This window comes from Polyodon spathula, chromosome 2 (genome assembly GCF_017654505.1).
Source record: "Polyodon spathula isolate WHYD16114869_AA chromosome 2, ASM1765450v1, whole genome shotgun sequence".
NCBI classification, from domain to species: domain Eukaryota; kingdom Metazoa; phylum Chordata; class Actinopteri; order Acipenseriformes; family Polyodontidae; genus Polyodon; species Polyodon spathula.
Window position 1 is genome coordinate 70,869,316 of NC_054535.1, and position 288,358 is coordinate 71,157,673.

Below are 288,358 nucleotides of genomic sequence, written 5' to 3' on the forward strand. Positions count from 1 at the left end.
TAAGGTGAACCTCGTGTGCTGCCATTCTTCCCTCCCTCTCGACGGCTCTGGTATTCATTTTTCCATAAACAATGTTTTGGTGGCCATCTTCAAATTGAAAGGGAACGTTAGTTTACCTACTATAAACCTGGTTCCCTGAAAAAGAAGATGGCCACCAACCACAAGGTTGCGTCGGTCGTCATCACGGTTTTCTCACAAAAAGAGGTTGAGCCTTCCCTGCGTGACAGTTTTATTCCCTCGGTAGACAGGACCGAGGAGGTCATCAAGGGATGATAGTAAGAGCTCAGTGACACCTACCAATAGGCAGGCGTATATCCCATAAACAATGTTTGGTGGCCATCTTCTCTTTCAGGGAACCAGGTTTACGGTAGGTAAACTAACGTTCCCCCGTCTCACGTGACACTGGCAGATTGGCTTAAAGATCTCTGAATGGAGGGCAGCCGGTTAGCGAACACGGTGATCAGGCAATCAGCGCACATGTGCCAAGACAACAAAGGCTATAAATATGAGCAGCACAACTTTGGTTGTTGTCAGTATTGCATGGTGTGTAACTTTGTGGAAAGACAGAAAACTTTTAAGCTGTTTAAATATTCAAGTAACATTCACAAGTCTAATTGTCTTTGTCTAACCTATTAATGCTTATGAATACTCTTATTTGTTCAACTTCGTTCTCTTCACATTTTGTGCCGTCTGTCCCTTTTCTCCAGCAGCTGCTGCTCTTCGCAGTGCTTTAACTTAAGCTCAGTAATATCTTGCAGTGTTTTTTTTTTGGTTTGGTTTTTTTGTATTTTTTTTTTTTTTATTTACTGACCACTACTGCCTGTTTGGGGTAATTACATATACCATACAGTATAGTTGTATTTTAATATTATGTATATAATATTTTATATTGTAGCGATCTCACTTAATGCAGGCAGGCGCCTCACACAGGGCAAGGCAATCCACACACAGGTGGAGGGGTGGGTGCAAACCCGGGACCTCTGGCACTAAAGCCTAGCGCCGATACCTCTGTACAAAAGAGCTGGCTCCTTTGCAAGGCGTGTATATCGGGCTTATATCTTTGTGTGAGATTACATCACCTACCAGCCCTGTTGCTGCCTTCCCCCGTTCCCCCGTGGTGTTTCTTTTAATTAATCTGAGGTGTGAACACCCAAAGAGTCTGGCCACCAGCCACCACTGTACTGGTAAAAGTGTGCCATTTTGTTGTTTCAGAAGACGAAGAAGAAGAAAAACCAGTGTCGACTAAAAAGTGGCCTTTGTTTAAACAGAAGTTCACTGAAACGTTTTGTTCGTGGACTTGCTGCTTACCTTATCTAAAGGTGCAGCAATTCATGCTGAAAATCGTTTCTCATTCCCTGTGTGAGTGGATCATCACAGCTTGTATCTTCACCAACACTCTCATATTAGCCATTGATCATCATGGAGCCTCTTATTCAAAGGACCTGGACAGGGGCAACACGGTGCGTTTTCCACTATTACATTGTTATGTCATTTTGTAATCAATGCTGTAATCTGTCAGTTATTGGCTATTCCTTGTTTAAAAGCAGATACTATATAACTAAAGGTCTCTGATGCACCATGACAGACCCTGCAGCAGTTTATCATTTTGATTTATTTTTGTGATACAGGTTCTGACCGTGATTTTTACTGTGGAAGCTTTTTTAAAAATTTTTGCTCTGAACCTAGTCCCGTACTTGAGCAATGGCTGGAATGCATTTGACTTCGTCATTGTTTTACTGAGCTTCTTGGACTGGGGACTCACTGCAGCTGATGTTAAATCCTTCGATCTGTCCATCATGAGGTCTTTCAGAATGGTATGTCTTATGGCTCAAAAAGTATTACACATATTATCACTATAATAAATATAGCACACGGTATGCCTGATAGTAACATTATACATTTGTTCCAACTTTAATACAAACGAAGTGGTCACAGTTTGAAACATGATAATATTGGTATATTTTTACATAATCCAGTTAAAGTAGGCTTGGTGGTCCAGTGGTTAAAGAAAGGGGCTCGTTATCTGGAGATTTCCAGTTCAATCCTAGCCCAGCCACTGACTCACTGTATATGACCCTGAGCAAGTCACTTAACCTTCTTCTGCTCCGTCCTTTGGATGAGACATAAAACCGAGGCCCTATTGTAAGTGACTTTGCAGCAGCAGTTGTGATACATAGATACATAGTCCTTGTTGCTTTGGAGAAAAGTGTCTGATTAACTAATTCATATTTAATAATAATAAACTCCAGTAACTTTTGTTTAAATGCTGTTCTGTCTTTCAAGTACTATATTTGTACATTTAAAAAAAAATGTATTGCCAATTACTGTGCCATGTAACAAGAAATAACATTTCGCTAAGATCTGAATGCAGAAGTAGAGGAAGTTACTGAACAAAAGGTAGAAACAGTAAACAGACAGTGATCTGTGATCTGTGATCAGTAACTTACTGTGTGTTTGATATTGGAGGTCACGCAGATAGCAACCCTCTAATTGACATTAAAACCAGCAGTTTGTCATTATTGGCATACTATTATATAAGTTGCAAATGATAGAATAAATGGTTTTGATAAATTTTGCTGCAGATAAATACTGCTTGATTCACATTTCATTTTTGTTTTCATGTTCTTACAGCTCAGAGTCTTCAAACTGGCAAAAAGTTGGAAAACTCTTAATGTCCTCATCACGGTGATCTTTGGGTCTCTGAAGGAAATGGGCAACTTGACCCTGATAGTGGTCATCGTGATTTACATCTTTGCTGTGATTGGGATGCAGCTCGTAGGCCGTGACTATTTAAAAAAGGTATGTACGTTTTTACAATGAAAGGTGTTCCCATAACTTCAGGGTCCCTGTGGCATTGCTTTCCAGCAAGGAAGGCACAGCAGCTGACAGGCCTGCTACTAACATTCCTGTATTGGAATACTCTGAACCAGCTGTACTACAGAGCTGCCTGAAAGACTTGCTGCTGGCATTGAATAAACCGTCTGAAAGACCCCTCCAGCCTGACACAGCTGTTTTTATATCTAGATAATAAGTGACAAGTACAGATCCCTTGGTTCTTGCTTAGCTGAAAGAAATGGGATCTGACTGCACTGTTTCTCTACTATGCAGTGAATCTCTCCTGTTGCTGCAGGGTTCAGATAACCAGGCTGGGATTGTATGGATTGTAATTTATCCACTCACTAGAGTTAATATCCCTTTTCTTCTTCAAAAGATGTTAATGCTCACAAAGCAGGCAGGACCTTGGTTTAACATCTGTGATTCATAGTGTTTCTTAGCAATCTGCTGTGAATGTTGCTCTGATTTGCCTGCTGTTTTGCGGTAAAATTAAAACACCACAGCAAATCATATAGACTGCTCGTTATAGTACATTGAATTGAGGGGAAATAAATTGTACTTGTTGGGTATATTTTCCAGTATGTAAAATACTGTCAATGTGAGACTGCAATACTGCCTATTGTCTCCATATCGTTGATTACTGACCTGACAATGTACTATAAATTCTCCCACCCTGCAGTTTTCATGCAGGTGGGTATATATAGGGTATAAATGACAGATCTTGGGGTGTTCTAGTAGATGTGCACACTGCTGTACTTGCAACTGATTTCCTTGTATGTTGTGTTTAACTATGATATAGGAAGCCTTCCCGGACCAGCAAGTCCCACGATGGAATTTCATTTATTTCTATTCTTCCTTTCTAATGGTGTTCCGGATTCTTTGTGGAGAGTGGGTGGAGCCTCTGTATGACTGTATGCGCTGTTCCAAAATGTACTTCTGCATCCCGCTGTTCTTAATGACATACATAGTAGGCAACTTCCTGGTGAGTATTCTCTATAGAGCTGCAAACACTCCATCGCTGTATTCTCCTATCCAGAGCTGCAAACACTCCATCTCTGTGTTCTCTTATCCAGAGCTGCAAACACCCCATCACTGTGTTCTCTTATCCAGAGCTGCAAACATTCAGTGGTCTGGTCTTTACAGTCAAGTAGACAATTAAATGCTTTAAAAATTGGATTGGTTGGTTCCCAAGTAAAAAGCAGTCTGGGGAATCCAGTGCTTTACAAGTTTAATAGCATTAGTACTTCAATACATTAATACGAATATGGTTATTATATATTTAGCCTTCAGGCTATAAAATGCAAAAAGCTAATATATATATATATATATATATATATATATATATATATATATATATATATATATATATATATATCACTCTCTTAAGACTAAAACATAATTTCTATACCCCATAACAATGCATCAATATAAAAGAGATATTAAATTCAAATATATGCTTACCTTCCAGTATATGGAAGTGTAGTGTAGGATATATTGAAAAATAAGAACTGTCTTCAAAAAGCAGGGACTTGACATCGACCAAACAGCAATCGGTTTTTGAGCGATCGTCAGAGCATGGACCACACAACCCTTAGTTAGCAAGTCGCACGAAATCGAAAGGGGTCTTGCTCTGGGCTTGATAGAATTTTGCCTCCATTGAATACATCAGAAGTCCCAAGTAAATCTAATCATCACTCGGCCTTGACATTTCTTATCTTTGAGTTTATTATACATTCTAGAAGGATCTGGTCAACTCATTTTACAAAACTGATTGGGTATAACGTCTTGCCAAAAAATATTAGAACATCAGGTGGACCAAAGTTCACAGAATCCTTGCTATAATATAATACAAGTATATGTGTATACAGTATATGAGAGATGTTTTTAATATGTAACAATAGCTCTTTTTGATTATATTAAGTTGAGTCAAAAAATATACAGTACGTCCCTCGTAGCCACATATTATGTTACCTTTTCAGTGTGTTGTCAATAGGCCAGTTTAACTTCATATACAAATGTGTGTTAACAAAGTATGGGACAAAGACTGCCTTTGAATAAGCATACAGTGGTCAGTTCAGTTATTTCCATTTAAATTTAAGCTATAATGAAACATGTTAAATATAATAGACTTATATTAACTTGTACCATGCTTGGACTAAGCTTGACCTCTCTCTTGGTTTCTAAAAATTCACCTGTACAAGCAGGTTTCAGATACCCAGTTTACTTGACAAGACTATTGTTTTGATTAATATGAAACACCATTGTAAGCATGTCTGTAAATTCACCGCATTAACTTAGTTTTCTCCCAAATAAAGTTGCTACTTATCTGATAATAACTAATACAACATTTAAACTCCCTCAATTCATGGAATGCTTGGTACGACTGCCAGATCCTCTTATCATAGAAAGACCCTGGACCAAAAACTAAGGACTACAAGCAAATCTCACTTTGACTGAATCTTCCATATCTAGTGTCATTCTGCTTGCAAGTAGCTAAGGGCAAGGTTATTTTTCTGTAGGTTTTTTGTGTACTAAAATTATTGAATACAATTTATACTTTGTCTAATTTTCCCACCTAAAAGTTACTGTTTTTTATTGCAGTAAAACCTTTATATAAACTAAACATTTATATTCTTTAATTTAATGGATATTGTAATGTCTAAAATATTTTTTGTTAGTTGGAGAAAGAAAATTAACTAATTCTTAAATTGATTAAATTAAATGCTCACTCCAGATTTTACAGTCTGTTTATATTACAGTAGAGCCCTAAATAAGCAAAAACACTTGCCAGTTTAAATATTATGTTTCTTATTAGACTAAAATACTTAAAACAGTATTTCTTTTCATAGAGTTTTGTCACTCTATTATTAGATCAGAATACTTTTTTTTTTTTTAATTATTATTTATTTAAAACCTCTATGCTTAGTAACAACACAATCAAATAAAATCAAATAGGTCTTTTTATTTTTAAATATTGTTCTGCCTAAAAAAGGGTTACCCTTTTTGTTTTTGATAATTTGCAATTCCTGCTTCTTTCAGGGTTATAGGTTTCCATGCGCAATAGTCTAGCCGGCCTTCAAAAGTGTATGCGCATGAATAACAAAGGCACATAGACAAGCTTTTTTTCCTTTTCCTAACATCAACATTTGTTCAGTTTTCTTAGTTCAAATCATTGTAACCTGTTCATAATTTGCTGCAATATTATTTATGCTGGTTTTATATTCTTTAAAACACAGTATAATTATTACAATATTCTGAAAGTGTCAGTTAATACTGAACTTCTCTCATTTTTAACTGTAATATGTTCTTTCAACAATAGTAATGTTATTTAAAGTTTAACTTTAAATGATTTTATAACATGTATTTCTAATTTAGATACTTCAGTATAACAGTTGCTAATGTTATTTTACTGAATTAAGTCTGACCCCTTTCTCTATTCATACAAAATCCAGCTGAAGCAGGTTTTAAGAGATACTCCTTTTGCCAGTTTGTTTGGTATTGATTAGTATGAGACACGACCGTAAGCATTTTCTAATACTGCTACCTTCTGTTATCCGAAAGTAATGAAAGTAAAGTAATGAAGGAAACTGGCTACTTTTTCTCATAAAACTGGAATATGCTAACAGTACCTTATGATAAAATACAGATCTATTTGAAAGGACCATATACAGCATTATTATAATTATTGACAAAGATTATATCCTATTATTTCAATCAATACAGGCTAGTTTAAATCATCCAAGTCATGTCTAATAAACATTCCCAACAGGATTCGAACTCTACACCAGGCTCAGCTTGGGTTGGTTCTGCGAACACCACGACAGGCCTGTGCAGATCTGCTAAAAAACATTTTCTAAAACACATTAAAGTCATTACAATATTTGTTGCAGTTTGACAAATATTCAATGTGTATCCCAAAGATCAGCCTTCTTCCAGTAGCTGTGACAGTCTTGGGTCAGTTTCTGCTGTCAGTGAGTCAGTTTCTGCTCGCAGGTGTGGGTGACAGTCTTTAAAAGACTGATACCTGCAAAAACTTAAATCTTGTTAGCTGGGCTCGCATCTCTACATTCCCAACCCCATCGTCGGTGGGCAAACACAATTTATTATTTTATATTTCTAGATGCTGAATCTATTCTTTTATATTTCTAAGAGCTGAACCTATTCTTTTATATTTCTAGATGCTAAAATAAAAATTTTATATTTTTAGGTGTTGAATCTATTCTTGGCTCTCCTTCTTAACTTCTTTGCCGGAGATATCTTCACAGCAGATACATCAGAGTCTGTTCCCATGAAGATGAAAATGCAAAAATTCACGTCTATGCTGAAAATGCGAAATAAGCAAGTTCCTTCTGATGCAAAAACCGAACCTACTCCCCAAAACAGCCAACTGTCTGGAGGGTCAAAGACCACAAATAGCAAGGAAGGTAAGTACCACTGTTGGGGAATGCTTTGGAATTATTGCCCATGGGGTTGTCATACATTTGAAACCTACATCAGAATGTTTTATTATGACTCTACATTGACATTTTTGTTTTTGCAGTGATTAAATAAAGAAACATACAGTGATTAAACAAAGAAACATAGAACACCCAATTGCTTCTGTAGTTCAGCAGTGTGCACATGTATTAGAACACCCCATTGCTTCTGTAGTTTTGATTTGTTGTGTATATGAAATCAAACCACTGTAACTGAAAATCTATGGAACTGGTCAGAATATGCAAATTAGTGATTGTCTAATTTAGTTGACGTGCAATTCCTTTCAAATAGTAAGAGAAAAGGAAAAAGTAGCCACAAATGGGAAAATGCATGACACTTTTTAGACATTGTTTAAGATGCCTAATTAAAGCACAGAGTGGGCTAACATTTTCACACAAAAGTTCCTATATTGACCGGAGGTTGAAATGTTCACACTCTGATGTTTTCAGTGCAGGCAGGTATACGAAGCATATAAATGACACATCTTGTAATAAATGTGCACACTGCTGTATATTGTGTTGCTCATATTTGAAGTGAAGCTGGTTGGATTGTATTCGGTCGTCTTCCCTTTTTAGACTGTGGCTCTGATGTTAAACAGAAGAAAAACAAATGCCCTCCGAACCGGTCATCACATGAAGAGATCCCCACTGTCAGTGCACAGTGCCGAAAATATGAAAATGGATCTGCAGTTATGGTGGTAAGACATACCAGCAAACCTGAATAATAATAATAATCACAATGGTTTTAGTTATTCTTTGGGCTTTATGATGTTAGTTCGTCCCTGGTAACATAAACCCCGAAAATGAAAACTGCAAACTGTGAGTTCAAATTGAGTTTAAAGCCATGTTGCTTGGAGTGAAAATAGCACTTTATGCAACTGCCTTATTTTCATTAAAAAACAGACCCTTAAAAAAGAAATTTCAAAGTGCTAGTCATATAATAGCTGCTGTATACCTAGAGGATGCATCTAGTGTGATTGGAATTAGCACATATTCTATAACAGGAGATTGCTATCTCTTTGTGTTCTCACTCTGCCCTCCCAGTTATTGCTAGTTTTCACTCACTCGATGTTGTGTGTTCGGTGAGTGGAGAACGGGTGTGGAGAAGGAGAAAGTAAAAAAGTAAAGTAAATTAAATTCAAGCGTACAATTGCTATTTCATGCTGGAAGGACCAGCACAATCTTGTGTGCTTGTTCGGACTCACCGTGTTTGTTTGTCTGTTCGTCCGCTGTTTCGTGTGAATCTGTTTTGTTTGTCTATTTATTTTGGTCTCAAGTGCTGGTTCCTGTGTTTTGCTTTTCAAACCTTTTATTTTCTGTTCTGTTTAATTATTAAATGCTGAGCGCAAAGAAGTGCTCAGCTTCACCAAACTCCACGTCTCTGTCTGTTCTGTGTTGGTCCCTGTTTCTGGCCTGAAGTCGTCGACTACAGCCATCTTTGTGACACACAAGCAGAGCATACATCCAGATATATATATATATATATATCTATATATATTATATATATATATATATATATATATATATATATGTGTTATGGTTATGTTCTTTTATAATGTTGTATAAACCTATGTGCTTCTTTGCTTAGTAAATGCATTACTGGACCACATTAGGTAATGTATACGCTGTCTGTGCGCAGGGAAGTAAATTGCATCTTTGTTTGTGGTTATCAGCTGGAAACAGTGGAGGAAGTTCAAGTAGAACCTGAAATAGAACAAGTCCATTCAGTGATCGGGAAAAGCAAAGAGAAAAGTAAAAAGCAGCCCGTGGAGCACACGGTGACAGAGGAGAAAAAGCAAAATGCAGAGGTGGAAGAGCTGGAGGAGATGAAGCAACAAAGCGTGATGCAGCCATGTGTACCAGCCCTCTGCTGCAGGCATTGCTCCTGCTGTGAGTCATGGCAAGTCTACAGCTCTTTGAGGCACCCTGTCTTCAAACTGGTCAAGCACTCTCTGTTCGAGGGGATCGTCCTGTTCATCATTCTCGTCAGCACAATAACACTGGTGAGGACTGCAGGCACATGCTGTACCAGGTGCAGCTACGTGTGTATCAGTGCAAACAAAACATTTAATATACATCTATACACAAGGTAATAAATAAACAGTGCAGCAGACATTTATTACTACATCTCATTGCTTCTGTAGTTTTGATTTGTTGTGCATACGAAATCGAACCACTAGAACTGAAAATTTAGTGACTTGTCTAATTGACTTTATTAGGCCACACGTGCAATTCATTTAAAATAGTAAGAGAAAGGGAACACATAGCCACAAATGGTAAAATGCATTAGGTGTTTTAGAAGTTGTTTAAGATTCCCAATTAAAGCACAAAGTGGTTTTTCAAACACAAGGGCCTATTGTTTCTATATCACTGATTACTGAGTGGAAATTGAAATTCTCGCTTCCTGAGGTTTTCATGCAGGTAGGTATATAAAGAATATAAATGACAAATTTTGAGGTGTTCTAATAAATGTGCACACTAATGAATCCACACTGAAAAACCCAGGAACATAGGGTACAATTAGGACGTGCTGTGCAAACACCCCACCCAGTTGTCTGGATAAGTCCTTGCTGGCTGGAATCAAAGAAGCACCATGTGTCAGGCCAGTGACGCAGTTCAGTTTGATAATGTTTGATTATTCTATTTGATGTGTTGTGAATGAATCACTCTGTCTATGAGTGTAATATTTACCACCCCTGCTACTGTAGACAGTGGATGACAAATATACCAAGAAGAACCCCAAGATTCAGGAAGTGCTGCGTTACCTGGACCACTTCTACCTGGCCTTCTTCAACTTGGAAATGGTGCTGAAAATAATAGGCCTCGGGGTGACAAGCTACTTCACCGATGTGTGGACATTGCTGGACTTTCTTCTGGTTGTGGTAGGTGAGGTTACTCCTTGTAGTCCAGATATTTAAGTATATGAAACCTATTCAGTGTCAGTGCAGTGAGTCAGGATAAAATAAAGGCAATGCTGCATTATTCTTTTGTGATGTTTGTTGAACCAGACTGTGCTGTGCTATGTTGTGTTAGGACAGGAGGTCAGCATCTGGAATCCCCATGAAAGTGATACAATTCCAGTTTATGGTGGTTCCATTTTAATAGACCCTACAGTCACAAAAACAAATAGTCATATTTGGGTAAAAACCATTAATGGGAATGTTATAATTCCCATCAAAAATAAAAGTGCAACACTCAACATCTGGACTCCAGCTGTCGCTATTCCATCACAGGAGTGTGCTCTGTTTACATTTGGAACCTGCAATCTGCAATACTTCTAGTGATCTAGTGAACAGATAATACACTTTGGCAAACTCATTTAAAATCATTGATATAGTAAGTCAAAAAAGAGCTTATCAACCAGAATAAGGTTCCAATTCAATTAAATCATTTAGGAATTTGCAATAAATCCATGCATTTAGGTCCAGTTTGCATTTCGTTTGCACCAGTGTAAATGTTCGCCCCACTTGAGTGAAAATAATAACAGTGCAGTAACATTATTAGTTTACTGTTGTTTTTCTCTATGCAGATTGTCTCAGATTTGCTATCTCTGTCTCTTTCCCCTTAGATTGGTTGGCTGGGTGTGCTGAGCAGCAGCATCAAATCCCTCCGATCCCTGAGATCCTTCCGAACTCTTCGCGCTTTGAGACCCCTGAGAGCCATTTCTCGTTGGGAAGGAATGAGGGTAGGCATTGCTTTGATACTGCACTCATATATATATATATATATATATATATATATATATATATATATATATATATAGATATATATATATATATATATATATATATATATATATATATATATATATATTATATATATATTATATATATATAATTGATGACATCACACAGAGGCGTGGTATGTCTTGTAGTAAACCACAGGTAGGAGACTTGAATTTCACTTCAACAACACTCTCAGTGTTTTTTATTTATTTAATTCGCTATAACAAACAAACAAACAAAACAAAAGCCTAACTCCGGCAAGGAGCGCTAACTTAACTTTTGTAAGATGACCCTGTCTAACCCCAGGACTGCTAGCCGTTTACCCGTTACAAAATAAATATTAAACTTAAGTTCTTTAATAACACATTTATTCTCTTGAATTTCTCTCTACAACTCCACACACACGTGCCCTTCTTCCATACACCTCCCTTAGATGGGCTGAACCTGTCCTTTTTTAAAGGGCTTGTAATTGCTTAATTTAAGTCCACCTGTCAACAATAAATCAATTAACTGGGCCAACAAGCCAAACCCTGTGGCCTTCTGGGCAATGTACAGGTAGTGGACAAAAAAATTGATACACCTGGGTAGATGAGAGACACCCAAGTATATTGAAAGCAAGGGCTTCCGCACAGGTGTGGCTCATGTGTTAATTAAGCAAATAACATCCCAGCATGCTTAGGGTCATGTGTCTTCCAGGTTGACAATGCTCCATCCACAGAGCACATGTGGTGTCCAGTGATTTGATGAGCATGACACTGATGTTATCCTTATGTCATGGCCTTCTCAGTCACCAGATCTGAACCCAATCGAGCATTTATGGGATATTCTGGAGCGACACTTGAGACACCGTTTTCCACCTCCATCAACCTCCTGCAGACTTCCAGAGGCTAGTAGCCTCTATGCCACGGCGCATACAGGCCGTACTGGCCACACGTGGTGGCCCAATGCCTTATTAAGTGACTTTACATTGGTGTTTCCATTTTTTTGTCCACTACCTATCATTTCCTCCTGATTCCCTAGTAGTTAGATCAAGACCTATAGTGGTTGTACAGTGAAAATACAGGGCATGAAGCTCTTTCCATCCTCAAGCTTATATAGTACTCTTGAATGACTTTATTACAAGAGAGTTGTGATGAGAGGTTCCGGTCTCAGGATTTACTGTATCAACCTGTACAACACTGCTCCTATAACGCCCCAAACAAGCTGCCCCACCCTTTTGTGCAGCGGTTAGAGTGCAGTATTTGGGGGCCTCATCGTTGACTCTAAGTTAGAATCAGCCAGGGCAAATGAATATATGTTGATTTACTTGTATTTACTGAGCTGTGTGTATATGACATACATTCAGGATATATTTCAAAAGTTTGGTTTGCCATCCTTTTAGCTGTAAGGTTGACTCATTTCTGACTGACATCTGTACCAGTTAAGTTCCTACTGATTATGCCTTTTAACCCTTATATATTGTGTTTGCTGTGATGTTGTGAGCCTCTTGCCCTCTCATCATTGTAAATGTGAATTAGTTCTCAATGACTCGTCTGGATAAATAAAAGTTTTGACTGATTGATTAATTGACATGCATATTGGAATCACTATGCCAGGGAGTGTTATGAACATGTTATACGTATATCTTTTCAATATGCTGGTAGGAGGCAACTCGTGTGGCAAATGAAAGTTGACTATATTTGTGGATTCTTCATCACATACATTAGGACCTGAGGTTAGTATTCACGCTTGTGTGGTACCTGTCATTTCTTTGTCTTTCAGCTGGTTGTAAATGCCTTGATTTCCTCAATACCCTCCATCTCAAATGTCATGCTGGTCTGCTTGGTGTTCTGGCTTATATTTGGCATTATAGGAGTTCAAATCTACGGGGGGAAATTCTTCCAGTGTGTGGACAGCAATGGAATCAGGCTGCCCGTTGATATTGTGAACAACTATACAGATTGCAAAGCAAATGAAGACAAGGGCTATGAGTGGAAGAACGAAGCCATTCACTTTGACAACATCATGGCCGCCTATTTGGCTCTCTTGCAAGTGGTAGGTAATACATGCAGTTTGAATTTAGTTATATTTCAATTTGTTTATTCATTCTGTTGTTTTCTTAAGGCCAACATACATGGTGACACGTTTGGGTCCAGCTTTGTGATAAATTACATGTCCAATGCAACAAGTATGTATAGCTTACTGCAGGTTATTACAGGTCTAATAGTACAGTGTTCATATGGTTCATGTGTATTTACACAGCTCTTTTGTGTATTCTATACTGTGTATAAAGTTTGTTATGGATGAAATTCCATTTTACAGGCGTTCCACTTTAATTAAAGATACAGTCATAAAAGCAAAGGTATAGCCATGGTGTTTTTTAGTCTAAATTAATTTAAGTTAGTTAAAGAAAGTGTCTCATTAACCCAAAAATGAATTGGCTCCATGTTTTAGTTCCACGATGCAATTGAGCTGAAGTGCGTGTGGTAGAGAAATGAGGGAGCAATTGTGAGAATGATGAGGGGACAGAGCAGATTCTCCAGACAGCGGTGTAGAGGAATCTATTGATGAGAATGTAACATGGCAATAGATTCCTCTAACATCACTGTCTGGGGAATTTGCTCTGTCCCCTCATCATTCTCATAATTGTTTTAGCATTTCCACAAGTATGTCTGCTATTTTAGTAGTTTGTTGCAATTTACAGTATGTTTCCCTTAACAGTCAACATTTGAAGGCTGGATTGAAATTATGGCCAGTGCTGCTGATGCAAGAGGGGTAAGTAGACAAGCTGCCTCACCCTTTTGTGCAGCGGTTAGAGTGCAGTATCCTGAGCACGCCCCCTGGGGTGGATTTGGAGGCCTCATTCTTAACCCCCATGTCTACTGACAGAACCTTGGGTTGCTTTATTGTATAATGCATGTATGTTGTCATACAGCAGGGCAACAAATAACCTCTTTGTTTAAAGGGTGCAGTACCCCTTGCATTTAAAAACAATTTTAAAAGGGATCACACTTTAGTTTAAGGATCTAGTTAATATATTATATTTATATAAATATATATATATTATATATAATAAATTATATATATATATATATATATATATATATATATATATATATATATATATATATATATATATATGTTATTGAAGATGTTGACGATTCTTAACAAATGAAAGTAGTTTATTGCTGATGAAACATGTATGTCAATAATATGTTTTATAGCATGCATTACAATATTCTGTTATTATTAACAAAGTATTTTGCCAACAGATCGACCTACAGCCTGACACTGATGCAAACACCTATAGTCTTTTGTATTTCGTTGCCTTTATTGTTGTGGGGACGTTTTTCACACTAAATTTGTTCATTGGTGTAATCATTGATAACTTCAATACAGTGCATAAAAGGGTAAGCACTTTTTTTTTTTGTCATTTTAGCATTTTTTCAGTCCAATATGGATCATTGATCGGAACCTGAGAGACTACAGGCTAAAGTCCGCAGAGCAAACACCGGTGTACACCGGTGTACTGAGCCGAATACCGAGATAGAGACTGTTGAGACCAGCAGCAAGTTCTCTGCTTTGCTGAGAGAGCTGGCTCAGTTACCAGAGCAGGCAGGCATTTGTTTTATTGTGTAACTCAGTTAGCGTCAGGCTAGAGATCATTACGTTTATCCACGTGTGCAAACCGTGCATAGAATATGACACTTGTATTATTTAAGTGGAATCTATTCAATCCATCTAAACATTTGTAGATCAACACTGATGTCACTTAAGTGATTAAAATAAGACCCACTCTGTCATTTTACAGATCTTTTAAAGATAGAAATGCACTAAAGAAGAGATTGTATTTCCCTAACCCTGGGCACACAGAGTTTTTCTCTAACGGTTTAAAGAGCATGGTATTAAGAGCCATAGAACAGTGTCCATTGACTCTTCAGAGATCAGGCGTTTATGGCTGATTTTTCTTCAAAGTAAAAACAATCTTCTTTAAATTGTGCAGTTTATTTGGTGCAGTTCATTGTCTGAAGAGGAGGTTGAAATTATTTGCCTGTTTGGATGCACTTTCCTGATTTTGTCCTTGTTCTCTGTCTTGCAGTCCAGGAAGGAAGGTGCCTTGGTCATGCTTTTGACAGAAGATCAGAGACACTTGTATGGAGCCTTAAAACGGGTTTCTAAAGTTAGACCAACCAAAATGATTCCTTGTCCAAAAGTAAGCTGCCATTCTTCCACCCTTCTGTTTCCTTACAAATAGACAGAGTTCAGAAAGTATTACTAGAATTTACAGGTCACATGATAATAGAGCACATTGCTGTATTACTGGAATCTACAGTAGAGTTCTGCATGGGTCCGATTTTTACAACCTGGTCCGACCCGGTCCCGCTACTACAGGACCTAACCTGAACCCGCAACCTACTGCAACACCTTACCCGCGACCCGACCCTACCCACTTTAATAAGACCTGCAACCCGACCCAGTCCCGCAAGTGTTTGTCCTTTACCTAATGCCTGCGTCAACTGACTCTCACATTCACACAGTTATGTCTACCATTCTCCATAGATTGAGTTTACACAATAGGCTATACAGCGTGGTAGCTTTCTCTAGTGGTCTGCATATATTTTAACATTGTTACATATTAACTATCGCTACTTTACTATAAAATACCTATCTCTTCCTTTCGTGCCACCAGCTGAAAGGGAGCTACACCTGTGCAGAGATGATCTACCAGTTTTGTGGCTGTCATTTACAAAAACATAATGACAGGTTTTACAAGCAACGAATCCAGTCAAATGTTTATTGTTTTCATTCGCTATGATTCCAAAAGAATTCCACATTTCTGATTTACCTCTCAAACTATTATCCACTCCATTATGTAAACCCTGCGCATGATAAAAAGATCTTGCAACGGATCAAACAAGCGAGAACAACACTGCTTAGTCAGCTGACCCCTCCATAATCACCTCCTGCTTTAGTGCAGGAAATACCGGTACATTTACCTTCTAATGCGTTATTTGGGAATGGGTTTACAGACAAGTACGCTTAAAGGACAGAATACATTTTTGGTGATTCAAATTTAGACCCGAAATGTTTTTTTGTTTTTTTTTACCCTAACAGCAAACCGCAAAAAAAGTTCACGGCCCGATGCAGGACTCTAATATACAGGTCACATCCTAATAGAGCACATTGCTGTAGTACTAGAATCTACAGGTCACTTGCTAATAGAGCACATTGCTGTATTACCAGAATCTACAGGGCACATGCTAATATAGCACATTGCTGTATTACCAGAATCTACAGGTCAAATGTTAATAGAGCACATTGCTGTATTACCAGAATCTACAGGTCAAATGCTAATAGAACACATTGCTGTATTACCAGAATCTACAGGTCAAATGTTAATAGAGCACATTGCTGTATTACTAGAATCTACAGGTCACATGTTAATAGAGCACATTGCTGTATTACTAGAATCTACAGGTCAAAGGTTAATACTGTACGTTGTTATATTACTTGTAAACAACACTTTTACTACATCTGTATATCTTAATAAGGGAGTGTTTAAAGTTAGATAATTCTTTTATCTGAACTAACTCTGGTATGTTTTTTGTTTGTTTGTTTTTTCAGAATGTCGTTTTATTATTCTTTTACAAAGTGGTGCATCACAAATATTTCGAACCCCTGACAATTCTTTTGATAGTTTTAAACATGTTTCTTATGACAAGTGAGCATTATGGGCAATCTGACAGTTTTATTCAAGCCCAGGATGTGGTGAGTCTGGTATTCACGACTCTGTTTACTGTTGAAGCTGTCATCAAGCTCCTGGGACTGCGACTGTATTACTTTACTCGCCCCTGGAATGTCTTTGATATTTTAGTGGTCACAGTATCCATTGTAGGTAAGCATCATTTTAAATATATCAATATGACGTGTTTAAAGTAATACCCAATCATCTAAAACTTACTGTGTATTTGAGATAAAAGCTATGATATTGTTTGGTCTATCAAAAATGTTAGCAAGCCATTATTATTGTTTTGTTGTGATTGAGACACATGTTTGAAATAATTTCTAGCAGATGGAATAACAGAAGTCACACTTTTTCTAACAGTAACCATCCCATTGTTTTGTTGATTTCAAATGTGTTCAACATACTTATAGAAAGATATTTATGTCATTGTAAATACAAAGCTGGAAGCCATTTGCAGCAGTGTGTTAGATCAGTTCAATTACAGGCATAGATTTTCGTGAGAAAATCTGTTATTATATATATATATATATATATATATATATATATATATATATATATATATATATATATATATATATATATATATATAACAGATTTTCTTATTTATGTATGTATGTAGTTAGAACAAAATGAACATGAAAGGTCATGGAGGTAAATTGAATTGATCTAAACACGCCAGTGTTTACCCCATTGCAATAGAAGTCTTTCTGTACCAATGTTGCAAAAATCAAGCCCCGAACACGAGTCTTCAATGTATTTGTTTGTTAACGGAAGGAAAATACCAGGAAAGGGTGTTTTTTTTTATCTAAACAGAATAGAAAAATTAATGTTAGGATCATGTGTGATGATATATAGTATCTGTTTAATAATACATATTTTTAAAGGTGCCTTTAGAATGTCTTTCACACTGGTGTTGGTGTTGCAAGCGCGCTACAGTGTAACAGCTAGCTCCAGCTCTCACTGCACTCACTGTCTGAGAAGCAGCTTGTCAATCCCCCCTCCTCCACTAGGTGTCACCAGAAGGCAATAATTGCTACAGAGAGCTCTTTATTATGCCGCAAGATTTTGTAAGTGAACTCTGTGAATTGAGGAGGAGCTCTTTTAATAAACTGGATGCTTTATTATTACACCATTATACAGTCGTGCACATCTCAAAAACTGTATTCTCAATGACTGTTCGAAGAATGTGGAAATGTGAATGTTTAACTTAAAGATAATAAAAATAAAACACAAAAGCAATAGAAAAAACATGGACTATAAAAGTAGAACTATGGGATTTGTTTTGGAGAAGCATAATACAAAGTTAACATTACAAACTTGTGTGGTAAAGCTGTTAAACACCCTTGCATCCCTAAGCACAGGCTCTGTAGCATTGTGGTCGTCGTGCTGGTAATGATTGTGCACTTACAGTTCAAGCCACAGCGTGATTAGAATGGATTGTCAAAGAATTTCACTGAAGAAAGCAACATTGAGACAACTGCTAACACTTTACTGATGTGATACCCAGCATTGAAATGATCAATACATGTTTCAATGACAAGCTGTAAGCTGCTGAGCGAATCTGGTCCACAGCTACAGATAGTGGTGCTTGTATGCTGCTCAGGGAATCCCCAGAGGCACTGATTGCTTTTGCTTTGCTGTCATTTAGAAAATCACACTTCAATACTGTCTCCAGACCTCAATATTCTGAAATATACATCCTAATCTGTGTTCATTCCTTTGAAGTTATGGATTTTAGAATGTGGATTTATGAAAAATGTTATTCAAACATTCCAAAGAACCCACTAACAGCACGGCAAGCCATAATCTCTCCATTCATTTTGTATGAATCTCCTCCCTGCATATTAGATCCTTTTACATTTCATTGGCCTAAACTACTTTCATACTGAAATCCTATATAATAAAAAATATGAAAGAAAACACTTTGTAATAATATTTGGGAAACAAATAGAATTATAGTTTGCAAATTTAAAGAAAATCTGTTGATTATTTGATGAGTCCTGCAGATGAAAAGAGAGACAGATTCATATGATCAAAATACGCAAACAAGATAAACACCTGGGCTGGACAGTGCATGGCAGATGTGTGCATAGACACCAGCAAAGCTGATACAACCAGGGTTAAAATGACATTGATTTAGATATGGGGATCAACCCCAGAACTGCTAAAATCAGAAATGCATATATTAAAAATAATTTGAAAATGTGAGAAAAAAATACTAGATTCAGGTGTTTAGAACCAATTCCGTTACCTTTTACTAGAATTGTGGTTGCAATATCTTTTTCAACAGAATCCCAATTGCTCTGATATTTGTTATTCACACACCCTCAACCACTGTGGGTTGAAACGGAACAGATACTGTATCTGCAGTCTGTGGGGACTGGCCTCACAACTCAGAGCAGTGCAATGTCCTCATGGCACTTGCCTGCTAAATATCTTGGTGTCCCTGAGTAGATCATCATTAACTGTACAGCCAGTGCAGCGTGAAACCCCACATGTTAACCATTTCCATCAGAACTACCAGTTCAGATATGTGTTCATCATTTTTGCTCAGAGAAATAGTGACTACCAAGTCTAGCCCTGTAGCTCTGGGCATAGTGAAATTGCATGTCATTTTATTTATTTTTCTACTCTTTGAATTTTAGGAAACTTATTGGAGAAGGCAGCAGAAAACATCTCCTTCTCCCCCACTATTCTGCGTGTGTTCAGAGTGGCACGGCTGGGACGGCTGCTGAGACTTGTCAGGTCCCTCAAAGGAATACGGAGGTTGCTCTTCACTCTGATCATGTCTATCCCTGCCCTGTTTAACATTGGGGTCCTTCTACTCCTGGTCATGTTCATTTACTCCATTCTGGGAATGACGTTGTTTCAAGACCTGCCCAGATCAGGATCCATCAATGAAATTGTGAACTTTGAAACCTTTGCAAACAGCATGTTGTTGTTGTTTAGACTAACCACGGCAGCTGGCTGGAATGATGTTCTCCAGCAAATCATGAAAAGTGACACCCAGCCAGCCTTTGTGTGCATTTTGTACATGTCCTCCTACATATTGGTCACTTTCATCGTCATCGTCAACATGTATGTAGCTGTTATTCTGGAAAACTTTACTGAAGTCCAGGAACAAGAGCTGGAAGGAGTCACAGATGACCACATTGACATGTTTTACGAGGAGTGGAGTAAGTATGACCCGTCTGCCACAGAGTTTATCAGTTTGGAACAGCTGCCAGACTTTCTCGATAGTCTCAAGTCTCCTTTGAAAATACCAAAACCAAACGCAGTCAAGATTGCAGCCTTAAACCTTCCCATAACCAGCGAGAACAAGCTGCACTGCCTAGATATACTGAGAGGGATCAGCTGTGTGATCGTGGGCAGAGTAGAAGAAACAGACCCTTTGAAGAAACTGCAAGTGCAAATAACCACAAGGACACTGAAGAGGTTCCCGATCCGCAACAACATGCCGGCCAGCACCACCACACTGATGTTACGCAGGGAATTCAAGGCTGCCTTGACGATCCAGAGAGCGTTCCGGAAGTGGCAATTGCGTCGGAGACACCTCACTGCCCACAAGCGCAAGGACTGGAAGTCTCAGTCCTCCTTCTAGAGAAATTCAAGGAGCTTGTAATTCACCAAACCAATCTCTGATTTCATTTCATGCCAAGACTACAAATAACAGGCTTTTTGATCCAGCAAATGAGGGTCAAATATGCAATAGTGAAGTATATATCTTTTGGAGGGCTCATGTTCTATCGTTTCTAACGGTACAACCCTAATCAGAAACCTGTACATGTTTTATCATAGGCTCACTGGAACAGCCTAATCATGAACGAGTACGTATTTCATCATAGGCTCATTCGAACAGTTTGCAACAAACTAATGTTTACGGTACTCACTTGTGATAAATTATAATGTGTTTGTACTGTAATGTTTGATTATTGTAAAAGTTTAAATCAGCTGATTGAAACTGTTGAGACTAAAGGACTGTTGTTATTTGTAACATTGTAAAGCACAGATTCATCTCTTTGGGGCTAACACATGACATACTTACATCGTGGTAGTGATTGATTCATTAATATTCCAAGTATACCGTGCATCAAAAGAAACTTATCACTATCATAACACATTTATTTTTGGAAAAAAAAATAATGTATATAAACGATGGACATTGACAAAATGTTTTTGGTTTCTTTTTATGACCATGACATGCTTGAGTGACTATGACTGAAGCATGTGCACTTAATCACCTATTTAGTGAGACAGTTGATTGGACACTGGATATGGAGTGATTTCAGCTGTTGAATTGCACGCTTGAATAAAAGCAATAAAGAAAATCACAGAAAAAAAACTATATATCACGTCTTTCAAGAGAGCAGTGCCTTTGTGCAATCGACATGTTGGAGGCTGGACTAGGGCAGCGTACTGTAGCTCGCCGTCTAGGGTACCCGCAACCAGCAATTTCAAACCTGGCGAGATGGTATAACCAGACACGTTCTGTTAATGAACTGGGAGACCAAGAGTCACAACACCTGTCCAAGATTGACAGATCATTTTGCAGCATCTTTGCGATGTCAATTGTTAATCAGCACAATAAAAAAAATCACTGCACCTGCTCTAAAACAGAGGTGGTCATTTTTTGATCACTTCTAGTGAAATTTATCCAAATGATGCTCAAATATAAGTGATAAGTTTCTTTTGATGCTCAGTATAGATAGATAAATAGAAAGGAGGATGGTGGGAAGCAGAGAGATTGTTTGTTACGATCATGTGCTGCTTTTAATGCAACATGGGATTGGCAGATGCACAAAGCATGTTTAGTTTTAGTGAAAGAATAATGCAAACAAGGCATTTGACTGGCTGCAAAAGGATTGAAGGTAAAAAAAGACATTCACATTATTAGAAGATCTAAAGAAAAAAAAAAACAACCTAGAAACCCAGTCAAAATATGAAATAATTTGAAATTTCAGTTATGTAATTAGAAAAATGTCACGTAACTAACGAAAAAAAAAAAACAACAACAGAAAATGGTGAACCTGGTTGCTAAGCCATGCATTACGACAGGGGACCAAAGCACCACGTAATAGTATCACATGCAACTTCAGGTGGCCAGTTACAAAGCCTGAAGGTCTGGTCTCATTTGTCTTTGTATATAAATATTAAATTAGACATATATTGTTAAGTGTGTATTGATGTATTTATTAATTTGAATGTGTATGTTCAGATTTAACATTACCATTTTATATGTGATCTTTGTACTGATTGAGTGGAGAATATTGTGCTTTGTTTGTTCAGAGATTAACTGGGCTGCTGAAATAACACTAAATATATAAAAAATGTGCTTAAAAATCTAGATAATGGATGTTATGTGCTGTACTGGGAGATGAGCTGTGTTGGGTCTGCGCCAAACGTAACGTTTGGCATTTAGACCAAAAAGTTCCAATTTGGTCTCGTCTGACCACAACACATTTTGCCACATTTTTGCAGGATCACTCAGGTACTTTGTTGGATCACTCAGGTTCTTTGTTGCAAACCCCATGCGGGCTTTTAGATGGCTTATTTTTAGTAATGGCTTCCTTCTTGCCACCCTGCCGTACAGGCTACTTTTGTGAAGTGTTTTGGATATTGTTGATTGATGTACATTTTCTCCCATCTCAGCCACTGAACTCTGTAGCTCTTTCAAAGTTGTTGTTGGCCTCATGGTGGCATCCCTCACCAGTTTCCTCCTTGCCTGGCTGCTCAGTTTGGAGGGACGGCCTGATCTAGGCAGTGTCTGGGTGGTACAATGCACCTTCCATTTCTTGCTGATTGAGTAGACTGTGCTCACAGGGATACTCAGAGACTTCGATATTATTTGTAGCCTTCTCCTGATCTGTGTTTTTAATGACTTTGTCCCTGACTTGCTTTGAAAGTTCCTTGGTCTTCATGGTTGAGTCTTTGCTTGAAATTCACTGCTTGACCAAGGAACCTCACAGAGACAGGTATTTTTATTCTGAAATCATGAGAACCACTAATATTGCACACAGACAGAGGCCATTCAACTAATTGTGTGGCTCGTTAAGGCCATTTTGTGCACCTGAATTAATTTAGGTTTGCCACAGCAAAGGGTTTGCATACTTATGCAAGCATGACTTTTCCATTTGTATTTCATATTAATTATCTGTTTATTTCTTTCTTTTTGTTTTTGCTTTGAATGTGGGGAGTAGGTTGTGTATGTAACATATATTAATTCCTACTTCAAAGTGTCATGACTGCAAGCTTTAAAACAACAAAATGTGAAAACTGAATACTTTTGCAAGGCACTGTGTGTGTGTGTGTGTGTGTGTGTGTGTGTGTGTGTGTGTGTGTGTGTGTGTGTGTGTGTGTGTGTGTGTGTATATATATATATATATATATATATATATATATATATATATATATATATATATATATATATATACAGTGGCTTACAAAAGTATTCAGACCCCTGACCAATTCTCTCATATTACCGAATTACAAATAGTACATTGAAATTTCGTTCTGTTTGATATTTTATTTTTAAACACTGAAACTCAGATTCAATTATTGTAAGGTGACATTGGTTTTATGTTGGGAAATATTTTTAAGAAAAATAAAAAAACTGAAATATCTTGCTTGCATAAGTATTCAACCCCTGTGCTGTGGAAGCTCCCAGTTTGCACCGATGAAAGAAATTGCCCTAACGAGGACACAATTACCTTACCATTGGCCTCCACCTGTGACCCATTAAAGTTGCTGTCACATTTTCTGGATACAATCCCCACTGTTGAAGGATTATTGGTAAGGCTGAGAACCTGAAGGAAAATGAAGACAAAGTAATGCAAATGCATAGATTAGGGAAATGGTACAAAATAATATCCAAGTGTTTGGATATCCCAGTGAGCACAGTTGGATCAATAATCAGGAAGTGGAAACTGCATCACACCACCCAGGCACTGCCAAGAAAAGGCCGTCCCTCAAAACTCAGCGCTCAGACAAGAAGGAGACTTGTGAGAGAAGCCACAGAGAGGCCAACAATCACTCTGAAGGAGCTACAGAGTTCAGTTGTTGGGAGTGGAGTAATGGTGCACCAGTCAACCATATCAAGAGCTCTGCATAACACTGGCCTGCATGGGAGGGTGGCAAGAAAGAAGCCGTTACTCAAAAAGTATAATCTGAAAGCACGTCTGAAGTTTGCCAGAAAGCATGAGAGTGACCCAGCTGCTATGTGGGAAAAGGTTTTGTGGTCAGATGAGTCCAAGATAGAGCTTTTTGGCCAAAACTCAAAGCGCTATGTATGACGCAAACCTAACACTGTCCCTGCCTCAAGACACACCATCCCTACAGTGAAGTATGGTGGTGGCAGCATCATGCTGTGGGGATGCTTCTCATCAGCAGGGACTGGGCATCTTGCTACAATTGAAGGAAGAATGGATGGAGCAAAATACAGGAAAATACTGCAAGAGAATCTGCTTCAGTCCGCTAAAAAAATGAAGCTTGGGAGGAAATTCACCTTTCAGCAGGACAATGATCCCAAGCACAAGACCAAAGCAACATTGGAGTGGCTCAAGAACAAAAAGGTGAATGTCCTACAGTGGCCCAGTCAAAGTCCTGATCTGAATCCCATTGAGAATCTGTGGCACTATTTGAAAATTGCAGTCCACAAGCGTCGTCCAACCAACCTGAACAAGAAGAATGGGCCAAAATCACTCCGACACTGTGTGCAAAGCTGGTACATACTTACTCCAAAAGACTTAAAGCTGTTATTGCAGCGAAAGGTGGCTCTACCAAATATTAATGTGTGGGGGTTGAATACTTATGCAAGCAAGATATTTCAGTTTTTTTATTTTTCTTAAAAATATTTCCCAACATAAAACCAATGTCACCTTACAATAATTGATTTTGAGTTTAAGTGTTTTAAAATAAAATATCGAACAGAACGAAATTTCAATGTACCATTTGTAATTCAGTAATATGAGAGAATTGGTCAGGGGTCTGAATACTTTTGCAAGGCACTGTATATATATATATATATATATATATATATATATATATATATATATTACACACACACACACACACACACACACAACACACACACACACCACAACACACACACAACCACACACACATATATCTATATGATATATATAGATATAACACATACACCAAACACATATACACACACACAACACACACACACACCACACACCACACACACACACACACATACACATGCGCCCTATATCCGCCGGACCGTTTTGATCCCCCTGGATGGATCTAACACCTGGATTACAATGTTTAATCAGCTTGCCATACTGGTTAAAAAAAAAAATATATATATATATATATATATATATATATATATATATACACACATATATATAATATATATATATATATATATATATATACACACACACACACACACACACACACACACACACACACATACATACAGTGGCGGACTGGCAAGGTAGAGAGGGCCCTGGCAAAACTCCCTGAGGGGACCCTACCTATTTTGAGCTTTTCTTAATGTTAAGACACAAAGAGGGCACAGATATTATAAAGACATGCCCAAGCTAAATATAATAGCGAGATTTATGCAAGAAAACATTAGTATAAAAGACAGAAAATCATAGAAATCGAATGTTTTGCACTCACAGCACTCAGAAGAAACTTCACACTGCTGCTGACACGAGGTTTGATGCTGTTGTCACTGGTGTTACTGCTGCTCACACTGGTGTTACTGCTGCTCACACTGGTGTTACTGCTGCTGACACTGGTGTTACTGCTGCTGACACTGGTGTTACTGCTGCTGACACAGGTGTTACTGCTGCTGACACTGGTGTTACTGCTGCTGACACTGGTGACACTGGTGTTACTGCTGCTGACACTGGTGTTACTGCTGCTGACACTGGTGTTACTGCTGCTGACACTGGTGTTACTGCTGCTGACACTGGTGTTACTGCTGCTGACACTGGTGTTACTGCTGCTGCTGACACTGGTGTTACTGCTGCTGACACTGGTGTTACTGCTGCTGACACTGGTGTTACTGCTGCTCACACTGGTGTTACTGCTGCTGACACTGGTGTTACTGCTGCTCACACTGGTGTTACTGCTGCTGACACTGGTGTTACTGCTGCTCACACTGGTGTTACTGCTGCTGACACTGGTGTTACTGCTGCTCACTGATAGGCTGATTAAAACACCGTTGTCATCTGAACAGCAAACAAAAAAGTTAACCGCTTTAAAGTTCTATTTCTGTCGCTTGCGTTATATAGTAGTTCATTTAAACAAGGTTTCTTTCCTTCCCGCACCAACGTGTCCCGATTTTGCACTCTCGCTATCTGGTCACCCTACTCCCCTGACACACTCTCCTGCAGTTGGTGCATGTCTGGGTCAATATTACTGTGCTGATCTGCCGGCTTTAAGTTCTTTGATCTGAGGTATAATTTAACACGAACATTTTGCGGGCCCCCGCCGGGATGGGGGAGGGGAGCCCACCAGCCAGTGTTCCAGTAGGCCAGTCTGCCACTATCTATCTATCTATCTATCTATCTATCTATCTATATATATATATATATATATATATATATATATATAGATATATATATATATATATATATAGACACACACAAGTTCTGGCTACATTGTGTTTAGGTAGTATTTTGGTTGTGCCAATGTGACGTGGTATAGACTTTCTATAGACATTGCTGGAAAGTCATTTATTGGTCGTATTATTATATATGTTACCTAACATATAGGTCTGCCCTGAACGCTGCAGAATAACGTTGTGTGCACGTTTAATTTGTCTGTTTCTGGAACTTTCATTAAAAAAAAAAGATTAATCAATTTATAATGCATAAGAATTGGGAGAAGGTTTTTTTCACATTTCATTTTGTTTTGCTAATTTTGAAATAAAGATTAATGCAGTGTGATATAATTTAAGCAGAGTTGTTTTTGTACTGTGTCACACTTACACAAAAATATATCAATAGCCTCTGTAATGATGAGAATTGAACTGTTGACCACCCGATGTAACGTTACATAAACACAATAAATGCAAGCACATACATACATGAATAAGTAAAGAAAATACGATCAGAGAGATGTGTGATTAAATAACGCAAATGGCAAAATGAACCTGCTGCCATTTCAAAAGGTCTTTCAAACGCTCGAGCATCTGAGTCTCATGAAATCGGTCGCAGTCGCCGCCCAGAAATTTCTACAGATCAACAGCAGCAGTTGAGTTGAGGTAAGTTTTTCTTCCCTACGTAATTTATAAATAATGTTTTATTTATTTTCTCCATGTATGTATTCTTCTTTTTATAAATAGTCAGGTGGATAGTTAATTTTCACTATAAATTATGTTTCCGTTCCCTTGCAATTCAAAGATGGCCACTAAACATCGTTTTGGGATACACTCCTGCCTACTGGTAGGTGTCACTGAGCTCCTTTGCCAAAGCTGCCGATAGGCCCCCTTTCCCCAGTGACGTCCTCTGTCCCGCTTCCCGAGGGTACTTAATCATCATGCAGGGGAAGAATCATCCTCTGTCGCTACTCACACTGGTAAGATAAGACCTCAGTGTTGCATTGAGCCATGTCTTCTAAAAAGTGCTGTGTAAACTACAGCTAGTTCCCCTGCACTTTGTACAGAAAGCTGGCATCAGAATCGGTAGTTTAAAAAATCGTCGCCTTTTTATTTTGTTCTGACTTTCAGCACCTGCGCGCTCTGCATGTCAGGCTGCTTCTTTCTGTCTGTCCATCTTAGCAACGGTAAGTATTATTGTTAAGAATTGTGTGTGTTTTCACCCCTTCTTACTTCAGAGAGCACTATTACTCCACGGGACCGGGCTTGCCTTGTTCCCATTGTCGAGTTTTGCCCACCAGCCGTCTGCGGTGGTTGGGCCTTGTTTTGATTGCTCTCCCTCATCTGTCCTGTAATATTGAACTGTTTTTTGTATTTTAAAAACTGCTTTTATTACTGTGTGTTTAAGTCAATCGCCTGCCGTAGCTTCGTCCCTATCCCCCTGTTGTACGCTACGCTCTGCTCAGGCGTGTGACCACGCGGTCAGGGTAGACACCGTGCCTAGCTGCCCCAGTGTTTTTTAGTACCTCCTTGCGTAAGACACTGCCTATACTACTTCGGTACCACTGTGCGCACGGTGCCCATTGTCGCTGTACCGATAAATAGGCTAGCGCGCCAGTGCGGCACGGTACTAGGTGCACGTGGTACTCGGTGCTCTCAGTCCGCGTGGTGCCTGACACTGCACGGTACTCAGTGCATCTGTGCATGCAGTACACGGTGCAAGCACTAACCCGCAGTACGCGGTACTCTGTGCTCTTAATCCGGTGCCACGCTACTCCCAGTGCTCACAGTGCTCGGTGCATGCGACGCACGAGGTGTTTACAGCGCAGTGGTTCTAACCCGCTGTGTTATTATTGCACGGTACTCGGTGCACACGCTGCATGTCATACTCAGTGCTTTTTACCTAGTGCCACGCTATTCCCCGATACACGCGGCGCACACAGTGTTACAGCGCAATGGTTGCTAACCCGGTGCTATGGCTGGTAGGGCTGGCTTCCATGCCTGTGTGACCTGTGGGACCAATATCCCACAGGAGGACAGGCACAGCATGTGTGCGCGGTGCCTAGGCCCCTATCATGCCACCTCAGCCCTAAATGGTGCCTGCGACATCTGCATGGCTTTTCAGCCCTGCGTGCTTGCAAGCCACCTGGAAGGAGTCGCACGGGGGCGTTCTTCGTCCCCCGCAGCGGGCCCTTCCCACTCACGCTGGAAGGGGCGGAGAAGCTGGCCCTGGCCAAGTTTCCTCCACCATTGCAGCCTTGGTTAAGGCTCCGCCGGTGGGATGAATGCCCAAGGACCCCGTGTGCACTAACCTGCAGTGCAGGATAACGGAGACATACGTCAGTAGAGTCTATGTGGCGGGAGCCCAAAGTACCCACCTAGCGAACACATCCAGCATGCTCATTGCATACCTGGACGGAGTTTTTTGTGATGCCCCGTTACCAGAGCCGATGGCCGCGGAACTGAGACTTCGGTTGCACACGTTGCTCCAGATCTCCGGCCTGCAGGGTCAGACCCTGGGCCAGAGTCTGGCTGGCCTAGTGGTCGCACGTAGACAGCTGTGGCTGTCGCAGGAACGGGTGCCTGACGCTGATAAGGCCATGCTTTTGGACGCTCCCATATCTCCAGGCCACACCTTCGGTCCAGCAGTGGAGGAGATTCTTCAGCAGAGCCTTTGGGAATGCGAGGCGTCGAGGCAGGTAGCCGCGTTACTCCCTCCCCCTGCTCTGGCGCAGGTGAGGTCGAGTTCACACAGCCCCGCCAGGTGACCTTAGGCATCGCCTACAGGCCTCACTCAGACGAGAGGCAGACCCCTTCCTCAGCATGGTGGATGTGGCTGTAGCCAGCCCACGTAGCAACAACCGCGACGGCGGTTCCAGGGTTTTCACCCTAGACATCCAGGTGGCCCAGGAGAATCTGGTTTTCATCCCTTGCTAGCTATCGAACGGCCCGGCCTGGGAAATCCCGCTTTGACGGGATCTTCTCAGTCAGGTGAGGGGCACACTTTGGCACCTGGAGCCGGGCAGGCTCCAGCTATGGGTCTGGCCCCTGAAAGGGACTGCTGGTCAGCCTTAGGGCTTTAAGACGCAGTCGTGGGTACGCTGCAGAATGCTAGTATGCTGTAAGTGGAAACGGTATCAAGATTGGTGTCGTTCTAACGGTCATGATCCAATCTCCTGTCCCATGCATGCCATCTTGCAGTTTCTGCAAGATCTGCTTGAGGCTGGTAGATCACCTAGGAGCTATTTCTGCTTGTCATGCCCCTGTTGACTCTCTGTCCCTGGATGTGCATTTTTTGGCTACCTCATTTCTCCGAGGCGCTCGGCGATTGCGCCCTCCTAGGAGGGCCACTCTCCCCGAATGGAGCCTTGAGATTGTACTGGAGGCTCTCACGCAGGCCACGTTTGAGCCTTTATACTCCTGGGAGTTGAAGCACCTGTCTATGAAGACAGCCTTCCTCTTGGTGATCACTGCCGCAAAGCGGGTTAATGAGCTGCAGGTGCTATCTGTGCATAGCTCCTGTATGCATATTTGGGATGATGGTAGCAGAGTGTCACTGCGTGCAAACCCTGCTTTTCTCCCCAAGGTTGTTACAGCCTTCCACGTGAATCAATCGGTGGAAGTAGAGTCCTTCCATCCTCCTCCATTTGCAATGGACAAGGATAGAAAGTTGAACCTTCTATGCCCAGGTTTCCCTGCTATCTTTGCCTTTGGGACAGCAGGGACACCAAGGCGCACTACCACAGGCGGGACTGGCCACAGCGGACCGAGTTCTCTGTGGGGAGGAACAACGTCAAGTGGGAGCCACTGGTGGACCCCCGGAAGGTGCTGATGCCACCACTGCACATCAAATTGGGCCTTATGAAACAATTTGTCAGAGCTCTAGATAAGGAGTCGGCAGCCTTCAAGTACCTTCAAGACTTCTTCCCTAAGCTGTCTGAGGCAAAGGTCAAAGCCGGTGTCTTCGTCGGACCACAGATAAAGAAGATCCTGGAGTGCAATGAATTCCCCAAGAAGCTCACTAGTAAGGAGAAAGCGGCTTGGAACAGCTTTGTCGCAGTGGTTCGGGGCTTCCTGGGCAATCACAAGGCCGAAAACTATGTGGAGCTGGTTGAGACTCTGGTGAAGAACTACGGCACAATGGGCTGTAGGATGTCCCTCAAAGTCCATATCCTTGATGCTCATCTTGATAAATTCAAGGAGAACATGGGAGCGTACTCGGAGGAGCAAGGCGAGCGCTTCCACCAGGATATACTGGACTTTGAACGTCGCTACCAAGGACAGTATAACGAGAACATGATGGGAGACTACATTTGGGGGCTGATTCGTGAAAGTGATTTACAGTATAATCGTAAATCTCGAAAAACTACTCACTTCTAAATCTTTTGTAGTCATTTTTCTATTACTTTAGTATAAATACATGTTAATTTGGATTCATATGTTGTTTTTTTCTGACTTTATGTGAACGAAAAGACACAAATTCGCCCGTTTTCTCATTGGAAATAGGTAAATTTCAAAATATCACTGTCCTGGTCACAAAAGCAAAGTTTGTGGGGAATAATAGCCATTTTCTATACTTTTGAGGCATAAGCAATTAGGAAATAACACTTACTACCCAGGAACAAAAATTGTGTTACATAGTGTTTATATTATTATTATTATTATTATTATTATTATTATTTATATTAAGATTGATGACAGTGGAGTTCAACATTTCTGCTGCATCTTCCATACATTATTTTGTCTATATCTTTATGCTGTATCTAATTATATAATAATTTTTGTATTTTCACATAACTAACCATTGTACACCTTCTATTTTCAGGTCCTGGACAGCAAGTTACACTACTTTCGACACTACGTAAATAATACTGTATCTTATTTAAAGTAAAAAATAAATTAAAAAAAACTGTAAAATTGCAATCTTGATCATTTTAAAGAAATATTAGCGTCAGCTTAATCGTGAATAACTCGTTTTACTATTTTCATGTTTGTATTGGTTTTTGTAATGCATTATAACATGTATACATTTATATAGTTTTACATCCAGTTCAACTAAAAATTTTAACGAACTGGTTGTAAAACTATATGGAGTTGAGTGGCAGTCAAAAGTATTGGCTTAACTCAAACAATTTACCTGCAGTCTTTACGGTACTCGCTAGCATGAATGAGCGTTCAACAAACTTCAAAAACATATTTTCTAAATAAGTGGGCTATAGTTTAATACACACTGTTTATGAAACTAAATAAAAGTAGCTGTTGAAAGTGTTAGCACCCTGCTTCATTTGAAACGGTGTTATTTGGTGTCTACTTTAGGCTATGGAAGCCCTGAAACGCAGTGGCCGTTCGTGCACTAGAGTGGACCACCTAAGCGGTGGAGGGAGTATGACAGGGGGCAATGTGTCGTCTCTGCAGAAGCGAAGTGATCGACCTGCACCTTCCAGAACCGTTCCCAAGTGTGCTCCACCATCTGAGGGTGGAGTCGCCACTCTGACGGATGCGGGTCGCTCCTGGAAAGGAGGTCTGCTGCCCAGTTCACCACTGCGGGAATGTGTGTCGCCCATAGGGACAGAAGGCTCCTCTGAGCCCGTATCAACAGGTTGAAAGCTATGCGATGCAACCCCGGGGACAGTAGGCCTCCCTGGTGGACTGGGAACAGAATAACCAGTTGTCGAGTTTATTACTCTGATCCCTGCAGCCTCAGGGGAGCCAGGCTAGTGTCCATGCACTTTGAAAACGTACGCAGAGCTAGGGAGAGGCCGAATGGCAGCACAGCAGACTCGTACGCGCTTCCTTGAAAGGAAAAGCGCAGATACTTTCTGTGCTCTGGACCAATGGTAACATGAAAGTATGCATTCCTTAAGTCCACGGAACCAGCTTTCTTTTAAGAACTCGTTTAAGAGCCTCAGGGGCCGTATTCACAAAGCTGACCTAAGTCTAAGACCAAAAAAAGGGCTTAACTCGTTTTTGCTGACTCACAAAATGATTTTCTGGGGGGTCTTAACTTAGAATAGCGTTTCTGCTCCTGCTGCTCTGCTCCTGGCGAAGGCGGCTGGGGCTCCTCCCGTTCTGGCTGAAGTGTGGGAACCAGCAAGCATGCTCCCTCTGCCGGTGGAGGTAGGAGCGGCAAGTAGCTCTCCCATGGCGGTGGAGGTGCCAACGACAGGTATTCTCTCTCTGCTGGTGGAGGTGGGAGCTGCAGGCCGTCCTCCCACGGAGGTGGAGGTGGAACCAGCAGGTATTCTCCCTCTGCTGGTGGAGGTGGGAGCTACAGGCCGTCCTCCCACGGAGGTGGAGGTGGAACCAGCAGGTATTCTCCCTCTGCTGGTAGACGTGGGAGTGACGAGCAGTCCTCCCATGGTGGTGGAGGCGGAACGAGCAGGCATTCTCCCTCTGGTGGGGGTACCTGGGTTGTATATGCACCGACTCCCCCCTCTTGGGCTGTGGACACACCGACTCCCCACTTTTGGGCTGTGGAAGTACCAACTTCCCCCTCTTGGGCTGTGGACGTTTGAGCTCCTCCCACTCAGGCGCAGGACGTTCAGGCTCCTCCCACTCAGGCGCAGGACATTCGGGCTCCTCCCACTCAGGTGCAGGACGTTCGGGCTCCTCCCATTCAGGTGCAGGACGTTCGGGCTCCTCCCCTATTGGTGGAGGTGGCAGAACTAGCAGGTATTCTTCTAGTGGGAGGGGGCAATTGAGTGGAAAGTGCCCCCACTCCCCACAGAGGTAGCACTTCTGTGTCACCCCTATGGTGTGGTGGAAGGCTCCCCAGCTGTTCTCCTCCAGTGGCTGTGGTGGGACCAGCAGGCACTCTTCCTCTGCTGGGGCAGGCTTGGTCTGTTCGGGATCCTCCCTCTTGGGTGTTGTTGCTCCAACCAGGCCCTGGTTCCAGGCCTCCTCATATTGGGGGTCGTCATAGGGGCAGTCCTCCCAAATGTGCCCAAACTCACCACAGGCTCCACACAGTACCCTTCTGCAATACCTTTTCCGGCCTGCGTCCAAGTGGTAATCCCCCTCTGACACCACGTGTGAAATGGCTGAGCGGTTACGTCAGACCAGAAGCCGGAAGAATAACAAACAGGCAGATACTACAGTGAAAAAGACGCAGCGTGCGCCTTTCATTAAACACAAAAATAAATAAAATATTTAAAGAAAAATAAACTTGCTCATGGAGCACAAAAGAAAATGTTGAAACAAAAATAAATCGCTATACAAACAAAAAGGTACCGGTCAGGCTGGTCATAGACTTCACTGATTCATTAAATGCCCTCGCTCTTGCTCCAAATACTCCTCGCAATCCTCCTCCCCCCACACTCTCTTGCTTGCCGGGGGATTAACTAGCTACCAATTAGCTGATTATCCCCCGGCTGCATTCTGCATGCGTTTTCGTTCAATGGCAGAGACAAGCCGCCAAACCTCGTCTCTGCCAGTACGCACACACCCAAACTCACACATATGCAGCCACGCTATCATTTTAAACAACTGAAATAAATATACTGAATCAAAATACAAAAATGAAACGGTGCAAAACAATAACACACAAGGTGGAGGGGGAACCCCGTTCTAAAAATAAACAACACAAATCAAAAATAAACATATTTTTATCAGCAAGGCTTTGTCCCATCTCCTTTTCTATGTGCAGGGCTCCTGGCCCTGTTACAGTGCTGAAGAGAGGGTCAGCTGTGGAAGCCTGGCAGAGTTCTTGTGTGAGTGGCCCCAGGAGTGTATTTACTATTGCTTGCTCAGTGTCATTGGGCTTAGATTCCTGCTCCAAAGGTAGGACAGACCATGACAAGTGATCTGCTGCTGAGTTGTTGCCCCCCCCGGTGTGAATTCTAGTAGGAAGTGATATTGCTGTAGCTGGGCTTGTGTCCAGTTCCTGATGTTGCCAGCAGAGCAGTCAGGGCTTGGTGATCTGTTTTTAATGTGACCTTTCGACCATGTAAATACATGTACAACCTCTTGCAGGCCCAGACACATGCCAGTGCTTCTCTTTGGGCTCAATGTTTGAGATGCAAAAGCAGCAGGACGTTCAGTGCCATCCTGCTCCTGTGAAAGGACAGCCTCCAGAGCCATTGCAGATGCATCACATGTAACAAGGTTTGGGGCAGCCATGCTGAAGGGGGGCTAATGTAGGTGCAGAAGTAAACTGAGGCTTTAGCATATGCACGGCAGACTGACAAGCAGGTGTCCAGACCCAGTAGCTGGTGTAGCGTTGAGGTAATGGCCAAAATCTGGGGAAGGAACCGGAGGTAGTGTGTAGTCATGCCAAGGAATGAGGCCAGTTGTGAGACTGTTTGGGGGTCTGGCAGGCGGTGTATGGCATCCACATTAGATTGTAATGGAAAAATGTTGTTAGCTGAGAGCTGGTAACCCACAAAGTCAATCTTGGAAGCTCCAAAGATGCTCTTATCTTCATTCAATGTGAGATGGTGATGTGAAAGACACTGAAAAACTTGTAGCAGATGGGCATTGTGAATCATCTGGGAGGGGTGTCATTGAGGTAAATAGAAACCCAAGAGGTGCCAGCAAAGATGGAGGTCGTTATATTTTTAAAGTAACTGGGGGCAGAGCTGAGCCTGAATGGTATCCAAGTGTAACGAAACACTCCTACATGTGTCACAAAGGCTGTCAAATCTCTGCTGACTGGGATGAGGGAGGCTTGAAGATATCCTTGATGCAGGTCTAGCTTACTGAAGATGTGGAACCATGAAAATGTGTCATCAGTTCTTCTGGTGTTGGCAAGGGATATCTGTCGGGAATAATGGCATTGTTGACAGCTCTAACATCGACGCAAAGTGAGGACCTGAAGAACTTCCGTACCCCCACAATCAATAAGTGTGAAACTGAGCTGAGAAAATAGATCCGATCCCATTAGATTTGCCCCCGTAGCGGTCACAAAAAAAAAAAAACAGCAGCTGGAATAGACATGGAGGTGTAGTGAACAGAAAGCTGAATGGTACCCAGTACGTCAATATGGGAATGACCATAGCCATGAAGTGCAGTGGAGGTGCGTACTATGGGTACTGTGGAAAAGAACTGTTCATAAGTGTCCTTATTTAGAAGTGATACTTTGGCACCATTATCTGTCTTAAGAGAAACAGGTACCCTGTTCAAGGAGCACATACAGGTTTTGAAGCATGAAGGAGGCGAGCACACACTGTGAATAGTGGCAGGAGCAGGAGCGTTTAGCTGAGTCTGATTATTATTTTGGCAAGGAGCAGAGCGACACCATCTTGAAAAATGGTTCTCTGGACTCATGTTGGCTTGACCCACAGTTCCAACATCTCTTAGGCTATGTGCGCTGCTGCTGCTGCACTTTCTGAACAGGTTGTTCGATTACAGTTTCAGTTTTAACTGAAGCAGACAACAGTTGTGCTCCTTTAACAACAGCCTCGACCTGCAGACCAATCTGAAGAGCCAGAGTGAGATTGTCTGATTTTAATAATGACCGTTCTCTTAACTGAGCATTAAAAGTCTTTTCAATCAGTTGCTCACAGATTATTTCTTTGTACAGAGTACCAAATTTGTATGGGGCTGCGAGTTCACGTAGTGAGGAAATACACTGTGAATCAGATGCACCTGGCTGTTGCTAGCGCTGTCTAAACTGGAAGGCTTAAGGAGGATGATTTGAGTAGATCCAAAGTGAGCCACAAGTGCGTTGGTAGCTACAGCATAAGTGGCTACCGTGCCGGGTGTTGGAGATCCTTTGACCATCATTCCTAGGCATTGTGTGAGGATCACCTGCTTCCGAGCATCTTCTACCACATCAAGGCCCATGGCGATTAGGCACGTCTCAAAAGATTTAATCCAGCGATTCCATGGAACCGGTGTGTCTCCAGGCAGCGCTAGAAATGGTGGTGGTGGGGTAAGCAAAGAAAATCTGCCATCCTTGTAGTCAAATGTTATGTGCATAAACACACACAGATGATGCTTCTTTCAACAACAGCATATTTATTACAATCGCTCTGACTCTATCTTCAACCCACTTACGGCAGTTAGACTCAGTGTTCAGACATGCTGTGCCGCACGACTGCCGTAAAGTGGTAGCTCAACAGCAACTGCAGTGAAACCAAAACAGATTAAACAGTGGCTGGTTAGAATGCAGTCAGCACTAAACATCAAAACGTAAACATAACACAATCTCAGGATTCTGATCAGCTGTTCAAATGCTCTAGTGGACAGCAGCACTGCCTGTAGTTTATTCTAAGGATTCTGTTCGGCTGTTCTAACGCTCTGGTAGAGAGCAGCGCTGCCTGTAGTTTACTCTCTTAGGATTCTGTTCGGCTGTTCCAATGCTCTGGTGGACAGCAACGCTGCCTGTAGTTTACACTCTCAGGATTCTGTTCGGCTGTTCCAATGCTCTGGTAGAGAGCAGCGCTGCCTGTAGTTTACTCTCTTAGGATTCTGTTCGGCTGTTCCAATGCTCTGGTGGACAGCAACGCTGCCTGTAGTTTACACTCTCAGGATTCTGTTCGGCTGTTCCAATGCTCTGGTAGAGAGCAGCGTGCCTGTAGTTTACTCTCTCAGGATTCTGTTCGGCTGTTCCAATGCTCTGGTAGAGAGCAGCGCTGCCTGTAGTTTACTCTTTCAGGATTCTGTTCGGCTGTTCCAATGCTCTGGTAGGGAGCAGCGCTGCCTGTAGTTTACTCTTTCAGTATTCTGTTCGGCTGTTCCAATGCTCTGGTAGAGAGCGCTGCCTGTAGTTTACTCTCTCAGGATTCTGTTCGGCTGTTCCAATGCTCTGGTAGAGAGCAGCACTGCCTGTAGTTTACTCTCTCAGGATTCTGTTCGGCTGTTCCAATGCTCTGGTAGGGAGCAGCGCTGCCTATAGTTTACTCTCTCAGGATTCTGTTCGGCTGTTCCAATGCTCTGGTAGAGAGCAGCGCTGCCTGTAGTTTACTCTTTCAAGATTCTGTTCGGCTGTTCCAGTGCTCTGGTAGAGAGCAGCGCTGCCTGTAGTTTACTCTTTCAGTATTCTGTTCGGCTGTTCCAATGCTCTGGTAGAGAGCAGCGCTGCCTGTAGTTTACTCTCTTAGGATTCTGTTCGGCTGTTCCAATGCTCTGGTGGACAGCAACGCTGCCTGTAGTTTACACTCTCAGGATTCTGTTCGGCTGTTCCAATGCTCTGGTAGAGAGCAGCGCTGCCTGTAGTTTACTCTCTCAGGATTCTGTTCGGCTGTTCCAATGCTCTGGTAGAGAGCAGCGTGCCTGTAGTTTACTCTCTCAGGATTCTGTTCGGCTGTTCCAATGCTCTGGTAGAGAGCAGCGCTGCCTGTAGTTTACTCTCTCAGGATTCTGTTCGGCTGTTCCAATGCTCTGGTAGAGAGAGCAGCGATTCTGCCTGTAGTTTACTGCCTGTAGTTTACTCTTTCAGGATTCTGTTCGGCTGTTCCAATGCTCTGGTAGAGAGCAGCGCTGCCTATAGTTTACTCTCTCAGGATTCTGTTCGGCTGTTCCAATGCTCTGGTAGAGAGCAGCGCTGCCTGTAGTTTACTCTTTCAGGATTCTGTTCGGCTGTTCCAATGCTCTGGTAGAGAGCAGCGCTGCCTGTAGTTTACTCTTTCAAGATTCTGTTCGGCTGTTCCAGTGCTCTGGTAGAGAGCAGCGCTGCCTGTAGTTTACTCTTTCAGTATTCTGTTCGGCTGTTCCAATGCTCTGGTAGAGAGCAGCGTGCCTGTAGTTTACTCTCTCAGGATTCTGTTCGGCTGTTCCAATGTTCTGGTAGAGAGCAGCGCTGCCTGTAGTTTACTCTTTCAAGATTCTGTTCGGCTGTTCCAGTGCTCTGGTAGAGAGCAGCGCTGCCTGTAGTTTACACTCTCAGGATTCCATTCGGCTGTTCCAGTGCTCGTACAGGAGAATTATCTTTTGCACATCAACCCCTGGAGACTGTTTCCATCATAGTGTGAAGATGGAATTTGATCAATTTTGTTTCACTGGTTTTAAAGATCGTATGAAGATGAAATCTGATAAGCTTTCTTTCTCTGGTTTTAAAGATTGTGTTTCGAAATTGCCAAGAACCTCCTGCTAATGCTTCTCCTCAGGTCCACAATAACAAATAGATACATTCTTGTTTATTCTATTCTTTGATCTCTGTGTGCTGCTAATTAAGTTTGAACCACTTGTAAACAAGGCTTTGTGTCAATGGGTAAATCTTTTGGTTAAATAAATCAATAAATAAAAGAGAAACATTCAATAGATAAATAGCATGCAATAAATTCAAGTCCACCTTACTAGCAACACTTTTAAATTGAAATGAATTAAAACTGCAAAGAATAACTCTTACAGGCCTTGTTTGTAGTTTGGAAACATTAGGCCTTATTTACAAGACTTTAACTCATAAGGTGTTTAAAGTCCTTGTAGTTATTTGACGATGTTATAATATTTGATTTCAGAAATACAGAACTATTAGATTTTCTATTTCCTGTTTACATGCTGCACACTTGACTTATTTTGCAATTTAAAAGGCAACATATATATATTTTTTATTAGTATTATTTGCTTATTATATTTATTCTTTCGTTTCCTCATGAGTCATGGAGTTACCACAGATTAAAGAAAGAAACTAAACAAATATTTAATTAGTAATGTACATGTGTTTGTAATAAAGAAAGAACAAGATTTAATTTCAACGCTGATAATTTTTTAAAAAATTTTTTTCAAACAAAAAAAATTCTAAAACTGGCTACCGATTTTCAAAAGTGCTCACTTTGTTTCTGTGTGTGTAATGTACCATTTTTTTTATGTAATATATAATATATATATATATATATTATATATATATATAGATGTTATATAGTTTGAAATCTAAATCATTTTCTCTATATCTAGAGATGTAAGGAAACTTTCTGGATATCTTTGTACATGAGATGTTACATCTCTACAGTCCTATACAATGAATACATAAATAAACGAATCCATAATTAAATGATGAGAGAGCACTTACAATGTTCATTCATAACTGCTAAGTACTTTTAATTGGTTTTGTAACATGGTGTTTTCCTTTCACAAAAAAAAAAAAAAAAAATTTGCAGTTTGCGCTTGCACCCTGGATTGGACTAACTGCTTTGATTAAATATGCACATGTTTTCTGAAAGCAGATGTCAATCAATCAATGTTCAATTCACATTTATTTTACTTTGTTGTTGTGTATCTTCAAAAATCATTAAATGAAAGTAACTTTTTTAAAAACGTGTTGACAGATCTCCTGAATGATAACTGGTAATGATGTGATTGGTTTACTTTGTAACAGTTCAATCATATAGATTTGCTTGGTGAAACACACAACAATGAAATGTGATGTATTTGTATGTGTGACTTATATGTAGTGCTACTATACGAGTATGTGATAGTTGTATTGAAAAGAGAACTATGGGGGTACCCTTAGAAAAAATATAATTTCATTAAAAATATATATATGTAAGAAGAGGAGGGGGGGAATCGGGTGAAATGATATCAGTCGTTTATCATGTTTTATTTTTTGTTTAGAAATCCTGCTTCAGACATTGAATTACCTGTTTACCATCATCAGACTCTCGGTTCAATCGGTTCTTTTTGAAATTCATTAATAGAGACCGTGTTTGCTTTTAAATCGCATTTTACAGTCCTCTTCAAAACAATTCTCCATACTGCTGGAATGGTTTATTCTGTGTGTCTCGTCTTTCTTCACCGGCGTTTTAGTTGCAGTCACCTTTTAAGAAACAGGAAAGGAACACAGAAAGAAAAAAAATCATCAATATCGAACGATCGAATGGTCTGGACATCCCGAACGGCTACATTTTAATTCAGAAAGATTCAGAATAGCCTACCAGTATACAATCGTCTATTTAAAATGTAACAAATATTACACAATAACTAACACTACAAATGTGCTTCTCAGCAGAAATTCGTATTTTAAACCTAAATACAAACTATTATTAATGCTGTCAAACGTGCATGTCTTCCATGTTATTGCTATAGAAGTCTTTTCAGCGGCATTTTTTTCAACCAAATTATTATTATTTTTTTATTCGAGATATTTGGCAAAGTCGGTTCATTCCACCTGGGTGTCCACTAGCTAATGACTTGGCCAAGTAGCTTTCCGTGTATTTCTCACACGCCTCGAAGGCACTATTGCATGGGTACAGTCTTGCCAGTTGGAAGGTGTACAGTAATCAGGATTATGATATATAAATCAATATTTACAATAGGGGTTTTTCAATAGATTCAAGTTGATATTGTGTCTTTGTGACGTCCCTCGTCGTCCCCTTAAAAGGAAATTAATAAAATAAGTAATAATCGTTAGACCTCATACAATTTGTAGGATTACACAGGACGGCGTCTTCGTGTGTTTTAGTATACAATATTGTTTTTAAGCAGGTGTAAACAGTGAAATCCAAAATAACAGCAACAGTTACTACAGATTGGTTTGTTTACTTGTCTTCAATATTTGCATTGTAGTTTTTAGTTAGTATTCACTTTTACTGGTAATTTATACAATACAGCGATTAGTATTTGATATAGAATGATTTGGATATGTGAAATCAAGCAGGATTAAATAGGCGGGATTTCACAGGAATGGAATATGTTTTAAATACACCTACAACAACCACAGTAAAATGAACTAAGATGACGTAGGTTATTCCCTAATAACATTCCCAATTTGTATTATGCAGCAGCACTCAAACCAGATTTAGATTTAACATGAACAAAGACATTAAACTAACCCCCGTTAAAATAACGCTTTCTGACTCCACTGTTTTAATGTTGAATGGTGCAGCTAGCAACGCCTACTGGCCAATCTAAATAATACGAAATTAATTAAACGTATTATATTTGCAAGATGATTATGCTGTTAACAAAATATCATTAACATCTGCCACACACAACTCCAAACGAACAAAATAAAAAATAAAAAACGCGATCTAACGCGATGTTTAAACTAAGCAAACAAACAAAAATCTTTATAAACATAAGTCATTTGTATTCTTAATGAAGTAATGTTGGCATATCTGTCTTGCTTCTACAGGCAAAACGCAATGTACACTGTCTGCCAGTAGAGGGAGCCGCACATTACATTTTACTCGAAGATTGAATCAAACTCTAGAAATAGAACCACCACGCGTAGATGCACAAGCTGGAGTAAGCAGAGCAGTTGTGTGTGTGATCTGATGAATAGGTCAAACGTGGGCTTTAGGCATAAATAGAATGTAGTCTGCAGTTAAGAAACAAACACTGTGACCCTACCCTTAATGTACAGGCACTACTGTAATGCAACACTTTGCATTGAAGTCTATTTTGAATGTGGAATGGGGGGACATTAAACGCCATCTGAAGATCCCAAACAACTGTCAACTGTCTAATATTAGCACTCCTGTATTCCGGCTTTATTATTGTCCTCCCAGGCACATCTCATTGTAATAGAGCGCTTTTATTAAAAGATTAGCACTAACTTTTGCAGTTGGTGGAAAAACATTGTTTATCGCCGAGTTATTTGCAGCTGGGCAGTATTAAAGCCACGGTTTGACGAGACCTGCCAAAAGTAAATCAATTTGTATGTGTGTATGTATGTATGTATGTATGTATGTATGTATGTATGTATTATTATATTATTATTATTATTATTATTATTATTATTATTATTATTATATTATTATTATTATTTAAATACCGATATATAGTGGCAATTTAGAACCTAGGTAGGGTATTTAAGGAGATATTTCAGTAAACAACACCATGTCAATAGAATTATGCATGAAAAAAAAAGCCGCCCACTCGTTTTCATCACACGTTGCCAAGTATGTTGTAAAGAATGAGCGCTCGCCTCCATTGTGTAAATAAAAGCCAGACCACTCTTAATAAACCTGCTTCGTAATGAAACACAGTACTGTAATGCCGCTTGGTGTTGCAATCCGCGAACCCAAGGCGAGACCGCTTACAGTAGGCTAATGCAATTGCATTGACATCTGAAAGAAACATTAACTTACTGGTTTGGAAATACTAATTAATTTCAGTGATGTGGTCGGAAAGGGTTACACTTGTAATAGCGTTTCTCGTGGAATCAATGCATGTAACTGTGTTTCTCCATGAATTATTGCACTTCTGGCTTTTGTAGTTTATAACACATATTATCTCTTGTCTGCCACCCTTAAATTGCTTTTTCTTAAAATAAAAACTAACATGACGCGCGTTATATTAAACTCGAAGTAAGATAGCCTGTGGCGAATATTTTTGTCAATGGTTAAGAGGCAGAATTAACGCGCCCGCGCATCAAATCATCCGCAATCGACGGATCTTGGGTAGGTGTGCATTACGCTTTTGCTAAGTGTAACATCTTATCAAGATAAATATAGAATGATCGTTGACTTTTATTGGGGAGTGTTTTCACTGATTCCACCGAATCAGACACCCACACCACAGACCGTGACCTGAACGTAGTTTCCTAGTATATTATTTTGAGGGAAAGTTTCGGCTGGAAATGTCACTTGGTTTGGATTGAAAGAACTTTTGTTGTTGTTTTTTTTAAAATCTTTTCCCCACCCCCACCGATTAGAAGACCGCCCACCACAGACAGTCTGCCCGAGATCCCTTATAGATTTAAAAAGAGAGGCTGCATCCACACAGTGACATTCATTGAACACAGCGCTCGTAAGCAGATTGCTTTGCCGCTGCCGGTATCTGTGCTCCAGTTCCCTTTGCCTGTACCCCGCGAAGGATGCTTAAACAACTCCAGCTCCGCACAGGCATGCTTTTGTTATTTATCTGGCTTTTTCATTGTATGGAAGATCACAAAGCACAGGGTAAGTCTGGATGCGATCGCTTATATATATATATATATATATATATATATATATATATATATACACACACACACACACACACACACACACACACACACACACACACACACACATTTCATTTACATTTCCAATGTCTTGTGGCTTTTTAGCATGTGAAGTGCAACGAGCAGAATGACAGCTTGCCCTCAAAGACCTAAAGGGACTGTGTAGTACCTGCAGTTCAGGGGTCGGATTAATGCATGGCTACTTTTTAAATATATGTTTAGCAGTGTATTAAGAAGGTTATCTTTTATTTATTTGTTAAGTATACTGTATATGTATTATAATAACGAATGACGGATTAATACTTCATAATAATATGTATTATAATGTAATGCCGCGCTGTTTTATTATAAAAGTTTTTTAAAATGCAATTTCTGGATGCTTGTTTTTACTTTAAATGTATTACATTATCAGTGGAAACTACTACCTCGATGCTATAAATCTGTATCCCGTTTATTTTATCAACAAAATATTGGCACTGCAAATGCTGCTGATTAAAGACTGACACAAACTTTCGAGGGGTCTGGATTAAATGCAGATCGTTTACACGCGTTGACTAGAGCAGGGGATACGATTACGTGCCGCGGTATTAGCTCGAGGACAACAGTAACATAGTGCAATTAATGAATGCTGGACACACAACACGTGATTGTCTGTCTTGTGGACTTTATGCCAGACATTATACCAGCAGCCACATTACAGTGTTTCACTTTTTAATAACCAGCTTTTTGGAGGCTCACGGGTGTACACGGGTTTTCTGTCTAGGTCTCTTGGCGAATAGAGTATCGTAAATAGCGCAGCATTGTATCTGTACATTAATGAGTTGCCACTGAACTTGCAAAGTCGCAATACGGGTTGTAGTAGGTAGTGTTAGGAATAATCACCCCTTACTTTTGGACACAAATGTAACTGTGACTCAAGCAAGTCAGTGACTTCTCCAGAAACATTGTAAAATAAATATAAACATTGCGTGACTCGGGAAATCTAGTCCTTTGAAATACGTGTGTCGCTGGACTACCATATATGCACTGATGCGGAGAGGTTCATCTTCCAAAGAATTGAAATAAGTGTTATTATTATTATTATTATTATTATTATATTATTATTATTATTATTAGTAGTAGTAGTAGTAGTAGTAGTAGTAGTAGTAGTAGTAGTAGTATTTACACCACGGTGTTAAAAAGACGCGTGTTTCATACAGTATTACACTGGGTTGTTGACTTAGTGAATTTGTTTAGTTTGTGAATTTAATTTAAATGAATTAAAAGTTAACCACCTTCTCGCTAAATGTAGCTAGCTCCTCTGTGTATAAAACACTTGGCATCCAGCAATGCTTTGCGGATCTGCTGCCTCCTGCAGGGAAAGCATTCCGAACTGTCTTTACACATGCACGCTAGCAGCGGGTCTGCGGGGTTGTGGAACCGGCTGTTGATAGATCATTGTACTGGGATCACAAGTGTTGAAACAGTTTCACCACGTTACACATTCAGACATAATACCGAGGTTAAACAATCTAGAATAAGCCAATACAGGCTGCACGTGTTTTGTCTGGGGCACTGGCCATACACATTAATACGACTCCTATTTATTTATTTATTTATTTTACAGCTGGTAATTGCTGGCTACAACAAGGTAAAAACGGAAGGTGCCAAGTTCTCTACATGACTGGGCTCAGCCGGGAAGAATGCTGCGGAAGCGGGAGGCTGGGAACGTCATGGACCGATGAAGACGTGCCGAATAGTACGCTTTTCAGATGGATGATCTTCAATGGTGGAGCCCCACACTGTACACCGTGCAAAGGTAAGCTGCTGCTTTCATCTTTTTTATTCAAAGCAAGTGTTCATTTTGCTATATGATGCATTTGTAAATGACAACAACTGAATAAAAATTAATGGATATTTCTTAACATTGATGACTCTCCGAGTGTGTTGTTGTTATTATTATTATTATTATTATTATTATTTAATAATAATAATAATATAATAATAATACACCACGATGGTAAACAATTTTCCTGCACACAAAGTATGTGTGTGACCCATACAGTATTACACTGGGTTGTTGACAATATAATGACAATGCAGCAATTATTGCAAATAAGATTTGGTTTATATATATATATATATATATATATATATATATATATATATATATATATATATATATATATATATATATATATACCAACTATTGTATTGCATTTTTAACAGAAACCTGCGACAACGTAGACTGCGGTTTAGGCAAAAGATGCAAAATGAACAAGAGGAACAAACCTCGCTGCACCTGCGCGCCTGACTGTTCCAACGTTACTTGGAAGGGGCCTGTGTGTGGATCCGATGGGAAGACCTACAAAGATGAGTGCGCCTTGCTGAAGGCCAGATGCAAAGGGCACCCAGACCTTGAAGTTCAATACCAGGGCAAATGCAAAAGTAAGTACACATTTTCTCTGAGTTCGTTCTTGCGTTGTTGATCAGCACTACAGCAGTTTTCATTTGTTGAGTTGAAATTTTTTCAACCAGACATCTAATAAAGTATTGATGATAATCATTTTGCTGTTTGATTTTGGTAAATACATTCATATCCAAGATACAAAGTAAAGAAACCTGTTTCCCGCTTGGCATAGCCACAGTTCGCTTGTCGAAGTAGGAAGTTACAAAGTAGGCTGCAATGGTCACTGCTGACAACATAAACCCAGTATAGATTTAGGGTAAATAAAACAAGTGCAGTTGCTTATATCTCTATTTTTCTTACTTTCAGAAACCTGCCGGGATGTTCTCTGTCCAGGTAGCTCCACTTGTGTAGTGGATCAGACCAATAATGCCTACTGCGTGACGTGCAATCGGATATGCCCAGAACCAACTTTACCTGAACAGTACCTGTGCGGAAATGACGGAATTATTTACTCAAGCGCGTGCCACCTGAGGAGGGCTACCTGTCTATTAGGCAGGTCGATAGGAGTGGCGTATGAGGGAAAGTGTATAAGTAAGTATTCCTTTTTAAATAATTCTTAACTGTTACCACTGTGTCTCTTGAATAAACCTAATTCACCCCTCTCAAACCGCTGCCTATTTTGGAAGCTGTCATTTTACTAGTATGTTATTTCTGGGTTCATATTTCTATGTTTGCTGGGGCATTTGAAAGGCATTCCTAAGTTAGCTGCAATATATTTATATGAAACATAATGTCCAAATTCAATTTGTAAGGGTTGAGTGCCGTCATCCAACAAGCTGAAATGTCAGTTGGAGACTATGATATTTGTCAAGCCGTACAGTGAAATTACATAACAGGACTCAGTGTGCATGTCAAGTATTGCGTACTTAAATACCCACCAGGTACCTTTACACTGTCAAAAAAATGATAAATAAATAAATCCCATGTGTTTTTCAGAAGCGAAGTCCTGTGAGGATATCCAGTGTCACAGTGGGAAGAAGTGTCTGTGGGATGCGAGGATGAGCAGAGGGAGATGTTCACTCTGTGATGAGGTGTGTCCTGAGAGCAGATCAGATGATGCAGTCTGCGCCAGTGATAACACCACTTACCCCAGCGAGTGTGCCATGAAACAAGCAGCTTGCTCTCTGGGAGTACTGCTGGAAGTGAAGCATTCAGGATCTTGCAACTGTAAGTAAATCCTTAGGTGAAAGACACTTCTGTGCTTTCTCAGCAATCCCATGCAGATTAAGGAGTGAGAATGGGAATTCTTGTCGCATGTGGATGGCTTTAATAATGATGCATTTCCTGCCAAACTAAATAGAAGCAAAAACTCGTATTTGGGAGCTGTTGGGTTCCTAATTACCTTCACATAACTAACAAGGATATTGGAAGACTAACTTTACAGTTAGCACAATTCAGATATGAATTCCAAAAGTGGATGTGATCGTCCTAGCATGAAACTGTGCTTAGTAGTGGTATTGTATGAATCTAGGAAGGCAAACATTTAGCAATGAGCTGATGCTAATATGATACTGAGAAAAATTCACAAAAGTGTTTATTTTTATATATATATATAGATATATATATATAATATATATATATATATTATATATATATATATATATATATATATGCTGAAAGGAGACTTTAGCATCAGCTCATTGCAAAATGTTTTGCCTTGCACTGCTAAGCACAGTTTCATGCTAGGACGATCACATCTAGTGTTTTGGAATTCCTATAATTGTGCTAACTGTAAAGTTAGTCTTCCAATATTAAGAACAATCAATACACAATATATATATATATATATATATATATATATATATATATATATATATATATATATATATATATATATATATATGTGTGTGTGTGTGTGTGTGTGTGTGTGTGTATTTCATGATATTATGTTTTTTACAGTTTGCAAGGCTTGTAGAATCATGTCTTTTTTTCCTACTAAAACAAATGAGTAAATGTCTGCATATTTATTTCTGTAAATAATTGATCTTAAACTATCAATCTGAGCATGTGGATTATTTATGAGGCACTGCCTATATGTTTTACTGTTTTGCTTTTGTCAGTTGTCTTTGTGAACCTCATGTAGAAATACTTCTGTCTGCCCCCCGTTCCCACCCCCTGTCCCATGTGTGCACTGGCAGAAACAGTTAGGGGATGGGTCAGGGTTGAATCTTAGCCCAGTTGCAGTTAATGTTCGCAGAAATACTGCTAAGGAAGGAAACTCAAATACAGTACATCTAGACAACAAGAGCATGTTGTGTGCTTTCAGGAATTTAAGCCATTGAACCTTTGCATCTCTCTATGTCTGCACTTCTGACTTTCTAGATTATGTAAATCTCAATGCATAACAGCAGATGCCATACTAACTGTCAAGTCCTGTAGGAACACAAGGTTACATTGTGGCTGTCCAGAGGGCTTTGAAAACATGCACTGAGCTTCTGCGCTGTTGTGATCCTTATTTATACAACAGCTCCCGTGTATTCCCCCATATAGCCATTACTGAAGACCAGGAGGAAGAGGAGGAAGATGAAGACCAGGACTACATGACTTCTCTGCATATATTTCCATTACTGGACTGGTAAAGCAGTGGGACTGTGGGAGCAGCCCTAGGGCAAGGACTCCTGTCCATACTGTAAATAAGAAAGAAGAGAAGTACAACTATAGTTGAGTCTGCTAGATGTTTATTTATACAGTGTCGTGGTTTATAATTTATACATTTCAAAATGTCTGGCTCACTATATACCTTGTTTTTGTTTTGTAATTTTGGGGTTTTGTTCTTGTTTCCTTTCTTTTTATTTTGAAGAAATATATTGGTCCAAAGAAGAGCAGTGTTATTTATTGTGAGGTACCGGTAGTATGCTACCATGTAAAGTAGAATTCTTCTGCAAGCTGTACATTGCATTCCTATGGCTGTACAAATCTGCTTATTCCTGGCATTTTCTTTCTGTAGTACAGGTGTTTATTTCTCATAACACTGCATGTTAGTCTGTGTGTTTATTTATTGCAAATCTGCTACACATTCATGTACATAAAATGCTTCAGGTTTTGTTTATAATTAGGGAATCATTATTACTGACCAAAGGACCTCTGCTAATGGTTCTGCACATGTGTGTGGTTCACCACAGTGACATTACATTGAGAGGATTTCTTTTCTTCAAAACAGACCATTGTTTCTTTGAACACAGTCTAGAACAGCATGGTGCATAATTTGTTCCAAACATGTCAGGACATGCAGAAGTCAATGTAACAGCATTGCAGATATCTCCCCAGATCAATATGCTCAGGCTGTCGGGGAGTTTACAGTTTGTTTAGGATATGTCTTTTATTATTGAATTCAACTGCATAGAAACTGGTTTAGCCAAAGCACTGTGTCTTCGTGTGAAATGTACTGCATCAACATTATATCAGACTTCATCAATTAGCTCTTCTCTCTTTATTTTCTTTGTTTTTTTGCAAGAGGTATTTTTCATTGTTGTTTGCTGATGCATTTTTTTTTAATTTTCAACCATGAACAGTTAAATACAAATTCAGTTATAAATATATAGTTTTGTATTTTTTTATGTAAATGTCAAATGTATATAAAAAGTTATAATGGTATTTGTACAGACATGATGAGTGAAACAATAAAAAAACGGAATTTTCCCTAATTGTTGCTTTGTTGTGGAATTTTTCAAATAAAAACACACAATCACAATTTATTGCCATATCTATGAGAAACGAGAAAGTTCAGGCATTAAAGAAAATAGTTGATAAAGGTCAAATCCATGTTGTGGGATTTAGAGACTGCACATTGAAGAGCTTTTCCCTTCTATAGTTTTATAGCTCCTTTCAGATCACCAGCCTTGCATGATTTGGGATCATTAACATAAAGGACCCATAGTGCCGACAGAGCCGGCATACAGCAAGGGCACACACTGGCTAGTGTGGGACCCCTGTGTCCACAGGGCCTGTGTTTCCAATCAAACCTATATTCCCTGAGACCACAGGAAGTCTATCTGTGGAAATGTAGCTTCTTCACTTAAATTAAAGGGCTTGTCATTATACAAGTGGGATTGAGACTAAAGAAAGGCGTGAGGGGCAGCGAGCTTGAAGCATGTGAGTGCTTGAGTGAAGATGGTGTTAGACAGGACAAGCTGGACAGGTCCCTGTACTCATAGATCCAGGTCAGGCAGCATCCTCTGCTTGCTGAGCGGCTTGAGACGAGTAAGGGCCAGGACAAGACATACAAACAAGACACTGGGAACTCTCACCGTGGAGGATGAGAGACAGAACATATGAAAGACGAAGCTCTCAAGTCCAGGCCAGGTCAGGTAGTATCCTCTGGCTGCTGGTCGACAAGGAGAATGAGAAGACAAACATGAAGGACATTCTCAAGTCTAGGTTGGGTCAGGCAGCATCCTCTGGCTGCTGGGCGAGAAGGAGAATGAGACACAGAGTACAAAGGACAGATCCTGTCACTACTCAGGCAGCATCCTTGGGCAACATTGGCTGGCAGCTGAGTGGTATGGAAAGTGTCTCAGGTCCGCACAGGAGAGGTGAAGGAAGAGAAACCCTGCCCCTCCCTGCTCGGGACCCAACTCGGCGGGTGGGGGACTCGGCTTGCCTCAGAGGGGGCAAGAAAGGTGGTTGGACCTGGAGAAGAAACTAGGGAGAGTGATGGCAGGTTGTGGCCTCCATGAGGCTAGCACATAAGCTGCGAAAGTACAGATGTAGCCAGACGTCTCCTCTGACCGGTGAGGAACAGCAGTGACTTGGGCAGGAGGCCGACCCGTTCGGTCAGGGGAGTGAGACTCACTTCCCCCCCAGAGGGATCCCTGTACGGATGGTGAAGTATTAGAAAGGAGCGGAGGAGGAGGGAGGAGGAGGACAAAAAAACAAACACAAGACAAAGAGAGGAAAGTGTGCTAGGTTAATATAAGAAAAAGGGGGAGATTGACAGGTGGAGCTGCCAAACTGAACTCCTGGCGCTGCCCTGGCCACGCCCCTTGATTGACGTGGCAGGCGCTGTGTGAGGCTATTTAGAAATGACTAGAAATTAGATACCCCCCACCAGGATGTGATTGAGCTGGCTGATCATTTTCCCAGGTGGAGCATGGCTGAGGAAAGCTAGAGTGGATGGCATAGATAAATTAGGTAAACAGGGAAAAACGCAGAGAGAACGCTCTCTACAGCATCCCCCGAATTCTGCATAAAGGCTACCATTAGTTCAAAACAGCTGTAAGTTCTGATGTGATCTGTTTTTTTTCAGTGGTTATTAATCATTACCTCAAAATAAAACTAGAAATGAACAAAAACAAAACATCCTCAGGGTCATCATCTCAGGGGATTGTCTCAGATTGAATAGTCTGTAAAGAAGAAGTCAAATGTCTGACAAATACATACATCATTGAAATGTCAAGAGGTTAAAACAATGTGGACAATAATCAGGCCTCTATACTGTTGAAACAGAAAGCCACATGGCCTTCAAGCATTAATATGGCAGCAATATTACATGAGAGGCTAATATATTGGTCACATTTAGCATATATAACTGCAAATATGAAGTCACAGGACCCCAAATGTTGGCCATTGGTGCCACCCTGGGGGACGAAGGCTCACTGTGATTTTTGGCAAGTTCTAGACCCCTAGAGATGGAAAATAGGTGATAACATTGCTTTGCCAAATCTGTTTTATCACCACATTTTTAACCACGCCCCAAATTTGCCAACAGCCAGAATTCTACAATTGTGCAGCAGGATCTTTATATCACACTCCTATAAAATCTTCATTATTTAAGTCAGGGCATTGAAATTAAGAGCTAAGATAGTCAAACACCTACACTTAACATTACAACAAACAGGATTTAATTATTTTCACTGGTTTGCCATTGGCAGCCTCTCTACCATATTTTACACTAAACATAATTTCTGAACACTGTTTTTTTCACAAACAACTAACATAACATTTAATCTACATATCTCATCTCCTTTGAAAATATGTTCTTAATGCACTTTTATACTGAATAATGTATCAGGCTCAATTTAAGACCTTGTGTAGCTTTCTAGGTGTTATATTAATGAGTTTGCGATAGGAAAATGTATCCCTACTCCCATTGTATTTTCAGTGAAAAAATGAACCACTAACCTACTAATACTGCTAAACTTTTTTCCAAATGCTTCATAATATACACATAATATACACAAACACACACACACAGTGGCTCTCAAATGTATTCTCCCCCCCTTGGACTTTTCCACATTTTATTGTGTTACAACATGGAATCAAAATTGAGTTTTTGCCACTGATCAACACAAAAAAGTCCATAATGTCAAAGTGAAAAATAAAATCTACAAATTGTTCTAAATTAATTACAAACATAAAACAGAAAATAATTGATTGCATAAGTATTCACCCCCTTTGCTATGACACATAAGCTCTGGTGCAACCAATTGTCTTTAGAAGTCACATAATTAGTTGAATGGAGTCCACCTGTGTGCAATTAAGATGTTTCACATGATTTCAGGTTAAATGCATCTGTCTCTGGGAGGTCCCACAGTTGGTTAGTACATTTCCTAACAAAAACTACATCATGAAGGCGAAGGAACATTCAAAGCAAATCCAGAACAAGGTTTGTGAAAAGCACCAATCGGGTAGGATATAAGAACATTTCCAAGGCATTGAATATCCCCAGGAGTACAGTAAAGTCCATTATTAAGAAATGGAGAGAATACAGCATAACTGTGAATCTGATTAGAACAGGCCGTCCTCAAAAACTAGTATACAGGTGAGAAGGGCACTAGTCAGGGAGGCCACCAAGAGGCCTATGGCAACTCTAAAGGGGTTACAGTCTTCCACAGCTGAGCTGGGAGACACTCTGCATACTGCAACAATAGCCCAGGTGATCACAAAAAGAAAGCCATTGTTGAAAAAAACTCACATCAAATCTAGGTTAGAGTTTGCCAGAAGGCATATTGGAGACTCTGAGACCAAGTGGAAGAAGATTCTATGGTCTGATGAGACCAAAATAGAGCTTTTTGGTCTCAACGCTAGCACTGTATTTGGTGCAAGCCTAACAACGCACATCATCCTGAGAACACCATCCCTACCGTGAAGCATGGTGATGGTAGCATCATGCTATGGGGATACCTCTCTGCGTCAGGGCCTGGAAAGCTCGTGAAGATAGGGGGCAAAATGGATGCAACAAAGTACAGAGAAATCCTGAAGGAAAACCTGCTGAAGTCTGCAAGCGACCTGGGACTTGGGAGAAGATTTATCTTCTAGCAGGACAATGACTCCAAAAATACAGCCAATGCCACACTGGAGTGGCTTAAAAACAAAAAGGTCAGTGTCCTGGAGTGACCCAGTCAAAGCCCGGACCTTAATCCAATTGAGAATATGTGGAAAGAGTTGAAAATTGCTGTCCACCAAAGGTCCCCATCCAACTTGACGGATCTTGAGCAATTTTGCAAAGAAGAATGGGCAAAAATTGTAGTGTCCAGATGTGCAAAGCTGGTAGAGACTTATCCAAATAGACTCATGGCTGTAATTGCTGCCAAAGGTGCCTCTACCAAATATTGACTCAATGGGATGAATACTTATGCAATCAATTATTTTCTGTTTTGTATTTGTAATTAATTTAGAACAATTTGTAGATCTTATTTTTCACTTTGACATTATGGATTTTTTTTTGTGTTGATCGGTGGCAAAAACTCCTAATTAAACCCATTTTGATTCCATTTTGTAATATGATAAAATGTGGGAAGTCCAAGGTTGTGAAGACTTTTGAGAGCCACTGTATATATGTTATGTACCTTCCGACTGTGTATAATGGTGCTGGTTTGCCCCCACAAGGTACTGTAGGGTAGAGGGTTGGCTACATCTTGGGCCCTTTTCAAAGGTACCTCGATGTCTGACATTTGTATTGTGGCTAGCTGGGCTACGCCGCATACTTTCTCCAGGTTCTACTGTATTAATGTAATAGACCCTGCTTTGCCTTCTGTAGGCACAAGGGTCCTTGAGGGTGTAAGTTCACACCGCTAACCTCTGGGTTAGACAGTGTTGTGCGTCCCTGACATGCTGCTGTTCCTTCTCCCTTGTGACGGCTTTGGTATAGATTATCCCATACCTAATGTTCTCTTTCAGGGAACCAGGGTTACAGTAAGTAACCTAACGTTCCCTTTCAAAGCCTTGTGTCTCCAGAAACTTGCAGCTACCTTTAATCAGCCAACTCTTCTTCCAGCCAACATTCAGCCTTATGTTTTCACTCTGGAAGAGACTCTGACTCGCAAGGGGACTACTCATCGAGTCAGTGGCATTGCCATACAGGTTAAAGTCTATGGCCCACATCTCCCAAAGTCTATGGACCACAAAAGCAAAGAACTGTGACCACTGCAAATGAAGAACTGGCAGTTTATGTTGCTGGCGAGAGTGTTGGTCCACAGCTACTATCAGCCACAGCAACCACACAGGAATGCATAGAGGAAGCTAGGGCTGCTCAGAACAAAACCTTTGTCTGGCTAGTTGCAAGACAGGCAGACGCAGTAAACCAGAAAATACCCAGTTGGACAGGGTTTAACATTAGTACTAGGGACTTAATTAGTGTCTCACAGGATGCCATTGGCTATCTTCCTACCATCACTATCCCAGCAACTGAGTTGACAACAGTGTCTGAAATTTTGAACCAGTCAGAACTCATCGGGAAGGCCCTACAATTGCAGAAAATAGTAGTGGTCATGGATCAAGCTCTGTAAGCAAAAGCAGCAGAAATTGCTTGGAAGCACAAAGGAAGGTATGCTAACACCATCCTTCGATTGGACACATTTCATACCATCTGCAATGCCTTGTCAATTCTTGGTAAATTATTACAGGATGCTGGTCTTCGTGATCTTTGTATTGAAGCAGGCATCGTTGCAGAAGGCTCAGTAACTGCAGTTCTTGAAGACAAGATGTATAATCATGCAGTTCGTGTACACAAGTGTATATGTGAAGCTATAATGAGACTGGCCTGGATGGAGTTCATCCCCTGGGTAGAGATGAACCAGAATGACAAGAAGAATGCAGTCTGCTCATTTCTGGAAGAATTGAATGTCCTGGTAGAAGACCTGTGCCAAAGGAACCTTCTGACCCTGCTGAAGAGTTCAGCTTTTGCAGCAGTACAAGACCTTTAGAATAGATTCTTGGAGCATCTTCGTCATGACAATGGTGATCTATCAGCATTTTGGATGTCATATGTGTACATGGTTGAAGATGTCTTGCTAACCTTGCTGCGTGCTACCCAAGAAGGCAACTCATTGCCATAAAATCCATGATCCCCTGATGTTTTGCTTATGACAAAGTGAACTGTGCTAGGTATATGCCAGCCGACTTTGCCCAGATGACAATGCTTCTAGTGGAACACCCTGAAGTGCAAGAACATTTCATGAACTTTTCTGTTCAGCTCTCTGGCAGCAATCCTTCTGGATGCATTCCTGTTGACCAAACCACCAAGGTCACAGTAAAGAAAGACACACAGACTCCAGGGGGTACAGCAATGTTCAATCTTAAACCAGGTGCTGTGAAGAGATATTACATCGCAGCCGAACACAGGAGTGCCTTCCTGGGTCAGATGAAAGAAATGGTGCAGAACAACAGATCAGATCTTGATCATGCAGAGTTGTACAAACCAAGAACTGAAAAAGATGAGGAAGCAGTGTCGGCAATAGTGAGTCTTCTTCAAAGCTGGGTCAACACATTTGCTGTGAAACAGGATCTGATTATAATCAGTATGGCAAAAGCAGCTCCTCTGGAAATAGTCTCTGACCTGAAGAAGGCATATGAAGTAGGAGAGCAAAGTTATGCTGACTCCAGGACTGAGAGACTTGAGAGAAACCCACCGATGAAGAAATTCCATGACCACATGAAAAAGAACAAGCAAAATACCTTCAACAATATGTGCAAGAATGAGGTGAAGAGCAATGGGAGGACAATCATTCTGAAATCAGACAGGGCACTCTTTGGTCGCACCATTGTGATGGCACAGGGCCGAAATCTTCAAATGGCAGATGTACTTTCTCATCCTCTGGGACCTTTGCCATGGACATTGGCATCCCCAGAAGGTTTCCTTTGAATGACCAACAAAGCTTGTTTAGCCACATACTTGCAGAAAAATGTAGCACCAGCTGAAGAAATGTCTGACAATTCTGCTACTGTGATTGATGGGATGAATCTTGTTTGACAAATGTTTGTCAGGCCCTCATAGGCCTGCATGTATATACAGGCTGTGACACAGTCAGCATATTTGCAGGCAAAAGGAAAATGAGTGCCCTCAAAATTCTGAGTGTCAACAGAGAGGCACAAGAAGCCTTCTCACAGTTGGGGGAGGAATGGGATCTGTCTGAGGGGCTGATGGACAAATGAGAAGTTCACATGCCTTCTCTATGCATCCAAATCTGATACAGTGAAAGTAAATGATCTGAGATATCACCTATTCTGTGCAAGGAAAGATGAGATTGAGAGTCAGCAACTGACCCCTACAGAGACTGTTTAAAAAACATGCCCCAAGGGCCAATATGGAGGAGATGTCTAGAGAAGGACCCAGGGACACCTAGCCCTATAGGGAGAGGCTGGAAGTGGGAAAAACATTTCAGTGAACTGCAGCTGGCAGTAGACTGGGTGGAAGGACAGCCTGTACCACAGGCTGTGCTGGATCTACTGGCCTGTAACTGTTCTAGGATCTGCAAATGTGTCTGCTTAACAAATGGCCTTGAGTGCATTGATATGTGTAGACTTTCTGACTGTGACAGTCAGGCAACAGAAAAAGAAAGCGATAACAGTTCCTCCGAAGAAGAGCTCAATAATGAGGAAGATTATGATTTCTAAGACATAGTATGACCTATTGCAACTCATTCAAGTGTTTTTTGTTTTGGTTCCCCTTGTACTATATTTTCAGGATTAGAGTTTGACCTGCAAAGAGATGTCAATAAATTGTTTGTTCTTTTTCTAATTGTCCTTTCTTTACCAGTTTTCTGCCTTTTTAACAAAAAAAAGAAATAGGAGGGGTACATTTTCCTATCACAAATTGACAAATACAGCACCCAGAAAATTACAAACGGTCCTAAATTGAATACATTACTCAATATACAAGTGCATTAAGAAAAATTAATAAAAAGGGGTTCAGATATTTAGATTAACTTTTAGCTTAATTTTTTGTAAAAACAAGTGTTCAGAAATTGTATTTACTGTAAAATATGGTAGAGGCTGCCAATGGCAAACCAGTGAAAATAATTAAATCCTGTTTGTTGTAATGTTAAGTGTATGTTTTTGACTATCTTAGCTCTTAATTTCAATGCCCTGACTTAAATAATGAAGATTTTATAAGAGTTTGAATAAAGATCCTGCTGCACAATTGTAGAATTCTGGCTGTTGGCGAATTTGGGGCGTGGTTAAAAATATGGTGATAAATGCTATTTCCTATTTTCCATCTCTAGGGGTCTGGACTGTGCCAAAAATCATAATGACCTTTAGTCCCCCCGGGAGGTATCGACCAACCACCCTGGCTCATGGACTATTAAACATTAAGAGCTTAACCGAACTCGTTGAAGTGGTCTAACAATACATTCAGATTCGGTAACTGTGAAGTGCATTCTGCTTTCATCACACGCAAATGCATATGCTAGATTTAGTATAGCGATTGTGTTGTACTTTACAGTTGTGTGAAGATCTCGCAAAAGCTATTTCGACAACAAACCAGAAGTTGTTCAGTGTTTCACAGGCTAGTCCTGAAAATTAGTTTTGAACCTTGCCAGTTACCGTAGATGCTGTCCCTTCCTCCCGTCTGCTGTAACTATGGCGTCTTCAATGTCACTGTTGGTTTTGAAACGGGCCTCTTCGCTGAGTGCTGCGACTAAATCATTACTAATTCCGACCAGGTAAAAACTCAACATTTATAGACATTCAACAGTTGTGCATGTGGTTATAATAAAATGTACATTAACGTGAACATGTTGTACAGCGAGCAGGGATTATCCGTTCTCTCAGGCCTTCTTTATTGACTATTGTTTTGTTTTTTGAGTCGCTGTTTATTGGTCATTTTGTTTATTGTTATAAATGTCAGGACACCAAGACTTTCAAGAAAATTAAAACTGTAAACATATTTTAATGCCCTTCTAACGACCTCAAGACACAAAAATAAATAAATAAATAAAATAACAAAAAACAGCATTGTGCAGCGTATGTAAGACATGGATTTATAATGTGATTTGTGTTTACCGTTTCTAACTGGGAGAGTAGTGTGACAGAAGTGATATTTACTATTACATTCAGACAAATTGTCTAGATAAATGATAATGCATTTGAAGTGGAATTCACCGTGCAGTATCGCAAGTAGGCAGTACAAAACATTAGTGAATAGTAGTGATTGTTTAAATATCATGAGCGCACTTTTAAACTATTTGTATTGGAACAATATAATGCAATATTCCAGGCTTGGTTTTGGAATGCATTGCGCCTCTGGCCTCCTCTCAACATACGAAGGTTGTGCAATGTTGTCTGTTGTATTTTGCTGATAATTTCAGCACTGCTGCAGCTATGATTCTTGAAGCGCTGCAGTACATGCACTTTACAGCTATATCTCTTTCCAATCCGGGACTTTGTTTTCTAACCAACCGATAATTACTTGTTTAACTTAACTCACAGTATCAATTAAATAGTTCAATCTCTGTTTTGAACACGTTTACCAATTGGTAAAACGACAAGTGAGTTGTACTGGTTTAAATAATAAAGAACCGGGGACGAGTCATGCTTTATTACCAGTAAAAAACAAAAAACACATATGTAAACCACGGGAGACTGTTGCAGTAAACACACTTGCGCATAGGCGAGTCTAATGCAAACAGTAAAACACTTTATTTATTTATTTTAAGAATGGACAGATCAGTCGGTCACATTTGAATAACCCAGTTGAGATGCGTCACACTGTGTCAGTTGGGGCCATGTTTGTAAACAGCTGGAGAATACTGTGGGCAAGGTGTAATGTTAAGCTTGAAGGTCACACTGTAATTACAGTCAATGAGCTCTTCTCTTTGCACTGGCCAACACTACTGTACATCTGAAATGATTAGACTTAGAAGGATGTAAACATTTCTAGCCAGTCGTCTAGACTGTGCATTGACTGGAAGTGGCCTGTTCTATTTTCAGAAACCAAATTCTCAGGAAGGAAAGTTGCCTGTAAGGATTTCTTTGGTTCTTGACAAAAATTAATTACAACTCTGTTTTATGCCAACCATCACCTTATCTATTGAGGACATCTCATCTTTATTGCACATGCTTTTTGCTAGTTATCCAGTGTTATAATAAGTTTTGCATAGCTCAGCATGGTTCTACAGAAATTAATATGTGCTGTTAAATTGCATAATTGTGACTCTCCCAAAGACATTCAAATTAGAAAGTTTTGCAAAGCTCATCATCACTAATACAGTAAGTGCTGCAAATTTATTTCAGTTATAGTAGAGTATCAGCTCCGAACTCTTAACTATTAAAACAGGCAAACATTTGTATATGTTCAGTAAATCAAGATATCAAAATATTTGAGATAAAGATGTATTTTTATAAATAAATGAGGACTACTACTGTGCAGTGAAGTACAGTGATTGAGCTTAGCCCGGCCCCCTGCACACTGAGCTCAGCCAGGCCCCCTGCACACTGAGCGCAGCCTGTTTTATTTGACACATATTGAAATTTAACACCATATATTCATAAAGCAGTGTGGGGTCATGCACACCAAACTGACTAATAGTTAGGGTCTGGTGATTCCACAAATATCGTTAAATACATTTAGCAACCCAATTAATTTTTATACAGTTATATATTCCCCACTAATATTAATAATAAGAAACAATGGTAATATAATATCAGGGCTTTCTTGGGAAGACTAGCATTACAGTACCTTTAGAGTTACAAATATATAATGGGCAAATTTTGTGTTTGCCAAAAACAGGCACCTCTGAGAAGTGATGTCTTTCAACTCCAAAACACTGGAGACCTATAAGAGATGTTACACAAATAACTACACTCAAATGGCACAAAAAAAAAAATGGTTAAACACAGCACACTAGTTAACTGGGCCACGTTTTGGGATTACTCCTTTATAATTTATATATGGTATCACTTATTTCCATATATGACACTGAACCTATTTAATTTGTTATAGTTGGGCTGTCACTTTGCAAACTTAATTAAGTGCAAGAAGAGTTAATCGCATCTTATAGAAATGGAACTTGTTGAATGTATCAACAGATCGGTGACATGCTGTGTTTAAGTACTGTGCCGGGGTAAAAAAAAAACTTCAGCTTTAAACAGGCATATTGAAGTTGTCATCATTCCTTAACAATGAACCATATGCCTTTGAAAATGTGACTTTAGGCCTGTATTGCCCACCATGGTGGAATCCTGTCAGGTCAAACAGGTTGAGTAATGTGCCATGTAAACATGCAGTGTGAAGAATCTGGAAACGGGAACGCTTACTGAACATGCACTGTTCTAGTTAACTTAGTAACAGCTTTCTTTAACCTTGTGTCTTGCTATATTTTTCAGTGTCACTCTGCCCCCTGTTGACAGGTAAGAAAGATTGTTTGGCCTGTAATGTGTTGAAGAGTTGGCTTTCATTCATTTGCGTCTGTCTAAACTTTCTCATGTCTTGTGGTGTTTAATTGGGATTAGACTGCTCTCCAGCTCTACTGTGATGAGAAAGCTGCAGGCTGTTCATGTCAAGATCTGTATAGGAGTCTTGTGCACAACCTCAAGAGTGGGGCCCCTGAGATAATTATTATATATAATTATATATAAAACAGAATGTACCCTGTTTGCTAGTACATTATTTTGTGTGTTTCATGATTACATTTCTACTGATCTTTTGTATAAAAACAGCCTACAGTAGAATCTGAAATTCATGTGTTTGAGCTAATAAAGAAGCTTGAACCCAGGTGTGTTAGTAAGAGGTGAGCTTGTGCCAAAGAGAAAATATCTGATCCCCCAGTTTCCTGTGTTTTGGGATAATTAGTCTACTAGACAAATGAAAAGCTAAACATTTAATTTTACCGCACAATTTATCCAGCTATTCCTGCAGTTCAGTGTTTTGCTTCATTCTTTACTAAATTAAAAAATACCTAATATATTGACAGTTTGTACCAATGCAATGTTTTTACTGAAAGGATTAACAGTACTGTGGTAGCCTAGCTAAAGCATGAGCAAGTACAACTTTAACAATTACCTTCATGCATTTTGGTGACTGCAAAAAGCATTTACCATCACGTCCCGACATCATATTATAGCACCTCCCCCAGGATTGTGCACATTCCTGCACCTTTCATGAATTAGGCACCCTGACATTAGGGTTCATTAAAACCACTCTTGCACCACCATCCACCTTTGCCTTTAATAGCTTTTGTAGTTTAGGATTATTGCTTGGATCATAAAATGCCATGTGGCAAGGTTCTACCTTGAAATAAACTTGGAGATGTTGTGGTGGTCTTTCTTCAGTAGACCTGCCTTTGTGCCTTTTTATGTTGGTGAAAGATTAAGTGCACTTGAAAGGTGTCGGATCAGTAGCACTCACTGGGGACTTTAAGGCTGTCTGTTTATCCACTAAGCATGTTAGCAGTAGCAGACAGATCTCAGACTTCCCCAATCTGTCCTGTCAAATACCTACAGTATGCATTAAACTAGAATTGGGAATCCCTCTCCCCCTTGGCAGGAGAGGTAAGTTTTTAGCCACTTTGTGCTAGTTATTTTGTAAACCTGCCTGCTGCCACCAAAGTGTCAAAGCCTCATATCTCAGAAACCGTTTGAGGGAGTGACTTCATATTTGCAGGTTATATAAACCCTCCATTGTAAATGTGTTGGTCACCATGACCTACTGTATGGCTGCCATATTGAGATTATGCAACCTTTTAAATTACTGCTGTATAGAGACAATAGCGCTATTCTCTTAATGATTGTTATGGAGTTGTCTAGTAAGAATACATTGTGTTAAACTCTGGCAGTATTACTGTACTTATTAAACTGCAGCTGCGGATTATAACATGCAGGTCTAGTAAATGACTAAAAACTACTACATTGAGTGAATGAACATACATACCAATTTGGGGAATTGCTTCCATGTTGGCATGTTGATTAGTGCCTTTAGTAAACAACCTATTGATAGACATATTAACTGTACGGTATATGATGATAATAACAATGATGTTCCCTGACACATTTCTTAAAGATGTAGTTTGTCACAAGACTGTTCAAGATATCTTCTTCCTAAATCAAGATGCAGGTGTTTAAAGTTAGTGGGATCCTGTTTTTCTTGGTCAACACCATATACAAACAATTAAAACGTGTCTCAACACAGTTCTAGTTATTCTAAGAGAACCTGCAAGAGAACACATGCTATCACCTCCGAGTCATGTGAAGCATGTTGACATCAAACATCAGTCTTTAAAACAGTCCTGTAAATTGGGAAACAACTGGGTCCAATTAGAATAGCTGAAAGACTCCAGGTTAGGAAAAGGAAAACAAAGCAAATAGTAACAGTTGTAGGCTTCTGTAGCAAGTAAACAAGTGCCATTATCAAGCATTAGTTTTAATTAGTGCAACATGTGTCACCATTTGTTTAATTAGTTTTTTTACTGTAAAAAGACGGCTTTCAATTTCAAATAAACATGTCATATCGTATCTAAATATAAAGCAACTAATGCAGTGTTCTGGTAACAGGCTAATGTGATAACTCTAAGCTCCCACTGTATTTTAATTGACTATATAAGTGTTACTTTGACTTGAATGAACCTAGGCATACCTTAAGAAAATAACAGTATGGTCCTTGGCAGTGGCAGTTTGTGGTTAATATATACATCCTATTAATATGGCTGACATTATTAGAAGATGTAGTGCTGTTCTTCATGTTCTTCTGATCTTTAGACCACATATACTGTAGGCCTGCAACAGTTAACATGAACACACCATCAAAACACAAATGAACTGGGTAAAAGTGGACTTCAGGGTAAATGGCCTAGTCGTCTTTTTTCATTACTACAGCATAGGATCTTCCTTTGGATAGTCTAGACTATCAATTAATCAATCAATCTTTATTTCTTACATAGCACCTTTATGATAAATTGCCTCAACGCATTTCACAGATAAAAAAAAAAAAAATAACACATTTAATAATATAAAAAACTTTTTAGAGAAACTAAGAGATAAGATGATAAAACATCCATTTAAATTACATACATTAAAATGATTAGTCATTTTAATTCCTACTTTAAAAAGCAGTGGCACTTAATAAATAATGGGATAGACTGGAAAAAAAGCAGTGTGGCAACTTGAAAAGTAAGTAAACTTCTGAAGAAAAGCAAAACCGAGTAGCTGACATTACCTCAACTCCCCCCCCCACACACACACACACACCACTAACTTTGTAGGGTATATGCTCAATCTTTATGAAGCAAGATTCTTTTGTAAAAGGCTTAGCTGCAAAATTAAACCCCTGGTCGCTGATTACCTGCAGCATAGTGCTTGTAGAATCTAATCCTTATTGGGTTGTCTACAGATTTTTGAAGGATAAAAACTTTTAATTTGTTTTCTTTCTCAATTTGAGACTAACCAGACAGCACAGTATGAGTCATGCATCTTTAGATTAAGGGTCTGACACCCAAGTGTAGGTCATGCACTGGAGATGAATGTGAGCATTATCAGTCGTGATGATCAAGCAGATGATTGTGAGTGAGATACTGGGACCAGATAGTGTACAGTCAGCCCTCGGATGTCCGTTACCCAGATACACATCAGTCATGTTTTACCGCCCTTGTATTAAGAATAAAATCAATCCCCATTATATATATATATATATATATATATATATATATATATATATATATATATATATATATATGTATGTATGTACGTATGTGTAACAAATTAATGCACTTACCTATCACATGCGATTTCCAACTCCGTCATCAGTTTTCTGATACAAAGCCCATCTCTTCAGTGTTACAGTTTATTTGAATATTCGTCACAGCCCACACTTTTTTTTCTCTCTGCATGCCAAATCAATCTGTGCAGTTATATTGCGTTTCCTCCAGTTTCACATGATAAAAATGCAGCCAAAAAGGACGAAGAGCAAACAGACAAGCAACGGTAATGTAACAGTTAACCACTAAACAGTTTTAGATACTGTGATGTCTTTTTTTAGTTTTTTTAATCTGTGATCTTTAGTTGCTTTTGTGCATTTTCATTTGCAAGCGAATTGTGACACTAGGGCCATACTATATTCCGCAATATTGAATACTGACTTTGGATACTGTTTTAATTCTGGAAAAAGCAACTGAAACAATCATTCCATTGCAAAGTTGTTATTAGTTTTACAAGCAGTTTTACTGCCTGGGTGGGGTACAGGTTAGATCGGCTGGGAAGTCCTTGGCTGGCCGGGCGCCTGCAGGCCGGCCTGTACCCAATTCAGAACTGCGTGGTCCTCCGACGCTGTAAGTTCTGGATACGCTGCACGGCGGGCTTGCAGAGTGAAAAAAAAGCAGACGGCACTCGTTTCTGGGGAAATGAGTGCTTGTCTTCGTCTCTCCCGAGTTAGTTCGGGGGTTGCAGTGGTGGCCAGGTTGAATAACAATTGGACATTCCAAAATTGGGAGAAAATTGGAAAGGAATAAACAGAAAATAAGGCTGTAAAGGGTTAAACAGTACACAAAACCCCTAAACTGCTTAGTGTGTCGTAAACATTTTAACAAAAATGTTCTGTTGGATCCTGCTTGGGGGGTGCATTGTAAACCATTTCAGGTTAATTCTTCATGTGCAAATCAATTGACGCGTTTACATGAACATAAGAATTCTGATAGTTTTCCTAATAATTAATGTATTAAGTCATGTAAACCATTTTTTTTCTGGAAAACACCACCTAGAATATTCCAATAGTATTGCGAAAACTACATCATTTATGTCATGTAAACACACTTTTCAGAAAACTTATTCTGATAGTGTACTACACATGTGCAAACGCTGACACCATTCCCATGCACGTGATTATTAAAGCAAAAAAACAAACAAAAAGACACGGCAGCAATAATGATTCATTTGGGTTTGAGTCCCACTTTGGCCACAAGTGGTATGAGTTTGTTGGTCTCAGAGTAGCCACCAGTAGACTTTGGTCCATAGTTTAAATAAATAAATACATAAATAATGAGCTTTCTTCATTTCTTGAGGGAAAAGTCAAACCCATTGCACACTTCTGAGTTCATTAAGATTTATTTAAACATTCTTTTACAGAAGAGCTGGTGAAAAGTGATGTATCCCTCCTATGTGCTGTTGAATATCAGACCCTTTTATTAGGAAATGCTTCTGTGTAGGAAAGATAAGAAGTGTTGATGGGGGAAATGCTTTTGAAAGGATCTGATTAACATCAAAGAAAGCTGTCGATGTGGAGGGAGATTTACAAGTGCACATTTCTCCCATTCTGTGCAGGAAATGCCTCACTCATGATGTGTTTAAGGTACGGTTAGCCGTGAAACAGAGCAGACACTTTCCTGAAATCTTATTGTTCTTGTTCCGTTATCGGTGGAGTAATGTATTATAATGTGCTCTTTGGCAGAGTCTGGGAAAGTGTGGATTTAGGAAGGGTTGGATTATGGACTGAAGTTGTACATGCACTGGAAGTGTTAAGATGTTAGATCATGTGCATGAGAGAGTGTTAACAAACAGAACATAGTTTTAATCATGTAAACAGTGGTTGATCTTAATAATAGCAGATATTAAACTGTCTCCCAAGAGTATGAAAACCAACACATTGCAATGAAAGTGAGGTAATGGGGGTTTGTTTTCTGTGAATGTGAATTTTATTAGTAATTATGTTTCCTTCTAGAGCTGGGTGAACAAGCCACAGTACATGCAAATGTAAATAAAGTCATGAATCACTTGTCTTGTAATCCAAGTTGTTCTCCCCAAATTTCAGTTTTAATTAATGTTTAAAAAAAAAAAAAAAAAAAAATGGAACTTCATAGATTGTTAATGAAGCGACTACCACTTACATAAGCAATGTCTGGTCTGAAATGGGAGGAGATATACAATTGTGCAAGAGAAAACACTTGAAATTGTTATTTCTTTTGAAGCAGTTTGCTTCAGCAGTGCAGTGTGATTTTATAAAAAAAAAAAAAAACGCAGAAAGACCTTTGATAACATTCTGCATGAGAGGCAAAAAAAAAGTTCCAAAGAAAGTTTGTGCGTCTAGCAGTACATTATGTGTGTGTTCGTGACAAGCCAGCTACTGTACATTGTGCACAGAGCAGCACAGTCCTTGCCACTGGCTCTTTCTCTGTGACAATGAGCCTGTGGGCTGACATAAAGTGCAGTCTGTTGTTAACTGGTAAATGGGAGCATGCCAGAAGCTCAACAGACAGAACTAATGGGGGAGAGAGGATATTTTTCTGCCCCCGTCTACTCCTCCTTCCATTTTTCATTTTCTTTAAGAAAGTTTTTTTGTTAAAGTAATTGTTTGTCAGGTTTGTGCATGTTTTGTTTTCCTGTGGCATGACACAGTTTTGAACTTGTTGTCTTGCAGGTCAACAAGCACGACAGCGTGGCGGCTGGCGCAAGACCAAGCCCACAACACGCAGCTCATAACCGTGGAGGAGAAACTGGTAAGGATATGCTGAGCACCGCCTCAGGGGAACAATGCCATTGCATTAAGCATTCATTGAAGTCAGAAATGCTCTTCCCGACTGCAAAGCTAAAGCAAGTGTGGAAGACGCTGTAATGGAATTCATTTGGCAGCTCTTGAACAAGTGTGGAAATCACTGTAATGGAATTCATTTGGAAGCTCTGAAGTGGGGCATGAGAGGGCAGGGGTTAAAAGGTCCCTAGGCTCTTTTTAATTTTTTTATACCCATTTGTATCAAAACTCAGTGTGTTTCAGAAACGTTGGGGTTCAGTGGCTTGGTGACTCAGTGGATTGGCACTGAAATAGGATAGCCCCTTTCATGATGTGATTGCTGGTCTGGTGGTCTCCTGTCCCTGAAGTCGTTGTCATGAGTTCACTGCTGATCTTCTACACATTTTTTGAAATAGCAATGGAACAGATTCTGGATTAGTTTAGGCCCTTTTTTGCTGTGCCTTTTGTCAAATTTAGAATCAGCACGAAACAGACAGGTTGGGGGAGTAAACTGGTGCACAGGTAAACTTTTCTAAATAAGGAAGCGGGATTTATCTGGTCTCGTCCAAGTTGCCCCATCAGGACAAGTTGTTTTTAGTTTTTCTCCTATTGCAATAGTACCACTAATTGAAAAGTATAAAAGTGAAAAGCTGTGTAAATTGTGATGCCCAAATGGAAGTGCTCAATTTTCAGAACAGCAAACAGTGGATTGTAACATGAAAGAGGTTGTTTACAGTATGGGCATGCTGTGTAACTGGTTTACATTGTGATCACTTTGATTGCTTAACAATGAAGATTAGTGCCCAATTGAGTTTGTATATATTTGATGTAATTGAGCGCAGATGACATCTTGGGTGGGTTAGGCACATGAAGCTGTGCAGGATGAGGTTTTCTTCAGAGGATTTTCAGGTTTAACTTAATATCAATGCTCTCATTACAAATTCATGGTATTCCTGTTTCACTCTGTGGATGGTGTTTTTTTAATATTCACACACATCTTATGAACCTGTCACTCATCAATGCACATTCTTCTAACTGGAATAACAGAACAGTTGGGGGAATGTTATCTTCCCATCACCTTCCGAATGAAGTTGGGGCAATAGAATGTTTTGATTTAATGGAGATTTTTGGGATGGGCTGGGGAAAAAAAAAAAGCTGGTTTGATGCAAATGTTACGATTTAATAAAAAAAAAAAAAAAAAAAAAATGAAAGTGTTCAGGCTGGGTTTGTCCAACAGAAATCCTTTTTTTTAAACAAGCGCGCCTATATTTAACAATTTGACAGGTTTAGTACAATATATGTAGGAGCTGTTCAGATGGAAATGTTTGCACACATTGTTAAGATACATTGGTGCTTTGTTGCTCCCAGTTTAGCAAGGTTTAGTACCCCATTAACTAGGAATGATGTCTGCTCAAGTTTACTGCATGGACTTGGTCCTTTTCAGAGGTATGTTGAGCAGGGATTTTCATATGTTTGCTGGGTTTTTCTACCCTTGCGCTTCAGTGTTTTTCTTGAACTAGACAGACCTATTTATAGGACTTTGTCCAATTGCAATTTTTCAGATGCAGAAGACAACTTTTAAGTACGCTTAATAAGTCAAATATCCTGGATCTCGGTTACAGTGTCACCTGGAGTAATCATAACCGTTCACCATTTAGTAGCTTGACAAAAAAGAAAATACTAGTACATACTGGCAATCAATGGGATTGTCTAGTTAAGCGATAGAACCTGTCGATGCGGTCTGTACTATGTGGTAGATGACCGTGACTGGAGTTGTGTCATGAGCCATAGGCGAGGGCGCTAACGAAAGTCAAGGTCATCTACCACACGGTAGAGCCCACATCGTGAGGGCTCTATCGCTGTTAGAAAACATTTTATTTCTTTATTAAAACGACATAAACGTACAGAAATTATTATTAAAATTATTATTGCTCTCATAGTTATTTATTGGGGTCTTACTCTTTGTTATTATAATTTATCAGGACATGTACAATTGTTGAATAGTCCGAGTAGTACTGAGTCAGACTCAAAACTTCTTGTTGGAGGCGGAGCATCATTCAGGTAGGCAGGGAGTGGATTGACTGGTGCAGAAAGAACTGAAACAGGGTTGGGAGTTTTACTGGCTGGAGGGTGTTGTTTGGATGCAGCCGATGACACAGTTGTGGACCAATCATGTCTTCCCTGTTGATTTGCTGTCTAGTAGCTGCGAATTGAGCCTTCATTACAGTGTCCTGTCACAGACATGATTTCCCTTGTCTCTAGACCAGCTTCACAAAGTAAAGTAAGTAGCTTTCTGTGTTATCAGATTAGTTGTAGATTAGAATGTTAGGGAAAAAGCCGGTATTTATTTTAAAATTTAATTCACAGTTAAGCACTTCAACGTTCCAGCGGGCATCTATGCAAACTAGAAGTCCACTAGATCTAGAAGCTGATTGGCTGTTCACACTCAATCATTTTCTAATAAAGAAAATACCAGTGTACTGTATACTGACAATCAACAGGATTGTCTAGTAACGAAAATAAGTGTGCTTTGTACTGTATACTGACAATCAACTAGAATATCTAGTAAAGTCTGCTTTACTCACGTAAACAAGGCTGTGACTTTGAAAGGTGGCTAATTAACATTTGGACATTCAAAGATCATGAAGCTGTCAGTCATGTTTGCAAATCTTATCATCACATCTTTGGGCACAGTCGACGTGCTGTCAAACCATTGCATATTAAGGGAGGTATTTCATTCATACTGCACATATTACACATCTTTGCTCTCCTCATGCCAAATTGTTGCCCCTTTGTATAGGGAATGGGGCCACTGCTGTAATTCATATTGTTATCTAACTTTTACTAGAGTTTCAAAGTGTCTTTTCTTTAACATGAAAAGAATGACTTGAAAGGTGCAGGATGTTGACCTTCTGTGGCTGTGAATTCTTGAGGCAGAGAAAGTTCATGGATTGGAAAATAAGGGCTTGCTTAGTAATGTTGGAGCAGAATGAAACGCCTCTCAATTGTACCCAGAAGTTAACAGAGATGTTTACACAGTATCTAACACTCCCATAGCCATTTCTCAAAAGCAAAAGGTTAAAGACTATATAAAAAGCATTAATAAACATACTGTAAGCTTTTCTAGAAGCACTGATAAACGTGTTAATTGCATGGACTGAGCAATCACATGCCAAATAGTGAATTGCAATACAATACTCCACACATTGTTTGAACCAAGCCATTTAAGTAGCTGCAGAGAGGGAGTAGAGACAGGTGTACGGTGTGGCTGCTGTGCTCTCTCCTCTCAGGTGTACTGTGTGGCTGCTGTGCTCTCTCCTCTCTCAGGTGTACTGTGTGGCTGCTGTGCTCTCTCAGGTGTACTGTGTGGCTGCTGTGCTCTCTCAAGTGTACTATGTGGCTGCTGTGCTCTCTCCTCTCGTGTGTACTGTGTGGCTGCTGTACTCTCTCCTCTCTCAGGTGTACTGTGTGGCTGCTGTGCTCTCTCCTCTCTCAGGTGTACTGTGTGGCTGCTGTGCTCTCTCTTCTCTCAGGTGTACTGTGTGGCTGCTGTGCTCTCTCTTCTCTCAGGTGTACTGTGTGGCTGCTGTGCTCTCTCCTCTCAGGTGTACTGTGTGGCTGCTGTGCTCTCTCTTCTCTCAGGTGTACTGTGTGGCTGCTGTGCTCTCTCTTCTCTCAGGTGTACTGTGTGGCTGCTGAGCTCTCTCCACTCAGGTGTACTGTGTGGCTGCTGTGCTCTCTCAGGTGTACTGTGTGGCTGCTGTGCTCTCTCCTCTCGGCTGTACTGTGTGGCTGCTGTGCTCTCTCCTCTTTCAGGTGTTTAATCGGTCGCATAAAAGAGGATTCATCGATCAATAGAAGATGTCAAGAACTCCCTAGCCAAGGCCCTTTTCATTTTTGTTTTTAGTTCAAATAAAATGTTCAGAGAATTTATCTGTGTTTAAAAAGGTGATGGGTATTGTTGTTAATAATGTCTTCCCAGGTAACTATCGGGTAATATTGGTGAGGACAGGCACGAGCAGATCCACTGCTTCTGTTCCCTGTGAAAGCTAACTGTCTGAGAAGCTGGTGAAGTTCACTTGTTTCAAAACTACAGAGTCTAAAACACACAGTCTTACAGTGCTTTAAAACTAACTCCTAGTTTTGCGGAAATTAACCTACAAATTAAAAATGAAACCCCTATAGCCTATATGTAAAATAAAGTGCCTTGATTGCATTTCTCACAGCATTAGTCAAGCTATAGAAACATTGTTAACACACTGCCAAAGCTGAGATCTGCAATAGAGAGAGAGACGTGAGTGTACAGATCAGCACAAGTGAACTAGTTAAAGTGAACTATGTTTGTGTGATGGTTGATGGATGGCTGTGTATGAATTTGTGTTTCAGTACGTGCGCGTGTGTGTATCATGTACACAGAAGGTGTCTGCAAGCTTGCATTAGATTATACAGCTAATACAGAGAAAAGTAATACATGTATAAAATAAGAACAAAAAATGAGTTTCCTCACTTGAGATATTTACTGAAAAAGGTCAGTTGTTTCAGTCTTCACTATAAATTGCTTTTTCACTGTCCGGCTTTTGTTCTTTTGTCCATTTTATTCTTTGAAGTTGTTTAATAGTTTCAGAATAACGTTCCTGTACATGTATTTGTGTACTGTAACCTCTTAAAAGGATATGCTATGTAGGGTACTTACAGAGGGATCGTTACAAAAAGTAAGTGATGTCAATCATTTTAAATGCTTGCATTAGGACTAGTACTAATAAAACCCATTTGTGCTTTTTAAATGATGACAATTAAAGACCTGTGTGATTGCTGCACAGTAGCCTGATTCCCCTTGTGCTGCATGCTTCAGCTTGCTTTTGTTCGTAATTACTGTTTGATTAAGCCTAGCTGCTTGGCTAGTGATACAGAGCTTCACACTGAATGTCTGCAGGCAGTTACTTCTCCAGTCTGGCAGAAAGGAGGAGCGGGCGGATGGTTCAAATAAAGAAAACACAGGAATCTTAACTGCTTGTGAAGCTTTTTTATAGAGCTTGTCAAAAAGCACTTGGATTTTAATGAGCTCTTAAGGAGAGGGGGTGAAGGATAGATACTATTTGTTGAACAGGTATCTGAGTATTCAGTACACACGTCGCTCGACGTGCCAGCTTGATGATTTGGCATGCAGGAACAGTCCAGTCTGTTTGGTACACTTTCATTATCGGCACTATATTTGCAATTGGTAAAAAAAAAAGAAAATCAGGTTTTATTTATTTGCAGTCACCAGACTACAGGGCCATAAAGATAGTCAAGCAGGTTCTGGGTCATTAGATTTTCTTCACTTGTTCTGTAAAGCAAATGACACATAACTGTACTTGCTGTACAGTAGTTAAGCCTACACTGCAATGTATAGCATTGAGTTATTGTCCTGGATTTCAATCTGTTTTGTCACATATTTTAGGAAGAATTTGCTGAAAATGTGGTGCTGCATAGTAAAGTGCACTTCATGCTGTGAGTGCAATGTGTCTAATGTCTAGAAGTTTACACTCCCACACCTCCTTCATTACACCACCAGTGGGGTCAATAACCACGTCAAGTGCCAATAAAAGTAAAGCTGCAAAGGCACAACACCGCCGTGGACATTTTAGTGGGTGCAGTTAATAGAGTTTCCTGAAGTGTGAATTGTACAGTTGAGGCTAGAGGAGGAAGATCTGTGTATAACCCTCCCTCCCTTATTCCCCCTTGCACACATCTCAAGTGTCTGTTTTGTCTGGGCTGTCGTACAGCATTCTTGTGCAAAAATGTCAAGGCTTCAGTCTGGAGCACTGTGTCAGAGGATATGCCTCTTTGAAGGGATAGACAAGAGGCTTTATGTATTATTCACTAAATAGTATTTCATTTTCTTAACACTCCCGAGAAAGTAACCTTTGGAGAGCCCTTTGCTACTGGCTGCATTTTTATATCACCTGATGAAAGGAATTGCAAAGCCTACAGAATGTTTTCTCAGAATTAGTAAAAAAAGCAGCTTTTTCCAGCAGAGTTCGATTTCATAATCTCTCCACTCAAAGCACATTTTCTCACTGTTCTTTCAATTGTGTACTGCCAGTAACGTGCTTGTGTCAGTAGTCTTTTTCCATGAACTGTGTTTCTCTTGTACAGCACTAGACAGCGTGTGAAGTGAAATGCAGCAACTCTAATGCTGACTTCTACATTCATGGTTCACTTTAAATATATTATATGCACATGTAAACATAGGGTAGAATTTGTGTTTTCTGAAATTCCAATTTAAATTTAAACTTTGCTCACATAAAAAAGAATGTGTATATATATATATATATATATATATATGTGTGTGTGTGTGTGTGTGTGTGTATATATATATATATATATATATGTGTGTGTGTGTGTATATATATATATATATATATATATATATATATATATATATATATATATATATATATATACACATATATATAATCGCCTCACTTTCACCATTTTCACCATTAATTTCCGGTTTTGAATAACCATAGGGGAAATACAGCGGCTCACATGAATAGAAAAAAAAAAACTGCTTAGAAAAGTAGTAGTAGTTGCTCTGTGCATTAATGATTCAGACAATTGCTTTCATCATCAATGATGAAGGTTCAGATGATGAAGACTTGGAGTTCGGTGGTTTTGGATCAGATTATACGGACTCCACAGTCTGATTGGTTACGCTTTCCTGTTACGCTACAATCCATATTTTTGTTTTTTAAAGACACTGCAAGAGCTTGTAACTCGGGCACTTTTTTGTATTGAATGCTGTGTTGTTACTTTCATGATGTGCTTTTGCACTGCACACTGTAGCTTTAAAGTTTAATGTTTGTTTTCTAAAAATATTTCAAATAACAAAACTGTGGACATACTGCCACAACTTTGAATTTTATTTCACCAGTCAATAAATATGTTAACTGCACTTCTTGATTCTTTATCGTGACTGTGTGCTGCGCTCTACCTTTGAATTTTAAGCATGCTTAATATAAATGTAATCTGTTTACCTAATGTTAAAAATACCCTCTCTGCAATAATGCCTGTAACTTCACACCTGCCTGAGTCAATTCCCCACAGTATTGAACTTACACTTTACAGAGTGGAGTAACCTCAGTATTGAACTTGCACTTTGCAGAGTGGAGTACCTCAGTATTGAACCTGCACTTTGCAGAGTGGAGTAACCTCAGTATTGAACTTGCACTTTGCAGAGTGGAGTACCTCAGTATTGAACCTGCACTTTGCAGAGTGGAGTAACCTCAGTATTGAACTTGCACTTTGCAGAGTGGAGTACCTCAGTATTGAACCTGCACTTTGCAGAGTGGAGTAACCTCAGTATTGAACTTGCACTTTGCAGAGTGGAGTAACCTCAGTATTGAACTTGCACTTTGCAGAGTGAAGTAACCTCAGTATTGAACCTGCACTTTGCAGAGTGAAGTAACCTCAATACACCCACTGTGGGCAAAGAAGTGGAAGCTTACAGAACAGCTTCAAATTTTTTTTTTTCTGATTTTTATGGATGCATGTATTCATGGTCTCGAATACAGCATTTTCTTGCTACACAGAATACAAATCTAATAAGAAAATAATACAAGAGCTTAACTAACCATTTATTGCCAAAAAAATCCACCAATAGAGAGTAGAATCTAGGGTATCAATGATGTGAGCTGTCCATTTGTGATAGTTCTACCTTTCACTACTGGGAAGCTGTAGCCGGTAATTGAGATAAAATTAATAAAGTTGTGCATTTCTAGAACGTGCAACAGTTGAAGTGTCAACCACCTTGAACAAGATTGCTGTTGCACGAATTGCATTAATTAGCACCTGATTCATTGGTTGCCTTTCCAAGAGGCCAGAAGGAGAGTGTAGTGTAGTAGAGCTTGGCACTGATCTGTATTAGTGGAGTGAGGTTACATTATAGAACAGCTTAGCACTGATCTGTATTGGAGAGAGTGAGGTTACATAATAGTACAACTTAGCACTGATCTGTATTGGAGAGCTTGCGGTTACATTTCTGCATGCCATTCACTACTCCTCTATCCTATTATGTCCCCAACCTTTACTATATCTTTAATTGAACACAACAAGCTAATTTGAAAGCGTAATACAATGCGTGGAATGTGTGTGTGTCTGCTAGTGTGTGCGTTACACTTCTGTCTTCACAACAGAGAGACTTCTTTCAGTCGGCTTTGACTTGGAGTCAAAACATCCTGAAAGTAATTTGTTGCAGTGGCACCCAAAACGAAACCTGCTCCAACCACACAGAGACAGAGGAACCATTTGTCTTGTGTCTACCATTTAAAGCACAAGGCACTGTCCATAAAATCAACAGTACGAAGGATTCTTGAAATCGGGACTTGAAGGATGTGTTGCAGTAAGAATACCAGTTAATAAAGGGGAACAAGACTAAAAGGCTAAAATATGCACAAGAACACTGAAATTGGACTATGGAACAGTGGTCAAAGGTGCTTTGGACTGTTGATGGATGGACAACAACACCTGTGCCTTCTGTCAGCTCTATTGTCAATTCAACGCTTGTCTTCTTTCTATTCCTTAAGGATATTATCTTCAAGTATTGCTCACCCTTGTTAGGCATCTTTCTGGGTCTTTCAGTTCTGGGTTTGTCAATTACAGATGTTTCTCTGTACTTGTTGATTATGCTTCGGATACCACACCTTGAAAATCAAGTGATGAGAGCTATTTCACTGAATGTTTTTCCTTCTTTATGTAAGTCAAGGTTGTTATAATAGTAGAAACAACTAGTGGAGGCTTTGAGTAAATTGTTGAAGCTCATAATGCATCAGAGTAGAACAGGTATTTACATATAAAAGCAATAGCTTACTTTAACTTGGTGATTTATAATAATAATGATAATAACAACATTTGTTTTTTTAGCAGACATCTTTATCCAAGGCAACTTAGAGACTTTTCACAATATCCATGGAGATAAACTTAATGTCTTGTTGTATTGTTTTACTATGCCATCATCAGCCACCTCAAAACCGAAATATTTTGATACTTCACTGCGCACAGACTGTCTAGACAATCCGGAAGTTACTGAATCTTCAGCTGCTCTGCATGCAAGTGCTGACTCATGACACCTCTAAAAGTATTCAGTACGGTGCCTTGCCGAATTTTGCATTATTTTGAGATGTGTTTTGATGTTTTAAAAGTACATCTTATTTATAATACCAAAAGTTCACATTTTAAAAATACATTAATAATAAAGTAAGTAATGAACCACTGATGCATATGCATATCTCAAAAGATTGCAAAACGGGTGGCCAGTGATGGTTAATGAAGCGTGCAAAATGTGTTTGGTACCGAAACAATACTGAATAATACCGTGGTGTTTGCCTATGAGGGTGACCATGATTGGTATGTGTACTTTGTTGTATCTTAATGTAAAGTAAACTTGATTATACTGCATTTATAGTTTTAGCAGTATTGGCAATAAAAAGTCTGCCAGCATACATTATTTTTTTTAATCCCACGATCGTGATATGGAAATTATCAATATCGTACAATATCATATCATATAAAAATGTCAATATTGGTGCACATATTTATATTAGGACCCCAAACCGAAATACACCCCCATCTAGATCGAGTCGACCACATCGGGTTAATTTACATCTTTAGATCCCCAAAATCGCAATGCAGAAAATTCACTTAACCCGAAACCGATCTGAAGAAGATCATCTGAAAACACAGCCTAACTCGAGCAGTGAGCAGGAACGTCACAGAGCGCGTTGGTCTTCCAATTAAAGCTACAGCACCACACAAGCTTCGCACTCCACAACAGAGAACCATCATTTTTGCTGTATTCAGAATAAAATAACTTAGCAAAATAGCAACTGAAATATTCTACATTTGTTTAATGCTAACAAATGGTAACTTTAATAAAATAATCTGAGTAGTGAAACAATTCTGCATTGTTGGAATGTATTTCTATTGTTTTGGCCAGTTTACAATATTTTAATCAATCAATCAATGTATTTATATATAGCGACATTCATGGCAATCTTTACAGGAAGAAAAATAATACAAAGTACAATATCATAACTCAAATTAAAAAACTGAAAATTACAAAACAATTTACACACACATAGGGATATATATATATATATATATATATATATATATATATATATATATATATATATATATATACAGTGTCTTGCAAAAGTATTCAGACCCCTGACCAATTCTCTCATATTACCGAATTACAAATGGTACATTGAAATTTCGTTCTGTTTGATATTTTATTTTTAAACACTGAAACTCAGAATCAATTATTGTAAGGTGACATTGGTTTTATGTTGGGAAATATTTTTAAGAAAAATAAAAAACTGAAATATCTTGCTTGCATAAGTATTCAACCCCTGTGCTGTGGAAGCTCCCAGTTTGCACCGATGAAAGAAATTGCCCTAACGAGGACACAATTACCTTACCATTGGCCTCCACCTGTGAACCATTAAAGTTGCTGTCACATTTTCTGGATAAAAACCCCACTGTTGAAGGATCATTGGTAAGGCTGTGAATCTGAAGGAAAATGAAGACCAAAGAGCATTCTACAGAAGTTAGAGATAAAGTAATACAAATGCATAGATTAGGGAAAGGGTACAAAATAATATCCAAGTGTTGGATATCCCAGTGAGCACAGTTGGATCAATAATCAAGAAATGGAAGCTGCATCACGCCACCCAACGACTGTCAAGAAAAGGCCGTCCCTCAGAACTCAGCGCTCAAACAAGAAGGAGACTTGTGAGAGAAGCCACAGAGAGGCCAACAATCACTTTGAAGGAGCTACAGAGTTCAGTGGCTGGGAGTGGAGTAATGGTGCACCAGTCAACCATATCAAGAGCTCTGCATAACACTGGCCTGTATGGAAGGGTGGCAAGAAAGAAGCCGTTACTCAAAGTACCATCTGAAAGCACATTTGGAGTTTGCCAGAAAGCATGAGAGTGACCCAGCTGCGATGTGGGAAAAGGTTTTGTGGTCAGATGAGACCAAGATAGAGCTTTTTGGCCAAAACTCAAAGCGCTATGTGTGGCGCAAACCTAACACTGCCCATGCCTCAAGACACATCATCCCTACAGTGAAGTATGGTGGTGGCAGCATGATGCTGTGGGAATGCTTCTCATCATCAGGGACTGGGCCTCTTGTTACAATTGAAGGAAAAATGGATGGAGCAAAATACAGGAAAATACTGCAAGAGAATCTGCTTCAGTCTGCAAAAAAACTGAAGCTTGGGAGGAAATTCACATTTCAGCAGGACAATGATCCCAAGCACAAGGCCTAAGCAACATTGGAGTGGCTCAAGAACAAAAAGGTGAATGTCCTACAGTGGCCCGGTCAAAGTCCTGATCTCAATCCCATTGAGAATCTGTGGCACTATTTGAAAATTGCGGTCCGCAAGCGTCGTCCAACCAACCTGAACAACCTGGAGCAAATCTGCCAAGAAGAATGGTCCAAAATCACTCCAACACTGTGCAAAGCTGGTACATACTTGTTCCAAAAGACTTAAAGCTGTTATTGCAGCGAAAGGTGGCTCTACCGAATATTAATGTGTGGTGGTTGAATACTTATGCAAGCAAGATATTTCAGTTTTTTATTTTTCTTAAAAATATTTCCCAACATAAAACCAATGTCACCTTACAATAATTGATTCTGAGTTTCAGTGTTTAAAAATAAAATATCAAACAGAATGAAATTTCAATGTACCATTTGTAATTCAGTAATATGAGATAATTGGTCAGGGGTCTGAATACTTTTGCAAGCCACTGTGTGTGTGTGTGTGTGTGTGTGTGTGTGTGTGTGTGTGTGTGTGTGTGTGTGTGTGTATATATATATATATATATATATATATATATATATATATATATAATATTATATATATATAATATATCTCGCCAAAAGCTATGAAAACCAAATGTGTTTTTAACAGTGATTTACACTTCTCATGAGATTGAGAGCCTCTCACAACTAGTGGCAACAAGTTCCACATTTTAGGAACGCTTGTGGAGAAACTCTGACCTCCCGGAGTGACACACCTGGTCAAGGGATCAGCCAGCACCTCCCAGAGTGACACACCTGGTCAAGGGAACAGCCAGCACAGCTGATGTCTAGGTATATAGGGATGCAGCAAGTCTGATAAATATTTAGGGCCAGTACCCCAGACAGCCTTGAAGGTCAGCAGAAGAGTCTTAAAAATAACCCAATATTTGAAAGGTATCCAATGCAAAGTTTTCAAGACAGATGTAATATGTTCAGTTTGTTTTGTATTTATCAGTATTGTAGCAGCAGCATTTTCTACCAGTTGCACTGTTCAGATTATTTTATTAATTTTATTATTTGTTAAAATTAAACAAATGTAGTTATTTAAGTTGGTATTTGATGTGTTATTTTAGTCTGAATACAGCAAAAATGATGGTTCTCTGTTGTGGAGTGCGAAGCTAGTGTGGTGCTGTAGCTTTAATTGGAAGACCAACGCGCTCTGTGACATTGCTGCTCACTGCTCAAGTTAGGCTGTGTTTTCAGATGATCTTCTTCAGATCGGATTCAAGTTAAGTGAATTTTCTGCTTCGTGATGATGGGTAATTCGCAAGACAACCCTACCCTGAATTTAATCTAAAATTAAATTAACCCCAAGCCAATGGGGGCCTATTTCGGGTTGGGGTCCTAATATATATTTTAAGTTATGCCTCAATCCTAAAATGTTAGGTGATGGAAACGTTTGGCAGTATCTTTTTATTCTCTACTGTAGGGTGCAGATTGAGCAATATTGCAGGGGAGCATTCCAAGCTAACGGTGACTTGCCACTCTGCTGTAGTTAAAGTCTTGGCTCTATTATTTTCTTTACAGAGTAGACAAACACAACGCAGCACTGGCTTGTTGTGTATTCAGGTTTACTGGGATCAGGGAGCCCATGATTGGCTCACTCCTTTGTCTTTCAGTAGATGGCAGTGGTTCCAGGTGTTCACCTCAGAGTCATGGAGTTAAATCTTGTTCTACCAAAAAGAAAAAGAAATGTGTGCCATCTGTGTGTTACCATCACACTTGTTACATGTATATAGTAACTAGTGCATTGCTGACTTGTATAATGTTATATTTAAACTGTTGTTCCCAGGCTGTATAAAGTGGCCACAGACAGACATTATAAAACAAGCAATCTTTAGAAACAACGCATGTGAGTAGCAAGAGTTTGTTCTAAGAAAATTGTAAAACTAAAGCTGAAACGTTTGACATGTCTGCTATGAAATCTTTTTTTTTTTTTTAAGATTTTATGGATGCAGATATTGGTAGTGCTCTTGGATACAGTAGAAAATACATCTATATAAGCAGTGAATAACAGAGTTTCACTAGACATGTATTGCTAATAATAATAATATTAGAGCAACGGAGACTGTACGGTTTTAGTGATCGAGTGGTCCATTTGAGAGAGGCATACCTTTCACTTAGGGATGTTCCAGTATACAGTAGTGGATGTTCCAGTTGCTGTGATACTGCTCGCTGGTATCACACCATTTTCTAATCTACTGTTAGTCCAGTTTTCCTTTGATTTTGTGTTTTAGATTTCTACAACACAGTAAGTAGTGTTACTGATTTTTGGGTTAACATTGCGTAGTAGATTTCTGTTGGCAATTCTGCAGAATTTTTCACATTTGAAGTATTAAGCAACTCCATTTCACAAGCACCATCTTGGTGTCTGATGTCATTAAGCTTTCTTTGTCTGGAAAGTACTTCCCATGAATTCGTCCCTGTGGCCACTCGTGAGGTGAGGTATCATTGCACTAATGATGTCTGAACTGTAAGAACTGGAAAGTATACATTACTGTATAAAGGATTGTGTGCTGGCTTCTTGTCATCATAGGCAGATATTTTGCAGTTTTCTGCTGGCTTCTGGTGGTCTTAAGTTCAGAAAGCTTTTTAATATTTAAAAACATATCTTACAGAAGTGTGGAAAGAGAATTGCTTTGTGTAACCCTGTCAGGTGAGAACAGTGGAGGAAAATCCTTGCAGCCGTAGCCAGAAGTAAAGCTACAGTATATTGTGTAGGTTTTAATCTACTATCAGCAGTTGAATCATTTAACAGTTCATTATATGTATGCAAATAGCATTTTTTAAATAAACAAAAACAATGTTTATTTGAATAGCTACATTAAACCATATCAAATGTGTTTTAACAGTTTTGGATAAGTAACGAATTACATATTCCAACAATTGTATGCATGTATCAGATTTTGTGATGCATTTAACAGTGGGTTACTGTTAGGAATAATATTTCTAGCTCTGGAATGTGGTAGGTCTTGTGTTTTTAATTGTGAGCTTTCTCCCATGCTCTTTCTTCCTAGAAGGACTTGACGTGTCAGAGACATAGATACGGTTTCACATGATGGAGACTTTGCTAGCCGTCTGCTAGACTAAAAGCTTTGCAATTTGCCGGCATACCCAGGTATTGTGGACTTGTGAATAGTGTCAGACTTCATCGTTCTCATTTTGTTTCCCGTACATAAAAAAAGAACAGTGGCAGTGCAGTGTGGGTTTTGCTTTTGTGATCGTCTTTCCTAATTTTCCTGGGAAAGCCACATTTAAACCACGCTCCGTGTTAGGATTACACAGAGGTATTATATACTGTGTAATAATGGGTGGTATAGGCAGGCTATGTAACATCCTCTGAACCTTTTTTGGTTATTTTCTCCTTAACAAAATCAAATTGGAGTATACAGTAATTGTGGCCTTTAGAACAAGTACATTAAATGTTTATCTTGCAAGCGCCTAACTGTATAGTTGAGTGCGCATCCAGCTAAAACATCTTCTCTGTACAAGCTCTGAATAAATGTTTATACATTTTTTCTGGGATTTACCATACTATATTTCCAAGCAAAAATAAATTAAATAAATAAATTCTTAAGGCTATTAAATGTTTTGTGACTTGAATCAATGTAGATGTCTATATTGAGCTGTGTGTACATTCCCAGATTTCATTAGATGAAATCTTGTTTGTTGCATTAGAAAGATATCCACCCAGCACCTCAGATAAGGTTTTGGGTCTGGAAGTAACTTGCCCTCTAATTTTAACACAGAGAGCAAATATATTTTCAGGGGGTTGAATGCAACATTACCTTCATGAGTTAATCATGAGTAATCTCAATAAATAAATAAATACTGTACAATCTTTCATGGTAATGGGGTAGGCATTAAAAAAGAGCCATGCATTTATTTTTTTATTTTTTTTTAAATTTAGTCGTTGCCAATTATTTTTATTTTTCTCCTAATTTGAAAATGGCCAATTATTATTTAGGCTCGGCTCACCGCTACCACCCCTGCGCTGACTCGGGAGCGGCGAAGACGAACACACGCTGTGCTCCGAAGCGTGTGCCGTCAGCCGACCGCTTCTTTACACGCTGCGGATTCACCATGCAGCCACCCAGGAGCTACAGCGCAGGAGGACAACGCAGCTCCCGGGCAGCTAACAGGCAAGCCCACAGGCGCCCGGCCAGACTACAGGGGTCGCTGGTGTGCGGTGAGCCGAGGACAACCTGGCTGTATTTGTAGCTGGAATGGGGTGTTTAAGCTTCAACCTGTAACTTCAATTTTTTTGGTTGGCTTCAAAGACAACAGGGCTAGCCAGAGAATGGATAATGTTTGTTGTGTTGGTTCTTTCTGTGTACAGTTTCCTAGTAACTGAAGACATTGTATTCTGGGAAATGTAGTTTCTAGTGGAATGCTATGCACATTCTTCCGCCTTTCTGATTTTTTTTTTTTTTGATGCGTAAAAACGGCAGGTACGCAGCTTATCTGGACCGCTGTATCCATCACAAGAAATCCATCCTTAATTCTTTTAATCAACTTGTTCAACAAGTAACTATTACAGTAATCATGCACATGCAGATATGCACAGTGTCCTTTTGTATTTTAGTAAACCTCAAAAAAAAAATAAGGAATATCTATTTATTTATTTATTGCAAATCAAAAACATGTTTTCACATAAGTAACATTTTTAAAAATAAAATTAATGTAAGCAATTTTACACAACTGTGTAATTTAGAAACTAGTTTAAAATATGCATTAGTTTTATTAGTTTTCTTAATGTTTAATAAACAATGTTAACAAAGTCCGTCCCCCCGTCCCCCCCCCCCCCCCCTCCCCCCCCCCCCCCCCCCCCCCCCCCCCCCCCCCCCCCCCCCCCCCCCCCCCCCCCCCCCACTCCCTTACAGAATATGAATAATCTGTCACTATCCCTTTAGTGTAACAAACTGTGTTTCCTCATGCTCACTGGTAAGTGGGGATTGTTAAGGTTAAGTAGGTGGGCAACCGGAAATAATTCCTGAGCCTGCCAGCATTCTTGTGGTTTGATAAAGGCGGGGGCACTTATTCAGTATTAATTTAAAGGAAAGGAAAGGTTCCGGCACAGCAGCTGCACTGCCTCAATATTACCCTAATTTACCACAGACACAACTGTCACAAACACAACTTATAAACTTGATATATAGCTATGACAGTGAGACGGCTTTTGTGTGGAGTTCATGCAGAAGACCTCCTTTATACAAATCAACTGGCAGATGATGGACAATGATGAAAATGAGATTCTTTGAAGTGGTAATGGTCATTGAAACGTGTGAAACTGTGGTATTGAAAGGAGAGCGGTCTGCGAGACTTGCAGTCCTGGGTGGCTGCTGGCAGCTTGCTGGGAGGTGTGTCTGTGTTTTGTCGCCGACTTCCCATCGCTTGTTTGCTAATTCCCTTAGGAATAGCGGTAGGTTCACTAAAGGTCTTTGAATGGATCCTGCTGTCCATTAATATGCATGCATTTTAATACCAGGTCTTGGGTTCTTTGCTGTTGTTGTTAGGGGGACCTGGAACAGTAATATTCACCCGGAGCTAGACTTGCACATTTACATACATTTAGGTTGTATGATGCCCGGAGCTAGATTCACATATTTTGTATTGTTGTGTTTTTTTCTTTTTTAAACACATGGTATTTTTAGAGCTCATTCATTTGTTACTGTACTGTAGATTGTAGGATGCATTTCAGTTTTACCTTCGTTTTATAACACTTTCCACTAGGTTTTATTTAACAATTTTAAGAAAAATCTATGCATTTGTTTTGCCAGTTTAGAACAAAGCTGAATGACTACAGCAAGTGCATAAAGATATCCTGTAATGTAACGCACATCCCATTCAAGTGTTTTGAGTGATAATGTATTCCTCCAGATCTAAAGAACATGTGTTTTTCCGTTTAGCAGAGCAGAGATTTCCATCGACACATTGTCTGAAGAATTCAGATGTAAAGTTGGCAGGGAGAAAAGAAACTTCAGTGTTTATAGCTCCAAGCTAGTCCTTTTAAGTGTTCTATAATGTTGATGGAGTCTGGAGTAAGCGCTTATCCATTGAAATGTTACTTAAAAGACCAGTTTTCTTGTCATTGGCTTGGATTGTATGGGGAAAATAATCACAATAGAGTTTTGTAATGCATTTTAAAAGTGTGAGAAATCGGCTTGTCTAGACTGAGAGAGAGTCTACATTCAATTGGAAATGGTGTCAAGTATGTGATAGATGCCAAGGTTTTTTTTTTTTTCTTTTTCCTTTTTTTCTATTTTCTTTTTTACACTACCATATCTTTGGCTGGAGCTCTGCTGTGTTACAATTTTGAACAGGTCTTCTGCTAACCTTAACAATGCTGGAGTTCTGGTCTTTTGAACACTCCAGACTCGCTGCTCTGTCAGCTATTATTTACATGCATCTTCTGATTTGCCCCAAAATTTGTCTAAGACCTGCTCACTTGCAGTGGTGTTTGGAGAGAACCGTACGAGTTTCAGGACAAGCTAAAGTTGAGTCATGAAAATGTTATGTTATTTAGAGAAAGGTTTGTTTTTGCATCCTGATCCCATTAAATTAATTGAATCAGTTATATTTGTTTTAATGGAAAATGTTACAGCCTTCATGTGTTCTTGGTTTTCCAGTTGCATATCACAAATGTGTGCTTGGTGCTACTGTACTTGTTCTTTATTTGTAGGTATAGTACATGAAGAGCAAAAGCTCTTGCTGGAAAAGTGGGAAATAAATTCTACGTCCAGGAAGACAGCACAACAAATAAAAAACTCAGCCAAGCTGGGTAGTTTTGAATTGTACTGCTTGATAAACAGAAATCCCTATCTAGAAAAGCCCAGTCCCAGGATCACTGGGGGTTAACGTCATCCCCTCAGTTTACCCAGAGTTCTGCACAAGTCTACAATGAGCTTCTCTGAAGCAGACCTATGTGTCTCTCCATTCTGTATCAGACTTCAAACAGCATGTTTTCAGACATCAAGCTCCTGTACTCTGAAACATACTCCCAATAAAATACAAGTATAATCTTTTCATCATCTCACTTAAAACCAAGATCAAGCCTCTCCTGTTCAACAGTGTCTACAAGTTAAGAGGCCTGCAAACTGCAGTGCATGCTCTGAAGCATTGTGTGTGCCTCTAAGGTGTGATTTATGTGCCAGTGTTTTTCATTGTCATTTGGAACATTGAGATGTGCTTGTGTAAGGGCTTGAAGTCTTCTGTTGAGACCTCAGACATCTTGCATGTAGACCTGAGGACTCGGTACAGCTATACAACAGTACAAAGACTATTGAGAAAAGTCTAGTGTATGGACAAGCTGCCTTTAGGACTATCTATAAATGTTTATTGGTATATAATAACTGGTGAGCAATTTTTTCACGGGCTCATCCAGTTGATATTTCCCATAATAACCGGACGTTTATGGAAACCCACGCTCATTAACACCAGCAGCAGATCACGACCCCAATGCGAGCCGTCAAACTGAAAACAATTCCACAACAAGCAACGCAAAACTGTACATATCTGGCAGGAAAAAAATTGCTCACCAGAGATTATAAAAAATACTGCATAGGGTACTGTATGATAAATGGGAATTAAATGCCCATCCTCGGGGTAGGATGCTTTTGAGATTTGGGGTTTTTTTAACATTAAAGAGAACAATTTTCTCACTTGCATTAACATAATGGAGATCAGTGGGAAGTAGATCCACATGGTGGAGGTGTGCTCAGTGCCTCAGAATGAGTGTGCATGCTTCAGTAAATCCTGCTTTGATGAGACTTTGAATCTGCAGCGATGAAAGCAGAAAGAATGTTAAGGGTCCTATGATGAAGCAGTTAGTCATGCATGTAATATTGAGCAGATTGAGGGTTAAATAAGGTCATCAACGCAGGCTTACGTCGACTTCTTAAAACACAAGCCAGCAGAAATACATTTACAGATGCAGCTGGGGTTGATTTATTTATTTATTTTATTTTATTTATTTATTCCAACAACAGGAATGGTGTTAGTCACAAGAAGTTCATTGCATTATGTGTCTTTGCAGGATATCACGTCTTTGACTGGCGTTCCGGAGGAGCATATCAAGACCCGGAAAGTGCGGATCTTTGTCCCTGCCCGCAATGCCATGCAGTCTGGGGCAAACAATGTCCGCAAGTGGAGAATGGACTTCGATACCCGAGAACGCTGGGAGAACAATTTGATGGGATGGGCTTCAACGTAGGTTATTGTTTCAAAAGTACATGCTGTAATCATTGGATTTAAACAATCCTAATTCCTGCACCACTGTTTATTGACATTTATTATAGTGGTGGTAACCGGCAAAAAATAATGACTGCAGTAAGAACTTGGTACTTAAATGTATTTAAGGTTAATGCTTTTTTTTTTTTTTTTTTTTTTTTCAGAGCTGATCCTTTGTCCAACATGGTTCTTACTTTTACCACCAAAGAGGATGCTGTTGCTTTCGCACAGAAAAATGGTATGTACTTCATCAAATCAGCAGTATTTTCAGTAATCCTATATAAAGCTTAACAATTGATACATTGTGTCCTGGAGACGGGCTGAAACAACCCTGACATATGGCAAACATGTCAACGTCTGAAGGACAGATTCTGAAAATTGATTTATATGAGCGAGAGAGAGAGATGTAGATGTAGATATAGATATATATCCTCAGACAGTCCCTCTGTCTAGCCATATGATTAAGTTACCAGGTTATGACTAAATGCCATGCTTGCCCCTTGTAAACTTCAGAGAAGGACTAAGTATTATTCAGTTACCAGTAAAGATCACCCACTAGCACATCATTAGTGTTATGAAGACATCATCTTTGCTTTTGTTTATATGATGCTTTTTCTACAGGACTGTTGTTGGAGTCTAACTGTATTGTAGTATTTTCTGTGTTCTAATCCTAAATGCAAGTCAGATTTAAAACAGGAGGTTCTGATGAACACATGGGACATTCTTTCACTGATAATCACGTGCATACAGTATAGTGAACACACGATCGTGCTCCTGGCCTTGCTAATGGAGACAGAGCAGACGTGTGTGGAATGGGGCTGTATTTCGTGTGTAAAAGTCGTATGTAGGAGGCAAGGTAGTAGAACAGGTGGCTTAGGTGAGGACACAGCTCTGTCACTGTGACCCTTCTATACAGTAGTGATTGACTGTAGATTGCCTTGTTGGAATCAGTCAGCCAGCTGTCCCCTTTATAGATGCCTCTGGAAAGGCTTTGGGCTGTGCTGGTATCTGTGAAGGACTGCTCCTTTGTTCTGTAGTATAGAACATAGTTTTAGTCGTCAAGACAAATGTGTTCCAAGTTTAATGAAAGAAAAGCCCCAGAATTTTCTCTGGCTTTATAAACTGTATACTTTTGTCCAGTCTTAAAACCCTCAATCATGTGGGACTTACTGAACACATTTATGTAAAATAGATACAAAAAACATGTTGGTCTCGATATAATTGTAGTACCCTACAAGTAAAAAATAAAGAGGCTAGTGGTGTGTTTTCTGTCTGATCTACTGCTTGTCTGTGTTATCCAGCATCTGTTGATGCTTTACGGAAATCCTGATAGAGACTCCAGATTGAAAATATGCACTCAAAAACAGACACATCAAGAACGTGTTTCTTTCCAAAATGGTTTAAAAGCAGTGCAGCAGGTGTTTCACACAGGTGGCTCCTGTGAGATACGTTGTCAGGGCGAATCTTCAGCACAGTAGTAATTGAGAGCAGATTGACTTCCTGGAATCTGTCAGCCAGTGCCTTTTACAGTAGTCTCTGGAAACGCTTTGCACTGCGCTAGTATCCCTGAAGGATGTCTTTTGTTCTGTAATATATCATTTTTACTAAGCCCAAGTGTATTGCTTTTTAAAATCATGGACTATATCCAAAATTCTAAGTACTTTAATCATTGAAGATTTGCAAACCACTTTTTTAATATGGCAATAATGATAATATAATTATCCTTGTTTCCTTTTGTGAACTGGCCTCAGGATGTTAACCCAACTTTATTTTAAACTATACCGCCTTAACCAAAACCTGCTTTGTAGCTATTGTCAGAATGTATATAATTAGTTTATCTATTATTTATTTAGCATGCTTAGCTATTTAATCCTGTTTTTCTCCCCAATTTGGAATGTCCAATTAGCACCCCTATTACTTTCTAAAGAAAGTCCTTGGAAGGTTTGTAAGAATGTAGACAAGTGGTTCTCTCTCAACAGTGACGTGTATGTAGGTTTAGAAAGAAGACCCCAATTAAATAATTTCAGTGACAAATCCTAAAAACATTACCATATATGGGCAAAACAAAGACTGGTTTATTAATCTTTAGTGCCAAGTGGAACGGTCTTCCCTGTTGTCAGATTGCACTCTGCCTTTTACAGAAACATGATTTCTGCAGTACTATGTCGTTGGTATGTATTTACTTCAAATAAACTTGCTGGTTTCTTTTTGTTGAACAGGCTGGAGCTATGATCTTCAAGAAAAGAAGGCACCAAAGCCTAACCCTAAATCCTATGGAGCAAACTTCTCTTGGAACAAAAGGACACGAGTGTCCACAAAATAAACTGGCAATGGACATCTGTGTATCTGACTGTATAGTCAGTTGTGTTATATTTATAGAAGAGCATAATGCAATTCTTAATCTCCTAATAAAATGACCTTTAAGCAATTATGCCTTTTGAAGTCGGTAGGTTTTTACACATGCAATTTTTCACCTGGTTAAAAGCCTCATTGAATTTGCCTGTGTCCTGTCATTTAAATTACTCCATGTAGTTCTGTCATAAGCTTTTGCTTCAATAGAAAACATTGCATTGTTATTTTCTAAAAGAGAAATGCAAAATGTGTATGCAATAAAGCGTGGAAGGGTCTGTGTTGTGTTTCCATTCTGCCCTTGATGCCTGATCAGAGTCCCTGGAATGCCTTATGGATTATAAAATGGTCCAATATTGTCAAAATTAGGCATGCCACCAGCGCTTCCCTTGCAACAAAACTGACCAATCAGAGAATGTTAACATGTTGTTGTTTATTATCCCAGGAGAAAGGGGGTATAGTGGAAATGCCCATATGTCCATCCATACTGTATGCACAGAATCCACTCCACTGATGGTTCATGTATGAAATACTGTAGATGTAAATAACAGTGAAGTGCAGCTGGAAACCATACAACACAGTTCAACCAGTCAGAGAGAATTACACTCAAACCCGCTTAATATTCCTTCAAAGGGACTGCGCTTACATTGTGACAATAAGCGGAGTGACATGATCAGGAGTTCAGCAGTAACCTAACAAACCAAACCACCACATACACATTGAAACCAATTGGAGTTCTCTTCTAGCTCCTCATACTTTACTGTACATATTCATTCAGCAGTAGAAGCCACTTGAGAGCTGTGGTACGCTGTCAGAATTGCATTTCTCTTTTTAAGAATCTTTGCGATCATTGACAGGAGAGAAGAACATTTTTGAGGGTTCTCGGATAGAGCAATTATTTCAGCCTTCGTGGCTATGTTTAAATCTTTTGGTTTACTTTTTCATTTTAATATGCAATGGTCAAAAAAACAGTGTGGGCTACCGACAAGTGCATCCAGTAAAGGCACTCCGTGTGGAGTGCAGGATGCGCCCTATAGCCTGGAAGTCACAGGATCGGGTCCAGGCTATTCCACTGCCAGGCTGTAGACGGGAGTTCCCAGGGGGCGGCGCACAATTGCCCGAGAGCCGCCCATGGTGGGGAGTACTTAGGTCGGTCAGGGTGTCCTCGGCTCACCGAGCACCAGCAACCCCTGTAGTCTGGCCAGGCATCAGCAGGCCTGCCTGCAAACGGCCCAGAGCTGCGTGATCCTACAAAGCTGTAACTCTGAGGTAGCTGCACTGTGGGCCTGCAGAGTGAAAAGATTGGACGGCTGACAACACAGGTTTCAGAGGATGCTTGTGTTCATCTTCATCTCTCCCGAGTTAGTGTGGTTGCAGCGGTGAGCCAGGCTTAAAATTGGGCATTTCAAATTGGGGAGCAAATGGGGAGACTCCAAATAAAAAAACAGAGATATTAAGGGGGGTTGACTATTATCAAGTCACATCTATTCTTACATGACATGATCTAGGGAAGAAAAAAACAGAAGTGCATTTTGCTGTTGTATTGACTTGAACAGAAGGTGATCCAGAAAAAGGTCTCTATTTAGTTCATCATACCAGATGGTGGGATCTCTCTACCTTTTATTTCTTAACTTCAGTAAGGCTGCAGCAGGATCAGTGCCCCTAACCTCATGAGCAGTGATGCGGACAGGTTGCTGCTCTACTCTTCTGCTTTTGTTTTTATGTGTTTTTTGTGGTGTTGTTGGATAGTTTAATTTCTATATACGGTGCCTATGGAAAGTCTACACTTCCTTGAACTTTTTTCACATTTTGTTGTGTCAGTGCTTCAGAGTTTCCTGCATTTAAGTGAAGATTTTTTCCCACTTATCTACACACCATACTCCACACTGTTAAGGGGAAAAAAGTTATATATTAAAAATACAAAACTGAAAGATCATAATTGGATAAGTCTCCACACACCCCCCCCCCCCCCCCCCCCCCCCCCCCCCCCCGAGTTAATATTTGGTGGAATCACCTTTGGCAGCAATTACAGCTGTTAGTCTGTTGGGATAGGTCTCTACCAAATTTGCACACCTAGATTTGGCAATATTTGACCATTCTTCTTTACAAAACTGTTCAAGCTGTCAAGTTTCTTGGGGAGTGTTGACGGACAGCAATCTTCAAGTCATGCCACAAATTTTCTATTGGATAGGTCGGGCCTCTGACTGGGCCACTCAAGAACATTTAACTTTTTGTTCCTTAGCCACTCCAGTGTAGCTTTGTGTAGTTTTCATGCTGAAAGGTGAACTTCCATCCCAGTTTCAGTTTTCTTGCAGAGGGCAACAGATTTTCCTCAAGGACTTCTCTCTACTTTGTTCCATTCATTTTCCCTTCTATCCTGACAAGTGCCCCAGTCCCTGCCGATTAGAAACATACCCATAACATGATGGTGCCAGCACTGTGCTTCACAGTAGGGATGGTGTTCTTTGTGTGATGTGTTGTGTTGGGTTTGTGCCAAACATAGCGCTTTGTATTTAGGCCAAAAAGTTCCATTTTAGTTTCGTCAGACCACAAAAATTTTTGCCACATGGCTACCGAATCTCTTAAATCTTTTTTACATACTTCAAATGGGATTCAAGGTTGGCTTTCTTGAGTAATAGCTTCCTTCTTCCACCCTACCATACAGGCCAGATTGGGATATGACAGGAGTGTTTGGGATATTGTCACATGCACACTTTGACCAGTCTTGGCCATAAAAGTCTGTAATTCTTGCAAAGTTGCCATTGGCCTCTTGGTAGCCGCTCTGATCAGTCTCCTTCTTGCTCGGACATCTAGTTTGATGTGGCCTGATTTAGGCAGGGTTTTGGGTGCCATACACCTTCCACTTCTTAATAATCATCTTGACCGTGCTCCAAGGGATATTCAAGGCCTTTGATACTTTTTTATACCCATCCTCTGATCTGTGCCTTTCAACAACTTTGTCCCAGAGTTTTTTTGAAAGAGCCTTGATGCTCATGGTTGAGTCTTTGCTTTGAAATGAACTACCCAGTAGAGTGAACCTACAGGAACTGCTGAATTTATCCAGAAATCAAGTTGTGGGGTAGGATGTGAAGATAAATGAAATATAAATATATATATATATATATATATATATATATATATATATATATATATATATATATATATATATATATATATATATATAAAAACAACTCTTAATAACCCCATTCACAAAATGTATTGGATGTATTAGTACAAGAATATGTTGGACACCAACATAACGGAGTGGTCTGAGAGCACAATTTGAAATGTACCCCAACATTGTAAATAAAGATCTTGCCAGTAAATATAATAGTTTTAGGAGGAAACATAAGGTGCTTACTAACAGTTGACCATGGAGACTAGACTGAAAAGTTTACTGTCACCTTCCACGGACCCAAGAAGGATAAACAGAAAAATAAAAAGAGGAACGGTATAGCCAGTTTCGTGACAGGTTGTATTATCCAGACAGCTTAAAAAATGTTAAATGGGAGAAACCATTATTCTAATAACCCTGGTCTTTGTTTGAAAAATCAACAAGATCCTAACTGTTCCTTGTCTAAATGAATGTGTAGTGATACCATGGCGTCCCATGTTGCTGGTCTTCAATTGATTGGGATAATGATGTGCTTCTCTCCAGAGCGGCTGCACCAGGTTTCAGTGAGATTTGCAGGGACATTTGTTCCAAGACATGATTCAGCATGCTGTAAATGCAGGTGCGTAGTGACTTGTTGTTTTCAAGCTGTTTGTGCCCTTTTGGATCCTGTTTTATGTTTACTAACATTATGGGCAGCAAAACACTTTCATCGTGAAAGTGAGAAAGCCCTAAAACTCCCGAGCAAAGACCAGTCAGCTGTGTTCTGTTATACTCAGTTTGCATCAAACCCGTTTTCATGCAGCATGACATGAGTAACACATTGGAGAGGAGTGGGGATATTGACATTGCAGCGATAGAGCTGTGGGAATGTGTTTAGTCTTCATGGTCAGTCTTGAGTTTCAACAGGTTGAGGAGCAATTCTGGGAAAGGCAGTTAATCAATTGAGAATGGAGCACCCATGTCCAGATGGACTAGTTAACGCTGAATAAGCAAATGTGTTTCGTTCTTCTATTTTCTGCTATTCTTTTTCTTTTAGAATTTCCTGGTCATTCAGCAGCTGAAACTTTTTGTTTTGTCTGTTTTTTTCACTTTTAAAGTTAATTTTACCTGTCTCTATAGAACAGGAGAAGAGAGAGAGCTCAGATATGAGGCATGTATTACTACAGTCTCTATTAATGCTTTCACCAGACAGCATACGAACAGTATATTTAATCCACCTCAGCTGTGAACACTTTTAGCAGAACATCTGAAAACGTTTAACTGGTAAAAGTAAAACAAAACAATTGCTTTATTTGTATTATTTTTTTTAAATTATAATCTACAATGTTATTTTTTTTTAAATATATATATTTGGTTAACATTTTTACATAAACACTGTTAAACCCACTAACAGAAACTATACTTCCTATACCAGTACACAGCATGGAAAACTCAAATGTGTTGCAACATTACTTGTTAAATAGTAGTTTATATTACAAAAAAAAAAAAAAAAAAAAAAGCTTTTGGTTTTTTTGACAGTTTTAGTTTAGACAACTTTGAGATAATACACCAGTTTGGAAGGTCATTGATGATTCTCAGTGCTTGATCACAGCCATACGTTTTTAACCACAAGTGAATGTGTACAGATATGGTTCAGTAGCTGCTGTGTGTTGGTTACAATTCCAGTGGTATGTTTCACACCACAGAGAAGCACTTAACATCAGAATTGCATTCCTAGAAATAGGATTCATCTGGGTTTTGAGGATTCATTTTGCAAAAGCTGAATACCTTCAACTGTGACACTAGTATTAGTTTTAGTGCATTTCTGAAAACAGCGATCCATCACACAGGCAGACAGCCCAGGTTCCTGTTTGTTTTCTTTTAGTGTGGACAAAAATAGGTGTGACTGCATACTTTAGTAGCCAGAAAATGGCCTTGACAAGTAATATATAGTTTGACCTATAGCCTTGTTAAAGTATAAATATATTCAGCAGCAGTTTCTCCCGTATTTAGGCAATGACGCCATTATTACAAGGTTTACTGCTATCGCACGCAAAGAAGCTGGTAATAATAGATTTGAGTTGTATAGGTTTCACTGATATAACTATTGTACTGAATGATTCAGGGATTATGTAGAGTCTTGGAAACCTGTATCTGTGTTGCTTGGACTGGGAACCTCTTTCAATAGGAGCTCTCACTTGTGTTGGGTGTATAGGTTTAGTCTAATGGAGCCAGTCTGGAAAACTATGTGAGCCTGAAGCTCTTCCAGACTTTTTAAACAATTCCAAAGGGATTCTGTTTTTAAAACAGTCTAACTCTTGGTAAAGGCATATAGATCGACAATCTAAAAAATCAAGGGGAAAAAAAAAAAATGAGTTGATGGAGTCAGAATGTGAACTCGCTTGTTAAAGTGATTGATCTGTACTACACAAACTCAAAGCCTGACAAAACTAAGCTGCTATAAAATATTTTCAGATGCTGGGAATTTTCTACACGACAGGCCTCTACGCTGGTGTTGAGTATTATATGGGCTGTGAGTGATTTTTACACCCATCTATGCTGTTTTATTTTTTATTTTTTTAAAGTAGTGTTTGGTGTACCTGCTAGCATAAATGACAGGGCAGAATTGTAATGTGGTCAAAACCCTGTGAGACAGACATTGTTGAAGGGCAGTCAGGTTGACAGATATATAAACCCCCTGAAAGGGTTCTCACGAAGAAGAAAACAAGCAGCCCAAAGCATCCATGGCATGCGGCTTCATTTGAGTTCAGGGCTCTTCAAAGGATCACTTTTGGATGGCTCGCTCTCAGGGCTAGACTGAGTGAGAAGGCCCTCTCTAGGGACTAAAGGCATGCCACAGCAGAACACACTCATTTTCCGCTATTTATCAGCTCCTGTATTCTTCTCTTCCCTTTACCATTCATACCTCTTTCAGCGCGGTTTTACTTTTTCTTTTGAGCAGGACCTGTGTGAGATCAAAGTTGCTATTGATCGGTGAATGAGTAAGGAAGGGGTGAAAGGGTTAAGGTCTTTTAGATACGTGTGGTGGGACTCATTCATGGAATCCCACTCAAACCACCAGGAATGTTTTGCTGGGAATTTTTGGGAACCGGATTTGTTCCCAATTAAGGGGCCCATGTTTGCCTTGAGGTTGTACTATTATCTGTATAAAATAATTGACAAAACACTACAGCTTTCTGACTGTTAAGTTTAATAGTATGTGAGGCTATTGCTGTTCATATTGGCATGATGTTCAAGAAAGCCGTTCAACTTTAATACAACTGATTGTTTTGGAAAAGCATGAACTGTATTCTTGAAAAAAAAATATGAATATTGAGTACATTTAAAGAAACATTAGTCTAGACTAAGGATTTAAAATGTAGTACTGAAGATGTATGAGCACATAACTGCAACTGTATGGTTTTAGAATGAGCTAAAACTTTAATACAAATCTTACTGTAAAATCACACATCGCTACCACGATTTAAAAAAATATCAATTATATTACTCTGATATTTTAATAACTTTGATCAAAATTACTAATACTTTTGTATTTCCTGTATCTGATGGTTTGTTTCTTAAAAGGTCCCCTTTTCACATGTAGTTAATTATAACATTGTTTTACTTTTAAGTATATTTTCTGTTTATTATTTATTATAGATTATTGTTGTCTGACGTGCAATTTTTTATTTATTTATTTATTTATTTTTTTGTCTTTTAAGAAATTTTGGTTTAACTTGAAAATCTGGGACCCAGTAAATGTTCATTTACAGGATGTTCCTATATCGTATTTTAAACAAAATGATTCTCTACTAAGAATTATAACCATTTTTACACACACACACACACACACACACACACACACACACACACACGTTTATTTATTTATATATATATATATATATATATATATATATATATATATATATATATATATATATATATATATATATATATAGTGGTGTCTATATGTATACACTTTACCAAATGTTTATTACCACTATACCTACAAGTATATAGGAATGTCATAAAAACAAAAACAAAACAAACAAACAAAAAAGTTTTGAAAGTTTTGACTCTCCTTTGTCGAAATTAAATATATTCACTGCCATTTAACAGTTATTTTTACATCTGACTTCTAACAGTTAATAATGAATCTATATTGCATGCTAGTATTAGGAAATGTGTTCTAAGGGTCAATAAATACAGCTTTAGCCGACTGCTGGATATTCATATAAGTTACTAATTTTTAATGCATCTAGTTTCATTCGGTTTTTTTTTTTTTTTGTTTGTTTGTTTGTTGTTGTTGGTTTTTTTAATCATAATGTAGCAGTATTTTGTGTACATTAAGTAGTATGATAAAGTAATAATAATAAAAAAAAACACCTAAGCTTGGGATATAAAATACACATATCAAAAGCATAAATCGTGGAATCACCCCTTCTTAATTATACTCTGTTAATACAATAATATGACGTGTCCCTCAAGACATAAATCAATACTTTCCTAATTGCCACACTGCAGAGTACATATCCTACAGTTTTGTTACGCGGTGTACTGTCTGAAGCAGCGTTAATCGAGGAGTACGTGAAAGGCACTCTTTCCTGTCCCGTTTGAAGATGATGCGAGTTGGCAGCACTGAAAAAACTCCAAGATTAATGGTGTAAAGGGGACTGTGACAGCTTTTCCGCTGGTTGCAGTCCTCCTGGGTGGGCCGATTGGTCTTGGATGTCACTTTTGCTACTTAATCTTGTGTATCTGAACAGGCTCACGTGTTTGGGGAGCCCGGACCGTCCAGCTCTAGACATCAATTGGAGAGACAGATAAAAGGAAACGGCACAGAAATACCCCCTTAAAAAGTTTAAAAAAAGAAAATCACGTTATAGCTACAAAATGATTACTGGCCTGAAGCGAACAATGCTGTTATCACGCAAGACATTCTTAATGATCTTTTACACCGACTGAGAGATCACAAGATTTATTTGAATAGTCTCATTATCATGAACAGTTTGCACAAAGTACGCGTCCGTATTTATACACGAATATTAAAGCTACATTTAAATTATTCTGGAGTCTCATTCATTATTTGGGAGGCTGTTTTCAATTGTACTACTCAACGCTTCTAAATAATCCTGATCATAGCTTGCCAATTAGGGCATTCATACACTATGCTATTATTAAATACATAATTCATTTTGAATTGCCGACGTGTTTTCTACTCTTTTTCTTCTGTTAAAATGCCTAAAACCTATATAATGTAACGAGTGTTCATTTCGAAGACTACCACGATCCGAGTGCAAAACACGTTTAATATAAGCTTACTGTTTATGAATGTCGTGATGTCGTGCCATTGCGTCAATGTGTTTTGTTTGTATATATATATATATATATATATACCGCTTATATATATATATATATTATATATATATATATCTATATATAGTATATATTATGCGATTATAATATAACTTTGCTAATCTGCGTGTAATAATACTGCTAATCTAAATGTGAAACGAGACTAAATATGAATGTCATTCTGTATTTGAGTAAAACTGTAAGCAAATAATATTTAGCTAACTGAACTATACAATATAGAATTCAATTCTGCCTCAAGTTTGTTGTTGATATTATACAACAGCACAATCCAACCACTTAAGTTGCAGTGTTTCAACACGACGGGCTGACCTGTTGGAAAAAGAGAGCCCAACTTTCGAGAAATATCTATTTATTTCTGAATACCCAGATGCACTTAATTAAAGGGAAAAGGGGATGAAAGGTTAATTTTCGGAGAAAAAACAGCGGTTTTTTTTTTTTGTTTTTTTTTCAGTACATATGGCCAACTAAGTACAAACACAAAGTACACAGAAAAAAAAAAACGACAAAGGTGGAATTAGACACGTTCTATCAGCAGTGATTACACTTCAGTATGTTAATAAGAAGTAGGCTAGTAGTTCTAATATTAATTCAGCATATATGTTTTTTTTTGTGATAAATAGTTTTATTAAACAAGTAAACATTCAAAACATGTACAGTACGTTTGTACAGTTAATTTAGTTAGTAAATTGTTGTTGGTTTAATCACTTAGCTTTAGCTGAATAACGTTTGTAGAGAATACAAAAGTAAAACCATAACTGTAAAAAGCAAAGTAAGTGCTTTCAACTTAATGTATCTGAGCGTGAAATTGTTTTGAAAGTAGCATGCGTAGCGTGTTGTTTTGAACGTATTAGTGTTATGAACGTGAGCTGAGTGTTTTGAAAGTACAATAAAAAAAACACTCAGAGCGTTTTGAAGGTAAGTTGAAAACACTCCCCAGACCCCAGAGTGGTTTTTGGGTTTTTGATTTGCGCGAGTGTCTCGAGCTTACTACAATATTAACAAAGCGACCGAATGCGTCATTGCATACTTGTGAATTAAACGTTACTCCTGCAAGACGCATCCAAATCACGGGATAACTATTGGCACACAATTAAATCGGTGATGTTGTTTCCGTACACACTGGTCTTCACCACGCATCCGTGTCATCAAGTTTGTTTAATTACATGCAGTCAACGACCTCGTCACTTTTCTGGTTTCTTGTCAGTTGCCCTTTTATCCCTCGCACGCTAATTAAAGGACATAATGACTGATCACAGCGTCACAAACATTTGAGTCATTTTATGGAATCGCGGGATTCCCAGACAGATATAGTGTTTTTAAATGAGCAGCTGTTCTCTTTCGGCCCATTATGTCTGTCTCTGGCAGCAACCCTGCTGTTGGGCTTAATCCTGACATGGAGCTGAACTCCCAGTGACAGGATATGCCTTGACTTTCCTTATAAAAACCCACTAACAGGCCTACTTTAGAGAGTGGAGATGTACATTTTTTGGGTCTTCTCTGTAAAAGCAAGCAAGTACAATAAAAACCAACAACAACATGGTAGCCCTAAACAATCATAGATAATGACAGTTTCTAATTCTGTCTGGACTGCTCACATGACCCACCCACGCGTATTCACATACACACAGGAGAGAAGGTTCCTGTCGCGTGGGAAAGTGTGGTAGCAAGCAGGTCGCAGCGCATTTTTACACGGTTATCATCAATCTTTGTTCAAAGTCAAAAAGGTATGTGAACAATAGTAGACTTAATAGGTAACAATACATTGTAAAAAAATGTTTTGAGTTCACAAGCCTCTTACCACGAAAGTTAATTAAACATTAATTTGTATTTTAGTCACACATTTTGTAATTTAAAATTAGGTAATTATGTTTGCAAATCGTTGTTGCAACTAATGTAAATGTAATCCATTAATACAATTCAGTGTAGCTGAATTCATAAGCTATTGTTTTGTTAATATGTTGAACGTCTGTGCTACTCAGGTTTGCAGTCTTAGGTTTCTTAGTTTCAAAAACCACAGGTTGTATGTCTTGTATATATATATATATATATATATATATATATATATATATATATATATATATATATATACACACACACACACACACACACACACACACACACACACACACACTGAGTGTACAAAATAATAGGAACACATTCCTAATATTGAGTTGCACCCCCTTTTGCCCTCAGAACAGCTTCAATTTGTCGGGGCATGGACTCTACAAGGTGTCGAAAGCGTTCCACAGGGATGTTGGCCCATGTTGACTTCAGTGCTTCCCACAGTTGTGTCAAGTTGGCTGGTAGTGGATCTCTACTCCAAATAGCTCGTTCCATCTCATCCCACAGATGCTCAATTGGATTGAGATCTGGTGACTGGGCAGGCCACTGCAGTAAGCTGAATTCACTGTCGTGTTTGTGGAACCATTCCTGGACAATCCTGGCCTTGTGGCATGGGGCATTATTCTGAGAAAAAATCCATTAGCAGATGGATACACTGCTGCCATGAAGGGATGCACCTGATTGGCAGTGATGTTCAGATATCCTGTGGCATTCAAGCGTTGCTCCACTTTTATCAAGGGGCCCAATGTGTGCCCATGAAAACACACCCCACACCATCACACCACCACCACCAGCCTGCAATGTTGACAAGCGGCATGATTGATGCATGTACTCATGTGGTTTTCTCCATACCCTAGTCCTCCCATCAGCGTGAAACAGCAGGAATCGGGATTCATCAGACCAGGCAATGGGACTATTTTCTCTAAGGTCAGGCAGAGGTGGAAGGATATTTAATAAAAATTACTTTTTTGTTAATTAAAACATGTTTTTACAGGGTTTTTTTGTTACGTTCTTTTGTAATGTTGGTTGATCCATTTTATAAGCGCAATAAGGCACTTCAGGGTGTGGGATATACTCTAGTATAATGCTACACATTGTCAGAGTCAGTGGAACTGAATTAGTCAAGGACAGGTGTAATCCTGTACTGCTGATGTGTGGCTGTTAGAAGATGCATCTGCTTAACACCACGGTTAATAGAGCACTCAAAACAATTACTACAAACTAATTGTGGGGATTCATTTTAAGAACCTCTCCCATTCATCAGTTTGCTCCAGCAACATTTAAATGGCATCAGCGCATGTTTCCAGTCCAGGCACAGACATTTCAGTTAGTGCAGAGAATATGAACTCAATCAGCTTTAAATCTATTGAAAAAGGTTCTGTTTCAAGCTGCAAATTCAAGTCCTTTAAATGAAATAGGATTCTGAGCTGTGAAAAAGAGCATTTCAGGACAACGCCACTAAGCCTTTGATCCAGCGCTCATTGTGTTTTTATTTATTTATTTATTTGTAAAAGAGAAAAATATTTGTTAATGTCCCAAAACGAATTTGGAACCGCTTTCATGTTCATTGAAGTCTTTAAATAACAGTGAGCTGTTTCTTTTTTCTCATTGTTGTTATTGACATTGGTATTATTCTATTTCAATAACATGAAACTACTACATGGTTTGTTTCATATGTTTGGATTGGAAACCTTTATTTCAGTGGCTAGGATTCAGTCAGAATTCGAGCACAGCAGTTGTGTATTATGTCAACAGAGACATGCTGTTCATTGCAATACCTGTCCTTCACTGTACCTTGAGCACTGGATCTATAACACTGCTGTACATGCTTGGTGTAATTTAGACCTAAAGCACTCATCAAAGTGACAAAGTTAATTTGCATGCCCCGAAGAGTAAAATACATTATAGAAATAATACATTAGAGAGCCGGAGCAATGTGCAAGTTACTAAAATAATACAGTAACTAAAGATAGTGCAGCAACCCCAATACAACATCATGTCCAGAGCTGAATATATTCCTGAGAGACACCAGAGTAAGACGCTGCTGGGTGGTGTCGAGGACTGAGCCCCGGTCCGGGTTCAGACCCACACACTGTCCTGTGTGCTAATAAACTCCAGAGTAAGACACCGCTGGGAGGTGTCGAGGACTGAGACAAAGACAAAACCCTCCTATTGCAGATCCCACTGCTGCCCTGGGGATAGCACAAAGACAAAACCCTCTCTTTGCAGATCCCACTGCTGCCCTGAGGAGAGCACAAAGACAAAACCCTCTCTTTGCAGATTCCACTGCTGCCCTGAGGAGAGCACAAAGACACCAGAGCGAGGCAGGAGCTGCATTCCCTGGAGGTAAACAAAGTACAGATTGAGTCATTTGGGATGACATTAGAAGGGTCAACAGGGGTTACAAATGGCTTCCAAGCTGTTGTCACTCATGTTGTTTGTCTGAGCAGCTATTGTGCCATGCTGTTTACCATGACTTTTGAACCCTTCTATAATTTATTTGTTAGGGTTATTTTCGCTATATTGTGTAAAATGAGCATTCCTTTAATACTTGTAATGTTTAACTATTAAAGAAATGCAAACAATTTACTAATGCCCAATACTAATTTTGTATTACACAGTCTTTTAGGGGCAATACTTCCATGTTAATTTGTACCTAAAACCAGTGTAATTTGCTGTACACAGAAAGGACTGAAATTTAAATGAGCTCTAGTAAAGGATTTAAAACAGGGCTTATAATAAGTGGCATGTAGGGACAATAAAAGAAAACTCTCATTGGTTATTTTCCATTATGAAGAATACGATTTCATACCAGATAAATGATCTAAATAAACTACAGCATTGTCTTGCCTCATCATCATCTTCATAACAACAGTGACGTGGGTGTCTTCATGACGGTGTATCGCCTCGCTTTGAAGACACTGTCAGACACTGTCACACTGTACACAGCATAGTCACAATTCTGTATTTGGTTTGCAGATTGCTTTTGGTGATTAGAGTAGCACAAGCAACTGGGTTTCTAGTCAACTAACTTGATTTCAAAAAAAGAAAGAAAAAGTGCATTGTAAGTTCTGTACAGTGTGTAGGTTTCCCCCTTCCAAGCTTTTTCCCATTCCAATGCACTTTTCATTGTTGTTGTTCGTGTGAGGTTTCTTTGACACGGCTGCCAGATTGACACACAAGGGAAGTGTCTTGGACTCTGTTGATAATGTCCTAACCCGGTCAGGGAGTGGGCAGCAAGCTATTGGCTTACTCAGCAGATCACAGCCTCTTTAACCAGATGAAGTCAGGACACGGCTGTGTTTTCTTTCAATTACAGTAACACTAAAGCCCTTCAGTAGGATACAGGAGTCCTGCATTGCGGCTCCTCCTGAAGAATTCCACACGCTGGCCCCTGGCTAGGAGTGTCTGATGAATGAGATCGCCTTCCTGGATAATGGAAGCGGGATGATTTGAAGCAGCTGGATTGAGGAAAAGCATCTGTTCCACTTTGAGTTAGTAAACAAACCGTGTGGAGAGCTCGCTGTGATGGAGGCGAATGATGCTTTTCAGGAACATTTACCCAACAAGTGGCTTGTAGCTTTAAATATTTACATCAACCAGTTGCAACCAGTTACAGTACAGCTTAAAAATAGAACATCAATGTTCAAAAGAAAAGCATCAACATCCCATGTCCAGATGGTGATTTTGAGGATAAAACCACCAAAGAAAATAAATAAATAATAACAAAAGTTGTATTAATTTATCATCTGTCTGTGAGGTCTAAAATGACCATAATAGCAAAGAATTACATGGAACAATCCATTACATACTTAATACACAATATATATATATACTACAATAGCAAAGAATCACATGGATCAATGCATTACATACTTAATACACAATATATTTACTACAATAGCAAAGAATCACATGGATCAATGCATTATATGCGGCATGCACAATAGATTTTCTAAACGCTACATAAAATTGGAAACTGATCACAGAAGTCCATTGTCACATGTTACCAATCTGCAACTAAAATGGGAAACTCCATCTGCCTTTATAACAGAATGTAACATTGAGTCAAATCCACAAGAAAGAATCACTGTTTATTGTTATCGGAGGTCATATTATTGAGATTGTTCCAGATTTAAAGATAATGTTATCCTAGTATGGGAATTAATGCAGTGCTTTGAGTTGGGATCTGATGATTGGACTGGCCAAGGGCAGAGTATGAATCCACCCAATGGTTTTTAAAATAGTCCCCCACATCTTTGGATGTATGGATAGGGACTCAATCATTGTGATACTGGCCATCCATGCCACATCATTGTATGACAGAGAGACTCAGTGATCCCCTTTGTTCTCATTCTGTTTGATGTATATACAGTACAGCAGTGATGTACAGTGCTCTTTATATATGAGCATAAGCAAAATGGAGCTCCAGTCATACTGTCTTTATAATGGAGGGTGTGTGGTCCAGTGGTTAAAGAAACAGGCAGGTCCCTGGTTCAAATTACAGCTCAGCCATTGACTTACAGGTTGTGTGAACCTGAGCAAGTCACTTCACCTCTTTGTGCTCCATCCTTCGGGACATGTTGTAAATGACTCTGCAGCTGATGCATAATTCACACACCCTATTCTTGTATCTTGTAACGTGCTTTGTGATGATGGTCCACTATAAAGGCGCAATATAAATATTATTATTATATATATCTGATTATAGCATCCATATGCTCTTACGCTATTCCCCCAATAATAATAATACAGCTATTATTCTTGGATTCATATTCATGCCTCCTCAGACGAGACTGCAAACCCGCTGCAGTCTTTGAAAGAAAAGTGCTAGAAAAGTGTTTGCAAATTATTAATCAACAAACTTTTGATGTTTGATTGATTGCTGTTGAGTCTTCAATTTGACATTCCTGTGATCTAGTCCTTGATTAAATCAAAGTGGATGGTGCTGTCATTGTTATACTCAATGGACCTCATATTGCAAATACATTAGAACATTATACTGTACCATAGTTTGACCCCCACTGTGCAATCTCCCCACATTCATTTCTCTATTGACTTCAGCAGTTGTTCTTGTAGCCATGTTCACCAAATCCGCAGTGATGGATTAACAAGTTTTCATTAATTCAAACCCGAGAATGAAATTTATTTATTACATGTGGTATCCCTTACAAAGGTTTACCATAGTAAAAGCACAGCAAAGTGCAATAAAGGACAGTGAAAACATGGCAAGGCATAGGTAAACATTGTAAAGTTCAGCCAGGTATGGTAAAGCATGTTAATAAACATGACAAGCTAGGGCACAATTTGGTACATGCATAGTAAAACCATAGGAAAAACTGCAATAAATAGTGTGCAAAAATAGTGTGGTAAACATTTTTTAAAGGGATAGATTCTACACAGTGACTGGCTGCAGCACTAAGGGAGGAATGTTAAAGCATTCCTTTAGACAATATTTAGAGACTGACAGCATGTGACGAAGGCACAGGGTTTGCATACATGCCAGTGGTGGTCCTGCACTCTACTGAGCACATGAATCTTGGTGAATGTGCCCAGGGAAACAGAAAAGCTGCTGGTTGTTAGCTGACTATTGCTACTTTAAAGTCTTAATCTCCTGCATCATTTATAGTAGTGTGTATTTAAGCCCTTAATGTCTGCTTCCCTGCACCACCACTGCTCTGATGGCATTGTGTCTGTTTCCAGTGTGGCCCCTTCATTCCCCACTGCTCTGCTGGCATTGTGTCTGCTTCCCGTGTGGCCCCTGCATCCTCACTGCTGTACTGGCATTATGTTCAAGCTTTTATTTCCACATGCATTGATTATTGTAATGGTCTTTTGGCTGGGGTGTCTGGTAAGGTCTGTAAGAGACTCCAGCTAGTACAGAATTCAGCAGCTCAGGTTTTAACTAGAGCTGCTGGATCTGAGCAACCCCAGTCCTGACCTCCGTTCATTGACCGCCAGTGAGATTCAGGGTTGATTTTAAGATTTTTAGCTACAGGGCACTTAATAATTTGTAGCTTAAATATCTAAAAGACCGCTTAGGTGTTTATGTCCCCTCTCATGCCCTGAGACAAGATGATCTAAATTTTCTAGTGGTTCCTAAAGTCTGCAGTTGATGGGTGACTGGGCTTTCTCTTGTTATGCCCCTTGCCTGTGGAACTCACTGCCACTGATTGTAAGGCAGGCTCAATCTCTTGATGTTTTTAAATCTCGCCTGAAGACCTACTTTTATATTAAAGCTTTTTTAAATTATTTCTGTTTTTTCATTTTTTTAATTTTTTATTCTTTATAATTGTATGGGTGTTGATTTTATTTTATTTTTGCTTGGTTTGTTATATTGTTACTGTTGTAAAGCGCCTTGAGATCTTTTGCAAGACGCTTTATAAATTCAATAAATGATTATTATTTATTATTATTATTATTATTATTATTATTATTATTATTATTATTATTATTATGATGATGATTATGTCTGCTTCCCATGTGGTCCCTCCAGCTCTACTCGCCTCCTTGCATTTCTGCACTGTGCTTGTTCTCAGAACACTGCTGCTCTCTCTGGGGCTTGCTGATTGATTGCACTGTTTTTCATGTTGCTGTAACTTGGTCTGGGCTTCCTGATTGATACCATTGTTTTTTGATGCTGCTGAAGCTTAGTCTGGACAGCCTACTCTCAAGGGTTTATAATGTTAAAGAGATAATGGCTTGGGGAGCAAGAAGTTCTTATTAATTGTTTTCATTGCATTTGTATGTGAAAGTAAAGGAAGCTCTTATTATTAATAACATCAAAATTATAATTAGCAAATTTATTAAACCAATTATATATATATATATATATATATATATATATATATATATATATATATATATATATATATATATACACACACACACACACACACACACACACACACACACACATACAGTGCCTATAGAAAGTCTACACCCCCTTTCAAAATGTTCACCTTTGTTGCCTTATAGCCTGGAATTAAAATATATATATATTTTTTTTTCATTTATCTGCACATCCTACTCCACAACTTTCAAGTGAAAAAGATATTCTAGAAATGTGTAGAAAACAAATAAAAAAATAAAAACTGAAATAGCTTGGTTGGATAAGTATCCATCTCATTGTAATAGCAATCCTAAAATAGCTCAGGTGTAAACAATCGCCTTCAAAATCACACACCAAGTTAAGTGGCCTACACCTGTGTTAAATTGTAGTGATTCACATGATTTCAGGACAAATTCAGCAGTTCCTGTAGGTTCCCTCTGCTGGGTAGTACATTTCAAAGCAAAGACTCAACCATGAGCACCAAAGCACTTTCAAAAGCACTCCGGGACAAAGTTGTTGAAAGGCACAGATCGGGGATGGGTATAAAAAAATATCAAAGGCCTTGAATATCCCTTGGAGCACAGTAAAGACGATTATTAAGAAGTGTAAGGTGTATGGCACCACCAAGACCCTGCCTAGATCAGGCCGTCTCCAAACTGGATGACTGAGCAAGAAGGAGACTGATCAGAGAGGCTACCAAGAGGCCAATGGAAACTTTGCAAGAGCTACAGGCTTTTATGGCCAAGACTGGTCAAGCACTCCACAAATCTGGCCTGTATGGTAAGGTGGCAAGAAGGAAGCCATTACTCAAGAAAGTCCACCTTGAATCCTGTTTGAAATGTGCAAAAAAAACACTCAGGAGATTCTGTAGCCATGTGGCAAAAAAGTTTTTTGGTCTGAAGAAACTAAAATTGAACTTTTTGGCCTGAATGCAAGGCGTTATGTTTGGCGCAAACCCAACATAGCGCATCACCCAAAGAACACAATCCCTACTGTGATGCATGGTGGCAGCATCATGTTATGGGGATGTTTCTCATCGGCAGGAACAGGGGGAAAATGAATGTAAAGTAGAGAGAAGTCCTTGAGGAAAACCTGCTGCCCTCTGCAAGAAAGCTCAAACTGGGATGGAAGTTCACCTTTCAGTATGACAACGACTCAAAACACACAGCCAAAGCTGGCTAAGGAACATGAAAAAGGTGTGCAAAGTTGGTAGAGACGTATCCCAACAGACTCACAGCTATAATTGCTGCCAAAGGTGCTTCCACCAAGTATTAACTTGAGGATGGAGACTTATCCAATTATGATCTTTCAGTTTTGTATTTTCTCAATAAAAACATTTTCCCCCTTAACAGTGTGGAGTGTGGTGTGTAGATAAGTGGGGAAAAAAATCCTCATTTAAATGCATGAAACTCTGAGGCACTGACACAACAAAATGTGAAAAAAAGTTCAAGCGGGTGTAGACTTTCTATAGGCACTATATATATATATATATATATATATATATATATATATATATATATATATATATATACAGTGCCATGAAAAAGTATTTGCCCCCTGTCTGATTTTCTGCATTTTTGCATATTTTTTGACAGAGATTGTTATCAGATCTGCAACCAAAATCTAATATTAGATCCTGAGTGAACAAATAACCCAAAATTTTGATTCTTATTTCATTTATTTATAAAAGAAAGTTATGCAACACCCAATGCCCCCGTGTGAAAAAGTAATCACCCCCAGACTCAATAACTGGTTACGCCACCTTTAGCAGCAATGACTGCAACCAAACGCTTCCTATAGTTATTGATCAGTCTCTCACAGCGCCGTGGAGGAATTTTGGTCCACTCTTTCATGCAGAACTGCTTCAACTCAGTGACATTTGTGGGTTTTCAAGTATAAATTGCTCGTTTCAGGTCCTGCCACAATATCTCAATGGGGTTTAGGTCTGGACTTTCACTAGGCCATTCCACAACTTTAAATTTCTTGTTCTTCAACCATTCTGATGCAGACTTGTTTCGGATCATTGTCTTGCTGCATAACCCAGCTGCGCTTCAGCTTCAGCTCACGGATGGATGGCCTGACATTCTCCTGTAGAATTCTCTGATAGAGAGCAGAATTCATGGTTCCTTCAATGATGACAAGTAGTCCAGGTCCTGATGCAGCAAAGCATCAGCAAGTTCCACTTTTGACTCATCTGTCCATAGAACATTGTTCCAGAACTCTTGAGGATCATCCAGGTGCTTTTTGGCAAACTTCAGACGAGCATTCATGTTCTTCTTAGTGAGCAGTGGTTTCCGCCTTGCTACTCTGCCATGAATCCCATTTTTGCCCAGTGGCTTTCTGATGCATGAACACTGACCTTAGCCGAGGCAAGATGAGCCTGCAGATCCCTGGATGTTGTTCTAGGGTTCTTTGTGACTTCCTAGTCGATTTTACACCTTGTTTTTGGAGAGATTTTGGCAGGACGGCCACTCCTGGAAAGATTCAGTACTGTCCCAAACTTTCTCCATTTGGACAATATGGCTCTGACTGTGGTTTGTTGGAGACCCAGAGCCTTAGAAATGGCTTTGTAACCCTTTCCAGACTGATAGGCATCAAAACTTTTTTCCAGAGGTCTTCAGAATTTTCTTTTGATCGTGGCATGATGTGCCTGTAGAACCTGTGTGCTGACAACTTCACTCTAATGGTAAGGGCCAAAGTTAGTCAGATTTATATTGGGTAGGGCTGACTCAAATTAGGCCTGATTGTTAACCAATGTATTCAAACAGCTGACACTAATTATCCCTTGAGTTAACTAGGGGAGGCAATAACTTTTTCACACCTGAAGATTGCATGTTTGATTACCCTGACCACCAAACAAATGAAAGAAGCAGCAAACTTTGGTGTCATTTTTTCTCTCAAACGCCGTCTATATACTACTACAACCCACAAACAGATCTGACCAAATTCAATAAGAAAAATGTACAAAAATGCAGAAAATCAGACAGGGGGCAAATACTTTTTCACGGCACTATGTGTGTGTGTGTGTGTGTGTGTGTCTATATATAGACACCTCCAAAATTATTGGCACCCTTCATAAAGATGAGCAAAAAAAGCTGTATAAAATAAACAACACAAGTAATGAGCTATATTGTAATTTTCCAACATCTGGAATATATTGTACTTTATTAGTGATTCAAGGGAAACAACCAAAATTACACATTTTTCAAATTATAAATTTATTTTCAAAAAAATGTAAGTGTCAAAATTTTTGGCACCCTTGTTTTCAATACTTGTTGCCAGTGGTGCTCTGCGTACTCTGGGCTTGATTGCTGGCCTCTGTGGTGATATCTCCAAAATGGCGACAGCTGCAGTTCCGTGGCAACAAAACTAAATATTTTTAAACTTAATCTACCGTGTCAGCTCTCAATGTTCATTCCTATTTGCAAATTCAATAAGAAGAAGACAGTCTAAACTTTCAGTCTGTTCTCGCCCTTCTTTGTAGGTCATTTAGAAATGTGAAAAAAAATGACTTTGTCACTCTGATTTTTTTAAATCTAAACCAATCAGGGCCGTCATAACATTTACATGATTTTTTGTTTCAGGTGGCAGCATCATCGTCATTAAATATTTAGCCAATCAGATCAGGTAGTTTTTAGATATGAGGGCGTTAATATTAAACACACTTGGAAAAGTGGCATCACCATCTCACTGACTGCTACCTGTGTCACGTTGTACACACAGCGAACTCGAAGTACACCAATGAGCGCTTCGGCAGCAGCAGCAGCACGTGACCATGAAGACAAGAACCACAGCCGGGAATGGGAAACCACTAGCTGTACAAAATTAGGAACAGATTTAGTAATTGATTCCACTAGAAATAGAAATGATAAATTAGATCTAAATATTTAAAATTTAAAGAGCTTAAATACAGCAACAAAAAAGGAAAGTAGAAAAGTACTTTAAAAGAAAATGTGAAACTACAGGACAGATGAATAGTGATTTGTCGGTCGGACTTAGTGCATTGAGCGCAGCTGCGTCGTGTATTTAACACCTACAATGCATTTTAAAAAAACGATACGGTATATTTTTTTATTTTACTAATAATATAATATATTCTCTTTTGTAAAAGCCATTAATAGTTTGGTTTCGATGTATTTGTTTAAGAGATCACGCGACTTTAAAAATGACCCAGCTACATTTTTGTTGGTCGGACTTAGTGCACTGAGTGCAGCTGCGTCAGTGCCGCCCCTCTGCATCCTCTGACCATATTAGGAAGCACTGTTTTTAAGATGACAGTTTAAACGTATAAAATATCAACACTCCAGTTAACGCAGTTCTTTAACTAGGATTATATTTGTTTTCTTTTAAATGTTATTATTTCTGTACAAATGCGTTACGAATTTTAATAAAGAAAGCTTGAAGAAGACATGACTTGTAAAAGAAAATCCAAGATGGCCGCTGTCAGAAAGAGAAGCTAAATTTGATAGGCAAAAAATACTTTTTATATGTTTAAAAATATTTTTCATTTGTTTTAATTTCATATATGTTTAAGTTAGAATAAAACTAATTACAAAAGTTTTTTTTTTTTTTATTGTTGAAATCTAAAATTTCGTTTGACCACCTTACAATTAGTCAGATACAAAAACAAACCAATCACAAAACACTCAGTCCTTGTTTCCTCCCATCAACCACAAAAAAGAAAACGATTACGGCATCACGTCCCCCTAAAGTACTCATAGCCCCGTCCCCTCCTATAGCTAGTTCAATCACGTCTCCTCCAACTCATGAAAGAAACTTTGCTTACCATACTAGGGTGATGATTCCTGGTACCGTGAAGCTGTCCCTTTCCTGAATGGCCAGCTTCAGACTGCCCCCGAAATGAACTGCCCAACCATTCAGTATGGGACCCGCAATTCCTGCTGTGCAGTGCTCTCACAAGTCGAGAGGGAGATTGTTGATTTGGATTCATTCACTCTTTGTCACAGATGACCATTGTAAAATGTTGATTTTGGGGTCAATTAACCATTTCTTTGTGGATTTTGATGTGTGCTTGGCGTCATTGTCTTTCTGGAAGATTTACTTGTAGCCAAGTTTCAGCCTCCTGGCAGAGTCAACCAGGTTTTTGGCTAAAACGTCCTGGTACTTGGTAGAGTTCATGATGTCGTTGACCTTAACAAGGGCCCCAGGACCAGTGGAAGCAAAACAGCCACATAACATCAAAGATCCACCACCATATTTTACAGTAGGTATGAGGTTCTTTTCTGCATACGCATCCTTCTTTCGATGTCAAACCCATAGCTGGTGTGCATGGCCAAAGAGCTCTATTTTCATCTCATCTGACCGTAGCATCCAGTTCCAATCCAAGCACCAATGCCGTTTAGCAAACTCCAGGCGCTTACATTTATTGGTTGCTCTCAATAAAGGCTTTTTTTTCTTCCAAATAGGTTATTGGCATGGAGGTGGCATCTAATTGTAGATTTGGAGATTTGGTGACCCCAAGATGCAACAAAGTTCTATAATTCTCCAACTGTGGCCCTTGGATTCTTCTTTGCCTCCCGAACCATCTTCTTCACTGTGCGTGGGGGCAAGATGCACTTGTGTCCTCTACCAGGCAGATTTACCACTGTTCCACTGGTTTTGAGCTTCTTAATTATTGCCCTAATAGTGGTAAGTGATATATTTAGGTTTTTAGCTATTTTTTGTACCCATGCCAATTTTATGAAGGTCAACAACCATTTGCCTTTTCCCATGGTAATGGATGATAAATGGATTTTACATGTGTGTTACCTCATGTTTATACCCCAGTGAAACAGAAAGCCATGGAAGGCCACAATACAGTTCCTAAAGACTGAGATGTACTTAAACAAGTAGAATGTTAATGCAGATTTAATTTTGTTTGATTTTATTTATAAGAGTCTTTAGGGTTGCCAATAATTTTCACACCTATCTTTTTGAGAGAAAAAAAAAATTACTTCTTAAAAATAAACGTTTTCTCTGAGCAATTGTATTAGTATAAAATAATATAGTTTTCCCATAGCTTTTGAGCATAAAATATAGCTCATTACCTGTGTTGTTTATTTTATACAGCCTTTTTTTGCTCATCTTTATCAAGGATGCCAATAATTTTGGAGGTGTATATATATATATATATATATATATATATATATATATATATATATATATAATGTGTGTGTGTGTATTGGGTTGGACTGGATTATACTGCTGGTGCTCCACCATTAGCATCGAAAAGGGTAAATAAATAAATAATTACATAAATACATAGTAATATTGTGATCGTTAGTGACCCTGCTTTTCTTGGGCCAAGAATGGGGTCCCCAGGATCAATTCCTTTACAGAATAATAATATGCTATTGCTACATTACTATTGCTAACTCCATAAACAGTGTTGTGAAATGCTTTTCTAATGAGTACGACTGGGTCACTACTAATCACACTGGTTAACGTGCTTGCTTGAAGAGATTGTTGACTTGGTTTTGCCAACAGTGAAATGTTTGTAATGGTATTTGCAACAGAGACAAGTAATTTCATAAATATGAGACAGCGGGACAAAGGGTTCTTTCGAGGTTTAAACTGCATTATTACTTACTCTTCTTTTCTTGGGTGTCTCCTTTAATTTTGTAATTCAAGAAATGATTTGGAAGGATAACAAGACAAAAATGGGAATTTGACTGCCTTTGGAATGTAATAAAATATTGTCATTATTTGAATTGTTTTATGCCAAGTGCACTCATGCATGTTGTGACCATAACATGATTTGATTTGTATTTGATGTGTGTAAAATACTACATGTGTTATTGCAATAATGACACGGACATAGGGGCCGATATAAGGATATATGCAAAGTGATTTGCAGCTGTAAAACACCCATATTGCTGCCAAAAACTATGTTTAGCTGGTGTAAATTGGGGCTTTAATGGTCACTAAAAATGCAGTGCATGTAAAGAATGTTTTTTACCTGGCTTTCTGCATCTGCTGTCAAATTCACACATAGCCATCATTAATCAATTTAAATTATATTGAAATGTATTCAAATGAAGAAAAGAGCGTGAAATTGTGTGGGATCTAAGATTTTTGCCTTCACTTGGGCAATTGCTGACCCTCCCATAATTTTACACCTCCTCTGACAAGGTGCAAATCATTGTAGAAGCAAGTAATTAAGAGCTGTATAAAACCACACACACACACTGTCATTGGGCTCAGAACGGCTGCTGTGGCACACTTCCTGATGTGACAACGCTTGGCTCTTGTTGAGGACAGGCAGGAAAACCTTCAGAAGAGAAAGACAAGATGGAAGAGGCCCTGCATATTCAATCCCAGGGTCACTTTGTTTGGGATGGCTGACTTTGTGTGTCAGCTGTGATGTGGATGTGGCCCTCCATCCTGTTCCTGCTGCACGCCAGTCCTGTGTTGTGAGTTTCGCTTTTGATTGCTGATGCAGGTCCTGCCCTTTTTCACCTGGTTGACTGTCCTCCTGGTAACACCGACAGCATTGACTTTCTCCACTATAGAGGACAATTTGGCCTCTTTGGTAGTATAACTGATGCTGGTTAAGGCTTTTCCAAATAACTGAATTTCATGCTGAGTGACCTCAGCTGTAAGGATTCTCAGCTCCTCCTCAGAAAACTTTTCTTTTCTTTTCTGTGTGCCAAGTGGACTTTGCTGCCCTTTGTCGACATTTTTTGTTTGTTTGATTTTTATGCTCCACAAATCTCATACAGCGCCTACTGCTGTCTGTACTCCTAACTCACCTCACCTCTGGACTGTAAGTGCGGCCGCTAAATAGCCCGATGCACAGGCAGCGTTCATTGCGACCCTCAGTATCATGACTGCAGCTCATTATTACTCCTGATCTATTTGCATTGCTCTTGAGCTTATATAGGCTGCAGTGCAAAATAATTGTCTGGCCACGAGGCAATTTGGATTTTGCAGTGGCAATTGTTTGTGCTGCGCCTGTCCTTATATCAGCTCCTTAGTGCATGGAGTTGTTGGGTGTGACAACCAGGGTTCCTAGGAATCCGTTTTATGTTGTCAGAGAATTTGTAGTTTTACACTTAAGGCTTTTTTTGTTTGTTTTGATAACCATATCAATACACGTATCACATATAATCATCCACACAGGCAACTTTGCTTTAAAATTACATAAACATACTTGTTTAATAAAACTGCTTCTGGTGTACAGGTCAAGGTTGGGCAAGGCTCACCGACAGTGTCACATTCATGTTGAAATAGAGCTTCTGTATCCAGTGCGTTGTTACGACTGAACAAGCGGTTTAAAGGTGCCGAAAATGATAAAAATCACCCCTAAAGATCAGGTTAATGAGTTTGGCAATAGCCATCCAGTTGACAAAGACTAACTCGGAGATAAACTAACATGAACACTATTTTTGGTTTGTATTATTACTACACAGATGTATTGTAATGTTTAAAGTAAAATGATAAGTTTGTTTATATTATCTGGTTAGCATGTAACTTCCTTATAATTTAAAAGTGTACCAATAAAAACTTCTCATGTTAACTGTTATTCAATTCTACTATTTGTGTCAATTTTATTTTAATTGTAAAACAATGCAGATTTTCCTTTTTTTATTGCAGAAAACTAGGATTCCTAGTGCTACAGTAACTCACTAAGAGGCTGTTTTTATATACTAGGGGGCACTTGCCTCAATTGTAGAGGTGTCCACTGGGTGACACTTAATGGACAGCAATACATGTTGACGTTGTAACTTCCCTAAGATCAAATAAAACTGAACCAAATTAAACAACACTCATCTGAAGCTTAATAGCCTTGTCCATTCATAAACATGAACCTGCAATACTGGTCCAACTTAGTTCAATGTGTTTAACTAGTCCATTTATTTTATATCACACTTCAGTGCCAGATTGACATAGCTCAGTCCAGCCTTTGGAATCTGGTTTGACTTCATGCATGTTCTCTTGTGAAGTCAGTGTGAATCTCTGAAGGTTACAATGACTAAAAAGAGAGATCTGGAAGAAGACAGAAAGACGCAGGGTCACAGGTCAGCAATGTCTCCCACCCTCTGTGTTTCATAGCCCTTCCATTTCTGCATCTCGTTTTCGATCTCCGTGGCAATAGGTGTGAAATCCCTTGGCTGGTCTTTGTAAACTTTGCAAATGCCTCTCACTAATATGGAAATTAAAACTGGAACCCTAACATTCATTTTCTTGTGTGCCAATGCAAATGGCACTGTCATGAAACTATGTCAGGAAATCATGTAGAAGTTGTACATACAGTATATGTACAGACATTAATAGGGTTATGGAAACAACCAAACAACGCTCCAGATAATGACTTCCTAGTTTTATTTTATTTATTTTTTTCTGTGAAGATAGCATCATATTCAAACTAGTCACCATCCACAGTCTGAGAGACACTCCCATGCTTCATAGGTCTGTCACTAAGATAGTCCAAGCAGGAGCTGTGATGCCTGCTTCATTATATATAGCGGCAGCTCTCCTGCTAATCTTTGAATGACCCATCATTGACTGATCAAAGTAATACACTGAAACTTAATCTCACCCTATTTCAACCCGATCACATTTTTAATAAAAGACTAACTCACAGTGCAAAGTGTATACTGTAAACAAGTGTGTCACCGCTGGCCTTGTATAGAGGACCACAGATACTTTTACTGGAAGAGACAATGAAAAAACAGCAGTGAAAGAGTCAGTAGAGACATGCCTCCTCTACTCAGCCTTTATTGTCATTGCTGGAGCGTGGAAATCATGTAGAAATCACACATATACACAGTAGAACTCGTGCAAGACTGGCAGATGCCCACAGGAGTCAGTTAACTGCTAAATATAGAATGTATTTCTCCAGTACAAAACACAGGCTGTTTTCTATTCAACTACAAGACTAGCTGTAATAAACATACAAATTTCAGATATTAGAAATTAATTACAAAAAAAGGCAGCTGCATGGGCTAAAGGGTATAAACATTTGATAGATTATATAAATACAATGAGATGCACCAAGCATACTCTTTAAAAAAAAAAATACGAAAAAGTCAGAGATTTGTTCAAACTGTTTTTCACTCTTCATTTTGGAGACCCTTGTGGCACATAAAACACAAGTGGAACAGGGAATGAAGACTCTACATTGAAAAGCCCAGGACAGGCTTTGAGAACAGCAGTAATGTACACATGCATGACAGCAGTGGCACAGAGGCAGGAGACAGGAGGGACCTTGCTGACAGGTGGAAGGCATTAGGCGTCAGACAGGGACTTGTCACAAACAGCTGCTCTGGCACTTGATTGATAGTGTTTTTACTCTGCTGATGAGAATGCTGCAGCATTCTAAAGCATTGAACCAAACGGTAAAGCACAACATACCACAGTCTTCATGTGAGGTTTCAGATAGTATGCTTAAATTAAAACTAAAATGATCACAAAGCCTGTAGGGGGATGTGCAGACTTACATAAATCTAAGACAATATTAGAGTTGTTGGTCTTTTAAAACTGCTTTTTAGAAGATATTTCTACAGCAACTCAGAAAGGAAGATCAACAGTAACACCAGACATTTATCTGATGACCATACAAATACATTACAGCAGTGCTGTTTAAAATGAAGCCAAGATCTAGCAAAACTAAGTAAAGACCTAGAATGCACTCGTCATTACCAATGGATGAAAATGAAGATCCCTTATTTTTACTCTACAGCATCCAAATACATTTCACTTTTGGTAACATTTACTGATCTCCTTCTACTGTATAGCTATGGCCAACTGTTTTGCAGCACCCAACAGAATTAATTCATGTTGATTCATAAAGTCAATGAAACCTGCTGAATAATATCATGTTAACATATTTAATTACATGCAGCTTTGTAGTTTTCCATATAGTTAACAATAAGTTAACTGAAAAATTTGACATTTTGAAATCTATCGGGAAATACTATACTACTATTATGGCTTACGGTAGACATTTGAGATATCATTTTGTAGTTTATTTGTACATAATTTAGATATTTTATTTAACATTACGTAATCAATTATGTCTCAATCCTACATTTCTAGGGAATGCAAAACTTTTGGCCATAAGTAATTTGTAGACATATCATATAAGGCTAGACTAGAACTAGCATTGCTAAAACATCCTTGCTATCAAAATGATATATATATATATATATATATATATATTATATATAATATATATATATATTAGTCACAGAGAAAAAAAGTTTCACTTCAACATAGTCACAGAGAAAAAAAGTTTCACTTCAACAAATGCCCAACACGTTATTTTCTCTACACAGTTTAAATAAAATAGCACAAATAGTGGTAAACAAGATTTAGTTTTTTCTAATTTAGTAGTATGATTTTTTTTTTTTTTACATTTAATTTAAAATGGATTAAATATGTTGCCAGTAGCTTTTAGGATCTTATCCAATTATAGTAAAATACATTATTCACATACGCCACTCGAACACAACGACATGTACAGTACAGTTAAACACGGAAGTGTTTTTCTGGATAGTTTGTGCTACCAGTGTGGATTAAAAGACATGTCATACTCTTCCAGGCTCCATGTCCTTCTCCTCCAGCTGGCCAATGAGCTGGATGAAGCTTTCTCTTACTGCCTCTATGTTCTCCAACGATGAGGGCTGCAGAATCCATCGCTTCCCCCGGGCCAGGGGCTCCAGCTCAAAATACTTCTTTATCTACAAGAACAACATAGAAATAGATAGATATTCAACAAGACTTTCTGCAGCCTCGTTTCAGTCCCATGTCAGTACTGATAAAAATGAGGAGCCAAAACATTGTTTGATTTGGCGACAGGTTTGGTAGTTTGCTTGTTTTTTGATTGTTGGGGATGAACGCAGTGCAAGTTTGGAAACTGAATGAATGTGTGAATTTTTCTTCACGAAGCAGAGTAGCTGTGTTTTGATTCACTTTTTGTTCATGTCATTGATGTTTGTATGTTCTTCTTTTTGCACTATATTGCACAACAAGGCACTCATAAAGAAGTGTGGTACTGTTTATAAACGTTGTGTCTTCTGGGATACTGCCATTCACATGACTTATCTTTACATGCAATCATGTTGAGATGGTCAACGCAAGGTCTAGTCTGTCTGGTCTTTGTAATCATGTTGAGATGGTCAACGCAAGGTCTAGTCTGTCTGGTCTTTGTAATCATGTTGAGATGGTCAAGGCAAGGTCTTGTCTTGGTCTGGTATCTTTGTAATCAATGTTGAGATGGTCGAGGCAAGGTCTAGTCTGTCTGGTATCTGTAATCATGTTGAAATGGTCGAGGCAAGGTCTAGTCTGTCTGGTATCTTTGTAATCATGTTGAAATGGTCGAGGCAAGGTCTAGTTTTTGTCCTATACAATTGACACAATTGGTACTAATACTGCTGTTAACATATACAAATTAACTCATGTTACTAAGTCTGTGGTAATTACCTTTAAATTATAGCTAATCAAACCATTTTTTCATATTTTCATTGAATATTCAGGTCATGTTTTAATAACACAAATTATATATATATATATATATATATATATATATATATATATATATATATATATATATATATATATATAGTGGTGAAATGTACAGTCTTCATTTTGGACAAATAAATCTTATTGCTAAATGCAACTATACAATTCTGTAGGGATTGGTAGAAGAATAAACAATAAAAGTACTTTTAAAATTCAATAAACTAACAAATGCTACTTTCAGTGTTAAGCAAGTAGTACCCCTTGCCAAAAACAAATTAGATTCCTAAGATACTGTCATGACTTTTTATTTATTGACTAATACACTATTTTGTAATTTTTTTTTTTTTTTTTGTAAAAAGCAATTTTAAACTTTCTTGCCACTATAATTACACAAATGGTTGCCAGGAGACAGAATTGCGTTCCTTTTCTCAGCAACATTGTAAAAGTGGAACGCAAATTGTCCCAGTGGTACGAACAGAAGAAATATGTCTGGCAAAACACTTCCAGTAATTTGTACTGCCTGTGACATGATATTACGAAATACGCAATCATTCATTCACCTACAGGGTTTCAAAAGGTTATTTATGGTTTTTCCCACTGACAGCTGGCATGTGAATAATAATAATAATAATAATATACACATGATGGTTAGAACTGGCTGAAACTGCTTGCATTATTACTTTATTGTCCATGGATGTTGTTCATCCATAGATCACCACTGTTCATGTTTCAAATTGATTCATGAAAACAGACACAAGCCCTAGGGAGAGCCCAGCTCATTTTTTCGAGGATGTTGTGTCTAAATGAAACTCCTGGCTGTCACAGGAATATGTGAACAGAACACACCAGGCAACCTTGACCTCAAACGTAGGGCTGCACTAAACCCCATCCAGCTTTCTGGAAACCTGCAACCCAACCATAAAGACTACCACCATATTTCATCACACTTTCTCAAAGAGTTCCAGATTTATGGGGAGTTTCACCTCTGACACAGGACTTAGACTGAGCACCCTGACCTGTGACCCCCCAACAGCCAGGACACAGTTTCTTTCAGCATGTTGGGGGTCATTACCTCCTCAACCAGGCTGCCCATTACCTTCCAGTTTTATTAAACTTATTTTTAAAATGCCATGACCCCCTGACCAAGCAAAGAAAACTTTCAAAATGTGATCTATTTATATGGCTCATAAAAACACTCCATAACATTGTTTCTATACAAGGCCATACTGTCCGTACCTGTAATGTAACTCTTTAAAGTCTGTGTCTTTATAATGGTGTAACATACACCATGAATATGAATCCCATTGCATTGCTTGAAATCATATTTACACTGATTACACATTCTAATGGTGCAACATACATGTATCAGAGCGATCGGTCTGCATTGGGGGTATTACACTGGGGGGCTGCATCAAAACAAGAGTTCAGACCTCAACAGAAGAGACCCAATGGAGTTAACAAATGCGTCTGGGTAACATGAGCCTGAAAGACCTTCACCCTCTCGAGTGTTTGTAACACCCCCCCTTCTGGAGGGTTATGGGCCTGCAGGGAGAGCTACTTAACAGTTAAAGCAAGCATTTTCTACGCTGTGCTTGAATGTGAACAGTTCCATTGTTCTGAACAAGAGATCAAGCCCTACTGAAAATAGAAAGCAAACATTAACATCAACACAAATCATTTTACCAGCAATACAATGCACATACATAAAAGTTAGACATGTTTCATGATGGGTGTGTGTATTTGTTTGCTTTCTGATGGGTGTGTGTATTTGTTTGGTTTCTGATGGATGTGTTTGTTTTCTGATGGGTGTGTGTATTTGTTTGTTTTCTGATGGATGTGTTTGTTTTCTGATGGGTGTGTGGATTTGTTTGTTTTCTGATGGGTGTGTGGATTTGTTTGGTTTCTGATGGGTGTGTGGTTTTGTTTTCTGATGGATTTGTTTGTTTTCTGATGGGTGTTTGGATTTGTTTGTTTGCTGATGGATTTGTTTGTTTTCTGATGGGTGTGTGGATTTGTTTGGTTTCTGATGGGTGTGTGGTTTTGTTTTCTGATGGATTTGTTTGTTTTCTGATGGGTGTTTGGATTTGTTTGTTTGCTGATGGATTTGTTTGTTTTCTGATGGGTGTGTGGATTTGTTTGGTTTCTGATGTGTGTGTGGTTTTGTTTTCTGATGGATTTGTTTGTTTTCCAATGGGTGTGTGGATTTGTTTGTTTGCTGATGGATTTGTTTGTTTTCTGATGGGTGTGTGGATTTGTTTGTTTTCTGATGGATTTGTTTGTGTTCTGATGGGTGTGTGGATTTGTTTGTTTTCTGATGGATGTGTTTGTTTTCTGATGGGTGTGTGTATTTGTTTGTTTTCTGATGGATGTGTTTGTTTTCTGATGGGTGTGTGGATTTGTTTTCTGATGGGTGTGTGGATTTGTTTGGTTTCTGATGGGTGTGTGGTTTTGTTTTCTGATGGATTTGTTTGTTTTCTGATGGGTGTGTGGATTTGTTTGTTTGCTGATGGATTTGTTTGTGTTCTGATGGGTGTGTGGATTTGTTTGTTTCTTGATGGATGTGTTTGTTTTCTGATGGGTGTGTGTATTTGTTTGTTTTCTGACGGATGTGTTTGTTTTCTGATGGGTGTGTGGATTTGTTTGTTTTCTGATGGGTGTGTGGATTTGTTTGGTTTCTGATGGGTGTGTGGATTTGTTTGTTTTCTGATGGATTTGTTTGGTTTCTAATGGGTGTGTGGATTTGTTTGTTGAAAATATTTGATGATAACACTGAAAATAATTGCCATGTTATCAGTTTTCACACGCTAACCCATTTAATATGTTTGTTCTCTGACAGTCAGAGAAAATAAAATAAGAGCATAGAAATAATTCTATATGCCATCAACCTTTACTTAATTATTAATTATAATATTTAACCAGGAAAACCTATTAAGAGAACATGTTGTCAATAAAACAATGATTAATGGTTAAAGAGTTGTTGGTAGATTTAATGCCCTTTGACTTTGTCATTAACTGTAGATAACCAACCCATTTCTCAGGGATTAAGCACAATTCCATTCAGACATAAGCTCCCTCCCTCAGGAAATATCCAGACAGCTTTTGAAATGAGCACGAGGTCACCCAGTCTAGCCTGTTCCAGGTCAATGGGAGTCAATGCAGAAGCCTGCTCTGCCAGGAAAGCTCATTAAATCTGTTAAAGGTGTATTCATGTATAAGAGTGACCCTGTAACCCAGAACGTGGGACCCTCCGCCTCACTGAGCAAGAGCAGCAATCCCTGGATTCTTCATATATGTGAACATCATTTAGAAAGTTTATTTAACATCATGTAACCAAAGAAACTAAAAAATGATGTCGCAAAAGTCTACTAGAAGCCATAATAATAGTACATTATTTCATGTTAGATTTTGAAATGTCACATTTTTCAATTTCTGTCAGTTTTTCATTAAGTATATGTGAAACTACAAAGTGATATGTAATTCAAGGTGTTAACATGACATTATTCAGCAGGTTTCATTGGACTTTATGGAGCACAATGAGTTAATTCTACAGGGTGGTGCAACACTTTTGTCCACAGCTGTACATGAACCAGATAAAGCCCATGCAGTGTGCAATACAAGAGAGTCTTGGACCTCCAGCCCTGCTAGCTCATACCTGTGCTGCAGTTTGTTAAATACACAGGAAATCCTCACCTGACAATGTGATTCCTGTTCTGCAAGGAGGACTATCTGGTATCATTTAATTGAGTACAATGAAAAGCCCAAACCCTGAGAAGGTACTGTCACTTCTAACTTGTGATAAAATAACCATGACTGACAGCTCCCCATACAAAGGCCTATAATCCTTATGGGAAAACTGTGTCCCTCTGCTGTAGTGCAGATCACTCATTACTCTCTGTGTTTACACAATTGTGTTCACTTAGAAACAACTTACCAAATGAAATATAAAAAATAACATACATATTGGTACTGCATATGTTTTGGTGCTGACTTTAGCACATTATGAAAAGTGATATGAGAATCAGATGTTCTGTTTACCTACATATAGTATTTCCTTTCACTTTCCTGATTGAGCAACAATCTGTTTTTGTGCCAAATTATGCATAAGGGTTTTTATTGTCATACAGACGGCATTAAAAACATAAATATAATGTGAGCCAAGTGCTGAGAGCAGCCAAGCCCCTGATAGAGTTTCCCTGCCTGGGACCACAGCATTGCAGAGCAGCCCAGCCCTGATAGTCACCCTGCCTGGGACCACAACATTGCAGAGCAGCCCAGCCCTGATAGAGTGTCCCTGCCTGGGACCACAGCATTGCAGAGCAGCCCAGCCCTGATAGACTCTCCCTGCCTGGGACCACAGCATTGCAGAGCAGCCCAGCCCTGATAGAATCTCCCTGCCTGGGACCACAGCATTGCAGAGCAGCCCAGCCCTGATAGAGCCTCCCTGCCTGGGACCACAACAATCTGGAGCAGCCCAGCCCTGATAGAGTCTCCCTGCCTGGGACCACAGCATTACAGAGCAGCCCAGCCCTGATAGAGTCTCCCTGCCTGGGACCACAGCATTGCAGAGTAGCCCAACCCTGATAGAGTTAACATGTAGAAAGTACTGATTGGAGGAGAAACTTCAAAATGGAGCACCACAGGGATCAGTATGAGGTTATCTGCTATTCCTAATCTACACTAATGACTTAGATTGTGGTATAGCAAGCAAACTTTGCAGATGATGCAAAAATGACGCTAGATGACGCTAGACAATGTGGGGAAGCTATAAAAAAGGCCAACTAAATGCTTGGATATATAGTAAAAATGGTTGAATTTAAATCAAGGGAAGTAATGTTAAAACTTTACAATGCATTAATAAGACCTCATCTAGAATACAGTTCTGGTCACCTCATTACAAAAAGGATATGTTGCTCTAGAAAGATTCAAAGAAGAGCGACCAGAATTATTCTGGGTTTAAAAGGCATGTCATATGCAGACAGGCTAAAAGAATTTAATCTATTCAGTACTTAACAAAGAAGACTCAGGTGGAGATCTGATTCAAGCATTCAAAAATCTGGGACCACAGCATTGCAGAGCAGTCCAGCCCTGATAGAGACTCCCTGCCTGGGACCACAGCATTGCAGAGCAGTCCAGCCCTGATAGAGACTCCCTGCCTGGGACCACAGCATTGCAGAGCAGCCCAGCCCCTAATTGAGTGGAATACACTTTTTCTTTTTTTTTTGTTGTTGTTTTTTTTTTATGACACAGACTCTACAGCCTGAACATCAGACTCTGATTACTTGCTCTTCAGCATTTTGCAGGTTGCAAGGAAATATAATCACTGTGTGTTGAAACACAAGAATAGTTTGCTCAAGATTATACTCCAGGTGATTCTCATTTCCCCCTCTTAAGTAAACAGCTAGTCTTTGTTGCACGCACGTGCATCTTTTTTCACTCAATCACCAAACAATAAAATTCAATATTTTGCTGTTATTTTTAAAATGCTCAATAATATTACAACCTATGAATGATTTCCTATTTCCTCTAAAATAAGCATTAGATGAATGAGATGGGGAATAGACTCACATATTGGAACCTATTGCCCTGAGCCACGGACACAAGGCTACTCGAAACATACTGTACAGCTAAAAAAAAATCATTGGGCTCAAAGAACCAATCTTGTACACATTGACTTCTTCCTTTAGGCTAGCATTAGTCTAGACATTACAGCAGGGTTGACAATATTCAATAAACCCATTAGAAATAGGAGAATGGTTTGTCGATCTAATAGAAGAGTTCAAGTTTCTACATACTGCAGATAAGACTTTAGATGCTAGATCTGCAATAAGTGACCTGTGTCAAATGTTGATGAATGCAGCTATTGCTCTGTGGCTGAAGGGTAAAGAAGTAGAAAAAGGATTAAAGCATTTGAACTATGACTGTCTCGCCTGATACCTTTCAGGGAAATAAAGAGACAGATGAACAGATGGATGAAATACTCTATTTTAATGATCTAAGCAACGGCAGATCTAAATATCGCCACTCTTTAACTCGATAAAAGTTCTTTGGGTGTTTTCCTCCAGGGGATTTACTGACCCTCTTATTCACATCACAACATGGAGTAGTTGTAGAGTACAATGAGCTCAGCTTACCATTACCTTTACACATCCTAGGAAAGTGCCACTAAGACCTCACACGGTTTGACTGGCTTCGATTTTCCTGTTACCAGATTCGCTTCATATCCTATACGTGTGTCTGTGATGATGTCATACACAAACATTCATTGGCACCATTGTGTCAATCTATAACAATGCAGTGATATTTTAAAATCCAAAGCATGGGAAAGATAAGGGGCAGTTTGATCCATCACCCCTTCTTTCCAGGGTGGAATCCAATTTCTTCAATGAACAGCAGCAGTGATGTCATCACTTCAGCTGGTAGAATATCCAGACATTTAACCTCAAGTGCAGAGTGCTTCCTATTTCTCACATGGGTTTGTTTTTCTCAATTATAAAAGGGCGTAATAAATAAGTAATTATTGACATTTCATTGGTCACGTCTTCGTAGTTACAGATACAGAAGTGCCTCTGAATTCCAGTCCACTACATGATCAATGTGATGCCAGTGGCACATTTTACAATGTATTTCTGCTTCAAGGTTATTTACAGTGTACAGGTTAGGCACAAGATCTGAACAGTGACCCTCAGTACCTCCCTTGAGTTTGATGGTGATCCTCTTACAAGCATCCATTCTACTCAGAGTACCTGCTGCTTTTATCTCAATCAACAGTCTGGGACATACTTTACACAGCAGATACATTATTTTTGAAGCACTGGCACTTTGGACTTATTTATAGCCGACACACAAGTATTTGTAGAATAATCATCTTTATTAATATTTGGTATTATTGTTTTCCTGATCTGGATGGTGTCCCAATTTTATCTTAAAATGTAAGACCAGTGCCAAGCTGGGTCTGTTTCAATAATGCTGTGTTTTTGCTGGGTCTGTTTCAATAATGCTGTGTTCTTGCTGGGTCTGATTCAATAAGACTATGTTCTTGCTGGGTCTGTTCCAATAATGCTGTGTTCTTGCTGGGTCTGTTTTGTTCCAGTAATGTTGTGTTCTTTCTGGGTCGTTTCAATAAGAACTTGTTTCAATAATGCTGTGTTCTTGCTGGGTCTGTTTCAATAAGGTTGTGTTCTTGCTGGGTCTGTTCTGTTTCAATAAGGCTGTGTTCTTGCTGGGTCTGTTCCAATAAGGCTACGTTCTTGCTGGATCTGTTCCAATAAGGCTATGTTCTTGCTGGGTCTGTTCCAGTAAGGCTGTGTTCTTGCTGGGTCTGTTCTGTTTCAATAAGGTTGTGTCCTTGCTGGGTCTGTTCCAATAAGGCTACGTTCTTGCTGTGTCTGTTCCAATAGCTATGTTCTTGCTGGATCTGTTCCAATAAGGTTGTGTTCATGCTGGATCTGTTCTGTTTCAATAAGGCTGTGTTCTTGCTGGGTCTGTTTTGTTCCAGTAATGTTGTGTTCTTTCTGGGTCGTTTCAATAAGAACTTGTTTCAATAATGCTGTGTTCTTGCTGGGTCTGTTCCAATAAAGATGTGTTCTTGCTGGGTCTGTTCTGTTTCAATAAGGTTGTGTTCTTGCTGGATCTGTTCTAATAAGGCTGTGTTCTTGCTGGGTCTGTTCTGTTTCAATAAGGTTGTGTTCTTGCTGGGTCTGTTCCAATAAGGCTACGTTCTTGCTGTGTCTGTTCCAATAAGGCTATGTTCTTGCTGGATCTGTTCCAATAAGGTTGTGTTCTTGCTGGATCTGTTCTGTTTCAATAAGGCTGTGTTCTTGCTGGATCTGTTCCAATAAGGCTGAGTTCTTGCTGGGTCTGTTCTGTTTCAAGAATGCTGTGTTCTTACTGGGTCTGTTCTGTTTCAATAAGGTTGTGTTCTTGCTGGGTCTGTTCTATTTCAATAAGGCTATGTTCTTGCTGGATCTGTTCCAATAAGGCTATGTTCTTGCTGGATCTGTTCCAATAAGGCTGAATTCTTACTGTGTCTGTTCTGTTTCAATAAGGTTGTGTTCTTGCTGTGTCTGTTCTGTTTCAATAAGGTTGTGTTCTTGCTGGGTCTGTTCTGTTTCAATAAGGTTGATTTCTTGCTGGATCTGTTCCAATAAGGCTGAATTCTTGCTGGGTCTGTTCTGTTCCAATAAGGCTGTGTTCTTGTTGTGTCTTTTCCAATAATGCTGTGATCTTGCTGTGTCTGTTCCAATAAGGTTGTGTTCTTGCTGGGTCTGTTCTGTTTCAATAAGGCTATGTTCTTGCTGGATCTGTTCCAATAAGGCTATGTTCTTGCTGGATCTGTTCCAATAAGGCTGAATTCTTGCTGGGTCTGTTCTGTTTCAATAAGGCTGTGTTCTTGCTGTGTCTGTTCCAATAAGGCTGTGTTCTTGCTGGGGCTGTTCCAATAAGGCTGTGTTCTTGCTGGGTCTGTTCCAATAAGGTTGTGTTCTTGCTGGATCTGTTCCAATAAGGTTGTGTTCATGCTGGGTCTGTTCTGTTTTAATAAGGTTGATTTCTTGCTGGATCTGTTCCAATAATGCTGTGACCTTGCTGGGTCTGTTCCAATAAGGTTGCGTTCTTACTAGATCTGTTCCAATAAGGTTGTGTTCTTGCTGGGTCTGTTCTGTTTCAATAAGGTTGATTTCTTGCTGGATCTGTTCCAATAATGCTATGATCTTGCTGTGTCTGTTCCAATAATGCTGAATTCTTGCTGGGTCTGTGCTGTTTCAATAAGGCTATGTTCTTGCTGGATCTGTTCCAATAAGGCTATGTTCTTGCTGGATCTGTTCCAATAAGGCTGAATTCTTGCTGGGTCTGTTCTGTTTCAATAAGGCTGTGTTGTTGCTGTGCCTGTTCCAATAAGGCTGTGTTCTTGCTGGGTCTGTTCCAATAAGATTGTGTTCTTGCTGGGTCTGTTCTGTTTCAATAAGGTTGATTTCTTGCTGGATCTGTTCCAATAATGCTGTGTTCTTGCTGTGTTTGTTCTGTTCCAATAAGTCTGTGTTCTGCTGTGTGTGTTCCAATAAGGCTGGGTTCTTGCTGGCTGGGTTCCAATAATGCTATGTTCTTGCTGGGTCTGTTCCAATAAGGTTGTGTTCTTGCTGGGTCTGTTCCAATAAGTCTGTGTTCTTGCTGGGTCTGTTCCAATACAGTTGTGTTCTTGCTGAGTCTGTTCCAATAATGCTATGTTCTTGCTGGGTCTGTTCCAATAAGTCTGTGTTCTTGCTGGGTCTGTTCCAGTAAGGCTGTGTTTAAATTCAGTCCCTCCTTGGTGTTTACAGTGATGATTGCCTGGCATATGAGCAGCACTGGGAGTAGTTACTGAGTGAAAGCCTCTCTCAAATATCAGAGACCACCAATTACCCTGTCTGAAACACCGGCTTGTAAAACTATCGCTTGTAAAATGATCTGCTACACACCAAAACGATATTGCTTAAATAACCCAAAATGCATTTACCATGAAATTGATCTGTTTTAATTTGTTCTTTCTAAACCTCCTCAAGTTTCCATTTAATCTGTAGAGAGTAGATGCACATCCGCCTATCACAAATCACTATGCCCATAAAGACAATGGCTGACTAAAGGGAACATCACAGAGATTTCACAAGAAATGCAATGCATCCCATAAACTGAAAAAAGATTAGGGATAAAAAGTTAAATTTGTAAGGGTCAGTAAAGACATATTCAGTGTTCAGTTTTCAGATTTCAGTATTACTTCATGCATCATTAAGCATTTGCACTTGAAATTTCAATATTACTTCAGACATCAATAAACATTTGCACATTATTGTAAACCGGATATTAGCTCCCCTTGATAAATGTGTGCTTTTATTATTGTAAACCGAATGTTAGCTCCCCTTGATAAATGTTCTCTTTCTTCTGACCAGTTCATTTGTTTGTTCTTTTTGGCTTCCGTAAATAATCTTTCAGTTTTGATTCCCTAAAACAATATATGTGTGCAGACCAGATAAGGGGACCATGTTTGAAACAATAACGCGATTCCCTATGGCGGAATGCAGATTTATTCTGTAGTAGCTTGTGGAAGTGTACATGGCGACTGCCCTGCACAGGTGGGAATTAGTGTTGGTATAATTTGTATGTGGAAATGGGTTTATTGTGTGCTGCTTTGGAGTCGATTTGTGTGATTAAATTATTTTTTTACAGATGGGCGCTCGATTGAGACTTGCTGCCTGCTAGGCTTGTTTGAGGGGAAGGGCAGCAAGTGATTGGCTTTGCTGGTGCTCAATCAGCAGATGGGCGGGTCTTGACCGAGCGTCCATCGGTTTAAAAACATCCAGTGGAGATGGCTCTGGGAGACTGCAAAACCATACTACCGAGAGGAGCTGTGTATATTCGGGAGAAGAGGGTCTGCTCTGCAGGAACGGCAGCTCCTCAACCCTGAAACTGCAAGCGGTGCTTGTGAAGGCAATCCCCAGCCAAGGCCGTATGAAGCAGCAGGGGTCGTCATATGAATACCAGCTCATCAGTAGGTTAGTTTAAGGGATAGTGATCCCAAGTAGGGTTATGTAGTGTAGCCGGTTCCTTGAGCGGGACACCTCACTTATAAGGCTAGCGCTCGTCCTGTGTGGCACCTTTTATTTGTAGTTTTTGTTCTGTGTTTTATTTTGCCTTTTTTTACAGCTTGCTGTATGTGTACTCTGTGTGTTACCATCGCTGGTAATGTCACATGACCCCTTTGTTCATTTACTTTTTTTATTAATAAATCCTGTGCGTCTGTGCTGGCGTTTCAACTCCCCATGTCTCTCTGTATTGCTTAAGCAGCGGCTACCCACATGCGTGACACGAGCACCCTGTCACAGCCTCTGTAACAACTTCAGCAGTTCACTGACAAATGAGCTCACTGGCAGAGGTGTGCTCCAGGATTGAAAACAGCATAAAAACTTAACATTGTCAGTGCATTTTAAACAGATGAGCAATGAATGGGCATGCTCAACAGTTCAGGACTTTAACATACATATTGCATGGGAGACATTGCAATCTACATTCTCCTGCAAGGAAAGAGAAATCCAACCCCTAATCAAGAACTGTCAGACTGGGCAGAAGAAGGAGGACATTCAACAGCTGCCCCAGTCAATATCCTGATGGTGTTGCGCCAGCTCAGAATAAGCAGGAGAACTGAGCTTCTCTAAATGCACAGACATGCATGTTTACATCAAACAGACAGAAAGAGAGTCTCCTTTTCCACTGGGGATCCAAGCCCTAGCAATACCGGCAGACAAGCTGGCTGTCTGCCTGGGGATTATACACAGTCCACACTGTGCATACTGTACAGTACGTGGAAATCAGTCCACACTATGCATACTGTACAGTACGTGGAAATCAGTCCACACTATGCATACTGTACAGTACGTGGAAATCAGTCCACGCTATGCATACTGTACAGTACGTGGAAATCAGTCCACACTATGCATACTGTACAGTACGTGGAAATCAGTCCACACTATGCATACTGTACAGTACGTGGAAATCCTTGCCGGGAATTGCTAAGGAACAAAACAGCTCAGGCACAACCGATACACCTGAGATCATAGTCAAGTGCTGTCTGAACCCCCACACAGGCATACGATTGTAGACCAGAAACGTAATAATCACTTGATTACATTATTCATTGTTTGTTAATACAGCAGCAGATGCACTTTTATAGCCATGCAAGGCTGGTCATCTTGCAAAGCAAAACAAAATGAACCCTGACAGGATCAATAACTGCATGACAGCCCCTTGACTGATGTTAACCCGAGGCATGTAAAGGAGGTCACATGAACAGTGTGTTTGCCTGGCCTGATCACTGATTCACAGTAACTCACATCTGGATCCAGTGGCTTGAATGAGGCTCTGGCAAGCCACAATGCCACTGTCACTGCTCCTCTGCATGTGTGGCTTCATTGGCTCCCCTCAGTTGCTCTGAAGGAGCTGATCTGGGAAGGCCAGGCCTAACATAACTGAGCGAGAGAAAGCACACAGGCCTAAAGGCTGGTTCGTACTTCAGACTCCGACATGATTTCTGGTCAATTATGGAGCTTAATGAAAAAAAAAAAAAGATTTCTGTAAAATCTGTTACGTACTTTGTTATTTAACCAATTTGTTATTTATTTTTCTTAAACAACAGCCTTAAGATTTATTTTTTATTGATTATTTCACTGCATCCCTTCTTGCATTATTATTATTATTATTATTATTATTATTATTATTATTATTATTATTTATATTGATGTGTATTTAGCAGGGACCACATATTCATGTTGTATCCTATATACAGACATGATTAGAGACAGATTTCTGGTATGGTAATAACGACATCCTCTACTAAGTGTGGTTTAGTGTTATTAATGGTTTAGTATCACTGTATTAAACTGAACTCATTGAGAAAACAGCACAACACAAGTGCATGCAGATTATATATATATATATATATATATATATATATATATATATATATATATATATATATATAATATATATATATATATATATATATATATATCCTGCCAAAGCTAAATCCACAGTTCACTTGTGAATTGTCTATTTCTATCTAGGACAGGTCTTGAAAATAGGTCTTGTGTATCATAACATCTCAGAAGATCTCAGAGGTGTGGATGAGCTCAGAGGTATCACTGAATCAGGCAGATCTGTGTTTGACACAGACTCATGTCATGTGTGAATTGAGTCTGGAAGTCTTGACTTTGTCCTTATTGGACAGCTGTCTGCATCTACTGGATGACAAACAATGGAGCAGGATTTACAACAACTGGAGGTCCTTCCTCAAAAGGAGCTCTGCATTGAATAGGCTTGGAGATCGAGTTCCCCTCTCACCCCGCTAGACTGGTCCCTCCAGGTCAAGGTTCAGGACATCGACCGAGATGTGTGGTAAAGCAGTGCAGACTGTCAGCCCTCCCCTTGATAGACTTACAAACAGACAGATAGCCCACTGTCTGCATTGAGCTTTCTTGTATAAAGTGGTCTAGAAGGGGTTAAGAATATGCATTGCTGTTAGCAGCACTGTGATTAAAGGAACAACATACAGTACCGAAATGAATGGGACTGATCACCAGTTACACCTATGTCTTCCTCCACTATTTCACTTGTTTTTCAATGAGATGAATGAGAAAGCTTAAATCAGGAATATAAATAACTTTGTCCTTATCAGACAAGCCCCATCTCCTCCGCTACCACAGTGCTACTATATGTATATGACTTCACAATAATCCCCCTTCGCTCTAGAAAACTCGATCTTTCAGATTTGTACATGCTGACCTCAGCTTTTTTGAGCAACGAGGATCTGACCGGTTAATTAATCAAGTCATGGAGAATTTCAATGGATTTCTACAGCCCACACTTACCTGAAATACCTGCTTCTGAGGACTGACACCAAGAGCCAAGCCACTAGGTTGCTGGATCAGGGCAGAACAAAGATATCTCTCAGACATTGCCCAATGGACATCCATACAGCACACACACACACACGCTGGATATGGGAGGGGATCGCTGCACGGAGGAGTCAATCCACACACACACACACACACACTGATATGGGAAGAGATCGATGCACAGAGGAGTCAATCCACACACACACACACACACACACACACACACATACACTGATATGGGAGGGGATTGCTGCACAGAAGACTGTTTCTGTCCAACAAAACAATGTTTACATTTCAAAGGACAACAACAACATGTAATCCATGCAAGCAATTACTTTTGCGATATTCTAAATGTTATAAATAAGTTTATTTGGAAGTAAATGCATGTATAAACATCTCATGTAAGCTGAGTATTAGCTACTGTATTGATTCATATTCTCCCTGTGTATTACCCTCTATCTTAGAATCTGTGAAAGCACTACTACCTGGACTTGTTTTATACCATGTCAGTGTGTTAGCAAAACATACTTTTACACAGTAAAACAGACACATACATATACAATGCAAATAGAATACAATGTAAGAGGTAGGAGGAGACGCTAGGAATGATTTCTATTTATTCTTTTTACTTCTGTATTGTGGATGTACATATAATGTAATAATCAAACATGGAAAGCAAGGGATGATTGTTTGATATATCGTGGTATAGGGTTTTCATTCCCTGCAGGAGGATGTCCCAGTAAATCACGAGCACCAACATGGGCGAGTGGTGCATGTAAGCATTTTATAGACCAGTGGAAATATGTACTGTATTTATCTGCCAGCTTTGCAGGGTATTCATTTCTAGAAGGTCTCATGATTTCTAACTGTTGTCATGGAATGTTGGTTGTGGTGCTTGTGTATCACGCTGTATTTAGAAGTTTGAGACTGGTCATAACTTTGAGTCATGGATCAGATATAAAATCAGCTACCATTGCCGTCACATCCCAAATAAGAAGAAATACTTTCCTTTTTCTAGTTCAGCAGCCAAACCACGAAGACGGCTCCTCTTGTAGTTATAAGAAGTGCTGTCTGCTTCTTTCCTCTCCTGATTTTAAAGATGGCTCCTCCTGTAGTTATAAGAAGTGCTGTCTGCTTCTTTCCTCTCCTGGTTTTAAAGATGGCTCCTCTTGTAGTTACAAGAAGCACTGTCTGCTTCTTTCCTCTCCTGGTTTTAAAGATGGCTCCTCTTGTAGTTATAAGAAGTGCTGTCTGCTTCTTTCCTCTCCTGGTTTTAAAGATGGCTCCTCTTGTAGTTATAAGAAGTGCTGTCTGCTTCTTTCCTCTCCTGGTTTTAAAGATGGCTCCTCTTATAGTTATAAGAAGTGCTGTCTGCTTCTTATCTCTCCTGGTTTTAAAGATGGCTCCTCTTGTAGTTATAAGAAGTGCAGTCTGCTTCTTATCTCTCCTGGTTTTAAAGATGGCTCCTCTTGTAGTTATAAGAAGTGCAGTCTGCTTCTTCCTCTCCTGGTTTTATATTGTTAGTTGCAGTGTTGCTGATTTTATTAAATCCTGTAATAAAAATGTAATATTTTATGATGCCATCTTGACTTTATTTTGAAGTAGTAATAGTGTGATTTTAATTGAATGTGGAACAGCTTACATTTTGGGTCTTTTTATTGTGCCCTCTTTTTGGCCTTGAAGTTATCGGTGCAAAAATACACAATGTGTTGCACTTTTGCAAAATTCTTGCAAGGCTTTGGTTTGTTTTTGCTTGTTTCTTTTTGACATAGAGCAGCATGGTCTTCCAGACTATGTGGCTGAAGTCTTGCATGTTGCGTCTCCCATCCTATGAATGATGAAAGGGTCATCAAGGCAAGGCCCTTGTACATGATCAGTCTGTCAGCACAGGATCTCAGTAAGCACCCTGGATAGGGCCTTTCACCATGTGACCAGTCCTGTCGGACCACTCCAGCCTCACACAACTGCTGGTGAGAATTAAGTGGCAGAAAAGGGTTTTGTTTGTAAAATGTCTGTGCTTTATTCCAGGGTTTTAAAAAAAAAAAAAAAAACACAAAAAAAAACCTTGTTGCCTCTTAAAATATCATAGTTCCTTCCAACCAGCGCATTTGTATGTGATACAAATTGTAATTCAGTACTGCACTACAGTTACTTTAGTGAACTAACCCCTGTGGATTTGAAAAGTAGTCACAATATCTAACATGCTAAAAACCTAGCGTCAAAATACATCAGCACGTCAACAAAATGGTTTTAAACAGGAAGTGACACAGCTGCTTTAATGAATTCCCCTGTAGGTAGAGTCGAAGAACACAAGTCTCCTTTTAATGAGACCCCATATAAACCACAGGCTTGTACAGTACAAAGTACACTAAAACCCTTTTATAACATGCCCTGCATTTGTGTGAAATTACAACACCTCTTCTAATAAGGCTGTCATTAATGTACAGTACATATTTCATATTTACAGTGCATGCTAAATAGCAGTGCTTCTCACAATATCTGACTATCTGATTATCCATTCACTCACTGGATTCTGTTTCATATAATCCATACATGCATATATAGGATACAGGCAACCAGAAGCGTGTGGTTAATTTTAAAATTCCAGACAACTTTATCTAACTAACCGGGGCTACACAGCAGTTGAGAATGTTCAGCTGTCCTGTTTCTCTTGAGAATAATTAATCAGTTACCCCCTTCAGTCACTGTTGCTGAGCTGCTGCAGATGTGCATCAAGTAGCGACCGTGTTCACAACAGATACACAGATCGATTAGCTACTGTATTCATATCAGATAGCCAGCTCGAGTAGCTACTGTAGTCACATCCGACCCAGGGGATTTGTATCCGGCCCACAGGATTTGCTTACTTTAAGAGCGCCTAGTTATTTGAAAAGACTAAATCAAGGCGTGCCTCTCCTCTAGTCGGTGCCTTGACAAACTGCGTTAGGAAGCAGTCATTTGTAATTTCTACCATTTCAATTTCAGCTGTAATGCTCCCCACCAGGTTTTCCTTTTTTATATGAAGTTGAAATCCCCCATTAGTATGGCTTCCCCTTTGCTTCATGTCATGTCGTTGTATAACAGATTATTTTGCTTGGTTTCTGAATTTGTAGCATGCCCCTATTATTATGCCCCTTGAATTTGTGTCCATTATTCTGACCCATATTGATTCTGTATTGTTTATTTTTTCCAGATTTAACATCTGGGCTTCAAGACTATTTTTGTTGTACAGCGCTATCCCTCTGCCTTTCTGTCCTGCCTGTCTTTCCTATACAGTGTATACCCACTAATATTATATTCGTCTCCACCCCTCTCAGATAACCATGTTTCTATAAAACTTATCACATCGTAGTTAGTTTTTAGTGCGGTAGCTTCAAGTTCTAACATTTTGTTTTTGAGACTTGTAGCATTTAGATAAATGCATTTAATGGCTATCTTACCTGAGTTGTTGCCCTTGTTTTGGTGGTCTCCCTTCTGATTTTTGTTGATTTCTCCACCCTTCCTTTCTAGTTTAAATGCTTCTGAACCTCCTCGAGGATTCTTTTTCTGAGTAGATTGGTTCCCTTTTTATTTAAGTGCACACCGTCCTGCCTATATAGATAGTGCTTGTTGTAGAATGTGGTCCAATGTTCAAGGAAGGTGAAGCCTACTCACATTGTAGATCCCTTTTCATTTCAATATAGTGCTGTATCTAAGCTAGAGATTCTGTTTTTCGGTGTCTAGTCTTTGTATTTTTTGGTGCTTCTTTTTTTTTTTTTTTTTTTTTTAGCTATTTTTCAGTTTTATGTAAATCGTTTTTTTCGGGCTTTCGCTTTTTTATTTCAGTTACTTTCCAAAATGCTTATACGTTTTTGTCTGTCAAAATATGTATAGTAGTAACTCGACAGTATTTGCACACTTAAATTGTAACTTATTTTCTTTGCTGCCTTCCACAATCCTTATGGTCACAGGTACGTTCTACTGGAGGTTTTGTATGTAGCTTTTTTTTTTTTTTTTTTTTTGATTTCGCCAGTCTGCAACTGTTTTAAATCCTCCGTATCTTAACTGTAAAACAGCTTTAAATCCAGCGAACAAGGTTCCATTCCTGATTGTAATCTCGTTTTAAATCTCGCAAGTAGAGTCTCCAATAGAAATGAAGGAATGTGCTGTCACTGGGTTGGGTTTAAAGTATTCAGAACGAATCATTATATTTACCAGTCCGGAAGCGGGACATTGCCCAGCCGCACTGGGAAACGTAGTTTTTTTTTTAGTCGTATTAGAAGTAGTCGTAGTAGGTTTTATTTTTTAATAGGAAAGGGTGATCAACATAAATTTACACTATTTCACCTTTTTTTTTGTATGGGTGTGTTTTAACGGTTTTTATTAGTTAAAACTGAAAATCAGAAGCCCTAATCTTAGCATTGTATATAGGGTGTCCAGATTTTCAAAGTTCAAAACCAGGACATAACTGATAAAACGAATTTAAATATAGGCGATTTAATAGTTATTTAAATAGCCATTCTCTCACTCTTAGTATTATCTTTGGCTAATTTCAGCACACTCCTGGGTGTAGAATTTCTGGCTAATCATGTTTAAGTTGCCATATTAAACGTATTGAATACTTTCATATTGAGTTCAATAACAACAACAATAACAACTAGAACTGCCAGGCAGTTTTACGGCTCACAAGTCACAGTATCAGTACCTTTCTAAGCGTGTTTAGTTCTCAATGTGCCAAGTCAAAAATCAGCAACTTCAGCTGTTCCACAGAAGAAGATTTTGAAAGGTTTTTTTTTTCAAAAATGCGTCAGGCAGCCATCTTGTTTAACGCGAGTTTCTTAAAAGTCGGTTTAGTTGGTTTTACTTGCTGCCCCTCGCTTCTCTGTCTAGGATAAATCCCATCATGACTGAACAGCTACAAAATGACCCTATTACACACAACTGTAGATTCATATTGAACATAAACTAAATGAAAACGCATGGCGCACTGAGGAATAAGAACGTACGCCTGTGTTCATCACTTTATAAAAAAACAATGTTTTTGTTTTCACTGCAGGTGCCACAAATTAAAAGTGGCTGTTTTTACGTTCTGGTCAGGTTTACTTTACATGAAAATTTTCAACGTATGGCCACAAGTAGGACTGCACTTGAAAATCATACTGTTAAAGAATGTTGAAGTGCTTTAATCAATGTTGATTGCTGAAGAGTTCATTAAGTCTAACAGGCTCAGTAAAAGGAATCATCATTTGTTACTGAACAATGACCTCAATTTAAGTTATTGCAATGCCAATACCCATGAGTAAAATGTATTGCAATCTTAATGAGAGAGGTACTTGCTTGGCCTGGTCTCATCTAACCACATCATTCCACGTAATTACATTTCAAACCCAGCTGCTAAAGTAATTCGCTATTTGGAATTAAATCACGACTGGGTCCTTTTAGAATTACAGCACTACTAGGTCTTTTTGGACTGTTAATGCCAGTTGAGAGTAACAGTAATGGAAGTTTACGCAGTGAATCCCACTTAATATCAGCCAGTTAATATCACACCAGCTTACTATCATCACATTGAACTGTCCTGACCACAATACAACGGGAGTCAATGGAAACAAGCTGCTGATTATATCACTTTGATTACTATCAGATCCCACTTACTATCATCACATTGAACAGCTTCTTGACTCGTGGAGATCAGAAGTGTGTGTTTTTAGAGTTTTTTTACCTTTACAAAATTAAAAAGTCCCATAAAACAAAAGATTTACACATAGGCATGACAGCTGAAATAATTGCTCTATCTGAGAACCCTCAAAAATGTTCTTCTCTCCTGTCAATGATCGCAAAGAATCTGAAAAAGAGAAACGCAATTCTGACAGCGTACCACAGCTCTCAAGTGGCTTCTACTGCTGAATGAATGTGTACAGTAAAGTATGAGGAGCTAGAAGAGAACTCCAATTGGTTTCAATGTGTATGTGGTGGTTTGGTTTGTTAGGTTACTGCTGAACTCCTGATCATGTCACTCCGCTTATTGTCACAATGTAAGCGCAGTCCCTTTGAAGGAAAATTAAGCGGGTTTGAGTGTAGTTCTCTCTGACTGGTTGAACTGTGTTGTATGGTTTCCAGCTGCACTCCACTGTTATTTACATCTACAGTACAAGGGCAAATGTTTCACTGCAGACACTGAGAAAGACTACTGTCTTAGTGTTACTACATACACCACTAAACCACCAGATTACAGTGTAATTAATACACTCAAATAAGAAAGGTAGCTGCATAGCATGTACCATTCATCATTTTATATTATTCATTTCACAGTGAAGTCTCTCCTCCTCCAACGCTTTCTTCCAATGAGCTCTTACCATGTCAGTGTGGGCCTCTGACTCCTTAAGAGAAGTGCCACTGACCACAAGCACATTACTCCCTGGTTTAAAACCAAGGGCACAGCAAGTACAAATAATTAACATAAACTGGCTCTATACCTTTACTTAGGTTCACAATTGGTTGTCAGGCAAAGTTTTAGAAAAAAGGCAATCACAAAACTATGAACCCTCAAATGGAGAAATGTTAAATAAGTTATAAGTTATTTAAAAAAAATGACCTGGCAAGAGTTATCTTGAATATTTCAATAATGGAAAAAGTTAAACTTGACAGGCTTTTACTGGATATAAAGTGATTTTCATACTCAAAACAAAAACATTTTCCTAACAGCAATAATCACATTGTTGTTTGCAAAAATAACTACAAAGGATAAATCAGAAAGGACACTGTGTAATATGTACTTTTTAGTGACAAAATAAGGACCTGTTAACCATACAATAAACAAGGAGTGTTTGAATTGTCTGAAAACTCAGACAGTCGCAATGTAAATTATACCAATGTTCTATCCTTGTGTAGTGAGGTCAAAATGCAGATATCATGTTTGAGGTTGAGGGGTTATGTGCACCAGCACACACAGAACCAGAACCGACGTAGAGCTGCCAAAGTGTCAATGGAAACAGAGTCCAATCTATAGAGCCAGTCCACACAGGACCAGAACAGCCTCAGAGCTGCCGAAGTGTCAATGGAAACACTTGAAGCGGACAGGCCAAGGTTGGAAATGCAGTAATGCAAGTGAGACATGAAAACAGAGAGCTTTCTTTAACTTGGGATAGAAGCTGCTCTCAGACCTTCTAAAATGAAATGACATGCTTCTTATAGAACTGCGGAAGTGACACCTGTACAGAAAATGGAAATGCACTGGTTATGGGATTAAACTAAAACCTAGAATCCCTTTAAAAGTGCAGTAATATTGTCAAAATAATTCATATATTGAATCTACCTGTACATCTGAGAATGTTTTCCTGAAGGCGTTGTGTGGGGAACTAAACAAAACAAAAATCAACAGCATTCAAGACCACAGAATACTTCAGACTGTTTATTACAACTTATAGTCATGGATCAATGACAGACAATCTACAGTAAGCTATAGATGAATACATGTTGTGCAGTTAGCCAATGAGAAGTGTTGTAAACATTTGATTAAATGAAGAAAATAACTGCAATCAAACTGACTGCCGAGTTCAGACCACCAACAGTCATGTTTTTCTGACATTCTTTCAATGTTCAATGTTCCCTTTCAGGTTCAGTTTAGGCAACAGAAAGATGCTATCAGCTTTATGGGTCCCAGAAGGTCTGAAACAATCCCCAATTTGACTTTCAAAAGTGCAACATAAAAAGCAGTTAGGAAAACACTAGGAATCCACACTACTGTCACTGTGCCTTAAAAACGTTTTCCTCATTTTCCCAAAGACAGTTTGTAAATATTTTACTGGTGACAGCAACTGCTGATGCTGTTCTAAAAAAATAATAATAACACATATAAATATTTCAATACTTCAATGGAAAGATTCCACACATTCTAAATATGGTTGCGCTCGAGGGATATAATCCCTGATATGATGCCCTTAGAATCTTTGTAACCGCATCACAAAAACAAATCCAACAAGATCACTCCATAACAGAATGTCGTTTAAAGTAAATTTCACCCTTTTTAATAAGATGGCAATTGAGGAATGGCTAAATCAAAACCCCCTGGGAGATACAAGCAGCTCCGGGATGTCTACAGTCACTGTAAGTAGTACAGAGAGAAGTACTGTCAGACAAACCAAAAACCTTTTCAATAATAGCATTTTTAATAACTGCTTAATATCTGAAAATACTCAAATCAATTACCATGGAAAAGACTAATTATTATTATTATTGTTATTATTATATAATAATATTATATTATATTATTACAATTGCACACGTGTTAGAAAAAAGGTTGAAACAGGAGTCAAATGTGTGTGTTTTATAAATAATAATAATATATATAATAATAATAATAATAATAATAATAATAATAATAAGTTTTTTTCACAATATTTCTCTCAGCTTCCTCTCTTCAGTCTTTGCTGTCTATCCACCCTGCTCGCTACCTCTCTTTAGTTTGCTATGTCTATCCACCCTGCTCTCTACCTCTCTTTAGTTTGCTATGTCTATCCACCCTGCTCGCTACCTCTCTTTAGTTTGCTATGTCTATCCACCCTGCTCGCTACCTCTCTTTAGTTTGCTATGTCTATCCACCCTGCTCGCTACCTCTCTTTAGTTTGCTATGTCTATCCACCCTGCTCGTTACCTCTCTTTAGTTTGCTATGTCTATCCACCCTGCTCGCTACCTCTCTTTAGTTTGCTATGTCTATCCACCCTGCTCGCTACCTCTCTTTAGTTTGCTATGTCTATCCACCCTGCTCGCTACCTCTCTTTAGTTTGCTATGTCTATCCACCCTGCTCGTTACCTCTCTTTAGTTTGCTATGTCTATCCACCCTGCTCGCTACCTCTCTTTAGTTTGCTATGTCTATCCACCCTGCTCGCTACCTCTCTTTAGTTTGCTATGTCTATCCACCCTGCTCGCTACCTCTCTTTAGTTTGCTATGTCTATCCACCCTGCTCGTTACCTCTCTTTAGTTTGCTATGTCTATCCACCCTGCTCTCTACCTCTCTTTAGTTTGCTATGTCTATCCACCGTGCTCTCCACCTCTCTTTAGTCACCCTGTTCAACTCTCATTGTGCAATAGTGTAGATACAAGACCATTCCCACTGACTGATTACAATGAGCCAATAAAAACAGCATGTAATAAACACTGGCAATCATTCATCAAGACCTTATTGTTAACATTAAAAAGCATTAGCTAAGCAACACTAATGAGCTGTTAATATACGCTCACAATGCTGATAGACTTAATTCTGATGTTTTTGTTTTCCTTTGACAAAAATCTTTGCACTTGGTTCAAAATATGGCCACATTTATTTAATTTAAAATTTGAAAATCTAAATGTTATTTAAAATTGGGATATATGTCTATTTGTATAGAGAAAACATAATTTAACCCATACAGTGAATATAAACCCTGTTAACAATAGCAACAGTCCTTATTCTCCCACTCAATGGAGTGGCCACATGTAACATGTGTTCTAAACTGTATCATTCCAATCTTGCTGTGCTACTTACAACAGTTAACTATAATAACCAGAGACATGCATGGAGTTACTTGACACCAAGATAAGATGCAGGCATCGTGTGTGTCTGTTAGAATCTAAAGGTCTCAGGAACAGACCTGTCATAATGTACCCTAGCGTTACCACAGCTTTTGTGTCGCTGAGCAGGGATTTGAAAACAAGACCTTTTTACTTCCACTCCTCAGCTCTCAGCACTGAGAAATCACTGCCCTTACTTGTGCATTACTATAAACCATGAGGATCCCCAACACCCAGAAACCATGAAGACCTCCAACATCCAGAAACCATGAAGACCTCCAACATCCAGAAACCATGAGGACCCCCAACATCCAGAAACCATGAAGACCTCCAACACCCAGAAACCATGAGGACCCTCAACATCCAGAAACCGTGATGACCCCATACATCCAGAAACCGTGATGACCCCATACATCCAGAAACCATGAAGACCTCCAACACCCAGAAACCATGAGGACCTCCAACACCCAGAAACCATGAAGACCTCCAACACCCAGAAACCATGAGGACCTCCAACATCCAGAAACCATGAGGACCCCCAACACCCAGAAACCATGAAGACCTCCAACACCCAGAAACTAAGGACCCCCAACACCCAGAAACCATGAGGACCCCCAACATCCAGAAACCGTGAGGACCCCATACATCCAGAAACCATGAGGACCCCCAACATCCAGAAACCATGAAGACCTCCAACATCCAGAAACCATGAGGACCTCCAACACCCAGAAACCATGAAGACCCCAACATCCAGAAACCATGAGGACCCCCAACATCCAGAAACCATGAAGACCTCCAACACCCAGAAACCATGAGGACCTCCAACATCCATAAACCATGAGGACGTCCAACACCCAGAAACCATGAGGACCTCCAACATCCAGAAACCATGAGGACCCTCAACATCCAGAAACCATGAGGACCTCCAACACCCAGAAACCATGAGGACCTCCAACACCCAGAAACCATGAGGACCCCATACATCCAGAAACCATGAAGACCTCCAACATCCAGAAACCATGAGGACCTCCAACACCCAGTAACCATGAAGATCACCAACACCCAGAAACCACGAGGACCTCCGACACCCAGAGACCATGAGGACCCTCAACATCCAGAAACCATGAAGACCTACCACTGACAACACTGCCCTGCTAGAGGTTGGGTGGGGATGGGGTTGGTCCAGGAGCTGTGGATTACAGTGCTAGAGGAAAGCACTATTTTAAGAGTATATTTAACTGGTTAACATGCATTGTGCATACTAGTATTATAACAAAACTGATTAGAAATGCAAAGTAAATCTACCAATGTGTAAATAAATTATTCAAATATGGTATATAAAGGATATGTGTTATACATTATATATATATATATATATATATATATATATATATATATATATATATATATATATATATATACACACACACACACACACACACACACACACACAGTGCCTTGCAAAAGTATTCAGACCCCTGACCAATTCAATTCAACCCCCACACATTAAATAAGTATTCAAGCCCCACACATTAATATTTGGTAGAGCCACCTTTCGGCGCAATAACAGCTTTAAGTTTTTTGGGGTAAGTATGTACCAGCTTTGCACACAGTGTCGGAGTGATTTTGGCCCATTCTGCTTGGCAGATTTGCTCCAGGTTGTTCAGGTTGGTTGGACGACGCTTGTGGACCACAATTTTCAAATAGTGCCACAGATTCTCAATGGGATTGAGATCAGGACTTTGACTGGGCCACTGCAGGACATTCACCTTTTTGTTCTTGAGCCACTCCAATGTTGCTTTGGCCTTGTGCTTGGGATCATTGTCCTGCTGAAAGGTGAATTTCCTCCCAAGCTTCAGTTTTTTAGTAGACTGAAGCAGATTCTCTTGCAGTATGTTCCTTTATTTTGCTCCATCCATTCTTCCTTCAATTGTAACAAGATGCCCAGTCCCTGATGATGAGAAGCATCCCCTCAGCATGATGCTGCCACCACCATACTTCACTGTAGGGATGGTGTGTCTTGAGGCATGGGCAGTGTTAGGTTTGCACCACACATAGCGCTTTGAGTTTTGGCCAAAAAGCTTGGTCTCATCTGACCACAAAACCTTTTCCCAGATTGCACCTGGGTCACTCATGCTTTCTGGCAAACTTCAGATGTGCTTTCAGATGGTACTTGTTGAGTAACGGCTTCTTTCTTGCCAACCTCCCATAGAGGCCAGTGTTATGCAGAGCTCTTGATATGGTTGACTGGTGCACCATTACTTCACTCCCAGCCACTGAACTTCAAAGTGATTGTTGGCCTCTCTGTGGCTTCTCTCACAAGTCTCCTTGTTTGAGCGCCGAGTTTTGAGGGATGGCCTTTTCTTGGGAGTGCCTGGGTGGTGTGATGCAGCTTCCACGTCCTGATTATTGATCCAACTGTGCTCACTGGGATATCCAAACACTTGGATATTATTTTGTACCCTTTCCCTAATCTATGCATTTGTATTACTTTATCTCTAACTTCTGTAGAATGCTCTTTGGTCTTCATTTTCCTTCAGATTCACAACTTTACCAATGATCCTTCAACAGTGGGGTTTTTATCCAGAAAATGTGACAGCAACTTTAATGGTTCACAGGTGGAGGCCAATGGTAAGGTAATTGTGTCCTCGTTAGGGCAATTTCTTTCATCGTGCTTCCACAGCACAGGGGTTGAATACTTATGCAAGCAAGATATTTCAGTTTTTTATTTTTCTTAAAAATATTTCCCAACATAAAACCAATGTCACCTTACAATAATTGATTTTGAGTTTCAGTGTTTTAAAATAAAATATCAAACAGAACGAAATTTCAATGTACCATTTGTAATTCAGTAATATAAGAGAATTGGTCAGGGGTCTGAATACTTTTTTTGCATACTTTTTCTATATATGTATATATATATATATATAGATATATATATATATATATATATATATATATATATATTATACCATGTGTCTTGTGTGGTTTTGTGGTCAGATGAGACCAAGACAGAGCTTTTTGGCCAAAACTCAAAGCACTATGTGTGGTGCAAACCTAACACTGCCCATGCCTCAAGACACACCATATATATATATATATATATATATATATAGCAAGTACTCATTAGGAATCATTTGCCATCTTTTTTGAGCGTTGTGGCTGTGTTGCTCTGTCCTTGGTATAGCCACTTTAAAGGAGGACCTGAACGAGTCACAAATACAACAAGAGCACAAACAGAACAGAACAGGGGGGCATGGGCAGCAGAGAGCACCTACACAGCAAAATGACAGGGAGAAATCGCTCTTCTGACCCCAGTGAAAACCCTACATTTGGAAAGAATTTCAAGCACATTAATGCAGGCACACGCTGAGAGAGGGGAAAAGTGGAGCAGGAAAACAAGCTCAATGTTTCATATCACAGAATGTGTTCATACTAAGGAATGTTCCCACACATATTTAACAGGGTTTTACTTTATATGCTTACATTTCATCAGATGGGAATAGTTATAGCAATTACTACAGGACCCAAGTACACGATCCAATGTTTTACAGTGCTACTGGCATGGAGAATGTGACAGCGGGGCATTTTCAAAGTTGTTATTTTTATTTCAATGTACAGGTTCCAACTGCAATGACATCCAAAGCTTGGAGGCCAACATGGTTTCTGCTGGAAAAAAAGGAGTGAATCCATTATTTAGTACTAAAGCAGAATCCGCTTTCAAAAAGACAGTTACAATCTGTACTGCAAATTGTCTTGTCTTTTCCAGAAAGATGTGTGCATTTGACTGATGTATTTATTTATTATTTAATTGAGCTTGGCTTGGTTTGTACTTTCTGTAAAAGTTCCCAGAGCAGACACATTACAGTTGAAGTTAGCTTGCTAAGTGTACACTGAGTGAGTATCACTGTCAATGATCACACAGCACAGTTGAAGAAGGAGAATCAGAGGGCTGTTAGTTTGAGTCGCTGGGATCGCTGGGAAGGAGTGTATCACATTATTATCTGTTGGCTCTCCATCAAAGTTTGGTTTTCATGTCTTTTGCAATTATGTATCGCTTTGTTTTATATCTAAAGCTAACTATGTATTGTCTGTGTACCTGCTGTGTTTCTACATGGAATGCTGTTGTGTTCTTATTGTGTTCTTATTGTAAAGCGTTTTGAGATGCTCTGCATTTGGGCGCTATAAAAAAATAAAAGATTATTCTATATTAATATATTATTGGAAGGAGAATCACAGGGCTGTTATTTGCCCATGCAGCACCAGAGCCCCGATCAACCCTTTTTAATATCTGATTACAAAGCCTGTTTACACTCATTGGTGATGAGAACAAGATAACCTCAGAGCTGGAAAAACAAGGGCTATATTAACAAAGGGGGCTGACTGAGCTTCATTCAACTCCAAAACATGTACTTTCCGCTTGTAAAGATGATCACTGCAACTTAAAACAAGGACAGTGTGGAAAATCTGCAGCCCGGATGCATGTCTCCTGCTGGGTGGCTGTGAATGAATGTGCTCTGCTCTGGGAAAAGGATCCAAACAGGATTTAAACCTCCCCATGCAAATAATTCAAACTCACATTGATTCAGGGTTTCACCACTCAGCTATTCATCCTTTTTTTCCAGGAATTTTTTGTCTTTTTGTTTTTTTTTTGTTTTGTTTTAGTTGGAATGATTTTTTGTTCATACAAAAGTGGACTTAGTAGCGATATTTACATTCTCCAACTAAGCTTTCTGTTCCCCATCCTGTCATCCCTTCAAACATAAAGTCTAGCCTCACGCTCTCAAAATAAAATAATAACACACTGGGGAAATCGAGAAAGTCCTGGTGTTTATTGTTAACACCAGAAGCGGTCAGTCCTGCCCCACTGTTTTGACTATGTGCTGTGTGTGTTCCCCATACAGCATAGAGATTAAACTAGCCGTGGAACAGGATCTGTTCCTCTTCAGTATTTGGGCTGCACTCAGCTCTTTGTTCTTTGACAATCTTTCTGTCATTAGTAACCATTTACACATTATCAGTGAAACTTATACACAGAGGCCAACCCCAAACAGTGCTTTAGAAAGGATGCTGCAATACCTCCTGCAGAGAGCAACACGTCCCTGGCTCAGAATCTATTAATTTTCAACAATCTGCCTTCATTTCTTTTTCTTTTTAAAAAAAGCATTAAGTGACTTCTGGGGCATCAATGCCTGTCTGTGCTATCTTTACTCTACTATTCATGTCTGTAGTATCTTCACTCTACTATGCATGTCTGTGTGTAGTATCTTTGTTATTCGAGCTGAAGGCACAGAAACAAGGGACTCTAGTTCCGATAGCTTACCTCTGCATTGATTCAAGAAGAGGCAAAACAGTTTTTAATGGACATATTTTTATACTTTCACCTTCACTTTGAGAACACTTGAATCATTGTAATGAATACATGTAAATATGATCTTTACATGAATTTGTAAAGAAAGGGACAGCAGGGCCTCTCTTCTTTTAGCTTTGGTTTTCATACTAAAAATATTTAAAAACAAATCAAATATTTTGTTACCGATCACTGGCTAGTAAAGGTAGCACGCCATGACAGTAGCTCTGTTATGCACGATTATCCCTGTCTTTATTCTGACATGTGTTTACAACAAACTTCTAAGAGAAATGTCTGACATATATGATTCTTAACTCTAATCCAATTCTCAAAACTAGCTAAAAACAACTAGAATTCTAAAAAGAGAAGTACGTTTGTGTTAAAATACTTTCCAACAGTGGGATTTGCTCTTATGATCTTAGGACCGCAAGCTAAAGCTTTATTGCTTTTACCATTGACCAACAGGACAAATCTGCAATGTACTGCAGCGCTGTTGACACTTCTATGGGTTCTTTACCTAAGGGGGGAGAGGCAGACACAGAACCTCTTTTAAAACTTTTTTTTAAATAAAGCAAATAATGCCAGCCACAAGCAGTACTAAACCACTCCCACTCAAACATGCTGACAGCCCACTACCCCACAGATGCAGACATTCTCACAAGCCAAGGTAATACTACAACAACAACAATTAAGCCAAACAACCTTCTCAATCAATAATGGACCATGACAACAATACAAGGGCAATACAACAACAATTACTAACGATCAAGTATTTACAGAATTAACAGTTCCCCCAAAACTGTTCCCCAATCCCAGCGTCCTTTGCACAACTCATTTACATACCGCTGCCAGTCCTGAGACGAACACCTCACACAGCCTTGTTAAAATATGCTATGTCAATACTGAACTGCTTCAAATGTGTTTAACACTTTTAAAACCTGCAATGTTTTACTCACTACTTCTTTACTGCCATACGTAAGAAAACATGTTTAATTTTGCTGCACTTGTGAAAACCCCAAAATCAGGAGCTTGGTAGCTAGACAGCCAATAAAACATTATACAATTTAACCTATAACTACTATGCAATGAATCATCACAAAGCATTACAATTTTCCCTTTCCGGTCCGATGTTGGACCCTGTCCGACATCATCAAAAACACGTCAAGCACAGGTCTCTGGTCGTTTTTTCTCCAGAAAAAGCTGTGAAAACCTTTTAATGGCCGAGTGAGACCGATAGGAGGTGAGAGATGCCGAAAACAAAAGGGGTGGATCTGATCAATACACATAGCCCCTGCACCACAGAGATAACACAGACATAAACAAAGAAGACAGCTGCTTCCACATCCAGCGCTCAAATAATATCACAGACATTTGCTGAGCTTTTTGAGATGTTATAGTAATAAAATGATTACTGATCATGATCAGTATGCACGACTACGAAGAGGTATGTGATAAATACAGCGAACAAGGGGTGGGGCGGGGTTGGAGATGCAGTATTGAGTGTCCTGTTGATATGCAGGGCCTTTTAAACCTGTTTTATTGTGGGAAAAAAAAAATCTTTTAAACAGCGCGTGTAAAATAAACAGCGTGTGTGAAAATAAATTTCACCCGACGCGCCTGACAAGCGCTGAATAAATGGACCGCTAAGGGTTATTGCTCTCTAAGCCTAGTATCTCTTATTAGATGTTGTCCAAATTGCTATTTCAAGTTTTTTACTCCATCTTAACTGTATGATTCTGCTTGACATACACATCCTAGCCTTTTATTTAATGTATTATGGCTATATTTAATGTTTGTACTGTGTTTTTCATGTTTTATTTAATGTACTATACCCTGTATTTCACTGTATTTAATGTATCATGTATTGTTCCTCACTATCTTTTAAAGTGCTTTGTGATGGTGGTCCACTGTGAAAGGCGCTATATAAAATAAAAATTGATTGATGCCATACTTGGAATGTTCATTTCCAAAATTTAGACACGTAAAGTATGAGGACTGTTTACGATGATCGTCAACATTCTTGACAAAGAACATTCCATTCTGGGCGCCAAAGGTCATTGTAAACATAGTCGTGTTGCATGAGACCAGCGTCACTGACCGAGAAATACCATACCATACAAACTGGAATTCCCATAACCTGGCAAACAACATACACTTCACATCACTGAAGCCACTTCAAACACACTCTTATTAGTCACTTACTGTTAAAGAAACAGGATGGAGTGGAACAGGCCATTACAAACTGTAACCGGGGAAATGAGTGTGGCATCACTTCTAGACTAATGATCCAGGATATTAGAATATATCAAAACAATCCCAATTACGTTGGTAAATAGGCCACAAGTAGCAAAAACATGTCACGAGTTTATAGAATTGAAACAGTACCCTTAAATCTTTTTCAAGACACTATAAAAAGTACACTAACATTAAAGATCAAAATAGAAGCAACACTGTCATATAACCTTGGGATTCAGATATAGCACACAACTGGTTATGTAAAACACCCCAAGTAATAAGGATGACAAATTGGAAATGCTCATTTTGTGTATAAATGCCTCCTTTAATACAAATAAGTGCAAAAATGACTTGTCACCTCCTTAAATAAAACCAATTAGGTAGGGTACAAAGTCTTTAGGGTAGATCCCGCACTCTTTCACAAACCTCATAATTAGATATATTTCTAGAGTGAAATTACCCAAATGTAATCCACAGATACAAACTATACTGAGAAATGTGACAATACATCTGATAAGTCTTCAGGCACAGACATTAGATCTAAAAGTACAATCCAAAATCACCCAAGCCAGGTGAATCCTGTTGAAGCACATCACTGTCGAGCTTTAACACATCCAATTAGACCCAGGAGGACTTTCAGGTCTCTGCAGATCGTGTACAGCCAGGGCTGGGAGTAAGAAGAAGGGCTGAGCCATGGAAAACCACAAGGACTGCAGAGTAAGCACAAGGGGTGAGTCATGGAAAACCACAGGGGCTGTAGAGCAAGAACAAGGGGTAAACCATGGAAAAACAAATACACAGTTCCACGGTTGGCACAATTTTTCTTGGGGGGGCAGGGTACAGCGGTATTTAAGAATTGGCTACAAAGTTCTTTAAAAAATTGTTTTACTATGTAGGATGTTTCTCATCCAATCCTGTTTGAAACATCTTGTGTAAAAAAAAAACCTAAAACGAGTGGTGCTTTTTAAAACACAGCTCACTGGACACAAAGTGTTTGCCAATGTGTAACACTGACATGTTTTGGGAAGCACTTATGGGAAAAAAAATTAAATAAAATGTGACTTCAGTGATTTATACAGAATAACATGTAGTACATGCTTTTATGGGTAAGATATCGATTGAAATTTGATTTCGTTTTTACGAATTTAAACAGCAGGATTTTTTGCAATCAGAACCAAAGTTCCCTTAATGTGGAACTGCAGCATGGCTTCACCACCAAGTCTTTGCATTTACAATCTAACAGCACCCCCCATGTCCAGCTGTGAGAGGGGGTCAATGGGGGAGTTTCCATGTGGGTTATAATTTTACTCGATACCTTGCATCGAGCCAAATGAAAAATGGCCCTATACATTTCAGGTTTATTTTCTGCCACAAACCTGATCCTCTCGAGCTGTTCTCCCAAACATGCACGTGCATCTCCACCACATGTAAACAACCACACATGGAAACTCCTCCAATGTCACTGACTTTGTTCAAAAGACTCAAACTCCAAAACCACAACTGTTTAACTTGAACAACAAACATTTTAAAGTAAAATGTCTGTATTTCAATATATCAATTACAATAATGGAGATTTAACATTGAGGGGAAACAATGTGTACTGAATTAATTTCATTCCATAACATTCTCTTAATGTGGTTTATCCATGCAGTCCTGAGCAGAACTATTTCCGCCCCCCCCCCCCCCCCCCCCCCCCCCCGGAAGGGTACCCCTGATGCCAACACAAACACAGACATCAAACTATTTCTGCAGATCAATTGCTGATAGGCAGGCTTTTAGACACTGTAGAATATCAAAAAGGTTTACCCTCGAGACTCTGGTTAGACCACGTGAGGTTTTCCATAGAGCTTATAAATATCGGAGTCTATTTCTATTATTCTTGGCAGTAAAAAAAGCACAGCCCAAGTATATCAAATGCAGAAAAACAGATATACCATAAAGGTATATTAACTGACAATGTTTCATGTTGTTGTTCTTGGCATTAGTATTAATTATTTATTACCCATTTATCCATTCTTCTAGCACTGCCGATAGGATCATACGTACACATGTATAAACTGATGGAATCACAAAGATTTGAATTGTGAACTCAGCATACTCAGTGTGAACTCAACACACTTGGGTATAATAAGGAATGCACAGAATTTAGATTTTGGAGGATTATCTGCATTTTATATTTGAACAGAGAAACAGATTCTGTGTGCAACTGAAGGAGAGGTCAACACCAATCTGTGAATTGTTTTCTTACCTCTAATTGGGCCTATCAACAGTCTCAGAAGATCCTTTTGATTTCCAGAAGTTCTATTAACTTGAACTTGGGTGACATGGTGACCTCTTTATACCCAATTGTCACACGATGAGCTTCTCTTGCTGTGCCTGACACCCTTCCTCTGAGCTGGTAATGCAGTGTGTGAGAATGGTCGATGGGCTCCGTCCTCATGTCACCCTTCTGAAAAGCCAAAAGCTCTTTGGTAAACAGGGGGCTTGCTAATCTGCTGATATGCTCTAAATGCAAAGCTTTTATATAAATACACATTCTTTCTTATTTGCACATGTATTATTACAAATTGTTCTACAGTTTTATATTTTTGAGATGTATTAAATATTGCACACACATATATATATATATATATATAATCCCTTGCTCACAATATTTGCATACAAAATATGTGAAATACTATGACATCACAGTGACACCTCTCCCAGATACCAAACAGACAAGTACTGATGTGTGTGTGTTCCTATGTGACTGTGTGAGTGTGTTTTAAGGCACTGTACAAGGTCTTGTCTATGCTAGTCTTACATACCTCCACTAACATGCTCTTAGGATGTTGTTTTAAGATACACTAATGATATTCAGGTGCAAGCCCTACGGCTTCCAAAGCTTACCATTCATTTGATTCACCCACAGAATAAGCTATTTGCCAAAAGGCAGATTAAATAATAAAGTATGTTTATATATGTCTGCTTTGGATACCAAATGGACTGAAGTGACAATGCATGAGGCACAGGTGGATAATACAAGGCAAGCAAGAACTGTGCAAACACAGAGATCTAAAGAGGAAGACCTTCATCTTGCCCCACTGTTTCCAGTAATGTGTAATAGTTTAGAAATACTGTTGCTCAGTGTAGGTTAGGTACAGCAGCATTCTCATCCACGGGGCTGCTCACTGCTAGGGTAAGGTGAGCTTGCATTTTGAGTTGCATTTCACATGTACAGTACGACGTGAGCCAGCTTGTTTCAGACTTCTTTATTATTATTATTCTTGCATGTAAGCCAAGCCATTGTACACATTTTTTTTCCCTTCAATACCTATAATTGTATAATGTCTTGCATAAAGATATAACATTGGTAGTGGTCCATGGAAGAGCCCTTGAACCCCAAGGGGCCCTAGAATACCAACAGTTATATTGCCATTGAGACTGTGGGCGTCTAGACACGATACAAAATGCAACTTGATTAAAATCACGAGAGTGTGACAGGGCCTGATTATGTCACTACCTCGTGATCTGTCAGTAACTGATCTACCCATTTTCCTGAAGGCTACAGGCACACTCTTCTAGGTACCTGGCATGCTGCATCATTCTGTGTCCTCTAAAAATGCAGACCATTCATTCTCCAAGTTCTATATTATCACAATCTGCATTATTTAATTCATCTGCCGCTATCTAATATACACAGCTTGAAGAGTAAGGACAACTTTTTTTTTTCTTTACTTTTGAATAAAAAGGATTTTATGTGTGCTTCTGATGTCCCGATAAATCGTGAAACACATATGCCACTAAGCTCAGTTTGACCAGACTCCTTTGTGATCATAAATACAAAAGTCAGAACAGGAAAAAAAAGATAATATAACCCTTATTACTTCACATTACTTTATTGTTATAAACTTTAAATGAATATAGCTACTTTTGCAGGATTTTCTAATAAAAACAGATAGACTCTGACTAATATTTGGAATCTGTTTCTTGTAAGAAGGATGACATTCCTATTCATTTTTTACTTTCTTACGTCATGTAGCCTGATGTGTCCCAACAAGTCTCGTCTTCTGTGTCACCCGAACTGTCAGAGTCTAAAAGCAGAGCGGCACACAGATCAAACAGCCAGCTCAATGTTTACCCAGACGGGAAGAGGAACTGTAGGGGTAAGCGAGAGGGCCACATTCTGTCTTGATCTGACACCAAGAGTGTGGGAAAGAGCTCCTGCTCAGAACACACTGAGATGAATGAGGTAGGCAGGTGAGTGGGGAATCATTCTACTCATCAGGAATTCAAACAGATTGTTTTGATTCATTTTGCACTATCCATGCATAGATCCTTATTGCCCAATGAACCTGCTGAAGTGTTTCCATAATGGAACAATACAGGCTTGTAGCGATCACAAGTCATTCAGGCCAATTCTCTTGAAAACAAATCAATGTTAGGTAAAGCAGCATCCACATCATTCCATTGAATTGTTCTGGCTCCAATAATATCTGGTAATATGAAAATGTTATGTAATAAATTGGGACCCTAAAATAAACAAGCATGTTCATAAAACCCATCCTCTGTCATTACTATAAATACAAAGTTCCAGCTACTAGCATCATTAGCCCTTAAGTCTGTTTGCTTGTTTCCTATATACAAGTCACCAGCCTTTTTCTGTATAGAAACATATCAGTTTATAAAGAAACTACAATATTATAATAAACACCTGGAAGCATTGATTGCAGATGGGTTGTTTTAGCTATAAAAAAAAAAAAAATCTGTCAGAGCATACACACACACACACACACACAAAGGAATTGCGGAACTCAGTAAGTGTGCAGTCATCACAATGCTTAGCTTTAGAACTGCTGATCAGGTCCCCTGCTATTTTGATCAGTTGAATCCCCATGTCTACTAACAGCAAATTGTAAAGCATTGCCTAGAGCCAATGAACATCAACTCACTTAGATTCTGAAAAAAGTCTTTAATCACCAACAATGTTGAGTAAAAGACAAACCAAAGCCCACTTGTTTGTTGTTTGCAGAGACTAGGTGGGTCGCACACTCCAGATGGCTCAGTTATATCCTTTATTTATTTTAGTCTTGATGTTCAAAAAAGTAAAAAGCAAGCGGCAATGTTATAAATCTAAAAAACAAGTATTATTATTATTATTATTATTATTATTATTTATTTATTATTATTATTATTAATAAACACGAAACACAACACGTTTCGACAATACTTGTCTTCGTCAGGTGTTAGAGATTTAAAAAAACAACATCGGGTGAATCCAATATATAGGTCAGTAGATGGAGCCAATTAAATAGAATAATAGGTAATTAACTCATTAATAAAGTGTCTCAATTCAAGATAATTGGTCCTGACATATACTTAAATAAATATGATAGTGTAAATATCATTATTCCATCATTAAAAATAGAACTATGGAAGCATGAAAGAGCCCATTAATTCGTAATAGGTCATCAATACATTCTCAAAAGGGACTCGAAGTAAAAAGATCATTGATATTACATATAGTCAATGTTTCAAATTCAGATAGTGAGAAATAACAGTTGAAGAACATTAACAACACAGATTATTACAATAACGTAATGTTGATTTAATTTGAGGTAAATAACTTGGTGTGGTTATCTTCTTTATTTCCATACACACTGAACTCTGTAAATGGCAGTTAATGGTAGTTAAAGCATGGGGCATTGAGGTGTAAAGGTGACCACATAACCCCTTTGTGTTCTACCACCGCAGTGACTCCCAAAGGACTCATTCAACGGTAATGCACTAGACAGGTCAGACTGTTCAATGCTTTATTCTTCATAGAGAACAGACTAGCCTGGATGCTTTTCAAAGTTACTTTGTTAAGATTAAAGCTACCCCCTTTGACTTATGCTTTGTTAGGAGTGGGTGGAATCTAATTCATGTATACACTGCAATGTGTATAATCAATGGCAATCTTTACATGCATTTCAAGTGTCTCACACTACTATCATAGACTCACGACTTTTGATTATTAACAATAAGCAAAAAGTCCGGAAGATGTATAAAGCACACGCTTGCTTAAACATCACAGTAAAGCTTTGTATTCAGTTTTCTATTTGTACGATATATTTGAATAGGAACTGTTTTCTGAATATCCAACCAGTGTTTGGAGCAGTGTACTTTCTAACTCGTTAACCTTTTGTGGTGGGGTGCCCTGCTCCTGTGCATATTTTGGTGTTTTATGCTGTACGTGGTGTGTTACTGTTGGTGTGTATATATATATTGGTGCCCGGGGTATAAATTGGCTATGTAGCAGAAATATTGTAAAAATGTATATTTGTATTTAGGCATGGGGATTGCACAATCACTTCACGTGCAGATAAAATGTGTATTAATATGTGGGCATGGGGACTGCATAAATTAGTTAACGTGCCAGGATTCAAGTGAATGATTAATTAGCAATTGAATCCCAGCACAGCTGTATATATAGAAGCACGGATCACTCAGTCAGGGTTGGGTCCTCGGTGAGGAGAGAACGAGAGTCGGGCGGTAAAGAGAAAAATAATAAAATTTCAATTGCTAGTAACGGTGACATAAAATCAGCAAGTTACTTGTTTTGGGTTTGTCTCACTGTGTTTGTTTAGTGTCTGTTTGTTCAGTTTTAGTCAACATGCCGTTTTGCTTTGTTTGTTCATCGTTTCGTTTTCTGTTTAAACCTTTTATTTTTACAATAAACCAGCGCAACAGCACAATTCACTCACCACTCTCGGTGCTTCTTCCTGACTTGACGTCACCACACAAGCCAACCTGTCACACACTTATTAATACAAAAGACACTGGATCATTTCTGTGAAACCGGGAAAGTCTAATTATTATTAGTATTCTCGTGCCGCCTCCCTCTCCTCCTCCCTCTCCTAATTCTCCTCAAACCTCTCTGCTGCTGTTGACACAATACTCTATTGTCCTGACCTGCTCTTGCCTGGTTCTCATCCTACCTCTCTGATCACACGTGACGGGTGTCCTGGCATGGCTCACCCTCTGCCTCTTGCTTACTTTCGACAGGTGTACCCCAAGGCTCAGTCCTGGGTCCCTTCATCTCATCCCTCTCCCACACCCGCTCCTTCTCCACCCGTGCCCCTCAGTGGTGGAACGACCTACCCAAGGATATCAGGACTCCTCAGTCCCTGACCACCTTCCGTCGACCTCCTCAAGACAAACCTGTTCAGACAACATCTGTAAACCTCCCAACTCTCGACTATACTGGACCATATGGCACCCAGTTGTACCAGCAGTTGCATCATCTGCTCTTAATTATAATTACTTTCTGTATCTTGTACTTGGTTTTACTCTTCAAGGTATCAGTATTCACGCTTTTTTGTAATTGCTCTTAACTGAAATCATTTTAATCCATTTACTGTACTTCATACATGCTCTTTTTACTCTTATAAACATTTTTTTTTACTATTAATTAACTGCTCTTAATCAAATTCACTCTTGAATGCAATTATTTACTGTATTCTTTATTTTGCTCTTATTTGTATTTGATCCTACTATCTACTGATTTTACTGTACTTTATAAATGATCTTATCTATAATGTGACATTTTGTAATGTGATATTGTTTTTATGTGATATTTTGCATTGTGATACTTTGTATTGTGATATTTTATAATAACTGTAAATCACGCTGGATAAGGGCTTTTCTAAGAAACATTTCTTAGCAGAAGAAATGATGATCTGTAACAATGTAACAAGTTCAGATGCTGAAGCCTGAACGCTGCTGTATTCCAGTGTATCTCATTTAAACTCTTTACTCTTCTGATAAGTGTCTCAATCAGAGACTAACCTCCATTCTACCAGTACTCCAGAAGACTGTGTGTTTCCCAACAGATGATGCCTGTGTTTCAAGTAATTGGGAATGCTCATGGGACCAGTCTGTCCCACTCGACAGTAAAAAGAAAAAAAAAAAGAAAGAAAATCAAGAAGAGTCCAATGTAACTGAATAACTCCCTCTGATCAACATCCTGGAAAATTCACAAGAACCTACAGAAACTAGATTTGAAAACTGAGAGACCAGCAAAGAACAGAAGAGATTACCAGGTATTTCTGATAATGTGTGTGGGGGGGGTGGGGTGGGGGTGGGTTAAAAACCAAAAACAAAAAGAACAAAACACGGATCAAACAAGAAAAGTGTTTTTGAAGCGAATCTAACTCTTCGGGAGGCCAAGGTTCAATCATCTGTTTGAACGTTTTGGAGACATCAGCCTCTAGAATTTCTCAAGAGGTTTTGAGGTCATTTGTCTCCCCTGTGTGGGGCTTCCAAGACTGAAATATGACTTGGCTGCATCTAAGGGAGAAGAAAGGGAACGAACAAGAAAACAGTAAGGCACTGCTTACGTGTAAGCAACCCAATCCATAAACCTGACTAATGTGTGCTTACAAACTGTGGATGGCATCATTCTGTAATGAGGAAATAGCATCTCATGGACTGACCCCGTTAGACTCTCACTTCACACACTTGCACTTTCTCCATGTGCTCTGTTTCCTAATCATGCTACACAGGCCATCTTCAATAAACACTGTTTACAGGATACAGGACTTACAGCGATTGTAGAAGATGAGAATGCTTGTGAAGAGAAGTGTTCCTGCATGAATATATTCTGTCATGTAAAGTGACAGAGAAAGCAAAGAAACCAATATCTCCCTGAGAATAACGGATGGCTGAAAGTTATATTTATAACTGATTAGGCTATAATTAAGAAATAATATTTTCCACCTTGTAGAACACTTTGCAGCTTGTTACATACACTGTAATTTCCAAATCCTTATTTTATAACACTTTTTAAGCAACCTGGTGTAAAGTAGTAACACCTGATGTGTAAGGTGAGTTTAGAGCATCTGCAAGACGTTCTATCCACCTGTATGATCCCGTAAGACACACACACACGCATGTGTGTGTGTGTGTATACTATATGTGTATCTATATATATATATATATATATATATATATATATATATATATATATAATATATATATATATATATATATATATAGAAATTTGTAGAAAATGTATTAAAAATAAAAACTGAAATAGCTTTGTTGGATAAGTGTCCACCCCCCTTGTAATAGCAATCCTAAATTAGCTCAGGTGTAACCAATCGCCTTCAAAACCACACACCAAGTTAAGTGGCCTCCACCTGTGTTAAACTGTAGTGATTCACATGATTTATGGATAAATTCAGCAGTTCGTGAAGGTTTCCTCTGCTCGGTAGTGCATTTCTAAGCAAAGACTCAACCATGAGCGCACCAAGGCACTTTCAAAAGAACTCCAGGATAAAGTTGTTGAAAGGCACAGTTCATGGGATGGGTATAAAAAAATATCAAAGACCTTGGAGCACGGTCAAGGAAATTATTAAGAAGTAGAAGGTGTATGGCACCACCAAGACCCTCCAAACTGGATGACTGAGCAAGAAAGCAACTTTGCAAGAGCTACAGGCTTTTATGGCCAAGACTGGTCAAAGTGTGCATGTAACAACAATATCCCAAGCACGCACAAATCTGGCCTGTATGGTAGGGTGGCAAGAAGGAAGCCATTTCTCAAGAACGCCCACCTTGAATCCCATTTGAAGTATGCAAAAAAACACTCAGGAGATTCTGTAGCCATGTGGCAAAAAAGTTTTGTGGTCTGACGAAACTAAAATGGAACTTTTTGGCCTAAATGCAAAGCGTTATGTTTGGCGCAAGCCCAACACAGCATATCACCAAAAGAACACCATCCCTACTGTGAAGCATGTGGTGGCAGCATCATGTTATGGGGATGTTTCTTATCAGCAGGGACTGGTGCGCTTGTCAGGATAGAAGGGAAAATGAATGGAGCAAAGTACAGAGAAGTCCTTGAGGAAAACCTGCATCAAAAATTTATGGCATGACTTGAAGATTGCTGTCCATCAACGCTCCCCAGGCAACTTGACAGAGCTTGAACAGTTTTGTAAAGAAGAATTGTCAAATATTGCCAAATCTAGGTGTGCAAAGTTGGTGGAGACCTAGCCCAACAGATTCACAGCTGTAATTGCTGCCAAAGGTGCTTCTACCAAGTATTAACTGAGGGGGGTGGAGATTTATCCAATTAAGATCTTTCAGTTTTGTATTTTTAATTTTTTTTTTTTTTTCAATAAAAACTTTTTTCAACTTAACAGTGTGGAGTATGGTGTGTAGATAAGTGGAAAACAACTTAATTTAAATGCATGAAACTCTGAGGCACTGACACAACAAAATGTGAAAAAAGTTCAAGGGGGTGTATACCTTCTATAGGCACTGTATATATGTAGTACTTGTCTATATTATGAAGAGACTATAAAGCCCGTCATTTTCCACTTTAGCTCTAAAGAGAAGCTTGAATTCCCCAGCTAAATACAAACATAGTCCAATATTAGATACAGTGAATAGACATACTGTACAGGCAGACGGTTACAGTATATGAAAAGGTAAAGGACCCTCTAAAGGACCAAAATAGTTAAAAAAAAACAAAAAAAAAAAAACACAAAAACAAAAAAAAAAAAAAAAAAAAAAAAAAAAAAAAAAAAAAAAAAAAAAAAAAAAAAAAAAAAAAAAAAAAAAAAAAAAAAAAAAAAAAAAAAAAAAAAAAAAAAAAAAAAACAAAAAAAAAAAAAAAAAAAAAAAAAAAAAAAAAAAAAAAAAAAAAAAAAAAAAAAAAAAAAAAAAAAAAAAAAAAAAAAAAAAAAAAAAAAAAAAAAAAAAAAAAAAAAAAAAAAAAAAAAAAAAAAAAAAAAAAAAAAAAAAAAAAAAAAAAAAAAAAAAAAAAAAAAAAAAAAAAAAAAAAAAAAAAAAAAAAAAAAAAAAAAAAAAAAAAAAAAAAAAAAAAAAAAAAAAAAAAAAAAAAAAAAAAAAAAAAAAAAAAAAAAAAAAAAAAAAAAAAAAAAAAAAAAAAAAAAAAAAAACAAAAAAAAAAAAAAAAAAAAAAAAAAAAAAAAAAAAAAAAAAAAAAAAAAAAAAAAAAAAAAAAAAAAAAAAAAAAAAAAAAAAAAAAAAAAAAAAAAAAAAAAAAAAAAAAAAAAAAAAAAAAAAAAAAAAAAAAAAAAAAAAAACAAAAAAAAAAAAAAAAAAAAAAAAAAAAAAAAAAAAAAAAAAAAAAAAAAAAAAAAAAAAAAAAAAAAAAAAAAAAAAAAAAAAAAAAAAAAAAAAAAAAAAAAAAAAAAAAAAAAAAAAAAAAAAAAAAAAAAAAAAAAAAAAAAAAAAAAAAAAAAAAAAAAAAAAAAAAAAAAAAAAAAAAAAAAAAAAAAAAAAAAAAAAAAAAAAAAAAAAAAAAAAAAAAAAAAAAAAAAAAAAAAAAAAAAAAAAAAAAAAAAAAAAAAAAAAAAAAAAAAAAAAAAAAAAAAAAAAAAAAAAAAAAAAAAAAAAAAAAAAAAAAAAAAAAAAAAAAAAAAAAAAAAAAAAAAAAAAAAAAAAAAAAAAAAAAAAAAAAAAAAAAAAAAAAAAAAAAAAAAAAAAAAAAAAAAAAAAAAAAAAAAAAAAAAAAAAAAAAAAAAAAAAAAAAAAAAAAAAAAAAAAAAAAAAAAAAAAAAAAAAAAAAAAAAAAAAAAAAAAAAAAAAAAAAAAAAAAAAAAAAAAAAAAAAAAAAAAAAAAAAAAAAAAAAAAAAAAAAAAAAAAAAAAAAAAAAAAAAAAAAAAAAAAAAAAAAAAAAAAAAAAAAAAAAAAAAAAAAAAAAAAAAAAAAAAAAAAAAAAAAAAAAAAAAAAAAAAAAAAAAAAAAAAAAAAAAAAAAAAAAAAAAAAAAAAAAAAAAAAAAAAAAAAAAAAAAAAAAAAAAAAAAAAAAAAAAAAAAAAAAAAAAAAAAAAAAAAAAAAAAAAAAAAAAAAAAAAAAAAAAAAAAAAAAAAAAAAAAAAAAAAAAAAAAAAAAAAAAAAAAAAAAAAAAAAAAAAAAAAAAAAAAAAAAAAAAAAAAAAAAAAAAAAAAAAAAAAAAAAAAAAAAAAAAAAAAAAAAAAAAAAAAAAAAAAAAAAAAAAAAAAAAAAAAAAAAAAAAAAAAAAAAAAAAAAAAAAAAAAAAAAAAAAAAAAAAAAAAAAAAAAAAAAAAAAAAAAAAAAAAAAAAAAAAAAAAAAAAAAAAAAAAAAAAAAAAAAAAAAAAAAAAAAAAAAAAAAAAAAAAAAAAAAAAAAAAAAAAAAAAAAAAAAAAAAAAAAAAAAAAAAAAAAAAAAAAAAAAAAAAAAAAAAAAAAAAAAAAAAAAAAAAAAAAAAAAAAAAAAAAAAAAAAAAAAAAAAAAAAAAAAAAAAAAAAAAAAAAAAAAAAAAAAAAAAAAAAAAAAAAAAAAAAAAAAAAAAAAAAAAAAAAAAAAAAAAAAAAAAAAAAAAAAAAAAAAAAAAAAAAAAAAAAAAAAAAAAAAAAAAACCACACCAAAAAAAAAAAAAAAAAAAAAAAAAAAAAAAAAAAAAAAAAAAAAAAAAAAAAAAAAAAAAAAAAAAAAAAAAAAAAAAAAAAAAAAAAAAAAAAAAAAAAAAAAAAAAAAAAAAAAAAAAAAAAAAAAAAAAAAAAAAAAAAAAAAAAAAAAAAAAAAAAAAAAAAAAAAAAAAAAAAAAAAAAAAAAAAAAAAAAAACAAAAAAAAAAAAAAAAAAAAAAAAAAAAAAAAAAAAAAAAAAAAAAAAAAAAAAAAAAAAAAAAAAAAAAAAAAAAAAAAAAAAAAAAAAAAAAAAAAAAAAAAAAAAAAAAAAAAAAAAAAAAAAAAAAAAAAAAAAAAAAAAAAAAAAAAAAAAAAAAAAAAAAAAAAAAAAAAAAAAAAAAAAAAAAAAAAAAAAAAAAAAAAAAAAAAAAAAAAAAAAAAAAAAAAAAAAAAAAAAAAAAAAAAAAAAAAAAAAAAAAAAAAAAAAAAAAAAAAAAAAAAAAAAAAAAAAAAAAAAAAACAAAAAAAAAAAAAAAAAAAAAAAAAAAAAAAAAAAAAAAAAAAAAAAAAAAAAAAAAAAAAAAAAAAAAAAAAAAAAAAAAAAAAAAAAAAAAAAAAAAAAAAAAAAAAAAAAAAAAAAAAAAAAAAAAAAAAAAAAAAAAAAAAAAAAAAAAAAAAAAAAAAAAAAAAAAAAAAAAAAAAAAAAAAAAAAAAAAAAAAAAAAAAAAAAAAAAAAAAAAAAAAAAAAAAAAAAAAAAAAAAAAAAAAAAAAAAAAAAAAAAAAAAAAAAAAAAAAAAAAAAAAAAAAAAAAAAAAAAAAAAAAAAAAAAAAAAAAAAAAAAAAAAAAAAAAAAAAAAAAAAAAAAAAAAAAAAAAAAAAAAAAAAAAAAAAAAAAAAAAAAAAAAAAAAAAAAAAAAAAAAAAAAAAAAAAAAAAAAAAAAAAAAAAAAAAAAAAAAAAAAAAAAAAAAAAAAAAAAAAAAAAAAAAAAAAAAAAAAAAAAAAAAAAAAAAAAAAAAAAAAAAAAAAAAAAAAAAAAAAAAAAAAAAAAAAAAAAAAAAAAAAAAAAAACCCCCCAAAAAAAAAAAAAAAAAAAAAAAAAAAAAAAAAAAAAAAAAAAAAAAAAAAAAAAAAAAAAAAAAAAAAAAAAACAAAACAAAAAAAAAAAAAAAAAAAAAAAAAAAAAAAAAAAAAAAAAAAAAAAAAAAAAAAAAAAAAAAAAAAAAAAAAAAAAAAAAAAAAAAAAAAAAAAAAAAAAAAAAAAAAAAAAAAAAAAAAAAAAAAAAAAAAAAAAAAAAAAAAAAAAAAAAAAAAAAAAAAAAAAAAAAAAAAAAAAACCCAAAAAAAAAAAAAAAAAAAAAAAAAAAAAAAAAAAAAAAAAAAAAAAAAAAAAAAAAAAAAAAAAAAAAAAAAAAAAAAAAAAAAAAAAAAAAAAAAAAAAAAAAAAAAAAAACAAAAAAAAAAAAAAAAAAAAAAAAAAAAAAAAAAAAAAAAAAAAAAAAAAAAAAAAAAAAAAAAAAAAAAAAAAAAAAAAAAAAAAAAAAAAAAAAAAAAAAAAAAAAAAAAAAAAAAAAAAAAAAAAAAAAAAAAAAAAAAAAAAAAAAAAAAAAAAAAAAAAAAAAAAAAAAAAAAAAAAAAAAAAAAAAAAAAAAAAAAAAAAAAAAAAAAAAAAACAAAAACAAAAAAAAAAAAAAACAACAAAAAAAAAAAAAAAAAAACAACAAAAAAAAAAAAAAAAAAAAAAAAAAAAAAAAAAAAAAAAACAAAAAACAAAAAAAAAAAAAAAAAAAACAAAAAAAAAAAAAAAAAAAAAAAAAAAAAAAAAAAAAAAAAAAAAAAAAAAAAAAAAAAAAAAAAAAAAAAAAAAAAAAAAAAAAAAAAAAAAACAAAAAAAAAAAAAAAAAAAAAAAAAACAAAACCAAGTTGGGGCCCAAAAAAAAAAGGGTTTTTTTTTTTTCCCCCCCCCCCCCCCCCCCCAGGGGGTTTTTCCCATTTTGGGGGTTTGAATAAAAAAAGGGGGGTTTTTTTTTTTTTTTTTAAAAAAAAAAAAAAAAAAAAAAAAAAAAAAAAACAAACAAAAAAATTTAAAAAAAAAAAAAAAAAAACCCCCCCCCCCCCCCTTTTTTCAATAAAAACTTTTTTCCCCTTAACAGTGTGGAGTATGGTGTGTAGATAAGTGGAAAACAACTTAATTTAAATGCATGAAACTCTGAGGCACTGACACAACAAAATGTGAAAAAAGTTCAAGGGGGTGTATACCTTCTATAGGCACTGTATATATGTAGTACTTGTCTATATTATGAAGAGACTATAAAGCCCGTCATTTTCCACTTTAGCTCTAAAGAGAAGCTTGAATTCCCCAGCTAAATACAAACATAGTCCAATATTAGATACAGTGAATAGACATACTGTACAGGCAGACGGTTACAGTATATGAAAAGGTAAAGGACCCTCTAAAGGACCAAAATAGTTAAAAATGCAAAGGGATCCCCTTCAGATAACTCACCATGTCAACATTAGCTCAGTGCTTCACTGCAAATCTATGCCGTGTTCAGATCCCTTTCACAGCTCAATATGGTGCTGAAACCCAGAGAGGCACCACGCTACCCAACCATTCCTAACGATGCCGCTCACCTCAAATATATTACACCACGGCTCTACTTAGCAACGTGTGCAAGGGCAGAGAATTCCTTTTCGGAAATTAATAAAACCAATTGAACGGCAGAAAACTAACAACAACAAACAACAACTTAGTTGCAACTTTGTTGTGATCAATTCCTTGCTCGGCTTATGCAATGAACTTTCATTACTTTATTATTTTCATACAATCTGCATTTGCTCTTCCGCTTTCCACTTGTTGCTAAATAGGGCACCATGTGTCTATGTATTCAATATTAAATTACAAAACATGTTGCCCGACTCTTCACTCAAAAAGTGTCAGTCTTTTTCATCATCATTTTAAAAAGAACATCCTGTGCATTCAATCCCTGCAGATCAGATTCAGTTCTGACTGATTTAAGTTTAGCGTTTAGGATTTAGCAAGGTGTCAAACTATTTTTAAAAATATATTCACAGGACTGCAAAACTAGCGTATGATGTTACTAGTCTGAAACATTCACAGTATTTGGAGGTTATTTTGCTGACAAAAAAAAAAAAAAACTTGTGAAGTTATTTTGATGCTGTTACCACCAGGTCTCACGTTAGTAATTATGTACCCATTGCTTCCCTGATTACATATACAGCCAGCAATAGTTTGTATTGCAAGAATGCAAATACAGCCACCAAGCTTCTGAGGAGACAAGAGAAAGTTAGTTCAAGTGAACCGGGCAGACAGGAGGTGTAAGACTGTATATCTCCCAGGCATTGTTATGACTCGTGCATACTGGATCTTTAATGTCTGCACATGGAGTTCACAGTTCCCCCATCGCTGAAAGCGGAAATCCAAATAAAATCCAAATAAAGCCCCATGGAATAGCACTTTGCTGCCATTTCTGTTTAACCTTCCTGCTGCGGCCTGCGTCTTCTCTGGTGAATACATAAGCTGTGGTGTGCCATGCCCTGGGCAATGTTAAAAGAGGTCCCTTCTAAACGTGACAATGCTGTATTACAGCAAAACAGCATTTATTACGTGGGCTGCAGAAGAATCCCGCTGTGCACGGCACATAACGAACTTTGAATGGGCAGATTATTATGTCTACCTCACACAAGACAGTGTTTGTTTTCCAGCCTTTGCAATGAGCAGAGTGGGCTTGTTTTTGAAAGGAAATAAGAACACAGACTTAGCCTAAAGCATCCTGTATTCAATCCCTGAATTCAATAACTTTACAAGATCTTTCCAGTCTTTCACTAATACCCTGTACATACCCTTGGTAAACAAGCCTGCACAGTTCAGGTGTACCTTGCAATATCATACATATGTGTTAAATGTTGAGTTACTACTTTAACTGTGGCTCTCTTAAAATTAATTAATATTCAAACACACATGCTATACAGATCCCCAGGTTTGTACCAAGAGCATAATGGGTGTACCCCAATGCTTCCCAAGCATTAGTGAATCTGCAGACTTAGAAAACAGGCATTCCCTCCAGTGAATTCCACCTGTGGAATCTGCACCTCTAACATGTTTCTACTCCCTTGTCTGCATGTGCTGAGGAACAGCTGTTGAGAGACCATGTGGATTAAAACACCACTCAGGGAGAACTAGTTTAGTAGTAGTTTAGTACCAATTTAGTTTAGTACTTGCTTTTTGGATAAGCTGTTTCATTTCATCCCAATCCCTACAGAGGTTTCTGTGAGTGAGCCTCAGGACCTGAGCAATGCATTATTAACATGTGAACTGCATCAACATTTAAGCTGTTATTTGTGGATGTGATAGCCTTACCGATCACTCATCACAAGGTTACTACATTTTCCAGTAGGATGCACCCTGTATGAGCTCCTATATTGTCATGCTGGGTAAGGTATGCTTGTAATGTATGTAACTATTAACCTTTGTCCACAACAGGAAGACTATCTCAAGCTACAGAATTTTAGAATGTTTTAGCATGACATCCGTTTATGCTGCATGTATTAACAATGAGGTCCTTCACAATCATTAAGAGAATTTGCATCTCAAAAACAAGTGCAGGGAACCATAGTCCCACCATGATAACAAATACTAGCATTGGAATGGGATCTACAGTGAGGCAGGGCTGAGACAGCAGGCTGCATGGGAGACATTTACATAGCATTGGAACCCACTAAACCCGCAGCACATCCACGCATTGTTTTCATGAAGAGGATCTTATATTTAATAGGTGGGAGACTGAGATTTCAGCAGAATGTAAAGGGGAGCCTGGGGTGCTGTTCCTGTCTCAGGACACTTTGTATTGTTTCAGTGCTTTGCACAGACAGCTTCCTCCCTGACACGAAGCTGCTCGGCTCACACTTTGCATTTACTTTTTTTTTTTTTTTTAGCAATGCAGATAATTTTGTTTTCTTTCTACCTCTCACCTAGCATTTAAACTTCTATCTGGATTAACTTCAAATATGTTACAAAAGGAAATCACAGCAGCTCCATATCCTTTGCATGACAGTGTAATTCCTTCTGCCTTAAAGCAATGTCTGCAAATCTCAGACAGTTTACTTGTTCATGTTGCAACATTTTACCAGGGGCTCAGTTCTTGGCAACTATTTTCTTTAATTTGCATTGATGTGCTCTGCTGATTTAACTCTTCTTTCATGCTTTTCTCTTTCAGATTGAAATGTGCGCTGTCTCTTCTTTACATGCAAACTCTTTATACTTAATTATTGGGGTTTGTGATGTTGTTTTTTAGCTTCCTAACGCAAAGCAGAAATGTGATGGAACTATTGAAGTTTAACACAATACATTTTTCTGCAAATTTTAGGGACTGTGAGCATGTTGAACTGTCACTCTACCTGGAGCATGATGAACTGTCACTTTACCAACAGCATGCACAGACACAGCCTCTATTTGATATACAGACACAGTCTCTATTTGATATACAGACACAGCCTCTGTTTCCTGTTGTAACACCTTTGCCTGGCTGGGATCTAAGGGTATCTCTGTCAGCAGTATACCACAAAAAAGGAAGGGGGATTCTTGCAAATTCACCCGACGCCCAACACCCACCTGTCTGTTGTCCTTCGGAAGAGCCTTGATACGAGGCTGTATCTCTAAGCAATATAAAATAAATATCACTGAATGTGACATGTAGAAAACGTGTGTAAAGGATGCACAAGAATTACAAATGTATTGTGCTAAAACAGGTGTTTTACAGCAAACAGTGCACAGAGCTGGAAAGAGTTCAAACAGGTGAGACAACACACAGTGCACAGAGCTGGAAAGAGTTCAAAAGGTGAGACAGCACACAGTGCACAGAGCTGGAAAGAGTTCAAAAGGTGAGACAGCACACAGTGCACAGAGCTGGAAAGTGTTCAAACAGCCCTGGAAATAGCCTCAAACCCTGTGAGTAACTCTCACTGTGACTGCGGAAGGAAGGGAGCCCCTATCGCTCATCAGCAGTGATGCAGCCACCTATTATAACTGCAGTACACAGCAACAATGCATACACTCAATTTAAAACAACACAATCAAAGAAACTCATTTAACTAATGCACGCATTGAAATGAGAACCCTCTCCCCAGTCCTCAGAGCTCTGTTGCTCTGAGCATGGAAGACATTCAGATGCAGGCAGTAGCTGCCACTCCATTTTGAGGGACAGCCCTGGCACCCTATTGGGTGAAGCTTTGATATAAAATTCTGATTTTGTTTTTACCATCTGTTTTATTTCACACTTAGGAATCTCTGATAAATGATGGCACACAGTAAAATATGTCCTAATCTGGGCATGCCTGCCACTACAGGCTATAGCCACAAACTAATGATGTATCTAAAGCATACCACCAGTTCTTTCCATTTTGAAGTGGCCAGACTTTCCAAGCTATGCTCCTGGGGTTTCATTCGTATGTAAACACAATAGAGCCTTCCTTGGCATGGCACCAGGAGCGTTGAATCATTTTCAAAAGATAGAGAATGCTTAGAAACGGCAGATAATGTGCTCTAGTACCAGCTGGAAAAGTCACCTCTTCACAAGACTCAGGAGTGCAGAGACTAGCGTTTTGTCTGTATGCTGTGATTCAACAGATAAAGCTTGTTGTGAAATGTTACACCACACATTAAAGGACTTTGGATTTTGTCATGGGTCTAAATAAACGTGAAATGACTTTTCAAACCAATGCAAGCAGGTCTAATTCTCAAAATATGAGGCAATGCTCTTAGAACAGGGAAAATAAAATGTCAAAAATAAAACAAAACTTGAATGAGAAAATGCTAACCCTCATTATCTGGCAGTCTATAGTTATGTGTGCTCAAAAGTACATTGCTGGAGTTGTTTGTCTATTAATTTCCAGTGGCTGCTAGAAGTAACTCATAGCATACAGGAAGGAGAGGGAGACTTTACCTGGGATTAATTCATATTTCTGGTTTTCTTTTTAGGATAAAAAGACACTATCTCTCACAACCTCAAATAACAACGCTGCAGTACAATATTAAAAAGCAACCCCTCAATTATACAATGTGTAAGTCTAAAAGTTTAAGCAATGTTAAACCACATCTTATTTTAGTTTCTTTTGATATCACTTGAACAGAAATAAATAAACACCAACAGCTTCCTCAGTGCTTTCACTTTCTACCCTTCGAGTCTGTGCAAGCTAAAAAATAAAGCTCATGAGAGAGGGCCATTGTGCGTTCTCCATTTCTTTGATGTGTATGAGTATTGTTATATTAGATGTGTCTAATCCACCTCGTATATTTCCTGTCTTTAATCTGTGCCCTTCTAACCCCTGCTTGTAGTGACTGCACTTGTGAAATTCACACGATGTGATAGAAATGACTTGCTCGGGTCTCCAGTGTTATGGTAGTTTTTAAAATGCCCTCACTAGGTGCTTAACAAGCATAGACGCAGGACTATTTAGAAATGTGTAGCAGCTTGATTAGAACTGTCTGTTCAGTGTATTTGCAGTGAGAGGTACTGTATAGCTGCCTCAGGGACCTTTTTATAATAATACACACAATTGAAATCTGAATATTTTACAGTCTACAGCATTTTTCAGGAAAGAAGTTAGTAAAAGTTTTTGTTTATGCATTTCCAACTTAATAACAAATCAGAACGTGTTGCACTAATGCACTTGAGTCCTGTTCCTCTGCGTAGGGTAAGGGTAGCTGAGTTAGGATTTAGTCAGCCATCCAGCAAGCCAGCATGAAACACAGGAAGTGGTCAGGGCCCGTTCTGAACAGCCTTCCTGCTCTAGGGTCAGTGGGATTGATAATTAGCAGCAAAGCCCCTGCTTTCATTTGCAGCCGCTGGTCTCTCTGAAGCTTCATTATGAGATTCACTCATGCCAATTAGCAACGATCAGAAACAATTAGCTTTTCACAGGCTGCAGATGTCACATGGCACTTGATTTGCAGTGATGTTACATGACAGCAAACCAGATGAATGATGAACAAGCGTGGAGATGATGCTCTAGGATTTCCAGCTCTCAGCAGTGCAGACCCAGGGGATTCTTACAACACAATATTCCAAGCCTGGACACTTTACAAAGAGCCCTGGTCTTCATCTCACTAAAACAGGGAACACAAAGCAAGCACCTATGTTGGCCAATCAAACTAACTGGAGGAACTAGTATAGTGCTAGCATGGGACAATTGAAACAGCAAAGTCCTCATTGTCAAACAAGGATTCCAGTAGATTACATGGGACCCTTGAAACTGCAAAGTCATTGTCAAACAAGGATTCCAGTAGATTACATGGAACCCTTGAAACTGCAGTCATTGTCAAACAAGGATTCCAGTAGACAACATATCTACCAGTCTACATGGCTTCGTTATTACAGACTCAGTAGCTGAGAGCTAAATTGTATCACTGTTCAATGACTTCTTGTAATGAAATGCAGAATCTGTGAATATGGTATGATGGCTCAGAGGTTAGAACAAAGGGTAACATTTGGACATCTAATAATAGCCAACCAATATGTGTTGGAGAGGCACTGGCCTGTTGGGTCTGGTCTTATTCCTCCACCCCAATCTCAGAAGTCACTGGTCCTGTCAATACTGCACAATGTATACACAAGATGGATGTAGAAATGACTGCATGAACAGCTGTCCTCAATATCATTTAGAACTAAATCTTTGAATATTGTTTAGCATTGGGCACATAGAGCTAGTTCCAGATCATTTCAAAATAAAAGGGATTTAGTTCATGGGAACGGCTCAGACTATTTCAAGACCTTGTATTTCCCAGACATTAAGAGGCTACAGAACAACTCTTCAAAAGAGGCTTTCACATATGCATCAATTAGTTTCCTTGTATATTTCTGTCATCGATATCAGTGGTAATGGACGTCTTTGATAACATTAGCATTAAAAATGTAATTAAGACACTAGACAATAAGAGAACAGGATACAAACCGAGCTAGTGCTTTAGGCTTTCCTTCCAAGAGGAAATCTATGACGCTCCCCCAAGTATACAATCGAATTAATATAGTGCAAGCTAATGATATCATTCTGAGTGCTGAATTCCTAGGGGTAATGGGAGCTTTCAAAATACTAAACAACTTAGTGAGTGTCTATTGTTCAATGGGGTTGTCCATATAAACACTGTAATTGCTTAGTAACCTAGCATAGACACAGCTGTTTGAGGAGAGGCACGTTAGTGAGGATCGCCTTGCCTGATACATTGCACACATCTGGAGCACTTCTGGCATGAAGACAAAAGTAGGCGAGATTGAAGTAGAAATCAAGCTATTACAGAACAACTAGTCAGAGACAGGACTTTCTCAATGAATTCGCTCACAGTCCTATAAACACCTACTGAAAGTATCTCATGCTTGACAAAGAACAAGCTGTTATACTGGTACCAGTGCCCTTGCAATGCACATTTATCCACTGTCCTGGTCAATACTGAAGTATGAGATCTTTCTTTTTAGACATAGTTAATTTAACCTTGCTGCAACAGTTTAAAAGAGGGATGTCCTGGAATAATACCTTTTAACATCACGGCTTGTATTGCAAGCGCACTATACTGCACAATTAGATCTGGGTAACACTTTATATTGAGAGGCATACATAAGGATTTCATTGTTAGGCAATTCACCATTTGCTGAAGTTTAGTTCCATTTTAATAAACAGTCAATAGCTATGCCATGCATGTGTGTGTCTAGCATTAGACCAGCAGTTGAGCTCCTGTTTCATATGTGTTGAGTATGTATTTTGAGACTTGGTAGACTCCAAAAAAAAAGACATAGAAAGTATGTAGTGTTACTGAAATTCGATAAGCTATCCTCGCTACCTAAATAATTAATATTTAAACCACATGTCTCAATATACATACTCAACACACATGAAACAGGACTCAACACACATGAATATGTCAACTCCAGGTCAAATGATAGACACACACAGAGACATGTCAACCCCTAGTTGTCATAGCCCAAGTATTAGCGTTCCTGCTGAAAAACCTTGGGATTGATGAAAAACTTTAACCTAGACCACTAGATTTAGCTTACCACCACCATGGTGGTGGTGGTGGTGGGGTGGTGCAGGGGGGGGTTGTGTGTGGAGGGTTTGTGTGGGGGGGTGGGTGTTGTTGACGCATTTTTTTGCACATAGCTGACAGCTATGTGATTAACCTAGACTTAAGAGCTATGCGGGAGCGAAGCAAACGACATAAATACAGCACGAGTACATAAAAAAAAAAAAACCACACAATTGTAGCTAGTCATGAAAAAAAATATTGTCTGCTTTTGATCCTTTTGTGGAGATGAAATAAAATAAATAAGATAAAAGAAATAGTCTGGGTACATGATACACTAGAAAAGGTTTAACAGTGAATTTTATATGTGATCTGGTTTAACGTGTAAATTATTAAAAAAAGAATACATCTGCACATTTCTTTGTAAATACTGAGAATTAGTTTAATATACTTTTTTATTGATTTTTTAAAATTGATTTTCAGTTTTAATAAAATATTCAGTTAGTGTGTGCATGTTATTATTATTATTGGTCAACAGAAATACGAAACCAGTGTGTGGCGCTCCCCGTCACTGACTAAAATTAAGGTGAAATAAAAGAGAGATAGACATACCATCAATTTCCAATTGTATCGCATTTTTCTTTTTATTGTCTTTGTAACCACTGGAACGGGCATCATTGATTCCATCACTAAATTCATTGATGTCCATTTCTCTTATTTCTACAAAAACACATTACATACAACACAGAACACTGTCACCTGAATACACTGCACACCCCTATTAAAAACACATTGCATACAACACTGAACACTATCACCTGAATACACTGCACACCCCTATTAAAAACACACTGCTTACAACACAGAACACTGTCACCTGAATACACTGCACACCCCTATTAAAAACACATTGCATACAACACAGAACACTGTCACTTGAATACACTGCACACCCCTATTAAAAACACATTGCATACAACACTGAACACTATCACCTGAATACACTGCACACCCCTATTAAAAACACATTGCATACAACACTGAACACTATCATCTGACTACACTGCACACCCCGATTAAAAACACACTGCATACAACACAGAACACTGTCACCTGAATATACTGTGCACTTCACATGAAACATGCAATTATATTCTGTATAACGGACATCCCATGGTCCGAGTCCATTGCAATGTAATGGGTTTTCATTTGTCAATGAAAATCAGCAGTCAGAAAACAGCCAATCTCACGAATGAACCTCAAGGGATATTGCTCAATAACATTGCCTTCAACGTCAGAGGCACTGCTGACGTCTGTATTGATGGTACTGGAGGGCAATAATCCACACACTCACCATGCAGGATGTGTGTTATTTAGCAGCCAGTAAAAACCATCACCTGGTCTTAATCAATTACAGCACCATAAGCCTCTATCAAATAAACGTTAATAGTGTTTATAATGAGCTATATTGAGGAAGTAGTGAAAGGTTTGTAACGACCACTTCAAGCACGCTGTTTAGTAATATTCATGTGAAACAACACCTCTGATTGTTTTTAAGTATTATTTGTGTGTCAGTGTTGATCACAGCAGAACCTGGGGTCTACGTCATGATCTGAGCTCATTCTAGCGTGTCTCGCACATTGCAGAACCTGGGGTCTACGTCATGATCCGAGCTCATTCTAGCGTGTCTCGCACATTGCAGAACCTGGGGTCTACGTCATGATCCGAGCTCATTCTAGCGTGTCTCGCACATTGCAGAACCTGGGGTCTACGTCAGGGGTTCTCAAACTTTTTTTGCTGGGCCCCCCTTTGAAAATGTTTCAGACTGTGACAATCCCCAACCCCACTCCGCAACATCATATGAAATTACTGTTCATCACTGGACCTCAACATTTGTTGGCTCATGGGCAACAGCACTGAACAAGTAACGCACCACGGGAAACATCATACTTTGCTCTACCTATCAGCCTTAAGAAACATGTATAGGATGCATGATTGCTCTCCCCCAACCTAAGGAAACATTTATGTGTATAAAATAAAATATAGGACCTACACCTCAGACAGTGGCGATTCTACAGTATTGCACACAGGGGGGCACCAAGGGGGCCCCAATTTAATTATGGAATGGCACTTCAGGGGTTCTACAGTGTTTTCATATATAACAAAATGTCACACAAAAACAACTGTGTTGATTAAAAATAAGAAATCTGCAATGGCATAATCTGAAGCAAAACTCAATTTAAATGAAGTGGAAACCACACACACACACACACACACACACACACACACACACACCTGTGTACCTTCCTACAACTTAGCGAATTCTTAGTTCCTTGAGTCCCCATCACTTTAGTTTTAACCTGGACCAGTGGTGTAGCCAGGATTTTGTTTGGGGGGAGGATAGAGATTTTTTGATGATGGTTAATAAAACTGATATAGAGTAAAATACATATATAAATAACAATAAAAAAAACTACTGACATTAAATGCTGGGTGAGATGACTGACTACAGAAGCACAAGAAATACGCTGTCAACACATAATTAATGATTTAAAAATGATCGTCAACCATTTTTTTCTCTTAATAAACCACAAATGTAGTATATTGAGAAAGAACAGAACGGACCCCAAATCCATCTATATGCGTCATACCATATGCTAACTTACTTGAATTAAAATAGCGGTAAATAAAAAAAGATTACAAAGTATATATATATATATATGGTATTACATAAAAACCTTCGTTTCACAAACCCTATTGCCAATTCCAGACTCCCAGTCCCTTACCTAAATTAACACTAATTTCAGAAAAGTGTTTTGATTTACGGACTCGTCTCAGACACGTTTACTCAACGAAAAAGAAAAATGCAAATAATCCGCCAGCCTAGTGGATCAAAACAGCCACACTTTTACATGTTTGATTGGAAAAAACAAGTAAAGAAATTATTGCGTTTTATCTACCAAACCAAAAACAAGTATAATAGTTTGCTACTGCCAACAGTGCTGCCGTCTCACAAGAAAAAAAAAACTTGTCACACAAACAGCTTGCAGTGTGAGGTGGGCGGGGGGAGGTGATGGTGTGAAAGGTTGCGCGCTTATATGGTATATCTCTGGTCGAGTAAAACAAAACAAAAACAAAAAAAGTTAATTAGCTGACTGCTAAAACACGGCGGGAGGGCTGGCTTCATAATGCATCTTTTACTGTTAGGGACTATGAAATGCTAGGATTTTAAGGTTAGGACAGTATTTTGTGATCATGCGACCCCGGGGTCTACATCATGATCTAAGCTCAATGCCCCACAGGACTCCAGGTATATTTACAATATCAGCACCACAATCCATACGTGTCACATTTATCTTATCAAGTGCTTTCTACACCCATAATAAATACTAATTAGGTGGGTGGAAACTTTTCACGTGACAGTACAACAGTACTATGGCAATGAAAGTGAGTTTGAAAATAGATACATAAATGGATAACAGATTCTTTCACATGCAGTAAGAACATAAGAAAGTTTACCAAATGAGAGGAGGCCATTCAGCCTATCTTGCTCATTTGGTTGTTAGTAGCTATTGATCCCAGAATTTCATCAAGCAATTTTTCGAAGGATCCTCGGGTGTCAGCTTCAACAACATTATAAGGGATTTGGTTCCAGACCCTCACAATTCTCTGTGTAAAAAAGTACCTCCTATTTTCTGTTCTGAATGCCCCTTTATCTAATCTCCATTTGCAACCCCTGGTCCTTGTTTCTTTTTTCAGGTCAAAAAAGTCCCTTGGGTAGACATTGTCAATACATTTTAGAATTTTTAATGTTTGAATCAGATCGCTGCATAGTCTTCTTTATTCAAGACTGAATAGATTAAATTCTTTTAGCCTGTCTGCACATGACATGCCTTCTGGTTGCAAATTCTGGTTGCTCTTCTTTGCACTCTTTCTGCAGCAGCAATATTCTTTTTGTAGCGAGGTGACCAGAACTGAACACAGTATTCAAGCTGAGGTCTTACTAATGCATTGTAAAGTTTCAAAGTTACTTCCCTTGATTTAAATTCAACACTTTTCACAATATATCTCAGCATTTTGTTGGATTTTTTTATAGCTTCTCCACATTGTGTAGATGAAAGACATTTCTGAGTCAACATAAACTCCTAGGTCTTTTTCATAGATTCCTTCTCCAATTTCAATATCTCCCATATGATATTTATAATACACATTTGCATTGCCTGCGTGCAGTACCTTACACTTTTGTCTATTAAATGTCATTTGTCATGTGTTTGCCCAGTTCTGAATCTTGTGCAGATCATTTTGAAAGACCTTTGCTGCTGCAACAGTTTTTGCCACTCCTATTTTTTGTAGATCAGGAATAGCAGAGGACCTTGTGTAAGTCTCACTTACACAATAAAAACTACACTATGAAAATAACACACATTTCTGTGATTACGAGGAACGCAATGGAATGTCTGAGACTGTACAGTGTCAAGGTTAGGGTTAGGCAGGGAAGCCTTTTAGGATGGGAGTGACTATTGACAGGGCAGTCTTTTAGGATAGCAGTGACTATTGACAGGACAGCCTTTCAGGATGGGAGTGACAGATTTAGTCCCAAGTTCACTCTAAGCTATGCTGGCATTCACTCAGTAACAGTAAAACTGGAATTTGTTAGCATGAAGTTGGTAAGGATGTTGGTAGCCTGCCCAGTGTATAACACACACCTTTTGTATAAACTCCAGAAACAGCATACTATACAGTATATAAGTCAAAAGCATCCTAGTATACTGTATATAGAATACTACAGTGTGAGTGAGTGGACTGTACACCCCCTTGTATATACTATATATAGAATACTACAGTGTGAGTGAGTGGACTATACACCCCCTTGTATATACTGTACAGCTCTGCCGTTACAGAACACAACACTTGTAAAAGGGTGCGTGTTATACTCCCCCTACAGTACAGTTTTAGGGTTGTATTGGTGAGGTCAATATGAATTTCATGGTGTATTGGTGAGGTCAATATGAATTTCATGTTTTATTGTTTGTTAGCAGCTAAGCTGGTTGATAAATTTTCTTTATAAATTTTCTAGTTGCATTTTCCTGTTTCAGTGAATACTGTAAAATACAGTCGCTATTAGATGGGGTAAGGCTGCATTAGTATCAAAAGAAAACCAATTGTTTTATCTGTGTAGCACACACCATTCAACACCCCAATATTCAAAACCAGGCTCCTTTTAAAAAGAAATACACTGGGATGAGTGCCCAATAACTGGGAATGATCAGCCACGTCATTTGCATTTACAGCTACGAAGATTATGCAAATTTCAAAAGTTTAATTCAGGGTTTGCATACAAATTACACATTATTTTCATGTGGGTTGTCTTTTTTGTCTTTTCTTGTTTACCACCAATTGTTTTTTTTTGTATTCCACATAAGGCTGATGTCCAAAAAAAACAAAAAAGTGCAGTTGTTTGCATCTAAAGAATACTGAAACTGAATTTACATTTGACTATGATATAATTCACAGTCTCTTTATTAGTGCCCTTGCAATATGAATAATATCTGCTCTACCCCAAGCGAATTGAGCTTCAATACAATCAGAAAAGAAAATCTGAATGCTTTGAAATACAGTAGTCTCCGGCTAAGAGAATGCAAAGTGTTCTCATAGCTGAAGTGTTCTCTAAGATCGAATTAGCCACCAGACACAATATGAATCAATAAATAAATACTTGTCATGACACACGTGCATCAACATGAAATGAATTGAATAAGCAAAACAGGAAATTGTATGTTAATAAACTATAATAATAAAGTAACAGACAAAAATATTGGGTTAACTGGGGCAAAAATATTGGGTTAACTGAATGTTAATAAACTAACTGTTAAATAAATTAACACAACACCCCTACATGTTACAGCAGCAATATACAAGACATGCACATTATTTAACAGAATGGTGAAGCAACTCGCCAGAAAGAGAAACACCAAATTGCTCCACGACTTGTGTCTGATTCAGGTTTTTTTCAAGCGCTCAAACAATTTCCAACTTTGTGTAGCAAGAACACAGCATCCCATTTTGCGAAAAATAATTTAATGATATGACGGCAGATCTGGAAAGATTTAATAAACCAAATCAGTGTCGCTCAAGACACTCTCGCGAGTCACTTTTTTCCAAGACAGTACTGCATCTGTTGTGAACGAATCGCTATCGGTGCCAAGAAGGTGTTCATTTAAGTAAACCTCTTGTTCCTTTAGGCAGAGCATTACAATGGGAAAAAATTAGTTTCACCACAAGAGTATTCCCTTAGGCAAAGCGTTCTCTTAGGAGGTGTTCCTATACTTGGATACTGTAATACTCTTATCTAATTAATAGCAACATGTTTTATAGTTAAACACCTAAAGTGTCTAACTTTAATAGAGGCAAAGAGGGCAAGTCAAAGACAGATGCATTGTGACACACACTAACCTGTCTTTGTAATTTTATACCAGAGAGATTTCCATTTCACAGCACAGAGTGCACTGCTCTGATTGAGAACACAGGGCTGAAGTAAGTCTGACCCTTGTCTAAGGGGTCAAAAATTACCATCTTATTGAAAGAGAGCTACCTTATCACACGTGAGAAAACCAGCTTTAATTCACCAAAGGATGGATCACATTAAATTCAAGTCTGAAAAATGGTTTTAAAACCCTTGGTGGTGTACTGTACTCCTACAACAATGAGGAAAGTATAACAACACTGGAGGGCAAGAAGCTACTGTTCATTCACAAAGACACTGTACACTCAGCTCTGTGACCAGAAACAAGCCCTTCTCAGTGTGGAAGAGTGAAGCAAGTTCTCAAACCCAGCAGCTAGCAGCACTGATATATTACATCTTTACATCTATCGCTAGACGTTTCTATTAAATGCATGTTTATTGCTTGTTTTAAAAAATAAGACCTTGACAAATCAAGGGTCTTTTTAAAACGCTTTCTAGGAACCCTTTAAAAAGTATTCTACCATGCTTGTTAATGTAAACACAGGCCTTGTTGTTATTACTGCAGTGGTGTATCTGCAAGGGATTAGGTGGAAACACAGTCACAGCTGGACCAACAGGGACATTCACTCAGCACCACTGTGCAAACATGAGAGCTTCAGCTGTTGCATGCAGAGCACTTTTACAGTCAGGCCTCGTCCTTTAGGGAGGTTGCAATGTATTTGTAACCATTATAGTTTAAAGAAGACCTACAACTTACGATCAATGATTATAAATGACAAAGAACAAACTAATTTATGTATTCGTACATATGCACAGCTTTCTAAACATATTCCGGTTTTCCTGGAATACCAGAGTAACTTTTTCATTAGCGTTGATGTATCCCAACTTGTTTGTTCACATATTCAGATGTATTTTCCAGTTCTTCTTAAGATGTTAGTAATTACTTATTTATTTTTTCATGCAGGAAGGAAAATGACAACTCATATCTAATGTAATGTGCAGTATTGAAAACATATAGAAGTTGTTGCATTGAGTCCCAGCAACAGGGTAACTTTAAACATTTAATTAAGTATTATCTTGGATACAGGAAACGGTGGCCTCATTTATAAATTTATGCACAATTCTTAATTGTTAAAAGAAAATGCAGTTTTCAATCTGCTTTGAAAATGCATGGGAATGTACTGGCGGACTCCAGCCTATGACCTCTAACCTGTTTCAAAGTAAATCAGGGAAGCTAATGTGGACAAACAAGTCCTTTCCGCACTGTCTGATCAGCCTGCTTCTCATCTCCTGGACTCTCCATCCTTCTCCTCAACAGTCTAGCCATCCTCTCTCACTAGAACCCCGGACTCATGCATTACAGCTCATTAGATTCGATCCCAGGTTAGTCAAGTGGAACTGCCAGCAATTCCCAAAGGCATGACTTCAAAAACCTGTCCATATTAATGAAGTAAACCCCAGAGAGTCGGCTCACCCAGATCAATGATCAAAAGAAAACCCAGAAAACAACAGTACAAAAAAACAGGAAGAATATGAAGCACAGCAACTGCAATGAGCCAGTTCCTTTAGGAAATACAAGCATCGCACAGTCCTCTGCAGCTCCTCAGCTCCGAGTCTGATTACTGCTGGAGGCCTTCATTGCTAAAGTTGATATTGCAGGCATCTCGCAGGATATACAGGACACACCAAACTTGAAGTTGTGCTTGTTTAGGTGCATCCCACTCTGTATGGTACAGCACAGCTAGAACAAGGCTACAATCACCAATAGTAAATATTGAGTTGTTTGAGCAGTGCACTATATGGGAAGTCTCTTTAATTAAAGTGCTGTTGTCTGAACCTGCCCTCTTTAGCAATGCTACCAAGACCACTTTCTTCTCTATCATTTGGTACATGCCCCGGAGATTGTCTCAGACAGTGAACTCAGCAGTGAAACGGAGCAAGTGGACACATAAGCAATGTAGTTTTATTGTGGTACAAGTTGAAACTGGAGCAGTGAAGAAGCTGAGATGGCAGGCACAGCCACAGCTGTTTTAAAAGCGGGAAGATGAATTCCTGTCCGTCTGCAACAATTATTTACCAAACCGTTCTAATTAACTTTTGTTTGATATGCAGAACAGGGAGCTGCACGCACTTTGGAAACTGGGGAAAGCTGCCCCTTCTGATGGACTGAATTGATCTGAGCTTTAGGTTTTTTTTTTTTTTTTTTTTTTTTTTTTTTTTTTTCCCGATACGTCTCTATCACTCATTGTCGATTCAACATGACCTTTGAACCCATTTTTTTACCCTGTTTACATTTGTCAACTAAAGATGAAACGTTTCAGTCAGCCATGTTATGCTATTGGTTCTGTTTGAAGCAGCAGTCTTCAGTCACAGTGGATTAGCTGTTCCACACCATGGAGAAGCATTCCAAGTGATATGGGGTTGAGCTGCTTGTTTACATAACTAACTTGCATGCTACAATCACCTATTAAAACACAAATAAAAAAGTGCTGTTTTAGCTTCTGCTGTGGTTATATCCACCCTTAATCCATCCCAGATGCTCCTCTAGTTCAACTAGCCTGTTTCTGAAGTCACGAGATGAAGCAGGGAGCTGGTGGGTTACAGTAACTGATATGTTGTCTCGCTCACTCCTGCAGCACACAGGTCTGTGCAGTTATTTACTTAACCTTTTGGCTGCCACCATGTCACTGTTAAAATGACACTTATTTTGTTCTACAAAATCTTTGTTATATCATTTTATAATCACACAGAATAGCACATTGTTAACATAACCTAAGAGAAAACACAAGGAGATTTGGAAATTCTGTAGCAACTGGGGAGTTTATGACAGCATGCTGTGGTTGGTTTCATAACCAGTGCTGTCAAAAACAATAATCTCTTACACATACTGGATGTACTTTGAAAGAGAACAATTTTTTTTTATGACAAGACCACTCCTCATTAGTATATTAGGCAGGAAAATATAATTAGGAGCCCTCTTGTTTATTCAGCATAACTAATGGAACGTTCCACTGACTGAGCCAGGCTTGTAGACTGCAGGATTGATCAGGAGAAGCCAGGCTTGTAGACTGCAGGATTGATCAGGTGAAGCCAGGCATGTACACTGCAGAATTGATCAGGTGAAGCCAGGCTTGTACACTGCAGGACTGATCAGGTGAAGCCAGGCTTGTACACTGCAGGATTGATCAGGTGAAGCCAGGCATGTACACTGCAGAATTGATCAGGTGAAGCCAGGCTTGTACACTGCAGGACTGATCAGGTGAAGCCAGGCTTGTACACTGCAGGACTGATCAGGGGAAGCACCACTCGGTGCAGCCAATACTACACTGCAGTATGGGTTCAACCCACAGGCTAGAACTGAATGCCCATCATTTCAAAAACACACAATGCCAAGGGTAAACCACAAGGCTCAGGGCCAACTATGATGTAGTGTAACTTTTTCCACATTGGAGATGCGCCGTTCTTACTGTGTGCTGTGAACCACGCAATACACATACATCCTCAACCACAGAGAGCACAACCACGCTACAGACACATCCTCAACCACACTACAGATACATCATCAACCCGAGACTACAACCACACTGCAGATACATCCTCAACCACAGAGCCCACAACCACACTACAGATACATCATCAACCCGAGACTACAACCACACTGCAGATACATCCTCAACCAGAGATACCACAACCATGTTACAGATACATCCTCAACCACAGAGCCCACAACCACACTACAGATACATCATCAACCCGAGACCACAACCACACTGCAGATACATCCTCAACCAGAGAGACCACAACCACAGATACATCCTCAGAGATCAAACCACGCTACAGATACATGACTCTGGACTGCACTCTCACATTAATGAAGCTGAGAATCATTCTCTTCGCATTCAGAGCTGCACAGCACTCTCACATTAATGAAGCTGAGAGTCATTCTCTTCGCATTCAGAGCTGCACAGCACTCTCACATTAATGAAGCTGAGAGTCATTCTCTTTGCGTTCATAGCCGCATGGCACACTCACATGGAGGTACGATACTGTGGGCCTCGTATTCCAAATGGTTCTGGTTATGCACTGATCTACCAGGATGAGCCCTACACTGCTATTGTGCTTTTTATTATAAAAAGGTTCCATGATTAAGGAATAATCCGATATACCTAAAACAGCAAGCTGTTCGTTTTTACATTAGAGGTCTGACTGGATGTCTAACACCCAACACCCAAATCAATGGTAACAGTTCAATATTAAAGATCATCACAAGCGGTGCTATGAAAATGATAGGAATAGTTACACATTTAGCATCTTATAGAAATAATTATTCAGAATTGATAAACAGAAAATCCACTAAACTACACTGTGTATAGTTAGCAAGGTGTGCTGCTGTTAGACTGACGCTGCTACGCTGCTTAATCTCATATATAGTAGAGAAGCTTATCGTTTTATGTCAGCATTATTTATGGATTTCTCTTGTGGGCTTTTACAGCATGGAGGGATATGTGCCATTAACTGAAGTTGGCGTGACATAACACAGAAACACACTGCTGCTGGATACTCTGGGGAAGGCCGGCCAGTATCTGGAACAGAACGAGCCCTTGCAGTGCAAGTGTTCACTTCCACTGCCGAATACTGAAGGATTTGAGTCTCTCTCTTCCTCTTATCTGAAGTACTGAACCCTAAACCTAACCCTAACCATACATTGCCATCAAATGTGAAAACAACTTCTTTATGCCTCGTGAACAATACTTGATATATTTTTTACAGAATCAAATCCAGTGATTTATACAGCTGGTAAATATTTTTTGTCCCCAAATCTAGCCCTTTTACCTGATTTCTGAAGGACATTTGAAAAAATCTTTAAAAATCACCCGCTATAAACCCCTCAAAGCACTGTGACAGTAAGATTTCCGTTAAGCTTAATTATCTGGAATGACAAGTGACACAAGCTATAAAACATTATTTGGTAAATATCTAGTACAGACATGCTTAAGAACATTGCATATCTAATGCAAGTGTAGAAGTTATACAACATTCCACCAATAAAGGGGTCAATAATTAACCCATGTGGAAATACCAGCTGTATGAATTGTACCGCTGATAGGACAAGAACAACAACTCAGGTAAGACAACCATTAAATGTATTTATCTAAATGCTAGAAGTATCAGAAACAAAATTCTAGAACTTGAAGCTACTGCACTAACAGGTAACTATGATGTGATAGGTGTTACAGAAACGTGGTTATCTGAGAGTGATGGGGACGAATATAATATTTGTGGGTATACACTGTATAGGAAAGACAGGCAGGACAGACGAGGAGGAGGGGTAGCGCTATACATAAGAAACAGTCTTGAAGCCCAGGTGTTAAACCTGGACAAAGAAAATAAAACCGAATCAATATGGGTCAGAATAACAGACAAAAATTCAAAAGGCATAATAATAGGAGCATGCTATAGACCGCCAGATTCAGACGGTGAGCACAATAATCTGTTATACAATGACATTAGAAATGTGTGTAGCAAAGGAGAAGCCATACTAATGGGGGATTTCAACTTCCCCCAAATAAAATGGGAAAACCCGGTGGGTAGCGCGAAGGATGAAATAGAAATGGTGGAAATGACAAATGACTGCTTCCTAACACAATTTGTGAAGGCACCCACTAGAGGGGAGGCATGCCTTGATTTAGTCTTTTCAAATAACGAAGATAGAATAACTAAAAAAGATGTCTCCAGTTCTCATTTGAAGTGTTTTTTAAATCCCCAAAAGTAAAGACTAAAGCTAAGGTTTACAATTTTAGAAAAGCAAACTATGAAGGCATGAAACAGAGACTAACAGAAGTAGATTGGAGTAAAATAGAGAAAACACCCACAGAAGAAGGATGGTTGTTCTTCAAAAACGTAGTACTAGAGGCGCAAAACAATTACATCCCTAAAGTAGACAAATCTAAATGTAAAACTAAATTGCCAAAATGGTTTAATAGATCAATTAAAAAAAATAATCAGCGAAAAAAGGCACTTTACAGAGCATTAAAAAAGGACCAAAAAGAAAGGCACAGAAAGAGTTACAGAGCAAATTCAAAAAAAGGACCAAGAGAGAAAGAAATACACAGAAAGAGCTAAAACAACAGAATGTTTTTCCAATATTACAACAGCAAGTCAAAGAGGAGATTAAAGAGAAGTGCTAGAAAAGCAAGAGAGAAATAGAAATGAACATTGCTAAGGGAGCTAAAACCAAATTCCAAAATGTTTTTCCAATATTACAACAGCAAGAGAAAATTCAAAAAAAAAAAAAAAAAAAAAAAAAAAAAAAAAAAAAAAAAAAAAAAAAAAAAAACACAGTGAGGAGATTAAATGTTTAAGAGATACAAATGGCAAAATCAGTAGAGGAAGAAAAAAAAATAGCAAATATGTTAAATGATTACTTTTCACAAGTTTTTACAAAGGAAGATACTGACAACATGCCCCACATGTCATCCAGTTCCTATCCAGTTTTAAATAACTTTAGCATAACTGAGGCAGAAGTGTTAAAGGGACTAGGAGCTCTTAAAATAAACAAATCCCCTGGGCCGGATGAGATCCTCCCAGTAGTACTCAAAGAAATGAAAGAAGTAATTTACAAACCGCTAACCAAGATCATGCAGCAGTCTCTTGACACAGGGGTGGTACCGACAGACTGGAAAATTGCAAACGTAATACCGATCCACAAAAAGGGAAACAAAAACTGAACCAGGTAACTACTGACCAGTAAGCCTGACTTCTATTATATGCAAACTTATGGAAACTAAAATAAGAGCCAAAATGGAAAATTACCTATGTGGTAACAGGGTCCTGGGAGACAGTCAACATGGTTTTAGGAAAGGGAGATCGTGCCTAACTAACTTGCTTGATTTTTTTGAGGATGCAACATCGATAATGGATAATTGCAAAGCATATGACATGGTTTATTTAGATTTCCAGAAAGCTTTTGACAAAGTCCCGCACAAAAGATTAATTCTCAAACTGAACGCAGTTGGGATTCAAGGAAACACATGTACATGGATTAGGGAGTGGTTAACATGTAGAAAACAGAAAGTACTGATTAGAGGAAAAACCTCAGAATGGAGTGTGGTAACCAGTGGTGTACCATAGGGATCAGTATTAGGTCCTCTGCTATTCCTAATCTACATTAATGATTTAGATTCTGGTATAGTAAGCAAACTTGTTAAATTTGCAGACGACACAAAAGTAGGAGGAGTGGCAAACACTGTTGCAGCAGCAAAGGTCATTCAAAATGATCTAGACAAGATTCAGAACTGGGCAGACACATGGCAAATGACATTTAATAGAGAAAAGTGTAAGGTACTGCACGCAGGAAATAAAAATGTACATTATAAATATCATATGGGAGATATTGAAATTGGAGAAGGAATCTATGAAAAAGACCTAGGAGTTTTTGTTGACTCAGAAATGTCTTCATCTAGACAATGTGGGGAAGCTATAAAAAAGGCTAACAAGATGCTCGGATACATTGTGAAAAGGGTTTAATTTTAAATCAAGGGAAGTAATGTTAAAACTGTACAATGCACTTGTAAGACCTCATCTTGAATATTGTGTGCAGTTCTGGTCACCTCGCTATAAAAAAGATATTGCTGCTCTAGAAAGAGTGCAAAGAAGAGCGACCAGAATTATTCCCGGCTTAAAAGGCATGTCATATGCAGACAGGCTAAAAGAATTGAATCTGTTCAGTCTTGAACAAAGAAGACTACGTGGCGACCTAATTCAAGCATTCAAAATTCTAAAAGGTATTGACAGTGTCGACCCAAGGGACTTTTTCAGCCTGAAAAAAGAAACAAGGACCAGGGGTCACAAATGGAGTTTAGAAAAAGGGGCATTCAGAACAGAAAATAGGAGACACTTTTTTACACAGAGAATTGTGAGGGTCTGGAATCAACTCCCCAGTAATGTTGTTGAAGCTGACACCCTGGGATCCTTCAAGAAGCTGCTTGATGAGATTTTGGGATCAATAAGCTACTAACAACCAAACGAGCAAGATGGGCCGAATGGCCTCCTCTCGTTTGTAAACTTTCTTATGTTCTTATGTTCTTATGTTCAGTGCTGAGACCATTAATAAAACCTCATTGTGGTGGATACTCTTCTAGTCTTGTGCATTGCTAGAAGTCTCTATGTAGAGACCATGCAGTCTTAGCTTATCGAATCCATCGTGATGACAATAGCTGTTCAGTACAGGAAAGCCGTGTCTCGGAAGCCTCTGCTGTATAAATAGTGTCCCGCCCCTCTGAAACTCTCACATCTCAAGCTGATTTTAAAGCAGGTGAAATAGACCCCAGAACGATCTCCCTGGCTGTCACACTGTCCCGCTCCTCTGAAACTCTCACATCTCAAGCTGATTTTAAAGCAGGTTAAATAGACCCTGGCTGGCAGTCTCCCTCCCATACAGCTTTTTTTTTTAAAAAGTACATCCATAAAGGTATAGGATACTGCAGCTTAAAAAAAACGTACAGTACAGCAATCTAAAATGTTGATAGCAAGCACAAATTATACGATGAGTGTTTAAAAACAGTTAAATCAGTCACTCCATTTTCACTAACATCATTCACGTGTAGCTGAATTACAACAAAACTACTTTAAATAGCCAAGCTTAATGGATAGATTTAGAACAGTAATACACTAGGATTGCCTGAACTGACCTTTACATGTACATACATACATAGAACTAAACAGTTTACAAATCAGCAATAATAAATAACACCTCCACCACGAATATGATCCTCTTCATCACACGAATCCTCAGAACAGGATGCACCCGTGCAGTGTAAACATTTACAAAGTACACCAATGTATTGCAACAAAACATCCGCCTACTACTTCCGGGATCCACAAACAGACACAGTAACTTCTTCAGAATGTTTGAACCCATTCTGAACTAGTCCTGCCAACTGATAAACAAGAAGTAACTGACGCGGGGTCACCCAAATCAGTGTCAGCAGAACATAAAGCCAGTGGGATTTGCATGCATACATGTTCTGGCCAATTTCAAACTATTGCAACATTTTTATAAAAACACACTTTAGCTATTGTCTGTAATACATTACGACTCATTGCATAGTATACTGAGTTGTAAGCAATGAGGACTTCACATCTTTGCTTCTGTAGTGTAGCACAAAGTGAATGTTTTCAGATCCAGCCCATGGATATGGAGTCGTTTGCTGTTTCTGAATTATACATGAATCCCAGCTCAGACACTGTTCCAATAACCCATCACACACTGCAGTTCAGGATATGTTCCACTGTTTAAAAAATAATTTCTGCCGTTACAGGTTTACAAAATGTGTGTAAAAAATACAAACGTATTCCCTATCAAGTGATGTCTCCTGAATATTAAGAAAATGGATATGAAATCAAACAAACGGGTTTCAAAAACACTGTTTCAATAGTATTGGATGGGTTTAGAAATAGCACCGAGCTTAAAACAAAAGCAAGGTTTCTGTTAAGTCACAGTTTTGGATTCAGTTCAACTACAGGCTCTAATGGGGCTCAGAAAGAGCCAAGCACTGAGGTGGAAGGCGAGCACCAGCCCACACAAGCCGGGCTCATCACACACTGGGAAAGAGTTTGACACTTACAGGGCTACCAGAGTGCATTTATTGTTCCCTTTTAGCCGAAGCTACTCGCTTTCTTTTTCCTTGATGAGTCACTCATTTACAGGGTTACTTTACAGAGTGGAAACATTTCATTGATTAAATGATTTTTTGTTGTTGTTTATTATTCCTATCCCTCTGCAGAGGCTGTGTTATGAAACACAGGATATACTGTGACGCAGGCAGTGGATAGAAAACATCTCCTTGATGCCCTGGGAATAACCCTTTAAACATCCTTCAGCAAAACCTCGACCTGTGGAAGCGGAGCAGAGCATTTTACCTGGCTTTCTTCCCACTGGAGAAATGCAGCCTCTTCTCAGAGAACAAGCACATGTTGGTTTGGAAGCTTACCTCTTGTAGAGAGCGGGCTGCTGGCTTGTCTTGATGGTTGGCCAGTATTAAGAAAGGCAGTATACAGAGCTGGGGGTGCTGCAGGGCTGAGTGAAGCTCGTTTCTTGCTATTTCTAGCTCCTCTTCTGAAGAAGCACTGTCCAGTACGAAGATCACCCCTTGGGAGCCTTGGTAATATCGACTCCAGTACTTCTTTATATTGTCAGCCCCTTGCAAAACAAAGCAAAGAGGTTATTGGCATATTTAACAGCAGTCTTGAACAGATTCATGCAGATGTAACTTATGAGTTGTAGCTTTGTGAAAGCGTGAGTTTGTGAAGTACAGTACAATATCAGCATTACAAACACATTGGGAGGGTGTTCATAAGTACGCTAATCGGAGATCAGATACCTATGTCTTACCTTCCCTACCGAGTCACATACACTACCTGAAATCAGATCTGCATGCGTCCGATTGACACAGAATTCTAACCCTTACATTCCCCACTGTGTTGCATACACTGTCTGCAATTAGATCTGCATGCGTCCGGTTGATACAGAACCCTAACCCCTAACCTTTACATTCCCCGCTGTATCGTATGCACTGCCTGAAATCAGACCTGAATGTGTCTGGTTGACACAGAACCCTAATCCCTAACCCTTACAATTCCCCACTGTGTTGCATGCACTGGCTGCAACCAGATCTGCATGATTCCAGTTGATACAGAACCCTAACCCTTGCATTCCCCACTGTGTTGCATGCACTGGCTGCAATCAGATCTGCATGCGTCCGGTTGACACAGAACCCTAACCCTTACATTCCCCACTGTGTTGCATGCACTGGCTGCAATCAGATCTGCATGCATCCGGTTGACACAGAACCCTAACCCTTACATTCCCCACTGTGTTGCATGCACTGGCTGCAATCAGATCTGCATGCATCCGGTTGACGTTCAGACATATGTTCAGATGCAGCAGAGGATGAGCATTTGAGAATTGCTTGTAAATGAAATCTGAGAAAATGCTTTTATCCTATTTTGGTTAGGAACATAATTTCCAAATGCTTTAACTCTTGACCTAAATCTTTAACCTGAGGAATATTAAAAACTAAACTAATATGAAATTTCATTTTAATTAAAGAATAATATCAATATCCTAAGTTTGAATAAACTTGCCAGAGGTTCTGTACATTTCCTGGCTCATGCTGATGCAGGCGATAAGTAACGGTCACTTCAAATCTACATCTTTAAGCAAGTTTCCAATCAAAACAACCTCAGATCTTGTTTCCCACTGGAGTGCAAATTATTAACAAATCTGTGTCAACTGGAACAATCCCAACTGCTTTTAAAACTCTCGTGGTTAAGCTGTTACTCAAAAAATCTCATTTAGCTCTACAATTTCGTGCAATTTTAAACCAATTTCCAATGTACCTTTTATAGCTAAGATCATGGAGAAGGCAGAAGCCAATCAACTTAATGTGTTTCTTGAGAACAATAAAGTTCTTAAAGTTCCAATCAGGTTTTCGACTCGTTCATAGTAGAGACTGCACCGGTTAGAGTTGTAAATGACTTCATGGTAAATGCAGACTCTGAGTATATTTCAATTCTGGTTTTGTTAGACCTAAGTGCAGTATACCGTTGATAATACCATTTTAATGGATCACCTTAAAACTGGTTAGGGTTTTCTGGAACTGTACTAAACTGCTTTAAATTATATTTTACTAATAGACAGATCTTTCTGTCCTTGGGAGATTCAGCACTAGGGTCATTTACAAATACTTGTAGTGTAAACATAGTGTACATTTTCACATTTATCCTGATCATACACTGCTTTATATTTCTGTAAAACCTGGGGATACATCTGCAGTCTCAGATTTAATTCAGTGTCTGAATGATGTAAATATCTGGATGGCTTAATTTTTTGCAATTAAAATCAGATAAGACAGAAGTTTGCATTTTGGGTTCTCAGCAACAACTGGAATTTGCCAATTCTCTGACAACAGAATTGAGTAATTTAAATTCAAACCTGAAATCAGAAGCCAGAAATGGAGGATTCATATTTGATTCTGATTTATGTTTTGAGGCTTATATCCGTAATGTCACCAAAGTGTCTTTTTATCATCTACGAAATACTACTAAGATTAGGTCTTGTCTTTCATTTTCTGATTCTGAGAAGCTAATTTATGCTTTTGTGACCACATAGCTTCCACGCTGGCTTCCAGTAAGATACAGAGTTCATTATAAGATCCTACTTTTCACTTGTAAAACACGTCATGGCCTGGCATCTGACTATGTAAAGAGCTGTTGTCCCTGTATGTACTTAGAACTGCTTTAAGGTCAGCTGATTCTGGTCTTCTGTCCCTCCCAAAGATTAAGACAAAAAGGAAAGGAGAAAGAGCTTTCAGTTACAAGCTCCCACCTTATAGAATAAACTACCATCTGATATCAGAGATGCACAGTCACTTCATATTTTTAAATCAAGTTTAAAAACTCACTTTTTTTTAACCTAGCATTTTATAGACAATGTTAAGTGTTCTTCTCTTTTGATTACTCTACTAATATTGATGGGTTTTTTTTGGTGTTCTGATTTATTTTACTATAACTTGTTCAAATATATATATTAATTGTTTTAATGCATATTATTGTAATTCTTTGTTTTATTGACCTGTAAAGTGCTTTGATATACTGTTGTATGAAAGGCGCTATATAAATAAACAACCATACTTACTTACTTAGTTAACAACCAATCAACAAAGGGTATGCCATTGGTTTGTGTTTCCAAAGACATTTACCACTTTACAACAGTGCTATTGTCATTAACATACACCATATTACAGACATTTACAGCAATAAAACTCACACTACAGCTGCAATTAATACAGGTAACTGAAGTGCTTTCAGATTTCCTGTCCTGGAAGATTGCAAAGAGTTACAGTTTATTCATCCAATGCTGACATCACATCAGGTTTCATTTAGCCAGCATAGGTTTCTCTTGTTAGAATGAATGTCACTGTATTATATACCCTACAGCTATGGCTAAAAATATTGCATCATCCTATAGAACCAATACAATACAGAACACGGTCACCAGTCTGGGTGCGTATTGTAGTGCTCGTAGTGGGTGATAACATCTACAAACAGTGAGTGAAAGTGCAGTGATGATCCGGTTTTGGTGCTGGCCCCAAGCGACAGCTCCGGATTCGTGTTAGCTGTCTGGTGGTTTAACAAACACAGACAATTACTAACAGACAATATGAAAACACAAAACACTCACAAATACTTTCACTTTCACTTTAAGGGACAATCCCCTGATCCTTTCAGTTCCTTGTATCTCAAACCAAGCGAAGGAAAAGCTTAGCGTTTCTCTGGCCCCTTTTATGCTATCCCGCACAACCCCTTGGTAAACGATTGCAGCTGCGTCTATTGCTGGCAGCTGCTACCTCGTTTACCTTCCAGGTCAATATATTCCTGCAACACAGTCTCGCTTCCTTGGAGACTGACTGACTTCCCGACCCCGGAAACGGACTGTCAGGCCAGCCTGTCCAGAGACTTCTCCTTTCGCTATTTAGCACCCTCGCAGGTCGGGTGGGAGATTTACAACCAGAACTCATTGCATTTCTGTCACAAGACTTCACAGCTAATGTATTTCACTGTAGTAGAGCCTAGGTTGGGGAGACACTGGCAGCACTGACCAGTAACGTCATCATCTCATGAGACTGGCAGCTACAGTTCCAAGCATTATAGTATGCTGAATGCACGAAGTTTATGCTGTGATTTATAGTCTGGTAGTGAGAGCTATAACCTGACGAACCACCAGCACATTACTGAGCCGTGAGACAATCTGTCAACCAATAGGAACTCCACGTGGAGTTCCCAGCAATGTCAAACAGCAAATCATAACAAGCTCTAGTCCCTTCTTCCATCTCATCACTTTCTGTGTTTAACTCAAGGCAGGTTCGATGCTTTTTAAAACATGTCATCATTGATGACCGGTCCTTGTTAAGCAGATTGCTTAATCCAGTGGTTCTCCAACAGGAATAAAGATACTTTGTAAGCAAGGATTCTGAGTCAGGTAAAGCAGGCAGCAATTCCCAAGCCCATTACTTGTTAAAGTGTAGTGTACTACAGAAACAGCTCCTCAACCTTACTGGACTGCTGACTGTACTGTTGTCTCTCACTCGCACAATTAGACAGCTTATTACTCTTTTTTTCAAGTTATCTTTGTCTGTTTTGACTTCTGAAATTTTAGTAGCATTGTTCTTTTATACCAATTGAATGTCAGCGTATCATCCTTCATGGCACACAAGCATTTCACTAGAGCAACGAATGTCATTAGCCTAGGCACTGCGCATGATCTGCTCTCCACTAAAGGTCACAGTTTCCCAATGGTTAATTGTTAGCTTCCGAATTTCTGACCACACCTTTGTGTATGCTGGTATTGAAAAAAATAAGGTTTAAGGTTATAAGAAGACATAAGCCAGATACCAGCTCCTGCAAGGGAGCCAGCTCTTTTGTACAGCGGTATCAGCACTATGCTTCAGAGCGAGAGGTCCCAGGTTCGCATCCCACCTCCGCCTGTGGGTGTCCCTGCCTGCAGGAACCATGGTTCAATACAATATGTAGCACTTAAAAGTTTGTTTGCAATGAACAGCACTGCAAATCACATAGCCTGCATAGCTCAAGGTGATAGGCACTTTTAACTAGGGATGCAGAGACTGGGTTCTTTTGGGCCAGTCAGCCATGGTGGGGAAGATCTACCATGTGGTATTTTATCTATCCAGGGTAAAAAATTGACCCAGGGTAAGATCTACCATGTGGTAGTTTATCAGGGTAAAGAAATGACATTGGGGAAGACCTACCACATGGTAGTTTCTCAGGGTAAAGAAGTGACACGGGGCAAGATCTACCATGTGGTAGTTTCTCAGGGTAAAGAAGTGACAAGGGAAGATCTACCACGTGGTAGTTTCTCAGGGTAAAGAAATGACACGGGGCAAGATCTACCACGTGGTAGTTTCTCAGGGTAAAGAAATGACACAGGGGAAGATCTACCATGTGGTAGTTTATCAGGGTAAAGAAATGACACGGGGGAAGATCTACCATGTGGTAGTTACTCAGGGTAAAGAAGTGACACAGGGGAAGATCTACCATGTGGTAGTTTATCAGGATAAAGAAATGACATGGGGCAAGATCTACCATGTGACACCAGTACATATCAATACAAGAATGGGCATATTTCATTATACAAAACAATGTTAAAGTATATTTATGAAGAACCTGTAAGCATTTGATCATCCACATTTCTGACTGTCCCTGCAAATGGACAAGCCTTAAAATCAATTTCTTTTTTTTTTTTTAAAAATCAGTTCTTCAAAAAATATGTAAATACGTTGTGCATACAGAACCAAAAAATTTACAGATACTGCAGATTTGTATTTTCACTGCATTTTTAAAGGAAATAAAGGCAGTGCCTAACCAGATGTGTTTTACATCATTTCCAAGATTTCACAGATTCATAAAAATTCAAGATTTTTATGATTTCTGTGACCTCCGTGATAAAATCGTAGTCCTTATAATATATGATACACCAAAAGATCAAGCGGCAATTGCACAAATCAACCTAGAGTAATAGTCCTTGGAATGTGAAATCAAGTAAAAGGCGATTCCTCAGGGTGTCAGCACATTATATACTGACCTTGAGATAATACTGGAATATAGCTTCAAAAATCACTGCTCACTTGTACAGCACATTGAGTATTAGTATTAGAACATTACATTCATTTAAACAGCTATAGGTTTGGGAATGAAGCCGGGAAGAGAAATCTTCACATTTGCTTTCACTATTAATTAATATTTGTAAAAATGACAACAACAAAAAAATAATCAAATCTTGGCAAGAGCATTGAGGTGTGGTAACAGAAAAAAAGTCTAATTGATGAACCAGCATGCTTGTCAAGTGACACAGCGCGTGTGTGTATTTGTGTTGAAGGGATGCTGGCACTAGGAATAGCCAGTGCGCACATCCACGTCATGTGCCAGCAATGTCTGCATCCCAGCAAGTCTGGAATACCTGCAGGATCACACTTTGTTTAATTACCACAGCAAAGCCTAGGAAAATGTACAGATAGTTCTGTTTCACCTTCCTATTACTGCCTGAATGATAGAAAAGAACATTCAAATGTCATCAGACCTGCCTACATTTCACAACCAAATCACATGGCAACCCGTTCTGAACCCCTTGAGCACTTCTCCAGCCCTTCAGTGCTAATCAGCTTTACTTTGTGATCATCACTCTTACCAAGTTTAGGATGAGATCTGCTTCATGCTTCAGTGCTAATCGGCTTTACTTTGTGTCTGTCACTCTTACCAAGATTAGGAAGAGCTCTGCTTCATTACTAATCAGCTTTACTTGGTGCTCGTCACCCTTACCAAGTTTAGCAAGAGCTCTGCTACATGCTTTATTGCTAATCAGCTTTACTTTGTGCTCGTCACCCTTACCAAGTTTAGGAAGAGCTCTGCTTCATGCTTCATTCCTAATCAGCTTTACTTTGTGTCTGTCACTCTTACCAAGATTAGGAAGAGTTTTGCTTCATTGCTATTCAGCCTTACTTTGTGATCGTCACTCTTGCCAAGTTTAGGAAGAGCTCTGCTTCATGTTTCACTGCTAATCAGCTTTACTTTGTGCTCGTAATGCTTACCAAGTTTAGGAAGAACTCTGCTTCATTGCTAATCGGCTGTACATTGTGATCATCACTCTTACCAAGTTTAGGAAGAGCTCTGCATCATGCTTCACTGCTAATCAGCTTTACTTGGTGTTCGTCACCCTTACCAAGTTTAGGAAGAGCTCTGCTTCCTGCTTCATTGCTAATCAGCTTTACTTGTGCCCGTCACTCTTACCAAGATTAGGAAGAGCGCTGCCTCCTTTGAATGGGACTCTTCTCTAAAGCACTTACACTGCTGCATTCTTCAGCACACCTGTCATGCGCCTAATGCCGCACAGGAATCAGAAATGATCAAGGTCTGGTAAAACTGGCCTCATCCTCTGCCGCGTGCTGTCATTCCTGTCTAGCATTTCATCGTAGAGAAGGGTGGCTTGTTTTTGTTTCTCTTATTCTACCTGGAAAGGCATGTTTTTACAGGACTCGAGGCTGACTCGAGGAGACAACATGAGTTACTTGTGAAAACAACCTGCATCAAGTTTACCATGGTTATTATACTTTAATAACTGCTCTTATCTGTATTACGATATTCTGTAATGTGATATTTTATAATGTGATACCGTATTCCTTCGAATTTAAGACGCCCTCGAATTTAAGACGCAGTCCAAATTTACCACCCTCAATTTGAAGAAAAAATAAAACATCAGATAAATATGCATTTGCAAAGAAACAACCTCAATTACGCTGTTGTATTGCACAAAACTGATAAGAAACTGTAGTTGTAGCTTAACCATGGAGCTAGTTTATTGTGCTGCGCATTATATAATATTTAAGATGGCATCTCTGTTGTACACACACCACTCACTCACTTACGGAATCACACATCCTGGCAACAGCAAGCATGACACAACATTCCATGACATCAGGCAACATGTAACCCATCAAACACAACAGCATTGAACATTGCTTGGAATGTCAAAAAATACAGGGGTCTGATCAGAATTTCCGAATTGTAAATGTTTCTCTTGCAATTCCTCAGGAAGCTTGGTTTGTTTCTTTCTCAGCAGTGTCGCGTTGCTGCTTGTGTATTCGGGCAGACGCCTTTGACGTCTTTTCCCGGCAGTCAGACAAGTTGCTGTTTGTGTACTTGGGTAGTCAAGTCATTTGTTGGCGATTTTAATACATGCATCACTATACTGTACTCAAATTTAAGACACAGGCTATTCTTGAGAAGCAAAAGATGGTTAAAGCGCATCCTAAATTCGAAGGAATACAGTATTTTATAATGCAATATTTTGTAACAACTGTAAGTCGCCCTGGATAAGGGCATCTGCCAAGAAAGAAATAATAATTAAAAGAAATAAATAATGTACACAGGAATGTTGTAGTTTCAGGTTGATAAGGGTTACCATGGTTTTACCATTTGTTACCTTACTTATATCTCCATTCTTTAACTATACTTTATTATGCTTCGATATACAGTGCCTATAGAAAGTCTACACCCCCTTGAACTTTTTTCATTTTGTTGTGTCAGTGCCTCAGAGTTTCACGCATTTAAATACGGATTTTTTTTCCACTTATCTACACACATACTCAACACTGTTAAGGGGAAAAAAGTTTTTATTAAGAAAATAATTATATATTAAAACTACGAAACTGAAAGATCATAATTGGATAGGTCTCCACCTCCCTGAGTTAATACTTGGTGGAAGCACCTTTGGCAGCAGTTACAGCTGTGAGTCTGTTGAGATAGGTCTCCACCAACTTTGCCCACCCAAATCTGGCAATATTTAACCATTCTTCTTTAGAAAACTGTTCAAGCTCTGTCAAGTTCCTTGGGGAGCGTTGATGGACAGCAATCTTCAAGTCATGCCACAAATTTTCAGTTGGATTTAGGTCGGGGCTCTGACTGAGCCACTCAAGGATATTTACCTTTTTGTTTCTAGCCACTCCAGTATAGCTTTGGTTGTGTGCTTTGGGTCGTTGCCATGCTGAAAGGTGAACTTCCGTCCCAGTTTCAGCTCTCTTGCAGAGGGCAGCAGGTTTTCCTCAAGGACTTCGTACTTTGCTCCATTAATTTTCCCTTCTATCCTGACAAGTGCCCGAGTCCCTGCCAATGAGAAACATCCCCATAACATGATGCTGCCACCACCATGCTTCACAGTAGAGATGGTGTTCTTTGGGTGATGCGCTGTGTTGGGTTTGCGCCAAACACAATACTTCGCATTTAGGACAAAAAGTTCCATTTTAGTTTCGTCAGACCACAAAACTTTTCGCCACATGGCTACCGAATCTCCCAAGTGATTTTTTACATACTTCAAAACGGGATCAAGGTGGGCTTTCTTGAGTAATGGCTTCCTTCTTGCCACCCTAACATACAGGCCAGATTTGTGGAGTGCTTTAGATATTGTTGTCACATGCACACTTTGACCAGTCTTGGCCATAAAAGCCTGTAGACTCTCTGATCAGTCTCCTTCTTGTTCAGTCATCCAGTTTGGAGAGACGGCCTGAACTAGGCAGGGTCTTGGCGGTGCCATACACCTTCCACTTCTTAATAATCGTCTTGAACATGCTCTAAGGGATATTCAAGGCCTTTGATATTTTTTTTATACCCATCCCCTGATCTGTGCCTTTCAACAACTTTGTCCCAGAGTTCTTTTGAAAGCGCCTTGGTGCTCATGGTTGAGTCTTTGCTTTGAAATGCACTACCCAGCAGAGGGAACCTACAGGAACTGCTGAATTTATCCTGAAATCATGTGAATCACTACAATTTAACACAGGTGGAGGCCACTTAACTTGGTGTGTGATTTTGAAGGCGATTGGTTACACCTGAGCTAATTTAGGATTGCTTTGACAAACTAAACAATTGCAGAAAACTGAGCATTGAAAATTGTAAGGGTTACAGGAACACCAGCACTATTTACAAGAAACAAATAAACTTTTCTGTGCTGTATCCTGTGCTGGCCGTATCGCATTTTAATCATAATTTGGTGACAATATTATATATAAATCCCCAGGGAAATACATCTTTCAACGCTTACTCAAGATCGTCCTCAAGAGAAAGAGTTTCTCTAATAAGCATCATGCTGTACCAGTAGTGCGCCTCCTCAAGATGGCTTGTCCTTTCAATTACAGCTCCAGCATTGTTGTATTGACCGGATACACCAGGATTCATTATAATCACAGCACCAGCATTGTTGTATTGATGAGATACACCAGGATTCATTATAATCACAGCACCAGCATTGTTGTATTGATCAGATACACCAGGATTCATTATAATCACAGCACCAGCATTGTTGCATTGACTGGTTACACCATGATGCTCACAGGACAAATTCTTTTTGCGAACGCCGTAAAGCAAAAGTTGAGGAATTCATGTCTGGCAGATTTATGACAGATGATGTGTGAATAAAAACATCAAAAACAACCAAGATAATGATTAAAAATACATTGCTGTGATATAGACAACCCAGGATACAACACAGTTCAAACAATGCGTCACGTTCCGTCACACTTTCAGAAAGTACTATCCCATAGAGGTTTGCTTGGAACAGTTAGATTAACAATGTTACCTCCAAGTTCCTTTACATTCAGGATGGCGTTCTGGAATGGAACTGCTTTGATGCTAAAACCTGAAAAGAGACGTCAGAATACAATTAGACTCCTACTAATTCTATTACATCATTCATGAATTGTCTGGGATGGGAACTGTACTTCAACAGAAACTTTAGGAATATATGTGTGTCCTCTTATCCTTCACCCCTGAATAAAAAAAAGAGTGAGCACAAATATAACTAGGATGCTAAACTGATGCTTAGGAAACACTCATTTCTCAAATCACTATTTACAGATTATCCCACTGCGTGTTTGTTATACAAAGATGTTGCACTTTGTGAATAACCAGAAAATTCATTACAGGATATTAGCGGATGGCTAATTCTGAAATGCAGTTTTTTTTTACCCACAACAGGTAACGTTCTTTCAAAGCCCTTTCTTTCTAAATCAAACTTTTAATACACATTCTACAGCGGGTGTGGGCAAACTTATCCCTGATGCTGCTAAAAGACTCATTTGTTATACATGCCCATTTTGTAAAAAACAATGCATTTTTGAAATGTGACTCACAAAGAGTGTGAAATTTGCAGAAAACCCTTCGCATCAGTAAAAGGGGTTGTGAAGCAGCAGGTGTACCTCTCTGTGTGTGCTTCCCAATGTACTGGAATATAGTATCAGTGATAGGGGTTGTGAAACAACAGATGCACCATCCTGTGTATGCTTCCCAATGTATTGGAATACACTGGGGACCTCTGCTGTAAGCTTTGGGAACTCATTCGGATTTAGACTTGGTTGTTAGCTTATTTTATCAAAGGCTCCATTAAGTTAAGGCTATTAAGGCTAGTTCTTTGTGGAGTTCTGATTTTGTTGCAGTGTTTGCTTTTTGCTTCTAATAATATGCAAGTCTCTAGAGATGTTATTGCGCGCAATGACATAACACGCTTTAACAGTACATCATTAGAGAGGAACTGCTTTACCTGTTCCTGGCTGCAACAGAGCTGTTTCTGTGTAGTTTTATACAACTAAAGTAGTTTGGCTCCTTTTTAAAAGTTCCTTTACGCTTGTCATTTAGGTTTTATGTGAAGTTTGTATACTGTAGCCCAAGCGGATTACCTTACCTGTGGTAGGCACAACTGTTTCTGTACCTTCACTACAAAGACGTGAAAGCAGACTGGTCTTGCCAGAGCCCGTCAGACCAATGCAAACCACATCATACTCCAGTCTCGGAGGGGGAGGTCCTTTGCAGCAGAGTGCTCTGAAACACTGGAGAAAAAATACAACCATCACAAAGGGGTGTTCATTACGCGCTAGCATTCGTTTTCAGAACAGGTACACAAACTGGTCTATTAGCACATGAATCAGAGTCTGTGGCTGGAAGCCATTGCAGTAAATGCATTGTGAACTGCAAATGGGATGTTTAGAAAGATCAACATCTACAACTAAATGAGAAAATAAAAACATTTTTTAGAACATAAAAGTGATTAAATCAATTTCCCAATCTTGAGTGACTGAAATGACTGTGGAGCTACACTGTATAGCTGGCATGGTCAAGATCCAGGAGGGCAAGGGATCATTTCAGCTGCTTGTTTCAGATGATGCTAAAACTCCACTTCTCTGTCTTCAATCACAACTACACTCCACTGCCCCACTGGCTTCAATTACAACTCCACTCCACTGTTTTCAATCACAACTCCACTCCACTGTCCCACTGGTTTCAATCACAACTCCACTCTGTCCCACTGGCTTCAATAACAACTACTCTCCACTATCTTCAAATCACAACTACACTCCACTGTCCCGCTGGCTTCAAGCAGAACTCCACTCCACTGTCCCGCTGGCTTCAATCACATCTCCACTCCACTGTCCCACTGGCTTCAAACAACTCCACTCCACTGGCTTCAACCACAACTCCACTCCACTGTCCCACTGGCTTCAAACACAACTCCACTCCAGTCCCACTGGCTTCAAGCACAACTCTACTCTACTGTCCCACTGGCTTCAATCAAAACTCCACTCCAGTCCCACTGGCTTCAAACACAACTCCACTCTACTGTCCCACTGGCTTCAATCACAACTCCACTCCACTGTCCCACTGGCTTCAAACAACTCCACTCCACTGGCTTCAACCACAACTCCACGCCACTGTCTTCAATCACAACTCCACCTCACTGTCCCACTGGCTTCAACCACAACTCCATGCCACTGTCTTCAATCACAACTCCACTCTACTGTCCCACTGGCTTCAATCACAACTCCACTTCACTGGCTTCAATCACAACTCCACCCCACTGTCCCACTGGCTTCAATCACAACTCCACTCCAGTCCCACTGGCTTCAAACACAACTCCACTCCACCGGCTACAATCACAACTCCACCCCACTGTCCCACTGGCTTCAATCACAACTTCACTCCAATGTCTTAAATAACAACTCCATGCCACTGTCTTCAATCACAACTCCACTCCACTCCACAGGCTTCAATCACAACTCCACTTCACTGGCTTCAATCACAATTTCACCCCACTGTCCCACTGGCTTCAATCACAACTCCACCCCACTGTCCCACTGGCTTCAACCACAACTCCACGCCACTGTCTTCAATCACAACTCCACTCTACTGTCCCACTGGCTTCAACCACAACTCCACTCCACTGTCCCACTGGCTTCAATCACAACTCCACCCCACTGTCCCACTGGCTTCAACCACAACTCCACGCCACTGTCTTCAATCACAACTCCACTCTACTGTCCCACTGGCTTCAACCACAACTCCACTCCACTGTCCCACTGGCTTCAACCACAACTACTCTCCACTATCTTCAAATCACAACTACACTCCACTGTCCCGCTGGCTTCAAGCAGAACTCCACTCTACTGTCCCAGTGAAATGCTGAAAGTAAAAAGAAAGCAATCTGCCATGCCGTTCAAAACACACTGACATTTTTATTTATGTTATGCTTTTAATTAGATTGAAAGCGTTTAGATTGTGTTTTATGGCGTTTCTATAAAATGCTTCGAGACATTACCTCATTGTTATTTCAGTTGTATTGCTGATTGGTTGGGTTTTATGGTAATGAATCTCTCTCTCTCTCTCTCTCTCTCTCTCTCTCTCACACATATATATATATATATATATATATATATATATATATATATATATATATACACATATATACACACACACACACACACACACACACACACACACACACACACACACACACACACACACACACACAGTGGCTTGCAAAAGTATTCAGACTCCTGACCAATTCTCTCATATTACTGAATTACAAATGTTCTATTGAAATTTCATTCTGTTCGATATTTCATTTTAAAACACTTAAACTCAAAATCAATTATTGTAAGGTGACATTGGTTTTATGTTGGGAAATAGTTTTAAGAAAAATAAAAAACTGAAATGTCTTGCTTAAATAAGTATTCAACCCGCACACATTAATATTTGGTAGAGCCACCTTTCGCTGCAATAACAGCTTTAAGTCTTTTGCGGTAAGTATTTACCAGCTTTGCACACAGTGTCGGAGTGATTCTGGCCCATTCTTCTTGGCAGATTTGCTCCAGGTTGTTCAGGTTGGTTGGACGACGCTTGTGGACCACAATTTTCAAATAGTCAATAGGATTGAGATCAGGACTTTGACTGGGCCACTACAGGACATTCACCTATTTGTTCTTGAGCAACTCCAATGTTGCTTTGGCCTTGCGCTTGGGATCATTGTCCTGCTGAAAGGTGAATTTCTTCCCAAGCTACAGTTTTTTTAGTGGACTGAAGCAGATTCTCTTGCAGTATGTTCCTGTATTTTGCTCCATCCATTCTTCCTTCAATTGTAACAAGATGCCCAGTCCCTGATGATGACAAGCATCCCCACAGCATGATGCTGCCACCACCATACTTCACTGTAGGGATGGTGTGTCTTAAGGCATGGGCAGTGTTAGGTTTGTGCCACACATAGTGCTTTGAGTTTTGGCCAAAAAGCTCTATCTTGGTCTCAGCTGACCACAAAACCTTTTCCCACATCGCAGCTGAGTCTCTCTCATGCTTTCTGGCAAACTCCAAACGTGCTTTCAGATGGTACTTTTTGAGTAACGGCTTCTTTCTTGCCACCCTCCCATACAGACCAGTGTTATGCAGAGCTCTTGATATGGTTGACTGGTGCACCATTACTCCACTCCCAGCCACTGAACTCTGTAGCTCCTTCAAAGTGATTGTTGGCCTCTCTGTGGCTTCTCTCACAAGTCTCCTTCTTGTTTGAGCGCTGAGTTTTGAGGGACGGCCTTTTCTTGGGAGTGCCTGGGTGGTGTGATGCAGCTTCCACTTCCTGATTATTGATCCAACTGTGTTCACTGGGATATCCAAACACTTGGATATTATTTTGTACCCTTTCCCTAATCTATGCATTTCTATTACTTTATCTCTAACTTCTGTAGAATGCTGTTTGGTCTTCATTTTCATTCAGATTCACAGCCTTACCAATGATCCTTTAACAGTGGGGTTTTTATCCAGAAAATGTGACAGCAACTTTAATGGTTCACAGGTGAAGGCCAATGGTAAGGCAATTGTGTCATCGTTAGGGCAATTTCTTTCATCGGTGCAAACTGGGAGCTTCCACAGCACAGGGGTTGAATACTTACGCAAGTAAGATATTTCAGTTTTTTATTTTTCTTAAAAATATTTCCCAACATAAAACCAATGTCACCTTACAATAATTGATTCTGAGTTTCAGTGTTTAAAAATAAAATATCAAACAGAACGAAATTTCAATGTACCGTTTGTAAATCAGTAATATGAGAGAATTGGTCAGGGGTCTGAATACTTTTGGAAGCCTGTGTGTGTGTGTGTGTGTGTGTGTGTGTGTGTGTGTGTGTGTGTGTGTGTGTGTGTGTGTGTGTGTGTGTGTGTGTGTGTGTGTGTGTGTGTGTGTGTGTGTGTGTGTGTGTGTGTGTGTGTGTGTGTGTATATAAACACGTAGCTTCATTTATTGTAAACTAATGTGATCCATCTGCGTTTCCTTTCATCTGATGCTACAGATATCCTTTCGCCTGGTGTTGATTGCTGAAGTGTAATGCTGGTTCCAGTGATCAGCCTATTTTGCCTCCCTGGCACATCAGCATGACAACTGTCTGGACTGAGCTGAGTAGGGTACTTCTCTGGGGTCTTCAAATGGGGACCTTCAATCCTTGGCTTCTCAGCATCATCACCCCCCCCCCCCCCCCCCCCCCCCCTCTCAGTTAAGCTTCTCTAGTACGCTGTAGTAAAATTTGCAGTAAACACAATTGTGATCATATCACAAGATGCTTACACAGGACTCGTTTTGATTGTTTTGATGTATTGTCCTCAGGTGATTGAGCACCATTGACATTTGTATACCGCATTTAAAAACTGCTGATGCAAGCTTTTAAGAATCAATCTCTTATAAGAATCAAATCACCCGGGACGGATGTGATTCTAATAAATGGAGTCCACTGTGTGTACAGATATATATATATATACACACACACACACACACACACACACACACACACACATAGATTATACACATTTTCTTCACAATTTAATAGAAATATCAAAACAGCAAACATCTCCTCTAATTAGACATTGTGGCAAAGGGCCAGCATTGGCCCCATAACAAAGCTTTAACAGCAAAAGCAGCAGACACCCAGCACAGCTGGGATGAATTCATACTGAAATGCCAGCAAATTCAATCACAATCAAAGTGTAACCTACAGAACAGAAATCTGCATTAAATACACATACAACCATGAAGATCTCAGAATGAGTAACAGCAAACAGTAACGATAATCTCACTTGGATCTTCATTAAATAGCAGATTGGTCTTCCTTGTGCCACAGTTATGGGCTGAACAGGCAGACCCCACAGGTCTTTAAGTATGGACCACAACTGGGGATCGTGGAAGATTTCAACCACAAAATCAGACTTTAAAATTAATTATTTTCTTGAAAGCTGCCCTTTGCCTGTCCATCATATCAGGGTTGACATTAAACTTTGTGGCGCTGACTTAAATCAGCCTTCCCCTGTCTGTAATGGTACACAACACAATATTTGTAAAACAGATCAGAAGAATTGTGTGGTTAGGTGGCTTTTTTTGCAGCAGCAGCAGCAGCAGCAGCATAAAACTACTTCCCTTAGTGCTATTGAACTAGGAAGCAGCCTTTTCCCTCCATACAGTAGAAATGGGAATTGTATAAAAGTTAAAGAACGGCTTGCTCTCCCTCACTATCTATGAGCACATTGCAAACAATGAGCTTGAATACTGGCAGCAGTATCTGGGATAGCGCCAAGATACTCCTTGCAACTCGCTCTGTGGCACAAGATGTGAAACAGCTCATTGTGAACCAGGCCTTTCGCAGATAGGACATCAGCTTGTGGATTCTCTTTCAACCGGCTGAGTGCAGAACCTGGGAACATGCCTTCTATCTTGCAGTGCACAGAAAGCATGAAGATGGGACAGAGGCAGCTTCTTCAGCCAGTTTCCAGCACTCCAGACAGCACCGGCAGGCCAGAACCCAGCATTTGTCTGTGACGCTCAATCATGACCTTTGAAATGACAGCCATTTCTATCAACCAAAATCTGGAGATAGAGAGCTGTTGAATGACATGTATGTAATAGACACCAGCAACAGTCAAAACAGAAGACTTCCCATTGCTAAGGGCGCACAGGGTGCCTTCAATCACCTTTTTGTTTTTGCTGCAGAGTTTGTTTTCTTTAAATTGCAATGATACCGGAGACCCACCGCACAGCAAAGTACAAAGAGGAATGGTACTGACTGTTAAAACATAAAGACAAATCCCCTATCACCTAGAAAAACAAGATGCTTGTGCCACTCATGCTGTGCTTAAAGAAGGATACTGTACATGACATCTTAGCATGGCCTTTTTCTCTATTGAGTGCCTTGCATAATCCAGGGACAAGAAAAAGATGGCTGTATTTTTCAAAATAATAATATGTTTTACGCCTTAACTGTCAAACTCACAAAGCACACAACTGTATTGATTAAAGACCAACAACATTCTTATAATCTAGCAGGAGCAAGCGATTTATATCTGGTCATCTTCCTTACCTGTGGAATGATTGAGAGCCTATGGGCATACAAGGGCAGACTGTTTTGTTATTTAATACCCTTTTTCCTCTCTCTATACAGTTACCACCAGTGGCTCCTCGCTAACATTGTATCTGTGACCCTCAACCCAAGTGAGTCCGGATCAAAGACTAGGAAAAACATTTCCACCCAAAATGGACGGGCTGTCTGTCAAAAGGTGATTCCTACTGAGTGTAGAGGACAGCTTGGGTTACCTCCGTGTGCCAAGATGAATGTGCTGGCCTGAGCCCCACTAATCCACATGCATTTTATTCTTTCCAGCAGGATGACCAATGAGACAACAAAACAGCAGCCGCTAACACTTTTTGCCAAAACACTGTTAGCATAATCAAAAAGGATTACCAGCCAGCATTAGCAAAGCAGCTCAAGGTTACCTTGGGGGCTGCAATGCTTCGGCAAAAGATGCAATGAAATCATGTTAAAAACGCACTTCATTCTTCCAGGAAGCGAGACCTCCTCCTATGGTTGAGGGGGGTTAGTGTGGGGGGGGCGGTGCTGTAAATCTTAATGTCAACGGCAGGGAGGCTGTTGTGAACCATTACCATAAATCTGACAAACGCTAACTTGATGGGAGGCTGTATCTGTCTGCTCCAAAGCCAGTCTAGACAGTCTTTTGAGAAATCTTGCAGCGGGCCTGTTTGTTCCCAGTAACACCATCTGGAAATGGCAACAAGAGGCGACTGGTGCAGTTCACACATATGGATCAAAGGGTGCGCTTCTACTGCTATTGTGCACTAGAAATGCAGCTCAATATATAATATATATATATATATATATATATATATATATATATATATATATATATTTTTTAAAAAAAAATTGTGATAATGAAACGGTCAGACAAGACACAGGATATATCATTAGCGCAGGGAATTTATACACCTCTGCATCTATGCCGTATGCAGACAGCAAAGCCTGTTAGTTAACTGGGTGTTGTTAACTACTTGCCTTATAGACATCAAGTGATGGAAGTCACAATTTTCCAATGTTGAATTCAGAAAAAACAGAGGTTACGCTAGTGGGATCATATAACTAAAAGAAAATGTGGGATTACATGAGCTTGACCCTTGCAGTCTCTCATCAAAACTTAAACTAGAAATTAAGAGTTTGGGGGCGTCATCTTTGATCTCTCATTTGAGACTCCTATTAGAGAAGTTACTAACTACTGACTACTATCTTTTTACCATTTGAGAACTATAGCCAAATTTAGACCAATAATTTCCTTATCTGATGTGGAGATGCACTTTTTTCTGGTGTCCCAAAACGTGTGGTATCCTGCTTGCAGTTTGTTCAGAATACCACCACTAAAATTCTGACTAAAAACAGGAAAAGTGAACATATTACCCCTATTTTGGCCTCTTTACACTGGTTACCTGTGCAGTACAGAATTGATTTTAAGATTTTGCCGTTAACTTACAAGGCCTTGAATGGATTAACATCTAATTATTTTCAGGCGTTACGGACCCTGCATCTTCAAAACCACACTCTGAGATCACAAGATGCAGGGCTGCTGGTTATTCCTAGGGTCAACAAGAGCAACACGGGAGGTAGGGCTTTTTCTTGTAGAGCTTTTAAATTATGGAAGGCTCTGCCTTCATTTGTCAGGGAAGCTGGGACCGTAACAGTTTTCAAGTCAAGACTAAAAAGGCACTTTTATAAAATGTCTTTACATCTTGGTGGGTTTTAACTTTAAAATTGCTGCTTTTGTATTATGTGTATACTATTATTTAAATCTGTTCTTTAAATTGTCTGACTGTGGCAGTTGTATGTGTGACATGCTATTCAAATGTATTGTGGTTTGTTCTTTACGGTGCTTTGTGATACATTTGTATAAAAAAAGCTACATAAATGCAATAAACAAATAAACAAATTAACTTTCTATACATTAGTAAATGTCAGACAGCAAAATGGTGACATGGATTTGCATTGTTCCGTGAACCACATTTTAGGCACTTCCTAAATTCCCGAACTATATTTTAAGCACTTGCCTAAAACTGATCATTAACATCACCATATTTCTATCTGCTGTCAGTTTATTAAATGTCTGGGCAATTGAAGGGATTTGCTGTCTTCCTACAATATTTATATTACATAAATCCAGGCACATGTACAAATGCCCAAGACTCTAAACCATGCCTGCATCATGTATCAGGTCTCTGCATTACAGTACCATGTAAATGCAGCAGATTGAAATACAGTACAGTGTAAACGCAGCAGATTGAAATACAGTACAGTGTAAACGCAGCAGATTGAAATACAGTACAGTGTAAACGCAGCAGATTGAAATACAGTACAGTGTAAACGCAGCAGACTGAAATACAGTACTGTGTAAATGCAGCAGATTGAAATAAAGTACTGTGTAAATGCAGCCAATTGTAATACAGTACTGTGTAAATGCAGCAGATTGAAATAAAGTATTGTGTAAATGCAGCCAATTATAATACAGTACTGTGTAAATGCAGCCAATAGTAATACAGTACTGTGTAAATGCAGCAGATTGAAATGCAGTACTGTGTAAATGCAGCAGACTGAAATGCAGTACTGTGTAAATGCAGCAGACTGTAATACAGTACTGTGTAAATGCAGCAGACTGTAATACAGTATTGTGTAAATGCAGCAGACTGAAATGCAGTACTGTGTAAATGCAGCAGATTGAGATAAAGTACTGTGTAAATGCAGCCAATTGTAATACAGTAGTGTGTAAATGCAGCAGATTGAAATGCAGTACTGTGTAAATGCAGCAGACTGTAATACAGTACTGTGTAAATGCAGCAGACTGTAATACAGTACTGTGTAAATGCAGCAGATTGAAATGCAGTACTATGTAATTGCAGCCAATTGTAATACAGTACTGTGTAAATGCAGCCAATTGTAATACAGTACTGTGTAAACGCAGCAGATTGAAATGCAGTACTGTGTAAATGCAGCAGACTGAAATGCAGTACTGTGTAAATGCAGCAGACTGAAATGGAGCTTTACAAAAAAGAGAGCAGCTACTACAGGCAGCTTCGGAGAGGGTTCAAGTGAGGTGAATTTTTGCAGATTCAGAACAGTGTGGAATGAACTGTGTCTGCTGTGGCTCATCATGTCAGCTTTGCAGCCAGGGAGCCTGGGAAGCTCTCCAGAACATGAGCTGCACGCTGTTTAAAAGTACAGAGGCACCCATTTCACAGGCTTGTCTTCCTTCCTGTCACACTGCCCCTCTGAATAAGAGCCTGACACTGGAGACTCCTGGGTATTTTATTATTATTTTGTTTTACTTGTACTGGTATTGTATTGTGTTTTTTTTTTTTTTTTTTTTTAATTAACCTTCTATCATGCCCTACGACTGGTTCACATTTCACTGTATACATGTATTAGTGGTATAAACCCTAAATGGTCTACTTAATGAATAAAGCTTTCTATTGATACCAGAACGAAGATAAAGTTTAACGATATTTTTGTTGAAGACTCTTCTCCAATAAATGCATGAGTTAGTCTAATTGGTATTTATCAACATAAGAAAGCGAACAAATTTTATCTGTCTCAGCCACTGCAGCGCAACACATTTTAATATATGATGCGTAATAATAATTTATATTAACAAGGGTAAGATGGAGGCACTGTGACCATTGGTTAAACAGTCTACCCAAGGGAATTCGTTTCATTTTTCTACAAGCATTGTACTAGCAAGACTGCAGTGTTCATATCATTGAGGGGGTCCTCTTACCAACCACTGAACATTACAGAAATGGAATGGGAAGGTATTCAGGATATAAATCTTCTAATTGGAATGGGTGATTAGCCTAAACTTATTACCATAGCTTTGTTAAACCTTTAGTTTTCCACACAATATAGTCAAAAAAATCTTTTCCGCACTGAGACAGATCAAAGCCCAACGGGCCTCCTATTGAACCATCCTGACTATTACAAATGTGAGCTCAGAGGGGGAGAGCTGGGCTCCTGAACTGGGGGGGGGGGGGGGGGACTGTACCAGTTAGTGATCATGTGTCTACAAAACCAATTCATCCGAGATGGCCCCAATCTTTAATAAAAACACATCTTTGGGTCTGTTTGCCAGTGTGGGAACATTTTTAAGAAAAACACATTTCAATCAACCCTAAATGCATAGCCTTAATAGCAATTTACAGGTCTATTGTTAATGAAAGATGGGGATGCACTCAAAAATGAATAGTTTTATACAGGTATATAGAATTAGGTTGACACGGGGCAATGCATTCAATTCATCTGCATTCTTTTTATGCAAATGTCCTGCTCCGATAACAGCAGGAGTAAGGTTCTTTGATAATAGAAAGAATACGTCACACTATTCTATGTAAACTGATTTTACAATAATTCATTACATTTCATTGTTTTATTAGAATGTGTCTGATCCTCTGTGAAAAGTTATCTGACTGACATCAAGTCAATATAATAAATAAGATACCAAATTCCTGGGATGGTGGAACTGCCCAGATCCACCATATGCAAATTATAAAAGAGTTTCAAAACAACCAATAAACAGCTGAGGACCACATTGATCTGCTACACTGTATCTGAAAGCCAGCTGAGGACCACGCTGATCTGCTACACTGTATCTGAAAGCCAGCTGAGGATCACATTGATCTGTTACACTGTATCTGAAAGCCAGCTGAGGACCAGGTCCCAGGGGGGACATTTCCACTGTGCCACAAGGCTCCTTTGAGGAGTTTAGGGACAGCCATAATCTGAGCGTATTCTTCTATACTGTTGGTTATTTTAAAAACATATCCCGAATATCCAGTTTTGTAAACGTGTACTTTTATTTTTGAACATGACGTCTGGCACTACACATGTTTAAGAAACCTCTGTCTGATATCAATGCTTTCAGATAGCGCCTTGCTTGCCTGGTCATTTCAACTCTCACCCCGTCAATGGCTTTATGCCACTAACATTGCATGAACCAGAAGACACCGCTGAGGTGAAATGACCCAGGAAATACTAGTATAAAATATGAAATATTTCCTGTGAAAAAGCTAGAGCAAATTGAAACATCCTTTAAAACCTAAATTATCCAACTAATATGAAATTATAAACAAATCCAGTGCAAGCAAATCAGAGTTAAACATGTGCTTAATATAACATGGGCTTCAAATCTGCATATTTGAGACATTTGCTGTAGCCCATGGAAGTGGACAATAGGTAGGATTTTAGGTAATATTTTGTCAGCTGCTGAACAATTACTTAGATTATTTGCTATTTAGATGGTTGAAATTGGGACATCTAGAAAGGTGATGGAAACAAAACTGTTTTCTTTACCAGCACAATATCACAATATATTAAGGGTAGTGGATCTAACTGCTGTGTTTGTTATTCCATGCTGTTAAGCATGCATCTCACTGACTATTCACATTTTTGATTCACTGGATGAGAAAGATGCAGAATTCAACAAATAATGCTTAAAATATGAGTAGGAGATTGCCATGCACAAAGTAAGCTTGCAAATGAACCAAATATACATAGAAGTCCTTCAGACACCTATACAGTCACTGGACGTTATGTACTGGTGTGTAAGGTAACACTGCCACCTCTTGGACGGAACCAGAACTACAGTAATGATTGTTTAACAGAAAACCAGGGTCTGCTGATGTTTCAGGGGCCTGAATTCAGTGAGATAATTAGTATCTTAAGATATTCTTCCAAAAATGGATACTTAATGCCTCTATTTTAATAATATTGTATTTTAATATCTTATCCTATTATATGCCATGCTGTTTTATTTCATGTTACTGTACTCACTATTCACCCATCAAACTAGAACAAAACAAAGCATTCTGATAACAATCTGAAGGGTGTGTCCCATTAGATTGAAAGGGTTATAAATACAATCTGAGGGGTGTGTCAATCTCAGGGAGGGCAGTCCGGGTTCAATAGCTAGGTAACATCCATTTCTTCCAGGTGCTGGTTATTACTCTAACTGATTAGTCAATGCGCAAGAGGTCCCCACAATGCATAGGCAGGATATGCAGCCTACTGCATACTGTATCATGTTGGACCGTTTAATAATGTTTTTACAATACCCAATCGTTGATATTATGCACAACCCATGCTGGCAACACCCTTTCTTAAAATAATAAACTGTGAGCCCAGTGCAAGCAAGCAGCTACTTAGGAGAGCAGCAAAACAAGCAAAAGCTGCTCCAAACAGAACCAGACAGCCTGTGCGCAGTCAGCTGTCAAATCAGTCAGTTGCAGAGGAGCAGTCACTCTGAGGCTGATCAAAACATTCACTGTCATCAGACTGCTTCAGGAATCAGTTGAATTGCATACAAAGGAGCAAACTTCCAGCTTTAAATATTAAACTAGTTTAAACTTGAGTACGAATCTTGTCCCGATTAGTGAATGAACAGCACTGTCAGTAAAGATACCACAGCTTTAAATATTAAACTAGTTTGAACTTACTGTTAGGAGGGTTAAGAGCATCCCTTTGCTTATGACATATTGTCAGAAAAGTGTGTTTGAACTGCTGCATCCATCATATCCCCTGCACAGGGGTTTTCATCATAAGGATTTTTTTTGTTCAAAGCTACCCTTGTATGTTTGTATGGAGAGATCCACTGGGTAACAGGGGCAGCTCTTCAGTTTAGAGAGACCACGTCATAGAGCTGGAATCCTGTTTCTTAGGAGATTTCACATGAGCTTTGTTTGGGCTGTTTGATGTCCATTGCTCTATTTAGCAAGTGAATTCTGATTTGAATCCTTTGAAACAAACCAAATGTGAATGTACCAGGGGTGCACTGGAAGTGGCATACTGTCCATGTTATAAACAATAAATAATAAATCAAACAAATTCAATGTCACTGCAAACTAAAACTGCTCCCTCACATCTTTCTCATGTTAAACAGCTAATATGCTGATCATGTAACATACTTCACATTGATTTCAATGCTGTTCTTATTCCAGTTTCTCTAGTCCAGTGGGCCTCAAAGAGGTGCCCGCGAAGCCAGACCATCATGTCCGTGCAGCTGTTCTTAAATTATGGGTTGTGAACATATTTCTGGCGGGTCATAACGTGGAAAAATAAAGAAAGCTTTAAACACGTTTTCCACCAAAAGTGCCACAATAGTAAGCGTTGCTCGCTTACGCTGTGCTTGTGCGTACTTGACATTTTTTCTTTTTCCCCAAAGGGCTTCTGCGATATGATCAACCAATTGAATACCTGCATTGTCTCTGCGGTAGCCCAATTATAAGTTAGCTTGGTTGGACATAAACTGTGTCTGTTTCGGTGCAGGAACTGACAGTAAGTTTAACCAATAGGAGAGTCAAATATCTGACAAGTTTTATGCTGCTGTCCAATCATACGCAAGCAGAGGCCATTCACGGAATTCTGCATAAAAATTGAAGTGTGTAAGATTAAAACCTATGCAACAGTCAGGGTGCCCGCAAACAGCCAAGTAAGATCAATTTATGTCCGTGCCAAAATGACTTTGAGGACCACTGCTCTAGTCTATGCTGATCATGTAATACACTTCACATTGATTTCAATGCTGTTCTCACTCCAGTTTCAAAATAAAAAAAACTACAGGGCAGCTTGTAGAAAGTGTCCCACAATGAACACTCTTATTGTATAAGAATGTGAACTTCTTTACCACTCCAGCACAATGTATTGTATAAATTAATCCTTTCAAATAAAAACTGTTCACTGAAGACAGTGCAGTTGATTATGTGCAAGCCTGGAATTCAACAAAACAACACTAGATGGTGCAAGAGGACAAATAATCACCAACTTATTTTGTCACAGTTTTTCTTAACCACTTCAGCTCCAGGGCGTCCGCAAGACTGTCAAATGAAAGAGCACTTGCAGTACCATGCCTGCCCTATCGGAGTTACTTCCATGAGCAGCTTTACAATGTTTAGCCATGGGATATCCTAAATTACCAGTTCTAATTGCATAGTATTCTTTAGCTCTCCCTACGTAAAAACAACCACATGGGCATTCCAAACCACAGACAACATAAGCAGTGTTACAATTAATAACGTTACCGATCTCATATGATCTATTTGTCTTAACATCACTAAATTGTTTATCTTGCACAAGATTTTTACAGTGATTACAAAACCCACATCTGAATGTGTCTTTCAACTGTCTAGGAAACCAGGAACTCTGTTTCTTACCCCTGATAGGTAATAGATACTGCTGGAAACAATCAACTATCTAAGGTATATACATAGAATTTCATTTTATTTTACAAAAAAAGATGTCTTTTTGTATTCTTTTTATATATTGTGTGTGTAATTTTGTACATACTTTACATAAAAAAGAGAATATTTATGCTATGTCTATAAAACATTCACACACACACACGCACACGCACACACTGTATAATAACGGCACAAATTTCTTGTTTAAACCACATTTTTTCGGCTGTTTTAAAACCGATTGGCATGCCATTTGGCACGCTTGGTGTCCGTGTGATGGAGAATATTTTTTGGTATAGATTGTGAAAATTAGTTTGGTAGTATTGACTTTTTTCTTAAGAGGTTAAGATTAAAAAGATAAATATGAAAATATATTGTGCCATTAAAAAAGGGTAGAAAAGCCCTCTCTATTTCCTGTCATGTAATACTGCAGCTCTTCCTGTATTTAATGAAAGTGTGTTGTGTGCCACACAGCCAGCACAGTGACAGCAGGCTGTGTTCACAGTTAGGATACCATGTAGAAGCCGCATTCAGTCAGGAGGGAATGAATTGCAATGCAATAATAATAATAATAATAATAATAACAGGTCTAAGAGATGGCCCAAAGTGCTGTTATTCACAAACAGGATCCACTGCACTGTGAATAGCAGTGCAACATTACATATCCAATGAACACGTCATCAATGGAAGAACACTGCATGGAAACTGAAGAAGAGCTTTGCTTCTTGCTGAGGGAGGCAAGTCTGGGACAGCTGTCTACCAAAACCAACTCTGTGTAAAAGCAGACTGACAGTACTGTGGACACTGGGCTATACCTAACCAAGCAAAACATACAGAAATGATATTGAGGCTGTTCATGCGGGGTTTCCTGAAAAGGGAGTGAAATGGGTAGAGAAGGGACGAGAAAATGATAGAAGAGATGAGGGATGAGAAATAGGTATAGAAGGGACGAGAAATGGGTAGAGAAGGGACGAGAAATTGATAGAAGAGATGAGGGATGAGAAATGGGTATAGAAGGGATGAGAAATGGGTAGAGAAGGGACGAGAAATGGGTAGAGAAGGGATGAGAAGGGATGAGAAATGGGTAGAGAAGGGACGAGAAATGGATAGAAGAGATGAGGGATGAGAAATGGGTATAGAAGGGATGAGAAATGGGTAGAGAAGGGACGAGAAATGGGTAGAGAAGGGATGAGAAGGGATGAGAAATGGGTAGAGAAGGGATGAGAAATGGATAGAGAATGGACGAGAAATGGATAGAAGAGATGAGGGATGAGAAATGGGTATAGAAGGGATGAGAAATGGGTAGAGAAGGGACGAGAAATGGGTAGAGAAGGGATGAGAAGGGATGAGAAATGGGTAGAGAAGGGATGAGAAATGGATAGAGAAGGGAAACAAAGGTCCTCAACCTGAACACCTGAAGTAACATAGGTGAAGGCCATGTGGGGAAAAAAAAAACCAGCCAGCCTGCCATAATGCTGAAAACAAGAAACATGTGATTGATGGACTGCAAGAGCAAGCTGGCAGGCAGGGCGAGTCTGCGTCCCCTGAAATGAAACACAACAAAACAAAACAGGACTCTCCCCAAATACTGCGCAGGACAGGAATTACTACCTGTGTAGGGAAGTAAGGACTCTCTTGCATGGTTTTAGAAGTATTTAGTATCTAAGTGTTCAGTGTGAAAAATCAGATTTGTCTCTCACTCTTACAGTTACAAAGGGAGTCCCACAGGGCTCTATTTAGGTCGTACTCTTTTTTTCCCATTTATATAAGTAATGTGGCTCAGGAAATTGGCAGCTCTTTTATTCACCTTCATGCAGACGACACAAATCTATATTCACTCGGCTCTTCCATGTCCTCAGTAGTGTCAAATCTGCAGCGTAGTTTCCAACAGGCATTTTGTGATTTACATCTTTTGTTGAACACTAGCAAAACTCAATTTATGATGTTAAATGGAAAAAAAAAATGCAGTGGTTGTAATTCTAATTCTTAATAAGACTGAACTGGAGCAAGTCACAACTTACAAATATCTTCATATATGGCTGGATAGTATTTTAACTCTTAACAAACATATTGACAATCTACAAGTTAAAGTTCTGTCTAAGAAGTACACTCTAGTTCAGATGTCGGTTCTCCCCATTCTTGATTATGGCGATGTCATTTATAAAATGACCTCAGAATCACTCTTAGGAGGCTTGATGTCTTATACCATTCAGCGATCAGACTTACATACAAGACGTCTGACCCATTGGTATTTATTAATTTACAGATCTTTGCTTAGTATAACCCCTATTTATTTGCATAATCTGTTACATTTTCATCGTCATTTAAGATCAGATTAATTTATTAAACTAGTCCCACCTAAGGTTTCTACAGTCTTTAATCATTTCAGTTTAGCTCATTTCAGCTTGCTGCAGAAAATGATTGGAATGTGTTACAACTTAGACTAAAGTTAAATAGTTTTCTTACTGTGGATGCCTTTAGCCACAGGGTTAAATACTTGCTGACTGATATCTGTGCTTGCTAATAACACCGATTTTTATCGCTGTAATGTTTTCTCATTTATATATATATATATATATATATATATATATTGTGAGATAGCAGGGAGGGGGTTAAAATCCTTCCCTGCTAAAAACCTTGTGAGAATGCACATTTGGGTGTTATGGGGTTTAATTGGGTAATTGTTTTATTGTTTAGTAATCCCCTGCACCTGGTGGTAATTGTAAATTAGAGCCAGGTGCAGGGTATTTAAGAGAGGCAGCCAGTCTGTTCCAGGCTGCTGCTGAGAGAAGAGCCCGACTGTGTGAGTGAGCAGTCGTATTGAGGTATTGTGTAAGGGTGTGTTTTTGAATGTTTGTGGCAGGTAAACGGTTTAGCCGTCCTGCGTGATAGTTAGGTTCCTGTTTATGTTTAGTGAGTGCTCCAAATAGGAGCTAGGTGTTTGTTTTGTGTTTATTTCATTTTGTGTTTATTAAAAGTGCGCGTGAGCGCTGTTTCAGTAGAATCCTGTGTGTTGGGTCGTGATTCAGAAGGGAGAAGAACCCGTGAGAGCCTGTGTGGCGAGCAAAAAGGTGACTATATATATATATATATATATATATATATATATATATATATATATATACACACACACACACAGTGGCTTGCAAAAGTATTCAGACCCCTGACCAATTCTCTCATATTACTGAATTACAAATGGTACATTGAAATTTCATTCTGTTCGATATTTTATTTTTAAACACTGAAACTCAAAATCAATTATTGTAAGGTGACATTGATTTTATGTTGGGAAATATTTTTAAGAAAAATAAAGAACTGAAATATCTTACTTGCATAAGTATTCAACCACCACACATTAAAATTTGGTAGAGCCACCTTTCGCTGCAATAACAGCTTTAAGTCTTTTGCAGTAAGTATGTACCAGCTTTGCACACAGTGTCGGAGTGATTTTGGCCCATTCTGCTTGGCAGATTTGCTTTGTTCAGGTTGGTTGGACGACGCTTGTGGACCACAATTTTCAAATAATGCCACAGATTCTCAATGGGATTGAGATCAGGACTTTGACTGGGCCACTGTAGGACATTCACCTTTTTGTTCTTGAGCCACTCCAATGTTGTGCTTGGGATCATTGTCCTGCTGAAAGGTGAATTTCCTCCCAAGCTTTTTTAGCGAACTGAAGCAGATTCTCTTGCAGTATGTTCCTGTAATTTATTCGATCCATTCTTCCTTCAATTGTAACAAGATGCCCAGTCCCTGATGATGAGAAGCATCCCCACAGCATGATGCTGCCACCACCATACTTCACTGTAGGGATGGTGTGTCTTGAGGCATGGGTAGTGTTAGGTTTGTGCCACACATAGCGCTTTGAGTTTTGGCCAAAAAGCTCTAGGTCTCATCTGACCACAAAACCTTTTCCCACATCGCAGCTGGGTCACTCTCATGCTTTCTGGCAAACTCCAGACGTGCTTTCAGATGGTACTTTTTGAGTAACGGCTTCTTTCTTGCCACCCTCCCATACAGACCAATGTTATGCAGAGCTCTTGATATGGTTGACTGGTGCACCATTACTCCACTCCCAGCCACTGAACTCTGTAGCTCCTTCAAAGTGATTGTTGGCCTCTCTTTGGCTTCTCTCACAAGTCTCCTTCTTGTTTGAGCGCTGAGTTTTGAGGGACGGCCTTTTCTTGGCAGTGCCTGGGTGGTGTGATGCAGCTTCCACTTCCTGATTATTGATCCAACTGTGTTCACTGGGATATCCAAACACTTGGATATTATTTTGTACCCTTTCCCTAATCTATGCATTTCTATTACTTTATCTCTAACTTCTGTAGAATGCTGTTTGGTCTTCATTTTCCTTCAGATTCACAGCCTTACCAATGATCCTTTAACAGTGGGGTTTTTATCCAGAAAATGTGACTCCAACTTTAATGGTTCACAGGTGGAGGCCAATGGTAAGGTAATTGTGTCCTCGTTAGGGCAATTTCTTTCATCGGTGCAAAACTGGGAGCTTCCACAGCACAGGGGTTGAATACTTATGCAAGAAAGATATTTCAGTTTTTTATTTTTCTTAAAAATATTTCCCAACATAAAACCAATGTCACCTTACAATAATGGATTCTGAGTTTCAGTGTTTAAAAATAAAATATCAAACAGAACGAAATTTCAATGTACCATTTGTAATTCAGTAATATGAGAGAATTGGTCAGGGGTCTGAATACTTTTGGAAGCCACTGTGTGTGTGTGTGTGTGTGTGTGTGTGTATATTGTTTTTGTATGAATTGTATTGTGTTGTGTATTTTTGCTGCTACAGTGTGAGCGTCTTGGCCAGGTTGTTACTGAAAATGAGAATCTGTTCTCATTTGACTAATCTAGTTAAATAAAAGTAATAATAGTGTGGAGAAATCTCTGTTCCACTAGCTAGAGACCCATCTACAGGCACTAAACACTGCATGACAGGAATAACTGCCTGTGTGGATAAATCTATGTTCCACTAGCGAGAGACCCATCTACAGGCACCAAACACTTAAGAACATACAGTCCACTCCCCCAGTCAGTAACCCTTCACTGAAGAATATACACAGTCCACTCCCCTGGTCAGTAACCCTTCACTGAAGAATATACACAGTCCACTCCCCTGGTCAGTAACCCTTCACTGAAGAATATACACAGTCCAGTCCCCCGGTCAGTAACCTTTCACTGAAGAATACACACAGTCCACTCCCCTGGTCAGTAACCCTTCACTGAAGAACATACACAGTCCACTCCCTTTCAGTTAAGAGGATTCAGATGACGACATCGAAGCAGATTAAAAACTAATTCACAAGATCTGTTTAAAACAATGACAATGCAGTTCTGTTCTGCGGCTGTTCTGCTTAGGCGCTGTAACTGTCACTGTAGAGTCCAGGTTATAGAGGAACTGTCCAGACTTTAGTACTGGCAGTTCATAAAAATGACTGTTTTAAAAAAACGATTTACTGAGCACTGGGGGAAAAAATTAAAAAGAGAAACTGTTTTGAAAAGGAAGCTGGCTTTGTTTCCCAAATAGTGTTGAAAGGTCTCTGTTGAAAATGCCTCCCTGTTGCTGCTGGGTTACACCAAGTGATTGTTTAGATCTGTATCCTGTTTAGCGCTATACAAGTTCAGGGTCCCACAGCTAGTATGCAGAGTCACCCAATTCCGCTCCAGTGTTATTTACAGGAGCAGTGTTTCCGGAGCTGAATAAAACGTGTATTGTGTACTGCTTAGTATAACAGTGAATGGGAAGTAATGTTTAATATTCAATTGAAAGGTAATGCTTTTTTGTTTGTTTTTTTAATAAATGTAATATGCCAGTATTGCTTTTGCCCAGGCCCTGCCCATCATTGAAATCAGTTTACTGCAGGTAGTTTACACCTTTACAAAACATTAGAAATATTTTGCCATTCAATGTGATTGGAAATGGTTGACAATGGTTGAGTAAATACAGCTGCAGAACATGGCTAAATATACCATGATCATGGTCAACCATTATTATTTGTATTTTGACATTCCCAAAGACACAAGTATAACTGCAGTAAACAAAGTGATTAAAACTCTGCAGGTTGAGTAGAGTGCTGCAGCCAATACAAGACATAACAGCGAGACCAATGAAGAGTTTATTATTAACATGGTCACTGTTTCCAGAAAGTCACTGCAGCGAGACCAATGATGTATTGGATGAGCACTAACTGAATTTATAACTATAGGTGCAGCACAGAAATGCACACAGGGTTATCCATTTCTACGAACGCTGTGCATTTCCAACTACTGTACTGCATGAGCTGCCTTGCATGTCAGCATGCTACCCTAACGAGGCCACTGCTGACCAGGAAGAAACCTTTAAAAAAAGGCTCACGCTGGGATACACTGCAGCTCATTGCATAATTCAAGTCACTGATTTAACTGGGCCCCCACCCCCACATACAGTACACAATGTGGAGATACTTTAGAATGAAGCACTGCAATAAATGTGTCAGCTCTGTGACGTTATACTTTACCCAGACTCGCAGTCTGAGATGTAGGGCTCTGTAGTGTTCCTGGTGGACTGCTTTTGTACTCAGGCTTACTTCATGGAAAATGGATTTGTAGGGCTGCAGGAATGCTAGGATATCTCAGAATAGAACACAGTGAGGTCAGGGATTTTTCCTGTTCCTCCTTTCTTTGGGGCTGGGGTGTCATGATACCTCCTGAGAGGAGACTTAAACCAGCCTGAACTGTGTTGTACTTTTTAGTTTATTCCAGCCTCCTACACGAACAAACTGGCATCCTGGCTTTCTGCACCCAGTACAACAATCCCATTCTCTAGCAGCCCTGCCATAGCTTTAGTGCACTTGCCTTTTTCACAGCATGGCTTTTGTAGTTTGAAATAAGAAAAAGCACCTCAGGGATAAGTGACAAGTTGCCAAGTTACAAAAAACAGCCCAGCTAACCAGAATACTTCAAAAAGACTCCCAGCACCCAATTCAGCTGCATCTACTTCTAAAAATCTATGTTGACAGAAATGAAAGTAGCCAATAAGCAAGACAAACAAGAGGTTGCATCCATCTCCAATTAAAAGAATCGACTCCTGCTCACATTCTACTGTTTAATTCCAATTAAAAGAATTGACTCCTGCTCACATTCTATTGTTTAATTCCAATTAAAAGAATCGACTCCTGCTCACATTCTACTGTGATTCCAATAAAAAGAATCGACGACTCCTCACATTCTACTGTGATTCCAATTAAAAGAATCGGCTCCTGCTCACATTCTACTGTGATTCCAATTAAAAGAATAGACTCCTGCTCACATTCTACTGTGATTCCAATTAAAAGAATCGACTCCTCCTCACATTCTACTGTTTAATTCCAATGCAGTATCACTTATTTAACTATTACTTCCTCCTCTTCGCTGTAGGAAAATATGAAAACATGTTTGGCAGCGATAATATAAAACAAAAAAAAAAAAATCATTAAGATTAGAATATGGAAGAAACAATCAATCATTCTGTTTTTATTGAGTGACATTCAAACTTAATCCATTTTTTCCTGGTTAGAAAAATGTAATATTCTAGAGGTGTATGTGATTTTAAAACATACCTCGCACAACAAAGAACCATTAAGGCAAATCTGAAAAAACAGAAAGGGGTTTGCACTCCACTTCCTGCTGGCTGACAACACCAGCAGTTTGTCCTTTGGGTCACAGCTCTAATAGCATTCTGCTATTACAAGCATTGTATGATTAATTAGGGTTATTACATTTATATGCAAATCATGTTCATTTGAACGCGCATTCCTTAAGCCAGACCTAAAATACTAACATCGGATGTACTTGAGCAGGCTAAAATGTTGGTTGGTGCAACAGGCAGAATTCAAACAGGGCTTAGAGTGACTTTTAAGACTTGGACTTGCGACCGGCTGGTGCAACCCACCCCTGGAGACTCTTGGTTTTCATTTAAGGCACCCTCACAGAATATTAACTAGGGGTCTATCGCTTCTGGCACATTGTATGGGACCCCATTCACATAGACTCAACTACCAGAGAGTACTGGGACAAAAATGGCTCTTTTTTAGTGAATAATTTCCACCCAAACCAAACTTTTAAAATCTAGATTTTTGAAAAATAATGACAAGCCTTGGCTTCCAAGCGGATTTCTTCAATAACTATCTTTCACATTAAAGCAGGCTTAATAATAAACTTCTCAGTGTTATGCAAGATTCAAAGCTGCAATGCACTTGTTTCATTTAAGGTGGTGCTGAACTGGTAAATAAACGAAACTCAAATTAACTACAAAGTAACACCTTAAATTCAAAGCTTTTCCTTAAAAATAAATAAATAAATGTAGTTACATACACATTGAAATGACTGTAAACAAGGATGCATGCTGTGCTAGACATGTTACATTCTTCAAGCCAACAGTAGAAGAAAAGAAAACCTATTTCAAATTGCTAGCAACAAGAATACTAAAAATACCACACAGATCCACTTACAAGTAGCTGTGGTTCCCTTACAATACTACAGCAAACAGCTTTATTTGTGTCCCTTGTGCAATGTGGAACAGTGCTGCTCCACCTTAATCGTATGTAAACAGTTGCTATGGAAGCAAGAAACCAGCCTCTGTCTGACAAAAGATACCACTTGCAATGTTGAAAATGCACAAAATGTTAATAAAGTCCTTACAAGCAACAGCTCACAATGTATGTTATAAATAACATGTTTTTTGTTCAAGGTTTTACATTACCATATCAATGCCAATCCTACAGAAAGCAAATGAGAGCAAAACACAATCTGACATCGTCCACGGCAACAGTGTAACCCCCAGGAACAAACGAGACTGAGTGTATGTGAATGAGCTGGGGCGGAAGAAGCAGAGGCAAGCAGGCGATCTCATCAGACTCAGTGGAAGACCCAGCACACAGACAGAAGAAAATAATCTGTTTGTAAGGAGATAATGACCCAGCGCAAACTTGACATTAACACGGCAATACCCACCTTGGAGATTAAATACTCAGGGACAGATTCACTTTCTAAAACAACACTAGCAATTGGATTAGACCATATAAAATGCTACTGTACATGGATAAAAATACAGAGCACATTTTACATGTGTAGGGTTACATTCACCATAAAACGCTGCAAACAATACAGGCCCTACCAATCTGATAAAACTATATAACACTATGTGCTCTATTTAGCAACAACTGCAAGGGCATTCAACAATACAACTTTACCAGGTATAAAACAAGCACAGAAATGCATAGGTCTGCCTCGGAGCAACACTCTTATGAGCATAAAGGGCTATGCACGTGGTACACATATCAACAGGGGTCAAGAAATATTAAGCACTAGTCAGATATTTTGATGTTTATGAAAATGTTCTAGACCAGTGGTTCTCAAACACTTATTGGTGGCCGCACTGCTAATTTTTCCTAAAAATGCCAAGTATATCATATAACAAATAAAGAAAATAGGCATATGCACTTCTAAATGTTTTCATTTATTTCTGTAATAAAGCCAGCGTGTAACTGTTAAATACAGCAGCCCCTCTCTAATGGGCAGAGATTTGTGACGCATGCCAAAATGAAATCTGATCAGAACGAAAGCTCGGCCAGGCCAAGGGCGCAAAAATGGCGCCTGAGTAAAAGTTCTGTAGCCGAGCTCTGAGGCAGTTTTGGGGTTTTCACCATTTCCCATAAAATCCTTCTTGATTCGAAATATGCAAATTTAAAATTTATATCACTGAGATACTGCTGGGACCATTTGTAAGTATTTCCTTGACTACAAAAAAAAAATATATATATATATATTTTTTTTAATTACTATTTTGTTGTTTTTTGACAGGAAAGAAAAAACAAATAAAAGTAAAATAAATAAATAAATAAATAAATATATAAGAAAAAATAACAATGTCAAAGAAAAATAAAGGGAAAATTTCCCAGGCAGTAACAGTGTCAAAGACAGAAACAAACCTTCAACCCAGGAGGTCTGCATTGCAGATCTGCATAACAATAATTCTGTGCTTGCAAATTATATTGATGTGGCCTCACATATTACAGTAGATACATCTGATGTCGAGTGTGCTGGACAGTCACTGCCTGTAATCTCTTCTAAGTCACTGGCTTCTAAAAAAATTTAAAAAAACAGCTGAAGACAGGGATATGTCTGAGTCAAACTAAATCTCAAATGCTGACATTTTGAGAGCAGTTAACAATCTTGGATCCCGGTTTGCCGCGGTTGAAAATCAAATGAAACTAAATTCCTTGTCGATCGCAAATCTATCAAAAAGTTTTGATTCTGTTTGTGAAGAAATGAAGGGATTGGAAGCGAAAGTTAATACATCTATTGAGAACGTGAGTGTTCTCGGGAAACAGATCACAGCCACACAAGAAAGATGTTCTCACCTGGAACGCTGTGGACGAAGATGGGATTTGCAAGGTGAAAGGAAAAATACACGTAATTATGACATTTAAAGTGTCTCTGTAGCGTTAGTACAATTGGTGTCAAAATATAATATTTTAAACTTGGAAAAAAATATGGCCTTGGAGATGCAATCCAAACTTGGCCAGTATTATATATAGTTGGCCGAGGGTGCATTTGTCAGATCTAGGGCCAGGTGGATTGAGAAGGGTGAAAAGAATTAAAAATATATATTTTTTAATTTGGAGAAGCGAAACATTTGAAAGAATAGCATCACAAGTTTAATGATTAATGGGAAAATAACTTGTTATTATACTGAGATCTCTTAACATGTCACTCAATTCTATAGAAATCTTTACACTTCCAATTTATCTAAAGAAAAGACATATTTAGTTTTTCAGGGCATAGAAAATATGTAACAATATCACCCTATTGTTGTTGATTGTGACAAAGTGTATTGTGATAAGGAGGTTGGAATGGAGGAGGTCTCTGCAGCAATAATAAAACTTGCATGTGGCAAGTCACCTGGCACTGATGGCCTTCCAATTGAATTGTATCAGTGTTTTCAAAATGAATTGTATCAGTCTTTTCAGAATGAATTGGTTCCAGTTTTATGTAGATTATGTAACTTAATGGTTTGTAAAGATTCTTTACCCCCAACTATGAGACAAGGCCTCATCTCATTAATACCCAAAGCTGGTAAAGATGTACTGGTTTTGGATAATTGGCGACCTATTACCCTTTTAAATTCAGATTATAAAATGATCGCTTTAATTATGTCAAACAGATTGAAATGCACCTTACCCCATTTAATAAATGAAGCTTAGTCAGGTTTTATCTCAGGCAGACATATCATTAATAATAACCTGACTGGTTTTTGACATGTTGGATTATGAACATTTGATTTCTTCTGACGCTTATGTTTTTTTCTTAAATGTTTTTAAGACTTTTGATTCGGTAGAGCATTATTTTTTATTTAAAACTTTGGGATATTTTCAATTTGGTAACCAATTCATGGATTACATCTTCTATACAAAAGACAACAACAGCTCAGTTGGCCTTTCTAATGGTACGTCATCCAGATTTAATATAATAAGAGGTATCCGACAAGGCTGCCCTCTGTCCCCCTTTCTTTTTGTTTTGGCTGCGGATACACTTTCCATCTTAGTAAGATGCAGTAATTCATTTGAGGGAATTGATATTGGTGATCGTCAATTTCTTATTAGCCAACTTGCTGATGACATGACTCTTTTCCTGAAAGATAAAGAGCAGGTTGCTGGAGCTCTAAATAACCTACACAGTTTTACCAATGCTTCTGTCTTTGTTGAAATTTAAATAAATGTGAACTGCTCTCAGTTGAAAATATAAAGGTATGTGATAAAGTGAAATATTCAGGGATATACTGTATGTGTGTAAAAATATAACCCTTAGAAAAGAGCATAACTTTTCTCTCAGGATAAAAAGGGCCTCTCAGATATTTAATATCTGGTATTAAAGAGATCTCACTTTACATGGGAGGGTTTTGCTCTCCAAAGCGGAAGGGATATCCAGATTGGTTTATCCGGCTTTAGCACTTTCTACACCCTTTGTATGGTCAGATAAGGTAAATCAAGTCATTTTTAACTTCAAATGGAGAAATAAAAATCATAAAATAAAAAATAAAAAAACTGTAATTTCCAATAAATATTGTAAAGGTGGATTAAACATTATAAATTTCACCAATTTACTGAACACTTTGAGTAAAATGGATCAGGAAGGCCTTGTCAAGGGATGACTCAATGTGGTTTCATATTCCGAAATGAATCTTTAGAAATCATGGGGGTCTTAGCTTCTTTCTTAAGTGTGACTTTGATAATCAAAATTGTCGGGTAAACTCACTGGATTCTATCTTGAGGTACTGAAAGCAACAAGATTGGTCTTCTGTCACAACTTCTCTCCTCACAGACTTCCTATCTGGAACAATACAGGCATTTTGTACAGAAGGAAATCTATATTTAAACACAAATGGTTTGCTAATAGTATTATATTTGTTTATGATCTGTTCAAAGCCAATGGTGACCCTTTAAATTACTTGGAATTTTTGGATAAATTTAAAGTTCCAGTGACTCCTAAAGAATATGCAGTAGTATTTGACGCCATTCCTAGTAGCCTGTTTCACCTCTGTAAGTCATCATTTGAATACAATCATCTAGACCCTACCTTTCTAGATTTGCATATTCATAATGTTACTTTATTTATTTAATGCTGTCTTATAGATTTATAAGACAGCATTTCTCAGACTTAAGTTATACAAGACCTAAAACGTGTGTGTCCTGGAACTCATTACTGAACTGCAATGTTAATTGGATGAAAACATAGACAATTTCTCATAAGTATGCCCTATTGCCAAAAAGAGATTCAATTTACTATCATACATAGGGTTTATCCAGTTAATTATTATATGAATAAAATACATTCAAACATTGACCCAAATTGCACCTTTTGCAGCTCTCATACTGAAACAATCCCTCACTTGTATTTCAGTTGTGTATTTTCTAATGTATTTTAGAGAAGAGTTACTTACTGGTTTCTTGATTCTTGCAGTATCCTCATTTATTGCTCGATAAACAATATAACTTATTATTTTAAGGACTCTGATCTTGATCGTTCTCTCGTCTTCCTAATAAATGCTATTATTTTATTTGGAAAATATTACATACATAAATGCAAATGGATAAAAACCAAACCAAACTTCTCATTTTCGCTCTGATTGTAAAATATATCTCAATTCTTTGAAGATGTGTAAAGACAAGAGAGCTATCAGAACATTGGATGCCTTCAGTGGTACTGACTTTTGAACATATTCTTCTCTTTGAATTATCGATTTTAATAGCCTTTAAATATTGAAAAGCCCTGTTTATAGATTATTATTATTATTAGTAGTAGTAGTAGTAGTAGTAGTATTAGTATTTATTCTTCTCTTCTTTTTATTATTATTAATTCATTGATTATGGAATGTATACGCCCCATTGTTGTTAATTGTGCAATTTTGCTTTTTTGAATATTATTGACTCAAAACGAGGCTTGGAGTGCAGCTGTTAGCTTCCAGCCGCCGATATCTCCAACTGCAGTGGAGAGAAGTTCATTTTGTGGTTCTGATTTAAGAAATAATCTGTCGAAAAATATATCATTTCATATTAATTAGAGAGCTGACTGTATACAGAAGGCATGATTATTATTAGTTTACGCCTTAGCCCTAACGATACATCCATTCTCCTGCCTCTTAACTGTATGTAGAAAACAATTAACACATGCTTATACCAAACCAATAAACACGAAACAATATACAGGGACTTAATATCAACACGGTAAATATTAATTAAAGTAAACGTTCTCCAACTAAAACTGTGAGATCTAAACCTATTTTACGAATCTAGTATAGGCTAGTAGAAGCTTATTCACTTTCCAATCACAAATACGCTTGCTAATTTACCTTCTGCTTCATGAATATAACCCTCAATCCAATTGCTGTACTCTTTCTGCTGTATGTTTTTCAGAATCCTCACATTATTATCTACCCAATCATCAATTTCTTCAACTTTTATTTGAGGAACACATAGCAAAGATTTCGTCTACATAGTGATACTAACAGTAGCTGCGGCGGCCATGACAGTTGCTTGCACACCAAGCCTCGTTTTCAACCAAACATGGCCGCTGCGTGAAAAAGGCTATTGCATCTACAGAAACAGAAGCAGTACGAGGAACCGGAATGCAAACAGCATGAACTGTGCTGAATGAAAGCTGGATAAAGACTCATTAAGAGAGGAGTTGCCGGGGGGCTGCTGGGGCCGCATTTGAGAGCCGTTGTTCTAGACTTCTTGTGTGCTGCCTCATTTCCACTGCCTGGCTCTACAGGCTTCGGCTGCCCACGGCGAGCTGCCCAAATCAGAAGAGTTTCAGTGCTTCTCAACAAACCTGGACAACCTTGGAAGCTCTTGCTGTGCGTCAAAGACCACCGAGTTTCTTTAAAACATAACTGCACAGAAGAAAGTTAGATCGCTTTGTTTTGCTAAAAAAGCCAAAAAGAGACTAAACAATACATTCGAGAAAAGCTGAAACATGCACAAAACTGCATATATATCCATGGCTTGCACAATGAACGTAATGAACAGTGCTACTGTAATAATGTGCGGTTTTTTGGACTATAGTTCAGGGATGGAATTTCACTGCGAGATTGCAGGAATCGAGCATTTTCCAAGTTGCTCCCGCATATCTGCAACTTTCAGTGTGGGGGAAAATCCTGCAGAGATATTTTAAGATACCAAACTACTGTATTTTTCACCTAATTTAGAATGCCTGAAACTCTACAACAATCTCTAAGGAACTGGGTGTCAGTGATGAAAGCACTATGAGCCGCATTCTGAGTAGTTCAGGTTAAAATAAATAAATAAATAAAAGTAGTGCTGGATATTTTAAGTGCTGCGAGACTTTATTCTCTCTTACGTGATTCTCGGCCGCTATCTTAAGGATTACAGAAACTCAGTACACTGCAGTAAGTAAACAGTTTTGAAAAAAAAAAAAAAAGACGATATTAAGTCTATCTAGGTGTTTTGCAAACGGTGACTTTCGCTTTAACCCTTAAAACTCGCTGTCCTTACAAAGGTACCACCAAATGTTCCTGTCAGGACAATTGCACTCTGATTGGTTATCATATTATTGTTAATAAAACAATGAATAATCCTCTACCAACACCGAAATCCTAAACCTAAGGTCAGTATAATATACTGCAGCCATTACACATCTAAAGTGGTTCATGTTTGGCTGTGAATAAGCATTTGTGTTACTTTTTAAAAATAAAAGTGACCAGAGGTGCTGACTTCCTCAGTTGTCCTGACAGGAACATTTCGTGGTACCTTTGTAGGCACTGTTTAAAGCTCAGCCCCATTCATTTTCGGGCACCAGCACACCAAAGGTTATGCACATATTACTCAGGTATCGTTAAAGCCACCTACCTGGTAAACTACGACGGAACTACGACTGCCTGAAATTAAGCCTCTCATCATGTGACAGAGTTCACAGCTTAGATTTCATTTTGAGTCTACTGCCCCGTCACTGTAGCAGCTAGAGTAAAACGGGCGATATCGTTAGAAGCCCCCCACTTGTACATTTCATGCTGAGGTTCAATGGTGCAGTGATTTATTTTGTTTTGTTTTTTTTGTTTTGTTTTGTTTTGTTTTTGTTTTTCCCAGTCACCTATGATTGCAATATATATAGCATTGACCAAACATGATTACTCTGGAAAAATAGTTTTTTTTTTTTTTTTTGTTTTGTTTTTTAAAATATATTCTCATCTCTGCCACATATAATGCCTGACTGTTGCAACTTACATAGTATGAAAGGAAATGTTGTGGCTTTTCATTTGATATGTTACATGCATGCAGTACAAACTATCCTGTAGTTAAATACATAAATGAAAACAGTGAAAAACAGGCAGAAATAGGGCTGAGTGTAAAGAGTTAAAAAAAAGAAATGGAGCGCTGGTTAAAAAGAAAAGCACTTTTTTCTTCTGCTGCAGCAAAAACTTCACGCCAGGCAGTGGCAAAAGCAATGGAGAGTGCTCTGTCTCACAGTGATGAACAGCTGTTAGGTCTTCTGAAAGCAGCTTATTTTAAAGCAAGACCAGTGTGAATGATGATGCAGTAAAATATATATGTTTTTTTTTGTTTTTTTTTTAATATATGCAAAGTGCCTTTTCTTTTGCCATTCCCCCTAAAATATTGGAATACCCCCCCCCCCACCCCCATTGGCTGCAGCATAAGGGGTAAATCCCTCCAGCACACAAAAATGAAATTCAAGCCCTGAGGATTAGATAAAGCCTGACATCCTTATCAAACAAAGAAGTGTACCTGGCTGCATCACAGTCAGCCAGAATAAATCTTCAACTAGATAATGTTAACACATAACCCTATCACACAGGTGCGCAGAATAGCAAGTGGTTTCAAATGAACTCTGTGTGGAAAACAGATCCAGTCATACAGTAGCACTTTTCAACAACACTACAACTAGCTAATTCATTCATACTTACACCAGACATGTTCTGTTTGAGATCTGCTGGTTTCATTAACTAGATGAGCCACCAGACAATCAGACTTCTTATGGATCTCAGTTAGTAACCCTGCTAGAAACAGCTTGTAAGTGAGGAGTCCAGCCACTCAGTCAGTCTAGTACTCGGAACATGACTTGTATCCCACTGACTACCCATTCCATCAGTACTCTCATTTAAGCCACTCCAATGCCACTATTGGCCAGAGTACTACAAAGGCGATGAATTGAACATGTTTTGTTGGTCAATCTTGTTTTCAACACCCAGCATGATATAAACATTATAATTTCTATTGTAAAATGCTTAAAGAGTTGTTAGAAAAACATGCCTTTGAAGCAGCATTTTGTTGTAATAACTCTTGAATTCCTTTTGAAATATAGCTTTACATAACTTGTACCTTCTTCATTATGTGTGCACAGTCCTCACTGCCTTGAGAGAACATTCCTACGGCTTTGAGAACTTTGCAGACAGTGGAGAAGATTCCCAGCTGGCTTTCCTCACAAATAATAATTACTGGTAAAGATTCTTTCTGCAATGAAAAAATAATAATACAGTGCAAACAATGCAGAATGCAAAAGTGAAATGTATTTATTAAAATCTGATATGCAGCCTGCAACACAGCTGTTTTCAGTTACTTGAAAAAACACTATACTGCAAAATATGCAGGTGCAACAGTCTGAGAAAATATACACACTTTATAATAACTTATTAAAATCAAAGACAATGCATTACAACTACTTTCAAATAGGCTATAGTGCACTCCGAGAGGCTTGTAATGTCACAGCTATGGGTTTCCTCAGTACATCTCTTCAGCTTTAAAAAAATAAGGGACAACTTGTCCACAACAACTGTCAGCATGAACTGTCTCAATGAAATGTGCTCAAGCTTGCTGCCCTGTTGTCTTATCTGGCGCAGTGCACAACTACACACACACACACACACACACACACACACACACACACACACACACACAACAACAACAACAACAACAACAACAACAACAACAAAGCGGGCGACTCCAAGGGCAGTGTTTGTATGTCCAGTGTTGCAACTCATACTGCGATCAACCAAGATGAACGCAAGGTCCTGCAGGTCCAAACCAATCACCACACTAATACGTCTGCTCTGACGTAATGGCAGCACAATTGCTGAACCAGAGGCATACTTAGCATTCCTATAATTCAGCGCTAATGGATCTGTCAGTCTGATAAGATCCTACAGTACACTATTAGCTACAGTATATGAGCTCATTAATTCAGTCCTGATTAACCACTGTTTAAGTAGAAGTAACAAACTGCATTATTTTTGTCGATACACTAACCACTTGCAGGTAAACTAAGTTTAAAAAATAATAATAATCCACACAAGTATTTCAATGGAATTGACATACCAGATAATCCATGTACTGGGTTAGATGCCGTTATCTTCCAACAAGTGAAGTCGTGAAGTACTTTCTTGGTTGTGTCTTTGGTGTATACTGGATGCATTCAAAGTACTGTATTGATAGCACAGTGTTATGTATTCCCCGCCTTTGCACAGCAGAAAACAAAAAAAGGAATTCCTTGTGCTGAAATAATTTGGGTTCGCTGGCGGCTTCCAGATGCACCAACTGTCGAGCGTGTTTGATCTTCGGCTATATGAAGACCCGCTTTAAACCACTTCGTTACGATGACAACATTTCCGTGCTTTCAGCACAAATACAGTGTTGCAGGAAATGTAACCAGTCTTCTTTGCGTATGCATAGCCAAGTCATGTGATTGGACACGTGCTGCTATTTTCATTTAGCGAAGGATATGCATCCGCTGTGAGTTACCCAGCGTGCACCCATGACCACGTGATTCGGGTAAATCGTCATCTTTACAGTCTGTGTGCAGACATGCATTACTGTACCTTGCAACGGGGCTGCCATTGGTCACGTATTATGCACAAATATACAGATGTATTCAAATGGCTGTCTAATAATTACACCACAAAAACAATTAGGTTGTCGTAACTCATTTATTGAAAATGGAGTTAATTCAGGTTGAAATATACGTGTTGCCCCATTTTTGCATGTAGATACTATCTTGATTAAAAAAAAAAAAAAAAAGCTACATTTAGGAGGTTAAATGAACTTGCTTCTTAATGAATACGTAATTAAATGAAATGGTTTATTGTTGTGTTTGTGTTGTGCAGAGTAGAAATGCATGAAAGAGGGTTTTATTATTATAACCCCTGTAACACTCCCCTGTACCCCTGTAGTACAGCATACCAGACAGACAGGGCTGAGCTCAGTTTATCAGAGCCTTGCAATACCGGTACATGTACAGAATATTAGCTCTATTAGTATTACATGACAATTGTGATACGAATCAAATACAATGTGGTATCAAAGATGGTCCACCACCCAAAGGGTCCAAAAATGGGTCATTGATGAATGAGGCCAGGCCATGAATTATGCAGAGCAACAGACGGGCTACAAAGCCCAGTGTACATTGGCTTTTGGAAAGCTCTAATAAAGAGATCATCAAATTAATTACACACCATTCACTAGTACACCAAATAACTTGTTCCAATATCACGTGATAGGAAACTGTTAGTGGGCTATGGAAGAAAACCACATGAGTACATGCATCCATCATGCTGCTTGTCAACATTGCATGCTGGTGGTGGTGGTGTGATAGTGTGGGGCGGTTTTCATGGCACACATTGGGCTCCTTGATAAAAGTGGAGCAACATTTGAATGCCACAGGATATCTGAACATCATTGCCAATCAGGTGCATCCCTTCATGGCAGCAGTGTATCCATCTGCTAATGGATTTTTTCAGCAGGATAATGCCCCATGCCACAAGGCTAGGATTATCCAGTTATGGTTCCACGAACATGACAGTGAATTCAGTTTACTGCAGTGGCCTGCCCAGTCACCAGATCTCAATCCAATTGAGTATTTGTGGGATGAGATGGAACAAGCTAGTTGGAGTAGAAATCCACTACCAGCCAACTTGGCACATCTGTGGGAACACTTTCGACAGCTTGTAGAGTCGCCGACGAATTAAGGCTGTTCTGAGGGCAAAAGGGGGTGCAACTCAATATCAGGAAGGTATTCCTAATGTTTTGTAGGGGGTGCAACTCAATATTGTGTGTGTGTATATATATATATATATATATATATATATATATATATATATATATATATATATATATATATATATAGCAGCAGTGTAATCTAGCAGCAAATATAACCTAGTAGCAATATATACTTTAGCAGCCAAGTATCATCATATATTTCTAGCAGCAAAGTACAGTCCAACATCAGTTTAGTACTGGCTGTAATGTAAGGCAGGGAACAGGGAAAAAGGCTCCGCTGATATCAACAGTTCCGTTTCAACTAAATGACAACCATTACCAAATGGGAAGAGGCCTCTCTGACTGCCAATCACTGAGCCTATATAAAAAAGCTGCCCTATCAGGGCCCTGCTGTGAGAGGAAAGTCCCTCCCACCTCCTGCTGAAAAGGGACATCCTCACAGTAGCACATCGCCATTTTTTCTCTCACTTCACTGAGACGGGTCACAGACTGCCTTGTGCTTTCTTTGCCCATATTTGGCTGGTTTGTCGTTTTTTTAACCGTCAAATTTCACTTTTCCACAGTAGAATCACGCTTCTGAGCGTTCTTGAGAGTGCTGCTACCTTATTCTTGTGTCAGTTTACTGACTAGATCTGTTTTCGACCCCTCTCTGGAGATTGGTAAGCAGCCATTACTTTCTTTTTCACTGCACAAGGCTTTGTGTAGTTTCCAGATACCGTGTTGAGAGCTCTAGTGCTGTAAGGAGACCCTGCGGGCTCATAGCGTCGTCCTTTACACTGATTTAATGGGCCACAACGACCAAAAAAAAAACCAAAAAAAAAAACAGTTTGGGCCTAGCGCCCCACTCAAGCCTCGGGTTCTCCTAGAGCGGCTGTGCTTGCCCTTGGCAATCTCGCCGACTAAATCGGCTGCATACCCCGGCATCGACCGCGGTTTTTCGCCGAACTTGAGGCAGAGAAAAACAGCACCTACCCAGACTAGATTGACTCGGCATCGGTGTAAACGTCTTTGGGGCCACCAACAGCCCGGCACCGACCATCGGCACTGACCTCGGAACCGTTTGACTCGGCACTGACAGTGCTCTCCTCGACGCCGATCCCAGCACAGATTGACTAGCTTTGGAGCCGTCTACAGCCCGGCACCGACTGCGCTACTATCGTCTCCGACCTTGGCACAGATTGACTCTGTACCGACCACTAGATCTCGGCACCGAGCGCAGCAGCCCCACCTACAATGCTATGTCAGTACAGTCTACTGGGTCCTCCTCTGGGTTCCACCAGTGAGACCAGTGCACGGCGAAGGTGCCCAGGCAGGACGAGCACCGGTCCTGCGTCAGATGCTTAGGGCCAGACCATGCAGCAAAAGCACTGGCAGGTGAGCTGGACTGCTCTCTGTGCAGAAAGTTCTCTAAACGAACTAAGCGCAGGAGAGCAGCCCTATCCCCAGCAGAGTCTCTCTCCCCGAGTCAAGGGAGAATGAGGTCAGTGGTCCAAGGCCCTCCGCAGAGGTCCTCTAGGAACCGCCCTGCTTCAATGACCAATGAGCTCTCCCACACACCTGGGTCACCCTCCCCTTCCCCACCACCGGTACAAAAGCGCAGACACCTCTCAAGGGAGGATAGATGGTCACCGCTAGGAGGTATCGCTTGAAGGGACGCTCACCAGAGGATAGGCAGTCACCACGCAGACACTGCTCCCCTTCCCCATGCAGGCGCAGACGATCCCCGTCGAAGTCACCTTGAAGGCGCAGAGACTGTAAGGGCTCAGCAGACCATGCTACAGACCCTACTAAAGTCGCAGGGCAGACTGCCCCGTAGCACTGGGCAGCCCCAACTTCCACAGTCTCGTTCCCCAACCCAACTACCTAGACCTCCTAGCCCAGACAAGGTGTCCTTCACGGTGTTGAGATCAGACGTCTCGGACCCAGCCACTTCCACCGGGCAGGCCACAGCGGAGGGCTCCTTACCGTCCCTGCCACATGTGTCGAGGAGGAAAGAGTTCGGGGTGCTAATTCAACGTGCAGCTGGAGCCACGGACGTTCCCTGGCCAGCAGAACAGGAGGGAAAGGGGAACCGCTTCCTTCAGAAAAAAGGGTAACCACAGCAAACCCTCCCTTTCTGCCAGGATTTCCTGGAATTAGTGTGCTCCTCCTGGAGCAACCCAGTGTCTGCACCCTCAGCCTCCAGAACAGCAGAGTGCACACTGCTGGAGCCCAAGAAGCAGACCTAGGCACATTCCCTACTACTGGGGACACGGTCATGGTATTGGTGTAAGGTTCTACCTTCACCAAGGGAGATAAGGACCCAACCTGTCCATCTAAGCCTTGCAGGACAACGGATGCCATGCTAAGGAAAGTGTACGCATCAGTAGCACTGTCAGTTACAGCAGCGAACGCCATGGCTATACTGGTGCTTTACCAGACCCAGTTAGCAGAGAGGCTGTAGGAAAGCGGCACAAAGGCAGACTTAAGGGAGCTCCAGGCGGTAGCAAGGGCGATGAATGACCTAATAGGGGAGTTAGGCAAGGCATCAGGGAGGTTGCTGGAGCCGATGGTGGCCGCTCGCCGGCCTTTGTGGCTGACGCAAACCAAGGTTGTGGAGACCGAGAGGGTGGCGTTACTGGATGCCCCCATTACACCGGGGCAGACATTTGGGGTGACCATTGATGTGAGCCTTGAGAGGTTGTCTCCAGATTCTCGCACCTTCCGGCTCACCGTCAGCGGCCAAAGTGGCATTCACAGCCTTCTAGGGCAGGGCCTGAACACCGCCCTCCACCCCAGACCAGACAACAACAAGCAGGCAGGCAGAGGCAGAGCTGGCGGCAAGGGACCAACGTTGGCAAAGGGTAACCGGTTCTCCGACTGGAGACCAAGGCCGGGGCCTAAGAAAGACCCGTCCCCTCCCAAGTCCAAGAGAGACCGGCCCTGAGGGGCCCTGGCTCCCACCAAACCCCTCCACAACCGGACTGACCAATGGCAACGACCCATGGCAAGGCTGCACCCAGGACTCCTGGGTGCTATCGACTATGAGACACGGATACGCTCTACAATTTTGCACAGGTCCGCCGCCCTTCAAGGGTGCCCAAAAGGGATGGCAGTTTCCGACCAATTCTGGACCTCAGGGTACTCAACTTGTTCTTCAAACAGAGGAACTTCAACATGTTGACAGCACAGCGTATCCTCCAGTCCGTGGAACCAGGCAACTGGTTCACATCGATCGACCTGCAAGATGCCTAATTTCACATCCTGATCCGTCCCGCGCACAGAAAATATCTGCGCTTCGCCTTTCAAGGCAATGCATACGAATTTTGCAGGCTGCCATTTGGCCTCTCGCTGGTGCCTCACACATTTTCAAAGTGCACGGATGCAGCATTGGCTCCACTCAGACTGTGGGGTATTTGGATCCTGAACTATCTGGATGATTGGCTAGTTTGCGCTCATTCCAAAAAATGCACAGAGGCGCACGCTGAACAGGTCATAGATCATGTGACGAAGTTAAGGCTCTCAATACATCAACAGAAGAGCAACTTTGTACTGTCTCAGTCCACAGTGTTCCTTGGCCTCGCATTCTTGCCTCACTGTCGGAAGACAGGATTCGGTTGTTGGAAGCCACACTCTCCCTATTCAGAGAGGACGCTCTCCTACAGGTCAGGGGAGTATATCAAAGGTTGTTGGGGCTGATGGCACCCACCTCGAGAATCCTTCCACTAGGGATGCTGAGAATGCGCCCGCTTCAAACCTGGGTAAATACGCTCAAGGTGCACCCGGTCCGAGATCGGTACCGGCTGGTGAGAGTGTCCAGACAGTGCCGGAAGACACTGGAGTGGTGGCTCCGTCATGGCAATCTGCGCCTCGGATCTCCCCTCGGATCCCCTCACAGAAAGGAAGTGATCACTGCAGATGCCTCTAGCCTGGGCTGGGGAGCGGTCTGGAATGGGAGAGGGATAAGAGGTCAGTGGAAGGGACATTGGCAGTGAGCACACATAAATGCCCAAGAGCTGCAAGCAGTGAACCTGGCATTCTCATTTTCACCAGCAGTTAGTGCACAAACATGTGCTGGTCCGGACAGACAGTACTACAGTGGTAGCCTACATAATCCACCAAAGCGGCCTGCGCTAGCCAGGCCTTCACCACGCAGTGCACAGACACCTGTCCTGGATGCACAGAAACTTGCGTTCCATCAGGGTGGTTCACCTCCCCAGTGGTGAAACAGATTCGGGAGAGGTTTCATCTGCACGAGTCGACCTCTTTGCCACAGCCGAGTCAACTCATTGCCCCCTTTGGTTCTCCATGGAGAGAGACAGGGACCCCCTGGGAGTAGATGCACTAGCTCACCCCTGGCCACAGGTGCTCTTGTATGTGTTCCCTCTGCTACCATTATTACCCCTGACACTAGAGAGGATCATGGTGAAGAAAGCACAGGTTTTGCTGGTTGCACCCAGATGGCCAAAATGCCCCTGGTTTGCTCTCTTCTCCGACATGTTGTCGGATCAGCCGTGGCAGCTCCCGCCACGCAAGGACCTCCTGAGCCAAGAGGAAGGGTTATTATGGTACCCGAACCCAGCCCAGTTCCAACTCTGGCTCTGGCCGTTGAACGGAGCCGTCTATTCAGACGAGGTTTGCCAGATGCAGTAGTAGAAACACTACAGTCTGCTAGGGCGTCGAGCACTAGAGCCCAGTACTCATGTAAATGGAAAGTTTTCCAAGACTAGTGCCTTGCCAAAGGTCATGATCCTGTGACCTGCCCTATTGAGACGATATTAACCTTCTTAGAACACTTGTTTGATGCAGGAAAATCAGCGTCCACTTTGAAGGTATACCTGGCAGCAATATCAGTGTGCCATGACAAAACTGACTTGGTGTCCCCTGGGGCACATATCCTGGCAGAGCAATATCTTAAAGGGGCTTGGAGGCATCGTCCTCCCATGAAAAGTATGGTCCCTAAGTGGGATCTAGAACTGGTACTGCGGGCACTTATGGGTCCCCCATTCGAGCACATGGCGTCAGCAGAACTGCGCCCTGTTTCCTTGAAGGTGGCATTTTTAATAGCCATTATGTCTGCCAGACGAGTAAGTGAGCTTCATGTGCTGTCCATTGACACATGTATGGCTTTCACTGGAAATGACTCGTGAGTAACATTAAGAACAAATCCATCCTTTTTGCTAAACATGGTATCCTTATTCCATAAGTGGTTTTGGAAACTTTCAGACCTCCCCCGTACGAGTCAGAGGAGGACTGTAGATAGCAAATGCTATGCCTAGTTCAGGCTCTGCGCTATTATCTGGATAGGACAGTCCAACCAGCTGTTTGTCTGCTATGGGTCCCGCTCTGGAGGTCAGGCCTTATTGAAGCAATGTCTAGCGCACTGGGTGGCAGATACTATACGCTTGGCGTATGAACAAACGGACTCCCCCTTACCTGGGGGACATTATGGCCCATTCTACTAGGGGCCAGGCAACTTTGTGGGCTTTCCTTCATTACGCCTCCTTAGATGAGTTATACATTGCTGTTACATGGACAGGTAGTCAGACATTTGCGCAATTTTACTGCCTTGATGTCGCAAACTGAGCAAGACCCTCTCTGGGCTCTAGGGTGTTGCAGGCGGCATGCCCTTAGGCGTCATGTGGATTCAGAGGCTATCGCCGTGGGGCTGAACTGTCGGTAATCTGGAGACACCACAGCTTTGGAACAGCTTCCAATTTGGTAATGGTTGCCATTCAATTGAAAGGGAACATTAGGTTATTACCATAACCCCGGTTCTCTGAAAGAGAATGACAACCATTACGCTTCGAGGTCGTGTCCCCAGTTGACCTCTGATTTTGAAAGAAAATGGCATGTGCTACTGTGAGTACGTCCTCTTTAGCAAGAGGTGGGAGGGACTTTCCCCTCACAGCAGGGCCCCGATAGGGCAGCTTTTTTTATATATGCTCAGTGATTGGAGGTCAGAGGGGGCTCTTCCCATTCGGTTATGGTCATAACCTAACGTTATATAAGGAGTATCGGTATACTGTAAGCAGTGACCGATGATCGCTAGGTTATCAGCTATAATTACACATAACAGGTAGGGATTTACTCAATTGTATGATAATATAACAGTAGGTAAAGAGCACCCAGTTATAACACAATATAACTCAATGGAAGGTGCATGATTCTAGTGTAGTTTAAGTGTACTGCATCACAACAAAACAACAACACTTAGCTAGCTGGTCGATAGAAGTAACACCCCACAACTTCCAGCGTCTCTCTGGGCTCAGTTGATCGTATTTGGTTCCTCACGTCCTGACTTCTCCTTGGTCTCGTTCCCAGTCCAACAATTGTGCCGTGTAGCTTCCTGCAGCTCCCCAAATTCCTCTCTTCCTGGTCTCGTGCAGCTTCCTGCAACACTGCTATCTCCTCTGTTCCAATCTACTGTGCAAATTCTAATCTCAATCTCAATCTCAATCTCAATCTCGTTGTGTCCCACTTCTTTTATCGTTTACTTCTCCCCCCCAACCTTTATAGTGCACAGCTGATTAATTAAGGTCTACACCTGTGATCCAAACAGTCAGTAGTTACAGGCGGTCCAATCTAGTGGCGTTGCTATGGGAACAGCCACAGCAGCGTGTGTACAAAACACAAAAACACATCGTTAGAATCAATACTCACACAATACATCAAATGTGCTTAAATTAAATAAATCATTCAAATAACACATCGTGAGAAAAAGAAAATAATTAAATAAAATGTTCCAAACTCACAGTAATATAAATAAATAATTACACATTTGTCACTAGTGACAATGCTAGCTTCTTCTTACCCAGTGGTTAGTTTTGCTTTCGACTGTGTACAACTGAATGAATAGTTTATTATGTGCTTTCAAAATAGTTAATAGCAAGATGCACAGTTTAACCACGCTGAAACTATGATTAATGAGGTTTCCGACGGATTAAAAAATAAATAAATAAATAAATAAATAAATAAATCTGTACTGCTTTGTATACGCACAGGTGCCAGTAGATTAAAAAATATATTTAATTCCTTTGAAAATCGCATGCATTATCGATGTTTTTAACATGGGCGTTTTGCCTTATCCAACTCGTGAAACGTTGTTCTTGTAACTTGTTATAGTTGGCTAATAGTATTTTCTATGCAAAGCATTAGACATTACCACGCTTTAATAGCCTAAATAACTGTTAAACTAATGATTATAGTTTTCAATCTGGATGCAAAAAGAAAAGAAAGAATACATCTTGGTTAACGAGTCTATTAATGTAAGTTATGAAAACCTATTTTAATATTTAGCTATTTCATAAGCTATAGAGAGGTGGATTTCGGTTAAATTTTATGAACGTTTAAACCATATACATACATCCATGGCCAAAGGTTTTGCACCCCTCTATAGAATTAACACATTTTGCTTCATAAAGTCTAATGAAACCTGCTGAATAATGTTAAGTTAGCTTATTGAATTGCATACTGCTCGGTATTTATCAATATACTTTAAGAAAAATTGACACAAATTGAAAAAAGTGACATTTTGAAATGTAACATGAAATACTGTATTACGGCTTACTATAGACTTCTGCGATATCATTTCGCATTTTCTTTGATCAAACAAAATATCAAAATCATGTTCGTATATTTCGTTTTATTAATAATAATAATAATAATAATAATAATAATAATAATAATAATAATAATAATAATAATAATAATAATAATAATTACGGTTCAATCCTAAAATGTTATGTGCTGCAAAACATTTGTCCATAGCTACTTAAAACTGAATCATGATGAACAGGAACGCTTGGTACTGCCAACAAATGGAAGGTTTCTAGAGATGTTTGTATTTTTGACCAAGTAGCGAAAATGCCCTGGCTACGGCTAGTGGAGACCCCTGGTGGTGACACTATGACGTACACGAAATGGTGCTTTTAATTGCAAACGTTTTGCTCTGTCGCGAGCGCTGTACTGAAAGACACTAACCAAGTTACGTGCAACAGAAAGCACCCCCTGGACGTCGGAAATCCCAGCTGTATTCATAAGTCCTGACTTGACAGACAGACTGTCACCGAGAACCCAATACCTGGACCTGGTTTCCACATGTTCAAAGATGGGTTAACCACTCAGGTATGGGGTTTCTTTTCTTGTCTTTTCTTTTTTATAAATACAAAATCCAAATGTTAGTGACAAGAGACCAGACACTACGAGAGGGAGTGCAGCACACAGGTAAACTTAAAACAGTTCAAATACTACAGTACTGGAGCAACTCACCTTGCACAGGTGAACTTAAAACAGTCCAAATACTGAAGGACTAGAGAGACTCACCCTGCACAGGTGAACTTAAAACAGTTCAAATACTACAGTACTGGAGCAACTCACCTTGCACAGGTGAACTTAAAACAGTTCAAATTGTCACGGGTGGCCTCGAACCAGGTATTATAAGTAGTAAAACATTGGATCCTTTTGCACAGAGAATCTCAGTAGCTAGGGTGCACGGCTGCTAGATTGATTCAGATTCGGTTGTGTTTGCCCACTGACGATGCAGAACAAGCTATAAGTTGGGTGCCTGCTGATATGAAAAACAGTGAGTTTTGGCCCCCTACTGTATTCTGGATGAATGGCATCCCTAGTAAAGTGTCTCTGTGTGAACAAAAGGAAATGAATACAGGAAATATGTATCGAGCTAGAATGCTTGTGGAAGGCGCAGAGCTGGTTTTGAGTAATGACATGAGAACTAATCGTTGCCTCCGAATGTGTGGATGTGATAGATGCAGAGGTGATACATTCCTGGCCGGGCCTAAGCCATGTCCAGCCTGCAGTTATGTAGCAAGACACTGTAGGTTTCTGTTTGAATGTAATGATTCAGAGGGGTTCTCTTTCTCTCATTTGAATGTGAATCCACGAGACGTAAAAAGAGTTGTATGCATGGATTGTGAGGGAACAGGTCACTTATTAAAATGGGCACATCTGGGAAAATTGGAATGTAGGGAAGGTGTCCCTGCTAAGCAAGTACAAGTGCCTTGTAGGTACAACATCAAGGCTATAGCGACCCACACCTGTGATGCGAAACGATGGATTCAAGGGCCCATTGTCGTGTTCGCTGAGCCTGCCCGAGTTGAACCCAAGACCGAAGTGGAGTCTTGCTGGGAGCGAGCTGAAATCCTGGACATGGATTGGAGGATTTAAAATGAAATGTATTAATGCAATAATATGTGTTATAATCTTTTGTAATGTTTATATAATCTTTAGTTTGGCAAAATAGTGTTTGTATAATCTTTAGTTTGGAAAATCATGGAAATATGTAATGAAATGGAATGTTTAATGCTGCTCTAATCAATAATTGTGAAAGTTGTGTATTATCTCTATATATCTGTAATTGTGAAAATCATGCGTTCTTTATATATAAAATGATGCAGTAAGAAACTGGTATAATTTGATACATAGCCAGCTTTTGGGCAGTGGCCGGTCTCTGAGCAGTTTCTTATCAAGATGGGTTTGATTCCCAGAATTGAATGCTAAGTTTCTACAGCACCCTTTTTAGCCTAAGAAAATGTTGTTAAATGTTGAAATAAGGTTTAGTATGCTTGCTTTTTACTATAAACTATTTGTTTATAAGACCATATGCTTAACACTGCCGGTTATGATAAAATGTATAAAACCGTTTCTCGTCAAGAAAAGTTCACATTTAAACAACTATGGGGTTTCTCTTAGTTCATCTCTTCTATTCCTAAATTGAGAAGTTGGGGAGTGGGGAAGATGAATGGAAAGAAATACCTGATGTGCTTACTATGATATTGAAATATAAAAAGTAATTTTAAAAGTAGAGGATAGGTTTTGAAAAAAGGTAAACTTTATGTGAACTTTCTTCTCGAATTTTCTGTAAGCCTGTTTTTTAGAAAGCTGTGCCTGGTAAAGGGGGGCGTAGTTGGCACAAAGAGTGGAGTTCTCTTATCAACCAGCGTCAAGGTTAGAGTGTTTCTCACCATAGAAGAATTGGAAAAAACCTTAATTATCACCGAAAATTGGAAAACTAAGTGCACAGCTAGCAAACTGGTTTTAGCTGGTTTTTGTGCAGCTAAAAAAAATAAGAGATCATTCGCAGTTCAGCTGAGTTCATCTAACTGTCCTTGAGTATTCTTAGCGGCATGAACTTAGCTAAACTGCTGAATTCGTGCTGTTGGGAAGCTTAAGGGATAGTATTACACTTGGACAAACAGAGTGTCTATAAATTGAAACTCTATATTTGAAAGAAAACATAAGATGGAGGTTCCCTATAATATCTGCTAGACACACAAAGAAAGAGAGAAACTAATTAGCAGAAATAAAATAAGAAAAAGAGATACTTAAGTAACCAGTTACATATAATCAACTTATAACATTTGAGACACTTTTTGAAGTATGATTCAGACCTGGGAAATATATTAATTCTAACAGATATATTTGCTTGTAATAAGACAAAATAATAACTTGCACTCACATTTCAACAGAGACCTTGCAAATAAATAGCCGAAAGGCGAGACAGGTCACTGATCGAGAAGCAAGTGGGTTTTTCTCTGTTACAAGCTGTCCTCCCAGATTAGAATAATAAAATAGTATTAAGAACACAAGTACATTTAACATTATAGTGTTGTATATATTTTAAACAACACTTATATATTCAACATAACATTATAGTGTTGTATATATTTCAAACAACACTCAAGGGAGGGTCCTGTGGGGACACTAAAAGTCCAGTGAACTATGTTTCACCTAACTTTTTAGATAGAGGAGGGGTCAAGAGATGAGCTGGTGAGATCATGATCGGATGTGTGGACCAGGTGTTATATTTTAATTAATTGTTGGCACAAGGCTCTAAAATTTTAGGATGTTGTATGCCAAAAAAGATAAGGTTGGACTTGATAAAGATTCTCCATGTATTCCTATGGAGACAAATCCTATAAAAACTCACACCTTTCGTAAAGGGGTACCACAATCAAGACCTTGCTTGACAGGGTGAAGTGGTCCATCACTTGCAGATCTCCACAAGACATTTCTGATTCCTTTGTTCACGCTACTTTTCCTTATAATAGGAGGTAAGCATATTACTAACATTATTATATCTTACATGTATTGGTTGTATTGCTATAAGGTTTTGAAACTATGTTTTGGTTTTAAGAGAGTGTTATATTGAATGAAACTGAAATATAGTAGTGGGTGCTTGTAGACCACGTGTATTGGAATTTGGTGGTCTGATCAACCTACCTTTCCAATATTAAGAGCATTTTAATAAAGCGAAAGAGCATTGCTCTGATTCGTAAAACTTCAAATGAATGAGTCTTGAGTGGCTTTCTTTCTGATTAAATAGAGGTTATATGGAAATACATACAGCTCGTCCAGTGCTCGAACATAAACCACTAGGAGTTTATAACATCTCTGTCCTCCTAACGTCTCCCCTGAGTTAAGAGTGTGTGCAGAGTAAATAGAAAATAAATAAGACAGAATAAAAAGAGTAGGTGAAAATCTGCGAAACGCAGCAGACGTGACAAAATACTCCAGGACTAGAGAGACACACCCTACACAGGTTAACTTAAAACAGTTCAAATACTGCAGGACTAGAGAGACTCACCCTGCACAGGTTAACTTAAAACAGTTCAAATACTGCAGGACTAGAGAGACTCACCCTGCACAGGTTAACTTAAAACAGTTCAAATACTGCAGGACTAGAGAGACTCACCCTGCACAGGTGAACTTAAAACAGTTCAAATACTGCAGTACTGGAGCAACTCACCTTGCACAGGTGAACTTAAAACAGTTCAAATACTGCAGTACTGGAGCAACTCACCTTGCACAGGTGAACTTAAAACAGTTCAAATACTGCAGTACTGGAGCGACTCTCCTTGCAGTTCCTGATGCTGTTCATATATATATATCTATTGTTTCAAAAAAAGTTTGCACCTTCACGTTAGTCAGACACAGGACTACATCACATGCATTTCCAGTTTTAATCACTAGAGGTCAGCAACGATTTACAGATTACACTATGTAACACAATTTTTGTTCCTGGGTAGTAAGTGTTATTTCCTAATTGCTTATGCCTCAAAAGTATAGAAAATGGCTATTATTCCCCACAAACTTTGCTTTTGTGACCAGGACAGTGATATTTTGAAATGTACCTATTTCCAATGAGAAAACAGGCAAATTTGTGTCTTTTCGTTCACATAAAGTCAGAAAAAAACAACACATGAATACAAATTAGCATGTATTTATACTAAAGTAATACAAAAATGACTACAAAAGATTTAGAAGTCAGTAGTTTTTAGAGATTTACGATTATACTGTAAATCACTTTCACGAATCAGCCCCCAAATGTAGTCTATCATGTTCTCGTCATACTGTCCTTGGTAGCGGCGTTCAAAGTCCAGTATATCCTGGTGGAAGCGCTTGCCTTGCTCCTCCGAGTATGCTCCCATGTTCTCCTTGAATTTATCAAGGTGAGCATCAAGGATATGGACTTTGAGGGACATCCTACAGCCCATTGTGCCATAGTTCTTCACCAGAGTCTCAACCAGCTCCACATAGTTTTCGGCCTTGTGATTGCCCAGGAAGCCCCGAACCACTGCGACAAAGTTGTTCCAAGCCGCTTTCTCCTTACTAGTGAGCTTCTTGGGGAATTCATTGCACTCCAGGATCTTCTTTATCTGTGGTCTGATGAAGACACCGGCTTTGACCTTTGCCTCAGACAGCTTAGGGAGAAGTCTTGAAGGTACTTGAAGGATGACGACTCCTTATCTAGAGCTCTGACAAATTGTTTCATAATGCCCAATTTGATGTGCAGTGGTGGCATCAGCACCTTCCGGGGGTCCACCAGTGGCTCCCACTTGACATTGTTCCTCCCCACAGAGAACTCGGTCCGCTGTGGCCAGTCCCGCCTGTGGTAGTGTGCCTTGGTGTCCCTGCTGTCTCAAAGGCAAAGATAGCAGGGAAACTTGGTAAAACCGCCTTGGAGACCCATCAGGAATGCTACCATTTTGAAGTCTCCTATGACCTCCCAGCCATACTCATCATACTTCAAGGTGTCCAGCAAGGTCTTGATGCTGTTGTAATCCTCTTTGAGGTGCACCGAGTGAGCCAGGGGAAGAGACGGGTACTTGTTACCATTATGGAGCAGCACGGCTTTGAGGCTCCTGGATGAGCTGTCAATGAAGAGGCGCCACTCATTCTGGTTACAGGCGATTCAGATTGCCTCAAACAGACTGGTCACATTGTGGCAGAAGCAGAGCCCATCTTGACAGGTGAAGAAGCTGGAAAAAGGCTGGTGACGCTTCCTCTGATCTGCAACTTGCACACTTTCATCCAACAAGTTCCATTGCTTGAGCCTAGACGTCAAAAGCTCGGCATTGGACTTGGTGAGACCAAGATCTCTAATCAAGTCGTTGAGGTCTTTTTGGTTGGGGTAGTATGGGTTTCTCTCCTCAGCTCCACCTCTGAAATTGTGGGTATACTGTACACAATATCCTCACTGTAACTGCATAGCTATACGGCACTATAGTGTAGTGGGTATACCGTACACTTAATATCCTCACTGTAACTGCACAGCTATACGGCACTATAGTGTAGTGGGTATACCGTACACTTAATATCCTCACTGTAACTGCACAGCTATACAGCATTACAGTGTAGTGGGTACACTGTACACAATATCCTCACTGTAACTGCACAGATATATAGCACTATAGTGTAGTGAGTAGAGTATTATACACTTAACGCCAATTAAACGTTACCAGAACTGTAAGCATTCATGTAACATAAACACCTTCCACAAGGGAAGCTTTCTTCTGAATTGATTGTAAACTGAAGCACATCTAACTAAGCTTCTCCAACTAAAATCCATGGGTGCAGCTGCCAGAAAGTCTTGTGTCTTGTGTGTATAAACAAAGTGTAACACAGCAACTCAGTTTGTAAACCAAGGAGCAGAGCCAGCACTCAACATGACAGCGTATCGAAAGACCAAGGGAATCCCAGGAAGAAGCACAGGCTTGTCATTAGACAGTATCTTTGTCAAATCTAGCAGAATGGAAGGAGTCACCATCAGGCACTGGCTGAAATGCCCAGTCCGCTACCAGGCCTGGTTTGCAGAGAAGGAGGAGTGCAAGGAGGAGCACTCCTTATTTGCCCTGCCGGCGCCCTCCATCCCGGGGCTGAAACTGGGGAGCGAGGGAGCTGCCACTGGAGAGAAGGGCAGGGAGCTTGCTTTCCAGGTGCTGTTAGACGTGGCTCAATTCCGCCCAGAGGAGATCCTCATTCAGGTGTATAAGGGCTGGCTCTTGAAAAGCCAGCATGAGCCCTGGCTTGACGAGCACGGCTTCATCTCCAGGAGCTTCACTCACCAGTACAAGCTGCCAGGCGGGCTGCAAGCGAGAGGCTTGAGCGCTGTGCTGTGTCACGATGGGACTCCGGTGGTGGAGACAAGACCGTGAGCTAATGAAAGAGTTCCTTTTGCTGTTTCGAGCAGGAGGCTTCCTTTGAAGTTCGCCCATCAGAACAAGAAAAGAGAGGAATTCCATGTTAAATGTTGGTCTTGTTCAGCACACACAGACAGAAACGTTTGACATGTTTTGTTAAAGTGGTTGTAATTACCTATACTGTTCAGTATGTTAAACAACAGCATATATTTATATTTCAGTTAAAATGGATAGAAATTAAATAACTTCAATGTATCTTTTGATTTTTTGTTTGTATTTTTTTTTTCAACTCTAATGATCTGGTGCACACAGAAAAGACCATTAGGACAAAGGGATTATAAAGTCAGCTGTAAATATATACAGTGCACGTTCTTCAAAAGTTTACTGGAGGCCAGAAGCATTGTCAGCATTTTGTTTTTCAGGCTAATGCCTTTGTTAGTGTCAGTAATGGCAGTGTCAACAAACACTGGCTAGGTAATAGACGGTTATAAAGCCTTCTTTGGGAGGCATCTCTGGCAAGTTCGTACAAACAGGTGGGTGTTAAGAGTGTAACCGCTATTATCTGGATATAAATGATCTGAAATCTGTATTTTCATTGTGAGATGGGAGTATGGTCCTTGCTTGCCTTGTGAAATAGAAAGCCTAGATGGTGTGCCACATTCTTCCTTTAAAACCCCCATGATGAAAAATGCTTTTCCCATCAGCATCGTTCAGAACTGATAAGTTTGAATCTGGAACTACAGACTAACATGAACACGCACTTGATGATGTGTTCAGAGTGACTTCAGTTCTAACTATAGAGCTGGAATGCAGTGCTCGGGCGTGCCAACCTCAACACAGCCTTGATACAATCTGTTGTGCTGATTTAGAACTCTCCAAAGAGAATCTAGCACTTCTAAACATGGTGATATCCCAGTGTTCCATGATCTGCAGAAAACCGGTCTAGGAAAAGCCTGATTGAAAAATATGCTTTAAAACATAATCATTGTGGTATAACCTATATAGATAGATAGATAGATAGATAGATAGATAGATACACGCACACACAGACAGAGTATACACCGTGTATTATAATAAATTCCAGGTCAGAAACAGTTAAATTGTTAGATCGTCCTGGCTTTGCTATTTTGTATTCACATTATTTTATTTTATTTTATTTATTTTTTTACAGAAACCGTACCAGTGTGCTAAGCCGTGGCAGACATTGCCTACCGAATTATTTCAGTTGCCTACCAATTTCCTGGCGTATTAAACATGTTTTGTACAGAGCGCACACAACCAAAACATTTCAGAAGCGTTGCTAAGCTTTCATTTATTATTTTGTTTTAAATTATCTACACCCACTTGAATCATATGATACAATGGGAATGATAAGGGGAGCGTTCACAGAGATCATTCAGTGCAGATTATGTGCAGTATCTGATCGATTTAGCCAACCAATTGGCTAGATTGGTCAGATTCTGCACAGAAGGATCTCCCTGAACGCGCACTGTGCATTCCATGAACTCCCACCCAGAGTTTGCAGTGTTATATTGTTTTTTCTTTAAAAAGTGCTGGGCTTCGAGAAAGTATCAACCTGGTTGTAGACATAGTAATGAACCGGAAAGGAATGGGTCTGTAAAGGGGAGTGTAGTCACGTGACCTGGCGTTTTACAATTTACAATTTACAGTTTTTTCCTCAAAACTGGTCATGCGTGAGTGCTTTCTCCCAGCAGTTGCATTCGTTAAAGCAACTATTCGGGTTGTTCTCAAAAATAATAGGTTACAGGAAATATAAAGCGATTCAGTATCAACTTTTTTTTTGTTTTTTTAATTAACCAATAATAATAATAATAATAATAATAATCTAAAAACATTTAAGTAGCCAAATTGGAGCCACTATATAAACAAAAATGCAGCTAAACATTTTTTATTATTATTTATTTTAATTTTATATTTTGTGAAATAAAATGCATAAGAAGCAGCACACAGTACAAAATTTTCTGCAGCCGATACAGAAACAAAATGCGTGTGTTTGTAAAAGCTTACACACATAGCAGCAAGCAGTATAGTGAATTCGATTCGGGCTGCAGAAGCCAATGAAGTTAGTTAAGAAACAAGACGTGTCATAACTCAGATAGGCTCAGGTCACAAAGCCGTTTTAACATTTAATCCTCAATTGCTGATATCAACAATTTTAATACTGATATCAGTAATGTGTTGCTGATATCAGCAATTCTATTTTTTATATCAACAATTATCAGTGTTATTTTTTTATATATATATATATATCAATATATATATAATTGTTGATATCAAAAATAGAATTGTTGATATCGGAAATACAATTGTTGATATCAAAAATAGAATTGTTGATATCAGTAGTACCTTTTATTTTGATATCAACAATTGTATTTCCGATATCAACAATTCTATTTTTAATATCAAGAATGGCGGTTTTGATATCAACAATTGTATTTCCGATATCAACAAGTCTGTTTTTGATATCAACAATTCTATTTTTGATATCAATAATTCTATTTCCGATATCAACAATGCATGCTAATGAACATCCGGTCTGAATTGCTTATATAAAAAATGCATGCTAATTAACATCCGGATTCAATTTTGGACTTCAAAAGCACATACTAATAAGACAGACTTCCGGTCGACACATTCGTAAGCACATTATTCTGGGTATGCCAGGAATGCCGTGGCCGATAGTGATGATAATATTTTTTGCTGTATTAAGGCGGGTTTTTTCAATTATAGAACGGGCCAGAACAGATATGGCTAACAATAACGAAGCATCCGAGTTAGTGACTAACAAAAAGGTCTTTTCAAAGATCTAGAAAAAGAGATGTAACAATTTATTGTATGGCAATAACACATTGTATAACCTATATATTCAGAATGCTTTAGCTGAACATTACTACTTCTGTCTTAATTATTTGAAACTAAATGCGCCTTGCGAGTTCTAATCCTGCCTGTAATTGCATTTTCTATGAATTGCTCGTAAAACATTGTCCATGTCACAAGAATTCTCGGACATTTTGCCAAACACAAAACTGACATAAAGACCGGGTGTAATTCATCACCTAGTTAGTATGCATTTTTGATCTCAAGAATTCAAAACGGATGCTTATTAGTATGCATTTTTGATATCAATAATTCAAAACAGATGCTCATTAGTATGCATTTTAAAATCGAGAATTACGTTTTTGATATCAAGAATGGCATTTTTTATATCAAGAATTGTATTTCTGATATCAAAAACAGCGTTTTTAATATCAAGAATGACATTTTTTATATCAAGAATTGTATTTTTGATATCAAAAATAAGACTACAATGATATAAAAAATGCCATTCTTCATATCAGCAATTGAGAAGAAAATGTTAAAACGGCTAGACATAGGCTCCCGCTGTTTGTGCGCATGTGATGTGTACCACCTGGGTGCTGTGTCCGAGAGAGCTTTGTAATCAGAGGGGTGGTGGCCAGTATTATTAAGTAGGTTTCCTGTGTTAGGGTGTGTTGAGCTGCACTACACGTGTACTCATTCAAAGATAATGAAAGCACAAGGTGTACAATATTTTTACGAAAGGGTTGGGAAAGACACAAAAAGGCGTGGATATGTGTGTAGGCTGTGTCGGTTTCAAAGTGAATATTATTAGCGAGGGAGACGTGACCGGTCCCTGCCGCATCTGTTCATAGACTGCCACATTGCTCATTAACCAGTGCTTTACCTGGTGACACGTGTTATTGTGGTTGTTTGTTGCACTGAAACGCATTTCTGTTTTATCTGTACGAATTCTGTTTTTTTTATTTTTGTGCATGAGTAGATTTGTGTTGCTTACTGTGCATTACTCTGGGCTCACTTAGTACCTGTGTGTGTACTGTTTTCATTTGTTTCTAAACTTACTATATGATAGAAATGTGTAAAGTACATATGAAGAGTTTATTCCAGATCAAATCTATTTTTCACATTTAGCAAAACATACATTACGTATTAAACAACTATTTCTGATACACAATCAAATACATTTGCTGTATATTTCAGATTTAACAGTATTTATGTGGGGGTTATATTGGCAAATGCTACCACCTTTTCAAATTATTTTGTTTAATATAACCCTTTTACTGTTACATGCACGTACAACTCTGACTAGTAGTTCTGTACTTGAATTATACAATGTATAATATTTTAAAACACCGTTGCATCTCAATGTATGACTGTAAACAGCTCAGATCGATTAGTGCTGCCTGACTGTATGTACATCCCATTCAACCTCCGCCCTCGATTACTCAGACTGATTACGTGTGGTGCTGTTGCTATTCAGAACGAGAGGGGTGCTGCAGCTGGCACAGGAGGAGCTTCAATTTACAAGTAAACCCTGTGCAAAACTGAACTGGATGCAAGTCGGATTCAACTTTTACAAACGCATTGTATGAAATACATGGAAAGCACACGACTCGGGATCAGTCGAATTTTAATAACAAAGAAAAGATGTAAGACTGAGAAGAAAGTCGAAGGAGGGGTGTTTGTTTCGCAAAGTCCTTACACTTGTGTTGAGTTTTTGCTGACTGAGTGGTAATTCACTGGGAGTTCTATTATTCGTTTCCTTGTTTGGGACTATGGCGCTGAGGGCGAGGGCTCTGTATGACTTCAATTCGGAAAATCCCGGGGAGATCTCCGTGCAGGAAAATGAAATCGTAACCCTGGACAGCGAGACGGATATTGAAGGCTGGCTGGAAGGAGTGAATAGCCATGGGGCTAGGGGTCTCATCCCGGCTTCTTACGTGGAAATCCTTAAGACAGGCGAGCCTGCCCCTTCTTTAAACAACGCAGCCGCCGATGGGAACACGTCCAGGTATGCCAACGTTCCCACCTGTGGATACGACACTTCATCTTACATGAGCCAGATCCAGAATCAAAATTTTACCCAATCCCCGGCAGCCTTTACTTCGCTTTCTGTTCCTATACAGCAGCAGCAGCAGCAGAACTACCAGGCGAGCCAAGGCAGCGATGATGACTGGGATGACGACTGGGATGACAGCTCGACCGTGGCGGACGAACCCGGGGTGATGGGGGGCGGCAGTCCTGACAGCCATGCGACTGGAGCCGCTCGATACAGGTTCTCCACCCGGTCCGATAACTCCTCTGTATACAGCAGGAGTGGTCAGCATCATTCGGCCAAGGGCTCGACGACTGTCAGTAGAAACCTCAACAGGTTCTCGACCTTTGTGAAATCTGGCGGAGAAGCGTTTGTACTGGGGGAGGCTGCCGGCTTTGTGAAAGACGGTGACAAGATCTGCGTGGTGATGAGTCAGTATGGCCCCGCATGGCAGGAGAACCCGTACCCCTTCACGTGCTCCATAGACGACCCAACCAAGCAAACCAAGTTCAAGGGGATGAAAAGCTACATGTCTTACAAGCTGACGCCCACGCACACGCAAAACCAGGTGAACCGCAGGTATAAGCACTTCGACTGGCTGTATGCCCGCCTGGTGGAGAAATTCCCTGTTATTTCGGTGCCACATATACCGGAGAAACAAGCCACGGGCAGGTTCGAGGAAGACTTCATTTCCAAAAGAAGAAAGGGGCTGATTTGGTGGATGAACCACATGACCACCCACCCAGTCCTATCGAGGTGTGATGTGTTTCAGCATTTTTTGACCTGCGCTAGCACGGACGAAAAAGCATGGAAGCAAGGAAAAAGGAAGGCGGAGAAGGATGAAATGGTGGGGGCCAATTTCTTCCTTACCATCAGCACCCCGCCTGCCCCGCTCGACCTGCAGGACGTGGAGAGTAAAATCGATGGCTTTAAAACCTTTACTAAGAAGATGGACGACAGTGTGCTGCAGCTCAACGCCACTGCCAACGAGTTCGCAAGGAAACAGATCGCTGGGTTTAAGAAAGAATATCAGAAAGTAGGCCAGGCTTTTAAATCCCTGAGCCAAGCGTTCGAGCTCGACCAGCAGCTGTACTCGGCGGGGCTGAACCATGCCCTCGCACACACTGGAGACGCGTATGATGCCATCGGGGAGTATTTTGCAGAACAGCCCAGACAGGACGTTGACCCAGTGATGGACTTGTTAGCTCTATATCAGGGACACCTGGCAAACTACCCGGACATCATCCACGTCCAGAAAGGTAATACAATGCTTTTTTTTTTATACTTTGAGAAGAATTTAAAATCAAGTGCAGTGAATATGTACGTACTGTATTAACCAATGTAAAAACTGTAAATCCATAATAATCGGTCAGTAACCCGGCCCAATCTTCGTTCAAAAGGCATTTTGCAGTAGAGTACCTGTACAGTGATATTAATAACTGTAATAAGAAATCATAGTAGGACGGTTAGGTAAACAAAGGGTTCTGTCAACGCAATGCAAACTGCAGCATTGGTTTTCTAGAAGCGGTGAGCATATTGCTCTGTAGATAAATCACGGCAAATGCTACTGGGACGCCGCTGCTTCTGTGTAAGAATTCATTCTCTCATTTTTTACTAAGTTTAATGACATCTCTGTCAATGCGTTCACTCGCAGTAGGGTGAGAACGTTAATAAATATGCTTTGGTTCTGCAGTTTAACGAACACGTAGTATATTATTCATAAAGTACTTAATTGTACAGTAGAGGTACAATGTGTGTTTCAGAGCAGTTGACAGTGGTGCGATGTGCAGTGTAGTGATCTGTGAGTTTAATTATCAGTGGATTTTCCAGTTCCCGTGGTCAGCGGGTCCTGTATGTCTGATCGTATACGTGTACGTACAGAGGGTCATTGTTGAGGGATTTCTGCATGAGCGAGACTCATTAGAGTGAATTTGTTTTCCATTCACTGTGCAGTAGGATGGGGGAATGCAGTCATCACTACCCTAACCTGACCCTGTTGAACTACTCAGCGGCTCCCAAAAGTTTCATTCCAGTCCAATGAGTTGTTTATATAAACTGAAGTGTCCCCACCACACCCACAGGGGAGCTGAATATCTGCTCACTGACTGGAGTGTGAAAGCATAGGAATTATTGATATTGTACTTATCAAAGCAGTAAAAAGTAGAGCTGCATACTGAAAGGTTATCTATATACTGTATTTCTGCATTTCTCTCTCTCTCTCTCTCTCTCTCTCTCTCTCTCTCTCTCTCTCTCTCTCTCTCTCTATCTCTATATATATATATATATATATATATATATATATATATATATATATATATATATATACACACACACACACACACACACACACACACAGTATTTCTGCACTGCTTTATATATACTGTATTTCTACACTGCTTTCTATACACAGTATGTCTACACTGCTTTACTGTATTCTGAAATAGGGTCACCATGGCACTTCTGTTGACGTTTGCAGCAGATTACTTCTCCAGGTGTCTAATTTATATTTTTCCTGCAGAGAACAGCTCAGTCAGCTGTTTGTGCTGTAGCCAAATGCATTACCACTCCCAAAGAATGGGTCACATGACCTCATCTTTTCAGGAGAGAAAATAGCCTTTCAAAACAGCCACTCCTACAGTAACAACAAAAAGTTCATGCATAATGAGTTCAACAGCAACACTTTACTAATTAAAAAAATAATATTGTTAAAGAAATAACAAGACACTACATTATCTTCATATGGTGTCTAGGCTGTATATTTGGGACACATTTCTTTAATAACATATAGACTACACAGCAGTTATTAGTGTTTAAACAGGAGACCCTTACAATAATTCTGAATTTCTGAAGCATGTTCTGGAAAGTCCTTAGGCACATTGTATCTTAATGTATCAGGATTGAGTGAATTTGTGTTTTGTGGATAATAGACACGTATGGATCGCATTCTTTTAGCCATCTAGCACCCACACTGTGGAACTCCCTACCTAGGCAAATTAGAAGCATCCACTTTCTTCCTCTTTGTATATATGGGGCACTATATTAAATATACATTTTTTGATTGATTGATTGACTTTGAGATATTGATTCCTTGTCAAACTATTCTTCTCTTGGTTAAGTTTGATTATGTACTGACCAGTAAAAATGTACAGATTGGGCAGAAATACAAATAAACATATCTCTCGGAGAACATTTAAGGTAGTTTATCACTTCATATTTGCGGTTATTGTATGTAAACCCTGCAAGCAAAATGTGTCGGTGACCTTGACGTAGACCTCTGACCCAACTGGGTTACCATTTTGAGGGCGTGAGTCTCCTCATGGTAGACAGGAGTGTTTATTGAGCAGTGTGAACCTGATCATTGAATGGAAGTTCAATCCATTCATCCTGATCTGTGAGTGGAGTGACTCAGACGTCTCTTGGGGCTGGGTGCAGACTGTCTTCTGTTAGCTCTAGGGCTTACTTTAGGTTCTCTGAAAATAAAGTGTGTAACACCTGTAAAGCACGTATGTATTGTATACGTCATGCATACTGCCTTCACTTCACAAGCAGTAGGCCTTCTCATGTTGTCCACACAACCATTCTATCAGATTCCCCCTCCTGCACCCTGTGCCCCCTGGGATGCTGGTCTGTTCACACCTCTCTGTTTCAACACCTCAACTGAAGAAAAGAATGAGAAATCCTTTTGAAATACACATGCTGCAGATCCTGCTTAGTCCCAGACTAACCTAGTACTGTGGGTCATGTGGTTTTCTACCCTTCCCCTGTGTGATCGTGTCAGCACCCTCCAGCATTATCTCGCCTGGCTTCTTGTTTGCATTGCTGTGGAAAGCAAGGGCACAGTCTGAGGGCTGAGTCACGCTCGCTGAAGAGTGGGCTTCTGGACCACTCTGTGTGTTTTTCCATGACTGGCAGCCTGCAAGGTGTAAGATACAGTGTACAGTTATAGAATATGGCTTTCATTTTCCAAGAAGTAGGCTTTTCACAGGGGTGTGCAGTCATCTTCAAACAACCAGGATGCTGCATGTGTTTAAAACGGTGCCTCTTATTGTAGTGAATCCTAACCTGATGGAGGGTTCTGGCTGCTCTCCTCCTCATCCAGTTTTCTGTAATCACAACTAGTGTAACAAAATAGTTTCCTCAATGTTCTCCACTACTACACTAGGTTAAAGAAATGCTTTTTGACTGTCTTGCCTCCTGAGAGTGGAATTGTCCCCACCCCTTTCACTGGCTTCTTTCCTGTCAATAAGCAGTCAGCTTCCCCTAGTAACTGACATGCAGAAGACACTGCTGGCATGAAATGACCAGGGAAGTGCAGTAGTAACAGGTTCCTGTAAGGCAAGGCTAGCAAACGATGAACAGAGGAACAAACAGGTTTACTATAGCATGTTTTTCTTTACAAACCACACACTTATGTAGATCATTGGCGTGCCGACTAGGTAAGATATATGTTACGGTAGCTACAATTACTTTCAAGTCTACAACACAGCCATTGAACATCCGAAGAGCTTGCAGTCGTTAAAAGTGGCACACTGGAGCTGTTGAAGTGAGCATTAGAGACGGGGAAATGGATCTGCTCTGCTGTAAGGTCTCACTCCCGTGAGCAGAGGAGTCATGCAATCTTTAAAAGTGGCACAGCGGAGCTGTTGAAGTGAGCATGATAGACAGGGAAATGGATCTGCTCACGGGAGTGAGATGTTACAGGAGAAGGAAGCAAGTGAGCTGTAAAATGAATTAAGCCACAGAAGTTACGCAATTGCGTTTTGTAAGAATGAAAAGTGTTCAGTGAAATCTTGCGTAATATTTCAATAACCTGTCTGAAATAGAAAATGCACATCAGAAAACACTTCTTGGTTTCAGTGAGCTACTGTACAGGTCATGCAGTATCAGTAGCGGTCACCTGTCCTTTACTGTAAGTCAGTGTTACAGTATACTGTCTGTACTGTCCTTCTGTAAGTCAGTGTTACAGTTTACTGTCTGTACTGGGGTTTATTCTTCAAAACAAGTACAACATATAGTTTCTAAAAGTTAGGGAGGCAATTCAGTTTTGAGGTTCAGAAAAGTATACATGTTTACTCTAGTCTAGGGCAAAGGCTGAGTAAAACCAGGAGTCTCTATAAATTAGTTTGAGTGTAGAAACAGGGTTATATGCTTCAGACAGCAGGATCACTATACCATAGGCCTCCTGACTTTGACTGTCTACACAGCAATGAAGGCCAGCTTTGATGTCACATCGTTGTTTGCTCAGGCTGGCTCACATGTGTGCAGCTGCTGTCTGAAAGGATAGCTGTACAGTATGAGGAGGATAGACGAGAATACAATCCAGCTTTCTGGGCTGGGCTTTCCATGGAAACAAGAAATAATTTGAACACACACTCTTAACCATACACATTACAGGTTACATGCAGTGCTTCTGAAATGTGAGAGAAAACCAACAGAATGCTAACAATGGTTATTCAGGGAAACTGGGGGGGGGCATTGTACTGTAGCTTCAGGGGGGGTCCTATTGCATTGTACTGTAGCTTCAGGGGGGTCCTGTTTCATTGTACCGTATCTTCAGGTTTTGTTATGTTTTAGTTAGCCTTTTTTTTTTTTTTTTTTAGTTTCATTTAAGTATTTTTACCAATTTAGGGACCAGGGCCTACTTTTTTATTTTATGTATTTATTTCTTTCTTTAAAATCTTAGTTAGCATTAGTAATGTCATTTACCAAAACAATGACGTGTAGAATACACACACTGTTGAACTGATACTGTAGCACACGCGAGTGTGTGCTGGGGGGTGTTAACTTAAATGAAAAATAAAACAGTACTGGGGGGAATCTAAAGTGAATATAACAGTGAATAAAATGATAACATAAGTTATTTCTAAGTTTGAAATAGAGGAGAGAAGTACAAACAGGAGTCTAAATTGCCATTATGCAAATTGCCAATTCATGGGAATTCTGCATTTAAAATACTGTATTTATAATCGAGAACTTTTGATGGAACAAACGCATTAACCACATGCCCCCCACCCCGATGAGAATGCAGACTCTTCTGTTGCACTAAAATACCCCCACCCTGATGAGAGTTAAGTTAAATTTTAGTTTTCGTTTGCTTGTTCAGCTACAAAGGCACAAGTAAACCTCATGTTATTACTTGATGAGAACATGTCTATGGCTGTATTTACTGTGATGAAACGACAATGGCAAGGAATGAAAATAAATAAATAAAATGTGGTGTCCACGTTCTATACTATTTATTTCGGGAATAAACAAAACAGTGTTTTAAGAGCCCATGACATGGAATTTGACCAAAAACAGAAAAAAATATTATTAATATTGCTTGTTTGCCTGATTGGAGAAACCAGCTACAACACCAATACAAGGCATTTTATTATTAAAAATCGGCCTGTCTTTGTGAATGTTAATCTGTCTTTTTGGTCACCTTCTCCCTCTGTGATGTCACTACCAGTATCCTTCATCGTCCCTGCCGGTGTGAGCGGCAGCATGTGCGGCAGTCTTGCAAGAACATTGGGAAAGGACACAGGCTCGCCTGGGTGTTTCTGTGTTATGTGTTGTTATTTTATTAGTTGGTTTCATTATGTTGGTATTTTAATTGTTTATAATTCTTCGTTTGCTTTTAATGTCTTTTTCATCTGCCATTTCTCTGTATCCTTATTTTTTTTTTTCGATTTTCTTTTTCCTTTAGAAGAAACATTTTAAAATGTTTAGTTTTATTATTTTTATATTTTGCTTAATATTTATAAGTCACTTTGGATAAAAGCGTCTGCTAAATAATGAAATAATAATAAAAAGCAATACAGTAATAACATTGTAGAAGGAGGAATTTCCTCCAGCATGGGCACACAGTGCAGATTTCTAACTCTGAAAGTGCTTTGATAGCAGAGTATAGCGGTTCTGCATTAGCAGCTCTGCATGTGTTAGACTGTCATGAAGATTAAATACATTAAGATTTATCAGTATACCATGATAGGAGTACATGGCTTGTATCAGTAATGGCAGGTCCACTGTGGTTCCAGGTTAGAGCTCTTGGCACGGTTTGTTGATTTGAAATTAATTGAAATGAGCTTGTCTAATTCAGTCACAGTAGAATAATAATAATAGACACAGTGCACTTCTCTTTCATCTTAGTACATGGTTATGGCAACATTTAGATTCTGGTCGTGACTTTGAATGGACAATACTGTTGCAGTCTATGTGGATGTAAGAGTAACAGAACATTGTAGAATGCGATCAGTGGAAATACTTTGTTAAATGACTGGGTACGCAAGCCCTTCTCTGTTGCTGAATTCCTTATATCTTCAGCAGTGTCCAACGTGCGCACAAGTATGCTCTGTACAGGGCTATATATATTGTTGCATTGGTGTGTCTTTTTCTTAACCTGCTGCTTACTTACTCACTGCAGAGTACAGCAATATCAAAACCTCCTTTTATGAGACAGATGTATTGCCTGTCCGGTCCTGTGAGGCGAGCGAAAGGACAGTTGCACGTAATGCTAAACTGAGAACATCAGCAGAGGATGGGGAGTCTTCCTGTTGGTTAATTGTATAAAATAAATCCACCTTTCTTTTCCGTCGGCACTATATTGCTTGTTATTATTGCTTGTTTATCCGTCCCGTGACATGCGCCTGGGTTAAAGGCTCCAGGTTCTGTCATTGGCAATACGTGTTCACTAGATGAAGCAGAACAAAAACAGGAAAACGGCTGAAGAAAAACGCTAACACGTTTTTCCTGTTTGGTTGATGCAGTATATCAACCCATCCAGAAAGCCACACTATACCTGGGAGTTTCACAGTGCTCCTGTTTGGTTGATGCAGTTAGTATATCAGCCCATCCAGAAAGCCACACTTCACAGACCCCAGAAAAGTTTTAAGCCAGTCCTTCACTGCAGATCTCACATTGCACTGTAGAGCAGCGACTTCATCAGTATGGGGCTTCAAACAGGGGTTAAAACAAACTTTAAACAAGGAAAGGTGTTGAGTTCCTCTTGGGCACGATGCCTTTATTTTTCAGTCATTTTGTTTTACAGTAAAGGGAAAGGATTGTTTTGGTCTCTTGGCAACCGAGCAGGAAATCTGAGTCTGTTGTTTTTTGTGTTCCGAGCAAAAATCAGAAATGTTCAGGAAGGGGAACAGTTTCAAAACCCCAATATTATGCAAATGAAGTGGGCAAAAACCTAAAGGTTAATGTGGTTGGATTGAGCATTTTCTGTCTAAAATGGTTCCACCTATTTCACAAAGTCCTCATGGAGATAGAAACCTATTTCAAACAGGCTCCATCTAAAAAAAAAAAAAAAGTGTGGGTGCAGTGACTCTGACTACTTTGGCGATGGAGCACAATGTACTGCTAGAGGAAGCTGTGATTTTAGAGGGTGAAAGGGATAATGTAGCTGCTATGCCAAAATGAAAAATAAACAATAAATGAATACATGAATAAATAATTAAATATCTTTATTTATTTATTTATGCATTAATTAATTTATTAATGTATTTTTCATTTTGGCATGAAATAGCTTGCAGAACCAAAACTATAATTGAATACAGTATACATTAAAAAAAAAAAAAAAAAAAAAAAAAAAAGCGAAGCTACATCTAAATAAGACCTCTCTAACTGTACTTGTTGTCTCTTTGTCCTGGTGTACTTGCTTTATTATTGTGTTCTATTAAATGTCTCTTCTTTCTCCGTATCTCCTGAAACGCACGTCTGTTTGGTTTTTCTCTGCCTTTGCTACCTTTCAATCCCACCTGTCCACTGATTGAAATCCTGAAATGATGTAAACAGTGTTATTTGCATCATTAGCATAAAGGTTTCTCATTTAAATTCTGAATAGTTTTTCCGCCACTTTTATGTAAATTGCACCCATTCCACCTGTCGGAGGACAGCAGAAAAGGGTTTCATTTTATGTTGGGGATAAGAGTCGGGTTCAAACAGACAGAGACAGCGAGTTTGGGACTGCAAGAAGGCGCTTTTTGTGTCTGGTGTTTCTGTGTTGCACTCCTGAACTTGCTAATGCTTTTCTAGGTTGTTTGGATACGGCAGGGAACACGCCTATAGAAACGGCAGCTTGAAGAAACCCTCTGCTAATGTAACCCTTGCTACAGACCCATAACACAGCCACCTGTTCCAATTATGGACATAGACAGCATACTGCAGGCTTTAACATTTAGTGAATGCACAAGATACAGAAGTGTGTGTTGAAATGAACGTGTGCTGTTAACTTGTGAACCACATTGTAGTAATGTTGCAGCCTGAGCCAGGTGCTTTCTGCTGCTGTGAGCAGTGTGTGCCCAGTGCAGAGGAAACCGTGAAATGCGATCTCTCTAGATGTCAGAGCCTGTGTAGATGGCTGCCTGTTGAATGTTTGATATGAGTGGTGCGCATGACTAATCCCAGGCAGCTCCTTGGTTCAAACTCACTGAATTTTACAGTAGCCAGGTAACAAGCATGGTATACTGTGCCAGAAAAGATCTGTTTCACAAAGACTCGTATCTGTCCAGTTGTACCAGAACAGTTCATTATACAGTGCTGTGCATCGGTGCTAAGGTTCCCGTCTTTGGAGAATGTCTTTTGTTAGGGAGAGGAGAGGTGAAATGCAAGGTGATTTACAATCCATTGGAGATGATACTGAACAACCAAGGTGGAATGTTTTCATTGGTTGCCATGTCTACCACATTTGACTGACAGATGACTTTACCAGTAAAAAAAATGTGTAATGGGTTGTAGTTAAAGGGCAGTCTTTTGGTTGAGATGTACAATATAATATTCTTTTAGATTAGAAGTACAGCAATTCAAGCTGCAGAGTAAGGTACGGTAGTTAAAAGGGTACATAAGGACCTTTTTATTTTATTGTTACATGTTTCCATGTCTTGCTGCAACTGTTTACATAAGGCGTGTGTATTGTTTTATTATTATTATTTTTTTAAAATTTTGACCACTTTTTTAAAACTTTTAAATTGCATTCCCTGCCTCAATGGACCTCTCAGAACTACATTTCCCATCATCCTCCCGATTGGGACTGTGCACTGTTCTGTAATTGCTTGTACTTCTCCATGGCTGTGACTGGGTCTGTGCACTGTGCTCTGTAATTGCTTGTAGTTCTCCATGGTTGTGACAGGGTTTGTGCACTGTTTTCTGTAATTGCTTGTACTTCTCCATGGCTGTGACAGGGTCTGTGCTGCTGTTGGCTCTATGAAATATGTGAAGTGCTTCTCCTTCTCTCTTGGCTCAAACCCTCGTTCTGCTCTGGTTAGTCAATAATATATGAATTGTACTCTGATGAGGACCGTAAAACAAGCCTCTAACAGCTTCACTGTGTATTACATGAAAAAGCTGTTTCACTTTTTTGAGTGCGACTTTACCACAGCAAAATATATCAATTATCAGGCTTTTCTGTTTTTTCGAACTTGAAATGTCAATTTGAATGTTGCCTCATTGCTGCAAGCCATTTCCTGAACAGGAGGATTGCAGACCAACGGACAGCCTCTGTCTCTGCTGTCAAAGAAGTGTTCACATGAGAAACCAGAGCAACAAATCTTACTGCACCAAGCAGCTGAACCCTGGAGTAGTCACTGACAGATGCAGTCCATCACATAGATAACTGAGCTTTTTTTATTTATTTTATTATGCTACAAACAAGCTAATTTAGAATAAAACCATAATAAAGTGCTGCTGTTGAATAAGAAAGCAAAGCAACAGTGAAAGGCAGGATAAAGTAGCGACAAATAGCTGAATAAAGCGCTACTGTATCCGAAAGCATGTTACTGTGGACACACCATCAGAAATAATACAACTCTGAACACACAGTACTGCCTGGACACAATGTGAGGGTTTCCTTAAAGGAAGCTCCTGGATATCTCAGTTTGTAAATGAAGTAGACCGGTTCCTTGTCTGCTAGGTATCGTAATCTAATTATTTTTTTTTCCAGCCACAAAAAAAAAAAAAAAAAAAAGTTAAATTATGCAAAGAACCCGTGGCAGTGGAGCTCAAATGAGACAGCCACAGGAAACCTGGCTGTCTTTGTATTCTGAGAACATATTTATATGGCTTTTCTTAAACGTGTAACATGTTGTGCAGTATCTTCACCAAAGCTGTGACGTGCAGTAGAACCATCACACTGGAGTGAAGGATTGAAGCTGTGATGTGCAGTGGAACCATTGCTATGGAGTGAAGGGTTAGGGTTGTGGAGTGAAGGATTAGGATTGTGGAGTTAGGGTTGTGGAGTGAAGGATTGTTTAAACTTGTATTGTTTAAACAGTAAAGCCATCCTGCAGTATAACCTTAACAATAGGTTACACACAGGTCTGAAATATATAATACAATGACGTGAAAGTCTCTTTATTGATCAGTCTCTCACAGCGCTGTGGAGGAATTTTGGTCCACTCCTTCATGCAGAACTGCTTCAACTCAGTGGCATTTGTGGGTTTTTGACCATAAACTGCTCGTTTCAGGTCCTGCCACAACATCTCAATGGGGTTTAGGTCTGGACTTTGACTAGGCTATTCCAAAACTTTAAATTTCTTGTTCTTCAACCATTCTGATGTAGACTTGCTTGTGTGTTTCGGATCATTGTCTTGCTGCATGGCCCAGCTGCGCTTCAGCTCATGGACGGATGGCCTGACATTCTCCTGTAGAATTCTCTGATACAGAGCAGAATTCATGGTTCCTTCAATGAATGCAAGTCGTCCAGGTCCTGATGCAGCAAAGCATCCCCAAATCATGACACTACCACCACCATGCTTGACCGTTGGTATGAGGTTCTTACTGTGGAATGCAGTGTTTGGTTTTCACCAGACATAATGGGGCCCATGTTGGCCAAAAAGTTCCACTTTTGACTCATCTGAGGATCATCCAGGTGTTTTTTGGCAAACTTGAGATGAGCATTCATGGTCGTCTTAGTGAGCAGTGGTTTCCGCCTTTATACTCTGCCATGAATCCCATTTTTGCCCAGTGTCTTTCTGATGGTGGAGTCATGACCTTAGCCGAGGCAAGAGAGGCCTGCAGATCCCTGGATGTTGTTGTAGGGTTCTTTGTGACTTCCTGGACGATTTTATGCCTTGCTCTTGGAGAGATTTTGGCAGGACGGCCACTTTTGGGAAGATTCACTACTGTCCCAAACTTTCTCCATTTGGACAGTATGGCTCTGACCTGTGGTTTGGTGGAGCCCCAGTGCCTTAGAAATGGCTTTGTAACCCTCTCCAGACTGATAGGCATCAACAACTTTTTTTCCAGAGGTCTTCAGGAATTTAATTTGATCGTGGTATGATGTGCCTGTAGAACCTGTGTGCTGACAACTTCACTCTGATGGTAAGGCCAGAGTTACTCAGATTTATACTGGGCAGGGCTGGCCCAAATCAGGCCTGATTGTTAACTAAAGTAATCAAACAGATGACACTAATTATCCCTTTAATTGGGTTGAGTTAACTAGGAGGGTCAGTAACTTTTTTCACACCTGAAGATTGCGTATTTGATTACCTTGCACACCAAACAAATGAAAGACGCACCAAACTTAGGTGTCATTTTTTTTCTCTCAGACTCCCTCTATATACTACTATAACCCCCAAAAAGATCTGACCAAATTAAATGTGAAAAATGTAGAAAATCAGACTGGGTAAATATTTTTTCATGGTACTGTATATCATAGATTGTAGTTCTTGGAAAAATGTACAACAAGGCATTGTTACTGTCCCTAGTGACCTTGTAAAAACATACAGTACAGAGAATTGAGATGAAGCCTGGTGCTCTGGTACAGTAGCTGTGGAGTAGCTGGGGGACTCTGGAGTGTGTGGACTTGCAATGAAACTCAGTAAGAATACTTATTTGGTACATGTTTGCTCTAATTATTACAGCTGTAGTATGGAATAGGGTTAAAACACAGATTGCATTTTGCAATCTATACTGTAATACTACTGTATTTTGGAAGGAGCTTTCAGGTGGCTTGTACCTACAGTGTAGTGACTGTGTGTACAGCAGTTAAATACCTGTGGTTACTGGGTCTGTTATTTTTCTCTGTTGAAAATGTATCTGTAACCCACTTCACGCTAAATTGAAAGTTTCACCTGGGCTCTCCCAAACCTTTTCCCATTCAGGGTCCAGGACTCTCAACCAAAACACTGAAGCTTCCAAAGGGGGTTCCTATAAAGTACAAAGGCTTAAATGTCACAGTATATAAATACCTTTTTTTTTTTTTCTGTATTCACTTTTAACAATATGAAACAAACAGTAAGCCACAAACAGAAACTTTTTTCTGTCTAAAAGGACAAAGAACAAAGGCATAGCAATATAATCCACAAAATCAAAATTAAATAAATATCAAAAGACAACCAGGCAGGCACCCCCCACTGCTCCTATATTAAAGGAGACCAAGTGCTTTTTAAATTCATAAATCATAATTATTTTTTTGTTTCATTTAGAAGACTGTATATATGTTCCTTATGTTCCCTGAACTCACTAACTTAATTCAATATTGAAAACTATGTGTGCTTAGCTCTCTGTGCCAGAACACTAAGCACTAGAATACTGAGAAGTGAAGTCTTGCTTTCGTTACATTTCTTAAAACTGCATCAGCATAATTATTAGCAAACTTGAGGGGTCATCTAGTATTACGGATTCTGTCTAACGTTGTGCACTGTAATCAGCTTGTCATTGTTAATTACAATACTGCTGAAAAGAATCTGCTTTAAATCAGAAACATTCCATAGCAGTTTTTCTACTGCCAGCGATTGAACACAGTCCCTCTGTTCAGCGCTAACATGAAGAGGTTAAAGCACAGTGTTCTGATGAATGGGGTGTGGTTACAGTTCCACTGTGTGAGCCTCTTTCACAGCCCTCACTGGAGCTGCTCTGAAGTGCCAGGACTGCTTGAGGAGGGAGAGTGGCAGCTCCTGAACCTAACCGATACAAGTTGGGAGTGGGAAGGCGGCTAGGCCAATTGGTTTGGAACAGATGGATACATTTGTTTTATACGCTTTCTTGTTTTAAAAGCTTGTTGCTGCAAGGGCTATAACTTGTGAACACTGTGTTGGATTGATCTCAAATTTGTAATGGTGATTCAAAGACACAGCTGCAGATTTTTCATACCAAACCCCACCCGCTTAATAGATCTTAATAGGGCCAGCCTGTGTGAGCAAGATCCTGTGTGAGTTTACCATTTATACAACAATAAAGTGATTATTACTGTACATCTGCGGTGACTCGCTGAACTCGTACGCTGATTCATCGTGGTAGATTACCCTAGTCTGGGCTTCAGAAGAAGTCGGCAGATGTACTGTAACAAACATAAAGAAAGATTGCAGCTTTAAAAACACAATTCCACATAGTAAGTGTATCTCCGTGATAAGACGGGAAGCACGGGAACCTTTTTGAATGGGCTGTGTCTGGGAATAGCTGCACAGATGCAGTTTCCTGGTGTTTTGAATTCTGTTCAGTACTCCACTCCAGCAAAGTTTTGTGCTGTTCCTACATTCTTATCTGCTCGCATGCCCTTGACACACTTCCAAATAGCAAGGAATGAGATTTCATCCTAACTGAAGGACTGGACAAAAACAGGAAACGGGATGAAAACTGCTGCTTATTTAAACCTCTTTGAGGATCTTCACTCGGAATCATGTTCAGTTCCACAGGATGCTGTAGCTGTTAACGGATTTCCTAGAAACAAAGCAATTCAGTGATTTGGGTTTTGTGGCTGGTAGCTCTTCTGCAATGCATGTCATTGAGTCAAACATAAGGATTTCCTATTGTACCTCAGCTGCGCATTTAACAGTACAGTGGTACTGTGCTGTAACATCACTGCAGTGCGAGCATGGGCTGTACTGTTCTACTGTATACAGACAGTAAGTCCTGAGTGCTCATACTGTTGTAATCAAATGACTTTTGAAAGCTAGATTTGACTTGGCAAACATTGTGCAAAACTGCTTTGTGTTGAGACCAATACGTAAAGTAGTACTTTATCTACAGGCACCAAACAATGCTTCTTGGTTTCCATAACAGGGCAAACAATGTGTCCAAGCACAGACAAACGCAATCCATGCAAACACCCAGCTGGATACTATGCAGGTGTGTGTGTGCGTGTGTGTGGATGGATTACTGGTATTGCTGTCTGTTTAAATGCTGGACATAATCCGGTTTCTGTAGTTGTTGTCCGTTACTGATTGCAACGATAACATCATTAAAGATGTATCGATGTACAGATCTTATTAAATGTTCATTAACCCCTTTAATATTTACATTTTTATATGAGGTGGTTTTGTATGGCACTGACATTAATTACAGCAGCTTAACGAATAGCAAGGTTCTGAAAAATCTAGCGTTACACATTCCCATGTGTTGCTACAACTGTTGAAATAACAAATCTGTCATTTTTCTTTTCATGGTTAACATCCTGACAACTTCTTACTTACAACTTTAAAGTCTGTTTTGAAGCTCTTTTCTAAGTGCCCTGGGGTTTGAGATCTGTACTCTAAATCACTGCAGGAAGAGCGATTTTTAAAAAAAAACAGAGCGTTGAAACATACTTTAAAGGTTATAAGTGTAAAAAGTTATCAGGATGTTAACTATAAGAGAAATGCCAGGTCCATTATGTAAACAGTTGTAGCAACACATGGGGGCATGTAACTCTGTATTTTTAGGAACCTGGTTACCCCGCTACTTACTCTTTAAAATGCTATATACAAAGCATTGCTGTACTGCTGTGTTACTCTTTGTTGAGCAATCATTCCAGCTGTCATAAGGCTGACTCGAGCAGCGTACCAGTTTTTATTGGTATAAAGTTTAGCCTGTAAGCTGCGTACAGGTCAAATAGAGGGATTGGTTTATACAGTGAAGGTCATGCATTGTGCCAGCCTTTTGATGGCTGTAAAATCATTGTCTATTGTTTCACGGTACTATGATGTAGTTTGCTAGAAACAAATCTACAATAGATAGTGTCTACAGTAATTAAGTTCTGCGATTGAACCATGACTTTCAAATGGAGTGCAGCTGTAAACCTCGCTGTGCTGTGCTGTGCTGTGCTGTACTGTAGAAGACCTTTACAGAAAACACACTCCCTTTATTTGCAGTGTCAGCTCCTTGTTTATGTACGGTGTACTCTATCCTTGGTTCTCTGGTTTCATAGGGTGTGTTATATATTTTCCTTGTGTGTGTACAGTATACTCTAGTTTAACAGGGCGTGTTGTAGCTGTTCCTTGTGTATGTATAGTATACTTTGTCCTTGGTTCTCTCGTTTTGTAGGGTGTGCTAAGTGCAGCTGCTTTACTTATTTCCTATGTAAATGTGCGAATGCATCAGAACGAGTTGTGTGAAATTGCAGAGTCAGGACTGAAATTGTTGGCTAAACTACTACCTTTCAGTTCTGTGGCAGTATAGTTTGTACTGACAGGTGACTCACTGCTGCGTGGTCTGGGATGAGGTTGAGAGGAAGGTCAGGGTCAAACGTGAGCTATAAAAAGCTCTGTAAACACAGTGGAGAATACAACCAAATACAGTCGCCTGGCAGTGCCTGGGATGGGAGCTTTCAGTGGGAGAACACCACAAATGATACCACTGTACTTATTGCTCTGTGGCATGAGTTCAGAAACACAGAAACATTATCTACAAATTGTTGGTCTGGAGCCTTGTGGGACTGCCCTGCCTTCACACTGATTGTTCCTACAGTCCCATCATCTCAGCTATTCACTCGAAGCAACAGATCAAACAAATAAGCTGGTGTGTACACAAGTGTTCTTCTGAACAGTACCTTTGTACTTGCTGTTAGATTCCCATTGATTTATCTGCTTGGATCTGTGCAGTGTATTGTATTATCTATTTGAATTGCACTGCATCCTGGTTGTATTTACTGTAGGACCACTCTTATGCAAAATGAGTACAGCTGTATAACTTTGAACCATATACACAGTAAGCAAAGTGTAACCGCTGCAGTTGCAGTGGAGACAGGAAGCCTTCAGTGACTGTCTGTCTAACTGGCTTGTTCTTTTGTGCTTGCAGGAGCCCTCACCAAAGTGAAGGAGAGCCAGAAGCATGTGGAGGAGGGGAAGATGGAGGCACAGCAGGCAGAGGGCATCAGCGAGCGCTGCAACATCATCTCCTTCACCACGCTGGCAGAGATCCAGCACTTCCACCAGGTCCGCGTGCGTGACTTCAAGGCCCAGATGCAGCACTTCCTGCAGCAGCAGATCTGCTTCTACCAGAAGGTCACACACAAACTGGAGGAGACCCTGCAGAAATATGACAGCGCCTAAGAGGCCCCCTTCCACCGCCCCCCCTCCTCTCCCCAACTCTGAACAACAGCTAGCCCTGTTTCCGCAATACCAATGGAAGCACACTCCAGCTACCCACTGTAATCCTGCTCCTCAGATACTGCAATCCCAAGAGAAACACACACCAGCCACCCACTGCAGTCCTGCTCCAGTCGGATTGTGCGCCGCTGTTGTTTTCACAGTGGTTTAGGGTCCAGTGACTATACCCTGACCTTACTGAGAAAACAAGGCACACAGACACCAAGGAGTTACATAGAGCTTAGTACTGTAGATCATCTTTATTGGTATTTATCAGCAAATCAAGTAAAACACTGCAGTGGTTTGTCTATAGAGAGGGAGGTATGTAGGTTGGTGGGACTATATTAGAAAAAAACATAAAACAGGAAGTATATTAGAACAGGAAGTTATATTTTGTATGCTTACACATATTTGTTATATGCCTTATTGCATTGTATAAAAAGTGTTTTGATATGTTAGTCTTTATTATGCATCCAACATGTTAAAATGATCCTGTGATAAAGATATCTACCATAGACTGGCCTGCCTTGGTTGCCTTGGGATGTCCCCCTGGATAAACTTGAGCCTCAACAAGAAATAGCCGTTCGCAGTGACCTAATAGAGCAGCTGTCACTGCTGCCTTGTGCCTTTAGACTTCCTGTCTCTGTTAACCTAATAACAACCTAATAACAAATAGATCCACAAAACATAATCAGGCTTGTTTTAAAGGCTTGACCAGCAAAGTAAAGCACATTTCTAATGTGAAGCCAAGCTGTAAAAAGTCGAATGACCTCCCTCTCCAGTGCCTTGAAGGATGACCTCCCTCTCCAGTGTCTTGAAGGATGACCTCCCTCTCCAGTGTCTTGAAGGATGACCTCCCTCTCCAGTGTCTTGAAGGATGACCTCCCTCTCCAGTGTCTTGAAGAATGACCTCCCTCTCCAGTGTCGTGAAGAATGACCTCCCTCTCCAGTGTCTTGAGAAGTAAAATTGCTTGTGTATACAGTAGTTCCTGATGAAATTCCAAGGAGAAGCCTGTGGTTTCTCTTCACTCTTGAGGGAATGTTACTAATGAAGAAGCAAAGAAGACTGGAATGTACCGAGGGAGTGGGAGATCCAGGCTTGGTGTTTGCACTCAAGGCACCAGCATAAACACAAAATCAGAATACAGACACCAGGCTTGTATTCAAAGAAAGCATGCTGGGTGTCTGACAACAGGAAGTACTTTTCAAATCTCTGTGGATCTCTGCTTTGAAAACTGCTTTTAAGTGTAATGCTAAAGCAGGACAGTCTTTATATATATATATATATTTTTTTTTTTCTGTAGCACTTCATATAAAAGTGACAATTGAAAGCTGCATCTCTTCAAGCTATTCAGCTGCTCCGTGCAGCTCCCAGGACCCAGTGTACCAACTAACAGTACAAAATAAACCCTTCCCACAGAACTGCTTGCTTGTTTTACTATTCAACTGCAGTGTTCCATTGAACTAAGGGTATTTGTTGGTATTCACACACACACAGAGCTCCACTTCTCAAAGTAGTTTTTTCTCACTCATGATCCTATCATTAAAATGTTAGAGTGGAAGTGTCATGTGCACAGAAGAGGCTTTGGGATCAACACTCTTTGACACAAACTGTAACACTTGTGCTTTGGTCTTCCTGTGAAGGGCAGTTGCTGCACTTCCTGTTCAGTATTGACCACTGCAGCTTGTTGGGAGTAATAAGAAACTCTCCAGACAGCTGAGTAAAGAGGTGTTTCAGTTGATTTCAATGGATTTATCAGCACAAACAAACGTTCTGTTACAAGTGGCTGTAATTATAAGTTTTAATCGATTCAAAGATTAATTTATTGACTGCACTCACAAGCGTTTATTGATTTTGTTTTCTTATTTAGGGTTACGGTTAATGATGAACAAATACCAGCGGCTTCATTATTGATATTTATATATTTATATACTCTGTCTAATAAGAGTGAATCACAGGTGGGATGGAGGAAGGAACAATCTACTTCATTTAAAAAAATAATACAATTCAGTGCTGTAAATGGTACTAATACAGTCGCCACTTTAATTTGTGCCTAAATCATTCTGAACGCATGTACTGTGCCCTGCTGTATTCTACAGGAAAGCTCTTACATATTATACAGCAGTTTACTTTTGGAAGGCAAGATTTTTGTTATGCACTTCTAACCATTTTTTTACCCACTCTGACAATGTGATTGCTGTGCTTTGTAGTGCTCACACCCCTGACAGTGTGATTGCTGTGCTTTGTAGTGCTCACACCCCTGACAGTGTGATTGCTGTGCTTTGTAGTGCTCACACCCCTGACAGTGTGATTGCTGTGCTTTGTAGTGCTCACACCCAACAGTGTGATTGCTGTGCTCTGCAGTGCTCACACCCCTGACAGTGTGATTGCTGTGCTCTGCAGTGCTCACACCCCTGACAGTGTGATTGCTGTGCTCTGCAGTGCTCACACCCCTGACAGTGTGATTGCTGTGCTCTGCAGTGCTCACACCCCTGACAGTGTGATTGCTGTGCTCTGCAGTGCTCACACCCCTGACAGGTGTGATTTCTGTGCTCTGTAGTGCTCACACCCCTGACAGTGTGCTTTGATGTCAGGATGCTGGAGGCAGTGCTGGGGGTGTAATTACTGTTCACTGCAGAGCAGCGGGACTGGCCTGATAGATCGATAAACCCCGATGCAGCACAGGCAGCACAGCCAGGAAAAAAAGTGAATTGAGCAAAATGAATAATTATTTAAAACAAAAAAAGTGAAAACTGGTAAAGGAAATGGGTGCTTTTTTTTTTAAATGTAAAAGTTCAACCCCGCTTGCACTGTGAAAGTTTGGATCATGTTAGCAGTTTGTTATTGTACAGGCAGGAGTGCTCCCCAGGATCGCGTTGCAGTGCTCAACAGGCTCCGCTCACTGCCAAACTCACACAGCTGGCTGTCAACTGGACCTCATCTTCACCAGGGACTGCTTCCCACTCGCCCTCTTGTCATTCCTCTCAATATCTGATCACTACTTTATCTCCTCTCTCGCTCTCATCCCTTCTCCGCCCACCTCCTCTTACCTTCCGTCGAATCTCTGTTCTCTCTCCCCCTCGGTCTTCTCTGCTGCTTTCTCGCACCTCCCCTCTATCGACTCCAACCAACGTCTTCGGCTACCTTTACCCTCTTTTACTCCCTCACCTGTCTCGACTCCCTTTGCCCCCTCACCTCTCGAGCTGCCCTCCTGCTCCTTGGATCTCTGTCGCTTGCTGCTCGCTTTTCTACACCTCTGCCAAACGCTTCTACTTGTCGTATCATTTCTATGCTGATGATGCCCAGATCATCTTCTCCTTTCCCCCCCTCTGACTTCTACATCTCCTGTATCTACCTGTCTCTCAGCCATCACTTCCTAGATGCACTCGCATCATCTTAAACTCAACCTCTCCAAATCAGACCTCCTTTTCTTCCCCCCTTTTCCTTCCCACCACTGATCTCTATCTCTATTCCGTTCAAACCCACCAACCTCTCTCCCTCCTCATCCACCAAGATTTTTGGTGTCACCCTCTACCCCTTCCTCTCCTACTCTTAGCACATTCTACTCTGGCATGCTTCTTTTGCTTTTTCCTCAGCAACATGCACAGACTTTGCCCCTTCCTCACCGACTACTCCACACAGCTTGTAGTTCAGCCCCTGGTACGGTCCTGCCTTGACTACTACAACTCCCTCTTGGCCAACCTCCCTGCTTCCGCTATCCATCCGCTCCAGCTCATCCAAAACTCTGCTGCTCACCTTGTCTTTTCCCTTCTTCATTTCTCCAAAGCTACACTGCTACTCCGCTCCCTCCACTAGCTCCCATATCGCCACTCGCATCCATTCGCATCCATTTCAAAACTCTTGTACTTGCAATTCGCTGTCTCGACCTTTCTGCCCTCTCCTACCTGCAGACTTATTTCTCCCTACACTCACTCCCTCTCTCCCCCTCTGCTCTTCCACCACTCCCCTGCTTCCAGAGCCTGCTCCTCCTCCACCCTTGCCCCTCAGTGGTGGAATGACCTACCCACGAATATCAGGACTGCTCAGTCCCTGACCACCTTCCGGCGCCTCCTCAAGACGCTCCTGTTCAAACAACATCTGTAAACCTCACAACTCTTGACTATACTGGACTATATGGCACCCAGTTGTACCAGTACTTGCATCAACTTGTACTTGCATTGAACTGCTCCACACTTTGCTGTATTCTACTAGTGCTGTCAATCATAATTATACTTTCTGTATTCTGTACTTTATTTTACTCTTAAAGGTAACTGTTTTTTGTAATTGCTCTTATTTGAAATTGTTATTATCCATGTATTGTACTTGCTACTTGCTCTTAATGGAATTTACTCTTATATAAGGTTAACTGCCCTTCATCATAATCGCTCTCAAGTGTAATTATTTACTGTATTTTTTTTATTTTCTCATTGCAACTTTATTGTATTTTATAAATGCTCTCCTGTAATGTGATATTTTGTATTGTGTTATTTTTTAATGTGATAATTTGCAACAGCTGAATAAGGGTGTCTACAAAGAAATAAATGATAATGATAATGATAAAGATACTACTAGTAATAGAACGAGCTGGATCTGGAACACACGGCAATAGGAAGGGGCCTCTGCCTTGGGGCACATCAAGGCCTTGCAGATTAAGCATTAGAAGATTGTCGCTCCTGGACTGGATTAAAGGAAATGCATTCCAGCTGGTTTGCTACTGCAGGAAAACAAATGGTTTACGATGCTGAGAAGTTGCTGACTCAAGCTGAAAGCGTTCACTGTGGCTAAAGGTTTTACTGTGTGGGAGTTGAGCATGTCTGTGAAAGGACCGCATCAGTACAATATCTAACAGCGGCTTAATTTATCATGGTATAAAACCTTGTTAACAGGAACAAGCTTTTAAAATCTCCAGAAACTGAAATGTTGAAATCCTTTGGCCCGGTTTAGGACGTTGTTCATCACCAAAATCCCCAAATACATGTTTCAGAAGTTGTTCCTTAGCTATGAGCCAAATATCCTAATAAAGAATATTCATGAACTCTCCTTTTTAAAATGAGAAAGACTAACCCTTTCTTACAGAAACAGATACACAGATTCTTGTGTGTTTGTATTACAGTGCCATGTTCAGTTTAGTTTTTGTATGTACAAAGTGACACCTCTGACAGAATAAATGTTAAAGGACAACCGCATTGATCAAAGGGGCAGCAGGAAACACAAGGGATAATAATGTCATCCTGTTGTTTTTCATTCAAACGGCTGCAGTTTGACCAGTAATTAGTGGGGTTATTACCATCTTCCAGACAAGTCACAAAGTCCAGGAATATCCCTGCTGCCAGCTGCCTGCTCTAGAAGCAGTCATCTCTTTGAACTTCAAACATTTCTGAGCAGCTTGTTAATGAGAAACAGAGCAATACTGCAAGATGTTATGTTGTCTGACAGCAGTTGCAGGATACATCATTGGTCCTGAATTACTGTGGTTTAGTTTGCATTTGCCTGCATTTTTTGCAAGGAAACAATTGTAATAGGGAAGTCTGAATTGTTTGCACTGTGCACCTCAACTGAAAAGCTAGACCTCATTGTGAGTTCTGGCTTACATTGCTTTTCATAGACCTGACAATTTCAGAAGCCTTTACATGATTGGCAATATATGTAGCCAATTCAGTGAATTAATGCAGAAAACATTTAATTGGAGTCTAGCTCAGAAATACATGCTTTAGTATTCACTGGTCAAATCCAATATCAAGGTGCTTGATGGTTGTGTTTTTTTACTTTTTTTAACTTGCTATGTGATTAGTGAGTTTAAACACCATCCTGACCTCGACATCCTGTCCAACACACCTGCCTTCTCCAGGTCTTTATCTGAGGAATGATTGCTCATTGCTGTCTTCTTCAGGTCTTTCTCTGAGGAATGATTGCTCATTGCTGTCTTCTCCAGGTCTTTCTCTGAGGAATGATTGCTCATTGCTGTCTTCTCCAGGTCTTTCTCTGAGGAATGATTCCTCCAGTGGCTGAATGGATTGTGTTCACAGTCAGTAAACACTAACTGGAATGCACTACAGGATTCCCTTGTTATGTCACACATAGATTTGCAGCTACAGTATACCTTAAAAAAAAACAAAAAAACAAAAAAAACAACACAGTATATTGTGCCTTCGTACTGGCATTCTTTAGCTCACGTTTTATATTTTTCTAATGGGATGCCCTCTGTAATTGGCTCATTAGTTCTTTCCCATAGTTTTCTCATGATCTTTCAAAAATATTTGTCCCGCCTTCTGACAGTGATGGACTACCGCAGTAAGCAATAGGGCATGCCTTTTACCCTAACTCCCACCTCACCTGACCCCTCCACAGTGCACACATGCACAATTCTCTATACCATATTGAAAATAGTACAGTAGCAAAATGCAGATTTTGTATGCCTCTTGTTATGTAGTATTTAGCATATAATCTACACACACACACACACACACACACACACACATATATATATATATATATATATATATATGGAGCACTGGTGGGAAAGAAAACAGATTCTGTACAGGCGAGCTCACACTATCACTAAAACCTTATTTCTTTAACAAATCAACAAACACGTCACTTGCTCAATTTTAAACTATTTTGTCTACTGCATTCATTGATTAGTTGAATTTAACAATGCCTCATAAATAAAAATACAGTTTATTCAATAATCTAAAAACAACACAGACAAAGTACACAGCATACAGGAGTCACTAACGCTTTAATCATCCTTGCCTGTGCTTTTCAAGATTGTCAGTCAGGCAGGCAGGGCCCACCACTCACTTAGAAATTGTACTCACCTCAAGTTTGTACCAGAGCAATGCTGCATAGCTATTAGCCACTTCACTGTTCTTTTTATCCATGCGATTTAACTAACAAGACCTGGAAACAAGCAACCAATGAATCCTTCTGGTCTGAGGAGTATGAAGACAGAGGTGCTGCAGGAAAAACAGGATTGTGTCCTGTGTCTTTACTTGCATTGGCTATGCTGACACACTACCCATATCTAATGCACTAGTAGAAAGAACATTCAGCACTGTCAGTAACACGATGACAACGCTGAGAATCATAAGAAAGTTTACAAACGAGAGGAGGCCAATCGGACCATCTTGCTTATTTGGTTGTTAGCAGCTTATTGATCCCAGAATCTCATCAAGCAGCTTCTTGAAGGATCCCAGAGTGCCAGCTGCAACCACATTACTGGAAAGTTGGTTCCATGCTCCAGACACAATTATCTGTGTAAAAGTGCCTTCTATTTTCTGTTCTGAATGCCCCTTTATCTAATCTCCATTTTTGACCCCTGGTCCTTGTTTCTTTTTTCAGGTCTAAAAGTCCCTTGGGTCGACGTTGTCAATACCTTTTAGAATTCTGAATGCTTGAATTAGATCGTGGTATAGTCTTCTTTGTTCAAGACTGAATAGATTCAATTATTTTAGCCTGTTTGCATATGACGTGCCTTTTAAACCCGTAATAATTCTGGTCGCTCTTCTTTGCACTCTTTCTAGAGCAGCAATATCCTTTTTGTAGCGAGGTGACCAGAACTGAACTCAATATTCTAGATGAGGTCTTACTAATGCATTGTAAAGTTTTAAAATTACTTCCCTTGATTTAAATTCAACAGTTTTCACAATATATCCGAGCATCTTATTGGTCTTTTTATAGCTTCCCCACATTGTCTACATTTTTTGAGTTAATGCTTTTTCATTGATTTCTTCTTCAATTTCAGTATCTCCCATATGATTTTTATAATGCACATTTGTATTGCCTGTGTGCAGTACCTTACACTTTTCTCTATTAAATGTCATTTTCCATGGGTCCTGTGTAATGGGGCAATTGGGTCCCCCAATAGGGTGATTTTCTGAGTAGCATTTGGCATCCCTGTTGAAATGTGAGCAAATGAATGAGAAAAGAACCAAACTGGAGCCATGACTTGTACCACCTGTAATACAAAAAGTCTCTCAGGTGCCTACAATATTAAACAAAACGGTTTTATCAGTTATGGATTTTTTTATTTCCCGGTTGTGAGCTTGTAAGCTATTCCACGCTATTTTATTTACGTTGTAACATGTTAACTGCAATGGATAATTTCATGTTAAATATCTCCAATAGGCTCCAAGTAGTGTAATTATTTCCAGTCTCCTGTGTGTGTGGTGTGTGGTGACATTCTCCCTTGTGTGTGTGATGTGTGGTATGTAGTGACAGTCTCCAAGTGTGTGTGTGCTGTGTGGTGGCATTCTCCCTGTGTGTGTGCTGTGTGATGGCATTCTCCGTGTGGTGGCATTCTCCCTGTGTGTGTGCTGTGTGGTGGCATTCTCCCTGTGTGTGTGCTGTGTGGTGGCATTCTCCCTGTGTGTGTGTGCTGTGTGGTAGCATTCTCCCTGTGTGTGTGCTCTATGGTGGCATTCTCCCTGTGTGTGTGTGCTGTGTGGTAGCATTCTCCCTGTGTGTGTGCTCTGTGGTGATATTCTCCCTTGTGTGTGTGTGTGTGTGTGCTGTGTGGTGACATTCTCCCTGTGTGTGTGTGTGTGTTTGTGCTCTGTATGGTAAAATAAGCTATGGTAACAGTTGGTATCTCTTGAATATATAATATTGCATTGCAGGTCACCTTAGTAATTTTCATTTTACTAAAAACAAAAATTCATGAAAATATTCTGCAGCAAAAATGCTCGTACTGTCCCTTCATAGAGCGTCTTAATTTATCTTCCATGGATCTCCAACTCCTATCCTTAAAAAAAAGACAATCTGTCACCCCTTCACCTCCCCTCTTCCAGAACCCCGGAGTCACCACTGCTCCCCACACTGTATTGTTAGAGTAGCCATGGTAACCTGCAAGCCTCTACATACCCCTGATGGGCTCAGATACTGAAGGCTAAATCTGGAAATACTGTAAATTTACAGTAGAATCGTAAATCTCGAAAAACTACTCACTTCTAAATCTTTTGTAGTCATTTTTGTATTACTTTAGTATAAATACATGTTAATTTGGATTCATATGTTGTTTTTTTCTGACTTTATGTGAACGAAAAGACACAAAAGCTCCCGTTTTCTCATTGGAAATAGTGATATTTCAAAATATCACTGTCCTGGTCATAAAAGCAAAGTTTGTGGGGAATAACAGCCATTTTCTATACTTTTGAGGCATAAGCAATTAGGAAATAACACTTACTACCCAGGAACAAAAAAAAAAAAAAAAAAAATTGTTACACAGTGTTATTGATCCCATAATCTCATCAAACAACTTCTTGAAGGATATATCCAAGAATCTTGTTGGCCTTTTATTATAGCTTCCCCACATTGTCTAGATGAAGACATTTCTGAGTCAACATAAACTCCTAAATGTTTTAGATTGAGTCGTTCTTCAATTTCACTGCCTCCCATATGGTACTTATAATGCAAAGTTTTATTGCCTGCGTGCAGTACCTTACACTTTTCTCTATTAAATGCCATTGCCATGTGTCTGCCCAGTTCTAAATGCTGTCTAGATCATTTTGAATGACCTTTGCTGCTGCAACAATGTTTGCCACTCCTCCTATTTTTGTCCTGTCTGCAAATTTAACAAATTTGCTTACTATACCAGAATCTAAGTCATTAATGTAGATTAGGAATAGCAGAAGACCTAATACTGATCCCTGTGGTACTCCACTGGTTACCTATAAGTATTGATTAGAGGTTTCTCCTCTAATCAATACTTTCTGTTTTCTACATGTTAACCACTCCCTAATCCATGTGCATGCATTCCCGAGTCCCTACTGTGTTCAGTGTGAGAATTAATCTTTTATGCAGGACTTTGTCAAAAGCTTTCTGGAAATCTAAATAAACCATGTTATATGCTTTGCAGTTATCCATTGTCAATGTTGCATCCTCAAAAGAATCAAGCAGGTTAGTTAGTGGTTTGTAAATAACTTCTTTCATTTCTTTGAGTATGATTGGGAGGGTCTCATCCAGCCCAGGGGATTTTTTGATTTTAAGAGCTCCTTGTCCCTTTAACACTTCTGCCTCTTTTATGCTAAAGTTATTTAAAACTGGATAGGAACAGCATGTTCTCTTGCTGTTATAATATTGGAAAAACTTTTTGGAATTGGTTTTAGCAGTCTCGTACATGTGTTATTATTATTAACAGCCTGTATTGAATGCAGTCTCGTGCACGTGTTATTCACGTGTTAAGCACTACGGGAGGGTGACAAGTTATTGAAGTGTAACAGGGTGGAGGCTGGATGGGAATCAGTGAACCGTGAGCATCTAAAACAGTGTGAAAAGAGAGCTGCCAGTGTACCAGCCTCAAGGCATCAGCCTGAGTTGTAAAATTTTTAGGGTTACTTGTTTGTATTCCATAAATTCTCCACAAATAAGCAGGTGATGTACAATATGTACATTTTAATAATCATGACCTGTTTACTGAATAAACTACAGACTTTTCTCCACAGGAACTTGTATGCAGCTAAACTGGCTGTTGATGCCTGAAATGTTCTGCTTAATTCTTATCTTTATTAATAGTTTCTACAACATATCTGGAGCACACCCTCTTGTTAATGGTATGAAGTGTTCACACCTGTAAATCTAAGACCCTTTGACTAAAACACACTTCTATTTAAGTTTGCTTAAAATACTCTTAGTGTAGACCATTAAGCACAGAGAAAGCATGGGTCTTCACGCCAGTGTCCATGGTAGCCTATTTCTTTGTACTGGTTTGTCCAGTAATAGAAGGTAGTCTGTTTTTTTGTGTTGGTTTGTCCAGTATTTCAGGGTTGTCTGTTTCTTTGTATTGGTTTGCTATTAGAGGGTAGTCTGTTTTTTTGTGTTGGTTTGTCCAGTATTTCAGGGTTGTCTGTTTGCTATTAGAGGGTAGTCTGTTTCTTTGCATTGGTTTGCTATTAGAGGGTAGTCTGTTTCTTTGCATTGGTTTGCTATTATAGGGCAGTCTGTTTCTTTGCATTGGTTTGCTATTATAGGGCAGTCTGTTTCTTTGTATTGGTTTGCTATTATAGGGCAGTCTGTTTCTTTGTATTGGTTTGATATTAGAGCTTAGCCTATCAAAAGCTTTCTTAACTCTCATAACAGGTTCAACAATCGCTTCTTATCTCTTTTATATTCTGAGCTACAGCGGAGTTCTTGCTTGAATGAATGCTTTGCTAAACGTCATTATCGCCTATTTTGTTACTTCAAACTTCTGCTTCTCTATTAATACAAAGAAGTAAGTGAGCCTCCCTCTTGTGTCTGTGTCACTAAGACTGCCTGAGTGGGTGACGTCAGACCAGAAACAGCAACCAGGAAATAAACAAAGAGAGGTGGTTTGGTGAAGCTGAGCGAATGGTCTTGCTCAGCATTTAATAATGAACACACAGACAGAAAATAAAAGGTTGCAAGACAAACAGAAACACAGGACACGGCACATTCGCCAAATTAAAGAGACAAACAAAACGGACTAACACTAAACAAACATGGTGAGCTGATATTTTAACTAACTACTTTTATTATTATTATTATTATTATTATTATTATTATGATAATCACATATTCCGTAGTATACCCAGAATCTAATGTTTCGGTATTCCACTAACTGCGGACTTGATTCACAGAAAGACTTACACGGACATTTCCCCCATTGCCGATAAACAATTGTCGTTGGTGCTTGTTCACGATATGTATTACGGCTGTTTGCTAACCATCACCTTCGTGAGTCTGCGCCGCTAGGTCACACCAGAATTGTGGCTCTTAAATTCATGGCAGCTTTGGGCCTCGGACTCATATTTAAACATCAACATAACATGAAAATGATCTATATTGTACACTAACTATTATTATTGATTATGGGTAGGGTATGAGGTTAGGCAAGAGGTGGTCCGTATCTCGAAATACCGTAATAATTAATCCCAACGATTGAGAACATAACAAAATAGCACAACAGTAATATCAACTGAACACATTGGACAGTTTATGTAAACTACACATCTCCAATCCCGTTCTCCAATCCCGTTCTCCACTCACTGAACACACAACCCCGAAAACATGCTGCTTTTATGCAGCTGTACCGCGACTCGATTGCTAACCAATCATTCAATTGGAGTCGCGGTACAACTGCACATGAATTAATAAAGTGCAATTCCCCGTGCTCACATATTATTACTTTTTACTTGCACGTGAAGTGCTGTGCAATCCTTGTGCCTAAATACAAATACACATTTTAAACACTTGTGTTACACAGTCCCGTTTATATCCTGTGTACCAATGACTATACAACAACATTAACACACAACATACAACACAAAATACACACAGGGGCGGGCACTTTGCCACAGTCTGATACACGGCTCAATGAAAATAAAAACAGAGAAACCTATGAAGTCATGGATTTTTACTGGCAAGCCTTTACAGGGGTTTATACTGGCAAGCATTTACATGGGTTCATATTGGCAAGCCTTTACAAGGCGGAGGCTGCTGCAGCTTATTGTAAGCTGAAGTACACCAGGCCTGATAAAATCCCACAATAACACACATGGGGCACACAGACACAATCTCCCAATCTGCAGACATTCTGTTCAGTGCATCTATACAGCCTGTACTCCCATTCTTTCTCACTGGCTGTGCAATAAAATTGCATTGTTAGTGATTGCTACTGATTCCATGATCAGAATGGCTTTTAAAATATCTTATTCTTCATAAATAACATATTAAAGCTTTGAAATAATGAATTGATCAATAGCATAGTTTAGCAGGATTTTAAAACAAAACACTATTCATTATAAAAACAGAATAAAGTCACTATGCAGAATCAGACCTCGTTATTACTTGAAGGAAACACATCCACAGAAACCTGATGCCAAAACAGAACCAATGTTGTGTTGGAGAGACCATGTTCCAGTCTCCCTTGAGGGCAGTGGAGATAAAATGATGATTCATTCAAAGAAAATGATTCTATATTATCATGGTGTTGAGTACATTCCATTCTGAGCTGGCTAATTGCCCTTCTCTAATAAACAGGGCTCACTTCTTCATTCTGCAGACCAATTTATACCATTGTGTTTATGTCCTCTTGGTTGTAGCTGATACTCTAGTTTTTGTTTTGTGCTCCCAGTTGGTAAGACTGCATTTGTGTTGAGGTCATGGATGGCTGCAGCATTTATATGCTAATCTAATCATGAGAATCACAATTCCAGCAGAAGCTAATGATCTCTCTTTGTGCCGTCTTCATGTGTTCCTACAATTACTACACTTAATGCACTGTTCTCGAGGGCAGCTGTTTTAATCTTTTCTGTTAGTCTTGGGTGTACTTGGTGGTGTTCTGTTTGCATGAACAAACCGCGGGAGCAATCGTTGCTGTCAGCTTTAGAGGCACATGATACCTTTGTTCCTTTCTGTGGGAGGGGATTTTCTAAGTATTATTATTTATTTATTAGCAGACGCCCTAACCCAGGGCAACTTACAGTTGTATACAAAAAATACATAAAGAATTACAGTACAGTTAAAAGCAAGATACAAAATACAATGACTTCAGTCCTAATAACAGCAAATACAAAACACAGTATGAATTGATATAGGGGCAGTTCAAGAGCAGATAACAGTGTTGATAGCTACATCACGGTTAGATACGAGTGCAGGTGAAATACAAGATACTAGAGATTGGGTAAGTGCAGGATTCAATACAGTAACATAGGGAGCAGATAAGTGCAAGTTAAAGTGCATTAAAGGCACTACATGGTGAAGCACAGGCTCGTCTATCAAGAGTCGGAAGGCACTCAATATGCTCTCAACACTGATTTTAATCTCCCGCACAGTCCCATCACGAGCAACCCCTGGAATGCTTTCTTGTGCTTGGGCTCCCAACTGATCGTGGGATGGCGTGTGACTTCATCCCCTTCCCCTTTTGCTCCACAAGTTGATACACGGCCAGTCGATCGACCTGACTAAGGTAGGTAAAATGTCTGCAACTTCGTTCTCACTATCACTGTCACTATCACTAACCTCGTTGTGATCAGAGCATTTTTCGTCACTGTTTTAGCCTGGCGCATTTTCCTTTCTAGATTTGTCTTCCGATAACTCCTGAAAGTACTGTAAGACTTGCTGTGCAGTCCTGCGTTGTGTTGGTCTATTAATTTTAACTAGAAAATAAGTATGCCGTTGAGCATCGGTATGTGAAGACACAATTCTCTCGAGCTCTGCAGACCACATCCTATACTGATTATTTAAAAAAAAAACAGCAAACACGTTTCTCATCTTACCCCTTTTTATTTAGTTGTCTGCTTATTTGGGACTTCATTTTTCTGTTTTTAAAATACTGTATATTCAACTTGTTGAAATGCCATGCTCGCATAAGAAAAGAGATCCATTTGTGGAGGCCCGCACACCCTCGCCTTCTCTTACTACCATTACCAACTCCTTGTCTGCGGCGGTTCAGCTGAACAGGACGGTGTGATTGGCGCAGCTCTTTTGCTGCCATAAAATCTCTGGAAGCAGGCCTCCACTTAAAAATTGATGTACTGACCTCAAGCCCTCGAGAGGAGATTATTGCCGTCCAAGAAGAGCTGCATTCATCTGTTTCTGCTTTGCAAACAAATGCCTGGGAGACCTAGAGAAAGCTGCAACTGACTGGTCATCATCGGTACTCTCGCTGCAGACAAAAGTAAGCGATCTATCTAAAGAGGTGACCAGCCTCCGTGCCAAATGCATTGATTTAGAGGGAAGGTCACGGCGAAATAACATACGCCTCGTGGGGATTGCAGAAGGCTTGGAAGGATCTCGTCCCAGCAAATTCGTTGCCAAAGCTTTGGTGGAAATCCTTGGCCTAGAAGATACGTCGCTACTGGACAAAGCACACTGATCGCTACAACCCCGTGTTGGAGAGAGACCGCGGCCTTTCATCATACGCATCCACCATTTTGATGTGAAACAGACGATTATCTGCTTTGCTACACAGAGCAACTAGCTTCGATTTCAGGACAGAAGTGTGTTTGTCTTCCCAGATTTTGCATCCGAGATTGCAAGGAAGCGATCTGCTTATGGGGAGTGTGGCAGGCTGGCAAGTGGATAGAGGCCAAGAGACAGTCTGCAGTTCAAAAAAAATACTAATTTTATTATAAATAACACAAAACAAAAGTGCACAATGGCAAAATAAAGGGATTTAAACACAAATACCTAAACAAAGAAAACAAAACTTACAAAAACAAGGTTTCCAGGCTGGGCAATGCCTTCACTGGATTCAAATTTACCAAACCAAAACCAACAAACAAACAAACAAAACAAACAAACAAACAAACAAACAAACAAACAAACAAACAAACAAACAAACACCAACCTGCTTCCTCAACTCCCTCCTCCTAAATGAGAAGCAGAGGCCTCCTTTTATGTCAGGTGGCTGGGTGCTGATTGATCGTTAATCGTTAATTAACCTAATCAACCCCAGCCACCTGAACATAATAAACCCAGGCAGGTAGGGGAAATTGACCCCATCCCTGCCAATTTAAAAAGGGCAGAGCTTTGCTAATGTTAAGGGCATTTTAAGCAATTTCCCTGATGCAAGGTATGGCTTGCTTTTCCCTGCTCGTTTCAAGATTTCGTTTAATGGAAACCAGCACATCTTTGAAAATCCTGAGGACGCTATGACCTTTGTCAAACAGAATATTCTGCCCACAGCAGGTTCCTCACTTGCTTGATGGGCGTGCCAGGTAACTTAACACGGAGTTTATATCTAGTGAACTGGTCTTGTTCTATGTCTTTTATAATCCGATTTCAATGTTGCCTAACATGTTTGCATATTCACAAATATGCAAAAATTACGTTTAATTGCAACCCCCCTTTTTTCTTTACTTTCAATGTCTACTAAGCTATATTTTTAAAATGCTTAGCGGGTTTACTGTTTTAATTTAAAAGGGGGCTCTAGTTTCAAAATTGTTTTCAATGTATCTTTCTTACATAGCTTATACGGTTACATACATGTATATTTGCTCTTGCTATTTGAAAGTAATCACTACTCTATAATGATGGTGGTGATGCAGTAACACTGGGGCATACCCCTAACAAGTGCCTTTTGTCTGGTTAAACATGAACTGCTGTCGAACTCTTGTGTATATCCCTGTATTGTGTGTATTTACATGAGCACCTGCGTTTGTCTGTTCAGTATTATTGGATGCCTTTTAGATGCGCTCAAATATTGTATAATACAGCAAAGATTTTTCTCCACTGGGTGGGGAGATTCCTCACTTAATTTGACTCGGTGACTGCTGTACGTACCGCCATTACACTATTCAAACACTTTATTCATTTTGCTTTTAAAGTAAATGTTGTGTTCTGCTACTATTATTGTCTATTTATGAAACCAGTGGGGTTTTCTTTCCTATTTTATAGGGTTTTTTCCTCTTTATTTTTATTTACTTATTTGTTTCTTTTTCTCCCTTCTGACTTTTACCCAGTGCATATACCATTGCTTTCTTATATATTTATATATAAGCAGCACGTTATTGGTAACACTTTCCTATTTTTTCTTTTTTTGTTATTCTGTGATTGTTCCCTTCAATCAATCCAGTTGTATAAAATCTTTTTTATTATGATTAATCAAAGGTCTAGGGCTGGTGGGTGTTCTGTAAACTTCACTAGCTGGAATGTCAAGGGGCTTAATCACCATAAGAGTCCTTACCCATCTACAACAACTTAAGACAGACATTGCATTTTTACAGGAAACCCATTTTCACACTTCAGGTTTCGGAAAGGCCGGATGGTGCAGCTATTTCGTTCAAATTTTCATGGTAAAGCCCGGGGAGTGGCAAATTTAGTGTACAAAACGATTCCTTTTGTAGCATTCCAAATTACCTCTGATCCAAATGGAAGATACATTATGGTCACTGGCAAACTTTTCAATACTACTGTAATTTTGGATAATGTCTATACCCCCAACTGGGATGACAGCATTTTCATTACAATTTTTTTATCCTCCCTACCTTCCCTTGACTCCTGATTCTTGGGGGGATTTTAACTGCTCCCTCAACCTTGCTCTTGACCGCCCTTCCAATAAGTCTACCTCTGTTTCTAAAACGCCTTAGCTATTAAATATTTCCTTGATTCCTATACAATCTCTGACCCCTGGCGTTTCCTATTTCCCTCTACAAGACAGTATTCATTCTTTTCCCATGTCCACCATACTTACTCCCTGATTGACTATTTCTTTTTGGGCAATTACTCCCTTTCATCCGTTCATGCGCACCACCCTTGGAGATTCAACCCATTGTTACTTTCTGACTCTAACTTTGTTCAATTTATCACTTGTCAGATAGATCTTTTTTTGGAAACAAATACCACCCCAGAGATTTCTCCCTCCACTCTTTGGGAGCTACTTAAGGCTTACCTACGAGGGCAAATAATATAATTTACTGCTCAAAATAATAAACGCAGATCAAGGAGACTTTCAGAACTGGTGAATCTCATATCACAAATAGATCAATCTTATGCTAGCTCCCCCACACCGGAACTTTACAAGGAGCATCTAGCTCTTCAAACTGAATTAGATCTCCTGTCTACGAAACAGGCAGAACATTTACTGTATAAAGCACGCCATATAGCATACAGGTATGGCAACAGGGCCAGTAAAGCTCTCACCTGTCATCTTCTGCAGTCGGTTGCTCCCATAATTTCACAAATTCAATCACAATCTGGCCTGGTAAATGATCAAAAGGAAATAAACAATCAGTTTTATAACTTCTACTCTGCACTATATAAATCTGAATCGCTTTCAGACCCTTCCTTAATAGAGTCTTTCTTTAACAACCTCGACATTCCCTCTATCGACTCTGATGCTAAGTCTTTATTAGAAAACTCCTTCTCCCCTGATGAGATAACCATGGCAATCAAATCCATGCAGAGTGGCAAATCCACTGGCCCTGACAGCTTTCCCATAGAATTCTACAAGAAGTTTTCCCAACAGCTATTACCTATTCTAGATTCTATGTTTTTGGACGCTTTTAATTCTTCAACTCTACCCCCAAATCTCCATCAAGCCTCAATATCCTTACTATTACAAAAAATACCCCCCCCCCCTCAACTGCGGCTCCTATCATCCCATATCCCTCTTAAACGTTGATGTTAAAATCCTCACTAAAATTTTAGCCTTGCATCTTGAGTCTGTCTTGCCCTCGATAATTTCCTCTGATCAAACTGAATTTATTCGAAATAGACATTCGTTTTTTAACCTCAGATGTCTATTTAACACCGTATCCATATGTCTAAAGCTAAGCTGGCTAGGATCTTTCCAGAATTGGACCCGACATATGTATAAGACTATTATACATATGTTTTGGACATCTCCCAGGTTGGTTCCCTTCTGGTCTTTTGTATTTGAGACTTTCTCTCAGATTACACATCTTAAAATTAATCCTACACCTCTCATTGCTCTTTGGTGTCTCATCAGACAACATCCCATTGTCCAAAATTCAGTCTAATTGCCTGAACTTTGCCACTCTCCTGGCGAGATGCCTTATACTTCTGAATTGGAAGCAAGCTGCCCCACCCACGTTTGTTCACTGGATCCCCTTCCCTATCATTAGCTGAAGTTGGGCTACCTTAGTCCCTATTAAGCCACCTCCCATTCTAGTTGATGCTGGCTGCGCATGACAGTTTATCTTTTTTTTGTTGTTTTAGAATTATTGTGGTTATACTTAATTATTTATTTTCCTTCTGTGTTTTTTACCCCAATTATTATTATTATTATTATTATTATTATTATTATTATTATTATTATATTAAATTATTTATTTGCTCTCATCACTACAGTTTACTTAAAAAAAGTTAAAAATATTTTGTATGAGTGTACATATGTATATGTATATATATATATATATATATATATACTATATATATATATTATATATATATATATATATATATATATATATAAGAAAAAAGTAAGATGGATTTTTTGTTAAGATGTAGCTGTGTTCTACATACTATCCATTTGTCTTTGTCTGGTATTGTGTGAACTATTGTAAAAACTCAATTAAAAGAATTAAAAAGAAAATAAGTATTTTTACATCTGTTGATAGATAAATCACATCTGAAAATGTCTCCTGTAGCTATTCAAAACAGCGCGAAGCGTTTAGCAGTGGAGACTAGAGAAGCAGGAGAGGAGGGAGCAGTAGAGTTCTAGGGCAGCAGGGAGTTTGGTTCTTGTCCATCTTTTCAGCAGAGCGCAGTTCAGTTCTTGCTGAGTGGAACACAGAGGAGAGTCAAGGTTGGAGAGGGGTGGGCAGGTTGGAAGGTGAGGGGGCAGTCGAGAGAGGAGGTGAGGGAGGAGAAGAGGGTGGATGTAGCAGAGTCTAGAGAGAGTTGGGAGAAGGAGTCAATAGGAGAAGGTGAGTGAGAGTGGTGGAGGTAAGGACAGAGGGGGGAAAGCACAGAAGTTATGGCAGGAGATAACTGGGGGTAGGTGGAGTAGGGAGAGAGAGGATGGAGGGGCAGCAGGCCCTGGAGAAGGTGAGGTCCAGTTGACGGCCAGCTTTGTGGGTAGGAGGGGATGTAGAGAGAGAGAAGTTGAAAGAGAGAGGAAGGAATCCGGCAGAGTGGGTGGGGCTGGAG

At 39.2% G+C, this 288,358-nt stretch overlaps 6 protein-coding genes across 13 annotated transcripts; 5 read left to right on the forward strand and 1 right to left on the reverse strand.

The window, feature by feature from the left end:
* The first annotated feature begins 2,709 nt into the window (after positions 1-2,709).
* Positions 2,710-20,840, forward strand: LOC121326902 (sodium channel protein 60E-like). The gene is made up of 13 exons (XM_041270546.1): positions 2,710-2,799; positions 3,635-3,817; positions 7,043-7,259; positions 7,887-8,008; positions 8,984-9,313; positions 10,019-10,192; positions 10,879-10,995; positions 12,797-13,069; positions 13,736-13,789; positions 14,287-14,424; positions 15,114-15,227; positions 16,640-16,910; positions 19,406-20,840. The coding sequence occupies exons 1-13, from the start codon at positions 2,710-2,712 to the stop codon at positions 20,359-20,361; spliced, it is 3,039 nt and encodes a 1,012-aa protein (XP_041126480.1). The 3' UTR covers positions 20,362-20,840.
* A 21,834-nt stretch (positions 20,841-42,674) lies between these two features.
* Positions 42,675-49,219, forward strand: LOC121299818 (follistatin-A-like). Of its 2 annotated transcripts, none has more exons than XM_041227926.1 (6): positions 42,675-43,121; positions 44,772-44,963; positions 45,374-45,592; positions 45,921-46,145; positions 46,551-46,781; positions 48,105-49,219. In XM_041227926.1, the coding sequence occupies exons 1-6, from the start codon at positions 43,037-43,039 to the stop codon at positions 48,191-48,193; spliced, it is 1,041 nt and encodes a 346-aa protein (XP_041083860.1). In that variant the 5' UTR covers positions 42,675-43,036; the 3' UTR covers positions 48,194-49,219. The 2 variants fall into 2 exon arrangements, with proteins under 2 accessions (XP_041083860.1, XP_041083870.1); XM_041227936.1 differs by having other exon boundaries at positions 48,082-48,187.
* An 8,123-nt stretch (positions 49,220-57,342) lies between these two features.
* Positions 57,343-88,267, forward strand: LOC121299860 (NADH dehydrogenase [ubiquinone] iron-sulfur protein 4, mitochondrial-like). Of its 2 annotated transcripts, XM_041228022.1 has the most exons (6): positions 57,343-57,496; positions 60,159-60,182; positions 66,172-66,250; positions 85,646-85,818; positions 86,004-86,077; positions 88,059-88,267. In XM_041228022.1, the coding sequence occupies exons 1-6, from the start codon at positions 57,414-57,416 to the stop codon at positions 88,160-88,162; spliced, it is 537 nt and encodes a 178-aa protein (XP_041083956.1). In that variant the 5' UTR covers positions 57,343-57,413; the 3' UTR covers positions 88,163-88,267. The 2 variants fall into 2 exon arrangements, with proteins under 2 accessions (XP_041083956.1, XP_041083965.1); XM_041228031.1 differs by lacking the exon at positions 60,159-60,182 and having other exon boundaries at positions 57,355-57,496.
* LOC121299835 (ADP-ribosylation factor-like protein 15) lies at positions 78,873-230,915 on the reverse strand. 6 transcript variants are annotated; one of them, XM_041227972.1, is made up of 7 exons: positions 230,549-230,915; positions 229,556-229,687; positions 198,489-198,633; positions 197,388-197,447; positions 187,180-187,388; positions 150,580-150,780; positions 116,952-117,016 (listed from the first exon to the last, which is right to left on the reverse strand). In XM_041227972.1, exons 1-6 carry the CDS (start codon positions 230,558-230,560, stop codon positions 150,604-150,606), a joined length of 735 nt encoding a protein of 244 aa, XP_041083906.1. In that variant the 5' UTR covers positions 230,561-230,915; the 3' UTR covers positions 116,952-117,016; positions 150,580-150,603. The 6 variants fall into 6 exon arrangements, with proteins under 6 accessions (XP_041083944.1, XP_041083916.1, XP_041083906.1 ...); XM_041227964.1 differs by lacking the exon at positions 116,952-117,016 and adding an exon at positions 148,656-149,085; XM_041228010.1 differs by lacking the exons at positions 116,952-117,016; positions 150,580-150,780 and adding an exon at positions 78,873-79,283 and having other exon boundaries at positions 230,549-230,913.
* A 15,340-nt stretch (positions 230,916-246,255) lies between these two features.
* On the forward strand, positions 246,256-246,660 carry LOC121326909 (heat shock protein beta-3-like). The gene has a single exon (XM_041270559.1). The coding sequence runs from the start codon at positions 246,256-246,258 to the stop codon at positions 246,658-246,660; it is 405 nt and encodes a 134-aa protein (XP_041126493.1).
* Positions 246,661-250,958: 4,298 nt separating this feature from the next.
* Positions 250,959-270,207, forward strand: LOC121299830 (sorting nexin-18-like). The gene is made up of 2 exons (XM_041227949.1): positions 250,959-252,777; positions 268,496-270,207. Exons 1-2 carry the CDS (start codon positions 251,259-251,261, stop codon positions 268,747-268,749), a joined length of 1,773 nt encoding a protein of 590 aa, XP_041083883.1. The 5' UTR covers positions 250,959-251,258; the 3' UTR covers positions 268,750-270,207.
* The last annotated feature ends 18,151 nt before the right edge of the window (positions 270,208-288,358 follow it).

Bases quoted from the DNA above. Each gene is read 5' to 3' on its own strand.
- LOC121326902 (XM_041270546.1), top strand. From the start codon at position 2,710: ATGGGCAACTTGACCCTGATAGTGGTCATCGTGATTTACATCTTTGCT. The intron at 10,193-10,878 runs GTAGGTGAGGTT...CTTTCCCCTTAG, and splicing joins TGGACTTTCTTCTGGTTGTG to ATTGGTTGGCTGGGTGTGCT. The intron at 15,228-16,639 runs GTAAGCTGCCAT...TTGTTTTTTCAG, and splicing joins AAATGATTCCTTGTCCAAAA to AATGTCGTTTTATTATTCTT.
- LOC121299818 (XM_041227926.1), top strand. From the start codon at position 43,037: ATGCTTAAACAACTCCAGCTCCGCACAGGCATGCTTTTGTTATTTATC. The intron at 44,964-45,373 runs GTAAGCTGCTGC...CATTTTTAACAG, and splicing joins ACACTGTACACCGTGCAAAG to AAACCTGCGACAACGTAGAC. The intron at 46,146-46,550 runs GTAAGTATTCCT...TGTGTTTTTCAG, and splicing joins GTATGAGGGAAAGTGTATAA to AAGCGAAGTCCTGTGAGGAT.
- LOC121299860 (XM_041228022.1), top strand. From the start codon at position 57,414: ATGGCGTCTTCAATGTCACTGTTGGTTTTGAAACGGGCCTCTTCGCTG. The intron at 60,183-66,171 runs GTAAGAAAGATT...GTTGTCTTGCAG, and splicing joins ACTCTGCCCCCTGTTGACAG to GTCAACAAGCACGACAGCGT. The intron at 85,819-86,003 runs GTAGGTTATTGT...TTTTTTTTTCAG, and splicing joins TTGATGGGATGGGCTTCAAC to AGCTGATCCTTTGTCCAACA.
- LOC121299835 (XM_041227972.1), bottom strand. The intron at 187,389-197,387 runs GTAACATTGTTA...TTGTTTTGCAAG, and splicing joins GAATGTAAAGGAACTTGGAG to GGGCTGACAATATAAAGAAG. The intron at 150,781-187,179 runs GTAAGCTTCCAA...TTGGCTTTTCAG, and splicing joins CAGCCCGCTCTCTACAAGAG to AAGGGTGACATGAGGACGGA.
- LOC121326909 (XM_041270559.1), top strand. From the start codon at position 246,256: ATGGAAGGAGTCACCATCAGGCACTGGCTGAAATGCCCAGTCCGCTAC.
- LOC121299830 (XM_041227949.1), top strand. From the start codon at position 251,259: ATGGCGCTGAGGGCGAGGGCTCTGTATGACTTCAATTCGGAAAATCCC. The intron at 252,778-268,495 runs GTAATACAATGC...TTGTGCTTGCAG, and splicing joins CATCATCCACGTCCAGAAAG to GAGCCCTCACCAAAGTGAAG.